The sequence below is a fragment of the Pleurodeles waltl genome, chromosome 4_1, assembly GCF_031143425.1.
Source record: "Pleurodeles waltl isolate 20211129_DDA chromosome 4_1, aPleWal1.hap1.20221129, whole genome shotgun sequence".
NCBI classification, from domain to species: domain Eukaryota; kingdom Metazoa; phylum Chordata; class Amphibia; order Caudata; family Salamandridae; genus Pleurodeles; species Pleurodeles waltl.
In genome coordinates, this window is record NC_090442.1 from 110,342,921 (window position 1) to 110,631,278 (window position 288,358).

The 288,358-nt window shown below is 48.0% G+C and overlaps 2 protein-coding genes across 2 annotated transcripts; both read left to right on the top strand.

Annotated features, from left to right (window-relative positions):
- The first annotated feature begins 6,640 nt into the window (after positions 1 to 6,640).
- Positions 6,641 to 214,780, top strand: LOC138287084 (glycine N-acyltransferase-like). Its single transcript, XM_069227446.1, has 5 exons — positions 6,641 to 6,755; positions 128,948 to 129,061; positions 131,712 to 131,819; positions 191,675 to 191,801; positions 214,686 to 214,780. Exons 2-5 carry the CDS (start codon positions 128,984 to 128,986, stop codon positions 214,778 to 214,780), a joined length of 408 nt encoding a protein of 135 aa, XP_069083547.1. The 5' UTR covers positions 6,641 to 6,755; positions 128,948 to 128,983.
- An 8,236-nt stretch (positions 214,781 to 223,016) lies between these two features.
- Positions 223,017 to 235,401, top strand: LOC138288462 (glycine N-acyltransferase-like). The gene is made up of 2 exons (XM_069230017.1): positions 223,017 to 223,192; positions 234,844 to 235,401. Exons 1-2 carry the CDS (start codon positions 223,041 to 223,043, stop codon positions 235,265 to 235,267), a joined length of 576 nt encoding a protein of 191 aa, XP_069086118.1. The 5' UTR covers positions 223,017 to 223,040; the 3' UTR covers positions 235,268 to 235,401.
- The last annotated feature ends 52,957 nt before the right edge of the window (positions 235,402 to 288,358 follow it).

Below are 288,358 nucleotides of genomic sequence, written 5' to 3' on the forward strand. Positions count from 1 at the left end.
CAGGGGAGCGACTCTTGCCTAAGCGGTTGCTCCCCTCACGTGAAACTGACACAAAAAATAAATCCCTGGTGTCTAGTGGTTTCTGCCCCCCTTGGGGGTAGATTGGCCTAGAAATGGCCTAAATACAATTTGCCCCCCAGGGAAGCGACCCTTGCCTAAGGGGTTGCTCCCCATATATATTTAAAAAAAGTAAGCATAAAAATATATATCCCTGGTGTCTAGGGGTTTCTATCCCCCCACCCCCGGGGGCAGAAAAGGCTTAAAAATATTTTGCCCCCCTGGGGAGCGGCCTTTGCCCAAGGGGCCGCTCCCCTTATGTATAAACATAAATAAATAAATAAATCCCTGGTTTCTAGTGGTTTCTGCCCCCCTGGGGGCAGATTGGCCTAATAAAAATAGGCCGATCTGCCCCCAAGGGGGGCAGAAATGGCCTAAAAGTAAATGTGCACCCAAGGGAGTGACCCTTGCCTAAGGGGGTCTCTCCCCACATACATAAAACAAAAGAAACAAAAAAAAATGTATCCCTCGTGTCTAGCGGTTTCTGCCCCCCGGGGGCAGATCGGCCTAATTATAATAGGCCGATCTGCCCCGGGGGGGGGGGCAGAAATGGCCTAAAAATAAATTCCCCCCCTGGGGAGCTGCCCTTGCCCATGGGGCCACTCCCCTTATGACATAAACAAAAACAAAAAAACACTCCCTGGGGTCTAGTGGCAATTCTGCTGCCCGATCGCATTGCGGTTGAGCAGCAGAAATGCTGAGAGAGACATGAAAGGAGAGGAAAGGCCTTTCCTCTCCTTTCATGCCTCTCTGATCGGAGAAGAAATGCTTTTGCATTTCTCCTCCGATCCTCGCTGGAAGCTCAGCAGCCTCTGATGATGTCATCAGACGCCACAGAGTGGCCAGGGGGGCAGGGGTGGAAGGGGAAGCAATTCCCCTTCCACCCCTGCCCAGGGGAGGGGGGTGCCAGGCCCCCGGTGGGAGCGCTAGCGCTTCTCCCGTGGGCCCCTCTCTGGACGTAACGGTTACGTCCTGGGCACCCGAGCGGTGCTGCCCAATCCGTAAACGTTACGTCCAGGGCACCCAAGGGGTTAACAATGCCAATAGCGCTGGCATAACACGAGAGCTCTTTGGCTTTGTTAATATTTATTTAGACATAATGCACAGAACTGGATTTGCTGTGCAGCATGACAATAAAAAACAAAGTGAACAAAGTGATATGACACTGTCAACTCTGACTGTGTTGTCGCGCTATGTTCTACTAAACATATCTAAGTAAACATTGACAAAGCCAATAGATTTTACATAGGTGAAACCTATTGGCTTTGCCAATGTTTGCTTTTTACTAATCCAAGATACCACTTAGATTGGTAAATGAAAAACGTTTCACCAGTGCCAAATAACTTTTCTAAAAGTGTAACAGACCAGAAGCATTTTTTAGTTTGCAGGCCCTCCAATTTTAAGGTTTCACCTGAAATCTATTGTTTATAATAGAAATGTTAAAAGGGATTTACATCCAGCCCTTGCATGTCATTGGTTTGTGTGCTTGCCACTTACTTTTCCTCCATTTCTATTGGTTCTAGCATGCTGTTTTCCTGTTTCCTCCCTGTGTTTCTCTGATCAGTGTCCCGTGGTCCTAGTACTGTTTTCATCTGCTTTGATGGAACTTGCTTCTTCTAAGCGTGTCAGCACCTCCGTGTACTTGTGGGAAGCCAATGCTCCCATCGCCATGCACACTCACCAGTCCCTCTGGGGCCGAATCAGGGAGCCATTCTAGTGCTCACTTTTATTTGCACATGGCACTCACCAATCTCTGCGGGGCCCATGCAGGGACCCACTCTAGTTAACTATTGCTTCGTAATTAGTCACGTCATTGTAGCGCTTGGCAGCGCACCCTTCCTTTAGTCTGCTGTACAGTGCTCACCCAAAGTAGAAGTTATTAACCGCCATACTTGTAAATAAAAGGAGTGAATGCGCCCCGTTGCGGTAATACTTCCCAAGAATGGAGCACTTTCTTTTGTTCTGCGAGTGTAAGCCACAAAAGCGAAAGGTCTTGACAAATGCAAACTGTTGAAAATCAAGCGTCAAGTACCAAATACATCCATTGCGATGAAAAACTATTTCTGTGTTTTTTATTATCTACACTCATATTTTCCCCAGACAACTAGTCAGGGTGCTTAGCTGTGTCTTCGTATCTCCCCTGTAGATCACCTTGTTGCTTTTATTTTACAGTTTTTTGAAGACTTGGAAATGGTAGAAGCCGTATATCATAGGTTGTTAATTATTCTTGTTTTCAATACCTGGAGGTGCTTGGTTGCTGCCCTCATGAAGGCCTCTTCATTAATCCTAGAACCGAAAGCCAAACATTTCCAGAATGGCTGAAACTCTGGGCTTTACCCAAACTGTAACTGGGAGTCTATTTACCATTAGGATTGTGTTACTGTCGAACTATAAAATATATATATATATATATTATTGTGGTCAGACGTTTGTTTTGTCTTGTAGAACTCTATAACTGCTTTTCTCAGAAAAACCAGATGGTTCCCAAGCATGCAAGGCTAGCTCCACAAAACAACGCTGGGGTAAGCTGGTTGACATAATTTGGGTAGCCAATTTGCATGTCTTTTAGTAGCCTATGGAAATATAAAAATACTTTTAATATTAAGATCTTTAAACTGCGCACATGCTTAGGCTCAAACGTAGCTACTGAGCTCCGATAGAAGAACGTTCTAAGTTGAAGCAGATTTTGGTAGTGATGTGCACCTTTTTCATAACCACATAGGCCAGCACCCATTTTGCTTCGCTGCTTTCACACCGCTGCTTATTTTGATGAAGGAGAGCTGGAGATGAGGTCGATCAACCTTCCTGGTCGTGGTACTTTTCCTGTAAGGGAAAATCCGCAAGTGACAGAGCTGCGCGTTCAGATGTTTCAGACCCTATAACGAGATTCGTGCATGTTGGACTTCCTTCTTTATATGACTGTCTTCAGTCATGTGTGGCTTGAGCTCGTATTACTTACGCAACTTTCCCTGCACATTCCTTTTTTTGGCGAATTGAGTGCAAGTCTCTCCGTTGAACTGCATTTCTGAAGTCTGTCAATCATTTTCTCCAACTGAAAGGTGTTCAGTGGATTTAACTCATCTTTCTTTCGGTCTGAAGGGGTGACCCGTTTAAATAATTTAACTTTCTTCAGTGACCCGTGCTGCTATTGCACTATGTTCACATTGGCTGAGCTGAACTAGAAGGTTGACTGTTTGAATTGTCGAGATACCCCTTATTTATGGCTTTGTAGCTCTTAATCTCTGTGATGAGGGTGTTCTCGAGGGCAAGGGGGGAGGGATGTTACTAGAAGAAGGTGGTCTTTTGACAGCAAATCACGATGATGATGAAAAAGCTATTTTGCTGAATACAGCCTAGAGCCTTTGGGACATAGGGGCATATTTATACTCCGTTTGCGCCGAATTAGCGTCGTTTTTTTCGACGCAAATGCGGCGCAAAAGTAACGCCATATTTATACTTTGGCGCTAGACGCGTCTAGCGCCAAAGTATGAGTAAAGAGCGTCATTTTTTAGCGTGAACGCCTTCCTTGCGTTAATGAGATGCAAGGTAGGCGTTCCCGTCCAAAAAAATGACTGCGACGCAAATGCGTCGTATTTATACTCCCGGGCAAAAATCACGCCCGGGAGTTGGCGGGGCAGAAAACCCTGCATTTGCGCCACTTTTTAACGCCTGGGTCAGGGCAGGCGTTAAGGGACCTGTGGGCTCAAAATGAGCCCACAGCTGCCCTCCCATGCCCCCAGGGACCCCCCCTGCCACCCTTGCCCACCCCAGGAGGACACCCAAGGATGGAGGGACCCACCCCAGGGACATTCAGGTAAGTTCAGGTAAGTATAAATATTTTTTTTTTTTTATATTTTTTTGTGGCATAGGGGGGCCTGATTTGTGCCCCCCTACATGCCTCAATGCCCAATGACCATGCCCAGGGGACATAAGTCCCCTGGGCATGGCCATTGGGCAAGGGGGCATGACTCCTGTCTTTACTAAGACAGGAGTCATGTAAATGGCGTCTGGGCGTCGTTAAAAATGGCGCAAATCGGGTGGAGGCGATTTTTTGGCGTCAACCTGACTTGCACCATTTTTAAGACGCCCTAGCGCCATTTTTCCCAACGCCGGCGCTGCCTGGTGTACGTGGTTTTTTTCCACGCACACCAGGCAGCGCCGGTCTGCTTGCGCCGGCTAACGCCATTCAATAAATACGGCGCCCGCATGGCGCTTCAGAATGGCGTTAGCCGGCGCAAAAAATGTTTACGCTAAACTGCGTTAGCGCAGTTTAGCGTCAAAAAGTATAAATACGGGCCATAGTCCCCCAAATTTGTATCCTTAACACTTTACTGAGTTTTCACCTGCTTGATGACCTTTCTTGGCTAGCTGAGGCCTGTGGGTAAGTGACCAGCACCCAGCTGATGTTTTCCTAGTTCACCTACCTCACCTTCGATAACTGCCAATGCAGTTTCAGTCCCAGAGGTAGGATCGATGGGGATTATAGAAGGATGGAAAGGCAACTGAGCACCATCCGTAGAGATGTCACTCTCTCATTTGATCTTTTATACCTAGCTTTTACATTTGATATTTGGGTTTCATACCTAGTTTTTATATTTGATATTTGGGATGTTCTTTCCTCACCGATATGCCTGTTCTGTTCTCTAGAGTTTCTTGCATGTTTACACTCCGGGTTGAACAGCATATTTACGCTCACCACTGACAAATATACCACACTCTGTTCCACCACACTGAGACAGAAACCCCACCACTGTGTTCTGTGCAAACCTGACTGACCAGCAGGAGTAGACACCACTGGGAATAAACCGAGAGCGACGGTGACAGACCAGCTCCTCTCAAAATAATGCTTGTGTATCCTCCAAAGGACAGTCCTTAAAGAAACTTATCAAATGCTAACTGGTATTAGGCCCAATATCTGTGGCTTTCAAACATGCCACTCTCACGCATATCAAAAAAATTGTCCATCAGACCCACATATATTGATGACCATACACATATCATCAACCTCCCTACTGTTTACAGTAAGGGCTAAGACATTTCAAAGAACTGAAACATTCTTTATATATCATGCAAAAGTCCAAAGCAGTGACCTGCAACAGGCTAAGTACAGATGGTTTGTCTATGTTACTCGAAGCAGAACATTAAGAAAACATGTCAGACGCTGCTAGTCATGCAGTCGATACTCTGATGGACGTTACCGACTGCTAATTGCCATTTGACCACATCAAACATCTTTGCTTTTTCTCAGCCGGGAATTGTAAATTGAGCAATTAATAGCATTTAGCACCCTCCTAAGAGGGTTCAACAATGATGTCCTCAACAGAGTGACGTACAACTTAATTGGAGACCATAGATAGGTTTTTAGGTTTCGCCTGCGCAGCGATTGTGCTATGCTTGTGAAATCTATTGTTAATATAAATCATAAAAGGTCCTTACATCCCACCACCTTAATTTTCATTGATTCCTGTGCTTGCCACTTACTTTTCCTCTGTGTGTATTGGCTGCAGCATGCTATTTCCTGTCTCCTCGAGTCTTTCTCTTATCAGTCTCCTGTGGCCCAAGTACTGTTTTCATCTGCTTTGGGGGACTTTTTTTAAGCTTTTGCCTGCACAGTGCTTGCCCCGTGCTTTTTTTTTTTTTACTTTCTGCTGAGTGCATGGCTCTCTACAGTTCGTCTCTGTCCATCATGTTGCCCCTCCCCACCCATTTTCCCTCCTCCCACACAGCACTTCAATGATAACCATCAACCATCTCAACACATCCCCGTCTTGGCCCTTGTGAGACTGCCGACATCTTGGAGTCAGGCAGCAGTTGCATACGTTTTGCTTATTCACTATCTCTCATACATCACATGATGGGTTGTTTTATAATTGGACATTACATTGTATATACCTTGGTGGGAGCACTCATTTTTTCATACCACTCTATATAGGTTACACGTTAAGATTGAGGAAATCAATGTAGCCACACCTTTGACCATTAACAAACCGATTCTGTGGTGAACGAACTAGTGATTTAACGCAGCACCATGTGGGTCAGATTTATAACACATTGAGTTATGACAGAGAGGACGCAGAGAATACTTCATGCGAGGAGAGCCTCACCCACCTATCGAAAATTTTATTGGCATGTTTATTAAGAGAAACTCTAACAGTTGATCATGAGCTCTTTCGAGAATCAAACACGAGTATCACCCTCGACACATTTTTATTTTGTTTCGGTTTGGTACTAACATGCAACTACTTTCTCTGCTTATGTTTTTCTGTAGGTTTTCCATGCATTCTCATTTGGTTACATAAGTCATATTTATTTACTGTATTAATACGTCTTCAGAACCCCTATGTCCTACCACCATCGGGTATATCATATAGTTATAGTGCCTTCTGCTGGCCAGAGGTACTTATTACACTTGCAAAACATTCAATATATCATACTTCACTGGCGGGCCTTTGGAATTTGATGTGACAAGAAGGTCACAACCCACTTTTGTTCTTGAAACCTAACTGCTACTGGATGGGCACCTTAAAAATTATAAATTGGTGTTTTCATGCACAGTACCTGTTAAATGGATGCTATACCTACATGAACTCCAAGCTGCTTCTCTTTTCAGAGGCAATCCAAGGAAAATGCCCAAGCCCTTTGCGGCACTAATCTGGCTCCGACATGACGGTGACCACCTTCTACACTAATCAACAACAGTAAGTACAGAACAGCGAGTAAAGAATTTTTATTTTCAAAACATGGAATCAATTGCTTTAACTGTTTTGATGGAGCCTTTAACTCGGGTGAGAATGTGGTGGTCACTACATTATCGAAACAGCCATGTTTTATCTGACTGCTGCATGCAGAAGACTGCCATTTTTTCCCTTAACGCACTCCATACAATTGACCCTGGTACTCAATGGGGCTGAGGAAACAAGGAAACAACCGGTCTCATCAGAATGGCAATATCAGAATATGGGGCATTCAGGACACCTGGGTAACACTATAAAAATCCAAAATATGCTGAGATTTCTTTACTCCGATACTTCGCCTGCTCAAAGGAGGGGATATTTGGCCATTGTTGTGGGCATGGATCACACTGGTACACATATCTCCAGTATTGCTTTGTCGGCAATAACCGAGGCAGTAACCGTGGAACTGAAAGCATGGTAAAGGTCTGATGACACAAGTGTACAATTATCTTATATTGCTAAATTCAGCCCACTGTTTGAGGGTTTTAGAAGCATTAAGAACACCTATCAATCTTCGTTAATGCACCACTCACACTGCACAGAGAGCACTCACACCATTCTTTCTGAACTCATTCAGTGCCCCCACACCTCTTAACATATTATAAATCCCATAGGCAAAACCTAATGCTTGTTTTTTCTTATTATTATCGCACGGGGTGGATGAGCAATGAAACAGAAGGAACAGGGGTGAGTGGGGGAGCAGCAACATGGAGGGGATAATTTATTAAAATAAATCCAAAGAGGAGGAAGCAATAGATAAGGTGGGAAGAGCTGGGAGCAAAATGGAGCACATGAGGTCGGCGGCATAAAAGCAGCCCGGACGTCAGAGAGTAAAGAGGGAGAGCTACTCCTCTGCACCAGCCAGGATACCCTTCGATGTGAGCAGTGCTCCATGCAAATACACATAACATAAAATAAAAGAGAGCTAGTGGAGTGACAGGGGGCAACATGGAGAGCTCAGGGAGGATGGTGTGGATTTGGTCAGGGGAGCTGCACACGAGGGAGTGAACCCAAAAGCACCTGCACTCACTTCAAGTGCTTAAACAAAAACAAACCCCAAAAAGTAGTTCCCCAAACATGCAGAAAGATACAAGTCAGCTAATCGAAAAGAAAGTAAAGCAACTGCTGCGCACAACAAGGACCAGACAAAAAACAAAATCAGTATATTAAAACAAGCATTAGCAATGTTAGTAGGTATGAATGAAAGTGCCTTTTGTGTAGATATGCAATAGGTCTTCATACACACACTGTGTCACTCATCTTTGCACTCATCTCTGAATAATCCTTCTATTCACCCTCTAGCACAACCACAATAAACAACACACATTATCAGCACCATATGCAACATGAATTAAAATGTTACATGTAGAAAAAATAAAATATGTACAAAATACAGTTGCCAAAATATTACAAAATCCCTAATAACAGAGCCTAATAAGGATTATTATAGTGCAAATCACCTGTCACTATTATTTGTTTAGGTGGGTCACCAGCACCAAACCCCTGACCTACTACATAACTTGTGAGATTCCATGTAACAAAATGCCTGCCTATAGCCTTTAGCACAGTGTAATAACAATGCACCCTTTAACACAGTTTGCTTTAACACACTATTAAAATTGAGTAGGTAAGTCCTACTTGCTTTGTCAAAATGTTTCATTATACACATATCACATCTAAGGAACCTGGTATAACATTTCACAGTGAACTGATAAAGCTTATATCCCGTCACCAAAGACTTGACACTATATACAACCTAGGCTTACAGAAGTTTGCAGAAGATGGCAACCATCAGGCATACATTTATAAAACTACTAATATGTACAAAATTACAGTTGGCAAAACAATATACAGGCCCCTCAATAGGGCCAAACAAGAATCATCACAGTGGAATTCTACACACATGGTTTGCTAGAATGGGTGACAAACAACTTAACACTTGCCTATGGTAGTGATTTTTGAGATTACATGTAACCAAATACTTTTCTACAGCCTGTAACATAAAGTGAAAAATCCACTCCTAGCGGCCTTCTGACTCCATTGTATGCTTTATCACAGTAAATAAGCCAGATCTACTGTCTTTTCATATTAAACAGACCAGACCTATAGTGTCAGGCATGACCCTTCCCTACACACCAGTCAAGGCTATAGTCATGAAATTCATGGCTTCCAATGTAGAAACCCCATTCATTTCAGTATGGGAACATATTATTAAACACACATGTGGTGAACTGTTATTCCATGAAATGCACGTTTCTAGCATATTCATCTACTCTGTAAATGTGTCATGAAGTTATGATAATCAGACTCATGCAAAGTACATTCAGTAATTGTTTAGTTTAGGAGTTATTCCAGGGATGTTATGAACACTATGACCATTTCCTTCTATAGTTCTATTATTTTATTTATTTTAATCACTTGTTTTTAGGCTACTTTATTTTAGCTTGAATACAAAGTTTGAAATTCTTAAACAAATGCAGGACAGAATCAATTTCAGTTAGCCTGTTTGCACTTTAACTCAAAGGAAGCATTTTTGTCAATTTTTTATCTAAACAGCATTTAGCCTAAAGTAAAACACCATCAGGAGCCACAAGCCTAGTACATCCTCTCGATATCTACCTCTATATCTCAAAGGTTTATAAGTAGACACTTAAAGTAAACATGAACTCAAGATGATACAAATGCTTAGGGACTTTTTAAGTAAGTGAGATATATTGCATCCCACTCGTTTAGTCTGGTTAGATCAAGCATCTTAAAATCCCTATTTGATTCTGCAATGCAGGCTAAAAGTCAATGGTATATCCTACATAAGCCCCCAGAACTGACCACTGAGGAGAGAGGAACCTCACCCACGGCACCAATCCAAATGCAGATCTAGGTAGGCATGGCACCAGATTCCACCTTAACCGAAGAAGGCTCCAGCAAGGCTCTCCAAGGCTCTGATGCTTTACCTGACTGGTGCCGGGATTATGTTTTCACACTGACATAATCCCTTTGCCCTTGTGCCTGAAATATCATGCAAGATATTCTAAACACAAAACAAACATTTTTGTCGCAGATATGCTCACCACCTTTGAAACTCTAGAAATAGACTTGTTATCTATTCATCTGCTCGTAGCATAGCACCTACAGATAGTATAATAAGGGTGTTAACAGCTACAAACTGTGATGTTACAATCAATCGTCCCTGTTGTTTTCTCCGTTCATGAAATGCACAGCTACTTTTAATTTTTATATTCTAAGATGTTGCCAAAAGGTTTTGTGAGCCCTAGATTCAGGAATGCCTATTCTGTTTCTAGTGATCCTTGTATGTGTAACTAGTTAATGAAAGGTCATTTGGATTACAACTGCATCACCGTCTGTTAGTAACCCAAAAAGCATGGATCCCACACCAGTAGGCATGCTCACTTGGTTTGTGGAGCTACTGTAAGCTGGTCTTTCCTGCTAAAGCGATGGTGGACTCAACTCAATGTCCCGGCCTCCATGAGTAAGGAAGCCAAACTTTGCAGCCTGGTCTACCAAACACCATAGCTGCTATCATTGACTTGTCATCTTAACACCTCGGGCTTCCTGAACTGAGCATAAGCTTTCCCACAAGGCAACCATTAGGCATACATTCATAAAACTGCCAATATATACAAAATTACAGCTGGCAGAGCAAAAGAGTATCTCTCCTAACTAGAACTAACAAGGGATCTCACAGTGTAAATCTTCTCTACTCAATGTCTGACAGAGGGGGGAACAAACACCAAAAACCCTTGCCTGCTGAGGTCATCTTTGATATCCCATGTAGCAAAAACCTATCAGTAGGCTTTAATTCAGAATAATAACAACCCACCCTTAGATGCCTATTAGCTTTAGCATATGCTTTTCACAAACACCATAACTTTGCATAATAAACAATAAGGCATGCAGTGTTTATCATTATCTTGTTGCCACAACAAACTTAAGCCCATTGCACTGAGCGTAAATTTTCCACAAGGCAACCATCCAGCAATACAGTCATAAAAGTACAAATGTATAAACTTTGCCACAAGGCAAAAAACACGACGTGTGATGTAACCAAATAATGTTGTGTGCACTACATTCAGGAGTTTTTAAATAAACATTTTAAAATAAATGTGCCGAAATGCATATTCAGTTTCTAGTGATCCTTGAGTGTGTAACTCATTAATGAAAGATCATTTGGATTACAAGTGCATCCCTAAAGTTTTTGAGGGACTGTTAGTAACCCAGAAAGCACAGACCCCACCCTGGTAGGTATGCTCAGTGGGTTTGTGGAGCTACTATATGCTGCTCTTCCCTGCTAAAGTGATGATGGACTCATCTCAGTGAGAATGGAAGCCAAAATTTGCAGACTTGGGCTACGCAACACCATAGCTGTTATCATTGGCTTGTCAACATACCTCCTCGGGCCTACTGAACTCAGCATGAGCTTTCCCAAAAGGTAATCATCAGGCATACATTCATAAAACTGTATATGTATACAAAATTACTGCTGACAAAGCAAAATAGTATCTCTCCCAAATAGGATTAACAAGGGTTCTTACAGTGCAAATCTTCTATACCCATTGTTTATCAGAGGGTTAACCAACACCACAAACCCTCGCCTGCTAAGGCGATCTTTGATATTCCATGTAGGAAATTCTATCAGTGGGCTTTAATTCAGAGTAATAACAACCCACTTTGAGATGACTAGTGACTTTTCCATATGCTTTTCGCAATCAAAGTAGCTTTTCCATACTAAACAATCAGGTATATAGGGGATCATTACGAGTTCAACAGACGTTTTTTATCGTCTGCCGAACTTCTGACTGGGAGGTTGCCGCCAAACAGGCTACCTCCCCACGAGGCCCATTGAGAGTTTCCCGCTAGGTCTGCAGGCGGAAACCTGAGTTTCTGCCCACAGGCCTAGCGGGAAACAGGCTACAGCATTGCCTCAGGCTCATAAACGAGCCGCGGCAATGCTGTAGCTTGCAGGGTGCACTAGCACCCTCGCAATGTTCACTGTCTGTAATGAACATTGCGAGGGTGCAGGCCAGGGGGGCCCCCTGCACCCATTCTTCAGTAGCCTTTTCATGGTGGTGCTACCGCCATGAAAAGGCTGGCGGAGAATGAGGTTGTAATCCCCTGTCGGATTAGGACCACCCTCAACCTCCAGACCACCGGGATCTCTGATCCTGGCAGAGCTGGCAGTTCCCTGGTGGCCTGACCGCCAGGGTTGTAATGTGGCAGTTGGACCACCGCATTGCTGGTCGTCCGACCCCCATCTGCGAGTCTGGCAGTCTAGTGACCACCAAAATCGTAATGAGGCCCATAGTGTTTATCATTATCTTGTCTCCATAACAAACTTAAGCTCATTGCACTGAGTGTAAAGTGTTCACATGGCAACCATCCGGCAATACAGCCATGAAAGTACACATTTTTAAACTGTGCCACAAGCCAAAAAATACATGCAGTATGTAGGAAGCAGGCTCGGTATATACTATATCAAAATGAGATATAGGCCCTCATTACCACTTCGGCGGTCTTTCGAAAAGACCGCCGAAGCCGCGGGCGCCACTATACCGCCAGTGCTGGCGGTATTGGTGGCTCCCTATTATGACTTTTCTGCTGGGCCATCGGACAGAAACAGCGTTTCCGTCCGCTGGCCCAGCAGAAAAGTCACATCAACATTGCAGCCGGCTCATAATAGAGCCAGCGGCAATGTTGATGTGCAGCAGGTGCAGCAGCACCCGTCATGCATTTCAGTGCCCGAAAGCAGCCTGGAAGCCTGGCGGTCAAGTGGACGGGCCGGCGGTATGGCCGTGGCTAATGCGCCACGGTCATATTACACTGGTGGAACACCGCCAGCCTGTTGGCGGTGTTACCGCCAGTGTACCGCCGGCCGCCAGGGTCATAATGAGGCCCATAGTGTGCACAGAGTCCGGGGTTCCCCAAGAGGCTTGACAGAGGCAATAATAGATCATACTAATGCTTTATTTGTGGTAGTGTGGTCAAGCAGTTAGGCTTATCAGAGGGTAGTGTTAAGCAATTGTTGTACACACACAAGCAATAAGTGAAAACACACACTCAATGACTTAACTCCAGGCCTATAAGTTTTTATGTAGAAAAAAATTATTTTGTTAATAAATTTCTAGAACCACAAGATTCATTTAGCAGGTAAGTACATCAAATGAAAGGTACTTTGCATAGTAATACTTAGGACTTTGAATAAAATCAACATTGTACACAGTTTTCATTAAAATGGCAAAAAGCTACTTTAAAAGTGGACACTACAATTTTCAACAGTTCCTGGGGGAGGTGAGTAAAGTACAGTTTCTGAGGTAAGTACCACGCTTAAGGGTTCAGGCTCCAGGGCATAGGTAGCCCACTGTTGGGGGTTCAAGGCAAACCCAAGCACCCAGCACCAGCAACACAGGGCCGGTCAGGTGCAGAGGTCAAACAGGAGCCAAAATAACGAAATAACGTGGGCGCCTATGGAGACAGGGGGTACTCCGGTTCTAATCTACTTGAAGGTAAGTACCCACGTTGTCGGAGGTCAGACTAGGGGGGCTTGGCAGAGCACAGGAGGGGCCTCAAGTAGGCACACAACACACACCCTCAGCGGCACAGGGACGGCCGGGTGCAGTGGGCAAACAGGGCATCGGGTGTTCAATAGGATTCAATTGAGGGACCCGGGGGTCACTCAGTCACTGCAGGCAGGGCACAGGGGGGCTTCTCAGGTCAGCCGCCAACTGGGCACTGATGAGGGCTGCCTGCTGGTCGTTGCTGCACCAGTGGTCCGTTTCTCACGGGCCTGGGGGCTGTGGGTGCAGTGCTTCTCCAGGCATCGGATATCCTCATCCCGGGCAGTCACGGTCGGGGGGTCCTCGGGATTCCCTCTGCAGGCATCATCGTGGGGGTGCAGGGAGGTCAGCCCAGGGTGCACACATCGTCGGAGTCACCTGGGGGTCCTCTCTGGATAGTTAGTTCCTCTGGACACGGGCCGGGGGCGTCGGGTGCAGAGTGTTGGGGACTCACGCTTCTGGAGTGAGGTGGGAGTCCCTTCAAAGATGGTTTCTTCTTTCATGGTTGGACAGGTCTGATGTCCACGGGAGTTATTGATCCTTCTTAGGTGCAGGGCAGTCCTCTGAATCGGCAGAGGTCGCTGGGCCGCAGCATGCGTCACTGGTGCAGGTTCTCTGAAGTAGCCGGTAGGGCTGGACCAAAGCAGTTGTCGTCTTCCTTCTTCTCTGCTGGGTTTTTTCAGCTAAGCAGTCCTTCATCTTTGTAGGTCGTCAGGAATCTGATGATCTGGGTTCAGGGTCACCCCTAAATACAAAATTTAGGGGTGTGCTAGGGTCAGGGGGCAGTAGCCAATGGCTACTGTCCCTGAGGGTGGCTACACCCTCCTTGTGCCCACTCCCTCTGTGGAGGGAGGCACATCCCTATGATTATTGGTCCTACTCCTCCAAAGCAAGATAGAGGATTTCTCAAGGAGGTGGTCACTCCTCCTTGTTTTTCTCATTATCCCTCTGGACTTGCTGCCAAAAGTGGGGGCTCGTCCAGGGGATGTGCATCTCCACTTGCTGGAGTGCCCTGGGGGCATTGTAACACCAGCCCTGAGCCTCTGAGGCTCACCGCCAGGTGTTACAATTCCTGCAGGGGGAAGGTGTGAAGCACCTCCACCCAGTGCAGGCTTTGTTTCTGGCCCCATGGAGCACAAAGGCTCTCACTCCAGGGGGTTAGAAACTCATCTCTCAGTGGCATGCTGGTGATAGAGCGGTCCGTACTAGTAATTTTACCTGTATTCGGACACTCTTTAGGCCGATGAATCTTTTGACTAAGTGGGACTCTCTGTACTCCTAATCGATCAATTGCGTCAAATCAATAATCAATAACGAACATAAGCAACACCCTGATCAACATAACACTTAACAATTAATCCAGAATACATTTCGGCGAACCCTGACCTTTCAGTCAGGAATAACCACACCAGTTTATTGCAAGTTAGTGAATTTATTTCCCTATATTAACAAAGCTAGCACAATATAGATGTGTCTCAACACCAAATGATAAACATAAATGAACATTAATAGCTGTCCATAGCGGCGAAACAAGTGTAATCTATGTAGCATTTGAATCACAAGGCATTCGATAATAGCAATGCAAATCACTAATACGATAATCTGTAATGAACTAATCGCATACATTTAGTCAGCATAACAAGATCTCAAATTGCATCGTGCGACATATGGAATCCTCGTCTAACCTCAAATTAGCATCGGCATGTGGGACTTCATGCAAAAACAATTTAGCAACATTAATTTAGAAAAACTCCTAACTAGGGCTCTTATCAAAATCAGCAGTTGGTTACCTAAAGGAAACACAATGCAATTTTACAATTTCCTTTCATATTTACCAATTACGATCAGCATACAAGGAAGTCTTCGTCTCACAGGTACCGTTCTTCGGTCAGCATGGGTACAGTTTCGATCGGCATGGGACGGGGCAAAGGGGCAGGGGTGGACGGGGCAATTGCCTCACGGCGGCAAGGTAAAACTACTACTTCATGCAAAGGGACAAATCAAAGTTAAAGTCTCTAGGGCCAGAATCATTTAAAGTCTCTTTCTCTCGATTAGAGAAAGCATCAAAGTCTCTCAAAATGGCGTCGCAGCAAAGTGGGCCATAATAGCTACGAAGTCTGCAAAATGGCGTAGTGTCTGGGTAATGGCCTCAATGATTTCTCAATGGCTACCTTCTTCTCGTGCACCTGGTTTTTATAGACAACAGTTCGAATCCAGTAGGGTCTTCCATTGGAGGGTTCATAGGTTAGCTTCAAATTTGTCCAATCAAAAACGACAGTTCTCAAGCTTTTACTTAAGCATACATTATCCTTGGAGATGGGTACGCAAGTTGCAACATTGTCTACCAATTAGCTCACTTTCAGAGCCTCCATTGTCCGCACCTGCAAATCGACCTTGAAGTAAGGAGAAAATATGCCAGGCTGGCACTAACTTTAAGATAAGCATGTGAACAGTTTCTGTGGAAAAGTACAGCTTCAAGCAGAAATACACGTTTATTAGCACAGTGGAAAAATACGAGCATCTAAACCGTGAGACCAGGCAACTAGGCCAAAGCCTCCGCTAAAGTAATGCTAAGCTAAAACATTTCAAACAAGCAAATCGTAGCACACGTTTATGATTATGTCGGATTAGTGCAATTCTAATACACCACGTTATATAAAGCTCGCGTATAAATGATGGCAAACTACCCTAAGGGCACATTTTGTCCCCGTACAATCTTTATTAGTTCGGTTAAAGTCACACATGATTATTTCACACTACGTCTACGCGTTAATAAATGTAAAACCTTCATTTTCTGCTTCATCACTGGCACAGACCAGTTAGTCCTGCACTGAATGATTGGGTAAAATACAGGGGGCATCTCTAAGATGCCCTCTGTGTGCATTTTCTAATAAATCCAACACTGACATCAGTGTGGGTTTATTATTCTGAGAAGTTTGGTACCAAACTTCCCAGTATTCAGTGTAGCCATTATGGAACTGTGGAGTTCGTTTTGACAAACTCCCAGACTATGGGCCTGATTCTAACTTTGGAGGACGGTGTTAAACCGTCCCAAAAGTGGCGGATATACCACCTACCGTATTACGAGTTCCATAGGATATAATGGACTCGTAATACGGTAGGTGGTATATCCGCCACTTTTGGGACGGTTTAACACCGTCCTCCAAAGTTAGAATCAGGCCCTATATACTTAATGTGGCCACACTGTACTTACAATGTCTAAGAATGGACTTAGACACTGTAGGGGCATATTGCTCACGCAGCTATGCCCTCACCTGTGGTATAGTGCAGCCTGCCTTACCTATGCCACAGGCAGTGTTTTGTGTGCATGGCACCCTGAGGGGGATGCCATGTCGACTTTGCCTTTTTCTCCCCACCAACACACACGCAATCTGCAATGGCAGTGTGCATGTGTTAGGTGAGGGGTCCTTTAGGGTGGCACAACACATGCTGCAGCCCCTAGGGACCTTTCCTGGTCACAGGGCCCTTGGTACCAGTGGTACCTTTTACAAGGGACTTATCTGTGTGCCAGGGGTGTGCCAATTGTGGAAACAATGGTACATTGTTAGTGAAAGAACACTGGTGCCGGGGCCTGGTTAGCAGGGTCCCAGCACACTCTCAGTCAAGTCAGTATCAATATCAGGCAAAAAGTGGGGGGGGTAACTGCAACAAGGAGCCATTTTCCTACACAGTCGTTTTAGTGGATGTTAATTTGGCCCACTCAAAACCTGTACTCAGGTGGACCAGCATGTGAGTGGAGTCCAACCCCCTCTCTCTGAACTCTGAAAGCTCTTTTTTGGTGATCATATAAGGAAAGGTGACATTTGCACTGCCAAACCAGACCTAAAAATTAATATACGTTACTGACTACCCTCCTCCTATCTGTGCTATTGCAGAGAAAAACAATGTATAGTATCTAGTTATCTAAAATACTTTAATACCATCACAATGTCATATGTGTTCCCCTGAAAGTTTTTTGTGGAAGCACACAACTACTACCCACTCAAAACATGCAATTCTGGCTCCCAACATGGAAGTGAAGTCAAAGCCCTGCTCCTAGTGATTCTCACCAAATTGTCTGGCAAAAGCTGTGCTGTCAAGCCAGAACCTAAAGAATTCTTAACAGACAGAGATATATATATATATAAATATGCAGAGAGGATGACAAATGTATAATGCCCCTTCTTATTTTTATTTTTTTTGGTGCAGTTAAAGATATAAATAAGAGGTGGTTTATTGCTTACTTTCAAAATACATTGTAAATGTTGGGCCTCATTATGACCCTGGAGGCCGGCGGTAAGCTGGCGGTAACACCGCCAACAGGCTGGCGGTGTTCCGCCAGCTATTATGACCGTGGTGCTATAACCACGGCCATACCACCAGCCCCTCCACTATACCGCCAGGCGAAAGCAAGCACCGCTGCCCTGGGGATTATGAGTCCCCGACCGCCAGCCTGGCCACGGCAGTAAACACCGCCATGGAAAGGCTGGCAGTAAGGGGTACTTGGGGTGCCCCAGGGGGGCCCCTGCACTGCCCATGCACTTGGCATGGGCAGTGCAGGGGCCTCCAGACATAGCCCCGTCGCTCATTTCACAGCCCGAATTTCGGGCAGTGAAATGCGCGACGGGTGCTACTGCACCAGTTGCACATCAGCATTGCTGCCAGCTCTATTACGAGCCGGCAAGAATGTTGATGTGACTTTTCCACTGGGCCAGCGGACGCTAACACTGTTACCGTCCTCTGGCCCAGCGGAAAAGTTGTAGTAGGGAGCCAGAAATACCGCCAGCACTGGTGGTATTCTGACTCCCGCAGCCTCGGCGGTCTTTTGAAAATACCACTGAGGTTGTATTGAGGGCCTTTATCTTTTGTTTCTCTTATGTGAAGTGGGTTTCTTCAAAGACAGGTCCCACAAATGTTTTTATTATCTGTTTCTGTGTAAAAAAGTATGAAACAAAAATACACACAGATCCTTTATGTATAACAAGTAAATAAGTGTAGTCAGCTTTGTTTTTCAGTTTTATTTATCCTTGTCTGTGTGCTTCCTGCTCCCTACAGTGATTATTTATTTTGTTTGCTCATCCCTGGGGCATCTACTGCCTGGTCTGTGATGTGTTTTGTCATAAAATAGATTTCTTTAATCAGTGCTCCAGGTTTGTATTTTGCATAGGTCTTTCTCTAGAAATCAGTTTTGTTAGTATTATTTCCTATGGTGATTTTAGAGATGCACAAAAAACATATCCATTTCTTTTGATTAAATATTTTATCTTACTTATTTCTTTGCTTTTCCACAGGGAGAAAAGAATAAAAAGTGGCACTTTACACTCCTCAAATAAAAAAGTCCCTAAGATAGGCACTGTCATGTGATGTGTCTACTGTTACTGTGTAGTCACTACTTATAGGGACATTACATCACACAAAAGCACCACATAAATATCTACTTCACATGCATGCTTCAAAGGAATTTTACTTCTTGGGCCTTTCCTTTGAAGGTTGTTGTACTCACAGCTCACAATTCTTGCGCTCAGTCTCTAACTTGTTTAAATGAAGAACTGTTTACACTTAAAATTTTACTGGTGGTTAAATTGTGCACCATGTAACTTTGCCATATTGCATCAGGTATTTCACCAATTTTACACTATTTCTAAATCTTACACGCACACATCATAAATAGTCAATCTTTGCTGTATATGTTTGGGGGCCTTTATTACCTAATTTGTTTTCTAAAACAATCTAGCATTTTACTGAGTGATTTGAGGAGCAAATGCTTGCATGATGTCATCAGTGATGTCATTTACTGTGTCATGAGTGATGTAATATGTGAGGTCATAAGCAGTGCATGGTGAGGACCCAAGTTGTAGTTAGCTCACTAAGATATCATTGATGAATTTCAGTGCTTTTTCTGTCTTTAAACATTAGTTTGTACATTACATTGTCACAGTGAAAACAAATGTGAAGGTAAATGTTACCACGTTTTAGGGAGAGAGCACATTAGCACTGGTTAGCAGTCCTAATGCCAACAAAAACGAGTCTAGAAAACAGGAGGGGTTAGGGCAAAAAGTCTGGGAGAAGACTACGCTATGCCAGGTCTGACAGTTGTCATGATCTTCAGATGGCATACCTTGCATAGGCATGTCGAATGACTCACTTGGCGCTTGAAAACTCTCTCTGTTAAACACAAATCCAGGAATGGTGGTTAGCAAAATCATTTGAGGTTGTTTCTGGGGGGGGTTATTTCAATAGAGACTCCTGCATGGGCAATCAAATGGCTCATTTTGGTTTTTTTTAACCTACCAATACTGTATGTGCTCCAACGAGACCCTTCAATTTAATAAGACTGCCGCTCGGGAACACCGCATGGGTTTTACTTCCTGGTTGAGGGAACTGCAGGACTACCACAGGTCCAGGAATTCCTAAGAAAATGTTGTGTTCACTAGGAAGGGTTAGTTTTCTTAACATTTGAGCCTAGATATTTCTAAATAAAAATGGTGTCTTGAATATTTTATTGGCATTTCTGTGTTTTTCGGTGTCGAATGACTTCGACATAGTACCTATGACAGACATAGAAACACCATCTCATTGGCTGATGGTATTAGTTGATGTATAGACGGGCAGTTTACATTCTCTATTATTAGGGAGTGGCAGTTCACAGGACTCACACTCCGTCCAGTGTCTGGTGTCTTTTTTACCTTTTTAAAGAATTTATTTCGGGTTTTCATCAAAACGAAAAATGAAGTCAGGAGAAAGAGACAAACAACAGTCCGCTACTGTGTGGGAGTTTTTCACCATCCCTCAGGTGAAAACAAGGAGCTGCGAAGTGGTGACCTGCAGCCTCTGCATCAAGCAGGTTTCCAAGAGGTAACAGGAAGTCTGTACCCTCGCCATGCACTGCTTATGACCTGACATATTACATCACTCATGATATGTCCTAGGATATCATTAATAACATCACTGAATGTGTCTGAAAAAAACATAATTAATGATATCACTGTGCTTGGCAATTCTGCAAGTTGTAGTTACTTTAGTTAACTACAAGTGGTAAATTTCAGTGTTTGTTTGAGTTTAAAATGTTCCATTTCTACTAAAATTCTCACCTAACTATAATGTCACTTTAACCATGCATTTCACAGCATCACTGGGACCACAAACCCCAGACCTACTTGGGGCAGTAGGAGGATCCTTTACCACCTGCCTATCTACTGGCTATAAGGGTGAAATTTTATAAAACACTTTCTCAGTTTATTCTTTGCCAATAACTATGTCACCCCTGCCCTCTGCATTTATTCTATGTGACTTTGCCCGATGGGTAAGCGCAAAGCCTCAAAGTCACTTGAAGGAAAACAGAACAAGAGTACAAAATTAATGGCCAAAGACTCTGCCGTCAAGCCTCAAACTGACACTATATTAGAGGACATCAACATATTAATCAAAGAGGTAGAAGCCCTGCGGGGGTGTTGACAAAGCCAAAAGTAAGAAACAAGAAATGTCTATCCCTAATGTTGTTCCTATATTTGGCAAAAAATTTATGAGTAAACCTGGGACGGATAGCCAGAGACCTACTTCCCCAGTTGACTTGATACCTAACTCGTCGCAAAAGGTTGCCATAGAAAATGCAGTTGTCACTAGGCTTGTTGTTTCTATCCGTGTTCCTCTAGAACCTAAAATCATATGCATAAATGACTTCTCTGTCCTCTCAGATGACCAACCATGTAGTGGCCCTGAACAAACATTAGGGAAGGCCAGGGAGGGTCTCAAACGAGAGGGTGAGGGGGTTTTAACTGATGTGGAAACAAAGTGGGAGGCAACTGACAGTAAAACACCAGGTAACATAAATGCAACCATGATTATCCAGGATGGGATAAGAGACCTAAGGGCAAAACTAGTGGCTCTAACGGCACTGTAGAAAAATTTCAAAACAATAAACATCTCACGAGCCCTGCTGGAGCCAGATTGTCAACTAATCTCCGCTGTATAGCGCACACTAGCATGGAAGATGAGCACAAAGGGCATAAACCTGATAGGTATAGAATCCATTAAGGCGTGGGTTTCAAGGAGCGGAAGGAGGCAGACCCATATATAATTGCACACATACCACAGCTATTGCATCCCCCCCCCACCCCTAAGGGAGCGGCCATAGCAAGGTAAGGCCCATAGTGATGGGAAATAGGCCACCCGTACCCAACATTAGCAAGCATAATGGGTCTCTACCTTCAGAGTCCAAGCAAGGGGATGCATATGGGAGGGGGTACGAGGAGGATGATGGGAAGTCAGGTTTTATGTATGTGGTAAATGTGCCTAAACTGAATTCTGGGGAAATAGAGGATGAGGATAAACTAAAAAACAAATGTATTTTTCTCATAAGGTCCTCTGTAATTGTTGTTCCCTAATTCGTTCAGATACTGTTCAAGGATGAAGATTTCACGATCCATTAGCACCAGGGGGGAATTTAGATTAAAATGAGCTTAGTCAAATACATCTATGTGGCTGAAGGCCTAGTTGGACTAGGATTACACAAAAAAACCCTGCCAGGTAGCTGCATTCAGTTCAAATATAGCCCCCCCCCCCATGTTTCCATTTCCATTTTTCACTTGTTATTCCTATTGCAAGAGAGGAACAAGGGGTGTCTACAGTTGATTGACTTGGACCCAGGGTCATGATATACTCACCAGGGCCTCGGAAATTCAGTCCACAGAGGTGGCGCTTCCTGAAGATCAAATGGAGGAGGCTGACCCTTGTAGAGTGTTACCAGTTGGGGAGCCCCTCACCACAGTAGCATGTGTGCAAAATGAGGGCGCAAATATCATCAACATCTTGTCCTGGAATGTGGCAGGTCACAAAATCCAATCTTGGTGATCCCACATATTCTCATTAGTTGACCAATTTGATATTTTTATTTTTAATCAATCAATCAATCAATCAGGATTTATAAAGTGTGGCTAATCACCCAATAGAGTATCCAGGCATTTGTAGGTCCCGGAAGCTTATTCGAACAGCCAGGTCTTGAGGGTCCTTTGGATTTCTGAAAGTGAGGTGATGGTCCAGAGGTGTGTGGGGAGGCTGTTCCAGGTTTTTGCTGCAACGTGAGAGAAGGAGAATCCTCCACTTCTGCTTGGGTAGATGCGGGGTGTATGGGCAATTGGAGGAAAGGCAGACCAAAGTCTTCTCTATGGTTGGTGGAAGTTCAGGCGGTGGTTAATGTACGCAGGTCCTTGGTTGTGAATGAGCTGTGTGTGCGTGGGTCAGCAGCTTGAATTGTCATCTCTTCTGTATGGGGAGCCAGTGGAGTTGCCTGAGGTGGGGTGTGATGTGGGGTGTGAGTCTGGCTGCAGCGTTCTGTATGGTCTGAAGTCTCTATAGGAGGTGCACGGTTATTCCTACGTAGAGGGCGTTGCCATAGTCCAGTCAGCTGGTGATGAGGGCCTGTGCACGGTGCATCTCGTGTGTAGAAGTAGCCATTTGAAGATCTCATATAGCATGCAAAAAGTGAGGAAGCAGGCAGAGGAGACAGCATTGATCTGTGATTTCATGGTGAGCTTGTTGTCAATGATGATTCTGAGGTTTCTGTCATGGTTGGAGTGAGTGGGTGTGGGTCCTAGGTCTGATGGCCGTCAGGAGTTTTTCCATGTCCTGCTGCTGTTGCCAAAGATCAGTTTTTCCATCTTGTCTGTGTTCAGGTCAAATCAGTGACGCTTGTCATGCATCTGTGGAAGCTTGTTCTAGTAGTGAAAGGGTCATCAGTGAGTGAGAGGATGAGGTAGGTGTCGTCTGCGTATGAAATGATGTTAAGACCATAGGATTTGACGATGTTGGCCAGCAGGATCATATATGCATTGAAGAGCGTGGGGCTGAGTGATGAGCCCTGGGGGACACCGCAGGTGATCTCCTTGGGTTCGGAGATGAAAGGTGGGAGGTAGATATTGTGGGTTCTTCCGATGAGGAAGGAGGTGATCCATCTGAACACATCCCCTTGGATGTAGTGGAGTCTTCCAATCAGCATGTTGTGGGATACGGTGTCGAAGGCTGCCGAGAGGTTGAGGAGGATCAAAGCTGCTGTTTGTCCTCAGTCAAGCGGGCTGTGCCCAGGGAAGTATCAGTGCTGTGATTGCTGCGGAAGCCAGATAGGGAGTCATCAAGTAGTTGGTTCTGCTCCAGGTATGTCATGAGTTGCTTGTTGATGATCTTATCCAGTACCTTCACTGAGAATGGGAGCAGGGAGATTGGCCAGTAGGTTTTGGGTTCGCTGGAGTCAGCGGAGGGTTTTTTAAGTAGTGGCCTGACTTTAACTTGTTTCCAGGCGTCAGAAAATGCGGTGTTGAACAGGGTGGTGAGTTCCTGGCCGATCTTTTGGTTTCCAAGGTTGAAGATGTAGTACAGGAATGGGTCTATGGGAGCTCCTGAGTGGGTGGACTTCATGGTGGAGGTGATGTCCTGGGTGGAGAGGATGTTCCAGGTGGTCAGTATGTGGTTCGTGTCGATTACTGTGTTGGCATATCTGTCGAGGAAGTCCGTAGTTGTGGGTTGGGGTTCAAAGTTTCAGTATATGGTTGTGATCTTGCTGTGGAAGAAGTGGGCAATGTTGTCATACTGCTCCTGAGGGTGTGATGTTTTCGCTGGCAGCTGGGCTGTAGAATTCCTAAACGATGTTGAAAAGTTCCTTGGTGTTGTTGGTGCTGGTTTCGATGCGTGTGGCAAGGCCTGTCTTCTTTCTTGCCCTCAGCAGGCAGTGGTACAGGTTGAGGGAGGCCTTGAAGGCTGCTCTGTCGGAGGTGTCACGCCATCTCCTCTCCAGCTGTTTGCTGTCTTGTTTTGCTGTTCTGAGTTCTTGGGTGTACCAGCTGGCCTTTTTGGAGGATTTTCTTTGGATGCTGCTCTTGATGGGGATGATGCAATTGATGATCCAGGAGTTTAAGTTTTTTCACTCCCTGTTTGAGTTTTGTGGTGGTAGCAAGGTTAGAGGTGTTGAGGGTGTCTGCCCAGCTGGTGTCTTAGATTTTTATCACCTCCGTGGGGGGGCACAGGTCATTTTTGGGGTGGAGGTGTGGAGGCTGGAGATGCTGAAGTGGACTATAGAGGGATCAGTCCATGTTAGTTCTGTAACATGGCTGCATTTGACGCAGTTTCTGCAGGTGAAAATGGGGTCCAGCTTATGTCAGGTTGTGGATGATCTGGGTCAATCAGAGGCTGCTAATATTGTCAAGGAGGTGTGCAGTGTTGTTGTTGCGGTTTGTTGATGTGGAAATGAAGGTCGCTGAGAAAGATGTAGTCCTTGGATTCTAAGGCTAGGGGGCACAAAGAAGTATGGGGGCGGTGGTGTTGTTAGTGGTGGTGGTGCACTGTATGGTCTTTTTGTGGATGATGGATATTCCTTCTCCTGGCTTGTTTGGTGCTGAGTGATTTTATATCCGTCGGGGATCGCTGTGGCAATGTCTGGGGTGGATGTGGGGTTGAGCCACGTCTCGGAGAGGAAGACGATGTTGGGTGCAAGGGTGGCAATGAGGTCCCATAATTCGGTGAAATGCTTGCATACTTAGCATGTGTTGAGAAGGGTGCATGCGAGTTGGTGTTTTTGTTCAGGTGTCATCTGTGGTGTGTTCTGGTTGCAGCTGGTCTGTGGGCTGGTGTGTGTGCTGTGGCAGGTGAAATGGCAGTGGGTAAAGGTAAAGAGTCCTAATGTGGAGTGTAGGTCAGCGCCATGGCAGTGTTTGTTGTGGCGTCCAGGTCGAGGATGGAGAGCTCGGCGAGGGTGCATCTTCAGTGGGAGGGAGGACCAAGGGTCATGGCGTTGGGCATGATCCAGGCAGTCCAGGCATGGATGGGAGCAGACGGTCTTGCCTTTGGCTCGCCTTCAGTGTGCCAGCGGTATTAAGTAGGTCCTGAGGTGGGCGGGGATTCTGTTGGCAGTAAGAATAATGAGTGGGAAAACCCGATCAAGGAGACATGATACCTGGATCCTGTTTATAGGGCAAGTTATATGAATTTCTACATCCCAGGCTAGTACAAAGGGAAAGGCCAGCCTTACAGTGGCTTAATAATATGGATACAATCATCGTTGAATGCTAGAATAGGCTCTTTTGATACTGCCTCCCCCGATATACAGGGCATAACTGTAGCCAATGAGGATGGCCATACATGTTATGTCTATAATGTCTATAATCTAGGGTTTGGGGGGAACACCTGCATTGAAACAGCTTAAGGCTCATAGGGGGAAATTTGACTTCCACAACTCCCTTATAATAGCAGGTGATTTCAAAACAACTTTCAAACTCATTGACAATTATGCCCATTCCTTTACTGAGGATGAGGGTGCAAAATGTGGTATTCCTGCCATAGAGGCAGTGCCAGTGAAACGATGGACTGAGGCTGCTTTTCAGTTAATGTCATTTACATTGACCTATGGCATGAACGCATGCAAGGGGCAGACCAGATTGAATTTGCAAGCCCTCCACACTTAAAATTGTTTAGGGCAATCTAGTAGGATTGCCTATATGAAGGTGTCCCTGTCTCAGAAATTTGAATTAGACACAAAAGAAGTTGCAAGAAGCGATAGCAACCGTACTGCTATCCACTGAATATTGCTAGACATAATAAATCATCTTGAGGATGTTCCGGTGTCACTATCGAGGGACTTAAGGCCAGTCAATAATAGATGAACAATAAAATGGGCAAGAGTATTGGTACAAACTAAGACCATAGCAACAATAAAAACGGCTCTTTGTGCTGCAGTATTGGATTTAGGTAGAGTAATGACACCTGAGCTCAAACGTTCCTCCATCCCAGTTATCCATGGAAAACATTATGTTACAGTGGGCAATTGTTTCCATTAGTAACAATCTAGGTGCATAGCAACCATGAAACCAACTAGGATGTGGTGCAATAATCATTACAGGAGGTCTAAAATGAGTTAGTCCAAGAACTGAAAGTGCCAATCCTGACTTCATTAAGTCAAAGAAGAAGCAATATAAAACAATGCAGGCTGAGGCACGCAGAATTTAGGATAACGGCTCTGGGATGATCTACCTGGAGCAGTGAAAGCAAAAGATGCCAGGAAATGTTGTCACATTGTGGCTAATGGGGGGCAAAATGAAAAGAGCCTTATAGCAAATTCCATCCAGCCGCAGGTTTGCCACAAGCTCTTCTTTGAATTATACAGCCTAGGAACAGAAGTAGTGATTGGTGCCAGTGAGACATAAGTAATGGGGGTAAACATCAATGCAGCCCCTTTGACCATAGAATAAAGGAGACCCTACATGCCATTAAGAGCATCCTTCCAAGTAAAGCTACAGGTTGAAATGGGATTCCAGGGGACATTTTCATTTCTTATCTTATCTGAGAGTTGGGTGAATTATATATAAACAAATGAACAAATCTGAAACTAGAGAGAGACAATATCCCAAAATCTTAGAAATTAGCAGAGCGTGTCCCAGTTAACAAAAGGTGTGCTAGGAATGCACCAAGAAACTACAGGCCCATGATCCTTATAGATACCACCCATAAGGTGTTCTGTAGGCAGATTCTGGATAATCTTGAATAATGGCTAGAAGATCATAATGCATTATCACAACTGCATCAGGATTTAGGAAACATATTACTACTATCGACCAACTGTTTAGATTTTTAACAATTTACTGTAAGACAGTGGTTCTTCAGAAATCCCATTTACATGCAGTTTTTGTGTATTTAAAATCCGCATTTGACTTGGGGTTTGCTAGATGTTTTTATCAGATTACACCAAGACACTTATTCGCAAGTATGCTGGGGGCAGCAAGATGAGTTAACGGACAATATAGGGATGCAAAAGGGGTTACAGCAAGGATGTGTGCTTGCCTCTACCCTCTTTTCCCTCTAGTTAAATAATGTGGTCACCCAAATGTAAGACTATAAAAATGATGCCTCAAAGATTGCTGGCCAAAAGACTCCTATGTTATCTGTGTAGGAGCTCTTGTTGGTGTCAAAAACATCAGCCGGCCTTCAGGCATTAGTGGACAGATTTGCAGCATTTTGCATAGATAGAGGATTGGAGATAAATCAAGCCAAAACCAAATTTATGTCCATCAACCCTGCAAATCATTCAGGGGATCCATTAAGCCAGCAAGCTGTAGTTTACACAGGGTATTCCACAAAGTAAAAAAGCAGCATGAATCTTTGTCAACCAGTCTCAGGGATAATTAGGCTATGTAACATCACAAAAGCAAAGCAGGTATCCCCAGCTAAGTGCTAAGGCAGTAGGAAGTGCCCAATACGGGGCACAGCAATGGGAATTTTCAAGGTTTGCTTTCTTAAGGTATTTGTTAAGCTTGCCCAAGAGTACCCCGCTGCTCCCCTTGCTGTGGAACACTGGTATGAAACCCATCAGGTCTAAGGCTAAATTAAGACCCGCTCCTTATTGCCAGATATTGAAGTGCACCCAGGCCCTTGGGGGGGACTACTATAGTCCTTTTAAGGAAATAGTAGACCTGGATAAGGATAAGAAAAGAGGGGTTACTTAACTGCTTAGCCTCTGGGCCTCCCCCCCCAAAGTTCTGAGTCAGTTTTGGGATATTTGGGGTAGTAAGCTCTTAGGGCTCCTTAAGTTTTTTTCCACATAAGGTATCAATACCCAGGATTTGTGGTTTCCTCTGGATGGGACTGAGAAAATAGGCAAAATATAGCAAAAATTTGAGTTTTGTTTTAGACAAATAGGGATAAGGTGCTCCATATAAAAGTGTCTATATTTTCCCTAATAATGGCATCTACGTATGGTTTGCTGTACTTAAGTCAACATCTTCCCAGCTTTCAGGACCATGCAGAGCTGAATCCAAAAATCTAATTTTGTACCACAGTTTTGGCATTTTTCCCTTTTTTTGTGATCTCAAGCTACTTCCAATTTGTGGTAGAACCTGTGTGAAACCCGTAGGTGATCAAGAAAAGCTATAGACTTCTGCAAAGTAGACATAATTCCAAATTCAGCAAGGGGTCATATGTGTAGATCCCTCAAGGTGTTGCCAAAGAAAAGAACTATTGAAATAAAAAAATATTGAAAATGAGTAGCAAAGAAAGGGGTATTTGTGACAACTTTTTGTCACAATGGCCGATTAGGAAAAGCAATATACTATTACATCCACTAGACCCTCCTGGTTGTGGAGATATATAGGGTTTGTAGGTTCTTCAAGAACACAAGGTACCAAGAGCCAACAACTGAGCTGCACAGTGAAATGTTTTTTCATTGAGTACCAAGTATAGACCAATTCTTATAGCAAAATAGGCAGAGTGAAAAATGGATATCAAGGAAACTTATGTATTTCTTAAATGGGCACAGGATATAGAGTTTAGAAGCAGTGGTTAATACTACATTTCTGAATTTTTGGGTACCCGTACAAGCGTATGATTTGGAGGGTATTTTTCAAAATGTCCTCTTTCTTATACACTGGCTTACATTTGAAAGACACAAATGCAGTGAAATCCAACAGGTAATAAGAAATGTTCTACGATTCTATGCTCCCACTAATCCTATGATAAAAATGGTACCTCACTTGTGTGGGTAAGGCTAGTGCCCAAAATAGGAAACTGCCCAAAAACACAACATGGACGCAGCGACTTTTTCCACTGGAAACTGGCTCTTTTTTTCCAATATGAGTAGCTCGAGATTTTGGACTCTAGCTCAGCCGGCACCTAAGGAAACCTATCCATCCTGTACATTTGTGAAAACTAGACACTTAGGGTTTTCCAGGGTGGGATGACTTCCATGGCTCACACCACGTTTTTTACCCAGAATCCCTGGCAAACCACAAACTTTGATTAAAAAAACATATTTTCCTCAAATTTCTGTGAAAAGAGCCACAAACTTTCTTCGACCCAGTCTTCCCCCAAGTTTCCCAATAAAAGTGGTACCTCACTTGTGTGGGTAGGCGTAGTGCCCGTAGCAGGAAATGGCCTAAAATACAACAAGGACGCACTGCATTTTTTCACCGAAAACTGATCTTTTATTCCCAATCGGGGTAGCTCGAGATTTTGGATCCTTGCTCAGCCAGCACCTAGGGAAACCTAGCCAACCTGTACATTTTTTAAAACAAGACACCAGAGGGTATCCATAGTGGGCTGATTTGTGTGCCTCTCTCTGTGTGTTTTGACCCAGAATCCTTTGCAAACCACAAACTTTGACTAAAAAGCACATTTTCCTCACATTTCTGTGGTGGAAAGTTCTGGATTCTGCAGGCAGTCACAAATTTCCTACTACCTAGCATTCCCCCCAAGTCTCGCCAGAAAAACGGTGCTTCACTTGTGTGGGTGGGACACGTACCCATGTCAGGGAAGGGCCCAAAACATATTGTGGCGATAATGCTAACAATGCTAGGTGTACTTATTAGCCCTGGGATCGGTAACCATGTAGGGAAACTTATCAAACCCAAACATTTCTGAAAAGTAGTCAAAGTATACTTACACAGAATACCCAGCAAAGTTGAAACGTTAAATAAAAACACTATTTTTCCTTTCATTTCTGTGATGTGAACTACTGGAATGTGCAGGGATCCATAGATATGGATCACACAAGGGTCAACAGTAATCCTTGCATGAGGACTACTAATGACCCTGGGGTAATCCATTCCTGACGTGGGCACTTGGCTCAGGCACATAAGTGGGGTAGCGTTTTTATCAAGACAAGTGGGGGAAAGCTGGATGGTAGGAAGTTTGGGGATCCCTGCACATTCCTGTCATTTACATCACAGAAATACAAGGAAAAATAGTGTTGTTATTCAACATTTCATCTTTGCAGTGTATTCTGGGTAAGAAAACTTTGGTTAATCCAGGCAAGCCACACCTCCCTGGACTGCCCCGGGTGTCTAGTGTTCAGAAATGTCTACGTTTGGTAGGTTTCTCTAAATGGCCGCCGAGCCTGGGACCAAAGACACAGGTGCCCCCCCTTACAAAACCAGGTTGTTTTGTGATAAGTCATTTTGATTTTCCATCAATACGTTTTGGGCACTTGCCTGCCATGGGCACTTGACTCACCCACACACTTGAGGCAATGTTTTTCTCAGGAGACTTGGGGGAATGCAAGGTTGGTTTCTGCACTAACCCCATTTTGTGTGTAAGGCTCAAACATATCGGCAACTCCCCCAGCAAATTGGGAGTCAACTGTCGTGCCCTAAAACAGGGCCCTAGAGTGCCTCCATACTCCTTCAGAAATTGTTTGGCACGCAAATTTGTTTGCTGCACAATTTGCTCAAGGAAGGTAACATCCCAAAAGAGTTGGATATAGTCAATTGGCAAAAAGTTAGCCCTATCGACTTTACATCCAGCATCCCCAGTGAAATGCTGAATTTGAAGCTGAACTAAATTGGGGGGATGGCATGAGAGCACTCCGTATTTGCTTGCCACCGCACATGCCTGCTCTCTAGGTTGGCCTAACTTGCTACTGTTGTCCCGCTCCACACTCTGTGCTTGCGAAGGGACAGCACGACTGGCATCATTGTCTCCCTCAGAAGTGCTGGAAGAGAAGTCGTCAGATGGGGCTGTGCCAACTGAAAAATCACTTGCAGATTCTGCTCCATTGTCCTCTTCCTCAGATGCTGCCTCAGTATCTGCTGTCTCAGTCTCTGGTCCTGCCTCAGACCTCTCCTCCATAACCTGAGTTAGGCTTGAGCAGCAGTCTTCCAACAAGACACCATCTCTGCTACTGGTTAAGACCATCCTTCTAAAACACTATCCTACATAGAAGGCAGATATGTTGTTTGCAAGCTGTTGGCGGATGTGTGTGTGAGTGATGTGTGCAACAGCAAATAACGTTGGTCACCTTACCTTGTCTTCTTCCTTCAATCAACAGGTTCCCCAAAAGCCTTGCAACATACCCATCATCACAGCCTTTAACGCTGATGGCGACCAGTGTGACAATCAATTTTGGCACCCCCCTCCCATGTCCTCCTCCTTGGATTCCCACCCTACCCAGCAAAAGTGCCCCTAATCTCTCTGTAGCACCTCTCTCAGATACATTTCATTTGTTTTAAAGCACTGGTCACGGTAGGCTTTACTAATCCACTTAGCTATCCAGATAAAATACAGATCTCTTCTTTGCAGCAGGCATATTAACCCTCTGCGCTACTTTATGCTGTCAAAACTGCCACTAGACAAAAGTCAGATCTCTCTTTCTAGCAAGAACATAATTACAAGATTTGTATTGTATTGTACTGTATAAACATTTATAAACGCAACTGCAACCATAAACTGGTATTCTGGCGCTGCGACAATTGTTTCATACAGAGAGGAGCAAGACAACCAAGGAGAACAGATTACTGTGTTGGGAAGATCCATGTTTTCAGGGCTTTCCTGAAACTTAGCAGCTCTGTATGTGCTCTCAGAGTCATTGGAAGTGAATTCCACATCTGAGCAGCTGTAATGGAGAAGGAGCGCCCGCCTAGCCTAGCCGGGCTCTATGAAATCTGGGTACCTGTAGAAGGTTAGCAGACGCAGAGCGCAGTGCTTTCCTTGGGACATATCTTTCCAATCTGTGCTGCAGTAGTGCCGGACCTTTACCCTGCAGAGCTCTGAATGCTATGCACATTGATTTTAAAATGATTCGCTGTTTTACTGGGAGCCAGTGTAGTTCTGTCAGAGCATTGGAGGTGGTTGATCTTCGAGGCATATTCAGCGACAACTTCACAGCCACCGATTGGACTCTTTGGAGTCTCCTAATTAAGTCAGGAGCTCCAAGGAGGATGCCATTACAAAAGTCGAGTATAATACTTTGTGCAAGTAATGGTTTGATGGATGTAGGTAGAACAGAGAACAGTTTCTTAGGCCACGCAACAGAGTAAAACAGGCACTGGCAACTTTGTTTACATGTTTCTCAAGTTTAAGATGGAGATCAAATGTTTCACCAAGGTTGCAAACTGCTTCAGATGCGCACGGTTCAGCTTCAGTAGGAAGTGGCCAGAAGTTGGAGGGTAATGAATGCCGGATCTTAGCCATGGAAAAACAAAGAATTTATGTTTTGGCCCAGTTTAGTTTTAGAGAGTTAGTTTTCATCCACTTTACAATATCAGTCAGACATTTCTGGAAAGTAGTGACTGGGTTGAGCTGATTAAGAAACAGAATCAGTTGAGTATCATCGGCATATTTGATCACAGAAATATTTTACTTTTATATTAGAGAAATCAATGGCTTCAAATACACATTAAACAAAACCGGACTAAGTGTTGACTCTTGAGGTACCCCATGTTGAATACATCTGTACTCTGACCAAAAAGGGGGTAGCGCCACTGCCTGGCAGTGATCCAACAGGCCATCCAATTTAACACGGTGCCACCAACATCCAAAGATGATAACCTGGTTAGCAGGGTGTTGTGGTTAACTGTGTCAAACACCACCGACAAATCAAGAAGGACTAAGACCACAGTTTGATCATCATCCACTCTCAGGCACAATATATCCAATGTGCACACTAAAGCTGTCTCAGTGCCATGGCCAGGCCTGGAGCCAAATTGTTCTTCCTCAAGCAAGGAATGACCTTCTAAATGATGAGCCATTATCTTACTAACGTATCATTGCAAAATCTTTACCAGATAAGGGAGGAGAGAAATGGGCCTAAAATCGCTCAACTCAGCTGGGTCAGCTGATGTTTTTTTTAAGAAGAGGTGATAGAATGGCCTTTTTCCAGGCTTGGGGTACCATCCCAGAGGTCAATGATTGATTACAAAGAGACCTCAATAGCAGAAAAAGCTTGTCCGTCCATTTTTTCCATTGTCTAAGCGGAAGTGTCTAACGGGAAACCAGACATGGTAGTCATAGCATTCTTGAGGAAATTCTCCTCTGAGATTTGCCCAATGCTGTCAATCTGATAGTTGACTCACATTTCCAGATCCCTCGAAAAATGAGAAAATGAAAGGCCTCAGACGGTAAGGTTTCTCCTGAAATTAGAGGTAATTGCTCTTTACTGGAGGAGACTTCAATATCTTCTAAAATTTTTGATATCTTATTTTCAAAAAAGATTACCAAATTGTCACATAATTCCTGTAATGGGACTATATCATGTTTCAGACAATGAGGATTCAACATATATCGGACAATTTCAAATAACTTTTTAGTGCTGTTTGATGCACCTAAAATGGAATTTGTGAAGAAATCAACTTTCTATTTCCTAATCTCCTTTTTATAGTTATTTAGGGCAGTTTTCAGCACTTGCGTAGCCTCCCTAGCATAATGACAACACCATTTCTTTTCTAGTGGCCTACATGATAGTTTAGCTGTTCTTAAAGCATTATTATACCATGGCGGAGGGGGTGGAGCTGGCATCTCTGATAGGAAAGAGGAATCATTTTATCCGGGTCTAGCAGTGATTTCTTCCTTGAAAAGGCTACAATTCGTGTTGACAGAGTTATTAATGTCACTGAATTTGAGAGATCAAAAACTGAACTCTGGGAAGGTTTGACAAGTTTATGCCAGGCACTGGACAGGGTACATGTTTTTACCACCCTAGTCAAAGGAGGTGAATTCTGCAAAAATAATCAAATGCAATAAACACATGATCAGTCCAGCAGAGAGGCAAAATTTTAATTACTGAAATTAAGCCCTCAATAGCAAAGATAAGGTCAAGAGTATGCCCCCCTTGGTGGGTGGGACCAAGGACAAGCTGTTGAAGTTCAGCAGTTTCACAGGCATTACAGTGTTCTTTCCCAGGGAGGCAAAGTTCCCCATCCCCTCAGAGATTGAAAGCTCCCAGGACAAAGAAATTGGCATGAGCCAATGCCACATTGGAAAGCACATCTGTAAGAGAGTGAAGGTGTAGAAGTGGGGAGTCGGGGGCCTATAACATAAGGTTCTGCAAAAGCACACCCCCTTTTAGACTTAAGTGAAAAGCCTAACACCTCAATCTTGCCTGTGTCATCTAGTGGAATGGTATGAAAATCCATTTTTTCATGATATAGTATACCCACTCTACCTTCCTTCTTGAATAACCAGAGTTGATGGAGGGCCTTGAAACCCGCAGGTCATGCCTTGCCTAGATCCACCGCTGACTCAGTGGTGGGCAGGTCTCTGTGATAAAAAACACATCCAGATTTTCTGATTCCAGTAGCAAATGAATTTCTAATGGGTGTTGACACATATGTCTTAACAAGAAATATTAATGCAAAGGCTTATATTTATATTGTGTGTTGAAATTGCTTAGAAAATGTGTTTAACATAAATGAAATAATGCACGCATCTGAAATGTTCCCACGGGGAGTGGTCACCACTGTATACGAAAACTAATGAAAATGCTTATTAATGTTGAAATGTTATGCAATATGGTTTGATTTTGTAGTAATATGCCATAATTAATGTTATACATTAAGAGTTTGCTTTATATTAATATAGGCCTAAGTTAGGAGGCTATGGCCTAGCGGCCTGGCTTCATTTTGAAATGTATTTCTAACTGGTTTAATGTTGTGTTTTTCCTGAAGGACATGAAGCTGTACTTTTCCAGAAGTTATGTGTGTGTGTAACCGTAGTAGAAATTCTTTCTCATGAGAATCGGCTTGCTAGAAGGCGATGTTCTTGCTAACTGCAACAGTGTAATTTGTAACAAGTACAAGGTTAACTGTACTAGGAGAAGACAATGAGGACACTGACTGGAGTATGAATTGTAACGTTCGATACCTGACATTCCAACATTCGAAAGCGTCAATAATTTGGACCAATCCGTGACATGGGAACTGTGAACTGCTGAAGGTTCTAGTAAATTCTACGCAAGATATTTGGATGAAGATAATGTTGCACCAAATATTGTACAATAGGGAATTAGGGGATAGATGGACAGTTTTGACTTAATGAACATACACAAGGAGAAATCAAGCATTCCTGCCCTGGCAATTGCCCATTATTTTTCCAGCATTCCTTTTCTGCCATTGCGCATTTAGGGCCAGATGTATCAAGGTTTTTTGCATTCGCAAACAGTGCGAATGCAAAAAGCCAGTTCAGAATGTATGAAAGACATTCTGAACGCAACTTTGAGGAATCGCAAAAATAGCGATTCCTTAAAATTGCGACCCTGTTTAGAGAGTCGCAAATTGCGGCTCTCTAAATAAGAAATCGCAAATAAGGATTCCTTATTTGCGATTTCATAGCACATGTATGAAGCCATTCCTAAATGCGATTTGGGCATTTAGGAATCGCTGTTTACCACCAGGTTGAACCTGGTGGTAACCATGTGCAAAATTTAAAAATGCATTTAAAATGCATTTTTAAAATGTACATGTAAAGCACACATGCCCTTTTGGCATGTGTGCACCTTACATGTCCCCCATAAATGTTTTGGGGTGCAGCAGAGGGGGCCTTAGGCCCCCAGCACCCTGGGGTTTTGCATTTCCAAAATTGCGATTTCTGGTTAAGAAATCACAATTTTGGAAATGCAAAAAAATCGCAGATATAGGCCAACAGGCCCATAGGTGCAAATGGGGACAGATTCTCTATTTGCGATTCGGTAATAGCATTTGCGATTTTTAAGAAATCGCTATTACTGAATCGCAAAAATCATACATACCGTTTTGCTTTTCTGAAATAGCGATTTCTTAAAAATCGCTATTTGAGAATCGCAAATCGGTTGTATGATACATCTGGCCCTTAATCTTTTACTTGATCTACTTCTCTGGACACTTCTGTTTGTTCAGAGTACTTTTAGAAACCATCCTCTACCCCATCCTTGCCTGATGCTAACTTCTCCTCTACTGAGGGAAGTGATCATTCCTTAACTATGCGTCTTGAAAGAGACTCTTGCTTACCCTAAATGCTAAAGACTTTGCCCTGTTCGAACTCTGCAGAGACTGACGCTGTTTGGTGATCTGTTGGATTGGTAACTATCCAATGCAATTGTAATTGTCTGTTTGCCTTTTCTTTCTAGGTACCAACTGCTATTTTGATAGAGACTTTAGTCTAGATGTTTTTCTAAATTTGTGTTACTAAATTGTTTTGCATGAAGCCCAACATGCTAATGCTAATTCGGGGTTAGTTGAGGTGTTCACTGAGATCTTATGCAAATAGACAAATGACTAAGTTCTTGCTTTGTTGATTCATGTACTAATGACACTCTGCTAAATTGATTCATGTTATTGTTGCGCATTATAATCTGGACGTATATAGTCTGTGCTTTGATTTTGATGTGTTTATTGCTACTGAGATCAACCTACCTGACATTAGTTTGTTGACAGTAGGGAAATAAATGTTCTAACTCAAATTAAACTGGTGTGGTTATGCATGACTGAAAGGTCATGGTGTGTTCAATTATTGATTCTTATTGATTGCTTATTGATTAGTGATTATTGATCAGTTTATTATTGAATGTTCATTGATCTATTGGTTAATGGTGAAAGGAGGGCATTTCGTACTGGGAAGTCTCCAAACGCGGTCCAAAAGTTCATTGACCTGTTCGCGTCTCCTAATAAGTATTCTTATTAAGGCTCTGACGCTCCATCATGAGTGTTTTACCAGTGATCTGACATTCAAAAGACCGCACTTCAGCGAGCTCTCCTTATAATATACAGCTGGGGATTCATATGGGGATTTCTCATGTTTCAAAGAGACAAATCGACTATCTCTAAGAAAGAGAGCTTGTGAGCCATTTTTCTAAGGCCCATGAGAAAGTAATGAGATGAGGTCTGCCTTACGGGTAGAGGCTGCAACCCATACAAGAGGCGGCTTACCAAGGCTTAGGAACTGGTCCCTTGAACAATGTTCACTTCCATGAGGGCTGACCACCCTAGATGAAATTCCTGGCATCTAGTGGGATATCCTGGACATGGATCGCAGCATTGCTGCAATCCATGTCCAGAAAACGTTTTCAGAGGACGCTCCCCTTTTAAACGAGGCCTCCCTGACAGCTGGGGAGGCCGTGATGGCCTTTTTTCCCCTACCGGAGGAGATAGTGGCCCTACCTGTTATCTCTGCTCCAGTGGGGAAAACAAATGTGACGCCAGTGCGCCTCACTGACATCACAGATGGGCGGGAGGGGGGCGGGGAGATTTTCTGCATCTTCTCCAAAGGTTGTTATTTTAAAAAAATATCCTCCAGTGCTTTGTACCGGAGGATTTTTTAAAGCCTTCCCTGGTGATTGGCAATGGTCATCAGACGCAGCAGGTAGGGTGTGCATGTGATGGCCAATGGCCATCACACACACCAAAGGGGTTAATAACATAAAGGAACCTTGATGCAACTAGGATTTGAAGAGCACCGGAAAAGGTGGGGAGCATCAAAACCCCCTCACTAGGGAATGCATTAAGGAAGCATTTTGGGCTCACAAAAGGGAGATAGAAGTTAGTAACATAAACCAAGGAACTTTATCTTCAGATTTTATTGATTTCAAAAATTACAGCTGGTTTCAACATGTCCTTGATTTTATTACGGCACCGATAGCTAGACATCTGTATATTAAGTTCCAGTGTAGCACTGTCCCGGTCAATTGTTTTTGCTCAAAGTGGAACACCAGCACCAGCTTGAGCAAAGCATGTCCAGTATGTTTGCAGGGAGATGACACAATGATACATTTTTTTATTTTTTTTGCTTGAATGTCCAAGGAATAAGTGGATTATACCTGTTTGTAGGCAGTTTGGAATCAGACAGTGCATAAGGCTCTTAGGGGCATATTTAAGAAAAGTGGCGCTGCACTCAGTGCAGCACCACTTTTCTCGCGCCCCTTAGCGCCCCCATAACGCCACCATGTGTGCGTCATATTTCAAATATGGTACACCATGGCAGTAGTTAGGGGACTAGCGTCATTATTTTTATGCTAGTCCGGAGCTTTGCAGGATTAGTGTAAAAAATGTTGATGCTAATCCAGCAAAGCCAATGAGACCCATTGTAATCAATGATGTACCTCCTTTTAACACCTGCTCTGAACAGAGATTTATTTTTGCCATTTTTTTGGGCCCTTAACAGGAGAACGCCCCCTTTGCATATATTATGCCTGGCCAAAGGGGTTACATAGTGGCACAATGCATGCATTGCGCCACTTTGTAAATATGATGCTGGGATTTTAGCCTCGTTGGGCCACATTAGCGTAAAATTATGCTAACGTGGCGCAAAGAGGTGCTAGGGGCTCTTAAATATGCCCTTTAGACTGCTGCGTGCCGAGACCGAAGAATCTAAAGTCTGTGGTAGAGCCAAATTCTTGCATTGGTGCTGGAACATAAGAGCTAAAACACTTGGATAATTTCGCTGGGGTGGCTTCATACTTTTATTTACTGATATTGGTAGGCCGTGTAGACAATCTAGTAAGTGGGTCCATATGAGTAGAGGGTTTCCTTCTCTCTGTTAAAAAAATGACAATATTATATATTATCCACTTTAGGCTTAGTTGTTGTAATCTAGATCTTTGCACCTTTGTGTCCTTCAGCAATTGTTACGTTTTACTTATTTTACTTAATTGTAAAACTTGTTTCACGCTTAAGGAGAGACATATTTATTTTGTAGGTCTCAATGAAAGTTAGTATGGCTCTCTAGATGATTTCCTACGGAACATGCATGCACAATCACGTCATCCAAACGTTCAGGGAAATTCACTCAAAAAACATCATAGCAACACAATTCATACTATGGGTGGGAATAGCGGATCCCATATGGAGGTTTTTGTTCATAGTTTTAGATTGTGCTTTCTTTGTCCCATCGAAAGCTGGCAACAATGCTTTTTCAGCTTATGTGGGTTTTGACTGCTCCTTTGATAGTGTATTAGTTAATTTGCACTTATGCACTTGCAAATTTATTTCTGAAACCTATGTAAGGCTTTGTTAATTTTGCTAACCCATTTACCCAGAAGCTCTTTTGACATTGTGTATTATTTGTTTCTATTGTCTTTTAATTTTATTTTGTAACTTGCCATTTGTTTGTAACATTTGTCTTGTGTACTTTTTAAGGTTATTTTAACAGTAATAATGTTACTACTTAGTTTTTTTCAACGAATTTCTGAGATTTTTCTTTTAAGGTAAAGTAAGATATTTTCAATTGGGAGGGAGTATCCCATTTCAAAACATACCAAAACACCATAGCAACACTAATTCCTGATGAAATCCCAGCATTTATTTCATGCTAGTAAGTGGCTGCAACCCACAGTCCTGACGCATTTCAGCTTTAGGTCTTATTCACAAGTGCGCTGTTTGCATGTCACAACATACAGGTGCTTTTAATCTCCTGCTGGCACGTGATTCCTAACTCAATCCTACAAGTCCCAGAATGCACCAGAAGGGTTTTAGTTTTCATTCCGTGATATAATATCAATATTCTGCTAAATAGCATTTTTTCACTACGGTTTTAATGTACAACTTCACATCAGTTCCAGAGCAGACAATGCAGCAAACACAGAAGTGGCAAAGGATAATTTTCAAATGATTGTTTATGTGCAGGAAGGGACACCTTCCCGCACATAAACAATCATTTCTGGCATTTTGCTTTTTCTATGCATGCGGCAGAAGGCAGCACGCACAGAAAAAGCAAAAAACGAGGGGGAATAAAAGTATTCCTCCTCGTTGCACCCTGCTAACGCCACCCCTGGAGGTGGTGTTAGATTTTGGCGCTGACTCAGGTTTACGAGATTTCATAAATCTGAGGCAGCGTCAAAATGCAATCGGTGTTGCTTTGGCACGCCCACAACAACACCCATTGCACGCCCCTTCCATGACAGTGCTGTGTGAGAAGGGGCCGTATTTACAAGGTGGTGTTAAGCTGCAAAAAGTGGCTTAACGCCACCTTGGAAATACGGCGCTATGCTTAGCGCCACAGGAGCATCACTAAAAGTGACACTCATGTGGCGCTAGGGATCTTTAAATATGGCCCTTTGTTACCAGCAGCTGTTTTTTTTCTGAGCATGTTCTCCACATCATGTCCTTTTTAGTCTCACTTTTATGGAGATAATACTCTTTTTTCAATTTGTTTCTTCTTTGTGTCTTTCTCTGCACTGTAAATCCGCCTCTTTAAACACAAGCAGATATCTGAAAGGCAAATATAGAATACATTTAACTTTATGTTAAATTACATACTATAATCAAGTGAGTAGCTACATAAGTGGTTTTGTCAGTGTGTGAGAGATTGTATAAGTGTCTCAGTATGGGTGTGTAAATCTGTATATGAGTTAATGTACTCATATACTGAATTTGTAAGTAGATATGTGGGTATGTGCCTGGCTGTGTTAGTGACTGTAGTAGTGTCTAAATGGGTATGTAAGTGGCTGTATGGATCGGTAACTGCTGTGTTAGAAGGTGTTTGGGTGTGTGAATGTATGTGTAGTGCCTCTCTCACTGTCTCACTGGGTGTTACGCACATCTGTATGTTTGTAAATATGTATGTGAGTGGCCGTCTGGCTTAGTGATTGGGTATTTAATCGGGTGTATTGGTGTATAAGTGCATGTGTAACTTACTGTGTGATTGCTAGATACATAAATAGCTGTATATATATTTGCGCAGATGTGACAGTGGCTATATGGATGTGTGAATCACTAAGTAAGTGTTAGTATAGGTGAGTAAATGGATGTATGAATGCAATTATGGGTGTGTGACTGAGAGGGTCAGTCACTGTCTGGCTATATGATTGGTGAGTACATAAGTGCTTTTGTAGGAGCGTAACTAGGTGTGTGGGTACCTGTTTGACCATGAAAGTGGGTGCAAATGACATACTATTAAATTACATACTATAAGCAACCACCCACATCTACTTTCAAACACGCTCTTTCATACTGGCTTAATAAAATGACTATATTTTTAGAATACCAATTTCTCTTCCTCCTTTGCTGCTCACTATGGCACTCATTACAACCCTGGCGGTCGGTGTTAAAGCGGTGGTAAAACCGCCAACAGTCCGGCGAAGAAAAAAAAATGGAATCACGACCGTGGCGGAAACCGCCAAAATAGACAACCACTTTAACACTCCGACCGCCAAGGCGGTACAAATAAACACCGCGCGGTAACCGCCAACAGACAGGCGGAGGACAATGTACCGTCCACATTCTTACAACAGTCCAATCCGCCACCTTTTCCGGTGCGGATTCACCACGAACAAAAACACGTCGGAAACAGGACTTGGAAGGGAAAACGCTCACCTCTACACACCCCACGAGGAATCAGGACGCCATGGAACCCGAGCTCCAGATTCTTCCAGCCTTTATCTTCCTGCTCCTCTACCAGGAGCACGAACGCCGGCGGCGAAGACCACGGTGAGTACTGCACCTACGACACAGGGGAGGGGGGAGGGAAAAGAGAGTGACACACACACGCAACATGCGGTGGTGTCCTTGGCAGCAGTGCTGGTGGCAGCGGTGTCCTGTTCAGCGGTGCCTGTGGCGGAGGCGTCCTTGGCAGCAGTGCTTGTGACGGGGGTGTCCTTGGCAGCGGTGCTGGTGGCTGCGGTGTCCTGTTCAGCGGTGCTTGTGGCGGTGGTGTCCTTGGCAGCGGTGCTGGTGGCGGCAGTGTCCTGTTCAGCGGTGCTTGTGGCGGTGGTGTCGTTGGCAGTGGTGCTTGTGGCGGTCTTGTCCGCCGTGCAGGATTTCCAGACTTCCCGGTTTTACTGTGCCCCTTCCCCACCTTGGATGGTGGCGCAGCTGTCTCCACACTCCCAACTGTACCCCTGGGAGCGGCTTTGGTGTCAGATTTTTTCCCTCTCTCCCGCCGGGCACTGGCCAACTTTTTGTGTTTTTGAGGTGGGGGATTGTCCGTGCTCTGGCTCCTTGGCACACTGGCCACCCTGCTGCCTGGCGCACTCCAGAAGCTGGTTACTACTGGCACCACTGTTCCCGCAGATGTTGTGGCTGAGGCGCTGGGTTGGGACCTGGAGAGGCGGGCCCTAGAAGACTGAAGGGGTGGGGGAGGTGAGGGAAAGAGGTCAAGGTTGGACAGGAAAAGTTTTTGGGACACACTGGGACGGGTTAATGGAGGGGGTTTGGGAGTGAAGGAAGAGGTAGTGGTTGTAGGAGGTGTACGTTTGCTGACTTTGGGTGAAGGTGCATGGGCTGGAGGCTGTCGTGGGGTGGATGGTTGTTGGGTGTGTGTGTGGCTGAGTTAGTATACCTTGGGAGGTGGGCTCACAGACACACTGGTAGAGGACACAGGGGATGTGTGAATGGTAGTGCGGGTGGTGAGTGCACATGAGCGGGGTGTGGTGGTGGGTGTGCTGGTGATCAAGGTAGTGGCTGATGATGTAGTGCATGCAGGTGTGAGTGGAGACGAGACAGGGAGGGAGGAGGTAGACAAGGAGGAGGGGGACACAGTGGAGGCAGTGGATGTTGGTATGTCTGCATGTGTATGATGCTTGCGTGAGTGCCTGTAGGATGTGTGGTGCTTATGTTTGCCTTAGCTTCCCTTGTGTGTTGACGTGTATGCATGCTGGTCTGATGGTGTGCTTGGGATAGGCTGAGGTACAGGGGTTTGGATCTGGGAGGAGGAAGTTGGAGGGGGGAGGCTAGAGACAGGGACAATGGCTGCCATCAGTGCTGAGGCCAGAGTCTGAAAAGCTCGCTGATGGGCTGCCTGACCAGAATGAATGCCCTCCAGGTATGCATTGGTCTGTTGCAACTGCCTCTCTACTCCCTGACTGGCATTCAAAATGGTAGACTGCCCAACAGTGAGGGACCTGAGGAGGTCAATGGCCTCCTCACTGAGGGCAGCAGGGGTGACAGGGGCAGGGCCTGAGGTGCCTGGGGCGAAGGAGATGCCCACCCTCCTGGGTGAGCGGCCACGGGGCAAACGCTGAGGTGCTGCTGGGAGGGCAGTGCTGGTATGGGGGCTGTACCTGTAGATGTGGGGGGCACAGATGGGGCCACCACCGCAAGGGAGCTCCCATAAGAGGAGGAGTCAGTATCGCTGGTCTCAGCTCCTGTCTCTGCCGTGGAGCTCCCCTCGCCCTCCGTTCCACTGGTGAATTCAGACTCCTTTGTGTCGCCCTCCAGGGCCATGTGGGATGCAGCTCCCTCCTGCTCCGGTGTCTCCCTCCTGCTCCGGTGCCACTGCTCCTCCGTCTGAGGATGCTAATGCACACAAGAACAGGGAGACCACAAAAAGGGGGGGGGAAGACAGAAGAAAGACATGTTGAGTGCATGCAATACCGCTACCGTTGGCGGACACTACAGACACAGAAGCCCCCTGCACTACGCCGTGCACTTGGAGTTCCCTAATCAATCACAGGGACATAAAAAAATCAAAAAATCATTAACATTTATAAAGCGCGCTACTCACCCGTGCGGGTCTCAAGGCGCTAGGGGAAAAAGGGGGAGTTATCGCTGCTCGAACAGCCAGGTCTTTAGGAGTCTCCGGAAAGCGGAGTGGTCCTGGGTGGTCCTGAGGCTGGTGGGGAGGGAGTTCCAGGTCTTGGCCGCCAGGAAGGAGAAAGATCTCCCACCCGCTGTGGAGCCTAGAGCTTTGCAAAAGAGTGCAGGGGTGTGTGTGTGTGTGTATATATATATATATGTATATATATATATATATCCCTTCTTTGGTAATCCCTGGATATTCTGCTTTCATCGTGTTCATTCCCACCCTCGTTGTTGCTACTGCATTCTCAGGCCTGCCTTCGAGTATACGTAGTACTGTCACATTGGGATGATGTGCCTAACTGCCGAATGTGCCCAGGAGGGTGGGTAATGTTTTACATTACTATGACATTTAGCAATGTTTCATTCTATGTACACTCCTGATGATGTCTTGGCCTTTCTAATAATATGTTTATGTTGACCAAGAAAGGCACTGTGGTTTCTGATCTATGCTCCATAGGAATGTTTCGTTTTATGTGTTCATGGGGATGTCTTGGCATTCCGGACATGGGTTACAAGGCTATGCCCGATTGCTGCACACATGGATGTCACAGGAGCCTGACTAGGTGTAGTTGTCTCTGTACACAGGTGGGGTGGGGTGCCACAGGGCCTGCCTTAAGAAGGGACCTTGCCTACTAAACTCGCCCTGGCCTAGGGGAACCCACAGCTCACCTCCCCCACCCAGACACCTACAATGCATGCTGAACCAGCTGAATGAGAGTGTACTCATCCCCTTGTGGCTGCTGTGATGCCCTCAAGCGCCCATCCAACTCCGGGTACGCCAGGATCCTGAACATCAGGGGGGTCATGGTGCGACGGGCACCCCTCCCACGTTGGGAGGCCATCCCCAGCTGGGCCTCCCTAGTCTTCTTGCTCCAGCGGCGAATGTCCTCCCATCTTTTCCGGCAGTGGGTGCTCCGTCTGTGGTAGACCCCCGGGGTCCGGACTTTCTTGGCGATGGCATGCCAAATATCCTTCTTCTGGTGGGCGCTGACCTACAGGAATAGTACAGGGGAAAAGGAGAAGATATAACCGTCTGCACCGTCACAGTAATTGGCCCGCATCCCTACCCTTGCCATGACGCACATGCACTCACCGTAGTTTCATGCACGCCTCATTCTCCCCCCCATCTTTCATCCACACCACTCCAAACATGCATTGCCCATACAGCATTCTCACAGTGTACTCACCTGTTTGTCTGGAGGACCGTAGAGTAGCGTGTACTGGGGGAGGACCCCATCCACTAGTTTCTCCAACTCCTCCGTGCTGAAGGCAGGGGCCTTTTCCCCAGACACACAAGCCATTGTCTCTTCCAGACTGAGGTCACAGCAGCACTTGCAGTGTAGGTCCTCTCCTGTCGAAGATCAGGTATCAAGTGATTGAACAGAGAGAAAATGGCGGTCACGTCCGTGGCGCTGCGTACCGTCACAGCCGGCGTACATCGTCATTGGCTCCTGGGACCCATAGGGTCCAATGTTAACCAATGCAGGATTGCACCGCGGTCTTCGACCGCCTACCGCAACGGTGTACAACGCCAGCACAGTTACCTCATATCCCCTTGTCCCACTTTACAGGTCAGGCAGCCGCCATTTCAGGGGCCCACATGGCTTTATTTTGGGCTGCGTCACACATATCTATGCCTTGCTTAAACACTAATACAGCCATATGTCGATTTGCAAACATTTTCTGATGAAGTTGTGTTTACGTACCTGAGAGTTGGTTGACTCTGTGCTCGCTGTTCTCCTCCATAGGCAACATCCGCTGGGGCAGGAGAGGAGATGGCGGCATCCTCCGGTGTACAGACCGCTGGTGGACCTGTCAACAATGGAGGAGCGACATGTGATCATCACCTACAGCCTTGATCGTACCACAATCCTGGAACTGTGTGCCCAGTTGGAGCCAGGCCTGATGTCAGCTATCCGCCATCCCACAGGAATCCCCCCTCAAGTGCAGGTGCTGTCAGTACTCCATTTCCTAGCAAGTGGGTCTTTTCAAACAACAGTGGCCATTGCATCAGGGATGTCCCAGCCTATGTTTTCTAACGTGTTGTCCAGAGTGTTGTCTGCTCTGCTGAAACACATGTGGAGCTACATCGTTTTCCCTCAGGTGGAGGATTTGCCTACAGTGAAAGGTGACTTCTATGCCCTGCTGGGACATATCCCCAACATCATAGGTGCCATTGATGGGACACATGTGGCCTTGGTCCCCCACCCGCAGGAGTGAACAGGTGTACAGAAACTGGAAGAGTTGCCATTCTATGAATGTGCAGATGGTGTGTTTGGCAGACCAGTACATCTCCCATGTGAATGCCAAATTTCCTGGCTCAGTGCATGACGCTTATATTCTGCGGAATAGCAGCATCCCTTATGTGATGGGGCAACTCCAGAGGCACCGGGTGTGGCTAATAGGTGACGACATGGACCCAATACAGTGTGACTAGGTGTCTGGGTCTGGGGATGTCCCTAAGAGTTAGTGTGTCTAACAGTTGTCCCTCGACATTTGCAGGTGACTCTGGTTACCCCAACCTGTCATTGCTACTGACCCCAGTGAGGAATCCCAGGACAAGGGCAGAGGAACGCTACAATGAGGCCCATGGGTGAACTAGGAGGATTATAGAGCGGACCTTCAGCCTCCTGAAGGCCAGGTTCCGGTGCCTCCATATGACAGGTGGTTCCCTATTCTACTCACCAAAGAAGGTATGCCAGATCATCGTGGCCTGCTGTATGCTTCACAACTTGGCTTTGCGACAACAGGTGCCTTTTCTGCAGGAGGATGGTCCAGATGGAGGTGTTGTGGCAGCTGTGGAGCCTGTGGACAGTGAAGACGAGGAAGCAGAAGAAGAGGACATAGACAACAGTAACACGATGATCCAACAATGCTTGCAGTGAGACACAGGTAAGAAGACAACACTGCCTGCTACATCTGATTTAAATCTACTACCTCTCATCTGTCTGTCATTTTCACCCAGTGTATGGTCACTGAGTTGTCACTTTCCCTTACGATTTCACAGATGTGGGTCCCACTGTGTGACATCTGCTTTGTTTCCGCATGGACTAGAGCTGTGTGACATAGGTATGTTGACATTACATTGGATATAGCATTTTGCCACTGTTATTGCTAATACACATTTTTGAAAGCACAGACTGACTCCAGATTGTTTTGTGATTTAAGGGTGTTTATTTAAGTGCAAAATAGTGGAGGGGGTATTAAAATGGCCGGGGGTGATGGTGGAGGAATGTCCATGGCAGAGTCCAGTCTATTAGTCTCACAGGTGCATTGTCCAAAGGAAGTGGAACTGGGGCAGTTTAAGGATGGACAGGGTGACAAAGTGGGACAGAAGGATGACATTCAGGGTGGTCTCATTTCTTGGCGGGGGTCTTGGCATTGTTCTCTGTCTTTGTCCTGGATCTCAGGGACCGTTTGCGGGGTGGTTCTCCATCTGCAGGGGGTGGGGTGCTGGTGTCGTGGTCCTGTGGCGGTGCCTCCTGTCCACTAGTGCCAGCGGAGGTGGTGGGCAGTTCATCGTCCAGGCTAGTGTCAGGGGCCCCTTGTTGTGCCACAGTGTCCCTCCTGGTGTTGACGAGTTCCTTCAGCACCCCTACAATGGTGCCCAGGATGGAATTGATGGATTTGAGTTCCTCCCTGAACCCCAAATACTGTTCCTCTTGCAGCCGCTGGGTCTCCTGAAACTTGGGCAGTACCGTTGCCATCGTCTCCTGGGAATGGTGGTAGGCTCCCATGATGTTGGAGAGGGTCTCGTGGAGAGGGGGTTCCCTGGGCCTGTCCTCCCCCTGTCGCACAGCAGCCCTCCCAGTTCCCCTGTGTTCCTGGGCCTCTGTCCCCTGAACCATGTGCCCACCCCCACTGCCCCAGGTCCCTGGTGTTGTTAGGGTGGTGGGTTAGCCTGGGTTCCCTGTAGTGGTGGACACACTGCTGCTTGACGTGTCCTGGGAACAGAGGTATGGGCCCGCTGGGTGGGTGCTGTGCTGGTGTTTCCAGAGGGGGGAGGCTCTGTTGTGGCTTGTGCCAGTGTGAGGGGAACCGACTGTCCCGAGGTCCCAGATGGGCCGGACTGGTCATCTAGATCCAGTTGGACAGAGCTGCTGTCATCACTGTGGTCCTCTTCTGTGGGTGGAGTGGACATGTCTGGACCCTCCTGTCCAGTGAGGTTGGGTAGGGGTCCTGCAGGGGTGTAAAGGCATGATTATTGCATCTGTGTGTGCCATGGTGTGCAATGGGTGGGTGACCCTGTACCCCAGTGCTTGCATTCCTGTGTAGGACCTTGTGTGATAATGGTTTAGGGGGGTGTATGGGTAAGTGCACTGGAATTGCTTTGGTGATGGGTGTCCATGGTTTGGTGTTACATGCAGGGCTTGGGTTTTGGATGTGTGGTTTGTGATATTGGGACATATGTGAGGAGTTGGAGTGATGGGGGTGAGGGCGAGGGTGGGGGTATGTGATAGCATGCAGGTGGGAGGGGGATGAAGTAGTGAAAGATTTGTCTTACCAGAGTCCATTCCTCCATCTACTCCTGTGAGGCCCTCAGGATGCAGTATAGCCAAGACCTGCTCCTCCCATGTAGTGAGTTCTGGGGGAGGAGGTGGGGGTCCGCCGCCAGTCCTCTGAACCGCAATGTGGTGTCTTGAGACCATGGAACGCACCTTCCCCCGTAGGGTGTTCCACCTCTTCCTGATGTCATCCCTAGTTCTTGGGTGGTGTCCCACTGCGTTGACCCTGTCCACGATTCTTCGCCATAGCTACATCTTCCTAGCTATGGTGGTGTGCTGCACCTGTGCTCCGAATAGCTGTGGCTTTACCCGGATGATTTCCTCCACCATGACCCTGAGCTCCTCCTCAGAGAACCTGGGGTGTCTTTGCGGGGCCATGGGGTGGTGTGGGTGATGTGTGGGGTGGTGTGTGTTGTGATGTGTGGGGTGATATTTGGAGGTGTGTTGTGTGAGGTGCTTGGATGTTGTGTGAGTGATGGTGTTGAGTGCCTGTGGATGCTATTGTTCTTTCTGGTGGTGTCTCTCTCTGGCCTTCTGTCGCAATTGTTGACGTAAGGGTTTGTGTGTGATGTGGGTGTGTGTTTTATATTGTATTGGATGTGTGGGAGTGGTGTGTATATGTGTATCAGGTGTGTGTATTTGGAATTGTCCAATGTGGTTGTGTTTTGCAAGAGTGTGTGTATTTTGAGCGCGGCGGTGTGTACTGCCAATGGAATACCGCGGTTGAGAGACCGCTGCGTGGATTCGTGGGTCGTGATAGTGTGGGCGTATTCCTGTTGCCGTGACGGTGTCGGTTTTGGTATCGCCAGTTTATCACTGACCTTTGGTGTGGCAGACTTATGTGGGTGTCTGGATTTTGTGGGATTCTGAGCTGTGGGTCATAATGACCGTGGCGGAATTCCGCGGCCGCGGCGGTGTGTTGGCGGTCTTCTGCACGGCGGTAAGCGGCCTTTACCGCCAATGTTTTAATGACCCCCTATGTTTTTACTTAATATCCTCATCTAACCCCCTTCCATTTAGCCTTTTATTCCTTTGAAGAAGCTATACATTTTCTTTCAGCTTATAAGTGTTCAGATTTTTTTTAAACATACTTTTTTATGGTGCACCCTAATTAGCATACCTGTAATATCTCTTTGCTGTTGTAGAACCTTTCTGTTAATATTAACATCTCTTGTCGGTGAAAATCTTAACTCGGAAATAAAGCAATGCTCTCCCACTCTCAGTACAAAAGTACCAATAATAGCTACCCTTCCCATTGTGCTTTCACTCACACTCCTGTACTCAACAAATCACAGGCTTCCGTTCAAATTAGTGCAGTTTTTTAATCCTTTGTAATTCTCCTGAAGAGAAGCCAAATTTGAAAGTTGTATTGGGTAGTTCCGTGGAACTGCTGTGGCACTCAGCGCAGCCTTCCGTGTAAATCTGCAGCTGATCGCCAGATCCACATGGAAGTCTTTACAAGCATTTAACAATTTTCTTGCAATCCTTTCCATTTATATTTTACTTCGTAAAAAAATACTCAATTACAAGCCACGCATTCTCTACAGAGCTATTTTTGTACACCACTTTCGTTCCCTCTCCTCCACACTCGTTTAGCTATGTTTCCATAGTAACTGTGTGAAAGGGCTTCTTTTGACATGGTAGTCCCCACTTTTAGCCTGGAAAATGATGTGGTTTCAAACTGTAAGTGCCCTGGACCCTGCTAGCCAGGTTCCCAAGGCCAGACTCAATGGACACAAGAAGACCAGTAACAACGGAGACCAGAAGCATGAGAACAGAAGTCCTGCTGCACCAGGAAAAAGGTGACAAACCCTGCCTGCTGCTCCTAGGACTCGACAATAGCTGCTGAAGTGACGCCTTGAAACCTGAAGGACTTTACAGACCCCAAGAGGACCTCCAGCCTTCTGCAAATTGCCAAGACCCTTCCTTATAGTGAAGGTATCATTCTCCTACACTCTGCAGGGAAGGAAACAATGAAGCCAATTCTACTGACTGGCGCTAACCAATGAACCAGACCGTGCAGCCTGATGAAAATCCACACAAAAGACCAAAAGGAGAAAACATATCAATGTGCCAAGTATGATGGTACTGGAATTTTCAGGGTCTGAGACATGCCAATACTGGGGGTAATGGACCCCCAAAGTCAGACACCCAGACGTGAAGTCCACTCTGGACTCCCAAGGGCCCAGAAGGAAGCACCAGATAAGTGACTTCAGGACCCACCCAAGAAGCACCTCCCAGAGTAGCCCCGCTGACCTGCAATCCACCCTCCAAGTGACCTGCTCCTGGCTCTAAGAACCCTAGGATGCACAACCCTCAGCTGACCTATCTGTGCTGCACCTGGCCTCTTGGCCATTGCATTGCATTGACAAACCAGCTGTGCTCTAGGGGTCTACTAACCCTTGCGACCTCCATAGGGACCCACCGGATTCAGTGTCTAAGTGTGTCTGTGAGTGGGTGTGTGAGTGTCTGTATGGGTCTGGAAGTGAATGCAAGAGTGACTGAGTGGGTCTGTGAGTGGATGCACTAGTGTCTGAGTGGGTCTATCAGTGGGTATGTGAGTGTCTGATTGGGTATGTGAGTGGATGTGTGAATGTCTGTATGGGTCTGTAAGTGGATGAGTGAGGTGTCTGAGTGGGTCTGTGAGTGGGTGATGAGAGTCCAAGTGGGACTGGATAAATGAATGTCTCAGTTGGTCTGTGAGTGGGTGTGTCAGTGTCTAAGTGGTTCTGTGAATAGGTGCACAAGCGTCTGAATGGGTCAGTGAGTAAGTGTGTGACTGACTGGGACTGTGAGTGGCTGTGTGAGTGTCAGTGTAGGGTTGGGAGTGGGTGTGTAAGTGTCTGAGTGGGTCTGTAGGATGCTGTGTGAGTCTATGAGTGGGTTTGTGAGTGTCTGAGTGGGTCTGTGAGTGGGTGCCTGACTGGCTGAGTGGGTCTGTCAGTGGGTGTGTGAGTGTCTAAATGGGTCTGTGAGTGGGTGCCTGAGTATATGAGTGGGTCTATGAGTGGGTGTGTGAATGTCTGGGGGTCTGTGAGTGGGGGTGTGAGAGTCTGAGTGTGTCTGTGAGTGGGTGCATTAGTGTCCAAGTGGGTCTATAAGTGGATGTTTGAGTGGGTGCATGAGTGTCTGAGTGCCTTTGTAAATATTTGCATGACTGTTTAGGTGGGTGAATGTGCCAAGTTTTTATTTTTTATTTTGATATATATGTTTTGTTCATGGGCTCGCAAGGCTATGCGTTACAGCAATCTAGAGGGAGAAACAATCAGATTATTTTGCAAACAAATTTGATTTTCACATGACAATTCAGATGGTATCTGACAAAAAATTGTAGTTTTTCAGACAGCATTTTTTTAGATGGCCAGCCAGCTCTCATGTATTGCAGAACTTTCTGCAAGACTTCATAATCTGCCGTGGGAGACACCCATTCATTATCAGTAATAACACCAATTCACATTCCAACAGCATCCACCACAGCTACAACACATTCTTCATCACTCTCAAATGGTTAATTTGAAGTAGAGGAAAGCATGATAAACAGTCTGCAAGAAAAAGTCTCCCTCCTTGTATATATTTGACATCATGTTGTATTCCTGGAGTTTCGAAAACAATCTTGCTAACCGTGCAGATGCTTTACCTAATCCATTACTGCTCATGAGGTACACAACAGGTTTATGGTCAGTGTACAAAGCAAAAGATGTTCCCAACATATATGTTTTGAATTTGTCTACTGCCCAAATGCACATAAGTGCCGCCCTTTCGATAGTGCTATAGCTTGCTTCTGCTTCTGTCAAGGAAGCAAAAACTACCATGTTTTCACATACTTCAACCCACCATCCAAATACAGCCCCTATTCCTTTTAGGCTGGCATCAAAAGTAATTTAGGACTTTCCAGTAGATTCATATGGTAGCAACATGAGAGCATTAATAACTAGTTCTTTAATGTTCTCAAATGCCTGCTTCACTTGCGTGGACCAATCACATTTTGTTCCTTATTTGAGTAACAATAGCAACAGATGTACCAAGAGAGCACATCCAGGGACAAAGCAAGCATAGTACTGCCAGAAGCCCAGAAAAGACCTCAAAGAATCTTTGTCTGTGGGTGGGGGGGGGGGGGTTAGTAATCGCCTCTATGTTATAAGCTTTGGGTTTGATACCAGTCTCTGAGATTGTGTGGCCAAATATTCTACCTGCTGTTCCATCAAACTGCATTTTTCTAGCTTCACTATCATACCTCGTTCTTCCAATATCTTGAGTACCTTTCAAGAATGGTGATATGTTCCTCTTCAGTGTTTGTAAAAACTAAGATGTCTTCTTGGAAAGCCTGTACCTGTGGTTCATTATCAAAAAGCATGTCCATCATTTTCTGGAGAACACTTGCTGCTGATGCAAGTCCAAACAGCAGTCGCAGATATCTGTATGTGTGGTAAAGTGTGATAAAAGATGTAAATGGTTGGCAGCCTGAGCTAAGGGCAATTTGATGGTAGGCTGAATGTAGGTCTATCATAGAGAAGTATTTAGCATTCCCAATGTTGGCAATCATTTCTTGGATGTGTGGCAGCGGATGAAGTTCTACAATTATGTTTTGGTTAAGTGGCCTCAGGTCAACACATAACCTCAACTCGCCTCAACACTTCTTAGTGAGAACAACTGGAGATAACCACTGGGGGGAATCTGTGGCTGCAACTTCAGGGGAACGTTTCTACAGAAGTTTCTTTAAATCATCCCACACACTCAAAGGTACAGGTTACACTTTGTGTATGACCAGTGAAGCATTTTTTTTATTGAATGGCATGCTCAAATCCCGAAAACACTGGGAAATTTGCTGAACATTAATTGTGTCACATCATCCAGAGTGTTTGCAGACAAAATTGGTGCTTTTCCTAATACAATTGGTCCCACATGTCCAGGGTGTAGATAAATACCCAATTCTGTCAAATCCATCCATCCTATTATATCCTGCCCTTTTATAGCCACATAGAGTTTACTGCAAATTTCTTCACTCAGCCACTCAACTGAGGACATGAAATATCCTAAGCTTTCCACATTCTGCTCAACAAATGCGTTGGGATTTTTTATATGGCGGGATCAGAATTATATTACTGGGTCACAATTTGAAAAATGTAGAATCTGCTAATATAGTAACCAGCGCACCATAGTCTGCCATTACACTGAGTGTGCTGACCACCAATAGTTGCTTGACACAATGAACCGTTAATTTTCTTATGAGCTTGGGAACTAGACATGTCTACTGTTAAAGGAACATTGGAAAACCTATTGACACACTCTTGAACTACTTCTGAAGTATCACACATTCTAACATTACTACTTTTCACTTTGTCCAAAGTAGCTGGGAAACCCTTATATACTACTTGAAAGTGTCCAACTTTTCAGCATCAATAACATTTCCTTCCTACAGCAGGACATGTAGGGTGATTTCCCTTGTGGTTTCTACATCCACAGCTATTACAACTATTATACCCTTCACTGATGTTGCTACCTTTACTGACAGCGCAAATTGAAGAATCTTCCCACATGTATTTAACTGGTGATAGACGCCCTTGATTACCATTTTGATTGATTTCTTGATTTGACATGAGTTACATTGTTATAATAGACCTCTCTATTATTTTTGCAATATCATTAGTTTCCAAAAAGTAGGATTTCTGCATGTTAAATGTCTCTCCTGTACCTTTTTAGAGTAACAATTAAACACATATTGATGTCTGATATAAATGTCAACATTACTTTCAAATTCACAATTTGATGCTAAAACCCTTAAGGTAGCAATATATTCCTCAACTGTTTCTTCACTCAATTGTTTACATTTGAAAAAAAATGTGCCTCTCAAGGAGAGCACGTGGTTCCTCAGAATATTGTTTATGCTTTCTTTCCTTCGCCTCCAGGTACATGTTCCAGGGTGTGATTTCCTCTGTTGGTGCAGGGACTATGAGTAAGTCACTGAACACTCTTTTCCCTGAAACCCTAAATAATTGAAAAATAAAACTATTTTTCTAGCAGGTATATAATTGATGGGATCAATAACAGTAATGTAATTTTCGAATATGCGCAACCACTCTTTCCATTTAATGTCAGGCTTGCTGGACCTTTGCAAAAAGGGTGGTGGTTGAACTGCTCCTTTAATTGTAGCCATGACCAGAAGAAATTGCAGAAATGTGTTCTCACCTGTATGATGGAACTGAGACTGAAGAGTGAACTCAAATCTCTACAAATCGTTACAACATATAAACAGCAGCCCCCAAAAGTGTCAGAATAAGTGGAGAAATGAACAGCGATGTGCATGTGAAAATGTGCTGAAGAAAATCTTAGACAGTCCACAAAATGGAAAACAAACCTCCCCAATTCAATATGGTTGACAACGTCTTACATCACACGTTGGGGCTACACAGGGAATCATGTGAAAATCAAGACGTTCATAGCAAGTGCAGGGAATCTTGGGTGAGATGAAGGGGCATATTTATACTCCGTTTGCGCCGGAATTGCGTCGTTTTTTTTGACGCAATTTCGACGCAAAACTAACTCCATATTTATACTTTGGCGTTAGACGCGTCTAGCGCCAAAGTCCATGGAGTTTGCGTCATTTTTTAGCGTGGACACCTACTTTGCGTTAATGAGATGCAAGGTAGGCGTTCACGTCTAAAAAATCAACTCCGAGACATGTGCGTCGGATTTATACTCCCGGGCAAAATTCACGCCCGGGAGTGGGCGGGTCCAAAAAAATGACTGCAAAAGGCAGGCGTTAAGGGACCTGTGGGCTCTGAAGGAGCCCAGAGGTGCCCTCCCATGCCCCCAGGGACACCCCCTGTCACCCTTGCCCACCCCAGGAGGACACCCAAGGCTGGAGGGACCCATCCCAGGGACATTAAGGTAAGTTCAGGTAAGTTTTTTTTTTTTTTTTTGTGGCATAGGGGGGCCTGATTTGTGCCCCCCTACATGCCACTATGCCCAATGACCATGCCCAGGGGACAGAAGTCCCCTGGGCATGGCCATTGGGCAAGGGGGCATGACTCCTGTCTTTGCTAAGACAGGAGTCATTTCAATGGGGGTTGGGAGTCGTAAAAAATGGCGCAAATCGGGTTGAGGCGAAAAAATTGCCTCAACCTGACTTGCCCCATTTCTTGACGCCCAAGCCCCATATCCCCCTACGCCGACGCTGCCTGGTGTACGTCGTTTTTTTCCACGCACACCAGGCAGCGCCGGCGGCTAGCGCCGGCTAACGTCATTGATTAAATACGGCGCCCGCATGGCGCTTCAGAATGGCGTTAGCCGGCGCTAATTTTTTTGACGCAAAACTGCGTTAGCGCAGTTTTGCGTCAAAAAGTATAAATATGGCCCGAAGTGTGCAAGTCGTTTGCCAGTGGAGCGAGCATTCGCGCATAAGTAAACAATCACCTGCCGGGTAAGTTGGTTACACGTGTACTGGTCGGAGCAGTGACGCACAGCGAGAAACTGCTGCAGAGCGGGGAACGTCTTCAGCCAAAGTACAACAAAACAGCATATATTCTCAGCACATTCAACGTTAGGCTGATAGGTCCTCCAGAGTAACGCGATCATCTGCAACACAATTATTTTCCTCCTGGAATCTCTTTCCCAAATGCTGTTGGTGGGTTCAGGAACAGGGTCTTGAATGCGGCGGATGCCACAAAGTATACCCGATTTCTGGTACAAAATATGTAGTAAGGCGTATGTGGCTACCAATGAATAAAGGAAGATGATTTATGTAGAAAGAAAGTTCCTTTAACTTCCTTAACAAACTGACCCATAACAGTTGAGACACCCAGACAGGTCTAAAGACTGCAGATTACTCAGTCACCCAACAGTTCTCAGAACACACTGAATAATCCATAGAATGTAAAGGACATTTGCATCTCTCCACATGTGTACAATATTATATAGCTGATAGAACATGGTAAGAGGAAAACTTAACCTAATACTACAGAATATGAGCCGCATTATGTGGGGGAGGGTGTTCCATAGCTTGGCCAAATTGTAGCCAAATGTACACCCTCAGCTTCTCATTTTTCGAATGGTAGGATCTATGGCCAATCGAGCATTGGTGGATCTCAAGGTTCTGCTCGGGGTGTAAGGTAAAATCATAGGACACAGGATGGAAGGGCCTTTGGTTAGAAATGCCATATGTGCTATGCAGAGGGCTTTAAATGTAACCTTTTGTTCAATCAGTAACCAGTGGTGAGTGGCCAAGGTCTGCTAGGTGGAGTGGTGTCTGGGACGTTGACCAAGGTTCAGGCTTCAGCGTTCTGCACAACTTGCAGTTTTTTGGTCACGGCTTTTGATGCTCTCTAGTATAGTGAGTTCCTGTAGTCCAAGCAAGAGAGAATTAGTGCTTGGACCACAAGCCTTCTCGAAAGGGAAGGAATCAGGTGTAGGATTTTGTGACACATTCTAAGAATGCTATAACAGCTGGTCAAGAGTTTTGTTGCTTGAGCTTCCATTGACAGAGATTTGGCCAGCCTTACTCCTGGATTTTTAATAACTCTCTTGTGGTCTGGCAGTCCAGCCAGCCTAGCCTTAGGTGGGGGTAAATGTTGCTAGCTAATACTATGAGCTCAGTCTTATACCTTTTAATTTAAGACAAGACCTGGCCATCCAGCTTGCTACTTTCATCAGACAAGGTCCCAATGAGAGAGATTACAGATCCTGTCCAGGTGTAAGGGAAAACACCAGTTGAGTGTCATCGGCATATGATGCTATAGATATGCTGTATGATAATACTATATCTGTAAATGGGTGCATGTATAGATTACAAAGCGTAGGGCTCAGTGATGAGCCCTGCAGTACTCACATTTCAGACAGAGGATATCTGATGAGCAGGCTTTATCAAATACCTGAAAGATCTATCTTTCAAAAAAGAGACAAGCCTATTTTATGCAGATCCTGTGACCCCAGCACTGTTGATTCTTTAGGTAAGGATGTCATGGTTTACTGTATCAAATGTTGCACTTAAGTCGAGAAATATGATGGCTGCCATACCTCCTCAATCAAGATGCTTTTTGATTCCTCCACTACCACCAGAAGGGCAGTTTCCATGTTGTGTTGAGGACGAAACCCTGTCTGGGTTTCATGGAGGATATTGTTCACTTTTAAGAAGTCTGACAGGCACTGATTATTGTGTTTTTCTAGTACTTTGCCCAATTTGGAAAGAAGAAAAATGGGTCTATAATTACCTGGACAAAGGAATCTAGACTGGGTTTCTTCATTGGTGCTTTTACCATATTATGTTTCCATCAAGGGGGTACTATTTCCTTAGCCAGGGAAAGATTAGCCAATTCTCGCATAGTAGGGAATATTTATTCTGCCGCTTTGGAAAGAATGTGCGGGGGCAGGATCGATCAGGGATCCTGATTTGACTTTCCAAAATAAGATTGCAAAACTGCCTGGAGTAAAGCTTGAGAATTCTGCAAGGCTGCTTTCCTCTACTCCCTGCTTAACATTAGTTAAAATAGGTCCTGAGTCTTTGTCTGACTTCTGGAATGCTGAGTAAATGTCGTTCCATCAATCAATAAGAAACTTACCAAACCAAATAATCAAACTTCTCATTGGCCAGCTCCATAGCACTTTGCCAGGTGCAAACTTGCTCAACATAAACCCAACCATGAACAGATGCATATAGTGCAAAACCTCTGAAAACTGATATTTTGCGATATCTCCAATCCATAATAATAAATATATGTCAACAATACTATTGCAAACCATAATACATTTTAGAAAATTGTAATAGCTCAACAGGTAATCATCAGTTGCAAAAAACAATTAATTTCACAGTGTACTCAAAACAGAGGAGGGGGGTGGTCCTCGGCTCCTTGTCCTCAATAGAATTGAAAATACTTGGTGGAAATGCTAGCACATTTTTCATTCCATGTCAGGACCGGAAGCTCAGATTCTGCTAGTTCAAAGCTGATTGACTACCATCAAAGCAACCTTAATTATAGTTTGATAATAAAAATGCTTCAAGTTTGAATCTGATGGCTAATCTGCATATTTCATGATGTCCTGCACAGTGGACCCCAAGGTGAAAGCTTTAGAAGCAATAGCACCTCTGCCCTCATAAGCCCCAAACATCTTGGTGTCAATCCCAGCCTCTATCATCACAGCCCTCGGCCACCAACCAGAGACCCGTTTAAAGGACTTTTACAGGGAGATTAATAACTGTCCATTCGGATCAACCCTCTGTAGCCTGGTACAGTCTTTCAAACATTTGACAATGTACAACTGATCACTAAAAGGATAATCAATAATCCTAGTAAATGACATAGTCCTTCTAGTAATGGAAAATGAAACTCCTTCTGCAATAAATACTCTACCTGCCAGGTCCAGAGTTTTTACATCTGATGTCCTCCTGTAAGAACTAAACAGAGCAACATGGGCAGTTTGGCTGACAACTGTTTGTTGTGTGACCACCTTTCAAATAGATTCAAAACCATGTTCACATCCCAGAGAGAAGAGTACTTAGGCTTCGGAGGATTTTTTACTTTAATACTTTTGAGGAACTTGTGATATCAAAGGGTGCATCTCCACTGAAATATTACCTACCTGTATATGGCCTGCTGAAATTGCTGAATGGAAATCATTGTAAGATAGGCCCTCTTCAGCCTTTTTTGACAAAAACCTTATAATTTATGTCAATCCTGCTTCCACAGGATCCAAGAGCCATTCCTAGCATTAACCGACCTAGCATTTCTAAGCTGAGGTATATCATTTGCGGGTATAATGTTCCCATGTTTGCTAATGAATTCTGCAGCTTTAACCAAAATTCCTAGCAGATACCATTGTTGCCGGAAACCCTCCAGGTCATCAGGAGCAGCTGTCCTGACATAACCATTAGGTGTAACTGCCCCAGAGGGCCACTGAGCATCACCTAGTATCAGGGTAGGAACAACAGGAAGTGGCATAATGGTTCTAGGAGGACTGGAAACTACAGCTGAGCCTTCCAGATTGGTGTGACCAACACCAAATCCGCCATTTGTCATTTCACCTGTGTAGCCACTCTCAACATCATTGAAAAGTGGGGAGAGGCATAATTGAGTACCTTCAACCAGCCCTGTAGGAAGGCATCCATTGAGTTTACCAACGGATCCGGTCTCCATCTGAAGAACTCTTCCAGCTGTTTGTTCAACCTGGACACAAAATGTTTTATCTTGTAAGGACCTCAAGTGACTTGAATCCTTCTGAATATCTGCGGATGCAACTGCCAGTCACTGGGATCTGATAGTTATCTGGAATTCCAGTCTGTGATCTCACGTGACTGCCCTAGAATGTACTCCAACACCACAGAGATCCTGTGACTCAGGCAGAAGTGGCAAAAATCTTTGGCTATCTCTACCAAAAACCTCGACCTGGTACCTCCCAACCTGTTTATGTAACCTGCCACTGAGATGGTGTCCATCTTCAGCAGAATACAACAAGATGTTTTCTTGGGGGAGAGAGTTTGAATTGTGTAAGAGCCTGCAAGCTCTGTCAACTTCAGATCAAGCATCATGAGGAGTAACTTTCTCCTTTGTGCCGAAATGGCACAATTGGCATTGCTTAGAAGACAAATCGCATGCTGGGTCCGTCTAGCCGGTATCTCTGGACCTATTGAAGCCCCTCTCTCTTTTGCCTCTAGGGCCATTTCTAGAATCTTCACCAGAGGACCAGGGAGATACAACATCTTATCTTGGCACATCTGTGAAGCTAAACCAATCCCTTTCTTAGGGTCCTTGGAGTACTTTTTTAGAAATGTGTTCATGCTCAGATCTATTTCAGGCGTGTTCGCCACCTTGTCCTGCAGCTCTGGTCTGAGGCACTCCACCCCCAATCTATTGTGCAACTCTTTATCAAGTCACTTCCACAATTTGAAATTGAGATACTCCACAAGCGCTTGAGTTGGGACCCAGTCTGAAGGTCTGGGATGAACAATGTCCTCTGGGTTGAATGTGAATGATCCCACAGGGAAGGTTTGGGGAATATGGGGCCAGACAGAAGAGAGCACTCTTTTCTGTTTGCACTCCCCAAAAGACTCCTGACCAGATTGTGTAGATTCACTCTAGACTGTACCCAAATCCACAACTATTGTAGTGGTATTAGACCTTGTCTTTGGCACCAAGGTATGAATGCAATATTCGTGATTATCCAGGGGGCTCCAGGACAAGGTCGACAATACCTCTTCATGAGGCCAGTCTCTGAACATGACTTTAGCCTGGTGAGGCCCTATGAGAAAATAATGAGAGGAAAACATTTCTCCCAACATGTTTCATGAAGTCACAGCAGACGGTTAGCATTTTTCATGGGGTAAAATCACCTAAAATTAGTATTTTAGCAATAACGAATGATTTATAATGTAAATAAAATGTGTTACCACCCTTTATACATGCTCCTTTTTGTGACCCTTAAAACCTATGATTCACTACCTTGCATTTCAGTGGGGTCCATGTCCCAGAGTCTTGAAATGGCTGCCACAGTATATTTTTCAAGTTGCGGCCCAGCCAATAAAGGGGGGTACACACATGCCCTTTGGGGTCTGGGTGTGCCCACTGCCCCCTTATATATTTTTAAATTAATTTAGAGGACACAGGGACCAAATCCTTGAGTCTTGTAAGAGCCGCTAAAACATATTATTCAGGTTGGAACCAATGAATAAAGATAGTCTAGTCCTCTTTATATTGGCCAATGAGAGCATATCTGGATGCCAACTGTACTGACATCTTTATTTTTTTAACCTTTACTTCTCAAAAACTACTGAATGATTTATAAACAACAATAACAATAATAATAATAATAATAATAATAATAACAATAATAATAGTAATAATATCCTTGTTTAACAAAGTCTATGGAAAATGCATGGGAATGTTTATTTTGGGACCCCCAAATGAAAGATCACCCCCCAAAATGTTCTATGCACAAACTAGTCAAAAAGTGGCACCTTTTTGGAACGTTTTTTGACGATTCGTCAAACAGGCTCAATGTTTTTAGCAACACAAAAAGCGATTTTCCCATGGAACAGCTGACCTAACAATAACTACCCAGTGGCGACTGCTGCTGGGTAATTTTCATATCTATATTGATAGATAAATAGATAGATAGATAGATTGATAGATAGATAGATAGATAGATATATAGATAGATAGATAGATAGATAGATAGATAGATAGATAGATAGATAGATAGATAGATAGATAGATAGATAGATAGATAGATAGATAGATAGATAGATAGATAGATACATGGATGTCATAGTAAGGATCTGAATTCATTTGCACACAACTATAGACATTCAGCAGTTATCGTTATGGTTAGCTCCTAAATACTTTTACTGAAAATGTTACATGGATTTTATCAATGATCTTATTTAAGATGTTATGAGTGATGTAAAATTGTAAAATGTGGGGGAATTAGAAGTGCATGGCGAGTGCTCGAGTTATAGTTACCTTCGGCTGTGTGCAGGGGGGGTTGGCCAGGACCTAGGGGCAACCCGCTATAACTACTTAACCCTACTTCACACACACCGGGGATCAGCCAGGCCCTGCGGCCAACCCCCTATAGCCACCCAATCCCACGCCACACATGGCCTTCGGGCACGCGAGGCGGGGGTTGACCGCCAAAGGTGGATCATGACAGAAGAGGACCTGCAAAATAAGGCGACCAAGTCCGGTTGTGGCAGGAGACTCTACCCACCCTTCAGGACCAGGTCGACAGTGTAGACAAGGAGTCAGCTGTGAAGCATCGGAGCAGGAGAAGAGTTCCAGAAGTGATGCAGGTGATGTCCCATGATGGAAAAAGAGTTGCAGTCAGTCAGTGGTGTTGGAAAACCACCAACAAGCCCTGGCAAAGGCAAAGGTTGCAGATGAAGAGTTGCAGAGCTGCCGGGGACCAGCAAGGCCCAGGGAGACTCAACCCAAGGCGGGGAGTCCCAGATGACCCTCAGCAGTGAGGAGAGTCAGGAGACGGCACAGGAGTGACAGTGAGTCCCACTCAGCACACCTGAAGAGGAGCCCCACGTCACTGGAGCAGCAGGCAGGAGACTGTGCTTTGCAGGGAAGAGTGCTGGAGGCCAGGGCTACATGGAGCCTGAAAATTCCTTGGAAGTAGAGCCAATAAGCCTTGGTAGCTGCAAGAGTTGTGGTGCACAGGGATACTGTCCTGCAAGGAGATGCAAGGGCTTACCATCTCCCAAGTTGGACAACTGGTACAGAGGACCAAGAGTACCACTCCAGACTACCACCTGTGATTCAGGATGCAGGAAGAGTGCTGGAGGCCAGGGCTACACGGAGCCTGGAGGTTCCTTGGAAGTAGAGCCAATAAGCCTTGGTAGCTGCAAGAGTCGTGGTGCACAGGGATACTGTCCTGCAAGGAGATGCAAGGGCTTACCATCTCCCAAGTTGGACAGCTAGTACAGAGGACCAAGAGTACCACTCCAGACTACCACCTGTGATGCAGGATCCACTCAGTTGTGGAGGATAGTGGATCCACACAGCCAGTCGTCGTTGGAGTTGGTGCCTGCGGATGCAGGAGAGTAACTCCTTCACTCCAAGGGAGATTTCTTCTTGCTTCTTGTGTTTTCACCTATAAAGTGTAGGAAAATGAAGCTGGAGTTCGTAGGGGCACCTCTGCTTATGCAGGGGTGCCCTCACATACAGGTACCAGCATCCTGCCCTCTGGGCTAGGAGGGCCTGACATAGGGGTGACTTACAGTGACCTGGTTCAGTGACTTGTAGTGAAAAGGGTGCATGTACCTTTTCATGCAGGCCTGCAGACACATTTTGCATGGTCTCCCACGGGTGGCACACTACATGCTGCTACCCATGGGGAACCCCTGGTGTCCCAGTGCCCTGACTACCTCAGTACCATATACTAGGGACTTACATGGGGCACCAGTATGCAATTGTGGGGTGTGCTAAGTCCTAAGCAACCGTCTTTAGAGGGACTAAGGTCCTGGTTAGTAGTATCCCAGTGAACACAGTCGAAAACACTCAGACACCAGGCAAAAAGTGGGGGTAACCATGCCAAAAAGAGGGTACTTTCCTACAATACTGTGCCTTGTTATGTCTATGGTTACACTGCCCCAGGTGGCCACACCTTACCTAATTGGCTGTTGCTTAACTCTGGTTTTGACTTGTCATGTTCCTGCGACTCCCCTCCTGACCCCCAATCCTTGCCACTCAATTGGCATGGTTCTCAGAGTTCTGTGCGATGTTGTAAGATGTTGTTGTATCTTCAGATGCTGATTAATAACTGAATATTTTCCAGGTTCAATTGTTTACACAGTTTGCACTGTTTCTATAGACGGATTGTTGCAGTTATTTGAAACATTGGTCCTAACTCCATTACCCACCTTTATGCTCCTGACACCGGACTATATTCCTCATCTCCAGTAATATTCCAGATATATCTTTGGCAGGCCGTGTTCTGATCTGGCCTGACACATCCAGATGTACACCGGGGCTGCCCAGCCTCCATATTTCTCCTCTCCTTCTTGTTTCCTTCGGAGTCCTCCTCCCTCCGACCTTTTACACCACCACAACTCTTTGTTATAGGACTATGTGAGGGTTTCCAATCCCACAAAGGGCTCCAGATGCTGCCCGCCTTGACCTGTCAGTTACTGAATAAATGATTCCTTATCGGCCACAAGAATACAGTGTATGTCTCCACCGGGCCCTCTCTTCTTCTTTTCCTTGACCATCCCCCCAAGCTTCATCACCCCCAGCCTCACTTCCTTCCATCCACTCTGTGTGTTCTGCCTCCTAAGTTGGGCCCCCTGATGTGCTGACTCCACAAGCTTAAACGCAAGGCCTATAGACCTCAGCCCTTGGGGCACCAGCTTAGAGACAGACTCTCCATCTCCTCTATCAGTTTCCTGGCTTCCCTTCCCCTCTTCCCCCACTTTTCTATTTTTTTCTCCTTTTCTCCTTATCTCCTTTTCCCCTTCTCCTCTATTTTCCTTTACCTCCTTCCAGCTTCTTCCTGCACGAACCTCGCAATTTCCCTCTCACCCCCAGGCAGTGTCTGAGGAGCCCACCCCTTCTCCCTTCCCCAGATGTCTGTCCTACTTTTCCTCTTCTTTATCTTTTCCCCCTATCATAACTTGGTGTCCTCCTCCCCTCTCTCTGCCATTACTCTTCCTTCCCATCTTTCCCCCACGCCACAGTAATGGCTAGTCGGCCGCCTCACATCCCCCAAGCACTCAACATTCTTTCATGGAATGTCAATGGTCTGACACACTATGTGAAGCGCAAAAAGATACTCTCTTATCTCAAATCGAAGCGAGCAGATGTGGCCCTGTTACAGGAAACACATCTTGATGACCTTGAATCCAACAAACTGTGCAGAAACTGGGTGGGGAGAACGATTTATAGTAGCTGTCCGAAACCGCAGTCACTAGGGGGTGGGGCAGTCAGGAAGCACCCACGGGATCGAAACGCTTGTTCCTACTTCACCTCAACTGCCTCCTCATTGAACTTTGGTGCCTCTAGATACCCCATAGGGGGTGACTGGAATCTTGCCCGAGATGTGGTGCTTGACAGGACAGGCCCTATAGACGCCAGCATCAACCCAGATAGGGCTTTACTGGGAAACATGGCCTCGGATCATGGACTAGTGGCCCACTGAAGGCTTACAATCACAGTTTGACTATTTCCTTGTAATGCAGAATACAGTGGCCCACGTCCGCAATTCAAGAATTCTGGAATCTGCACTCTCTGACCATGCTCCAGTCCTGATATCCGTAGACAGAGGTTTTAATACCCCTGGCCCTGCCGCCTGGCCGTACACCACCACTGTACACCTCAGAGCAAATCCCACCTGCGGGTGCATGTCTCTGCTTATATGCAGGACAACAAAGGCTCAATTTCATCCCAGAAGATGGTCTGGGGGCAGTGAAAGCCACCATATGCGGGCAAATGATGCAGGACATGGCATTGACTAATAAAGAAAGGACGACCCGCCAAACTGAACTGGAAGACAATATTGCATCCCTCACGCAGTTGTACATAGCCCATCCCTCGTTATTCGTGTTCCGCCATTTGGAACAAGCTTGTGTGGTTCTCAACGAACTGTATACCTCCAAGGCTGAATATGCGCTCCAACACTTAAAAGGCTGCCACTATGAACAGGCACTAAAGGCCGGGTGACTGTTAGCGGCCCAGCTCCATCAACAGGAAGCAGTGCACACCATCCCTGCTATTCATTCCTCGGATGGCAAGACCCTCGCAGGGCTGCAGGATATTGTAAATGAGTTCACTGCATTCTACCAAAAGCTGCATACCTCGGAACTGGTGGCTAGCCCTAGCCAAATAGAGACCTTCCTGGGGAGCGTCCAACTACCCCGTTTGTCAGAGGAGGGTTGCGCCCTATTAGACGGGGAAATCAGCAAGACAGAGATAACGCAGGCCATATCTAAACTCCCATACCATAAGTCCCCTGGGGAAGACAGCTTCCCTGACGAATTCTACAAGTGCTCCGAAGAAGAGGTTGTTTACTCCCTATATGATGCCTTTCAGGAGGATAACCTAGACGGTTCCCTGGGTTCTATTTCAAACAGAACAATGATAGCATTTCACCCTAACCCGGGAGAGCCCACTTTCTTTGTAGCAGCTATCATCCCATCTCCCTCATAAAAGGAGAAGTCAAAATTCTTGTCAACATCCTAGCGGCCCGTCCCCGTAAAGTCATTCTGTTTTTAATACACTATACCCAGGCAGGATTTGTTCCGGGACGCAACTCTAGAAACCACCTACCCACCCTGTCCCATGCCCTTTGAGAGTCTGGAGATTTGCCGGACCAAACTTTAGCTCTATCTCTCGATGGAGAAAAGCCATTTGACCGTATTGAATAGAGCTATCTGTTTGACCCAGGTGCTCAATTCATTGCCAAAGTATGTCTGCTGCATGACTGCCCCACTGTGCAGGATAATTGTGGCAGTTTTCTCTCTTACCTCTTCTTGATACAAAGGGGTTGGAGGCAGGGTTGCCCGCTCTCTCGCCACTCCTTTTTCTGCTGGTGATGGAACCACTGGCAGCTGCCATTCATCAATCCCTCCTCCTCACTGGGATACCTCTCTGTGGGGGAATGTCCAAACTCTACTTATATGCGGATGATATCCCCCTTACCTTGGCAGAATTGGGCTGCTCCATCCCAGCCTTATTACAGATCATTGACGGGTTTGCGATCCCATCTGGGTACCGCGTGAACTAGGACAAGAGAGAGGTACCTCTCTTTACCATTACCATACAAGCAGCGATCCATAACTTCCCTTTTCGGTGGTTGCGGTCCTGTCTTAAATATTTGGGGATACTCGTCAATAGGTACTTGAAAATATGATAGCAAACAACCTTGATCCACTCACAGGGCTTATGAGGATAGACTTAAAGAAATGGTTCCATATGGGGCTCTCCATGTGGGGAAGAGTTCCAGCAGTACGGATGGTCATGCTACCGCGATTCACTTATGTGCTAGGTATGCTTCCCCTCCTGGTGCCCCTCTCGACCGTCTGACTCATAGATACAGAGATCCAAACCTTTGTGTGGGGCTCCTCCCGTCCATGCTTGTCATCTGCCAAACTCATGGCACATCGTTCATGCAGCGAAATGGGGCTCTCGTTGGTAGAACATTATGCTCGAGCCCTCCATCTCTCCCAATTGGCATTCATGCTCCCAGAGGTATCAAACCCACGGTAATGGGCCACTACTGAATGGCTATTGTTCTCCAGCTGGGGAGGTCTCGGTCCCCTGTATAGGGACAGCTCCACCCAACCGTGCCCGGTCAATTTGATGTTGCAGGCCATGCATAAAGCCTGGTGCAGGGCGCACCGCCTCCTCTGTGTTCATCCCTGTCTCCATACACAGGCACCTCTTTGAGTAGAAACTGCCTTCGCATCAGGGGAGAATCCTTTAACTGGATGCTTTGGTGTACAGATGGTATCAACAGTATAGGCCAAGTCCTAGCAGACGGTGAATTCAAGACATTTGAGACTGCAGAAGGAATTTGGTCTCCAATACTGACAGGTGGGGAAATACTTGCAACTTAAGCACTGTCTGCGATGTTACATGGGAGCTAGCCTCTGGGTCCTCCTGAACTTGCCCATGTTGGGTCTCTATGATGTTCTAAAGCGCCCTCCTTTGTCGCAACCCCTCCCAACAGTCTCCAGACTAAGTGGCAATCCCGGTCCAGAGTGAATTTGAAGTGGAAGACTGGAATGACATCATGGAGGCCCTGGATAGGGGCACACAAGAAGCTCGTCTGAAATTCTGCCATTTTAAAATGATCCACAAATGGCACTGGATGCCAACCAAACTGCACAGAGCGGGACTCCTCCCTCACGTGAACTGCTGGTGTTGCACGGATGCTTGGTGCAACCTAGCACATATCCTCTATGAATGCTCTTCAATCCAGCCCTTCTGGCAGGCAGTGGGTTCCATTCTTGGGGCCACTATGACCCTTCAGACTCCTCTATCCCCCTCGTTAATCCTCCTTCATGGTATAGGAGTCTCACCGGACCTTCCCAGCCACAATGCCGTCTGTTGCACACAGCCCTTCCGACCGCCGAAATCTGCATCCTTCGCCACTCGAGATCCCCTACTCCACCCACATCAGAGGAGTGTACGGTGGCAATGATTCAAACCACTGCCCATGAACGTGTCATTTATCACCTACAGGATCAGTCAGTGGTATTTATGCAATCGGGGGCACCCTTCATCACGGACAGCTCCTAGCGTGCATGTTGCCCCCCCCATAGCCACCTACTGCCGCAGCTGCTACAATGCCGGGAAATGCTGATGCTATCTTCCCTCCTCCCACCTGCCTCACTACAGCCATACCCATCCTCTTCTCCACTCTGCCGCCCTTCCTTTTTCCCTCTCTACCCACCTCTCCCTCCCTCCCTCTTGTTATTGTTCCCCCTCATCCCCCGTCCCTTCAGACACACTGGACTCTCTGGGCTGGTCAGTCTGCTCCACCTCTGTCGTTACCCCGTCTTTACCCCGTCCTAGTTTGAACCCTGCATGTCCCTGCATGCCCCTACTCCTTCTCCCTCCCCCCAAATCTGGTGCCCCAGAGTTCAGCCCTCCTCACTGGGATGCCTGTCTCCCCGTCTACTGGCGCCAGGACTTTCTCCACCCTGTGTTTTTCATGTATCCACGTTTTTCATGCATCCATGCCCTACTATTTGGAATATTCTGCTGTATCATATGTTCGCTTATTCTTCTGCACTGTTCTGTATTGCTTTGTGCCTGCCTACTACTGTTATATTTTTTCAAAAAGAAAAAATATCACAACAAAAAGAGAAAATTATTAACTTAATTCATATGTGAATATGATCATACCTATGTATTATTGACACATAGGGGCACATTATAACATTGGCAGGAAGTGCCGCCTACCGCCGTGACGACGGCCACCAAAAGACCATCGCCACGGCTAACATCCATCCACCAAATTATGACCACAGCCGGATTTCCACCACGAGAAGGCCAGAAATCCGGCTGTGGCCATGCTGGCGGACAGTGTTAAGGTAGCACTGCTACCACCAGCAGCGCCACGCTAGTAGACTGCCGCCAGCAGTATTATGTCAAATAATACTGGCTGGTGGGCGCTGCTGGTGGTAGCAGCGCCCTGTCCCCTGCCGGAACACCCCCTGGATGCAGGTAAGTCGGATTGCCGACAGGGGAGGGAGTGGGGGGTGTTGAGTGTGTGTGGGGGTGTGTGCATGAATGTGTGAGTGTGTGCGTGAATGCAAATGTGTGTGTAGTGTTGTTTGCGTGTGTGTGTGCATGTGTGAGAATGAGTGTATGAATGGAAATGTGAATGTGTGTCTGCGTGTCAGTATGAATGTGTGTATTAATGCATGCGTGAATGAATGGACGCATGCGTGTATGCCTGTGTAAGTGAGTGTCTGAATGATTGGTGTGTGCCTGCGAGTGTGCGTGTATGGAGGGATTGTTAGGGGGGAGCGTGTGAATGCGTGGTGTGTGCCTGCGAGTGTGCGTGTATGGGGAGATTGGAAGGGGGGAGCGTGGATGGAGGGTGGTGGGGGGCGTCTGCGTAGTGTAAGGTGCGGTGGGTGCTCCTCCTACCAGTGACAGGGAAGGAATTCCCTGTCACTGGTAGGTCCTACTGCCATGGTTTTCGTGGCGTTACGAACGCCACGAAAACCATGGCGGGAGGCAGGGTTAAAATGCCGCCGGCGGTACAGTAGCGGCCACCGAGTTGGAGATTGTGATCTCCTGCCAGGCGGCTGCTACCGCCATGGCGGTCGGTGTGGTATATTGGCGGGTTGGCTTCAGCCAACCCACCCATGTCATAATGTGGCGGTATGTACCGCCAGCCTGTTGGCGGTACAACCACCACATTTACCCCGACCGCCGGGGTCATTATGACCCCCTTAGTTCTTGTATTACAACTATCATTTGTGCCTGGCATAAAACTCTAATTCAAATGTACATATTTCCATTGTATTTACAGAATTACCTTTGTCAGTGGGAGAAAGGTTCTGCGTCAAAACACCAATAAACGATTTCCAATTCTTAAAAAAAAATATGAAAATAAAATTACAAATTAATACCATGCACCCCGCCCTATTGGAATTTAGGGGCTCAATTAGGAGTGGCACGAGTATTAAATAAAAAAGGATGGCTTAGGCCTGGTAAAAAATATTTTGCCAGTTTGAATTTTCAGTTTTGAAACTGGATTCACCGCAAACAAAAACACGGCGGAAAAAGGACTTCGAAGGGGAAACGCTCACCTCTACACATCCCACGAGGAACCAGGACGCCATGGAACCCGAGCTCTAGATCCTGCCAGCCCATATCCTCCTGCTCCTCTACCAGGAGCACGAACGCCGGCGGCGAAGAGCATGGTGAGTACTGCACCTACGACACAGGGGAGGGGGGAGGGAAAAAACAGTGACACACACACATAACACGCAACACTCCCACCCCCACCCTCACCCACGACAACACACACACTAATACAGCATGATACATCACAGATACACCCCCCAAAAGACTGCAAGGACAAAAGGAAATGAGTCGAATGAATGTCAGATAATCAAAGTCCGTATTCAAAAATATACACATATATGAAGATATTCACACTATAAACAAATATATACAAGAAGAATACAAGTCCAAGGGATTCCACCATCATAGTCCGTGGACCACTGGGCCCAAAAAGCATGGGTGAGGCCCACACTCAATACCCGAACAAGATGGAGAGAACACTGCAGGGGCATCAGATAGAAATAAAACAGGCACCTCAAGGGGAAGGGAAGGGGGGGCACCTAAGCCGGATGAGTGCACGACGCCAGATACATGAGGGAGCTCCATGCCCAATGTTAAATCCTGGGGAGAGCAAAGCCACAGTCTCTCAAGTCTGTACAGTGGGTGGGTTGCCCACCGTTAAATCCTGTGGAGTGCAAAGCCACAGTCTCTCAAGTCTCTACAGTGGATGGTTTGCCCACTGTGCAATCCTGGGGAGTGCAAAGCCACAGTCTCTCAAGTTTCTACAGTGGGTGGTTTGCCCACTGTGCAATCCTGGGGAGTGCAAAGCCACAGTCTCTCAAGTCTCTACAGTGGGTGGGTTGCCCACCGTTCAATGCTGGGGAGGGCAGAGCCACAGTCGCACAAGTGGATAACAGTCTCCACTGGTTCTGGAGGGGGCTTTGTGCCCAGAGTGCTTCACCCTGCCAATGACAGAGGTAGTGGATGTAAATCTCCACTGGTTCTTGATGGGGCTTTGTGCCCAGAGTGCTTCATCCTGTCAAGGACAGAGGTAGGGGATGTAAATCTCCACTGGTTCTGGAGGGGGCTTTGTGCCCAGAGTGCTTCATCCTGCCAAGGACAAAGGTAGTGGATGTCTCCACTGGTTCTGGAGGGGGCTTTGTGCCCAGAGTGCTTCATCCTGCCAAGGACAGAGGTAGTGGATGCCTTCTTCCACTGGTTCTGGAGGGGGCTTTGTGCCCAGAGTGCTTCATCCTGCCAAGGACAGAGGTAGTGGATGTAAATCTCCACTGGTTCTGGAGGGGGCTTTGTGCCCAGAGTGCTTAATCCTGCCAAAGACAGAGGTAGTGGATGTAAATCTCCACTGGTTCTGGAGGGGGCTTTGTGCCCAAAGTGCTTCATCCTGCCCAGGACTCAGGTAGTGGATGCCTTTCTCCACTGGTTCTGGAGGGGGCTTTGTGCCCAGAGTGCTTCATCCAGCTCGTGGTGGCCTCAGTAGCGTCTGAAACTTTGGCGCTCACTGCCCTGCGGTGCTGGTGGTGGTAGTGTCCTGGGCAGCGGTGCTAGTGGCGGTGGTGTCCTGGGCAGCGGTGCTAGTGCTGGTGGTGTCCTGGGCAGCGGTGCTGGTGGTGGTAGTGTCCTGGTCAGCGGTGCTGGTGTCCTGGGTAGCAGTGCTAGTGGCGGTGGTGTCCTGGGCAGCGGTGCTAGTGGCGGTGGTGTCCTGGGCAGTGGTGCTAATGGCAGTGGTGTCCTGGGCAGCGGTGCTGGTGGCGGTGGTGTCCTGGGCAGCGGTGCTGGTGGCGGTGGTGTCCTGGGCAGTGGTGCTAACGGCAGTGGTGTCCTGGGCAGCGGTGCTGGTGGTGGTAGTGTCCTGGGCCGCGGTGCTAGTGGCGGTGGTGTCCTGGGCAGCGGTGCTAGTGGCGGTGGTATCCAGGGCAGTGGTGCTGGTGGTGGTAGTGTCCTGGGCAGCGGTGCTGGTGGCGGTCTTGTCCGCCAGGCAGGTTTTCTGCGACTTGCCTGTTTTTCTGTGCCCCTTCCCCACCTTGGATGGTGGCGCAGCTGTCTCCACACTCCCAACTGTACCCCTGGGAGCGGCTTTGATGGCTGATTTTTTTCCACTCTCCCGCCGGGCACTGGCCAACTTTTTGGGCTTTACAGGTGGGGGACTGTCCGTGCTGTGGCTCCTTGCCACACTGGCTGCCCTGCTGCCTGGAGCACTCCAGAAGCCGGTTACTACTGGCACTGGTCCCGCAGATGTGGCTGTGGTGCTGGGTTGGGACCTGGAGAGGCGGCCCCTAGGAGACAGAAGGGTTGGGGGAGGTAAGGGGAAGAGGTCAAGTTTGGCAAGGAAATTATTTTTGGGGAGCACTGGGATGGGTAGATGGAGGGGGTTTGGGAGTGGAGGAAGAGGTAGTGGTTGTAGGAGGTGTAGGTTTGCTGACTTGGGGTGAAGGTGGATGGGCTGGAGGCTGTCGTGAGGTGGATGGCTGCTGGGTGGGTAGGTGGCTGCGTTTGTGTACCTTGGGAGGAGGGCTCACAGACACACTTGTGGAGGACACAGGGGATGTGTGAATGGTAGTGGGGGTGGTGACTGCACGTGAGCGGGGTGTGGTGGTGGGTGTGCTGTTGATGGACGTAGTGGCTGAAGATGTAGTGCATGCAGGTGTGAGTGGAAATGAGACAGGGAGGGAAGAGGGAGACGAGGAGGAGGGGGACACAGTGGAGGCAGTGGCTGTTGTTGTGTCTACAAGTGTGTGATGCTTGTGTGAGTGACTGTGGGAGGTGTGGTGCTTATGTTTGCCAGAGCTTCCCTTGTGTGTTGAGGTGTGTGCATGCTGGTCTGATGCTGTGCTTGGGATAGGCAGAGGTACAGGGGTGTGGGTCTGGGTGGAGGAAGTTGGAGGGGGGAGGCTAGAGACAGGGACAATGGTTGCCATCAGTGCTGAGGCCAGAGTCTGAAAAGCTCGCTGAAGGGCTGCCTGACCAGAGTGAATGCCCTCCAGAAATGCATTGGTTTGTTGCAACTGCCTCTCTACACCCTGGATGGCATTCAAAATGGTAGACTGCCCAACAGTGAGGGACATGAGGAGGTCACTGGCCTCCTCACTGAGGGCCTGAGGTGCCTGGGGCGAAGGTGATGCCCACCCTCCTGGGTGAGCGGGCACGGGGCAAACACTGAGGGGCTGCTGGGAGGGCGGTGCTGGTGGGGGGGTGGCGGCTGTACCTGTAGATGCGGGTGCACAGATGGGGCCGCCACCGCAAGGGAGCTCCTATCAGAGGAGGAGACCGTGTCGCTGGTGTCAGCTCCTGTCCCCGCCGTGGAGCTCCCCTCGCCCTCCGTCCCACTGGTGAACTCGGAGTCCGTAGTCTCGCCCTCCAGGGCCATGTGGTATGCAGCTCCCTCCTGCTCCGGTGGCACTGCTCCTCTGCCTGATGATGCTAATGCACACAAGAACAGGGAGACCACAAAGAGGGGGGGAAGAAAGTAGAAAGACATGTTGAGTGCATGCAATACTGCTACCGTTGGTGGACACTACAGACACAGCAGCCCTCTGCACTACGCCATGCACTTTGGGTTCCCTAATTGATCACAGGGACATGGGGTACAAGGCCTATGCCTGATTGCTGCACACATGCAAGTCAGAGGAGCCTGACTAGGTGTAGATGGCTCTTACCACTGGTGGGGATGGGGTACCACTGAGCCTGCCTCACAAAGGGTCCTTGCCTACAAGGCTCGCCCTAGCCTAGGGAAACCCACTGCCCACTTCCCCCACCCAGACACCTCCAATGCGCGCTTAATCATATGGATGTGAGTGTACTCACCCCCTTGTTGCTGCTGTGATGGCCTCAAGCGCCCATCCAACTCCAGATGGGCCACCGCCAGGATCCGGAACATCAGGGGGGTCATGGTGCGACGGGCACCCCTCCCACGTTGGGAGGCCATCCCCAGCTGGGCCTCCACCGTCTTCTTGCTACAGCGGCGAATGTCCTCCCATCTTATACGGCAGTGGGTGCTCCGTCTGTGGTGGACCCCCAGGGTCCGGACGTCCTTGGCGATGGCACGCCAAATATCCATCTTCTGGAGGGCACTGACCTACAGGAATAGTACAGGGCAAAAGGAAAAACAATTACCGTCCGGACCGTCACAGTCATTGGCCCACGTTCCCACCCTTGCCCTGAGGCACATACACTCAACTTTGTTTCATGCACGCCTCATTCCTCCCCCATCTCCCATCCACACCACTCCAAACAGGCATTGCCCATACAGCATGCTCACAGTGTACTCACCTGTTTGTCTGGGGGACCGTAGAGTAGCGTGTACTGGGGGATGACCCCATCCACTAGTTTCTCCAACTCTTCCGATGTGAAGGCAGGGGCCCTTTCCCCAGACACTTGAGCCATTGTCGCTTCCAGACTGAGGTCACAAGCAGCACTTGCAGTGTAGGTCCTCTCCTATCGAAGATCAGGAATCAAGTGAGTGATCAGAGAGAAAATGGCAGTCACGTCCGCAGCGGTGCGTACCGTCACCGCCGGCCTACATCGTCATTGGCTCATGGGACCCATAGGGTCCAATGTTAACCAATACAGGAGTGCGCCGCGGTCTTCGACCGCCTACCCCGATGGTGTACAATGCCAGCGCAGTTACCTCATATCCCCTTGTCCCACATTACAGGTCAGGCAGCTGCCATTTCAGGAGGCCACATGGCATGGCATGCGTCACACATATATAGGCCTTGCATACACACTAAGACAGGCACATAGCGGATTGACAAATGCGTGCAATAAAGTTTTTAATTTCGTACCTCAGTGTTGGCTGACCCTCTGATCGCTGTTCTCAGCCATAGAGCACATCCGCTGGGGCAGGTGAGGAGATGGCGGCATCCTCCGGTGTACAGACCGCTGGTGGACCTGGCGACAATGGAAGAGCGACATGTAATAGTCACCTACAGACTTGATTGTGCCACAATCCAGGAACTGTGTGCCCAGTTGGAGGCCGACCTGATGTCAGCTATCCGCCATCCCACAGGAATCCCCCCTCTAGTGCAGGTCCTGTCAGTACTCCATTTCCTGGCAAGTGGGTAATTTCAAACAACAGTGGCCATTGCATCAGGGATGTCCCAGCCAATGTTTTCTAACGTGTTGTCCAGAGTGTTGTCTGCCCTGCTGAAACACATGTGCAGCTACATCGTTTTCCCTCAGGTGGAGGATTTGCCTACAGAGAAAGGCGACTTCTATGCCCTGGGACATATCCCTAACATCATAGGTGCCATTGATGGGACACATGTGGCCTTGGTCCCCCCCGCAGGAGTGAACAGGTGTACAGAAACCGTAAGAGTTACCATTCTATGAATGTGCAGATGGTGTGTTTGGCCGACCAGTACATCTCCCATGTGAACGCCAAGTTTCCAGGATCGGTGCATGACGCTTACATTCTGAGGAATAGCAGCATCCCTTATGTGATGGGGCAACTCCAGAGGCACCGTGTGTGGCTATTAGATGAGGACATGGACCCTATACAGTGTGAATATTTGTCTTGGTCTGGGGTAGTCCCTAATGGTTAGTGTGTGTCTAACAGTTGTCCCTCCACATTTGCAGGTGACTGTCTACCCCAACCTGTCATGGCTATTGACCCCAGTCAGGAATCCCAGGACAAGGGCAGAGGAACGCTACATTGAGGCACATGGACGAACTAGGAGGGTTATAGAGAGGACCTTTGGCCTCCTGAAGGCCAGGTTCCGGTGCCTCCATATGACAGGTGGTTCCCTATACTACTCACCAACGAAGGTGTGCCAGATCATCGTGGCCTGCTGTATGCTGCACAAGTTGGCTTTGCGATGACAGGTGCCTTTTCTGCAGGAGGATGGTCCTGAAGGAGGTGTTGTGGCAGCTGTGGAGTCTGTGGACAGTGAAGAAGGGGAGGCAGAAGAAGAAGACATAGACAACAGAAACACCGTGATCCATCAATACTTCCAGTGAGACACAGGTAAGAAGACATCACTGCCTCCTACATCTGATAAAATTGTTCGACCTCTCATCTGTCTGTCACTTTCACTCGGTGTATGGACCCTGATTTGTCACTTTCCCTTTCGATTTCACAGATGTGGGTCCCACTGTGTGACCTCTGCTATGTTACCTCATGTACTCGAACTGTGTGACATAGGTATGTTGACAATACAATGGACATTGCTATTTCCCTCAGTTATTGCAAATACGCAATTGTGAAAGCACAGACTGACTCCAGATAGTTTTGTGATTTAGGGGTGTTTATTTACGTGCTAAATAGTGGAGGGGGTTGTAAATTGGTCAGGGGTGATGGTGGAGGAATGTCCATGGCAGAGTCCAGTCTATTAGTCTCACAGGTGCATTGTCCAAAGGGGCATAGGAAGTGGAGCTAGGGCAGTTTAAGGATGGACAGGGTTACAAAGTGGGTCAGAGGGATGACAATCAGGGCGGTCTCATTTCTTGGCGGGGGTCTTGGCATTGTTCTCTGTCTTTCATCCTAGATCTCAGGGACTTCTTGCGGGGTGGTTCTCCATCTGTAGGGGGTGGGGTGCTGGTGTCGTGGTCCTGTGGCGGTGCCTCCTGTCCACTAGTGCCGGCAGAGGTGGTGGGCAGTTCATCGTCCTGGCTAGTGTCAGGGGCCCCTTGTTGTGCCACAGTGTCCCTCCTGGTGTTCACAAGGTCCTTCAGCACCCCTACAATGGTGCCCAGGGTGGTATTGATGGATTTGAGTTCCTCCCTGAACCCCAATTACTGTTCCTCCTGCAGCCGCTGGGTCTCCTGAAACTTGGCCAGTACCGTTGCCATCGTCTCCTGGGAATGGTGTTATGCTCCCATGATGTTGGAGAGGGCCTAGTGGAGAGTGGGTTCCCTGGGCCTGTCCTCCCCCTGTCGCATAGTAGCTGTTAGACTTTTCATCCTTGGCGTGGTCTCCCTTAACTTTTTGCCTCTGTTCCCCAGGTTGTTGATGTGTGCTGGACTCTGATTTTGCTGTTTTTGTTACTCTGGGCACTTTACCACTGCTAACCAGTGCTAAAGTGCAAGTGCTCCTGTTTAAATTATATGTAAGTGGTTCATCCATGATTGGCATATTTGAATTACTAGTAAGTCCCTAGTAATGTGCACTAGAGGTGCCAGGGCCTGTAAATCAAATGCTACTAGTGGGCCTGCAGCACTGGTTGTGCCACCCACATAAGTAGCTCTGTAATCATGTCTCAGACCTGCCCCTGCAGTGTCTGTATGTGTATTTTTACACTGTAAATTCGACTTGGCAAGTGTACCCACTTGCCAGGCCTAAACCTTCCCTTTCCTTACATATAAGGCACCCCTAAGGTAGGCCCTAGGTAGCCCCAAGGGCAGGGTGCAGTGTATGGATAAGGTAGGACATATAGTAATGTGGTTTATATGTCCTGACAGTGAAATACTGCCAATTTCGTTTTCACTGTTGCAAGGTCTGTCTCTCTCTCATAGGATAATATGGGGGCTACCTTTAAATATGATTAAAGTGTAGATTCCCCTAGAGAGTAGATGGACATGTGGAGTTTGGGATCCCTGAACTCACAATTTAAAAATACATATTTTAGTAAAGTTGATTTTAAGATTGTGAGTTTGGAAATGCCACTTTTAGAAAGTGAGCATTTTCTTGCTTAAACCATTCTGTGACTCTGCCTTGTTTGTGGATTCCCTGTCTGGGTCAGTTTGACAGTTGGGTTGTTTTTCACCTCACACCAGACAGTGACACAAAGGGAGCTGGGGTGTGATCTGCATTTCCTGATTAGCCATCTCTGCTAGGAGGGAGGGGTGGAGTGGTCACTCTCATCTGAAAGGACTGTGCCTGCCTCTGACAATGCTGTCTCCAACCCCCTGGTGTGTGTCTGAGGCCTTGCCTGGGCAAGGCAGGATTTCACAAGAAGGTGTGAGTCCCCTTTGAAGAAAGGTGACTTCAAAGACTAAAATGGGTATAAGAAGGGCACCCAAACTTACAAACTTTAGAAACACTTCTGGAATCAAGAGGAACCTCTGCCTGGAGAAGAGCTGATCGCTGAGGAACAAGTGCTGCCCTGCCTGTGACTGTGCTTTGTGGAAGCTTTCCTGCAGTGCTGCTTCTGCCTGAGTAAGAGGGCAAAGACTGGACTTTGTGTGCCTTCCATCTTGAAGAAGAAATCTCCAAGGGCTTGATGTAGAGCTTGCCTCCTGTTGTTGAAGTCTCAGGGATAGCAAAGACTTCTTCCTGCCAGCACCTGGAGTCTCTGGAGAGACCCCTACTCTGCTCTGTGGTGCCCTTCCAGTTCCTGGGACCCTGAAAGGAGAGGCTGGCAGCCTAAGGACAAAAATACACGCACCGAGCGCCGTGCGGAGAAAAGATCGACGCGAATCCGATCGCGGCTGAGAAAACGACGCGACGCCGGCTCCGCAGCTGAGAAACGACGCCGCAGGAAACGCGACCGGAGAATCGACGCCCGGAGCAGGAGAAACGACGCGCAGCATCGCTGACGAAGGCTGAGAGATCGCAACCAGCGCCGCGGGACTTTCGGACCGTCGCGTGGCTGGCTTTTTCGACGCGCCTCGCCGTGCCGAGCTGTTTTCGACGCATATACCCGTGCAGGGTTATTTTCGACGCACACCGCCCGTGCGGGGTTATTTTTGCCGCAAACCAGGTACATTTTCACGCTAGCAGCGCTAGTGTGGTGTTACAACTACCTAAAGACTCTTTTTATTTTAAACCTTTAAAAAATCATAACTTGACTTGTGTATGTTGGATTTTTGTCGTTTTGGTCTTGTTTTGTCTAGATAAATATTTCCTATTTTTCTAAACTGGTGTTGTGTCATTTTGTAGTGTTTTCATTAAGTTACTGTGTGTGTTGGTACAAATACTTTACGCCCAGCACTCTGAGGTTAAGCCTACTGCTCTGCCAAGCTACCAAGGGGGTAAGCAGGGGTTAGCTGAGGGTGATTCTCTTTTATCCTAACTAGAGTGAGGGTCCTTGCTTGAACAGGGGGTAACCTGACTGTCAACCAAAGACCCCATTTCTAACATTGGTGACCAGCGGTCGGGATTGGACTTGTATTTGTACTTGACATACAGTAATTAAGTGTACACTACTGTTTTGATCTCAGACCACTACGTGACCACATACTACTAGTCTTGTGATTTTTGTTTTTTACTTGGACTGTTTTTCTCTGCATTCAGTTTCTTTTTTTTCGCTGATCCCGTGATTGACTTTTCTGAAACTTCATTTGAGAACTTGCTTTTCTGTTTTTGGAACTGTGCATATTTTTTTAACCTCTCATCATGTCTCAGTCTGGAGATGCCCTAGCTGAAGCTGCTTTTGACTTGGAGAAATTGGAGAGCTACAAAGTGGCTCAGTTGAAGCAGTTTTGTAGTAATGTTGGCTGTCCCATTAAGAGCTCATCCAAGAAGGATGAGCTGCAAAAGGCGCTGAGGGCCTGGGTAACAGCCAAAGCAGCTGAGGGGCACACAGATGAGGAGCCAGAGGGGGAAGAGGAGTTGCAAGTCACTCACACTGATGTAGTGGGTGGGCCTGCTATGTCTCAGGGGAGAATCTCCAGGGCAGGTAGCAGTGTGTCCTCCAAGAGTCTGACACCTGGAGAGTTACAGGACAGACAGGCAGAGAGGGAGTACCAGTTGGAGTTGAAAAGGCTCAGTCTAGAGGTGGAACAGAGAAAACTGACCCTTGAGGGGGAACAGAGAAAGCTGACCCTTGAGGTGGAACAGAGAAAGCTGGCCCTTGAGGAAAGGAAGATAAACATGGCTCATGAGCTCAGTTTAAAAGAAATTGATCAGAGGAGTCAGTCCAGTAGGGATGGTGGCAGCAATTCTACAGTGCAGCCTGAGAGAAGGGTACACATCCCAAAAGACCTTGTGAGGGATTATAAGAGGGAGGATGATATCTACTTGTGGTTCAAGGGTTATGAGTCAGCTCTCCACATGAACCTGGTCCCTGAAGCTCATTGGGGGGCAGCCCTGTGGAAGCATTTTGAGGCAGAGGGGAGGGACACACTGACGGCCTTAGGGGATGCTCAGAGTCTCACCTACCCTGCCATGAAGGAGGCCTTACTTACCAGGTATGGTCTCACCCCTGAGCAGTACAAGGAGAAGTTTAGATCCTACAAGAGAAAGGAATCCCAAACATGGTTGGAATGTGTAGATTCTTGTTGCAGGTCACTGGATGGTTGGGTGAAGGGCAGTAAGGTAAACACGTATGAGGGGCTTTACAATTTAATTGCTTGGGAGCACTTGTACAGTTTATGTTTTCCAGAGCTGCGCCAGCACCTCATTGACAGCAAGCTGACTGACCCCAGGAAGCTTGCACAGGAAGCGGACCGCTGGGAGAGCACCAGGGTCCAAAAGAGGTATGGGGGAGACCACGCCAAGGGTGGGCAGGGTCCCTCTCAGAAGAAAGGGGGGGGTAAGGGCAAACAGGATGAGTTCTCTAAAGGGCCCCAAACTGATTCCCAGGGTAAGGATTCCCAACCCCCCAGTGAAAAGAAGCCATGGTTCTCTAAAGGGAAGCCAATGGCAGGTGGTCCCCTACGTAAGTGCTATTCATGTGACCAGGTGGGTCATGTGAGGGGGGACCCCAAATGCCCCAAAAGTACACCGGCACCCACTGGTGCACCGTCCCAGGGTTTGGCCAGTGTAGCGCTTGGGGAGGAGTTGGTTTCAGGTGGGTGGGAACCAGCAGAAATGACCCTTGTCTCACTAGGGGACAGTGAGATGGTCCAGAGAAACCTAGTGCCTGATAACACTAAGAAGTACAGGCAATGGGTGACCATCAATGGACAGAGGGTGGAGGCTCTGAGAGACACAGGAGCCAGTGTGACTACAGTGAGGAGTCACCTGGTGTCTGAAGAGCAGATTGATCCCCGGGTACTTCACCAAGTAGTTGCAGTAGACAACTCTGAGCGCCTCTGCAGAGTGGCGCAGGTTCCCTTTGAATGGGGGGGGGTCTCAGGTTCCTGGAAAGTAGCTGTGAGTCCAACCATGCCTGTTGATTGTTTGCTAGGCAACGACCTGGAGGATTCCCCTTGGAAGGAGGTGGAACACAGGTCTCACTTGGAGATGTTGGGTCTGCCTGGGTGGGTATGCGTATCCACCCGGTCTATGGCAGCCAATCAGGGTAGTCAAGAGCCCCTGGAGCCTGAAACAGTGGCCCAGGGGACCGCCAAGAAGAGGAAAGGCAGGAGGCGCGGGAAACCCGCCCCAGAAGTTCTCACGGTCCGGGAGGAGGCAGAGCCTGAGGGTGATGCCCCGGAACCTACAGGGGAACAGGTGGCTGAACTGGGGGAGGTCCCTGAGCTGTCGCAGTGGCAGCAGGAAGGGGGACCCACCAGGGAAGTATTCTGCACAGCGCAGAAGGAATGCCCTACTCTTGAGGGACTGCGGCAGCAGGCTGCAGCCCAGGCGGCTGGCGGGGCGCCAGGTACTCACCTGATTTATTGGGAGGATGGCCTCCTGTATAGTGAGCCTAAGGTTCCTGAGCCGGGGTCAGCTCGTATGCTGGTGGTACCCCAGGGCTTCAGGACCTTCCTACTGGGTTTGGCTCATGATGTGCCTTTGGCAGGACATCTAGGGCAGGACAAGACCTATAAGAGGCTTGTCTCCCACTTTTACTGGCCCTTGATGAACAAGCAGTCAGCTGCTTATTGTAGATCTTGTCAGACTTGTCAGGCAAGTGGCAAGAGTGGGGGGAAATGCAAAGCTCCCCTCCAACCTTTACCGGTAGTCAGTACTCCCTTTGAAAGGGTAGGAATTGACATTGTGGGGCCTCTGGATCCCCAGACCGCCATGGGCAACAGGTTCATCCTGGTCTTGGTGGACCATGCCACACGGTACCCAGAAGCTATTCCTCTAAGGACGGTCACCGCCCCCGTGGTGGGACGTGCCTTGATGGGGGTTTTTACCCGCATGGGGTTCCCCAAGGAGGTAGTATCTGATAGGGGTACAAACTTCATATCCACTTATATGAAGTCTCTGTGGAAGGTGTGTGGGGTAACCTACAAGTTCACCACCCCTTACCACCCCCAAAGTAATGGTCTGGTTGAGAGATTCAACCGCACCTTGAAAGGCATGATTCAGGGCCTGGCAGAGCCCTTGAGGCGTAAGTGGGACGTCCTCTTGCCATGCCTTCTGTTCGCTTACAGGGAGGTGCCTCAAAAGGGACTTGGCTTTAGCCCCTTTGAGCTCATCTATGGCCACCCTGTGAGGGGACCGCTCAGTCTGGTGAAGGAGGCTTTGGAGAAAGCTCCTAGTAAACCACCCCAGGATGTATTTAGCTACATGCTGGCACTAAGAAACCAGACTGCCCGCTTCAGGAGTCTCGCTCAGGAGAACCTGGAAGCAAGCCAGGAGGACATGAAACGGTGGTACGACCAGAATGCCACTCTGGTTGAGTTTCAGCCTGGACAAAAAGTGTGGGTCATGGCACCAGTGGAGCCTAGGGCTCTCCAAGATAAGTGGACTGGGCCTTTTGAGGTGGTGGAAAGAAAGAGTGAAGTCACCTATCTGGTAGACTTGCAATCCCCCAGGAACCCCTTAAGGGTCCTACATGTCAACCGCCTCAAACCACACTTTGAGCGAACTGAGCTATCCATGCTCCTAGCGACAGATGACGGGGTGGAGGAAGAGAGTGAGCCTCTTCCTGACCTCCTGTCTGCAGGAGAGAAAGATGGGTCTGTGGAGGGAGTGATCCTCTCCCCCTCCCTGACTGAGGAACAGCAGAGGGACTGTCGCCACGTGCTGGGACAGTTCGCCTCACTGTTTTCCCTGATCCCAGGAGTCACACACCTGTGCACACATGATGTGGACACTGGGGACAGTACACCTGTTAAACATAAGGTTTACAGGGTGACTGACAGGGTGAGGGCTTGCATTAAGGAGGAAGTCTCCAAAATGTTAGCCCTAAGGGTTATTGAGCACTCCAGCAGTCCTTGGGCCAGCCCAGTGGTCTTGGTCCCAAAGGCTACTGCTCCTGGTGCCACTCCAGAACTTAGGTTCTGCGTGGACTACCGGAGTCTCAATGCGGTCAGCAAGACTGACGCACACCCCATCCCCCGAGCTGATGAGCTCATTGATCGGTTAGGAGCTGCCAAGTACCTCAGTACGTTTGATTTAACATCTGGGTACTGGCAGATTGCCTTAACTGAAGGGGCAAAGGGGAGGTCAGCATTCTCTACCCCCGATGGGCACTTCCACTTCAATGTGATGCCCTTTGGGATGAAGAATGCCCCTGCCACCTTTCAGAGGTTGGTCAACCAGGTGTTGGCAGGACTGGATGAGTTCAGTGCCGCCTACCTGGATGACATTGCTGTGTTTAGTTCCACATGGGAGGAACACCTGCAACACCTCTGGAGAGTGTTAGAGGCCCTGCAGAAGGCAGGCCTCACTATTAAGGCGAGCAAGTGCCAAATAGGGCAGGGTTCTGTTGTGTACTTAGGACACCAGGTGGGGAGTGGCCAGGTGGCACCCCTACAGCCTAAGATTGACACGATTCTGGCTTGGGAGCCTCCCAAGACCCAGACTGAAGTGAGAGCCTTTTTAGGTCTCACAGGATACTATCGGAGGTTCGTTAAGGGATATGGTACCATTGTTACCCCCTTAACTGAGTTGACTTCTAAGAAGCAACCCAAGAAAGTGATCTGGACAGAGGCTTGCCAGAACGCTTTTGATGCCCTGAAGGCGGCCATGTGCACAGCACCTGTGCTAAAGGCACCTGACTACTCCACGGAGTTTGTTGTACAGACAGACGCCTCAGAGCATGGTATTGGAGCAGTACTCTCACAGCTGAATGAAGAGGGCCTAGATCAACCCGTAGCCTTCATTAGCAGGAGGTTACTACCCAGGGAACGTAGGTGGAGTGCCATAGAACGTGAAGCGTTTGCTGTGGTCTGGGCACTGAAGAAGCTAAGACCCTACTTGTTTGGGACTCACTTCCGAGTTCAGACCGACCACAGACCCCTCAGATGGTTAATGCAGATGAGGGGTGAGAACCCAAAACTGTTGAGGTGGTCCATTTCCCTACAGGGGATGGACTTTACGGTGGAACATCGACCCGGTACAGAGCACGCCAATGCTGATGGTCTGTCCAGGTTCTTCCGCCTTAGTGATGAGAACTCCCATGAGGTTGGGTAGTTGCTCCCCACTTTTAGCTGGGGGGGACACGTGTTAGACTTTTCATCCTTGGCGTGGTCTCCCTTAACTTTTTGCCTCTGTTCCCCAGGTTGTTGATGTGTGCTGGACTCTGATTTTGCTGTTTTTGTTACTCTGGGCACTTTACCACTGCTAACCAGTGCTAATGTGCAAGTGCTCCTGTTTAAATTATATGTAAGTGGTTCATCCATGATTGGCATATTTGAATTACTAGTAAGTCCCTAGTAATGTGCACTAGAGGTGCCAGGGCCTGTAAATCAAATGCTACTAGTGGGCCTGCAGCACTGGTTGTGCCACCCACATAAGTAGCTCTGTAATCATGTCTCAGACCTGCCCCTGCAGTGTCTGTATGTGTATTTTTACACTGTAAATTCGACTTGGCAAGTGTACCCACTTGCCAGGCCTAAACCTTCCCTTTCCTTACATATAAGGCACCCCTAAGGTAGGCCCTAGGTAGCCCCAAGGGCAGGGTGCAGTGTATGGATAAGGTAGGACATATAGTAATGTGGTTTATATGTCCTGACAGTGAAATACTGCCAATTTCGTTTTCACTGTTGCAAGGTCTGTCTCTCTCTCATAGGATAATATGGGGGCTACCTTTAAATATGATTAAAGTGTAGATTCCCCTAGAGAGTAGATGGACATGTGGAGTTTGGGATCCCTGAACTCACAATTTAAAAATACATCTTTTAGTAAAGTTGATTTTAAGATTGTGAGTTTGGAAATGCCACTTTTAGAAAGTGAGCATTTTCTTGCTTAAACCATTCTGTGACTCTGCCTTGTTTGTGGATTCCCTGTCTGGGTCAGTTTGACAGTTGGGTTGTTTTTCACCTCACACCAGACAGTGACACAAAGGGAGCTGGGGTGTGATCTGCATTTCCTGATTAGCCATCTCTGCTAGGAGGGAGGGGTGGAGTGGTCACTCTCATCTGAAAGGACTGTGCCTGCCTCTGACAATGCTGTCTCCAACCCCCTGGTGTGTGTCTGAGGCCTTGCCTGGGCAAGGCAGGATTTCACAAGAAGGTGTGAGTCCCCTTTGAAGAAAGGTGACTTCAAAGACTAAAATGGGTATAAGAAGGGCACCCAAACTTACAAACTTTAGAAACACTTCTGGAATCAAGAGGAACCTCTGCCTGGAGAAGAGCTGATCGCTGAGGAACAAGTGCTGCCCTGCCTGTGACTGTGCTTTGTGGAAGCTTTCCTGCAGTGCTGCTTCTGCCTGAGTAAGAGGGCAAAGACTGGACTTTGTGTGCCTTCCATCTTGAAGAAGAAATCTCCAAGGGCTTGATGTAGAGCTTGCCTCCTGTTGTTGAAGTCTCAGGGATAGCAAAGACTTCTTCCTGCCAGCACCTGGAGTCTCTGGAGAGACCCCTACTCTGCTCTGTGGTGCCCTTCCAGTTCCTGGGACCCTGAAAGGAGAGGCTGGCAGCCTAAGGACAAAAATACACGCACCGAGCGCCGTGCGGAGAAAAGATCGACGCGAATCCGATCGCGGCTGAGAAAACGACGCGACGCCGGCTCCGCAGCTGAGAAACGACGCCGCAGGAAACGCGACCGGAGAATCGACGCCCGGAGCAGGAGAAACGACGCGCAGCATCGCTGACGAAGGCTGAGAGATCGCAACCAGCGCCGCGGGACTTTCGGACCGTCGCGTGGCTGGCTTTTTCGACGCGCCTCGCCGTGCCGAGCTGTTTTCGACGCATATACCCGTGCAGGGTTATTTTCGACGCACACCGCCCGTGCGGGGTTATTTTTGCCGCAAACCAGGTACATTTTCACGCTAGCAGCGCTAGTGTGGTGTTACAACTACCTAAAGACTCTTTTTATTTTAAACCTTTAAAAAATCATAACTTGACTTGTGTATGTTGGATTTTTGTCGTTTTGGTCTTGTTTTGTCTAGATAAATATTTCCTATTTTTCTAAACTGGTGTTGTGTCATTTTGTAGTGTTTTCATTAAGTTACTGTGTGTGTTGGTACAAATACTTTACGCCCAGCACTCTGAGGTTAAGCCTACTGCTCTGCCAAGCTACCAAGGGGGTAAGCAGGGGTTAGCTGAGGGTGATTCTCTTTTATCCTAACTAGAGTGAGGGTCCTTGCTTGAACAGGGGGTAACCTGACTGTCAACCAAAGACCCCATTTCTAACAGTAGCCCTCCCAGTTCCCCGGTTTTCCTGGGCCTCTGTCCCCTGAACCATGTGCCCACCGCCACTGCCCCCAGGTCCCTGCTGTTCTTGGGGTGGTGGGTTAGCCTGGGTTCCCTGTAGTGGTGGGCACACTGCTGCTTGACGTGTCCTGTGGACAGAGGTATGGGCCTGCTGGGTGGGTACTGTGCAGGTGTTTCCTGAGGGGGGAGGGTCTATGTTGGCCTGTGAGTGTGTCAGGGGAACCGACTGTCCCGAGGTCCCAGATGGGCCGGGCTGGTCATCTAGATCCAGTTGGACAGAGCTGCTGTCATCACTGTGGGCCTCTTCTGTGGATGGAGTGGACATGTCTGGAACGTCCTGTCCGGTGACGTTGGGTAGGGGTCCTGCAGGGGTATAAAGGCATGATTATTGCATCTGTGTGTGCCATGGTGTGCAATGGGTGGGTGACCCTGTACCCCAGCGCTTCCATTCCTGTGTAGGAGCTTGTGTGATAATTGTTTAGGGGTCTGTGTGGGTATGTGTAGTGGACATGCATTGGTGATGGGTGTCCATGCTTTGGTGTTGCATGCAGGGCTTGGTGTTGGGATGTGTGGTTTGTGATAGTGGGACATATGTGAGGAGTTGGAGTGGTGGGGGTGAGGGCGAGGGTGGGGGTATGTGATAGCATGCAGGTAGGGTGGGGGATGAAGTAGTTAAAGCTTTGACTTACCAGAGTCCATTCCTCCATCTACTCCTGCGAGGCCCTCAGGATGCAGTATAGCCAAGACCTGCTCCTCCCATGTTGTTAGTTGTGGGGCAGGAGGTAGGGGTCCGCCGCCAGTCCTCTGAACCGCTATGTTGACCCTGTCCACGATTCTGCGCCATTGCTCCATCTTCCTAGCTATGGTGGTGTGCTGCACCTGTGATCTGAATAGCTGTGGCTCTACCCGGATGATTTCCTCCACCATGACCCTGAGCTCCCCCTCAGAAAACCTGGGGTGTCTTTGCGGTGTCATGGGGTGGTGTGGGTGATGTGTGAGGTGGTCTGTGTTGTGATGTGTGGGGTGATGTTTAGGGGTGTGTGGTGCTTTGTGCGTGGATGTGTATGTGTGATGGTGTTGTGTGCCTCTGTATGCTGGTGTTGTCTTTGTTTTGCTGTCTCTCTGGCCTTCCTCAAAATTGTTGGTAGTAAGGGTTTGTGGGTGATGTGGGTGTGTGTTATATATTGGTTTGGGTGTGTGGGAGTGGTGTGTGTATGTGTATCAGGTGTGTGCATTTCGAATTGTCCAATGTGGTTGTGTTTTGTAAAGGTGTGTGGATTTTGAGCGCGGCGGTGTGTACCGCCAATGGATTACCGCGGTTGAAAAACCGCCACGTGGATTCATGGGACATGATAGTGTGGGCATATTCCAGTTGGCGTGACGGTGGAGGTTTTGTTTTCACCAGTTTATCACTGACCTTTGGTGTGGCGGACTTGTGTGGGTGTCTAGATTTTGGCGGGTTCTGAGCTGTGGGTTGTAATAGCTGTAGTTGAATTCCGCAGCCGCGGCGGTGTGTTGGCAGTCTTCTGCACGGCGGTAAGCGGGATTTACCGCCAATGTTGTAATGAGGGCCTAACTCTGGACTCTCCTCAACCTGTAGCTCAGTTTCAAGTTTTCCAATGTCTTTAACTGCGTCTTGATAATACTCCCAAGTATATTTAAGCAGGATTCCTAAATGTTATTCAGAGCAGCTCCCAGTGCTCTGTGCTCCCTCCTCTAGTATTCCAGAATTATGAATTTGTCGTGCTTGTAACAACAAAACCCTCAGTACTCCCGGGATTCATTCGACATCCACACATTTTCTTTTTTTAAATATTTTATTCGCATTTGATTTGAGTAAAAAAAATAGCATTGTACATTAATATCACCACAATGAGTTGATCTATATCCCCCCTTTGGACTCTTTTCTAGAACCACAAAGTCTGTCTTACAGTAGTCAATATAATTAGTCAGGAATTTACTGTCTGAGATCATTGTAGTTCCACCATTTTTTCCAAACATGTTCGTATTTACGTGGACACCCCCAGGCCACGAAGATCATTTCCACACCAGTCCATGACTCTAGTCCATACCTCCATCAAAGGAGCTTTCTCAAAGGAGGCTTTCCAGTTATCTAGCCTTGGGAGAACCATCTTTTTGAACAGTGCCATCCTACCCAACATATTCAGTGGGAGGGAGTTCCAGCGTATAAGCTCCTCGCAAGCTGTCATGTCACGGGCCGAGATTAATACTCCAGGTCGGGTTAGATTCCAGGGATATGTGCATCCCAAGCTATTGGAAACTGACACTCTGTATCGGAATTCAAGATTGCCAGGGTACAACTGTTGATCACCTTTCAGAGGGACCAGCAATAACTTGTCCTAGTTGACTTGCAAACCCAATGCCTCCCCGAAGATCCCCAGGATTTGGAGAACTCTAGGACCTGTCTCTGCTGGGCATGACATAAATATCAAGATGTTGTCTACGGATAGAGCTATGCGGTCATCTGTTTTCCAAACCCCAATCGAATCTCCACACTTGTGCATCACACCAGATCCACACCACAAGTGGCTCAATGGTCAAGTTGAATATAAGTGGGAAAAGAGGGCATTCCTGTCTGGTGCCTCTCTCCATGGTCCCACTTAGAAAACTTTAATCAAAACTCGAAACCTGGGTCCCAAGTCCAGTCTACTGAGTACCTCTGTGAGGAAAAACCACTCAACCATGTCAAAGGCTTTTACAAAATCTATTAAGAGGAGGGCCACCCAGTCCATTGATACAGGAGAGAGCAACATGCATCCTCTGAATACAATGTCTGGTGCTTCGGCGAGGGATGAAGTTGCACTGGTTGGGGTGGACCAGGGAGTGAATGACAGAAGCTGATTAGCCAGAAGTTTAAAGTATATTTTAACTTCACTATTGATAAGGCCAGGCTTGTGTAAGACTAGTATAGTGGCCTGATCGATGTTGGCAGGGAAGTGGCATCAGCATATAATTTAAGCAGGGGTGGGATGATGTCTGGGTGAAATCTGCGATAAAATTCTACTGGGTAACCATTGGGTCCTGGGGTTTTGCCCATATTTAAATCTGCTAGGGCTTCCCCTATTTCCTCTGCAGTAATTTCCCGATCTAAGGTTTGTCTCTCCATGGAGGACATGTGAGAAAAAGAGGGAGTTCCTCAACCAGGGGGGAGATCCTTTAGGAGGCAGGCTATACCTTTGTGGCATAAAACTTTTCATAATAGAAGGCAAATACAGCAGCCATCTCGGCGGACCCATCAACCCATTCCCCCGTGTTGCCCAGAATGTGAGGTATTTCTCTGGTTTCAGAGCGGTAGGTAGCCAACCAGTGCAGTAACTTGCTGGATTTATCCCCCTATTCATACACCCAATGTGCAGAGGCCATCCAACATTTGCTCGCCTCATCTAGACTTAGGGCTTGATTTAGATCTCGGAGGAAGGTTACTCTGTCACAACAGTGATGAATATTCCATTCACCAAAATCTAAATACTATTATTTTCTACAGAATTTAGATTTTGGAAGACAGGATATCTGTCTCCCTTGTGACAGAGTAACCCCTCCACTGAAATCTAAAGCAGGTCTTTAGTTGGCATAAGGTGGTTCTGCCAAGAATTAGTTGGCGTTGTTCTAGCTCACTTAATGTGTCTAGGTCTCTGCACTCCGTGAACACTATTGCAGCAATTTGACGGTGTTTGTCATGGTCAGGCCCCCGAATATAGGAAAAGGCCAAGCCCCTCATGAATGCCATTGCTGCTTCCCAGAAAGTTCCTACTGAGGCCACTGAGCTCTTGTTCAGCCTCACATAGGACTGAAACTGCTGGAGTAGATGTTCTACAAACATATCATCCTGTAAGAACCAGGTGTTAAGACCCCACATAGGATGGGTGCCTTTGAGTGCCATATCGAATAACAGCAGGACCGGTGCATGGCCTGAAAGGCCTCAGGGGAGAAAACAACTAATTCCATCTCCTGTTTTCCCATTGGTCATCGTCACAATGTTTTCTATTGGCACTTACCCTACAGTTTTCTGGGTTTTTGGCTGAATGCATGGGGTGGGCTTGAATTTACCCATTGCATGGGCAGGTTGGGGGCAATAGGTTGTTGCTCTGTGAGCCAGGACCATGCCTCTTTTTGGTGAGTCAAAGAAGAGTGTTTTGGGCTGGTGGACCACCCCCAGTTTGGCGGGGTGCAGTAGCATATATGGTACCTGCTTGGACTGCTGTTTGGTTTTAACCTGATCAAAGGACTTATGATGTGATTGGACTATGCAGGTATAGTCCAAAAATATCAGGATGCACCCCAATTGGAAAAGGAAGTCTTTCATGAGGCATGCACCTTTTAGGATGGCATCTCGATCTTTATAGAACGCATGCTATGAGGGGCCTCTGCGGTGGTCGGGGGATCGGGACAAGTGACCGATGTACCTCTCGATGATGAAACAAGTGGTGAGGCTGTAGGATTCCACCTATGACCAAAACCATTGCTCTAGGAATTGTTCCTGGGGATCGGCCCTCTGAACCATCGAAAAACCAATAAAATTATGGTTATTACACCTGACCCTGTTTTCAACATCCTCTGCACAATCTTGTAGGCTTTTCATGTCCCAGGTTAAACTGGTTACTTCCGTCAAGAGGTGTTTGACGGTGTCCTCCAGCGCAGATATCCTCTCCTCAGCCTCTGAGACCCTCTAGACCCTCTAGACCATCTGTCTAAGATCTTGGTGAAGTAGAGACATGTCTGCCTCCACCTCCCCTATCTTAGATTTCACAGACACATTGAATTCGGGGACTGCTCGCCGGATGAGAGATGTGGTTTCTGTTATGATTTGTTATAACATTGTCAGTAACTCACATAGGAATGTTATTCAAGTTATATAGTGTATTCATTATACAAACATTATAATCTTATCTTTTAGGAAACTTAACCTTGTGTAATTATATGTGCCACATTTCCTTGTAAAAGTGGAGCGTTCCAAGGTTCTCCTACGGAATGTTGGATAATGGAACAACCGGGAGTGCACCTTAGAATGTTGGTAGAGAATGGAGTAGGAGGGAGAGACAGGAGATGAGGTGCTGTGCAAGGAGTCTGTCAATAAACCTCGTTCTACTACATTTGTGTGTGGCGCGTTATCACAGTTTCTCCGGTTCCTGAGCTGTCCACTCCAGGGGCTCCCTCCACAGTTCCCTTTGAGCCCCAATGGGGGCTGTGTATTTGTCTGTTTTGGCTTGGCCCATTGGTCCTTTGTTCGGACCTATGATGTCTGCCCGGGGAGCAGGAGTGGGTATGGCGCTTGTTGGAGCACTGCAGTAATGTATGGTGTAGTTTAAATAGAGCAAGAACCCATTAGGTGTCTGTATATGATGTGCCTTGGGGGAGGGGGAGCAACCCGTTTGCACCAGATAAGACCAGAGGAGGTGGGGAGGTCCCATGGGCAGCACAAGTAGTCAGGGCTGATCCATCCTCCAAGGGCCAGAACTTCAGTCCCCTTGATCTCAACAGGGAGGGATGTGTTGCAGCATGCACTGATCACATTCTGGGGGCCAGAGTACTAGGAGCCCCCATCAGGGGTAGATGTGAGCAGCCAGTGTCCATGGCATGGCCAGCGTGGGGTATCTTGCGGTTTGAGGATCCATAGCCTTTCTCCCTTTACACTGCACAAGTGATGTGGCCCCAACCTTCAGGCGAGCCCAGCATCAAACTTCACAGGCTCTAAAGATGCAGCAAGATACCTGCTGCTGAAGGCACACCTTTGCAAGGTCAAGGATGAGGGCCCCCAGCAGAACACGGCAACAGTGCAGGGGCCATCAATCAATGGGGCCCTGTTGCTTAAGGTCCAGCTGAGGGCGTTCACTGCTGGGCACAAATATACTCATAAAGGAACACCAGGTCCAGGGGCCCTGCTGAGGATAGGTGCAGGACACACTAAGGCCCTCATTACAACTCTGGCAGTCAGTGATAAAGCGGCGGTAAGACCGCAAACAGGCCGGCGGAACACAAAATGGAATCCGCCACTTCACCATTCCGACCACCATGGCGGTGATGACCGCTGGGCTGGAGATTTCGGTCTCCAGCCCGGCGCCCGTGACTAGACCGCCGATGGTATCAGGACCCTTCATACCGCCATAGATTTCGGGTGGTTAGGAACCGCCATGAAATCCATGGCAGTAGGCACTATCAGTGTCAGGGAAATCGTTCCCTGGCACTGATAGGGGTCTCCCCCACCCCCTGCTGCCCCCCCGAGTCCTCCCCCCACACCCCTCACCCCCCCTGCCACCCCCAAAGGTGGGACAACCCCCTCCCCACACCCACTCCCAACATGCACATACACTCACCCCTACATAAACACACCCCCAACATGCACATACACGCACCCCTACACGCACACATACACCACCACAACACATACCCACACATATACAAACAGACATGTACACCGACCGACCCGCACACTTTTCCCATACACACAACACTCCCCCCGCATGCATACACGCACTCACACATCCCCTCTACACACTCACACGCACACCCCCATGCACGCACACAACACCCCTCACGGAGGATCAACCTACCTTGTCCGTTGATCCTCCGGGAGGGGACGGGATACATGGGGGCAGCTCTGCCGCCAGCACACCGTCACCAGAACACCGCCACACCGAATCATGGGACGTGATTCGGTGGGCGGTGTTCTGTTGACGGGGCGGTGGAGGTTGAGCAGCCTCCACTTTCCCGTCGACCGCCAATATGGCTGCTGGTGGCTTTCCGTACGGAATAGGACGGAGGGCTGCCATCTGTCATAATACGATGCGCGGAAGACTGCCACCACTGGCAGTCTTCAGCACGGTGGTACCTCGCCGGTCTTGCGAAATTATCCCCAAGGTCATACTGAGGGCCTAAGTCACTTAATAGGAAATGTTTTTAGGCCCAGAGGCCTTATCTCATATGGTTTATGAAAAACATGGTGGGGGGAAGGCAAGCATCGGCTTTATGGGCCTTCCCAACTCCCCCCCAGGGCAAGTGTATTCTGGGCTAAGCCTGTGGCAAGAAAAGGATCACCGCTGCGGCTCGGGGTCCTGATGGCTTCCCAGCAGGAAAGCCCAGTCAGGGTTGCGTATGCCTTGTGCATCATCAGCAACTTGGGCTGGAAGGAGAGAGCTCAGCCTCGGTCCACCATTACCGGCAGTGTGTATCGCCAGCTGCCGTTATCATCACGGCCCCAGGGGCTCCTAATGTGCCTCCCAGAAGCGCTCCAGCAGTGTTTATGGGGCAGCGAGGTGGTCAGATCCACATCTCTGACACTCACGGGCATCCCAGGGCTGTGTTTGAGCAGCATTCACTGCTGCTCAGACCAATCCTGATGCTGCTTTGATGCTAGGTTTAGCATGAAAGCAGCACCAGGATTGCTGGAGAGCCTGTGCTGGTGTCCCAGTGAATGCTGGGACACCAGAAGAGGAGTGAGGCGGCAAGAGGTGGCAAGAGTTGGCAGAACGACAAAAATTTTATTTTTTATTTATTCCCCCATCCTCGTTGTCCCGCTTGTCCCCATCCCACCCCCCCACTCACCCCCACCCCCAATCATACCTCTCTCAGCTCACTCAGGGCCGTCTTTAGGACTGGTGGTGCCCTGTGCGACAGTTTATTGTGGCACCTCCCACCCCATGACCTCCTCCTTGGTTTCACTCACTACCATCGGCACATGTGCCCCTCATCTCTCCATCGTTCCCCTTTTACATACATTCATGTGTTTTAAAGCACTTGTAAAGACTGGCTTTACTAATCCACTCAGCTAGCCACATAAAATATAGGGGCATATTTAAGAGCCCCTAGCGCCATTCTAACGCTACATTAGCGTCATTTTTTTATGTTAATGTGGCATTATAAGGACAACAGCACTGTGCCATATTTACAAAGTGGCGCAATGCATGCATTGCACCACTTTGTATCCCTTTGCGCTACATTATGGCAGCACCAGCCATAATGTATGCAAAGGAGGCATTCCCTAGTTGGGGGGGGGGGGCAAAAAATAGCGCAAAGAAATTTGACAGATTTCTTTGCATCATTTTTTTCTGGCACTTTTAACGCCTGCTCAGAGCAGGCATTAAAAGGAGGCATCTGTTGGTTACTATGGGCCTCTGGGTGCTTTGCAGGATTAGCATCCACATTTTTTAAAAGCGCTTGACTAGCGTCAAACATTCTGATACTAGTCCCCTAACAACCGCCATGTTGCGCCATATTTTAAATACAGCGCGCACATGGTGGCGTTAGGGGAGCACTAAGGGGCGCAAGAAAAGTGGTGCAGTACTGTGTGCAACACCACTTTTTTCAAATATGCCCCATAGGGGCATATTTAAGAGCCCTTGGTGCCATTCTAACACCATATTAGTGTATTTTTTTTTTAACTAATGTGGCATTAGGAGGCCAAAAACGCTGCGCCATATTTACAAAGTGGCGTAATGCATGCGTTGCGCCACTTTGTAACCCTTTGCGCTACATTATGCCTGCACCAGGCATAAGGTATGCAAAGGGGGCATCCCCCTGTTAAGTGGGGCAAAAAAAATAGCGCAAAGAAATCTGACAGATTTCTTTGCATCATTTTTTCCCTGCACTTTTAATGCCTGCTCAGAGCAGGCATTAAAAGGAAGCTTCCAGTGGTTACAATGGGCCTCTGGGTGCCTTGCAGGATTAGCATCAACATTTTTTATGCTAATCTTGGAAAGCGCCGGACTAGCATATAAAATTCTGGAGCTAGTCCTCTAACTACCACCATGGTGCGCCATATTTCAAATATGAGGCACACATGGTGGTGTTAGGGGGGGCGCTAAGGGGTGCAAGAAAAGTGGCAGAGCACTATGTGCAGCACCACTTTTTTCAAATATGCCCCATAGTGCAGTGCTCAATTTGTAAATAAAAAGGTGCTAGTGCCCAAAGCCCTCCTCTTAAACATGTGGCTGCTGCAATTAAATATGTGAATGCGTAATACAGAGGCAACGTAATCCTGAAGCCATCTCGGGCCTCTTCAATCCATTTACAGGCACTCCCAGCCCCTTCAGCTTACTCTTGCGGATTTCTGCTTTTTCCCCATTGTGACTCTTTTTCATTTTTCTCTTCCTCCGTCTTTCCTATATGTGTCTTTTTCTCACAGTAAATGCTTGAGGCAGAAAAATACGTGCAGGCCCTCAAAAATAAGTGCTGGTGCTCTGCATCGAAACACAAGCACAAATTAAGCAGTGCCATAGGGGCATATTTAATAGCCCCTAGTGCCATTCTAACGCCACATAATTGTCATTTTTTTACACTTATGTGGCATTAGAAGGCCAAAAACGCTGTGCCATATTTAAATATAGGCGCAATGGTTGCATTGCGCCACTATGTAGCCCTTTACGTTATATTATGCCTGCGCCAGGCATAATGTATGCAAAGGGGGCATCCCCCTGTTAGGGGGGCCAAAAAATGACACAAAGAAATCTGACAGATTTCTTTGCGTCATTTTTTTCCAGCACTTTTAACGCCTGCTCACAGCAGGCATTAAAAGGAGGCTTCCATTGGTTACAGTGGGCCTCTGGGTGCTTTGCAAGATTAGCGTGAAAAATGTTGACGCTAATCCTGCAAAGCGCTGGACTAGTGTACAAAAATTCTGACGCTAGTACCCTAACTACCACCATGGTGCACCGTTTTTTAAATATGACGCACACATGGTGGCGTTAGGGTGCGGTAAGGGGTGCAAGCAAAGTGCCACCACTTTTCTTAAATATGCCCTATTGTTCTGTTTTTTGCAGCAGGCATATTAACTCTCTATGCTACTTTATGTTGAGTCAAAGCTGCCACTAAGAAAAACTCTGATTTCTCTCTTTAGCAGGGACATTAATCACAAGAGGTATCTTGACATTTTAATTGTTTCTTGAAGGCTAAAAGCACAAGGAGGTTTTCAGGAGGTGCTTTTAAATCGCAAATTTCGTAAGTAATTGCTAAACACAGCGCCCCCCTGAGGTCAGCGCCCGGTGCGGTCGCACCGCTCTCAGCGCCCAAAAGCCGGCCCTGAGCTCACTTCACTCCACTGTCTGGAGCCCCAGCCGCACCCAGACAAGCCAGACACCCCAATGATAGGGGGCGATCGTCTCTGGAACCTCAGCACTGGATGAGACTAAAGAACAGAAAGGAGATCCTAGGCAATGGCATCCTAAAGAAGCTCAGAGGCAAATGGGCCGAGATATAAAGAGGAACCTAGGAGAGGAAAAGGTGCAACAGATAAAAAAACCTCTCAACAAAGCACAAATATGCAATTCAAAACAAGTAAAAAGTAGGCATATAAATAAGTCCTATGTAACTCGGAAAGAAGAAACAAGGCAATCCGAAGTGCCACATTTACTTTCCTTCACGCTGTTTTCCTGTTTCGGGGACTTTGCTTCACATTCACTTCTAATGCTGTCATAAATCGCTGCTGTCTTCCAAACGAAGGGATTGTTATTAAGGTTGATGTTTGGATATAATTATTTTCACACAGCATAATATTTGACCTGAATTGGAAACTGTATTTTTGCCAAATAATTGGGTGCTTTTTGTTTTACTGTGAATTGCAGGAAGGGATTGGTAAATTAGTATTCTTATTGAATTGCCCTCCGCCTGTCTACTGCAAAATTTGTACTTCTTTTTAACATCAACCTTATTGCTTAGTGCCAACTATGTCTTTTTCTCAGTTCCAACTAGAGCTAAAAGCTCTGCATGAATGGACGTGTGCAAATAAGCAACTCAAAGGTTAAAAATAGGGGCCAGATGTATCAAGCGATTTTGCATTCGCAAACGGTGCGAATCGCAAAATTCGGCCGTTTGCGAATGCAAAAATGCCTTTCAGAATGTATGAAAGGCATTCGCAGTGCAATTTTAGGGAATCGCTAAAATAGCGATTCCTTAAAATTGCGACCCCATTAGATAATCGCAAATTGCGATTCTCTAAATAGGAAATCGCAAATAAGGAATCCTTATTTGCGATTTCTTAAGCACATGTATCAAGCTTTTCCTTAATGCGAATTGGGCATTTAGGAAATGCAATTACCACCAACAAAAGTTTGGTGGTAACCATGTGCAAATTTTAAAAATGCATTTTAAATGCATTTTTAAAATTGACATGTAGCGCACACATGCCCCTAATGCATGTGTGTGCTTCACATGTCCATAAAAATATTTTTGGGGTGCAGCAGAGGGGGCCTTAGGCCCCCAGCACCCTGGGATTTGCATTTCCTAAATTGCGAATTCCTAACTGGAATTCGCAATTTAGGAAATGCAAAACCATTCGCAGCAGGCCCATAGGTGCAAATGGAGTTGGATTCTCTATTTGCGATTCGGTAATAGCATTTTCGAATTTTAAGAAATCACTATTACCGAATCGCAAAAATCATACAAGTGCTTACAATTCTCAGTATTTGCACAGCCAGCAGACATGGCTGTTTTCTGCAAAGCTCACATTTCTGAGATTAATTTTCTACAAACTTAGAAATGTTACTTGCAAAGTACACACAACAAGAAATAGACATAAACTATAGCCCCCAAGACACTGCCCGCCTTCGGCAAGATTAAAAAACATAACCCACAGTAAAGTTACAAGTGAAGGGTCTGCAAGGGACCCTTAAAAACCTCAACAGGCCACTATACTAAAAAAAGAGGCATTAGCTGCGACCTCACTAAAAAAGTGTGTTAGCAGCATACTCTGGTGGCGTTATCTTTAGAAAATAGTTATACACGTTGAGAAACACAAGTTTTATATCCTGTAGTACACATTTAACATTATTATTATTAAAAACAAGTCTCTGCTATGTTCTCAAACCATTCTTTTCCTTTAAACCCCAGGTCCATATTTAGATTTTTTTGCTCCGCATTTGCGTCTTTTTTTGATGTAAAAGCGACGCAAATGTACAAAATACAATTATGGGGCATATTTATACTTGTTTTGCACCGAATTTGCGTATTTTTTTTTTTTTACGCAAGTTCGGTACAAAACTGACTCCCTATTTATACTTTGTCACTAGACCCGTCTAGCACCAAATTTATGGAGTTAAAGTCATTTTCTGGACGTGGAAACCTACCTTGCCTTAATGAGATGCAAGGTAGGCGTTCCCGTGCAAAAAATGACTCTATGGCCTTAGCGCCATATTTATCCCCCCATGCTAAAATCAGGCATGGGGGGAGGAGGGGTCAAATAATGGTGCAAAGGTTGCTTTGCACCACTGTTTAACGCCTGGGTCATGGCAGGCGTTAGGGGACCTGTGGGCCTATTTCCATGGTGGAACACCATGGAATAAGCCCACAGGTGCCCTCCCCAGGCCCAAAGGACACCCCCACCCACACAAGAGGGACAGCGGAGGATGGGGGACCCCATCCCAGGTGGGTATAGATAAGTACAGGCAAGTATTTTTTTTTTTAAGTGCCTTTGGGGGGCCTGAAAATGGGCCCCCCTACATGGCACTGGGTGCAATGGCCATGCCCAGGGGACCCTTGGGGACCCTTGGGGTCATTGGGGTGGTGGGCATGACTCCTGTCTTTTCTAAGACAGGAGTCATGTGGTATGGATGGTTTTGCGTCAGAAAATGACTCTAGGCAGGTTGGAGTCATTTTTTTTACTCTAACCTGCCAAACGTCATTTTTTGGTGCAAAACCCCTTCTTCCATATCGCCAGCCCCACCCGACTAACGTAATTTCTTTTTACGCTAACCTACCCTTTGCACCGGCTTGCACCATTCCATAAATATGATGCCCGGCTGGTGCACAGAAATGGTGCAAGCTGGTGCTAAACTTTTTGGTGCAAAACTGCGTTAGTTCAGTTTTGCACCCAAAAGTATAAATCAGGGCCTATATTTTGTAATTTTGCGCCGCTTTTGCGTCAAAATATGACGCAAATGAGGCGCTAAAAAAGTATAAATATGGGACCAAGTGCAATCGATTGGACTTGACAATGCTTGTTAACTGAACTGTAGCTATGAGGTCTACATCTGTCCTACCATCGCTGCCTCAGATCAGGAGGCTTTAAAATGTGGTCCCCGTCATCAGAAAAATATTAATCGGATGATGCGCGGAGAAAACGCGGTTTAAAGAACTGCACTTTCTTCTTATTGTTTCCTCAGTTTGTCCACATTTACAGAGCACATTTAACTGCCCTTTAATCAGTATTGCAGTTGTGGTTTAAATATGAGAAGAACGCATGAAGCCAAATCACAACTGTTCCCCATATTTCCCTCATGAAAATCGCTTTTCCTCAGAGTGTAAATTCGAACGTCAGTAAAAATCATTTCGCGGGGAATTGAGGGAGAAAGTGTCCCGTCAGGCAAACAGCCTTGTCCGCTTATAGCAAAAATCTAAGTAAGCCAAGGAGACTTGCCCCGCAGCCGTTCAGGTGTTTACCAAGAAAAATATTTTTTTTCTCACGGCGCCTGCTGTTTGCTGAGCCAGTGAGGACTCAACACTTAATAATGCGCTCCTTGTCGCTCGTGCCCTCCCCGGATGCGCACTCATTCCTCCGAGGCCACAGTTCCCAACATCTCAAGCTGAAGAAGCAGCCGAGTGCGCGCTAAATGGAAGGAATTAGCTGCTTGTAAACAAGGAGGCACTGAGAGAGGCCAGCCACGCACAGACGACTCAAGATATTAAAGGTTGGTGATCAGGTCCATCGAGAAAGGGATACATTTCGATCCAGAACTTTCTTTCCCTCTCTCTCTTTCCCGTTTCTTCTTCCCTTCCTCTATTTCACACTTGCAGCCTGACTTAGGTCTTGACTGAGTTTTTCTCTCGCCAAGACTTAAATTAGGTCCATGATGATCTAAGCATCCACTTTCCATTTTCACTCTCTTCTCTCCTTTTGTTTCCTGTGTCACACTCCTTTTTAGGTCGCAGCCTGCCAGACAGCGCAGATGGTAGGTGAAAGACATTTTGGATCCTGGGGAGTTTTAGAGTTACCCTGGGAATGTATTTTGCCCGTTGCTTGACATTTGCTTTCTGGTTTATAACTCACAATTTCCTGCTTTCCATTTGCTGGCTTAGTATTCCAGAGTCACTTTATCCCTCCTGGTGCCAAAACCTTATTTACCAGTATCCTTCTGAGAGCTCCCTTTCTATAAAAAGGCCTGCAAATCTTGTTCTTATCTCATCACATTTGCTGTGGATTAAAAGACTGAGGTCATTGTCAGATGCTGTCTTCTCAGTGCACTTGTTTACTTTTCGTTCTCTGACTTCTAAGTGAGAGGATTTATGTGACAACTTTGCTGGATACTTGGGGTACGAAAGAGTTTTACTTTAATGTGATCAAAATGAATCAAACTAGGTGACACCGTTTTCACACATTTTCTCTACACCACTCCACTCTGCACTACTCTACTGTACACTACACCACTGTACACCACTGCAATCTGCCACTGCACTGTATGGCAGTGTACTCTACTCTGCACCACTCTGTGCTACTCTGCATTGCACCACTCTATGCCACTGCACTGTCTGCCACTCAACTCTACTCTGCACTCCATGCCACTGCACTGTGTGCCACTTGACTGTACTCTGCGCCATTGCCCTCTGCATGATGCAACTCTACACCACTCCATTCTGCACCTTATATGTCACTCTACTCTACACCACTGCAGTCTACCCCACAGCACTCCACTCCACTCTACTCTAATCTGCACCACTTTATTCTGTGCCACTCTACTCTGTGTCCCTCTACTGTGCCCCACTCCACTCTGAGCCACTCCACTCTGCAACACTCTACTCAGTGACACTCTGCTTTGCGACGCTCTGCTCTGCGACACTCCATTCTACTATGTACCACTCTAATATACGTCACTGCATTCTGCAACACTGCATTGTACACCACTAAACTCAGTATCACTGCACTCAATGCCACTACACCCTATGCCACTCTACTTTGCACCACTGTACGCCAATTAACTCTGTAGTGGTCCACTCTACTCAATGCCACTCCAGTGTATGACACTCTGCTCCCATACACAACACTCTCTGCCACTTCACTCCACTCTGCCTTTCTACTCTACGACACTCAATGCCACTCGTCTCCAAGCCACTTACTTTGAGCCATGCTGAACAGCAACAATACAAAATGGCTAAAACACATTGGCAAAGCCAATAGCTCTTGCACAGGCTTATTGGATTTGCCAATGCTTGTTGTCCCTTCCACCCCCATCTGACCCATCGTTTCTCTTTACTCTTTTTTTCTCCCCTCCCTTTCAACATCTAGATCTATGTTTGTGTGTTTCTCTTTGTCTTTTTTACCGTTCCTCCATCCCTCTTTCAGTCAGCGGTGGTACAATTTTGCATCAGAATTTGCACCTATTCACAAGTAAGCCAACCTTTGACAAAGACAATAGGTTTAACTTTAGCATAGTGGGTATTCAGAGCACATGGAATATGCAAATTGACATGCCCTTTTACAGTTTCAAAAAGTGAACATAGTGGTGGTCTTCACTTCAATGTTTGACAAACAATTTTTTTCACCTTGCCCTGCTAGAGACTATACTCTACAAAGTAAAAATGAAAAGTTACACAAATCTCACAATCTGTAACTATAAGCAGCAAATGTATGCCTGGGACTGATCATGCATGACCTGGTTACTTACCGGATACCTAGTAAATTTCATTGTTCTGAGTCTATATCATCTGGCCACAATCCTAAATGTTATGTTAAAAACAATTATGCTGCAAGTTAATGAAGTATTCCAGCACCACAAAGGTCTTTAAAAGTTGTCAAATAAAACTACTACTGAGCTGGGAAACATCTTCGTTTTTAGCGTCTTTCTGAATTTGCTTCAATCAGTGTGTAGTTTGTCAGAGAGCTTGTTACAGTGCCAAGTGGCAAAATAGGACAATTACCTGCCTTCTGTTCTAGTTCTATACATGCAAAATGGTTGGCCATGGAGAGAGATTGTGCTACTAAGGTAATGAGGACCTTTACCATGGAGGGCCATGTGGAGAAAGCACAAGCACTTAAAAAACGTTTGCATGCGTACTGGAAACCAGTGGAGAGTTTTCAACATTGGGATGGAAGCCATTAATACCCATCTTGCAGACCACCTAGAACTCCATCAACTCCTAGACAGCTGTCAATCTGGCTTCCACACCAACAGCCCTCATTGTGGCCACTGATGACATCAGTAGCATCCTTAACGCAGAAGTAATGGCTGCACTCATCCCTCCATGACCTCTCTGCAGCTTAAGGTACAGTCTTCCACAAGTCACTCATCAGAAAGCTTCAGCAACTGGGTATCTGTGGACCGGTCTTCAAGTGGATAGCTGTTGGAAATGGGGTCTTTGGTTGGCAGTCAGGTTACCCCCTGTCCAAGCAAGGACCCTCACTCTCTTCAGGGTAAGTCACACACAATCCAAATTATCCTGTGCCCACCCGCTGGTAGCTTGGCACTGAGCAATCAGGCTTAACTTAGAAGGCAATGTGTAAAGTATTTGTGCAATAAATCATGCAATAACACAGTAGAACACCACAAAAATACACCACACAGTGTTTAGAAAAATATATCATATTTATCTGGTAAAATGTAGGTCAAAACAATTAAGATGCAATAAGTAAATTTAGGAATATCACTGTAAAAATGATATAAAGTGTCTTAGGTGGTCATTACAACCCTGGCGGACGGTGTTAAAGCAGCGGTAAGACCACCAACAGGCCGGCGGTAAAACAATTGGAATTACGACCGTGGCGGAAACCGCCAATAAAGACAGCCACTTTAACACTCCGACCGCCACGGCGGTAGAAACAAACAGCACGGCGGTCACCGCCAACAGACAGGCGGAAGACAAAGTACCGCCCACAGTATCACAACCTACCAATCCGCCACCTTTTCCGGGGCAGTTTCACCGCGGACAAAAACACGGCAGAAACAGGACTTCGAAGGGAAAACGCTCACCTCTACACACCCTATAAGGAATCAGGACGCCATGGAACCAGAGCTGCAGATCCTGCCAGCCCTTGTCTTCTTGCTCCTCTACCAGGAGCACGAACGCCGGCGCAGAAGACCACAGTGAGTACTGCACCTACGACACAGGGTAGGTGGGGAGGGAAAAAACAGAAACACACACACGCAAAATGCAACACCCCCACCCCCACCCTCACCCACCTCAACACACACACTAATACATCATGATACATTATAGTTACACCCCACAACCCCCCCGGAAGAATGCAAAGACCAAAGAAAATGAGTGTAACCATTGTAATAGATTAAAATGCAGAATGCAAAAATATACATATATACATTATAAACAAAATATACACCAAGAATAGTAGTCCAGGTAGTGCTCCATTGAATTCCGTGGAACACTGGGCCCACACGGTATGGGCGAGGCCCACACAAGATCCCCGACCATGACGGAGAGAACACTGCAGGGGCATCAGATAGCAATAAAACAGGCACCTCAGGGGGAGGGAAAGGGGGGGCACCTCAGCCGGTAGAGTGCACAACGCCAAATCCATGGGGGGCCACATGCCCACCTCTACATCCTGGGGAGTGCAAAGCCACAGTCTCTCAAGTCTCCCAAGTGGGTGGGTTGCCCACTGTTCAATCCTGGGGAGTGCAAAGCCACAGTCTCTCAAGTCTCTACAGTGGGTGGGTTGCCCACTGCTATATCCTGGGGAGTGCAAAGCCACAGTCTCTCAAGTCTCCCAAGTGGGTGGGTTGCCCACTGTTCAATCCTGGGGAGTGCAAAGCCACAGTCTCTCAAGTCTCTACAGTGGGTGGGTTGCCCACTGCTATATCCTGGGGAGTACAAAGGCACAGTCTCTCAAGTCTCCCAAGTGGGTGGGTTGCCCACTGTTCAATCCTGGGGAGTGCAAAGCCACAGTCTCTCAAGTCTCTACAGTGGGTGGGTTGCCCACTGCTATATCCTGGGGAGTGCAAAGCCACAGTCTCTCAAATCTCCCAAGTGGGTGGGTTGCCCACTGTTCAATCCTAGGGAGTGCAAAGCCACAGTCTCACAAGTGGATAACAGTTTCCACTGGTTCTGGAGGGGGTCTTGTGCCCAGAGTGCTTCATCCTGCTAAGGATAGAGGTAGTGGATGCCTTTCTCCACTGGTTCTGGAGGGGGTCTTGTGCCCAGAGTGCTTCATCCTGCTCGTGACGGACTCAGTAGCGTCAGTGCCCTTGGCGCTTATGTGCCAGCGGTGCTTGCTGTGGCAGTGCCCTGTTCAGCGGTGCTTGTTTTGGCAGTGCCTTGTTCAGCGGTGCTTGTTGTGGCGGTGCCCTGTTCAGCGGTGCTTGTTGCGGCGGTGCCCTGTTCAGCGGTGCTTCTTGCAGCGGGGTCCTTTGCAGTGACTCAGCTGCTGGCGGTCCTGTCTGGCCCAGCAGGGCTGGTGCTGGCGGTCCTGTCTGGCCTGGGCCAGACGCTGGCGGTCATGTCTGGCCCAGCAGGGCTGGTGCTGGCGGTCGTGTCTGGCCCAGTGGGGCTGGTGCTGGCGGTCATGTCTGGCCCAGTGGGGCTGGTGCTGGCGGTCCTGTCTGGCCCAGCGGGGCTGGTGCTGGCGGTCCTGTCTTGCCCAGTGGGGCTGGTGCTGGTGGTCCTCTCTGGCCCAGCGGGGCTGGTGCTGGTGGTCCTCTCTGGCCCAGCGTGGCTGGTGGCGGTGGCCTCTTGGGCAGCGGGGATGATGGCGGTGGCTTCCTGGGCAGCAGGGCAGGTGCTGGCGGTGGCATACTGGGCAGCGGGGATGATGGCGGTGGCCTCGTGGGCAGCAGGGCAGGTGCTGGCAGTGGCATCCTGGGCAGCGGGGATGATGGCAGTGGCCTCATGGGCAGCGGGGATGATGGCGGTCTTCTCTGCCGTGCTGCTCTTCCCAGACCTGCTGACTTTCTTGGGGCCCTTCCCCACCTTGGAAGGTGTCGCAGTTGACTCCACACTCCCACCTGTACCCCTGGGAGTGGCTTTGGTGGCTGGAGTCTTCCCCCTCTCCCGCCGGGCATTGGCCAACTTCTGATGCTTCACAGGTGGGGGAATGTCCGTGCTGTGGCTCCGTGCCACACAGGCTGCCCTGGTGGCTGGTGCACTCCAGATTCCGGTGACTACAGGCACCACTGGTCCCGGAGATGTTGTGGCTGAGGTGCTAGGTTGGGACCTGGAGAGTCGGGCCCTAGGAGACGGACGGGGTGGGGGAGGTGTGGGAAAGAGGTCAAGGGTGGACAGGAAAAGTTTTTGGGAAACACTGGGACGGGTAGCTGGAGGGGGTTTGGGAGTGGAGGAAGAGGTTGTGGTTGTAGGAGGTGTCAGTTTGGTGACAGTGGGTGAAGGTGCATGTGCTGGAGGCTGTCCTGAGGTGGATGGCTGTTGGGTGGGTGTGTGCCTGCGTTTGTGTATCTTGGGAGCGTCACAGACACACTGGGAGAGGACACAGGGAACGTGTGAATGGCAGTAGGGGTGGTGACTGCACGTGAGCGGGGTGTGGTGGTGTGTGTGCTGGTGATGGCAGTAGTGCATGCAGGTGTGAGTGTAGACGAGACTGGGAGGGAGGAGGGAGACGAGGAGGAGGGGGACACAGTGGAGGCAGTGGATGTTGGTGTGTCTGCATGTGTGTGATGCTTGCGTGAGTGCCTGTGGGATGTATGGTGCTTATGTTTGCCTGAGCTTCCCTTGTGTGTTGACGTGTGTGCATGCTGGTCTGAAGGTGTGCTTGGGATAGGCTGAGGTACAGGGGATTGGGTCTGGGTGGAGGAAGTTGGAGGGGGGAGTCTAGACACAGGAACAATGGCTGCCATCAGTGCTGAGGCCAGAGTCTGAAAAGCTCGCTGAAGGGCCGCCTGACCAGAATGAATGCCTTCCAGGAATGCATTTGTTTATTGCAACTGCCTCTCTACACCCTGGATGGCATTCAAAATGGTAGACTGCCCAACAGTGAGGGACCTGAGGAGGTCAATGTCCTCCTCACTGAGGGCAGCAGGGGTGACTGGGGCAGGGCCTGAGGTGCCTGGGGCGAAGGTGATGCCCACCCTCCTGGGTGAGCGTGCACGGGGCAAAGGCTGAGGGGCTGCTGGGAGGGTGGTGCTGTTAGGGGGGGTAGCAGCTGTACCTGTAGATGCGGGGGCACAGATGTTGCCACCACCACAAGGGAGCTCCCATCAGAGGACGAGTCCGTGTCACTGGTGTCAGCTCCTGTCCCCGCCGTGGAGCTCCCCTCGCCCTCCGTCCCACTGGTGAACTCCGTGTCCGTTGTCTCGCCCTCCAGGACCATGTGGGATGCAGCTCCCTCCTGCTCCGGTGCCACTGCTCCTCCGCCTGATGATGCTAATGCACACAAGAACAGGGAGACCACAAAAAGGGGGGGACGACAGAAGAAAGACATGTTGAATGCATGCATTACCACTACCGTTGGCGGACACAACAGACACAGAAGGCCCCTGCACTAGGCTGCGCACTTGGCCTCCACTGTTCAATCCCTGGGACATGGCCTACAAGGCTTTGGACGACATCTGCACACATGGATGACACAGGAGCCTGACTAGGTGTACGTGGCACTGTACACAGCTGGGGTGGGGTGCCACAGGGTCTGCCAGAACAAGGGGACCTTGCCTACTAAACTCGCCCTGTCCTAGGGAAACCCACAGCCCACCTCACCCACCCAGACACTTCCACTGCGTGCAAAATCAGCAGAATGAGAGTGTACTCACCCCCTTGTAGCTGCTGTAATGCCCTCAAGCGCCCATCCAACTCCGGGTACGCCACCGCCAGGATCCTGAACATCAGGGGGGTCATGGTGCGACGGGCACCCCTCCCACGTTGGGAGGCCATCCCCAGCTGGGCCTCCGCTGTCTTCTTGCTCCAGCGGCGAATGTCCTCCCATCTCTTACGGCAATGGGTGCTCCGTCTGTGGTAGACCCCCAGGGTCTGGACGTCCTTGGCGATGGCACGCCAAATATCTTTTTTCTGGTGGGCGCTGACCTACATGAATTGTACAGGGGGGACAGAAAAGTTATTACCAAATGCACCGTCACAGTCATTGGCCCCCATCCCTACCCTTGCCATGATGCACATGCACTCACCGTCGTTTCATGCACGCCTCAATCTCCCCCCCCCATCTTTCATCCACCCCACTCCACACAGGCATAGCCCATACAGCATGCTCCCAGTGTATTTACCTGTTTGTCTGGAGGTCCTTAGAGTAGCGTGTACTGGGGAAGGACCCCATCCACGAGTTTCTCCAACTCCTCCGATGTGAAGGCAGGGGCCCTCTCCCCAGCCGCACGAGCCATTGTCTCTTCCAGACCGAGGTCACAGCAGCACTTGCAGTGTAGGTCCTCTCCTGTCGAAGATCAGGTATCGAGTGATTAAACAGATGGAAAATGGCGGTCACGTCCGCGGCGGTGCATACCGTCACTGCAGGCGTACATCGTCATTGGCTCCTGGGACCCATAGGGTCCAATGTTAACCAATGCAGCATTGCGCCGCGGTCTTCGCCCGCCTACCGCGACGGTGTACAACGCCAGCGCAGTTACCTCACATCCCATTGTCCCACTTTACAGGTCAGGCAGCCGCCATTTCAGGGGCCCATATGGCTTAATTTTTAACTGTGTCACACATACCTAGGCCTTGCCTCAACACTCATACAGGCCATTTTTTGGATTATGATTTGTGTTCTGTGTAAGCTTTGGGTACGTACCTCTGAGTTGTTTGACTCTGTGCTCGCTGTTGTCCTTCATAGGCCCCGTCCGCTGAGACATGTGAGGAGATGGCGGCATCCTCCAGAGGAAAGACCGCTGGTGGACCTGTCGACAATGGAGGAAAGACATGTGATCATTACCTACAGGATTGACTGTGCCACAATCCAGGAACTGTGTGCCCAGTTGGAGCCAGACCTGATGTCACCTATCCGCCAACCCACAGGAATCCCCCCTCAAGTGGAGGTGCTGTCAGTACTCCATTTTCTTGCAAGTGGGTCTTTTCAAACAACAGTGGCCAGATCATCAGGGATGTCCCAGCCTATGTTTTCCAACGTGTTGTCCAGAGTGTTGTCTCCCCTGCTGAAACACATGCGGAGCTACATCGTTTTCCCTCAGGTGGAGGATTTGCCTACAGTAAAAGGAGACTTCTATGCCTTGGGACATATCCCCAACATCATAGGTGCCATTGATGGGACCCATGTGGCTTTGGTCCCCCCGCATGAGTGAACAGGTGTACAGAAACCGGAAGAGTTACCATTCTATGAATGTGCAGATGGTGTGTTTGGCCGACAAATACATCTCCCATGTTAATGCCAAATTTCCTGGCTCAGTGCATGACACTTACATTTTGAGGAATAGCAGCATCCCTTATGTGATGGGGCAACTCCAGAGGCACCGTGTGTGGCTATTAGGTGAGCACCTGGAACAAAATCGTTGGGAATAGTTGTCTGGGTCTGATTAGTGTGTGTCTAACAGTTGTCCCTCGCCATTTACAGGTGACTCTGGTTACCCCAACCTGTCATGGCTACTGACCCCAGTGAGGAATCCCAGGACAAGGGCAGAGGAACGCTACAATGAGGCACATGGGCGAACTAGGAGGGTGATAGAGAGGACCTTTGGCCTCCTGAAGGTCAGGATCTGGTGCCTCCATATGACAGGTGGTTCCCTATTCTACTCACCAAAGAAGGTGTGCCAGATCATCGTGGCCTGCTGTATGCTTCACAACTTGGTTTTGCGATGACAGGTGCCTTTTCTGCAGGAGGATGGTCCAGATGGTGGTGTTGTTGCAGCTGTGGAGCCTGTGGACAGTGAAGACGAGGAAGCAGAAGAAGAGGAAATGGACAATAGGAACTCGGTGATCCTGCAATATTTCCAGTAAGACACAGGTAAGAATACAAACCTGCCTACTACATGTACTTTATCACTACTACCTCTCTACTGTCTGTCCTTTTCACCCAGTGTATGGTAACTGAGTTGTCACTTTCCCTTACGATTTCACAGATGTGTGTCCCACAGTGTGACATCTGCTTTGTTTCCTCATGGACTAGAGCTGTGTGACATAGGTATGTTGACATTACAACTGAAAAAGCATTTTGCCACTGTAATTACTAATACAGTATTTCGAAATCACAGACAGACTCCAGATTGTTTTGTGCTTTAAGGGTGTTTATTTAAGTGCTCAATATTGGAGGGGGTTGTAAATTGGTGAGTGGTGATGGTGGAGTAATGTCCATGGCAGAGTCCAGTCTATTAGTCTCACAGGTGCATTGCCCAAATGGGTATGGGAAGTGGAGCTGGGGCAGTTTGAGGATGGACAAGGTGACAAAGAAGACAGAAGGATGACATTCAGGGTGGTCTCATTTCTTGGCGGGGGACTTGGCATTGTTCTCTGTCTTTGTCCTGGATCTCAGGGACCGGTTGCGGGGTGGTTCTCCATCTGCAGGGGGTGGGGTGCTGATGTGGTGGTCCTGTGGCGGTGCCTCCTGTCCACTAGCGCCGGCAGAGATGGTGGGCAGTTCATCGTCCATGCTAGTGTCAGGGGCCCTTTGTAGTGCCACAGTGTTCCCCATGGTGTTGAAAACTTCCTTCAGCACCCCTACGATCGTGCCCAGGGTGGAATTGATGGCTCTGACTTCCTCCCTGAAGCCCAAATACTGTTTGTCCTGCAGGCGCTGGGTCTCCTGAAACTTGGCCAGTACCGTTGCCATCGTCTCCTGGGACTGGTGGTAGGCTTCCATGATGGAGGAGAGGGCCTCGTGGAGAGTGGGTTCCCTTGGCCTGTCCTCCCCCTGTCCCACAGCAGCCCTCCCAGTTCCCCTGTGTTCCTGGGCCTCCGTCCCCTGGACCATGTGCCCACTTCCACTGCCCCCAGGTCCCTGTTGGGGTGGTGGGTTAGCCTGGGTTCCCTGTAGTGGTGGACACACTGCTGATTGACGTGTCCTGGGGGCAGAGGTATGGGCCCGCTGTGTGGGTGCTGTGCTGGTTTTTTCAGAGGGGGGAAGGTCTGTAGTGGCCTCTGCCAGTGTGAGGGGAACCAACTGTCCCGAGGTCCCCAGTGGGCTGGGCTGGTCATCTAGATCCAGTTGGACAGAGCTGCTGTCATCACTGTGGGCCTCTTCTGTTGGTGGTGTGGACATGTGTGGACCCTCCTGTCCGGTGACGTTGGGTAGGGGTCCTGCAGGGGTATAAAAGGATGTTTATTACATCTGTGTGTGCCATGGTGTGCAATACGTGGGTGACCGTGTACCCCAGTGCTTGAATTCCTGTGTGGGACCTTGTGTGATGGTGGTTTAGGGGGGTGTATGAGTATGTGCAGTGGCCATGCTTTGGTGATGGGTGTACATGCTTTGTTGTTGCATGCAGGGCTTGGTGTTGGGATAGGTGGGTTGTAATAGTGGGACATTTGTGAGGAGTAGTAGTGATCGGGGTGAGGGTGGGGGTATGTGATGGCATGCAGGTGGGGTGGGGGGGATAAAGTAGTTAAGATATGACTTACCAGAGTCCATTCCTCCATCTACTCCTGTGAGACCCTCAGGATGCAGAATCGCCAAGACCTGCTCCTCCCATGTAGTTAGTTGTGGGGGAGGAGGTGGGGTTCCACCGCCAGTCCTCTGTACTGCTACCTGGTTTCTTGAGACCACTGAACGCACCTTCCCCCGTAGGTCGTTCCACCTCTTGCTGATGTCATCCCTATTTCTTGGGTGCTGTCCCACTACGTTGACCCTGTCCACTATTCTTCGCCATAGCTCCATCTTCCTTGCAATGGAGGTGTGCTGCAAATGTGCTCTGAATAGCTGTGGCTCTACCCGGACGATTTCTTCCACCATGACCCTGAGCTCCTCCTCAGAGATCCTGGGGTGTCTTTGCGTGCCATGGGGTGGTGTGGGTGATGTGTGGGGTGGTGTGTGTTGTGATGTGTGGGGTGATATTTAGTGGTGAGTTGTGTGAGGTGCGTGGAAGTTCTGTGTGTGATGGTATTGTGTGCCTGTGGATGCTTGGTAGTTGTTTGTGGTGTCTCTCACTAGGCTTCTCTCGGTACTTGTGGTCGTAGGGGTTTGTGGGTGATGTGGGTGTGTGTTTTATATTGTATTGGGTGTGTGGGAGTGGTGTGTGTATGTGTATCAGGTGTGTGTATTTGTAATTGTCCAATGTGGCTGTGTTTTGTAAGTGTGTGTGTATTTTGAGCGCGGCGGTGTGTACTGCCAATGGAATACCGCGGTTGAAAGACTGCAGCGTGGATTCGTGGGTCGTGATAGTGTGGGCGTATTTCTGTTGGCGTGACGGTGGAGGTTTTGTTTTCGCCAGTTTATCACTGACCTTTGGTGTGGCGGACTTGTGTGAGTGTCTGAATTTTGGCAGATTCCGAGCTGTGGGTCATAATAGCTGTGGCGGGATTCCGCGGCCACGGCGGTGTGTGGGCGGTCTTCTGCACGGCGGTAAGTGGCTTTTACCGCCAATGTTGTAATGAGGGACTTAGGCCCTCATTCCAACCTCGGCGGTAAAAGGCGCTTACCGCCGTTCAGAAGACCACCATAACACCGCAGCGGCCGCGGTAAACCGCCACGGTCATTCTGACCCATAACAGGCAAACCGCCAAAATACAGACATCCACAAAAGTCCGCCACACCAAAGGTCAGCGAGAAACTGGCGATGACCAAACCTCCACCGTCACGCCAACAGAAATACGCCCACACTATCACGACACACGAATCCCGCGGTATTCCATTGGCGGTACACACCGCCACGCTCAAAATACACACACTCTTACTAAACACTGCCACATTAGATAAATCGAAATACACACACCTGAGACACATACACACACCACTCCCACGCACCCAATACAATATAAAACACACACCCACATCACCCACAAACCCCTACTCCTAGAGATTCGTTGGCACGCACAGAGATAAGAGACCCGAGCACCCAGACGCGCAATTCACTGTCTCCCAGCAATATTACCACGCACTTCAAACTACACACCAATACACATCACCACACTTAGCACCACACAATCCACCCCACACATCACCCAAACCAGCCCATGGCACCGCAAAGACACCCCAGGTTTTCTGACGGTGAACTCAGGGTCATGGTGGAGGAAATTGTACGGGTAGAGCCACAGCTCTTCGGGACACAGGTGCAGCACACCACCATTGCCAGGAAGATGGAGCTATGGAGCACAATAGTGGACAGGGTCAACGCTGTGGGACAGCACCCAAGAAATAGGGACGACATCAGGAAGCGGTAGAACGACCTACGGGGGAAGGTGCGTTCCATGGTATCCAGGCACAACATCGCGGTGCAGAAGACTGGCGGCGGACCCCCACCTCCTCCCCCAGAATTCACAACATGGGAGGAGCAGGTCTTGGCGATCCTGCATCCTGAGGGCCTCGCAGGAGTATCTGGAGGAATGGACTCTGGTAAGTTAAATCTCAAATACTTCATCCCCCCAACCACACCAGCATACCAACTCATACCCCCACCCTCACCCCCACCCCCATCACACCTACTCCTTGCAAATGTCTCACCCTCACAACCCACCCATCCCAACACCAAGCCCTGCATGCGACCACAAAGCATGGACAGCCATCACCTAAGCATGCCCACTGCACATACCCATCCCCCCCAAACCACCGTCACAAAAGCCCCCACACAGGAATGCAAGCACAGGGGTACACGGGCACCCATCCATTGCACGCTATGGCACACACAGAAGCAATAATCATACATTTATACCCCTGCAGGACCCGAACGCCACGTCACCGCGCAGGAGAGTCCACAAATGTCCACTCCACCCCCAGAAGAGGCCCACAGTGATGACAGCACCTCTGTCTCCCTGGATCTAGATGCCCAGCCCGGCCCATCGGGGACCTCTGGACAGTCGGTTCCCCTCAGACAGCCACAGGCCACAGCAGACCTTCCCCCCTCTGGGAACACCAGCACAGCACCCACCCAGCGGGCCCATATCTCTGTCCCCAGGACACGTCAATCAGCGGTGTGTCCACCCCTACAGGGCACCCAGGTTAACCCACCACCCCAACAACAACAGGGACCTGGGGGCAGTGGTAGTGGGCACACAGTCCAGGGGACAGAGGCACAGGGAAACAGGGGAACTGGGAGGGCTGCTGTGCGACAGTGGGGGGACAGGCCCAGGGAACCCACCCTCCACGAGGTCTTCTCCTCCATCATGGGAGCATACCACCACTCCCAGGAGACGATGGCCACGGTCCTGACAAGGTTTCAGGAGATCCAGCTTCTGCAGGAGCAACAGTATTTGGGGTTCAGGGAGGAACTACGAAACATCAGTTCCGCCCTGGCCACCATTGTAGGGGCTCTGAATCAGGTAGTCACCACATTGCGGGACACTGTGGCAGGACAAAGGGCCCCTGACACTAGCATGGACCAAGAACTGCCTACCACCTCTGCCGGCGCTAGTGGACAGGAGGCCCCGACACAAGACCAACAGGCCACCAGAACCCCACCCCCTGCAGAAGGAGAACCACCCCGCAAGCGGGCCCTGAGATCCAGGAAGAAGACAGAGTAAGAGGCCAAGACCCCCGCCAGCAAAGGATACCTCCCTGATTGTCATCCCACTGTCCCACATTGACACCCTGTCCAACCTTACACTGCCCCTGCTCCACTTTCCACAGGCATCTGGACAATGCACCTGTGATACTGATAGTCTGGACTCTGCCATGGACAATCCTCCACCATCACACCTCAACGATTTGCAACCACCCGCCAATTTTGAGCACTGTAATAAACACACTTATTGCATAAAACAATCTGGAGTCTGGCTGGGATTTTGTACAAATGTATTAGACATTACCGTGCCAAATGGCATATACACATTGTGATGCCAACATACCAATGTCACACAGCTGTAGTCCATGGGGAAATAAAGCAGATGTCACGCAGTGGGGCCCACATCTCTGAAATCGGAAGGGAAAGTCACAACTCAGTTACCATACACTGGGGGAAAAGGACAGACAGTAGAGAGATAGTAGGGGTTAAGTATATGTAACATGCCGGTGTGGATTCTTACCTGTGTGTCATTGAAAATACTGCTGTATTACTGTGTTCCTGTTGTCTATGTCGTCCTCTTCGCCTTCCTCCTCTTCACTCTCCACAGGCTCCACAGCTGCTACAACACCGCCATCTGGACCATCCTCCTGCAGAAAAAGGCACCTGGCGTCGCAAAGCCAGGTTGTGAAGCATACAGCAGGCCACGATGATCTGGCACACCTTCTTTGGTGAGTACATTAGGGATCCACCAGTCATATGGAGGCACCTAAACCTGGCCTTCAGGAGGCCGAAGGTCCGCTCTATCACCCTCCTAGTTCGCCCATGGGCCTCATTGTACCGTTCCTCTGCCCTTGTCCTGGGATTCCTCACTGGGGTCAGTAGCCATGACAGGTTGGGGTAACCACAGTCTCCTAATAGCCACACACGGTGCCTCTGGAGTTGACCCATCACGTAAGGGATGCTGCTATTCCGCATGATGTACGCGTCATGCACAGATCCAGGGAACTTGGCATTAACATGGGAGATGTACTGGTCAGCCAAACACACCATCTGGACATTCATCGAATGATAACTCTTCCTGTTCCTGTACACCTGTTCACTCCGGCTGGGGGGGACCAAAGCAACATATGTCCCATCAATGGCACCAATGATGTTGGGTATATGTCCAAGGGCATAGAAATCAGCCTTCCATGTAGCCAAATCCCCCACCTCAGGGAAGACGATGTAGCTCCGCATGTGTTTGAGCAGGGCAGACAACACTCTGGACAACACCTTGGAAAACATGGGCTGGGACATCCCTGATGATATGGCCACTGTTGTTTGAAATGACCCACTTGCTAGGAAATGGAGTACTGACAGCACCTGCACTAGAGGGGGGGATCCCTGTGGGTTGGCGGATTGGTGACATCAGGTCTGGCTCCAACTGGGTACATAGTTCCTGTATAGTGGCTCGGTCAAGCCTGTATGTCAGTATGACATGTCTTTCCTCCATTGTCGACAGGTCCACCAGCGGTCTGTACACGGGAAGATTTCTCCATCTCCTGGCATGTCCCTGCGGACGGTGCCTATGAAGGACAACAGCGAGCACAGAGTCAAACAACCCACAGGTACGTAACCACAGCTTGTACATAACACGATTCCCAATGCAATGAATGGCTTGTATGAGTGTCGATGCAAGGCCTAGGTATGTGTGACACAGTATAAAATAAGGCATGTGGGCCCTTGAAATGGTGGCTGCCTGACCTCTGAAGTGCGACAATGGGATGTGAGGTCAATGCGCTGGCGTGGGACACCGTGGCGGTAGGCGGTCGAAGACCGCGGCGCAAAGCTGCATTGGTTAACATTGAAGCCTATGGGTCTCAGGAGCCAATGACGATGTGCGCCGGCGGTCGCGGTACGCACTGCCGCGGGTGTAACCGCCATTTTCTATCTGCTTAATCAGGAGAGGACCTATACTGCAAGTGCTGCTGTGACCACGGTCTGGAAGAGACAATGGCTCATGCGACTGGGGAAAGGGCCCCTGCCTTCACTGCTCAGGAGTTGGAGAAACTCGTGGGTGGGGTCCTCCCCCAGTATGCGCTACTCTACGGTCCTCCAGACCAACAGGTAAGTACACTGGGACCATGCTTTGTGGCCAATGCCTGTGTTGAGTGTGGTGGATGAAAGATGGTGGGGAGGGGAGCGATTGAGGCATGCATCAAACGACGGATGAGAGCATGTGCCACATGGCAAGGGTGGGGATGGGGGGGCCACTCACATCGAGCATGCAGAAGGTGATGATTATTCTTCTCTCCCTGTACATGTCACATAGGTCAGCGCCCACCAGAAAATCGCTATTTGGCGTGCCATCGTCAAGGACGTCCGGACCCTGGGGGTCCACCAGAGACGGGGCACCCACTGCAGGAAGGGATGGGAGGACATCCGACGCTGGAGCAGGAAGACGGCGGAGGCTCAGCTGGGGATGGCCTCCCAACGTGGGAGGGGTGCCAGTCGTACTTTGACCCCCCTGATGTCCCGGATCCTGGCGGTGGCCTACCCCGATTTGGATGGGCGCGTGAGGACATCACAGCAGACACAAGGGGGTGAGTACACTCAAATCCTGGTGACTTTGCGCGCCGTGGAGGTGTCTGGGTGGGGGAGGAGGGCTGTGGGTATCCCTAGGCCAGGGCGATATCTGTAGGCTAGGCCCCTCCGTAAGGCATGGCCCTGTGCCCCCGCCCACCACCTCTGTAGGGTGCCAAGTGCAGCTATTCCTTGCCCTGTGTCATGTAGGCTTGTAGGCCATGTCCCACGGATTGCGTAGTGGACCCCAAGTGCGCGGCGTAGTGTAGGGGGCTTCTGTGTCTGTCCGGTCCGCCAACGGTGTCGCCAATGCATGCACTCAACATTTCTTTATTTTTCCCCACCCCCCTATTTTTGTTGTCTTCCTGTTCATTTGTGCATTAGCATCATCAGGCGGAGGAAAAGTAGCATCGGAGCTCGAGGGAGCTGCATCTCACATGGCCATGGCGGGACATGCAACTGACACGGATTTCACCAGTGAGACGGAGGGCGATGGGAGCTCCACAGCGGGGACTCGTGCGGATGTCAGTGACAGCGACTCGTCCTCTGAAGGGAGCTCCCTTGTGGTGGCGGCAACATCTGTGCCCCCCGCTACAACAGGTACAGCTGCCACCCAGCGCACCAGCACCGCCCTCCCAGCAGCCCCTCAGCGTTTGCCCCGTGCCCGCTCACCCAGGAAGGTGGGCATCTCCTTCGCCCCAGGCACCTCAGGCCCTGCCCCTGTCACCCCTGGTGCCCTCAGTGAGGAGGTCATTGACCTCCTGAGGACGATCATTGTTGGGCAGTCTACCCTTTTGAATGCCATCCAGGGTGTAGAAAGGGAGGTGCACCAGAGTAATGCATACCTGGAGGGCATTCATTCGGGTCAGGCTGCCCATCAGCGATCATTCAACACTCTGGCCCCAGCACTGATGGCAGCAATTGTCCCTGTCTCTAGCCTCCCCCCTCCAACTTCCTCCACCCAGACCCAATCCCCTGTACCTCTGCCTATCCCAGACACACCATCAGACCAGCCTGCACACACCTCAACACCCAAGGGAAGCTCATCCAGACATAAGCACCACACACCACACAAGCATTCACACAAGCAACATCCACATACAGACATACCAACACCCACTGCCTCCACTGTGTCCCCCTCCTCCTCCTCTCCCTCCTCCCTCCCTGTCACGTCTCCACTCACACCTGCATGCACATCTTCAGCCACTTCGTCCATCACCAGCACACCCACCAGAACCCCCCGCACACGTGCAGTCACCACCCCCACTACCATTCACACGTCCCCTGTGTCCTCTCCCAGTGTGTCTGTCACCCCCTCTTCCAAGATACACAAACGCAGGCAGCCACCCACTCAACAGCCATCCACCTCAGAACAGCCTCCAGCCCAAGCACCTGCACCCACCAGACCGCAAACTCCTACAACCACAACCTCTTCCTCCACTCCCATACCTACTACACCTACCCGTCCCTCTCTTACTAAACTTCTTTTCTTTCCAAACTTGACCTCTTCCCAACAACTCCCCCACCCCGTCCATCTAAAAATACTCCAGTCAGCACCTCAGCCACCACAACAGCGGGCCCTGTGAAGACAGTCTGCCATGGACTGTGGAGTCCCCCACCCTCAAGGGCAGACAGCTCAGTAGGGAGCCGAGGCACGGTCAGCCCACCGCCGCAAAAACATGCGAGGATTGTGAGTGGCCGGCGCGAGAGGCCTGCAACACCTGGGACCAAAATCCCTACCATGGCTCCGGCAGGGAGTGTGGTGCCACTTGGCACACAGCCAAAGGTGGGGAAGGGCCACAGGCGACCAGGGAAGGCTGGGAAGGGCAGCACGCCCGACAAGTCCGCCAGCAGCCCAGCTGTGCAGGAGGGCCCCGCATGCCCCATCCCAGGTGGGCAGGAGGACACCGACAGGCCCGGTACTGCAGCCCAGGAGAGCCCCACCAGGCCCATCCCAGGTGGGCAGGAAGGTGCAGCCAGCCACAGGTCAGGTGGCGAATGACCTCCACGCCATGGGCTGATCCGCTGAACTGGGCACCGCCGTCTCAAGCATCGCTCCGCTGGGCACCGCCATCTCAAGCACCGCTGCGCTGGGCCCTTCATCTCAAGCACCGCTGAACTGGGCCCTTCATCTCAAGCACCGCTCCGCTGGGCACCGCCGTCTCAAGCACCGCTGAACTGGGCCCTTCATCTCAAGCACCGCTGAACTGGGCCCTTCATCTCAAGCACCGCTCCGCTGGGCACCGCCGTCTCAAGCACCGCTGAACTGGGCCCTTCATCTCAAGCACTGCTGAACTGGGCCCTTCATCTCAAGCAACGCTGAACTGGGCCCTTCATCTCAAGCACCGCTCCGCTGGGCACCGCCGTCTCAAGCACCGCTGCGCTGGGCCCTTCATCTCAAGCACCGCTGCGCTGGGCCCTTCATCTCAAGCACCGCTCCGCTGGGCCCTTCATCTCAAGCACCGCTGAACTGGGCCCTTCATCTCAAACACCGCTCCGCTGGGCACTGCCGTCTCAAGCACCGCTGAACTGGGTCCTTCATCTCAAGCACCGCTCCGCTGGGCACCGCCGTCTCAAGCACCGCTGAACTGGGCCCTTCATCTCAAGCACCGCTGAACTGGGCCCTTCATCTCAAGCACCGCTCCGCTGGGCACCGCCATCTCAAGCACCGCTGAACTGGGCCCTTCATCTCAAGCACCGCTGAACTGGGCCCTTCATCTCAAGCACCGCTCCGCTGGGCACCGCCATCTCAAGCACCGCTGAACTGGGCCCTTCATCTCAAGCACCGCTGCGCTGGGCCCTTCATCTCAAGCACCGCTCCGCTGGGCCCTTCATCTCAAGCACCTCTGAACTGGGCCCTTCATCTCAAGCACCGCTCCGCTGGGCACCGCCGTCTCAAGCACCGCTGAACTGAGTCCTTCATCTCAAGCGCCGCTCCGCTGGGCACCGCCATCTCAAGCACCGCTGAACTGGGCCCTTCATCTCAAGCACCGCTGAACTGGGCCCTTCATCTCAAGCACCGCTCCGCTGGGCACCGCCATCTCAAGCACCGCTGAACTGGGCCCTTCATCTCAAGCACCGCTGCGCTGGGCCCTTCATCTCAAGCACCGCTCCGCTGGGCCCTTCATCTCAAGCACCGCTGAACTGGGCCCTTCATCTCAAGCACCGCTCCGCTGGGCACCGCCGTCTCAAGCACCACTGAACTGGGCCCTTCATCTCAAGCACCGCTGAACTGGGCCCTTCATCTCAAGCACCGCTCCGCTGGGCACCGCCGTCTCAAGCACCGCTGCGCTGGGCCCTTCATCTAAAGCACTGCTGCGCTGGGCCCTTCATCTCAAGCACCGCTGCGCTGGGCCCTTCATCTCAAGCACCGCTGAACTGGGCCCTTCATCTCAAGCACCGCTGAACTGGGCCCTTCATCTCAAGCACCGCTGAACTGGCCCCTTCATCTCAAGCACCGCTGAACTGGGCCCTTCATCTCAAGCACCGCTGAACTGGGCCCTTTATCTCAAGCACCGCTGAACTGGGCCCTTCATCTCAGGCACCGCTGGCCCATTGGCGGAAGGGGCAGGCCCGCATCTGTGTCGGGCAGGGCTGCACGAAGCACTCTGGGCACTAGTCCCCCTCAAGTAGCAGTGGAGACTGATATTGACTTGAGAGACTGTGGCTTTGCACTCCCCAGGATGGCACAGTGGGCAAGCCACCCACTGGAGAAACTTGAGAGACTGTGGCTTTGCACTCCCCAGGATGGCACAGTGGGCAAGCCACCCACTGGAGAGACTTGAGAGACTGTGGCTTTGCACTCCCCAGGATGGAACAGTGGGCATGGAGGCCCCTGGTGGATCTGGCGTCGTGGACTCATCTGGCTGAGGTGCCCCCCCTTCCCTTCCCCCTGAGGTGCCTGTAGTTTTCCTATCTGATGCCCCTGCAGTGTTCTCTCCATTGGAGTCAGGTATCCTGTGTGGGCTTTGCCCATGTGATTTGGGCCCAGTGGCCCTTGAACAATGCCTGAGACACATATCGGACTTGACAATTTATGTATATAAAGTTTTAGATGAGTGATATATTTTATACTCAGTCATACAATATATTCCAAAGTTTATAATCATTTCCTTTTGTCTTGGCATTCTTCCGAGGGGTTTGGGGGGGTAACGGTGATGTGTTGCTATGCATTGATGTGTGTGTTGTAGAGGGTGAGGGTGGGTGTGTCACATATGTGTGTACCCGTAATTTTTGCCTCCCCCCTCCCCTGTGTCGTAGGTGCAGTACTCACCATTGTCTTCTGCGCCGGCGTTCGTGCTCCTGGTAGAGGAGCAGGAAGACAATCGCTGGGAGGATGTGGAGTTCGGGTTCCATGCTGTCCAGATTCCTCGTGGTGTGTATGGAGATGAGCGTTTTCCGTTTGAAATGGCTGTTTCCGCCGATAAAAAGGCCCGGAAAAGGTGGCGGATTGGTGGGTTGTGATAGGGTGGGCGGTACATTGTCTCCCGCCTTTCTGTTGGCGGTGACCGCCGCACTGTTTGTTTGTCCCGCCGTGGCGGGCGGTGTGGTAATGTGGCGGTCTCTGTTGGCGGGTTCTGCCAGGGTCGGAATTCCATTTTTTTTCCCGCCAGCCTGTTTGCGGTTTGGCCGCTGGTTTAACACCGACCGCCAAGGTTGGAATGACCCCCTTAGTCTCTTTAAAGCAATAAATGTCTCTTGCACCCACAAAGTACCTGGCTTGTGTTCAAAATCTCTGCAAGGATCCGCAGAGGAGGCGATGCGTGTAAAACAGGGAGGTGTGCTTCAATTTCTTGGGCCGCACATGGCGATGCGTCATTTATATTTCATGCAGGGAAGGCTTTGCATCGATTCCCGCCGCTCGGTCTTGGATCCTCTTCGGGTTGCAGGGTTTTCAGACGCTCCGGGGAGGATGCGTTGAAATCTGGCACTGACAGGACGAAGTCACAGGGGCTGTGTTGATCCGGTGGGTGTTGCGTGGAAATTTCTACCGCACGGCCGTTGCTGCGTCGATTCCTCTCTGAAAGTCGAGCTGCATCATTCCGGCTCGGCTGTGTGTCGATCCATGGGCCGAGCGTCGAATTGCCGGTCACTACGCTGGCACTGCGTTGATCTTCTCGTTGCGAAGTCGGGCTGCATCATTCCAGTTCGGCATGCAGTGAATTTTTCACCGCAAAGCAGGCTGTGCGTCGTTTCTTTAGCACTGGTTAGCAGTGGGAAAGTGTGCAGAGTCCTAAAACCAGCAAAAACAGTATCCAAAAAGTGGAGGTAGGCAGGAAAAAAGTTAGGGGTGGCCACCCTAAGGCTGTCAGGTCTAACAATAGCCTTCTTCGTTATGGACAGAACTCAATGAGTTAAGACTTCCCCTACCTCAGAATCCAAGAAACTCATCTGTGGAGTCCCTCAAGGATCATCAGTCAGCCCAATATTCTTTAATGTTTACATAACATCCCTCGTGGACATTGTCAGGGCCCACAGCATCAACACAGTATCCTATGCTGATGACATGTCATTATCTCCCTTACTGACTCAACTAGCACCGCCAAAGCAAACTTCACCAACTGCATGTGCAACGTCGCTGCTTGGATGAAAAACAACTGCCTCCAGTTCAACACAGACAAAACAAAAGGCCTTATCTTTGGCACCAACTACTGCCCCTGGGACGCCCCTAGGCAGCCCTCCAAACTTGGCCCCCCACCTTTCCCTATGGACCATGCCAAAGTCCTTGGGATCATCCTGGACACCTCTCTATGAGCAGACAGATCGATGCCATTGCCTTTTCATGCTTCCACATTCTGCGAATGATACACAATATTTTCAATGGATCATACTTAACACTAAACAGTTGTCCAGGCTCTTATCACAAGGAGACTTGACTACGGAAATGCCAACTACTTCGGAATCCCATCCCATGTATCTAAGCTGACCCCAACCCACCCAGAATGCCTTCGTCAGACTCATCCTGAATATCCCGCAAAAACACCACCTCTCCACACCTCAACAATGGCTAAACAATGGCTCCCAGTCCAGGAAAGGTGTAAGTTCAAGCTACTCACTCACATCGAAAAGCGCTCCATAATACTGGTCCAGCATACCTCAACCATCCCCTCAACTTCTACCAACCCACCAGACACCTTCGATCTGTGTCCCAAGCAAGAGCACACCTCCCTCGCATTAAGATTAAGAAGGCCAGAAGTGGAGTACACTCCTTCTCATACCTCACAGTCACAACCCGGAACGACCTCCTGCAACACCTCAGAACCACCCACCCCTCACGGACTTCTGAAGTAACATCAAGGCATGGTTCTTCCAAACTAAACAACACAGGAATGCTCTCCTCCTCCACACTCTGGCCTGCCTACTCAGGCCCTGGATACCCCCACCAGTGATTAGTCGTACTCTACAAATCCACATAACATAACAAGATGATATGGCAGGAAGTCAACATATCAGACTAACTGCAATACCTTGGACTATTTGCAGACACATCAATAAGTGCTCATCTATGCACACTTACAGGCATTTCCATAGCCCAAACAGCTCATTATCATAGCCTGAGTAACTGTTTTCCTGCAGCTCAAAGGCATTGAATTAAAGCCCTTGCAGAGCATTCACAGGGTGCCATAACATGCATTGCACACTACTGCTGCAACCTGGTCCTTCATGGAGAGCTTACTGTGAGTTAAAATACCGAGATTTATGGGCACTTCTTTGGTAGGCGGAGCAGATCCCAAATCACTTGGACACCAATTATGGACTTGATGGTATTCGCCTGACCAAATAGAATGTTCTCAGTTTTCTTGCTGTTCAATTTGAGTCAATTTTGCTTCATCCACCTGGTCACTGAGCTTAGGCACTACCATATTTTTGATTTTATATGCTCCAGATTGTCAGAAATAGATAGCACTAGCTGTGTACCGTCAGCATAAGATAGAATGTCAAATCGACACACTGTGCTTACTTGCTTTGCCATACAGATGTTAACTAGTGTGGGGCTTGCTAATGATTCCTGTGGCACCCCACAGTCTAAGGATGTAGGCTCAGATTGAAAAGGTGCCAGGTGGATAAATTGTAGCTGGGAAAGGGATGAGGGAGAAAGGGCAGTAACTGGAATAATCTGGGGGATCAGCCGAATGCCTTATCAGCAGGAGGAGCCCAATAGTATGTTTCCAGACCTGTAAGAGCTTAGCAGTGACAAAAGAAAGGTTGATTATTAGTTTAGCCCCAAAAAAACTAGAGTATAGTACAAAATTCCAGGGAGGCAGAGATAGAGGCTTTGCAAGCAAGATGGTTCAAGAACTCTGCCAATGTTTAACATGTTTTATGGCTAGGTCTCACTCTTAGCAATCCTTTTAGAGAAAATGCACATTTCTGCTCTTTTGTATACCTCATTTGTATTTCATACGGTGGAGCCACCGCTGGAGGAGGCAGATGCAGTACATTGAGCTGAAGCTCCTCCCTCCATAAGAAAGACAAAGAGGAACCATAAGCTTCTGATCCTCTGCTTCTAGTTGTGGTCCATAGAGATTTTTCCCAGAAGAAGAGAGACTTTTGACTGAAGTCCCACTTTTAGGACCTCGTACAAAAATGTCTGCGGGTGGCAATATTTATTCCTGAAGCTGCAGCAGCTGCAAGCAGAGAATCATACGATATGACATCCAGAAATCAGACTTGCTGCTCCATCAGAGAGAGGATGCTTGTGTCAGAACTGTCCTGTTGTAAAGGCTCTGGCAGGTTCTGGAAGAGACTAAAAGAAGAAAAAGATCAAATAATGTATGAAGAGCAGGTGTTTGTAGGTACTGCAAAGTTGGAAGCTACATAGGTACTTTGCTCTCTTTACATGCAGGATCTGAAGGCACATCATCCTCTGAAATAATAGAGGAGAAGGTGACAAACCTGCCATCAATGAGTCCACTTAAACACTGGGTTGCAATTCTTCATTAACTCCAACAAGGGATCTCTGCAAGAGAATCTAGGGAAGGTAAATTTGTCCACCTCATTCCATTCCTAGAAAGCGGCTTTCAGGTTGTATTATGCAATACAACCTTTTGAGGCTCTCTATTCAGGTGCTATTGAAAGAAGTCCTCTTCTTTGTCTTTGAGACAGGACTCTGGAAAGAACAGGTTCTTTCTGATGTGCTGCAGCATTTCTGCTAAACTAGCATCCTGAATAAACAGATTCATGACATCCTCCTCGGGCTCCTCAAGGATGGCATCTTGCTGAATTCTCAGTCGCTTTCTCTGCAACTGACATAATAATGTTCTGAATAATATCAATAGATGGACCACCATGATTGGATGCATACTCTGTAGTACGAAACTAACCAGCCTAGAAGCACCATGCCCAACATGTTTGGTCTTGGCAGTGCACTTCAAAGACTCCTAGACTGAAAAGCAAGCTAACCACACAAAAGTGATCTGAACACACACCACTTCCTACTCAACCTTCATTTCTTGTGTCCAACAATCAATAAAAACAAAGGAAACCCAAAAGGTCTGCATGGGCTCCCTACATCCAGCACATCTGCATTTGCTGCAGGAAAAGAAGCTGAATGTGTCACTAAAAGAGACCCTCAAATGGCCTCAAGCAAGTAATGACCCCACCCACAGCAACCACAGAAGGATTAAGGCTCACGCTATGGAATACGGGCATTTAGTACTGGCTCATCACAGCCAATGTAGCCCCTTAAACTTTCAATCTTTGTTATTGTATTTGAATTCACATTGCTAAAGCAAACCTGCTACTTACATTGTGGCACAGCAGTAATCCACAGAAAGTGTTGATGCAATGCAGTGTGTTTACTTCATGTCCACTTCAGCGGGTGGAGGGGTGGTATAGGAAGTATTAATAACCACTTCAGTGCAGAGACCTCCGCACCTGTGCTTGTGTGCTGAGGATGTCTCCAGGCTGTCCTCGCACCGAAGCAGAAAATCCCTCAAGTGCGAGCACCAGAGGGATTGCACTCCAGGAATCAAAGCCACCTGCAGGAGGCTGGAGAAGATATGGAGGAACAGCAAATCCCCGGAGGACCTTGCAGCCTTCAAATCCATCACAAGATCCCACCATGGCCTCATCTGATCCATCAGGAAAACAGCCCTGCAAGACTGCATCAACACCACCACACACAACGCAAAAGAACGTTTCAACATCATCAAGGAATTTGCCAAACCACAAGCTGAGACCACTAACATCCCTCCATCCCAGGACCTCTGCAACAGACTAGCTGCCTTCTTCCATCAGAAAATCAAGGATATCTATGACAGCTTTGGACCCCAAAACTCTCCGAAGTCACCAACAATTCCCCAACCAGGATCCACCTAACCCCCATAGATCTCGCACCCCTGGACCCCTCTCACGATGGAGGAGACTCGCTCCATCATGAGCAGCATCCACTCCGGAGCCCCTACCCACCCCTGCCCACACTACATCTTCAACAAGTACAGTGCCTCAATCACATCCAAGCTCCACAAGACCATCAACTGTTCCCTAGAGTCAGTCACCTTCCCCGAGGACTGGAAGCATGCTGAGATACACCTGCTATTGAACAAAACCCACAGCTCACCCAACGGATCTCAAGAACTACAGCCCCATCTCACTGCTGCCTTTCCTAGCCAAGGTCGCCAAAAAAGCAATCAACATTCAGCTCTCCAAACACATTGAGGACAACAATATCCTGGACATCTCCTAATCAGGATTCAGTGACATCCGTTCTCTCCTCGACTGTGGCCAAACAACAGCCCTCGTCCTACTCGATCTATTGGCCGCCTTCGATACTCTGTCCAACCGCACCCTATGCGCCAGACTCCACACAGCAGGAATACACCACAAGGCCCTACGATGGATGCACTCCTTCCTGACAGGCAGAACAGAGAGAGTCAGGCTCCCGCCACTCTTGTCAGAACCTACAGAAATCATCTGTGGAGTACCCCAAGGATCCTTGTTGAGCCCCATGCTGTCCAACATCTACATGACCCTGTTCGCCCCAATTGTCAGGAACTACAGTCTGAACATCGTCTCCTATGCTGATGACACCCAGCTGATCATCTCCCTGACTGATAACCCCTCAACGTCCAAGAAGAACTTCAAAGACGGGTTGGAAGCAGTTGCCGCCAGGATGAAGGGAGAGCTGTCTTAAGCTGAACTCTGACAAGACGAAGATACTCATCCTGGGACCATCCTCCTCAGCCTGGGATGACTCCTGGTGGCCCTCAACACTTCCCCCAACCCCACAGACCACGCATGAAACCTGGGGATCATCATTGACTCAGCACTCACCATGACAAGACAGGTCAATTCCGTTGCCTCCATCTGCTTCCACACCCTCAGAGACTCCTACAGAAGATCTTCAGATGGATCTCTAGCGACAGCCGCAAAACCATGACACACGTCCTGATCACAACGTCCTCTATGCCGGAACCACCAAGAAGAACCTGAGCAAGTTGCAACAAATCCAGAACACTGCCACCAGACTTGTCCTGAACACCCTCCGCCGAGAACACATCACAGAACACCTGAGAGACCTCCACTGGCTCCCTGTTGACAAAAAGATCAATTTCAAACTCCTCATACATGCCTACAAGGCCCTCCACAACCTTGGATCCAGCTATCTCAAACACTGCATCATTTGGTACTCCCCTGCCAGACCTCTCCGCTCCTCCCAGCAGTCACTTGCCACTGTACCCCTCATAAAAAAGTCCTTGGCTGATGGAAGATCGTTTACCTACCTTGCTGCAAAATGTTGGAACACCTTACCTCTCCACGTCCGACAGTCGCCATTGTTACCTCAATTCAGGAAGGACTTCAAAAGCTCTTTTTTTTTAGGGGGGAGCAGCCCACTTGCAATGGGCTAGTGCTCCAACTCTCCCCCATTCCCAAAAGTCTTTCTGCCCTCTCCCAACAGGGGCGACCTGGAGGTTCTTACCTGCAATCTGTCCTGAGGGTAGGTGGCAGAAAGCCTAGCCCCACCCACCAATGTAACCCCCGCAGGCCCTGTTGGAAGCAGATAGGATGGGATGACGCCAGCAGTAGGCAGAAAGGCCACTAGAATACCAGGGATTATATTAGGATTGAAAAGCACAACTCCCCACTCGGCAATGGGCTAGAGCTCCCCATGAATATACGACGGAACAACGCATGCTGGAACCACACATGCCTGAACAACGCAGTCGGAAAAATGACTGCGTTGTTACCACGAATGCCTTTACCATGCATGCCTTAACAACAATTTTTCGTTGTAAAGGCATGCCTGGTAAAGGCATGCATGGAACATGGAACTGTATGCGTGGTTCCAACATGCAACCCCCCCACCCCACCCCTGAAACAATCCTACCACGACTCCCCCACCCCTGCCTCTAAAACAATCCTACCCCGACCCCTTACCCCCGCCCCTAAAAATAATCCTGCCCCAACCCTCCACCCCCCTAAAAACTGAAACTACCCCAACCCCCACCCCTAAAAACTAAAACTACCCTGACCCCCGCCCCTGAAAACTAAAACTACCCGACCCCCCCACCCCACCCCAAAAAACTAAAACTACCCCGACCCTAAAACTACCACGACCTCCCACTCCTAAAAACTAAATCTACCACGGCCCCCCACCCCGCCCCTAAAACGTAAACTACCCCGACCTACCACCTCCGCCCCTAAAAACCAACACTACCCTGACTCTCCAACCTGCCCCTAAAACTACAGTGACCCACCAAACCCCACCCTTAAAACTTAAACTACTGCAACCCTGTCCCTAAAAACTGAAATTACCCCGACCCCCGCCCCAGCCCCTGAAAAACGAAAACTACCTCAACCCCCTAATCCGCCCCTAAAAACTAAAACTACCCCCACCCCTAAAACTATACCCCAACCCTACCCCAGCCCCACTTACCTGACCGCGTGCTCTCCTGATCCTGTGTCTGTTTTCCTCTGCCTTACCCAAACATGTTTGTTGTTCAGAACATGCGTGGTTAAGGCAAAGAAAAACAGAGTCGTTGTTCCCGAAAGCGTTGTTTCGCTTTCGTGGACAATGCATCTCGCTGTTCAGGAGTCGTTGTTTAGGCTGTTTCCCGCTCCCCACTGTTCCCCCAGGCCCAAAAGTCTTTCTGACTACCCTTCCCCTGGCCCAAAGGTCTGTTTGCTCAACCTCCAATCAGCCCCAGGGGAGACCAATAAACCCACTAGACACCAGGGATGATTTGTTTGTGGTGAAACGGGTAGTGGTGGCCCGCCTAGGCATTGGGCCTAACCCTATCCCTTAAATGTCCTGCAACAATCAACCTGCCTCCCCAAAGGGGCAGATAAGAGGTCTTTAACTCCAATCTGCCCTAGTGGAGGGACAGAAAGGCTACTAAAGTGAGCAATTCTCATGGAAAATGTTAGGATGAGAGTTTATTTGATGGGTGGGTGACTGAGAGAAAATAATCACTTTTTTCATGATTAGTAATCACACTTTGAATCATGCCTTGGCCAGATGATGAGTGAGTACAGGAGGGCTATCTACATTGTTTCAAGATTAACAATATGGCTGAGGTCAAGCCTAGGTCATTCCAGGATGCCACAAACACACCAAATGGATATCAAGGAGAAGCTGCTCTCAAGACTTAAAAATAATCTGCTCTGTATCATGATTGGTTAAACATTAGTGGCCCTCGTAGGAGGAAGCTATTTACTTTTGTAAGCAATGTATTGGAAGTCCATCAATTGTATTGAACGTAGAGTAAAAGTGATCTGAATTTCATGTAGTTACCTTGGTCTTTAGTGATCTGTCTAATCTGTTTTTCAGAAACCTTCATTCTGCTGCATCGGTTCCTGAATCACGATGCTGGTTTTAGAGAGTTCTGAGGATCGAAAGAAGCTAGAGGAACTTCTTGCCCAGAGTGTCCCTGAGTCTATGAAGGTAAGGCAAGGAAGCATTTTCTCTTACTTTTTGCCTAACCGTTTAACCAGTACTAACCAGTCAAGTAAACTACCAGGTAAGATTTCGTAGAGTGCAAGAAGACCATGAGACAGAACGCTGAAAGAAGAAGCAATCTAGGCTAAAGTGGTGAAAGAGAAAAGGTATCAGGTGAAAGAAGGTGTTGTGCCAAAATGAAATAGAGCAAGCTGAAAACATGGCATGGAGAAGCCAAATGAAAGCATGAAAAAAGAGATGGCAAAGTTGGAAGAGGTGACGCAGGCAAGAGAGGAGGCATTGATGCTGATACACTCAAATGCAATTGGTTAGCGGGAGTGACTTTTAGTAACTATGAACCTTTATGTGAAGGTAAAGTTAATCTTGTGTTCCATACATGGCCTCTCAAAGTGCCTTATTTTAGCTGCTTAAGGTCTAAAGAAAGAACAAGTAGAGGAAACAAAAGAAGGAAACCACGCCACTGTTTACTTCTAGACTTAAGCACTGAGATGAATGGTCACTAGGGATGCACCAGGGTTGCCAAATGGTATGCCTATCCACTCTTAACTAGCATCCATGAGAGGATGTTTGACGAATAGAAAAATAGAGATATGGCAGAGTATAATAGAATAAATACCAAATAAAGAGAATGAAAGAAAATGTTGTTTAGAGAAAAGTACAGCTAGAAATGGCAAGAAGTTGAAACCTATCTTATATTCCCTTTGGATGTAAGCTAAGGTTGTCAGTAAATCAGTCCATTAATTCTATACCTCATAAAAGTTCCTATCCGTGCAGCTATCATGTTCTTGTGGTATTCAATACATTCCTTTTTGTATAGTAACACAACACTAATGTTGGATAAACTTCATTTGCTCATACATACACAACAATAAAATCATGCTTATGCACTACAAAGATACATGCCGCTACAACGTGAATTGGATCAGAGGGACTGTTACAGTCACAATCGTACTCTGCATTTTGGAGCGCAGGATGTGACAGTGTGTCGTATCACAGCCAGTGCCCCCAGTGCTGTGGCAAATCTGTGCTGCAATGGGGACATCAAGATGGATCAGCCATTTCAAGCTGCTGGTTCACCTTTCACTGTGCAGGCGGCGACAGAGCCTGTTTTTGAAGGGGCCGAGATTCCTCTCCAGACGGGTGCAGTGAAATTGCACCAGCCTGCAGCGACATTTTTGGAGTGTGTTTGGGGAAGGGGGTGCTCAGATTGTATACCACCACAGTGTGGCGCATACTCAGTGCTCCTTTGCCTATGCCATGCGTCTATAATACTTCAGTACAAAACGGGCAGCCCAAATATCACTTGGAATCAGGGGAGTTCACTAATAAATTTGCAACAGGGTTTCCGAATGGAACAACTATGATGAGAATGAGACCAATCACATTTAAAAAGCAATTATCAGTCAGAATATCAATAGATTATAGTAGCTAGGAAACTGGGCCCACGTATGAATCTATCCAAAAATATTCTATTTACAATTGTATTTACAATCGGATACATATGTGATCAGTGCTCCGGTGATCACACAGTGTGTTTGAAAGAACAAAAGACAATGGAACATGTAAATAATTTCTATAGTAGGTCAAACTATTCAGCTCCAAATGATACACTCTCCCTAAGACCAGTGCTTAATTTGAGCTTGTGGTTTCTGGTGCGGGCCGACACTGATTTTTGAGGGCCGGCCCTTATTTTTCTGCCTCAAACATTTACTGTGAGCAAACAACACATGTGGGAAAGATGAGGAAGAGAAAGATGGAAAAGCGTCATGAAGGGAGAATGCAGAAAGCTGCAAGAGTGAGCTGAAGGGGCAGGGAGTGGCTGTAAATATATTAGGGAGGCCTGAGATGGCTTCAAGATTACGCTGCCTCAGTATTCTGTGGTGCCACATTTAATTGCAGCAGCAGCGTGTTTCAGAGGAGAGTGTTGGGCACCAGCACGTTTTTATTCACAAATTAAGCCCTGCCTAAGACTCACGAAGATGCCAAACATCCTTTAGGAAGGGCAATTGCATCTGTTTGTGGGTCAGTTCTTAAACCTTTGGGAAGGTATATCGATTGATTTATCAAAGAGTTTGTGTCATTAACTAGAAATTATGTACATGACAATGGCGACATAATGATTCACATTGAAGAAGTGGATTTTAACCCTGAAATCGAGCTATTAGTGATTTGTATATCGATACTGATGTCATGTTTTACACTTAATTCTGAACGTGATTGGTCTCTTTATAATTATTATTGTTCTACTCTGAACCTCTGTTACACATTTATGCACTTGTAATATGGCACAGGCACAATGAGGAAATGCACCTCTAAGATAGCATTGACACATATGTAGTGATGGTGGGATGTGTATCACAGAAAGAGCCACACAAGTAGCTGATGCCCTAAATTAAATGCTAAAGCGCCCTTGGGGCCATTTTATTTTAAGTGAATGATGCACAGACTTAGGTGTGCACCACTGCAAAAGTGAGAGTATGCCGCTCCATAATGTGGCCAAGGTGCATCTGCCTATATGAATTGTCTTCTAGCTGGTAAATTTATTTTCAGAAATATTTACTATGAATTCTTTTTTTATTCCTCCAATATCTAAAAGATGAATCTATTGTATTTGCCTCTTTCCTCTTAATTCCAGGTCTATGGCTCAATTTTCTACATAAACCGCGGAAATCCTTTAAACATGGAGGTTCTAGTGGATTCCTGGCCCGACTTTAAAACTGTGATTTGCAAAAAACGGCCCGCTGTAAGTAAGAGGATCAAACTTCTTATGAGTAGGGCCAAATGGTGGCTATTTGTGTTTTAAACAATGATTTCATGTGCATTATAACAGCTGGAAAGCCTTTTGTAGTTGGACAATAGTCTAAAACGGTCCCCGTTTGGTAGGGAATATAGGGGCAGATGTATCAAAGAATTTTGCATTCGCAAACGGTGCGATTCCTTAAAATTGCGACCCCATTTAGAGAATCGCAATTTGAGATTCTCTAAATGCGACATCGCAAATAAGGATTCCTTATTTGCCGCCTCATTTAGGGAATCGCAAATTGCGATTCTCTAATTAAGAAATCGCAAATAAGGATTCCTTACATGCGATTTCTTATGCCAATGTAACAAGCATTTCCTAAATGCGAATTGGGCATTTAGGAAATGCAATTACTATCAAATTCAATTTGGTGGTAACCATGTGCAATTTAAAAAAATGCATTAAAAATGCATTTTTAAAAATGACATGTAACACACACATGCCCCTTTGGCATGTGTGCGCCTTACATGTCCTTAAACATTTTTTTGGGATGCAGCAGAGGGAGCCTTAGGCCCCCAGCACCCTGGGGTTTGCATTTCCCAAATTGTGAATTCCTAACTGGAATTCGCAATTTGCGACATGCAAAAAATTAGCAAATATGGGCCTACAGGCCCATAGGTGTGAATTGGGACAGATTCTCTATTTGCGATTCGGTAATAGCATGTGCGATTTTTAAGAAATCGCTATTACCGAATCGCAAAAATCATACATACCTTTTTGCATTTCTGAAATAGCGATTTCTTAAAAATCGCTATTTGAGAATCGCAAATCGGTTGTATGATACATCTGGCCCAAAATGTCTTACCATCAGACAACTCTTTGATACACAATCTGGCATGTGTTTGGGAGTTTTATTAACAGCACGGATGACAGAAAACATCACATAGGTACTATTAGACCTGGCAGACTTAGGGAGGTCTTCCACTGAAGTTTTTGCCTGCCTTCCTCCATTTTCTGACCTTATTTTGGCTGGTTTTAGGAATCTGTGTACTTTACCACTATTAACCAGTGCTAAAGTGCTTGTGCTGTCTCTCCTAAATCATGGTAACTTTTGCTTAACCCTGATTGGCATATTTAATTTACTTATAAGTCCCTAGTAAAGTGCACTACCTGTGCCCAAGGCATGTATATAAAATGCTACTTGTGGGCCTGCAGCACTGATTGTGCCACCCACTTGCGTGCCGTTGACGAGCTGGTGTGTGTAGATTTGCACTTCCATGTTGACCTGGCGAGGTAAACCTCTTTACAGGCCTAAAACTTCCCTTTTTATACATATATGTCACCACTACAGTAGGCCCTATATGACCCACATGGCAATTTGCAATCTATTTAAAAGGCAGGACATGTACTTCTAAGTTTTACATTTCTTTGGTAGTAAAAAAACTCCCAAATCTGTTTTTCGCTACTACAAGGCCTATCTCTCCCATAGGATAACATTGGGATTACCTTATTACATCTGATGTGTAATTTCCAATCTGGAAGAGCTATGTTTGTCAAGTTTGGTGCCTCTGAACTCATAATTTAAAATGATGTAGTTGACTTTTGAATAGCAGTTCTGAAAATTGCACTTTTAGAAAGTGGAAATTTTCCTTACCTGAACCATTCTCTGCCTTCTGTCTCTATTACACGTCTGGGGTGGGTGACAGCTGGGCTTTGTGCATTCCCTCCAGACAGCCAAATACAAAGGGAGTTTAGGTGTGCCTGATGGGCCATTCACCTCCTGATGGCCCAGACCCTGATGGGTCTTCCTGGGCTGGATTGGAGGGGGGAGTTGACTCTTGCACCTGAAAGGGCTGGGCCTGCCCCCACAAAGAGCCACATACACCCCAGTAGTGTGACTAGAGCCAGGGCAGGAAGAGCAGGGATCTTGTGCACTTCAAAGGTTTTCTTTGACGTCTTCTCAACTTTAAAGGCACAACTGGCTATAAGTACTGGATCCCTGACACCACCAACTCAGTACACTTCTGGACCTGATGATACTTTGCCAGGAAGAAGGACCACTGTGCTGCTACAAAGACTGCTGACCTGCTAATCTGCTGGACTCTTACTTTGCTGAGCTGACCTGTCGTCTGCTGCCCTGCTCCCTGTGTTTGAGAAGGACTGGATCTACATCTTTCCATCCCAGAACCAAAGTGGCTCCAAGGGCTTGTTGGCTTGCCTCCTGTTTCCGAAGCTGAAGGGTCACAAAAGACTTCCTATACTCCTGCAACTCCTGGACCTGTCTTCAACCAACTCTTGAACCCCGAGCAGCACCCCTCGAAAGTGGTTTTGTGGCGCCTGAGATCAAACTTGTTGGCTCTTTGCTACCATGAACTGGCACACTTGCACCGGAACCGTGCTGCTCAGATGAAGAATCAGCACAAGCCTCTGCAAGTTCATCTCTTCCCATAGCCAGCATCGCAGCTCACGACCGCAGGGTTCCAGTACACTCATCTGCGATGCCCACCTAACTCCTCGTGCCCATGGGCCACCGCCAGCGACACTCTCCAGGCACACAGCAAACTGTTTTCCTGAGAGCAGGACTTTTGGCTCAACTTGAGAAGGTTAAACTTTAGCAGAACTTACCTGAGACTGTATCTGACCCTCACTCAATCACGGTCAGCCTGACCTTATGGATTTCACCTAGTGTAGCAGGACCAGATAGCCCCAGTTGGGCTTTATGCTGTTAAGCACTATATTGCATTGTATTTTTTAAACATTCATATCTTGGCTTCTACTTATTGTATTTTTGACGTTTTGGTCTTGTTTTACTCATAACATTAAGCTCTATTTTTCTAACCAAGTGTGATGTTTTTTGTGTGATGTTTTCACTGATTTACATTTAGTGTTGCACAAATACTTTACACATTGCCTCTTAAGTTAAGCCTGACTTTTCAGTGCAAAGCTACCAGAGGGTGACCACAGGGTAATGGAGCGTGTGTTGTGACTTATTCTGACTAGCATAGTGGTCTCAACTTGGGCAGGGTGCATACTTCTACTAACTAGAAACATAGGGCCTGATTCACAAAGGTAAACTTAGACTTTTGGTTTAAGTTCAGGTCAAAATTCTAGCTTTACAACTTTTCGGCATTTGCGAAAGGTAAGTTACGAGTAGTGTCTTTACGTCCGCACTCAGGGTGGAATCTCTGCACTCAGGGTGGAGATCCACCTTGAATGCGGAGATTCCACTCTGGGTGCATGTGAATCAGGTCCCTAATTTCTAACAGGTACCACATTGTTGGCAATCTCATTACACTGTTCTAGGTCAATGGCTGCAGACCTGCCAACTCACACGGTGCCACTGTGTGTCACACGATTTTGGTTTCTTTCACACAGTCACCTAGCAAGCAAGGTGAGCTGGAAAAACTGCAGAGAGTGGTTTTCCAGCTTGTCTTTTGAGGCTGCAAGCAGGTAATATCCGTTAAGAGGTGTGAAAACATCCCAGGACATCACCAGCAGCCTCAACAACCATGTTTTCTAATTTTTTGTGGTGGAAGGAGGAGGTCGATGGGGACAGGGTATAGGGGGATAGCAGGCCCCCTCGAGAACTTCTTGGCATAAAGCCCCACTCTTCCAAAGCCACGCCCCCTCTCCATGGCCAATTTAGTCTCAAGTTGGCAAGTCTGTGGCTGTGAATGATTGTTTCCATTCATACCTTGCCTAAGAGTGATGGCTAAAAGAGCCAAGGCCCGGTGAGAATCTGGAGAGAGAAAACATGAAAGTGCACCAAAATGAGAGAGGGGCACTCCCTGACCCCTTCCCTGCTTACACTGCCTTCACCATCCCGGTATACTAAGGGAAATGGACTCAACCGTTCCACAGCATTGCTGGAGGCATATGGACCCAACTGGGCCCCTGGAAATCTCTTGTTCTGGTATTGACCGCTGCCGTACTTCTCATTAACATGTTGTGTGCAAACAAGTGCAAAAGTTCTGTTGTAATAATAGCATACGGCATGCCTGTTTAAAGTTACAGTTAAAGTATTAGAATTTAATTATTTTGTTTCCATATACACTACTGCACATGAAAGTTTCCATCCATTAGTTGCCCCTGTCCCTCCCCATTATGTTGTACAATAACACCCCACCACCTATCTGTATGTGATTTCCTCTTAGTCAATGTCCTTGTTTCTTTGGTCTCCCATGGAGTAGTTTTCCCCGTAATTGATGTCCTATGTATCAGTTGTGGATATAAAGCACTGTAGTAATATTTGGTGTGAATGAGCTATATAAAAAATAAATATATATTGTACTCGGTAACACTTTTCATTATTTACTTTCAGTAAGTATTTTACTTGTGTATAGGTGCAGGGGACACCTTCCCATATTCCCTAGTTCCTTGCACATTTCCATCAGCATCCTCCACTGTCAACCCTCTCTCTTTGTTCCTTGTTCAATTAAGGTACTGACTGTCATCCTTACTCACCATCCACCCCTATTTGGTCACACTTTTTCATGCCACTGACTCTTGATATGACATAGATGTCCAGACTTCTCTTTAACTTACAAATGTGTAGCATATTCAGTAACAGACCTCCTCCACCCTGTCTCATTATCAACATACATAAATACCCAGCTCTCTGGTGTGCACACAACTAATATCCTCTTATGGTGAACGTGCTGGTCATGTACCATCCTTTCAGTCATGAGACTGAAACATACAATGACCTATGGTATAGCACTTAATATGATTTGCCTAAAGAAAATGAGACATAAACTCGACTCCACCTTCACCTCCTGTGACAGAATCATATTCAGCCACATCACAGAACTCACCTGGACCGACTACGCCATTCTTCACTTCACCGTCTCCCGTGCTCAGCACGCCATCACAAAGCATCACAACTCCTTCCACTGCAACAGTAGCATGGTAACAGAGACACAATTGACATGGGCCATCAGCAAAACCTAACCCTGCCATCCAGAACTTCTCCGCATGGATCATCAAATTTGCTGACAGAGTCGCCACGCTGAATCCAGCAAAAACCAACAAAACCTCACAATAAGTCAGCTGGTGCACCCCAGAGCTCAGAATCACCAAGTGCAACTGCTGCCGAGAAACCATGGTGCACCACAACAGAGCTGCTCACAAAGCAGCCCTCAGCAACTACCACCTTCGTATAAAGGAATCCAAAAAAATACCCATCAGAGCCCGCATCAACACTGCAGCAACCACACAAAGAAACTCCTCAAAATAGTCAAGGAATTCTCCAACCCAACAGCCACAGAGAACACCATCCACCCCTTCCAAGAACTCGACAACACCCTCTCTGACTACTTCCACAGCAAGATTGCCACTATCTACAACAATTTTGACCCCCAACCCACTGCTCTCAACCTCAACTAACCAGAGCACACCAGCCGACTGATCACCACCTAGTCTCCTCCCACCACTCAGACCACCACGCCCATCATGTCTTCCATCCACTCCAGGGTACCCACTGACCCCTGCCCCCACCATCTCTTCAACATCGGAACCAACCCTATCAGCACGGAACTCACCAGCATCATCAACACCTCCATCTCCACAGCAGGCTTCCCCAACAGATGGTAACACGCATAGGTCAGACCCTTCCTAAAGAAACCCTCCACCAACCCCAGCGATCTAAAGAATTATCGACCGATTTCCATGCTCCCCTACCCAGCCAAAGTACTTGAGAAAGCCATCAACTAATAGTTCATTGAATACCTGGAGCAAAACCACCTACTTGATTCCCCACAAACAAGATTCGGTGCCAACCACAGCACTGAGACCTCTCTGATCACCGCCACAGATGACATTAGAACCCTCCTTGACTATGGAGAAACTGTGGTCCTGATCCTCTTTGACCTCTTTGCTGCTTTCAACACGTCTCTCACCACACCCTCAAGATGCCCTCAAGTGGATCACATCTTTCCTTACAGGATATACTCAGAGCATCCGGCTGCCTCCCTTCATCTCCAGCCTAAGGACATCATATGCGGCATATACCCCAGGGATCATCAGTCAGCCCCACCCTGTTCAAAATCTTTATGAACCCCTTCGTAGACGTTGTCAGATCCCACGGCACGCAATGTAGGCATCATCCTCGACAGTGAATTGACCATGAAATGACAAGTCAACGCAGTCGCCTCCTCCTGCTTCCACCCCCCCTGCATTCGCTGCAGAATCTTCAGATGGATTTCAGTCAACACCAGAAAGACCGTCACTCAAGCCCTCGTCACCACATCTGCATCTCCACACAGCTCTCAGAAGACTCCAGACCATACAGAAGGCAGCAGCTAGGTTCATCTCTGACCTCCCCAAATAGACCCTACCTCAGAAACCTCCACTGGCTCCCCATCCAGAAAAGATACCAGCTCAAGAACCTCATGCACCCCTACTGTCAACATCAAGGCAGTGCGCTCTCTACAGGCGACTAGAATGCAAAAACCTAGCACTTTCAAGATAACGTAATTTATCCATTGTGCTTATATGCTGTTGTTTATCCTTTTGCATTGCAGAGTTTAATCCTGAAGACTTATGTTCAAGGTGCTTATAAATACTGTTCATTTGCAATGTACTGCTGCAGGTTTTCAGAGTGTGTCAGGGTGTGGTCCCTTTCCAGGGCCTTATAGAAGCTTTCCCTGCAGCATGCCTGGGTGTGGTTTGTGGGCTGGGCCAAGACTCTATATAAGGGAGCCAGCCCAGCTCCAAGTGCTCACTATTCAGAGGTCCCAGTGCAGAGCAGCAGCAACTTCCTGAGCTCCTGTTCCGGAGGCCTACTTTGATATTCCAGGCCTTGCCCTTTCACTTTGTCGGTGATTCTTGATCAGGGCGGTAAGACGGTGGTCGGGCTGGGCCCCGATCCCGTTCTCGAAGGCTTTCGAGTTCTTGGGCCTAATTTGCATGATAAAACAATTTTGCTCCTATGCGTGTGAATGTGCGCTCTGCGTTTTATGGCATTTTCATGCTGACACTCGAATCAGCAAAACGCGCGATTCTTTACTCATGCACAAATCTTGATATTCATTGTGCGCTACCATTTTATGGCATTTACTAGGTAGCATTTGAATCGGCAAGATGCGCGATTCATTTCTTGTGCTTAATTTATGTTATTCATTGTGCGCTACCATTTTATGACATTTACTAGGTAGCATTCAAATCAGCAAGACGCACGATTCATTTCCTGTGCTTAATTCATGTTATTCATTGTACGCTACCATTTCTTGGCATTCATATGGTGGTATTAGAATCGGCAAAATGCGTGATTCATTTCCTGTGTTTAATTCATGTTATTCATTGTATGCTACCATTTCTTTGCATTCATATGTTGGTATTCGAATCGGCAACATGTGTGTTTAACCTTTTTGCTTCCTACAGGTCTCCTTCCCAGCTGTTGCCTACCTAATCCCCTTTTTCCCACTTGGACTCTCTTAGAGTCTGTGACATTCTAATCAGATTATTGGAGCAGTTTTGTGGCAGACGTGTTGGGAACGTGCACAGACACTGAGGATCTGGTGACTATGACAGAATAGTGAGCCCACGAATTAATAATCCTCCTGGTTTGTGTATGTTCTCAGCATGGCCACACTGGACAAGGCTATCACGCAGCTCCAAGCAGAAGTGGTGTCATCAAAAGATTTGGCAGCTAGCCTAGCTGAGAAAGTGAGTCAGTTACAGGATAAGGTAGAGAAGAAGGAATAAAATCCCACAGGTGTGTCTTGGCCAGGTCCTTCCTCTCAGACTTCTGGAGGAAATCCTACAAACATTTCCCTCAATGTTCCTTCGGCCATTCCTTTAGCTCCTCCAGAACGTTTCTCAGGCGATCCCATGAAGGCGCAATCTTTTCTAGTTCAAGTGGAATTACACTTCACCTGCCGACCACATACTTTCCCTGATGCCCAGTCCAAAGTAGCTTTCTTGTTATCATATCTAACTGGAGATGCAGCTACCTGGGCTTTTCCTCTTGTGCGAAAAGACAGTCCCCTGCTTTACAACTGGAGAAATCTTGTTTGTGAGTTTGAACGAGTATTTGATCGTAGAACTGTAACATTGTCGGCAGATCATGAATTATTAGACTTACAACAAGGTCATCAGGATTTAGGGGGTCATTATGACCCTGGTGGAAGGCGGAGAAACGGCGGTAAGACCGCCAACAGGCTGGCAGTCTTTTTTTTTGTAGTACCATGGTCATCCGCCGGTTCTCCGTTCCGCCCGATAGGGTGGAGACGACCGCTGGGCTGGAGACCAGGGTCTCCAGCCCGGCGGCCGTCACTATACCGCCGACGGTATTTTGACCCGGCTGACCGCCATGGATTTCATGTGGTTTGAAACCGCCATGAAATCCATGGCGGTGAGCACTATCAGTGCCAGGGAATTCCTTACCTGGCACTGATAGGGGTCGCCCCCACCCGACTCCCTTCCCTACACCCCCCACCACCCCTGCCACCCCCCAAAGGTGGCAGGACTCCCCTCCCCACCCCTACCCCCAACATAACATCACTCATACAGACATGACACACATGCAGGCACCACCAACATACATACACGCACACACACCAACATACATGCCAACATCCACACACACAGTCAGACAAGCACACCCACATTCAAACATACACGCACACATCCATACAGACATACCTACATACATACACGCACTCATTCCCAAAAACACAACACCCCCGCAAGAAAACACGCACTCACACACCCCCTCTACATACACACACACACCCCCATGCACGCACACAACACCCCCCAACCCCCCCTCCCCTCACGGACGATCGATTTACCTGGTCTGACGATCCTCCGGGAGGGGACGGGAGCCATGGGGGCAGCTCCGCCGACACCACACCGCCAACAGAACACCGCCACGCCGAATCACAGGACGTGATTCGCTGGGCGGTGTTCTGTTGGCGTGGCGGTGGAGGTGGAGCATCCTCCACTTCCCCGCCACCCGCCAGTATGGCTGTTGGCGGCTCTCCGTCCGTAAAAGGACAGAGAGCTGCCAACGGTCATAATCGGCTGAGTGACAAACCGCCACCTCTGGCGGTCTTCCGCACGGCGGTCCCTCGGCGGTCTTGGAAAAAGACCACCGAGGTCAAAATGACCCCCTAAGTGTCATATTTAGCCAACTTTAACCGGCTGGTAGCCGAGACATCCTGGCCTGAAGAAAAGCAAGCGGCCTTGTTCTACAAGGGACTCAGAGAGGAGCTAAAAGATATTCTAGCTCAGATAGACCCGCGGCCTACAGACTGTAAAGACCTGATAAACCTCGTTTTGAGACTGGATCATCGTTTAGCGGAACAAAGGGGAACACGCAAAAAGACTGAAAAATATTCCTGGCGTGTTCACGATAATAGAGACTCAAGAACTCAGAAAGACAGAATGCCAGAACCTATGGAAATCTGAACAATCAGGAGGCCTCTGACCCAAGACAAAAAAGACCTACCTAAAAAGAGTGGACAATGTCTTTATTGCGGGCGCAAGGGTCATTTTGCCAAAGAATGTCCAATCATAACAAAGAGCAAACGAGGTCCTGTCAAGAAACTTGCAGCCAATGCACAAGTCTAGCTGGAAAACTCAAATCACCCAAGATGTAAAGAAGGGTTGCTCTTGGGTGTCGCCGTGGACCCTTCACAATCTAGACATCTTAAGCTGGGCATAAAAGTTCAAGTAAAGAAAAAGACCTATTTCAAAAAGGCCCTAGTGGATTCTGGGGCTACCGGGAACTTTGTTGACGCCCAATTGGTTCATGCATGGGGGATCCCATGTATTGAAAAGAAGATTCCAGAAATCATACAGGCAGTAGATGGAAAACTCTTGACTGTAGGTCCGGTAACTCTTCAGACTGTCCCCTTGTCTGTAATCTGTGAGGGTAAGAACCAAAGAAATAAACATAAAGAGAAACTCATCCTTGACGTGATTCATGCTCCCCAGTATGGAACTATCCTTGGCTTACTCTGGTTAACTCATCACAATCCTGAGATTAATTGGGCAGAACGTAAGGTTGTGTTCTCATCAGCGCTATGTAAAGAACAATGCCTCCAAAAGTCTCAAGTACCAAAAGCTTGCAACTCTTACATAGCCACTGCCGCAGAGAAAGAAGTTACATTGCCCAAACAGTATTCATCCTATGAAGATGTATTCGATGAAAAAGAAGCAGAAAACTTGCCTCCTCGTAGACCTTATGATTGTCAAATGGATCTAGTCCCAGGTGCAATACTCCCCAACTGTCGTGTATACGCCCTGTCAGAACATGAAAATCAACATTTACGAAAGTATCTAGATCAATTCTTGGAGAATGGTTTCATCCGCCCTTCTAAGTCTCCTGCAGCCTCTCCTTTGTTTTTTGTTCCAAAGGCGAATGGAGATCTTCGAAGTTGTATTGACTATGAGGGTTTGAACAAAGTCACCATCAAGAATAAATATCCCTTGCCTCTAATTCCGGTCTTGTTGGAACAAGTAAAGAATGCAAAAATCCACACGAAGCTTGATCTACGCAGTGCTTATCATTTGGTCAGAATGAGAGAGGACGATGAATGGAAAACAGCGTTAAAGACACGATATGGCCTCTTTGAATACACCGTCATGCCTTTTGGTCTTTGTAATGCTCCCGCAGCATTTCAATTTTTCTTGAATGACGTTCTTAGAGAGTATCTCGACATATTTGCCATAGTCTACATCAATGACATTTTGATCTACTCTGACAATGAAAATGAACATGTCCAACATGTCAAGAAAATTCTTGCAGCCCTTCAAAAGCACCATTTATACTGCAAACTAACCAAGTGTGAATTTCATGTTACCACAGTTGAGTTTTTAGGGGTTATCCTTACCCCTCAAGGTATGGTGATGGCAGAAAAGAAAGTAAAAGCCGTATCTGATTGGCCCACTCCAAAGACTGTTTGTGATGTACAATGTTTCCTGGGGTATGCACATTTTTACCAGAGGTTCATAAATCACTTCTCCCAGACAGTGGCCCCAATCACTGGGCTACTAAGAAAGAAAGAAAAATGTGTATGGTCCCCAGAAGCTGACCAAGCCTTCTCAACTTTGAAGGAAGCATTTTCCACTGCCCCAGTCCTGACTCACCCAGATGCAGATCGTCCCTTCATAGTGGAAGCTGATGCTTTAGATGTGGCAATAGGTGCAGTCTTGTCGCAACGAAGCAAAGACACTGGCCAACTTCATCCTGTAGCTTATATGTCTCGGAAACTGAACAAAGCCAAACAGAGCTATGTCATTGCTGAAAAATAGCTTCTGGCGATTCGTGATGCCTTTAAAGAATGGAGACATCATTTGTTGGGTGCCAAATACACTGTCACAGTATATACTGATCATCGCAATCTTCAGTTCAAGAGTTCCGCCAGACTTTTGACTCCTCGGCAATTACGCTGAATGCTTTTTTTTGCCGAATTTGATTTTGTGGTAACTTTCCGACCTGGTAAAGACAATCGCAAAGCTGAAGCCTTGTCCCGCCAAGAGTCTACCACGTTGCCTGCAGTTCAAACCTCCAGAGCTATCATTGCTCCAGACAAAGGGGGTTATTCTAACTTTGGAGGAGGTGTTAATCCGTCCCAAAAGTGACGGAAAAATGACGGATTTACCACCAGCCGTATTACGAGTCCATTATATCCTATGGAACTCGTAATACGGCTGGTGGTATATCCGTCACTTTACCGTCACTTTTGGGACGGATTAACACTCCTCCAAAGTTAGAATAACCCCCAAAGTCCTATGTATCATAAAAACTGAAGATTTCTTTGAAGACATCCGTAATTCTTTCACTGTTGAGAAATGGCAGACATGGGCCCAAGCAGATCACAAAAGGTCAATCAAGCAAGGATTACCTTTTCATGACGCTCGTTTGTTCGTGCCCACTATTAAACTTCGCAAGATAGTGTTTCATTGGTTGCATGTTATACCTACGTCAGGTCATCCAGGTACTCCTAAGACTCCTGAGTTAATCCAACGCTATTTTTGGTGGCCTACCCTGATAAAAGATGTAAAAGCAATAGTAAACAATTGCGAAGTCTGTGCTCGCATTAAAACAAGCCATTCAAAACCGAAATGGTTGTTGCATCCACTCCCAACTCCAAGTCGTCCTTGGGAGCACATTTCTTTAGACTTTATTACAGGTCTACCAGTGGTTCAACAACATTCAGTAATCCTGGTGGTAGTAGATAGTCTCACGAAATATGGACATTTCATTGCCTGTAAGAAATTGCCCACCTCCAGTGAACTGGCAACTATTTTACTGAATAGAGTGGTTCGTTATCATGGACTGCCTAAAATGATCCTCTCCGATCGAGGGTCGCAATTTGCCTCCACTTTCTGGAGGACATGGTGCAAAACACTTCAAGTGACATCCACACTATCTACTAGCCACCATCCTCAAACAGATGGTCAAACGGAGAGACTAAATCAGACTTTGAAGCAATACCTGCGTGCTTACGCTGAAAAAGCACTTCATTCTTGGACATCAATGCTCTGGTTAGCTGAGTTAGCCTACAATAACTCATTCCACACTTCTACTGGCTTGTTTGGCTATCATCCTGACACCTTGCCCATCACAGTCCCTCAAAAAAGTTCTCTTAACCAGCTGTGTCAGAAACCATTCAACATCTTCATCAAACCCAGAAATTGATTCAACAGCATTTAGAAAAGGCCAAACAAAAATACAAAAAGCATTAAGACAAGAAACATTGTGAGGGACCGCAGTATCAACCAGTTGATAAAGTGTGGCTTTCCACAAAACATATAGACTTCAAGAAGAAGCACATGTTCAACCCTAAATTCATAGGTCCTTACAATGTCCTTCAGCAAATCAATCCTGTGACCTATAAACTGCAATTGCCAAGGTCATTACGGATTTGTCCAGTGTTCCACACTTCCCTTTTGAAAAAGGCAGTTCAGAAGGACCGCCCTCATCTAGCTCCAGTTCTAGTACAGGGGGAAGTAGAATGCAAAGTCAAGAAAGTGTTGGATTCCAAACTGAGAGGGCGTAATCTATGGTACTTAATCTCATGGAAAGGTTATGGCTCTGAAAGTAACTCATGGGTTTCCGCATCTGATATTCATGCTCCAGTACTTGTGAGGAGTTTTCATCGTCTCAATCCAGACAAACGAGGCCCTAGAGCGCGTCTGGGAGAGGGGAGTACTGTCAACATCAGGGCAGTGCGCGCTCTACGGGCGACTAGAATGCAAAAACCCAGCACTTTCAAGATAAAGTAATTTATGAATTGTGCTGATATGCTGTGGTTTAACCTTTTGCATTGCAGAGTTTAATCCTGAAGACTTATGTTCAAGGTGCTTATAAATACTGTTCATGTGCAATGTATTGCTGCAGGTTTTCAGAGTGTGTCAGGGTGTGGTCCCTTTCCAGGGCCTTCTAGAAGCTTTCCCTGCAGCATGCCTTGGTGTGGTTTGTGGGCTTGGCCAAGACTCTATATAAGGGAGCCAGCCCAGCTCCACGTGCTCACTATTCAGAGGTCCCGGTGCAGAGCAGCAGCAACTTCCTGAGCTCCTGTTCCGGAGGCCTACTTGGATCTTCCAGGCCATGCCCTTTCACTTTGTCGGTGATTCTTGATCAGGGCGGTAAGATGGAGGTCGGGCTGGACCCCCGATCCCGTTCTCGAAGGCTTTTGAGTTCTTGGGCCTAATTTGCATGATAAAACAATTTTGCTCTTATGCGTGTGAATGTGCGCTCTAAGTTTTATGGCATTTTCATGCTGACACTCAAATCGGAAAAATGCGCGATTCTTTACTCATGCACAAATCTTGATATTTTTTGTGCGTTACCATTTTATGGCATTTACTAGGTAGCATTTGAATCGGCAAGACGCGCAATTCATTTCTTGTGCTTAATTCATGTTATTCATTGTGCGCTACCATTTCATGGCATTTACTAGGTAGCATTCGAATCGGCAAGACGCGCAATTCATTTCCTGTGCTTAATTCACGTTATTCATTGTACGCTACCATTTCTTGGCATTCATATGGTGGTATTCGAATCGGCAAAACGCGCAATTCATTTCCTGTGTTTAATTCATGTTATTCATTGTATGCTACCATTTCTTGGCATTCATATGGTGGTATTCGAATCGGCAAAACGTGCGATTCCTTGCTTGTGCTTAGTTCATGATATTCAGTGTGTGCTACCATTCTTTGGCATTCACATGGTGGCCTTTGAATCGGCAAGACGCACAATTCATTTCTTGTGTCCAATTCATGATATTCATTGTGTGTTACCTTTTCATGGCATTTACGTGGTGACATTCGAATCGGCAGAACGCGCGATTCATTTCTTGTGCTTAATTCATGTTATTCATTCTGCGCTACCATTTTATGGCATTTACTAGGTAGCATTCGAATCGGCAAGACACGCAATTCATTTCCTGCGCTTAATTCATGTTATTCATTGTACGCTACCATTTCTTGCCATTCATGAGGTGGTATTCGAATCGGCAAAATGCGCGATTCATTTCCTGTGTTTAATTCATGTTATTCATTGTACGCTACCATTCCTTGGCATTCACATGGTGGCCTTTGAATCGGCAAGTCACGCAATTCATTTCTTGTGTCTAATTCATGATATTCATTGTGTGTTACATTTTCATGGCATTTACGTGGTGACAATCGAATCGGCAGAACACGCGATTCATTTCTTGTGCTTAATTCATGTTAGTCATTGTGCGCTACCATTTTATGGCATTTACTAGGTGGCATTCGAATCGGCAAGATGCGCGATTCCTTGCTCGTGCTTAGTTCATGATATTCAGTGTGTGCTACCATTACTTGCCATTCACATGGTGGCCTTCGAATCGGCAAGAGGCGCGATTCATTTCTTGTGTCTAATTCATGATATTCATTGTGTGTTACCATTTCATGGCATTTACGTGGTGACATTCGAATCGTCAGAAAGCGCGATTCATTTCTTGTGTTGAACTCATGCTACTCATCGTGCGCTACCATTTCATGGCATTTACTTGGTGGTATTCAAATCAGCAATACGCGCGATTCATTTCTTGTGTTTAAATCACGATGTTCATTGTGCGCTACCACTTCATGGCATTTACTTGGTGACTTTCAAATCGGCAAGACGCGCAATTCATTTCTCGAGTCTAACTCATGTAATTTATTGTGTACAATCATTTCATGGAATTTACAAACCTTTGTAAAAATCTGCAATGTACGCAATTCATGTTCCTGCATTTTAAGAAAACTAAAGTGTTAGAATTCTAGATGTTATAGTGTATGTGCATAATAAGTCCCTCAAGTACAATTCATATGGTGTTTAGAAATCATTCAGATTATTTCCTGGTCCTCATGCAAAAGACTATACTTGAATTTAAAGCGTGACTCTAGAAGGTTCTGATGTTTCTAATTCATGTGTAACATTTCATTGAGTGGTTCATTGGAAAGTTGTATTAATCTTTCTTGATTCCCTCACAGGTATCCAGTCATCTTGAGGCCTAGTTATTTAAGCCCATGCTTAAGTTATCCATGTTTCCAGTATGACAACGCTTAGTCATAGCCTAGTAATGATTAATACGATATAGTCTTGATCTTGTGTGTGTTTAACCTTTTTGCTTCCTACAAGTCTCCTTCCCAGCTGTTCCCTACCTAATCCCCTTTTCCCCACTTGGAGTCTCTTCTAATCATAGTATTGGAGCTGTCTTGTGGTGGACGTGTGAGGAACGTGCACAGACCCCGAGGATCTGGTGACTCTGACATCTACAAAGCTCTACATGATCAAGGACCATCCTACATCAACAATCCACTGAGCTTCCTTCCACCCACAAGACACCTATGCTCCTCCTCACTTGTCCGTGTGCACACGCCCGAATCTGTTGCAGCTGCAGCGGGGGCCACTCTTTCTCCTACATCGCCACCAAGACCTGGAATGACCTGCCCCTTCACCTCCGAACAGCACCTTCCCTGGTGGACTTCAGAAAGAAACTCAAGACCTGGCTTTTCGATGGGACATGGCCATCTCAGCACCCAGATACCCCTAGGGGTGACAGTGGAGTACTACGCAAATGCTGACTGACTGACTCAAAAATTAATGGTATGGGACACTACGTGAAGCGTAAACATTGCATTTATACAGGAAACACACCTCTCTAAGACAGAGTAGCAGAAACTGAGGTCTCATCAACATCCTAACACCACATGTATTGAATTGTGCCCTGCATCTTCCAAGAAATGATGGGTAGTGATTCCTATTTGACAATCCCTACAGCACACTGTTACACAAAGTTATGTGATCTTTCCAAAGCAAAAGATTCACCCAAGGGAGTCTTGGCTCTGATGCAGTCATATTTACTGTCTTAATTATCTGGAGTAACCCATTGGGGTGGTTAGTGTTTGCCTAGTTGAACCCGTTGACTTCTGAACTAATCATCTGCAATATTATGACTCCCACCCCTGTATTAAGAAGAAGTCTACAAAAGAAGAAATCAGTGTAAATACACGTGTCACAGCACTTGCTGGTTATGATATGCCATGCCAAAAATGGTGAATAAATTATGGTGAAAAAGCAGGTGGGTGTCTGGTGGCCCAGCTCAAACAGAGAGACGCACACACTGCCATACAAGATGAATAGTTTTTAACACATCCAGTACAATTAAAGTTCCATTGACAACCTACTTCTAGGAACTGTACCACTCAGATTGTGCAGTGGTGTCATGAGAAGTGGCAAAATTCTTTGAAAGAGTACACCTCCCTTTACTGGTAGATAAAGGCAGGGCACTACTGCTGAGCAAAATCACAATTGAAGAGATTGAGTAAGTGATTATGAAATTATTTTATGGTAAAACACTAGGAGATGGTGGTTTACCGCAATAGTTCTATAGGATTACCAAAATATTGACCTCCCCATTGTTAAATGAGCCCTCCAGAGAGGCAAATTCCAAGGGGGGTCTCTGCAGAACATTTAATAAAGCAGTCATCAATCTCCTTCTGGTATTAGGCAGAGATCCGCTGCAACATGGCAATTACAGACCCATCTCTGTTATAAACAGGAATGTCAAGATCCTAGCCAAAATAATGTACAGAAGTTTGGGACATGTTATCCTGGTCTACTTCACAACACTCAGCTGGGCTACATACCTGGATGGACATCCAAGGACTTTTGCTGAAGGACATGAAGGGTGATCACTTCACGTCACACTGGTCATGCTTCATGCATAAAATAGGGTTTCTTTTTTCACAGATTTTAAAGAGCAGCGCTTAAACCAAATTTTCTGGCAAAAGTGAAATGGCTGTATGATGCACACCAACTACCCTGATAGATTGTGGGGACTTTCAATCTGACAGCTTTCCCATACTTGTGAGGACAAGCCATGGATGCACTCGCTCTTTACTTCTCTTCTCACTCTCATTGGAACCTCTAGCAGCAGCAATTAGACAATTACAAGAGATCAAGGGGATTGAAGCAGCTATTGGCCAATCTAAATTGATGTGATATGCAAGTAATATCCTTCTCATCACCTGCAGAGAACAAAAAAATCCTCCCTAACTTTACCCGAGATATAATTGCTTTCCTGAGGACTCTACTAGGATGACAGAGGAAAGGTTGGAAGTCATGTGGGAGCTGTCATAGATGAAATATTTACAGTTCTTTTTAACAGGGGACCGAGTAACTTCATAATGTACAATTTGCAACTCTTAATGAACAAGATGGATAAAGACTTTATAAAATGGACCTCCTTACATCTATCATTGTAGGGGAGAGTACACATGGTAATAATGGTGGTTGCCCATAAATATGGTTTACTGGGAACGCTACCTCTCCCTATCTCTATCAAGGTGCTGAGATCTATACGAAAAGATATGGAACTCCATGTTGGTAGGAAGAAGACCAAGACTCTGGCAGTCCAAGTTAGGTGCAGCAACTTCTTCTGGAGGTCAGACTCCTGAACATGTAGTCAAACCACTTGGTACAGTATATGTCCCAAACGGTATATCTAAACTAGGACGACAGAGATCCTCTGTTATAATGTATTATTCCTTATCTTACTTTAAATAGAAGGAAAAGGCGTTTGTGAAGGATGTAACATCACTTTTTCAATGTTGTTATAGTGATTTGTAAGGGTATGTCCCATTTTCCTTCTAGATTTAAAGTAATTCCCTAAATATTGGCAATATAGTCTATTTTTAAGGCTGCAAAAATGTAACATACCATAATGTCATTCACATATGTTTCCTATCCTTTCTGAAACAATGCAAAGTAGATGTCACTTTGAAAGAACTGCTCTGGGATACCCGCACATGAGCAGGACTATTCAGTTTTTATGATCATCAATGGAGATTCCTTCAAAAAGAGTTTCTTTACTTTACTCCCAGGACTGGAACAAGGGTAACTAGTTCACCGCTTATAGACTAGGGGGGTCATTACAACATTGGCGGTAAAAGCCGCTTACCACCGTGCAGAAGACCGCCAACACACGTGGGCGCGGAAATCCACCACAGCTATTATGACCCACATCCCGAAATCCGACAAAATTCAGACACCCACACAAGTCCGCCACACCAAAGGTCAGTGATAAACTGGCGAAAACAAAACCTCCACCATCACGCCAACAGAAATACACCCATGCTATCACGACCCACAAATGCATGCAGCAGTCTTTCAACCGCGGTATTCCATTGGCCATGTGTGCGCTCAAAATACACACACATCTCCAAAACACCACCACATTGGATAATTCGAAATACACACACCTGAGACACATACACATACCACACCCACACACTCAATACTATATAAAACACACACCCACATCACCCACAAACCCCTATGACAACAATTGAGAATGAAGCACAGAGAGAGACACCACCATCCACAAACTAGCAGCCACAGACACTCAACACCATCACCCACACAACTTCCACGCACAAAACACCACCCACCACTACATAGCACCACACTTATCACCACATACACCACCCCACATATAACCTACACCACCCCATGGCACGGCAAAGACACCCCAGGTTCTCTGAGGAGGAGCTCAGGGTCATGGTGGAGGAAATCGTACGGGTAGAGCAACAGCTATTTTGCTCACAGGTGCAGCACACCTCCATAGCTAGGAAGATGGAGCTATGGCAAAGAATAGTCAACAGGGTCAATGCAGTGGGACAGCACCCAAGAAATCGGGACGACATCAGGAAGAGGTGGAACGACCTACGGGGGAAGGTGCGTTCTGTGGTCTCCAGACACAACATCGCGGTACAGCGGACTGGTGGCGGACCCCCACCTCCTCCCCCACAACTAACAACATGGGAGGAGCAGGTCTTGGCGAGTCTGCATCCTGAGGGTCGGTGGAGGAATGGACTCTGGTAAGTCAAATCTTAACTATCATATCCCCCACCCTACCTGCATGCTATCACAGACCCCCACCCTCGCCCCCACCCTTATCACTCCAACTCCTCACAAATGTACCAATATCACAAACCACACATCCCAACACCAAGCCCAGCATGCAAAAACAAAGCATGGACACCCATCACTAAAGCATGCCCACTGCACATACCCATAACACCCCCCTCAACCATCATCACACAAGCCCACACACAGGAATGCTAGCACTGGGGTACACGGTCACCCACCCATTGCACACCATGAAACACACAGATGCAATAATCATGCCTTTACACCCCTGCAGGACCACTACCCAACGTCACCAGACAGGAGGGTCCAGACATCTCCACCTCACCCACAGAAGAGGCCCACAGTGATGACAGCAGCTCTGTCCACCTGAATCTAGATGACCAGCCCGGACCATCGTGGGCCTCGGGACAGTCGGTTCCCCTCACACAGGCACAGCCCACCACAGACCTTCCACCCTCTGGTAACACCAGCACAGCACCCACCCACCGGGCCCATACCTCCGTCCCCAGGACACGTCAATCAGCTGTGTGTCCACCACTACAGGGAACCCAGGATAACCCACCACCCCAACAACAACAGGGACCTGGGGGCAGTGGCAGCGGGCACACGGTCCAGGGGACGGAGGCACAGGAACACAGGGAAACTGGGAGGGCTGCCGTGCGACGAGGGCGGACAGGCCTAGGGAACTCACTCTCCACGAGGCCCTCTCCAACATCATGGGAGCCTACCACCATTCCCAGCAGACGATGGCAACGGTACTGGCCAAGTTTCAGGAGACCCAGCGCCTGCAGGAGGAACAGTATTTGGGCTTCAGGGAGGAAGTCAGAACCATCAGCACCGCCCTGGGCACCATCGTAGGGGTGCTGAAGGAGATACTGAACACTACGAGGGACACTGTGGCACTCCAAGGGGCCCCTGACACTAGCCTTGACGATGAACTGCCCACACCTCTGCTGGTGCTAGTGGACAGAAGGCACCGCCACAGGACCACCACACCAGCACCCCCCCCTGCAGACGGAGAACCACCCCGCAAGCGGTCCTTGAGAACCAGGAACAAGACAGAGCACGATGACAAGACCCCCGCCAAGAAATAAGACCACCCTGATTGTCATCCTACTGTCCCACTTTGTAACCCTGTCCATTTTGGAACTGCCCCAGCTCCACTTCCTATGCCCATATGGGCAATGCACCTGTGAGACTAATAGACTGGACTCTGCCATGGACATTCCTCCATCATCACCCCTCACCATTTTACAACCCCCTCCAATATTTAGCACTGCAATAAACACCCTTGAAGCACAAAACAACCTGGAGTCAGTCTGCGATTTTGAAAATGTGTATTAGCAATGACAGTGACAAAATGCGTTCTCAAATTTAATGTCAACATACCTATGTCACACATCTCAAGTCCATGAGGAATCTAAGCAGATGACACACATTGGAAACCACACCTGTGAAACCGTAATGGAAATGTACAACTCAGTTACCATATACTGGTTGAAATCGACAGACAGGATAGAGGTAGAAGTGTGAAAGTACTTGTAGTAGGCAGGAATGTATTCGCAACCTGGAAATATTGCTGGATAACTGAGTCCCTGTTGTCAATGTCTTCTTCCTCTGCTTCCTCCTCATCACTGTCCACAGGCTCCAAAGCTGCCACAACACCGTCATCTGGACCATCCTCCTGCAGAAAAGGCACCTGTCGTCGCAAAGCCAAATTGTGAAGCATACAGCAGGCCACAATGATCTGGCAAACCTTCCTTGGTGAGTAGAATAGGGAACCATCTGTCATATGGAGGCACCTGAACCTGGCCTTCAGGAGGCCGAAGGTGCATTCGATCACCCTCCTAGTCCGCCCATGGACCTCATTGTAGCGTTCCTCTGCCCTGGTCCTGGGATTCCTCACTGGGGTCAGTAGCCATGACAGGTTGGGGAAACCAGAGTCCCCTAATAGCCACACCTGGTGCCTCTGGAGTTGACCCATCACATAAGGGATGCTGCTATTCCACAGGATGTAGGCGTCATGCACTGAGCCAGGGAACATAGCATTCACCTGGGAGATGTACTGGTCTGCCAAACATACCATCTGTACATTCATGGAATGATAACTCTTCCGGTTCCTGTACACCTGTTCACTCCTGTGGGGGGGGACCAGAGCTACATGGGTCCCATCAATGGCACCTATGATGTTGGGGATATGTCCAAGGGCATAGAAGTCACCTTTCACTGTAGGCAAATCCTCCACCTGAGGGAAAACGATGTAGCTCAGCATGTGTTTCAGCAGGGCAGACAACACTCTGGACAACACGTTGGAAAACATAGGCTGGGACATCCCTGATGCCATGGCCACTGTTGTTTGAAATGACCCACTTGCAAGGAAATGGAGCACTGATAGCACCTGCACTTGAGGGGGGATTTCTGTGGGATGGCGGATTGCTGACATCAGGTCATGCTCCACCTGGGCACACAGTTCCTGGATTGTAGCACGGTCAAACCTGTAGGTGATGACTAAATGTCGCTCCTCCATTGTCAACAGGTCCACCAGCGGTCAGTACACCGGAGGATTCCGCCATCTCCTCACATGTCCCAGCGGACGGTGCCTAGGAAGGACAACAGCGACCACAGAGTCAAACAACTCCAGAGGTGTGTACCCACAGTCTACACAGAACACAAATCATAATCCAAACAGTTGCCTGTATGTGTGTTGAGTCTAGGCCTAGGTATGTGTGACGCACTTAAAAATGAACCCATGTGGGCCCATGAAATGGTGGCTGCCTGACCTCTAATCTGGGACAATGGGATGTGAGGTAACTGCGCTAGCGTTGTACACCGTTGCGGTAGGCGGTCGAAGACCGCGGCGCAATGCTGCATTGGTTAACATTGGACCCTATGGGTCCCAAGAGCCAATGACGAAATGCGCCGGAGGTGATGGTACGCACCGCCGCGGACGTCACCGCCGCGGATGTGACTGACATTTTCTAACTGTTCAATCACTCAATACCTGATCTTCAACAGGAGAGGACCTACACTGCAAGTGCTGCTGTGACCTCGGTCTGGAAGAGACAATGGCTTGTGCGTCTGGGGAAAGGGCCCCTGCCTTCAATGCACAGGAGTTGGAGAAGCTTGTGGATGGGGTCGTCCCCTAGCACACGCTACTCTACGGTCCTCCAGACCAACAGGTAAGTACACAGGGAGCACGTTGTATGGGCTATGCCTGAGTGGAGAGGGCTGGTTGTAAGAATGAAGGGGGCACAGTTCTGCGTGCATGAAGGACTGTGAATGCATGTGCCACATGGCAAGGGTAGGGATGTGGGCCACTCACTTCGACGGTGCAGTTGCTAATGACTTCTCTTCTTCCCCTGTACATTTCATTTAGGTCAGCGCCCACCATAAGAAGGATATTTGGCGTGCCATCGCCAAGGACGTCCGGACCCTGGGGGTCCACCACAGACGGAGCACCCACTGCCGTAAAAGATGGGAGGACATTCGCCGCTGGAGCAAGAAGACAGCGGAGGCTCAGCTGGGGATGGCCTCCCAACGTGGGAGGGGTGCCCGTCGCACCATGACCCCCCCTGATGTTCCAGATCCTGGCGGTGGCCTACCCTGAGTTGGATGGGCACTTGAGGGCATCACAGCAGACACAAGGGAGTGAGTACAACATCATTCTGCGGACTTTACGTGCAGTGAAGGTGTCTGGGTGGGGAGGAGGGCTGTGGGTTCCCCTAGGCCAGGGCGAGTTCCGTAGGCTAGGCCCCTCCATAATGCAGGCCATGTGGCACTCCACCCCACCTCTGTAGAGTGCCAAGTACAGGTATACATGCCCCTGTGTCATCTATGTGTGCAGATGTCGACCATAGCCATGTAGGCCATATCCCAGGAACTGCATCTGTAGAGCCCAACAACGCGGCGTAGTGCAGGGGGCTGCTGTGTCTGTATTGTCCGCCAACGGTAGCGGTAAGCCATGCACTCTACCTGTCTTTCTTCTGTTGTCCCCCCGTTTTTGTGGTCTCCCTGTTCTTGTGTGCATCAGCATCATCAGGCGGAGGTACAGTGGCACCAGAGCACAAGGGAGCTGCATCCCACATGGCCATGGAGGGCCACACCATGGACTCGGAATACACCAGTGGGACGGAGGCCGAGGGGAGTTTCACGGCGGTCACAGAATCTGCAACCAGTGACACGGACTCATCCTCCGATGGGAGCTCCCTTGTGGTGGCGGCAAAATCTGTGCCCCCCACTTCTACAGGTACAGCCGCCACCCCCCCTACCAGCACCGCCCTCCCAGCAGCCCCTCAGCCTTCCCCCGTGCCCGCTCACCCAGGAGGGTGGGCATCACCTTCCCCCCAGGCACCTCAGCCCCTGCCACCTCTGCTGCCCACAGTGAGGAGGCCATTGACCTCCTCAGGTCCCTCACTGTTGGGCAGTCTACCATTTTGAATGCCATCCAGGGTGTAGAAAGGGAATTGCAACACACAAATGCATTCCTGGAGGGCATTCATTCTGTTCAGGCTGCCCTTCATCGAACCCTGCAAACTCTGGCCTCAGCACTGATGGCAGCCATTGTCCCTGTGTCTAGCCTCCCCCCTCCAACTTCCTCCACCCAGACCCAATCCCCTGTACCCCAGCCTATCCCAAGCACACCATCAGACCAGCATGCACACACCTCACCACACAAGGGAAGCTCAGACAAACATAAGCACCACACATCCCACAGGCACTCACGCAAGCATCACACACATACAGACACACCAACATCTAGTGCCTCCATTGTGTCCCCCTCCTCCTCGTCTCCCTCCTCCCTCCCAGTCTCGTCTACACTCTCACCTGCATGCACTACCTCTACAGCCACTAGGTCCCGCACCAGCACACCCACCACCACACCCCGCTCACGTGCAGTCACCACCCCCACTACCATTTACACGTCCCCTGTGTCCTCTCCCAGTGTGTCTGTGACGCCCCCTCCCAAAGTACACAAACGCAGGCACACACCCACCCAACATACATCCACCTCACGACAGCCTCCAACGCATGCACCTGCACCCAAAGCCACAAAAGTTACACCTCCTACAACCACCTCCTATTCCTCCACTACCAGACCCCCTCCAGCTACCCGTCCCAGTGTTCCTAAGAAACTTTTCCTGACCAAGCTTGACCTCTTCCCCCCCCCCCTCCAATTCATAGGTCCCGTACTAGCACCTCAGCCAAAAAATCTCCGGGACCAGTGGGGCCTGTTGTTAGAGGTATGTGGAGTGCACCGGGCACCAGGGCAGTCAGTGTGACACAGAGCCACAGCACAGCCAGTCCCCCCACTGTGAAGCACCAGAAGTTGGACAGTGCCCGGGAGGAGAGGGGGAAGACTCCAGCCAGCAAAGCCACTCACAAGGGTCCCGGGGGGAGTGTCCACTCAGCTGTGACTCCTCCCAAGGTGGGGAAGGGGCAGAAGAAATCGCCAAAGGCTGGGAGGAGCAGCACGGCGGAGAAGACCACCATCATCCCCGCTGCCCAGGAGGCCACCGCCAGCCCAATCGTCAGTGGCCAGGAGGCCACCGCCAGAGTCAGTGCCCAGGAGGGCAGCCCAATCATCACAGGAGGGCAGCCCAATCGTCAGTAGCCAGGAGGCCACCGCCAGAGTCAGTGCCCAGGAGGGCAGCCCGATCGTCAGTGGCCAGGAGGCCACCGCCAGAGTCAGTGCCCAGTAGGCCACCTCCAGCCACAGCCCAGCTGCCCAGGAGGGCCCCAGCAGCCACAGCCCAGCTGCCCAATGAAGGACCGCCAGCCCCAGCCCAGCTGGGCAATGAAGGACCGCCATGGCAAGCACCGCTGGACAGGGCAAGCACTGCTGAACAGGTCAGAAACTGCAAACTCAAGCACCGCTGAACAGGGCAAGGACCGCCATGGCAAGCTCCGCTGAACAGGGCAAGCACCGCTGAACAGGTCAGAAACTGCAAACTCAAGCACCGCTGAACAGGGCAAAGACCGCCATGGCAAGCACCGCTGAACAGGGCAAGCACCGCTGAACAGGTCAGAAACTGCAAACTCAAGCACCGCTGAACAGGGCAAAGACCGCCATGGAAAGCACCGCTGAACAGGGCAAGCACCGCTGAACAGGTCAGAAACTGCAAACTCAAGCACCGCTGAACAGGGCATGCACCGCCAACTCAATCACCGCTAGCCCATGAACGGCAGGGGCAGTGACTCAACTGGGACCGTCACGGGGTGAGTGATGCACTCTGGGCACCAGTCCCCCTCCAGAACCAGTGGAGACATGCATCCACTCCGTCTGTCCTGCACAGGATGAAGCACTCTGGGCACCAGTCCCCCTCCAGAACCAGTGGAGACTGTTATCCACTTGAGAGACTGTGGCTTTGCACTCCCCAGGATGGTACAGTGGGCAAACCACCCACTGTAGAGACTTGAGAGACTGTGGCTTTGCACTCCCCAGGATGGTACAGTGGGCGAACCACCCACAGTAGAGACTTGAGAGACTGTGGCTTTGCACTCCCCAGGATGGTACAGTGGGCAACCCATCCACTGTAGAGACTTGAGAGACTGTGGCTTTGCACTCCACAGGATGGTACAGTGGGCAAACCACCCACTGTAGAGACTTTAGAGACTGTGGCTTTGCACTCCCCAGGATACATCAATGGGCATGGAGCCCCCTCGTGGATCTGGTGTGGTGCACTCATCCGGCTGAGGTGCCCTCCCTTCCCTTCACCCTGAGGTGCCTGTTGTATTTCTATCTGATGCCCCAGCAGTGTTCTCTCCGTTTTGATCAGGTATCTGTTGTGGGCCTCGCCCATGCATTTTGGGCCCAGTGGTCCACGGACTATGACTTGTGCATTACCTGCAATACTAATCGTGGTTTATATTTTGTTGAATGTGTATATATATATATGTAGATATTTGGTTACTGTATTTTGATATATTACAATGGTTCCACTCATTTACTTTGGTCTTTGCATTCTTCTGGGGGTTTGGGGGTTGTTACTGTAATGTTTGGATATGCATTGGTGTGTGTGTTGTAGTGGGTGAGGGTCGGGGTGGGGGTGTTGCGTGTGTGTGTCCCTGTCTTTTGCCTCCCCCTCCCCTATGTCGCAGGTGCAGTACTCACCGTTGTCTTCGCCGCCGGCGTTGATGATCGTCGTATAGGAGCAGGATGACTAGTGCAGGAAGAATATGGAGTTCAGGCTCCATGGTGCCCTCCTTCCTCGTGGAGTGTGTAGAGGTGAGCATTTTCCCTTTGAAATGGCTGTTTCCGCCGTGTTTTTATCTGCGGTGAATCCACCCCGGAAAAGGTGGCGGCTTGGTAGGTTGTGATACTGTGGGCGGTACTTTGTCTCCCGCCTGTCTGTTGGCGGTGACCGCTGCACTGTTTGTTCGTACCGCCGTGGCAGTCGGAGTGTTAAAGTGGCTGTCTTTGTTGGCGGTTTCCGCCACAGTCATAATTCCCATTTTTTTACCGCCAGCCTGTTGGCAGTCTTACCGCCGCTTTAACACTGTCCGCCAGGGTTGTAATGACCACCTAGATGCCTAATTTAGATCTTGTCAGGACTCCTGTCGTCCCTCTGTTGTTGTATTTACAAGTACTCTGTTAAACTGACCGATTTCCGCCCACCTTATTTAGATGTGGGCTGGCTGATCCTCCAATTGCGTTAACAGAGGGACTCATTACGAGTTTGATGGTCAGACAAATGGATCAGCAAACTTGTGGGGAGGAGACCAGCCCAGAGCTGGCTCTCCCCCTGGACCCTCGTCTACCGTCCTCCCGGACCTCGCGCCTCTTTCAGCGACGCCATCGCCGACTTCATCTCCCCGCACGCCCTCGCCTCACCGGACTACATCCTCCTAGGCGACCTCAACTTCCATCTGGAACAAAACAACGACCCCAACACCACCACCCTGCTCGACAACCTCGCCAACCTCGGCCTCAAACAACTGGTGAACACCGCCACCCACATCGCCGGACACACGCTCGACCCTATCTTCTCCGCCAGCAAACACGTCTTCTTCAGCCACACCTCTGCCCTACACTGGACCGACCACAGCTGCGTCCACTTCACATTCCGACGCGAGACCTCCCACCTCCGCACTCAACCCATCCCTCGTCGACAGTGGAACAAGATCCCTGAAGAGCAACTCTTCTCCGCTCTCGCCGCCAACCAACCCACCCTCACCACCGACCCCAACGACGCAGCTCTCAACCTCACAAACTGGATCTCCAACTGCGCTGACAACCTTGCTCCCCTCAAACGCACGCATCGACAGACCAACACCAAAAAACCTCTCTGGTTCTCTGACACCCTCAAAGAATCAAAGAAAATTTGTCGTGCCCTTGAGAAGGCCTGGCGCAAGGACCACACCGCTGACAACATGACCGCCCTCAAGAACGCTACACGCGAACACCACCACCTGATCCGCACTGCCAAAAGGAACTTTTTCACCGACAGACTAGACAAAAACAGCCACAACAGCAGAGAACTCTTCAGCATCGTCAAAGAGTTCTCCAACCCCAGCGCCAGCGCCAACGCCGTCACGCCCTCACAGGATTTGTGCGAATCCCTCGCCACTTTCTTCCATCGCAAGATCAGCGACCTCCACGACAGCTTCGGACACCAGACCCAACCATACACCACTGAACCCGCTTCCCCGGACATCACCCTCAACAACTGGACCCACATCAACACGGAAGAAACCAAATCCATCATGAACTCTATCCACTCCGGCGCCCCTTCGGACCCCTGCCCGCACTTCATCTTTAACAAAGCCGACGACATCATCGCCCCGCACCTCCAGACCGTCATCAACTCTTCTTTTTCTTCTGCTACCTTCCCCGAATGCTGGAAGCACGCTGAAGTCAACGCCCTACTAAAGAAACCTACGGCTGACCCAAGCGACCTGAAAAACTTCCGCCCCATCTCTCTTCTACCTTTCCCAGCCAAGGTAATAGAAAAGACCGTCAACAAACAGCTGACCACCTTCCTGGAAGACAACAACCTGCTCGACCCTTCACAAACCGGATTCCGAACCAACCACAGCACGGAAACCGCCCTCATCTCAGTCACAGACGACATCAGAACCCTGATGGACAACGGTGAAACAGTCGCCCTCATTCTCCTTGACCTCTCGGCTGCCTTTGACACCGTCTGTCACCGCACCCTAATCACCCGCCTACGCTCCACCGGGATCCAAGGCCAGGCCCTGGACTGGATCGCCTCCTTCCTCGCTAACCGCTCCCAAAGAGTTTACCTCCCTCCGTTTCGCTCAGAACCCACCAAGATCATCTGCGGCGTACCTCAAGGCTCATCGCTCAGCCCGACACTCTTCATTGTCTACATGAGCCCCCTCGCCAACATCGTACGCAAGCACGACATCATCATCACCTCCTACGCCGACGACACCCAACTTGTACTCTCCCTCACCAAGGACCCCGCCAGCGCCAAGACCAACCTACAAGAGGGTATGAAGGACGTCGCAGATTGGATGAGGCTCAGCCGCCTAAAGCTGAACTCTGAAAAAACGGAAGTCCTCATCCTCGGCAACACCCCGTCCGCCTGGGACGACTCCTGGTGGCCCACGGCCCTCGGCACCGCACCGACCCCCGCAGACCACGCCCGCAACCTCGGCTTCATCTTGGACCCTCTTCTCACCATGACCAAGCAAGTCAACGCCGTGTCCTCCGCCTGCTTCCTCACTCTCCGCATGCTCCGCAAGATCTTCCGCTGGATCCCCGCCGACACCAGAAAAACCGTGACCCACGCCCTTGTCACGAGTCGCCTGGACTACGGCAATACCCTCTACGCCGGGACCACCGCCAAACTCCAAAACCGCCTGCAACGCATCCAAAACGCCTCGGCCCGCCTCATCCTCGACGTACCCCGCAACAGCCACATCTCCGCACACCTGAGACACCTGCATTGGCTCCCAGTCAGCAAAAGGATCACCTTCCGTCTTCTCACCCACGCACACAAAGCCCTCCACAACAAGGGACCGGAATACCTCAACAGACGCCTCAGCTTCTACGTCCCCACCCGCCCCCTCCGCTCCGCTGGCCTCGCACTTGCTGCTGTCCCTCGCACCCGCCGCTCCACGGCGGGTGGGAGATCTTTCTCCTTCCTGGCGGCCAAGACCTGGAACTCCCTCCCCACCAGCCTCAGGACCACCCAGGACCACTCCGCTTTCCGGAGACTCCTAAAGACTTGGCTGTTCGAGCAGCGATAACCCCCCCTTTCCCCCCTAGCGCCTTGAGACCCGCACGGGTGAGTAGCGCGCTTTATAAATGTTAATGATTTGATTTGATTTGATTTGTGCTGGCTGACCGGCGGAAACCTCTGAAATCAGAGGTCTCCGCTGGTCAGCCCAGCGGGACCAGTGCAGCGGCATTGGCCTCAGATCCACATGGAGCAGATGCCAATGCCATTGCACAGAGGGGGCCTCTGGCATAACTGGAATGTGCACTGTCTGCAATGTTGCCTGGTGGTCTGACCAGCAGGGTCGTAATGTGCGGTCAGACAGCCTGGAGTGCAGTGGTCCAACCACCACCACGAGACTGGCAGTCTCAAGACTGCCAGCCTCATAATGAGGCCCAGAGTGTTTTTGAGTAGTTTTGTGTGTAACTTATTAAAATGCAACTGACAGGGATAGTTATAATATCCATTTTCACCTTTATATTGCTTCATGTTTTACTCTTTTGATATATAATCTTAAACTTTTAATAACATTTTTGTTGTAATTACTTATAGGTCTAACACCTAGCGTATGTGAACAACCATCTGCCCCTGTTCCTGTGGATATTGCCACTCCAGACAAGGAACACGCCTTCAGGAAGGAATCTACCCTGTAAGTCTGGATGATGAGGAGCAGGCTGGTCCATCTGGTCTGTCTGAGCAGACAGCTCCAGAATGTCTCACTTGGCCCATACCTACACCATCTCCCCAACTGTTACCACACCTCAACCTCTGGATACCTCCACTTTCTGTGTCCAAAAGACCACCATCCCAATCTTGTCCCCCCCATTTTGCCTGCTGTTGATCCAACATCACCACCACCTCCAGTGGGATGGGCCACAATGGGTCAAGGGCAAAGGGTAGTGGGGGTAGGGCTCATGAGAAGGAATCTGTAGGCCAGCAAAGTGAGGCCACTGGATTCATTCTCACTCATGCCACCATTGACCAAGTTTTGGGATCTCTCAGTCAGTCCCAAGACATGATGGGCCAAGTCTTTACAGAGTTTCAGGAAATGAAGCAGATGCAGAGGGAGCATCATTTTCAAATGGAAAATCTTAACTCAAATTTGGGCTCCCTCACTTGGGTGCAGCATGATTGTTTTACCCATATATTCAGGGCTTTTCCAGCAACATCTTCCTCTGTCTGTGGTCCAGCAACATCTGGGCCTACTACATGTACCTCAGCCACAGACAGGGAGGCCTTGCCATCAAAGGAAACACGTGCACCTGCCTCAGTCCCTGCAAATGTGGATCCACCAGTCCCAGTTGGGAGGGGATGTTCATCCAGACCGGCAGGACCTCCACCATCACAAGTAAGAGATGCAGAATTTACTTTTTTCCAGTGTGTGACTACCATTTACTCTTAGGACTATTTTCTGGACACATTTACCTTTTTGACGCCAGTTGTATTTAGTACATTGGACTTCAAACAATAATAGTTTAATTGACCATGAATGATTTTTTTTAATTTGTTTCTTTTTCAAATGTTGTTTTGTTATTTTCTTGAATATATTCAAATCATTACAAATTCAAAGACTGGTGTTGTATTTCTTTTCTTCCCTTTTTATTTTTCATCAAACATTTTTAAAAAACATTAAAAGATTGATCATGCATAAATAAATTACATGTAGGTAATGCTTTTCTCATTTTTTATTAATTACAAAAACTTTAAAAAACAACAAATCAAAATCTATTATTTCATTACTTTGGAATAAGGATTATTTATTTATACATTAGAACCCATGTATAATACCAATACTTCAGGCTATATTTCCATATACAATTCCATACCTTGCCAGAACTGGATACTGCAACAGTGTATAGGAATGATCCTGTGGCCACACAATGGAGTACTGCCATTATTTTCACTATTGGTGTTATTGATGTGGAATTCCTATTGTGGTTCCAGCTGATGACATAAATCATTACTAGTTTGGCTATTTCATCTGAGTTGTTATGTTCTTCCGAGGTAGCAAGGTCTGGAAATAGTCTCATAACTTGAGGCTGTTGTCTTCTCACTCTCCCTGGGTTCTCAGTCAGCATTTAAAATTGAAAACATTGTTATAATTTTTGCAAACATCTTTTTTAAATAAAACACAAATTTCACTATTTGTTTTAAAGTTGTTTTTTAAATAATTTTACACAACATTTATATGCGATTTTTTTTTTATTCCATTTTTGACATGTCTTTATTTGATACAAATAAAGGGGGTCATTCTGACCCCAGCGGTCGGTGAAAATGTGGCGGTAGTGCCACCAACAGGCGGCAGCCAACCCGCCAATTTACCATACCAAGCGCCATGGCGGTAGCAGCCGCCGGGCCGGAGATAGGAATCTCCACCCCGGCGGCCGTTATTGTACCGGCGGCGGCATCATGACCCTGCCTACCGCCATGGTTTTCGTGGTGTTTGCAATGCAACGAAAACCATGGAGGTAGGCCCTACCAGTGACAGGGAATTCCTTCCCTGTCACTGGTAGGAGGCTCACCCACCCCCCCGACACTCCGCAGACGCCCCCTAACCACCCCTCCATCCATACTCCCCCCTTCCAATCCCCCACACTCCCTTCACACACTTTCACGACACGTACCAAACATATACACACTCACCTACACAGGCATACACGCATTCATTCATGCATGCATCCATACATTCTCACACACATCCGCACACAAATTCACACTGACACGCAGACACGCATTCACATTTCCATTCATACACGCATTCTCACACATGCATACACCCACGCAAACAACACTACACACACATTCATGCACACACTCACACATTCATGCACACCCCCACACACACACACAACATCCCCCACGCCTGTCAGAAACCCATCTAACCTGCATCCAGGGAGTCTTCTGGCAGGGGACGGGACAGGGCACTGCTACAGCCAGCAGCGCCCGCTAGCAGAACCCCGCCAGGCTGTATTATTTTTCATATTATGGCTGGCGGCGGTCTATTGGCATGGCACTGCTGGTGGTAGCAGCGCCACCTTAACACTATCCGTCAGTATGGCCACATCCGGATTTCCGCCCTTCTTGTGGTGGAAAAACGGCTGTGGTCATAATTTGGCAGACGGATGTTAGCTGCGGTGACGGTCTTTTGGCGGCCGTCGCCACGGCGGTAGGCAGCATTTACCACCATTGTCTTAATGAGTGCCAAAATATGTAAGTAATACATTTTAAATGTATTATTTATACATTCTATTTTGTTAATTTTTATCTAAAATTCTGTCAATGGAAGTATAAACAAAACCGCCGCACACCTATAAAATGTAAGCACAGTAAAGCTCTACATAATCAATTTGGGGAAAACGAAAAAAATGAATAACATTCACAAGTTTTATTTTATAGACACTAGCCACCATTTTAAGTGACCATTTTGAGCATTTAACCTTCACAAAGGCCTATTTAACAATCTGAAAAAATAGAAGCCTGAACTCACCATCAGGGCATTTGCAAGTAGACACTGTGTTAAAAAAAATGTCACTTGCCTCCTAACGGTGCCAATGAGAACAGTTCCTCAACTCTTGCTGCTTTTCCTGCCGCTGGTGCTACAATGCCTGGAAAATCAGGAGAGTGGGCCCCAAACGTCTCACCACAGGAGCTGGCGATGGTGGTGGATGAGTTCTGTCACTGTACAGCAAGCTGTGTAGCTTATCTGAGGAACAGTTACATGTTTTATATGGTAATGTAATTATGAGTAACTTTTTTTTTATTTAAACACAGGCTAGAGTGTCCATTTTAGTTCTGGATTGAGGTGTAGTTATTGAAGTGATGTTTATGTTTATTTTTATTTGCATAAATATTATGGTGTGTATTTTTGAACACATTTAAAATATATAACACCACAACATCAGTATGTGTTGTGTGTTTGATGGCCTCATCTTTTTTATTTTTTGGAGTAATTAGCTGTGCATGGCGAGTTATAGTTACCTTAGGGTGCAAGTTATAGTTACTTGAAGTAATTCTAACTATAACTGCTGAATTTCTATGGTTTTGTACTAAATTCAGAGCCAAACTATAACCTCTCTGTAACCTTTGTTTTTCAGTGAATATCTATGTTTTTTTAATGGAAAGTAATTTTAATTAATATAAGTTAACCCAACCACCGCCAAAGGCTGTGCGCTGCAGAAATTGGTTACAAGGCCTGCAGCCAAGGCCCTATGACCACCCAATCCTGTGCTGCCCACAGGGCCTGTCTCTGTCAGTGGATCTGGGAGTGGGTGCATGAGTGGGTCTGAAAGTGGGTGTGTGAACCTCTGAGTGGGTCTGAATGGGCGCATGAGTGTCTGAGTGGGTGTGTGAGTGAGTACATGAGTCTCTGAATGCATATATTAGTGAATGAATTATTGTATGAATGAGTCTGTTAAAGTTTAAAAAAAAATGTTTTTGCATATTCTCGAATAACCTAAAATATTTGAGAATATCTTTGAATATCGTCAAAAATTCATGGATATTCAAGGATATTTGAGGATATTCTGGAATATCGTGCATGGCGAAGAAAAATCATTTTAAACCCAAAATGTAACCCCAAAACAACCCTATATCACACCCCTGGGGTCAGGGTACCTCTACCCAGACCCCTTATGCCACTTATCATTTCTATTTTCAGTCCCAGGGACTCTCTCCCATAACATAAAATTGCAGCTGTGACTTTCTAGTCAGATTGTGGCCAGCCAATTACAGCTCTTCGATTTGCACTCGCATCCACGAAAATTTGTGAATATTCACGATGGATTTCTGGCCAGGGATATACAAATTTGGATTTTCCTTAATTTCTTGTAAACTACTGAATGGATTTACACCAAATGTGTAATCTGCATACTGACAGCTAGCTTTTTGCCAAAATTGGTGTAATTCCATCTAGCGATTTGGGCTACAGTTGTGTCTAAAAGTCCTATTGGAATTAACATGGGAAACATAACTTTTTTGACCCCCTTTATCTCAGCCCCTGATTGATGGATCACCCCAAAACTTTTCAGGCGCAACAAGAATCACCAGGGCACTTTTTTGGGAAATGTTTGTGAAGATTCATCAAACAGTGCCAAAGATATAGGCAAGTCAGAAAACACTTTTTTTTATGGAAACATGGTCCTAACTATAACTATCTACTGGCAACCACTATTAAGGAATACTATAAATGATCTATCTATCTATCTATCTATCTATCTATCTATCTATCTATCTATCTATCTATCTATCTATCTATCTATCTATCTATCTATCTATCTATCTGTCTATCTATCTATCTATCTATCTATCTATCTATCTATCTATCTATCTATCTATCTGTGTAGATAGATAGATAGATAGATAGATAGATAGATAGATAGATAGATAGATAGATAGATAGATAGATAGATAGATAGATAGATAGATAGATAGATAGATAGATATGTATAAATATATATATAAAGCATTTGTTACTTGCATATATCTGTGGCGCCGGTAGACAAATCTTTGCACAATTTTCCAAAAACATTGAGTACACAAATGAGCTGCTGTCTGGAAAGTGTCAGGGTAATCCATCAAGCGGGGGCTGAGAAAAAGAGGGGGTCCAATAACGCTTTTTTCCAATTCATATTTCAATAGGGATTTTGAACAGCAATATCGCTGGAACTACTTGATGGAATTACACCAAATTAGGCAGAAAGGTAGCTCTTAATCCAGAAAGCAACCTTTTTATTATTTAGTGTAAACCTGTTAAGTAGTTTTTTAGTTATTAAATAAAGTCCAAATTTGTATATAAAGGGATGTGAAGGTTCCACTAACCCTCCGGATCTTGTGCTGAGATCTGATTGGCTGCAAGCACTTCAACAAGGAAATGTTAGCAGCCATCTTGGGACTCCGCTTCACCCAAGACCCAGGAAAAAGAAAAGAGGGTAGGGTAGAGTTACCTTGACCCCTTAGCTCTGGTGCTGGGGTCCCAGAGGGACAACACCCCGCCCCCGAGTAAAAAAGCATTTTTTTAACATTTTCACTGCAATTTGTGGTGGATCTGGTAAAAACAAGCAGATCCGTTTGTTTCTGTGAGGCCGCCGGGTGGGCCAGGACCCAGGGCACATTCATATTTTCAATGCAGGGAGACCACCACCTCCCCTTGGCTTCATCATAATATAGTGCAGGGGCTGCCTGGGGATGCTTGTGTGCAACATCATTGGCCTTGGCTCCCACCACACTGTTCCCACCGGGCTGAATGGCAGAAATGTTGTACTACGATGTTTCAGCCGGTCAACCCAGTGGAAACACTGTAATATGACAGGAGTTGACAGCTTGACAGCAACCTCACCCCGCCATATTGTCAGTCTTGGAGTCGCTGCGATCATAATCAGGCCCTTAATCTCTTTTTCTGGATCTTTTTCTCTTGTCATAAGTTGAGGCTCCTCTTCAGGCCGACTTGTGATACAATGTCATCGCCTTGGCTCAGTGCGAGGTCCCGGTCAACTCCTGGAAATTTCGTTGATGGGGAAAAGTGCCCGAGCTTCAGCAGGATGAACCTGAAATTCAGGACATGTCGCAGATCAATGTTTCTGGCTTGACTCTCATCAACAGGTCAGTCACCTTATGGAGCATTTTTACAAAGTTGCTCCAAGCTTCTCCAAACATCTGGATCTTCTTCCAGAAGTCCTTTTTGGGTCCTTGAAGTGTCCACAAACTTGATCCAAGGTTCCAGAATCTATGAGTTGCTCCTTGGAAGATGGGACTAAAGTTCCCAGAATGCACCTGGTCAGAATCCTCAAATGGCCACTGGACATTGGTCAGCTGGACTCTTCTTGCAGGACTGGATGCAGGAGACTCTGGTCAGCTCTTTTTGTACCTGTAGCTTAAAGAGAGTCCACTCCTGGAGTTGCAGAAGCACTTAAATACTTAAGTTAATTAAAGTACATTTTACCATAATGAAGTGGCCAGATTAAAGAAACAGTCTTTCAGTTTATACAAATATTGGTATAACATTACAGTTAATATTAACACACATTGATTCATATGTTTATTTAAAAAAATAAAAAATCAAATTTTAGCCTTGCACAGGTGGATGTAAAATGTTTGTAACATAAGTTCACTATTCAAAACAACAAAACAGAAACATCCAGAAGAGTAAAATAGTGCCTGGAGAGAATTGAAAATAGATAAGAAAAAATATCAAAATTGGATTAGGAGCAATAATGGAAAATTACAAAACTGTTACCAAATGGTTTCTGAAGATGTTTCCAATATGCAAGAGATAAAGATAAACCAAGTTTTAAAAGCCTTGAAGTATGTGAAATATCAAAATGTAGAAAATGTTTTCATAAAATAAAACATCAAGATCATTTATATTTACACAGATACAATAAAACAATTGTATATGTCTTTATAGCAGCTTCAACGGCAGGCGAAGGAGACATTGGCCACTGTGTTTCAGGTGGTGAGACATCTGACACCGCAACTACCACTACATCCACCCACAACCACCACCACACCCACAAGCAGCACAACTACACCAACCACCACGATAACGCATTCATCAAAACCAATATACTTACATAAAAAGTATGACCACACACAAAACAACATTAACGAGAAGCAAACACACTCACCAAAATATCACACACCAGCCAAAAAACACACATCAAACATACACAACAAACACCAGACCCACATGCAACTGCCAAACATAGACACAACCACAACACTTACTCCAGTTCCCTCCACCTACATAAGCCAATCATCTAGCACCCCTCCTAACCTTACAACTCCTTCCAAATTCTTCTCTTATCTCCTAAACCCCTACCAAACCTAAACTCACTCCCTGTTATTGTTAAAAAATGACCCACAGGGGCTGTCAGGACTGCTACTGCTGTGGGGTCTGGCCACCACAGAAAGAGCCTGGCGGTCAGACCACCAGGGTTCCTCTGTCTCCACCAGGATCGGTGACCCTGACAGACTGACGGTGGTGGAGATCATAATCCACCAGGGCAGTGCTGCACACTGCACTGCCCTGTGGATTACGACCTTGTTCTCCACCAGCGTTTTCATGGCGGTTCCACTGCCTAACAGGTGCAGGGCGCCACAGGGGGGCCCCTGCACTGCCCATGAACTGGACACGGGTACTGCAGGGGTCCCTCTGCACAGCACCCTTGCAATGTTCACTGTCTGCAGTGCAGATAGTGAACATTGAGAGAGTGGTGGTGTACACTGCAGGTTACAGCATTGCCGCCGGCTCGATTACCAGCCGGAGACAATGCTGTAGCCTGTTTCCCGCTATGCCGGCAGACGGAAATCGAGGTTTCTGCCCGCCGACCTAGCAGAAAATTCCTAATAGGTCCGGTGTAGTGGTTGTGGCGGCCACCCTATTGGGAGTTTAATGGACGGGCTTTTCCTTCTGTCAAACTTATAATCAGACCCATAGTCTTACTTATATTTATAACAGTAAATACTTTAAAAAGACCTATTTGTGAAGTCCAAACATTAGAAAAAAAATTCAATATAATGGACATTCAAAGTTTGGTGCAGGCATTCATCATGATAAGAGATACTTACACAAAAAATACAAATTATATTTTTATTTTTAAGTGTTAATACAGGTGTATTATTTTCACTTAATAAGTGAAAACACAGATATTCATTACAACTTAAAAATTGAAATTAAATTTAATAAAATACAGAAGATGCACTAGAAATATAACATGAATAAATACAAATATGATTTAAGTTTAGAACTAACATTGATTATACATTTATTTTAAAAAAATGTTTTACCTTATCTAGGGCCAGATGTAGCAAAGTCCCAAATTGCGACTTGCAATTTGCGAGTCCATGCGACTCGCAAATTGCAAGTCGCAATTTGGGATGCAGAAAGGTGTCTCAGACACCTTCTGCGAGTCGCTATGGGGTCGCAAAGACTCACCTCATTAATATTAATGAGGAGGGTCGCAATTTGCGACCCCATAGCGATTCAGGGCACTCACGGACATGGAGGCATGCTGGGAACAGCAGACCTCCATGTCCGTGACTGCTTTTAAATAAAGCAGTTTTTTTTTTTCAAAGTGCAACCCGTTTTCCTTAAAGGAAAATGAGCTGCACTTTGAAAAATAAACCGAAACCTTTTGTTTCGGTATTTTTCAGGGCAGGTAGTGGTCCATTGGACCACTGCCTGCTGTGAAAAATTATTTTTTAGGCCAGACACAAAGGGGAAGGGGTCCCATAGGGACCCCTTCCCGTTTGCGACTGGGTTACCATCCACTTCAAGTGGATGGTAACTGCGAGTCCATTTGCGACCACGAATGGAATTGCATACCAGTGCGACTCGCAAATAGGAAGGGAACACCCCTTCCTATTTGCGACTCGGAAATGCATTTTGCGAGTCGGTTCCGACTCGCAAAATGCATTTCTACATACCAGATGGGCTTTAGCGACTCGCAAACGGCGTTTTTCGCCGTTTGCGAGTCGCTAAAGCTTTCCTACATCTGGCCCCTAGTGCTATTCCTGAAGTATGTAAAATTTAAATTATTCAAACAATGTGCAAGGCATATGTTTATAATGTGTTAGTTTACAATAAATAATTGAAAATACCAGTATGAACACATTATGGCCCTCATTACAACCCTGGCAGTCGGTGTTAAAGCGGCGGTAATACGGCCAACAGGCTGGCTGTAAAAAAAAATTAGATCACGGCCACGACGGAAGCCGCCAAAACATACATACACTTTAACACTCCGACCGCCACGGCGGTAGCAACAAACACCGTGGCGGTAACCACCAACAGACAGGCGGAAGTCAATGTACCGCCCACCCCATCACAACCCGCCCATCCGCCAGCTTTTCCGGGGCAGTACCAACGCCATCAAAAGCACAGCGGAAACAGTACTTGGAAGGGAAACCACTCACCTCTCGACACTCATCAAAAAACCAGGACGCCATGGAGCCCGAGCTGCAGGTCCTCCGCATGCTGGTCTACCTCCTCATCTACCAGGAGTACCAACGGTGGCGACGACGACCATGTCAGTACTGCACCTAGTACACAGGGGAGGGAGGAGGAAAAAGAGAGTGACACACACACACACACACAACATGCCACCCCCCAACCCCACCCTCACCCCTAACACCATACACACAAACACATGCATCAACATTTCATTTACACCGCAGAACCCCCTGGAAGAATGCAAGGACAAAAGGAATAGAGTCTAATCAGTGATATTTTACAAATAGTCAGAAATACGTAAGATTTTTAAAAACAGTATTTACATAAATATACAATATGTACATAAGGCGGTACATTGTCCACACAAAATGTCCGTGGGCCACTGGGCCAAAACTCATAGGCCAAGCCCACACTTGACACCTGCCTCAATGCGGAGAGAACACTGCAGGGGCATCAGGTCGAAAACACACAGGCACCTCAGGGGGAGGGTGAAGGGGGGTGCACCTCAGCCGGAAGATGGTAAAACGCCACTGCTCCTGGAGGGGGCTCCATGCCCACAGCGATGTCCTGGGAGTGCAAGGCCACAGTCTCTCTAGTGGGTAGGTTGCCAGCAGCGATGTCCTGGGGAGTGCAAAGCCACAGTCTCTCAAGTGGGTGGATTGCCCACTGCTTGGTCCTGGGGAGTGCAAAGCCAGTCTCTCAAGTGGGTGGGTTGCCCACTGCTTGGTCCTGGGGAGTGCAAAGGCACAGTCTCTGAGGTGGGTGGGCTGCCCACTGCTTGGTCCTGGGGAGTGCAAAGCCACAGTCTCTCGAGTGGATGCCTTCTTCCACTGGTTCTAGAGGGGGCTTTGTGCATAGTGTGCTTCCTACTGCCAAGGATAGGGAGAGTGGATGCATATCTCCACTGGTTCTGAAGGGGGCTTTGTGCCCAGTGTGCTTCATCCTGCCATGGATTAGGTGAGTGGATGCATATCTACACTGGTTCTGGAGGGGGCTTTGTGCCCAGTGCGCTACATCCTGTCAAGGATAAGGTGAGTGGAAGCCTTCTTCCACTGGTTCTGGATGGGGCTTTGTGCCCCGTGTGCTTCATCCTGCCAAGGATTGGGTGAGTGGATGCATATCTCCACTGGTTCTGGAGGGGGCTTTGTGTCCAGTGTGCTTCATCCTGCCAAGGATAGGGTGAGTGGATGCATATCTCAACTGGTTCTGGAGGGGGCTTTGTGCCCAGTGTACTTCATCCTGCCAAGGATAGGGCGAGTGGATGCATATCTCCACTGGTTCTGGAGGGGGCTTTGTGCCCACTGTGCTTCATCCTGCCAAGGATAGAGTGAGTGGATGCATATCTCCACTGGTTCTGGAGGGGGCTTTGTGCCCGGTGATGCAACACTTGGGGTGTGGCAGTTCACAGTCCCTCACCTGGGTTTCTGAGGCATGAGATTTGCAGGGACCAGGTTGCATGATAGTCCATGGAGGCAGGGCTAGACTCCATCTGGCGATGGCTACGGCTGCAAACTGGTGGCGGTGCAGGGGCTGGTGGGGGTGCTGCCAGTGGTGGAGATAGGCTCCAGCCCTTCTCCTGCAGCCTCGGGGGGCTGCCCACTGGGGCTGCTTCTGCTGGTAGTGGTGCTACTGTCAGCGGTGCAGGTGGCGGTGCTTGTGGCGGGCCTGTGGCAGTGCTAGCGGCGGTGCAGGTGGCGGTGCTGGCCGTGGTGCAGGTGCCAGTGCTGCCAGTGGTGGAGGGAGGCTCCAGCCCTTTTCCGGCAGCCTCTGATGGCTCCCCACTGGGGCTGCTGCTGCTGACAGTAGTGGTGCTTGTGGCAGTGCAGATGGCGGCGCAGGTGGCAGGGCTTGCAGTGGTGCTAGCAGCGGGGCTGCTGGCAGTGCTGGCCCAGGTGCAGGTGGCGGTGCTGATGGTTGTGCTGATACCCACCAGGCCTTCACCTGCAGCCTCGGATGGCTGAAGTGCCTTGCCTGGTCTTTTCAGCCCCTTCCTCACCTTGGCAGATGGTGGTGTGACCTTGGGTCTGGCAGCTGGAGTCTTTGGGGTGGCCTTGCTGGATGGTTGTGGCTCCTTCCCCTTGTTGGATCCTGTCCCCCTCTTCACCTTGCCAGGTGGCGGAATGGCCTTGGCAGGGGTTGGTGGCACACTGGCTGGGCTGACGGGTGCCCCCTTTAAGCCTTAGATAGCTGCAGGAACCATAGCGGACGATGATTTGGTGGCTGAGGTGATGGGCTGGGTTCTGGCCACCCTGTCCTGAGGGGAAGGACGGAGGAAGGGGTAGGGAAGAGGTCAAAGTTGGCCAGGAAAAGCTTCTTAGGGACACTGGGGCGGGAAGAGGGAGAGGGTTTGGGAGTGGAGGAAGAGGGAGTGGTTGTAGGAGGTGTCTGTGTGCTGAGTTTGGGTGCAAGTGCATGGGCTGGATGCTATTGTGAGGTGGATGGCTGTTTGGTGGGTGGGTGCTTGCGTTTGGGTACTTTGGGAGGAGGGGTCACAGACACACTGGGAGAGGACACAGGGGACATGTGCATGGATGTGGGGGTGGTGACTGCCAGTGAGGGGTGTGTTGTGATGGGTGTGCTGGTGATGGAGGTAGTGGATGAGGATGTAGTGCACGCAGATGTGAGTGGAGACGTTACTGGGAGGGAGGTGGATGACGAGGAGGTGGGGGACACAGTGGAGGCAGTAGATGTTGGTGTGTCTGCATGGCGATGGTGCTTGTGTGAGTGCCTGCGAGATGAAGTGTGGTGCTTGTGTTTGTCTGAGCCACGTTTGTGTGGTGATTTGGGTGAATGCTGGTCTGAAGGTGTGCTTGGGATAGGTTGAGGTTGAGGGGATTGGGACTAGGTATAGGAAGTTGGAGGAGGGAGGCTAGAGACAGGGACAATGGCTGCCATCAGTGCTGAGGCCAGAGCCTGAAATGCTCTCTGTTGGGCCGCCACGCCAGAGTGAATCCCCTCCAGGTATGCATTTGTTTGTTGCAAATGCCTCTTAACACCCTGGATGGCATTCAGTATGGTTGACTGCCCAACAGTGAGGGATCTCAGGAGGTCAATAGCCTCCTCACTGAGGGCAGCAGGGCTGACTGGGGCATGGCCTGAGGTGCCTGGGGCGAAGGAGATGCCCACCCTCCTGGGTGAGCAGACACAGGAAACACGCTGAGGGGCTGCTGGGAGGGCGGTGCTGGAAGGGGGGGTGGCGGCTGTACCTGTTGTTGGGGTGGGAACAGAGGTGTCCGCCACCGCCAGGGAGTTTCCATCGGAGGAGAAGTCGCTGTCTGTGGTGTCCCCTCCTGTCCCCGTCGTGGTGCTCCCATCGCCCACCGTCCCACTGGTGCCCTCACCGTCGGTGGATTCGGCCTCCAGGCCCATGTGGGATGCAGCTCCCTCCGTCGCCGGTGCCTCTGCTCCTCCGCCAGATGATGCTAATGCACACAAGGACAGGGTGACAAAACAAAAAGCGGGGGAGAGACAGAGGTCACTTGGTCAGTGCCAGCAACTACACTACCGTTGACATAGACATCTCACAGGGAGCAGCCCTATGCACTAGGCCATGCACTACTAGTTACTAAGATAGTCACCAGCCTATGGGGTACAATGCCTAACACCATTAGCTGCACACCTGAAACCCACAGGACCCTGCCCAGTAGTAGATGCCCACTAACACTATTGGGGGTGGAGTGCTTCAGAGCCTGCCCAACAAGGGACCTATCCTGCCATGTTCGCCCTGGCCTAGGGGCACCCACAGCCCACATTCCCCACCCAGGTAAACCTTAACGCGTGCACAGTTATGAATCTGAATCTGTACTCACCTCCTTGTCGCTGCTGTAATGCCTTCAAGCGCCCATCCAACTCCGGATAAGCCTCGTTGGGAGGCCAGCCCCAGCTGGGCCTCCACCGTCTTCCTTGCCCAGCGGCGCAGGTCCTCCCACCGTTTGCGGCAGAGGGTGCTCCGCCTGTCAAAGACCCCCAGGGTCCGCACCTCCTTGGCGATGGCACGCCAAATACCCTTTTGCTGATGGGCGTTGACCTGCATGGAAAAGACAGCAGAAAATGGAATTAGTTAACCGTCCATACCGTCACACTCATGGGCCACCAGATCCCTCGCATCCCCTGACACACGTACATTGACCAGCATACATGCAGAACCCTGGCCAGGACGCCTCAGCCCCCCCTACATGTGGCTTACACACACAGCAATCCATACATTCATGGCCCACGCATCATGCTCACAGTGTACTCACCTGTTTGTCTGGAGGACCATAGAGTAACGTGCACTAGGGTAGGACCTCATCCACCAGTTTCTCCTACTCCTCCGCAGTGAAGGCAGGGGCCTTTTCCCCAGACACATGAGCCATTGTCACTTCTAGACATAGGTCACAGCAGCACTTGCAGTGTAGGTCCTCTCCTGTTGAAGGTCAGGTAGCAAGTGAGTGCACAGATCGAAAATGGAGGTCACGTCTACGGCGCTGCGTACCATGACCGCCGGCGTACATCGCCATTGGCTCCTAGAACCCATGGGGCCCAATGATAACCATTGCGAAGTTGTGCAGCATTCATCGACCGCCTACTGCAACTGCACACAACGCCAGCCGAATAACCTCATTTCCACTTGTCCCTCCTCACAGGTCAGGCAGCCGCCATTTCACCTAAATGCGTCACAGCAGACATTGGCACAGCAACTGACTCTCAGATTCACATACAGGTTCTGTAAAGGAAAAGATGCATCATTATTTCAATTGATGTGTGAGTATGCTCACCGTTTTCCTCCACAGGCTTCAGCCGCTGAGGATGAATATGAGATGGCAACATCCTCCAGTGTACAGACCCCTGGTGGGCCTTGCGACTATGGAGGACAGACACATTATCCTAACCTACAGACTTGATCGGGCCACAATCTAAGAACTGTGTGCCCAATTGGAGCCAGACCTGATGTCAGCTATACCCCAGCGAACAGGTATCTCCCCTCTAGTGCAGCTCCTGTCAGTGCTCCATTTCCTGGAAAGTGGTTCCTTCCAAACAACAGTGGCAATGGCATCAGGAATGTCTCAGCCAATGTTCTCCAACGTGTTGACCAGTTTTGTCAGCCCTGCTGAAACACATGCGCAGCTACATCGTATTCCCCCAGGTAGAGGATTTGGCCACAGTGAAAGCTGACTTTTATGCCCTGGGACATATCCCCAACATCATTGGTCCCCCCCCCGGAGAAATGAATAAGTGTTCAGGAATAGAAAAAGCTATCACTCTATGAATGTGCAGATGGTGTGTTTGGCGGACCAGTACATCTCCCATGTGAATGCCAAGTTTCCTGGCTCTGTGTATGAAGCCTTTATCTTGAGGAATAGCAGCATCCCATATGTGATGGGCCAACTCCAGAGGCACTGGGTGTGGCTGATAGGTGAGCCCAAGGTTCCCACCCAGTACAAGTTAGTGTCTGGGTATGGGGTTGTCCCTAAGGGTTAGTGTGTGTCTAACAGGTATCCCTCGATATTTGCAGGTGACTCTGGTTACTCCAACATTTCATGGCTACTGACCCCAGTGAGGAATCCCAGGACAAGGGCAGAGGAACGTTACAATGAGGCACATGGGCGAACAAGGAGGATAATTGAAAGAACCTTTGGCCTCCTGAAGGCCAGGTTCAGGTGCCTCCATCTTACAGGTGTTTCCCTGTACTACTCACCCAAGAAGGTGAGCTAGATCATCGTTGCATGTTGCACAACCTGGCCTTGAGACGCCAGGTGCCTTTTCTGCAGGAGGATGAGCCTGGAGATGGTCTTGTGGCAGCGGTGGAGCCTGTGGACAGTGAGGAAGAGGAGGGAGAGGAAGAAGATGTGGACAGCAGAAGTAATATAGTACAGCAGTACTTCCAGTGAGACACAGGTAAGAAACTGCAACTTCACTTTACATTTCAGTTTTCTGTTGGACATTGTACATGGCAGCCTGATTTCCCTATTGTAGGAGGCTGGCCTGGCTTATAGTGGGTACCTGATGGTACTTACACCTTGTGCCAGGTCCAGTTATACCTTATTAGTAGATTAGTAGTGTTCTAGCAGCTTAGGCTGATAGAGGTAGCTATAGCACAGCACCTTAGGCTGAACTAGGAGACATGCAAAGCTCCTACTATACCACTTATATCATATAGTACTATATCATAAGAATCACAATACTCAGAGTTACTAAAAATAAAGGTACTTTATTTTAGTGAAAATGTGCTAAAAATATCCCAGAGGATATACTCCCTTAGGAGGTAAGTAAAATACACAAAATATACACACAAACCAAAATCAGGTAAGTAAACAGTTAGAAAAGTAGTGCAAAAACTATAGAATACAATAGGATGCAATAGGCCTAGGGGCAACACAAACCATATGAAAGTGGAATGCGAACCACTTGGGGACCCCTGGCCTAGTGTGGTATGTAGAGGATCGCTGGGAGTGTCAGAAAACACTAAGAGTGTCCAAGATATCCCACCCCAAGACCCTAAAAAGTAGGAGTAAAGTGACCCTACTTCCCCAGAAACACACTAAAGTCGTGATAGGAGATTCTGCAAAGACCACAACTGACTGTGAAGCACTGAATATGGATTCCTGGACCTGAAGACCTGTAAAGGAAGGGGTCCAAGTCCAAGAGTTGTGAAAGTGTCCGGGGGGGAGGAGTCCACTAAACCCCAGATGAAGGTGCAAAATGGCTGCCTTTGGGTGGAAGAAGCTGAAGATTCTGCAACAACAGAAGATGCCAGCAACTTCTCCTTTGCACAGAAGATGTCCCTCGGAGTGCTGGAGGATGCAGAGTTGTTTCTTTGGAGAAATACCGCAAACAAGCCTTGCTAACTGCAAAGGTCGCGGTTGAAGAAAAAGGGTGCTGCCCGGGCCCAGGAAGGACCAGGAGGTCGCCACTTTGAAGAGGAGACAGAGGGGGCCCTCAGCAATACAGAGAACCCATGCAAAAGAAGGCAGCATCCGCTGAAGTACTTGAACACGGGTTCAAGAAAACTGAGCATGGCGGTCATCTCAACCCAACAAAGGAGGGTCCCACGAAGCTGGTGGTCAACTCAGCGAGTTGAGCAATGCAGGACAGAGTGCTGGGGACCTGGGCTAGGCTGTGCACAAAAGATTCCTTGCAAAAGTGCACAGAAACCCTAGCAGCTGCAGTTCACGCAGTACACAGGATTACTGCCTGGCGGGGGAGGCAAGGACTTACCTCCTCCAAATTTGGACAGATGGACCACTGAACTGTCGGGGTCACTTGGATCCACCACCTGTGCTCCAGGAAGCATGCTCGTCACGATGAGAGGGGACCCAGAGGACCGGTGAAGCTGAAGTTTGGTGCCTGCATTAACAGTTGAGAAAGCCGGCAGGATTAGGCACTGCAATGTCGCTGGTAGTCTTCTTGCTACTTTGTTGCAGTTTTGCAGGCGTTCCGGAGCAGTCAGCGGTCGATCCCTGGCAGAAGTCGAAGAGGGAGATGCAGAGGAACTCTGGTGAATTCTTGCACGTCGTTATCTGAGCAAAAGCCCACAGGAGAGACCCTAAATAGCCCTCAGAGGAGGATTGGCTAGCTAGTCAGGTAAGCACCTATCAGGAGGGATCTCTGACGTCACCTGCTGCCACTCGCCACTCAGAGGCCTCCACTGCGCCCTCACACTTCTGGATTCAAGATGGCAGAGGTCTGGGACACACTGGAGGAGCTCTGGGCACCACCCCTGGGGTGGTGATGGACAAGGGAGTGGTCACTCCCCTTTCCTTTTCCAGTTTCGCGCCAGAGCAGAGACTGGGGGTTCCCTGAACCGGTGTAGACTGGCTTATGCAAGGAGGGCACCATCTGTGCCCTTCATAGCATTTCCAGAGGCTGGGGGAGGCTACTCCTCCCCAGCCCTTAACACCTATTTCCAAAGGGAGAGGGTGTAACACCCTCTCTCAGAGGAAATTCTTTGTTCTGCCATCCTGGGACTGGGCTGCCCAGACCCCAGGAGGGCAGAAGCCTGTTTGTGGGTTGGCAGCTGCAGAAAAAAAAAACAGAGAGCTGGTTTGGCAGTACCCGGGGTCCATAGTGGAGCCCCGGGGATGCATGGGATTGGCACCCCAATACCAGATTTTGGTATGGGGGGACAATTCCATGATCTTACACATGTTACATGGCCATATTCGGAGTTACCATTGTGAAGCTACATATAGGTATTGACCTATATGTAGTGCACACCTGTAATGGTGTCCCCGCACTCACAAAGTCTGGGGAAATTGCCCTGAACTATGTGGGGGCACCTTGGCTAGTGCCAGGGTGCCCTCACACTTAGTAACTTTGCACCTAACCTTCACTAAGTGAGGGTTAGACATATAGGTGACTTATAAGTTACTTAAGTGCAGTGTAAAATGGCTGTGAAATAACGTGGACGTTATTTCACCCAGGCTATAGTGGCAGTCCTGTGTAAGATTTGTCTGAGCTCCCTATGGGTGGCAAAAGAAATGCTGCAGCCCATAGGGCTCTTCTGGAACCCCAATACCCTGGGTACCTAGGTACCATATACTAGGGAATTTTAAGGGTGTTCCAGTGTGCCAATTAGAATTGGTGAAAATGGTCACTAGCATATAGTGACAATTTTAAAGGCAAAGAGAGCATAAGCACTGAGGTTCTGGTTTGCGGGGCCTCAGTGACACAGTTAGTCACTACACAGGGAAACACATTCGGGCCACAAACAATGAGCACTGGGGCCTGGCTAGCAGGATCCCAGTGAGACAGGCAAAAACAAACTGACATACAAGTAAACATGGGGGTCACATGCCAGGCAAGATGGTACTTTCCTACACCTATGTCTATGGCCACTTACTGTACCCTTTGGCATCTCTATTTTCAGATGTGTGTTGGCCACTCTGGCTCCTGGTATGTTTAATGCTGCCCACTAAAGGTCATACCAATGTATACATGACTGTACATATGACTTGCAATGTTTTCATAATGTTGTACTAATACATAATTCATTAATTTGACAGACTCAAGATTTGTATTTGTTCCAAGGGTGTTTATTTAAGTGCTCATACGTAGAGGGGGATGTGCAATGGACTGGGGTGATGGTGGAGGAATGTCCAGTCAGAGTCCAGTCTCTTGGTATCACAGGTGCATTGTCCAATGGGGCATAGGAAGGGGAGTAATGGCAGTTCAAGGTGGACAGGGTGACAGAGTGGGACAGAAGGGTGACAATCAGGAGAGCCTTATTTCCTGGCGGGGTCTTGGCAATGTTCTCTGGCTTCTGCCTGGATTGCAGGGACCATTTGCGGGGTGGTTCTCCTTCTGCAGGGGGTGGGTGCAGGTGGCCTCTTGGTCCTGTGGCGGGGCCTACTGTCCACTAGAGCCGGTGGAGGTGGAGGGCTGTTCTTCAGTTTGGCTAGTGTCAGGGGCCCGTTGGTGTGCCACTGCCTCCCTCATGGTCTTGCCCATGTCTGCCAGCACCCCTGCAATGGTGACCAGGACGGTGTAGATGTTTTTGAGGTCCTCCCTGATCCCCAGGTACTGTCCCTCCTGCGGTCGCTGGGTCTCCCACAACTTGTACAGTATCTGGCCCATGGTCTACTGGGAATGGTGGTATGCTCCCAGGATGTTGGAGAATGCCTCCTGGAGAGTCGGTTCCCTGGGCCTGTCCTCCCCAGTCGCACAGCATTCCTCCCAGTTTCCCTGTTGTCCTGTGCTTCTTCCCCCTAAACCGTGTACCCACTGCCACTAACCCCAGGGCCCTGGTCGTCCTGTGTTTGTGGGGTTGCCTGGGGTCCCTGTAGTGGTGGACACACTGCTGATTGACGTGTCCTGGAGACAGTGGCATGGGCCGCTGGGTGGGTGCTGTGCTGGTGTTTCCTGAGGGGGGAGGCTCTGTAATGGGTTGGGACTGTGGCAGGGTAACCGACTGTCAAGAGGTCCCTGATGGGCCAGGTTGGTCATCGTGATCCAGGCATGCAGAGCTGCTGTCATCACTGTGGGCCTCCTCTGGGGAGGGGACTGGATGTTGGTGGCAACTCCTCTCCGGTGACATTGAGTAGGGGTCCTGTGGGGATGAAAATGCAGTTTTATTGTATCTGCATGTGCCATCTTGTGCATGTCCCATCTTGTGCATGACTTTCCCTGTATGGTTGGGATAGCCCTGGCAGCTTAGGCTTGTGTGCATGGTGATTTTGTGGGCTAGGTGATTCTCTCTAATGGGCATGCTGTGGTGATGGGTGTCCATGCAGGTCTGTGATGGGGGTCCATGGATTGGTGTTGGGATGGGACGGTTGTGATAGTGGAGTGTATGTGAGGTGGTGGAGTGATGGGGGTGAGGGTAGGGGTAGGAGTTTGTGATGGCATGCAGGTAGGGTGGGGGATATAGTAGTAAATATTTGACTTACCAGAGTCCAGTCCTCCTGCTACTCCTGCGAGGCCGTCAGGATGCATTATTGCCAAGACTTGCTCCGCCCATGTTGTTAGTTGTGGGGGAGGAGGTGGGGGTCCACCGCCAGTCCTCTGTACAGCTACCTTGTGTCTTGCAACCATGGAACGCACCTTCCCCCATAGGTCGTTCCACCTCTTCCTGATGTCATCCCTTGTTCTTGGATGCTGTCCCACGCCGTTGACCCTGTCCACGATCTTTGCAATGGACGTCTGCTGCACCTGTGATCCGAAAAGCTGTGGCTCTACCCGGATGATTTCCTCCACCATGACCCTTGGCTCCTCCTCTGAAAACCTGGGGTGTCATTGGGGTGGTGTGAGTGATATGTGTGAGGATGTGTGGGGTGATGTGTGGGGTGATGTGGTGTGGTGTGTGCTGTGAGGTGCGTGGATGGTGTATGGGTGATGGTGTTCTGTGGCTCAGATTGAGTGGGTGCTCCTGGCTTGTGTCTCTCTCTGTTGGCAATCTTTTTTTTCGTTGAAAGGGTTGTGGGTTTTGTGGCTGGGTGTTTTATAGTGGTCTGAGTGTGTGGGTGTGGTATGTGTATGTGTGTCAGGTGTGTGTAGTTTGAATTGTCCAATGTGGTGTAGTTTTGTAAGTGTGTGTGTATATTTTGAGCTCGGCGGTGTGTACCGCTAATGGTTTACCGCGGTTGAAAGACTGCCTCAGTGATTCGTGGGTCCTGATACTGTGGGCGTATTCCTGTTGTGGTAACGGTGTGGGTTTTGGTACCACCAATTTATCACTGACCTTTGGTCTGGCGGACCTGTGTGGGTGTCTGTATTGTGGCAGATTTCTCAGTGAGAGTCATAATACTCGTAGCGGAATACCACCGCGGTCATGGTATGTTGGCAGCCGTCAGTACGGCGGTAGGCAGCATTGACCGCCAGGGTTGTAATGAGGGCCTATGTATTTTGATTATGTCCAATCAGCCATGTCTCGCTGGGTTGTAGAACAATGTCCATCCTGGGTGGAGGTGCTAACACCCCTCCCCTCAGGAATGTGTACTGCCCTGGCAGCAAGATTCAAAGGTCTTACCGCCTTTGAAACTCGACCCCCAGGCCTGCTGCTAGGAGCCGATGGTAACCCTTTTGCAAACACCCACTTTTGATGGGAGCAAAGGCAGGAAACCACACAAAGAGTAGGGGGAGTTCATTTAATTTTCCTCCATCTTAGATGCAAGGGAAATAGCATATCAGGGATAGGGAATTGACCATTCCCACAGGAAGTGGTCACTATAGTGGGTGTAGCCACCCAAAGGTAATTGTCCCATTGGACACTACCACGTTCCTCCTAAAACACTCACCAAATACAGTGTTTAGTGGGCATCCCTAGACCCGATATTCAGATTCAAAGGACACAAAGACGACCAGCACCAAGAAGAACCAAGGCACAAAAACTGTGGACCTGTTGCACAAAACAAAGGTGCCAAACCCTGCCTGCTGCACCAAGAACCCGACAATCACCGCTGTGGAGCTGCTGGACAACTGGAATGATCTCAAGAACCCCAGAGGACCTCAAGGCTTTGGCGTCACCCAAGAACTGCCTCCAGAGTTGTGGAACTACTCCGCAACAAGTAAGAAACCTGCAATCCAGTGAGGTTCACTTCACTGACCAGCCACTAACTCCCGAACCGGAAGTTGCAGCCAGACCCCACGATACACCAATGAATGCTATGACAAACCCTGAAAGTGTGCCAATTTTGATGGCACAGTACCCTCAAATGGTTGAACCGTACCAATACCCTGGGTACTGGTCAGCTGACATCAGACACTAGGAAAACCAGCCCGCCCAGGGCTGAAAAAGTACCAGGAGGAAGCCCCAGTGGAGTGACTTCAAGAACACCCAGACCTCCCACCAGAGTGCGCCCGTTGTCCTTTAACCGACCCTTGAACCGACTTACCTACAGCTCCAAAAGGCATCCTTTGCTCTGCACCCTGCCATCCTGTGTACTGCAGCAAAGAACCTGCTGTGCCCTAAGGGTCCCTCACCCCTTGCGCTTTCGTCACTCCAAGGGGACACCAAGGAACCACCTCTAAACTTACCTGTGCAATTCTTTTCCAAGTAGTCCCACACAGTGGTCCTGCACCAGCTCCAGAGAAATTTCATTGCTGCTCCCACTAGAACCGGGAGCCGCCCAAACTTCTCCAGCTGGCACAGTGTGCTCACCAATGACCTTGACCAACCTGTAAAAGGAGAACTTGGTAAGTCAACTGTATGATTTTATATGTATTTTTAAAGGTCACTTTCCATGGACTCCTATGTTGCGGAATTATGCACAAAAAGACTATTTTTCTTAAATTTCTGAAATCCATATCTCAAAAAGTACTTAATTTTTTATTTTTTATTTTTAATAATATTGGTCCTAAAAATTACACAAATATTTTATAAATTGTTCTTGAGTTATTCCTTCGAATGTGTGAGCTGCCTGATTGATACTGTGAATAGAGCAAATGGTTTGCACTTCTCCAAGACTGGCTTAACAGCTCAACCAAGCCACCTTAAAAATTAGAGCATTAAGTGATCTAGTTTTAACCTCTGTAAACCAGCGTGTGGTTCCCTGGACTCCCTGCACAGTGTGCCTAGTTTTGCACACTAAATAGAGGGCCAGCCTCCTACAGTCTTCTCAGCCAACCTGTTGGCAGTCTGACCACCTTCACCAACATGGCGGTCCATGGACTGCCAAACTCGCAATGAGGCCCTCAGTGTCGACCCTGCTCCACCCCAGAAGTGAATGCAAAAGCCACATACAAGCCAACACCCAAGCATGCTGAAATCAGTTCCTGTCTTTCTGTGCCTTTTGTAATGGGATTTGGAATTAGCTCCTAGCTATTTATGCCAGTTGACAAGATTTTTCTCTCAGAACAAATCTCTTTTCAGTGTGCACTGGAACCTGCCCTTGGTGTCTGGGTTAAGGCCATGACTTCAAGTTGTATGGTGAGTGTGCCATTATACAGCAGAAAGTGATCTGGGAACACAACACTAAGGTGCACGTCACCAAGCACTGGAGGCAGTTACTTAAGGCTGGCTTCCACATGAAGTTGATTACACAGTCCCATTCCTGCTCTCAGGCTATTCCCAAAACACGTCGTCATCGTGGTCAAAGTATTTGTGTAAGTCCAAATCTAAAAAGAGGCACAAGAAGACCAAGCATGCCATGAACTAGCCTCCCCATTCTCCGTCTGTGGAGTCATGTGGGTGTCACTGTGCTACTTGGTTTCGCTACTGTTACTCTACCACACAGCTGATTTCTCACAGTGGGAATAGGTGCATTTTTTAGCATTCCCACTCTATCAATGAGTCCAGAACATTCAGCCCATGATACGAATGTTTCAGCCTCAGTCCTGGGTCTCAGAGAGGATGGCTCTGAGGATTCTTGACCTACTGGCCTACTGCATCCTGCTCGTCGACCATGCCAGTTGGCACATACGGGACCAGTGGGATCTGAAGTCCCAGTTGGCTCAACACCAACTGAAGCTTTCAGATTTCAACCAAGTTTCGGAGGAGACTGCAAATATCTGCATTGGTAACTGCTCAACCAGAGTCAGCAGTAAACTCCTCTTCCTACACCATCCTGGAGCCGACAGTGGTGACAGACAAGTCACTGCTGGGCTAGGGAGGTCCTCTGGGAGAGAAAGAAGAAGGGGACTCTGCTCTCTAGAGGAGACCTATCTCCATATGAACTTGCTGGGGATGCAGGCCATTCTTTTGGTGTTGAAAGCCTTCCTACTGTTGATCAAGGGGAGGCTGTGACTCCTGTTTTCAGACTCCCAAGATGCTCAGGAAGTTTTCAAGAGGATTCCCTTACACACCTGTATAACTGTCACCAAGGCACTCATCACCAGCAAGCTGGGCTAAGGCAATGCACTCTTTGTACTAGTCAATGCACAGCTGACCAAAAGAGTACAGACCATACAGAACTCAGGTGATAGACTCACACTCAGACTACCCCCCCCCACACACATACCTCCAAAACTTCCAGTATACAAATGGACATTTTTCAAGCTCCTCATGCACACATACAATCCTTCCACAACATTGTCTCAACCTACTTCAATAATCACATTAACTTTGAAAAACCCAACAGACACCTCGGTCAGCAGAACTCCTACTCACAAACAACCACAACATATGCAGAACTAGATCCATCGGTCGTTCCTTCTCCTTCCTGACTAAAATTTCACAAGAATTGAATACATGGCTCTTCACCTAGTCCCAGCCCAGGCTTAGACCAGGCAGCTCCTGCTTCAGTGCCAGGAGTCACATGCTCTACAAATACACATAACATAACAAACATAAAATAATTGGCTGGTTCAGGTCCCAAGGACAACTCCACCGTCATGTTGTATTGCAACAAACAGAGTGGGGTGTGATCCTGGTTTCTGTGCCAAGAGATTCTGCATCTCTGGCCCTAGCTGGGCCATCAGGGTATCTCATTTATTGTTTAGCACCTGGGGGGCTCTTTAAATTCCAGAGTGGAGGAAATCAACAATTAGTGAATCACAAATGGCAGCTGCACATAGAGATGGTGCAGGACTTCTTCCAGCAATGGGAAGAACTCTTACTCGATCTCTTCACCACTACCAATATTGCACAGTGTCAACACTTTTGCATGATAGCGTTCCTGACAGGGTTCTCTCTCTGGGACACATTCTGCCTAGAGTAGAACAGGGGACTTCAGTATGCCTTCACACAGTTACCTTTCATGCCCCAAGCTTTAAAGAAGATGGAGACCTAGTCATCATAGTGGCATAGGACAGGAGAGTGTGACACAAGGAAGATCTCAAAATAAACATATGTCCTTAGATCAGGCTGTTGCTTTGGGAGGATACTCTGTTGCAGCAACAGGGAGAGCCCTGCCCCCGGTCAGCCAATCTGTCATTCTGGCACCCAAGAGTATTTATAGAAAATCTCTTTACACAAGACACTAGGACGAGTTTGAGACTTGGTGTTGCATCCGTAACATAGACCCTTTGCACGTTAAAATGTCAAATATGTTACTGTTTGTTTTGTCTTTGGTCCAGCAAGTCATTGCAGTGGGCACTGTTAAAACAAAAGAGGGCCTTTTCTAGGTGTATAGACCACTGCATGAAGATCTGCTATGGGTTGCCTTTGAGGCACCCTAGTGAATTATTTGCAGCTCAAGCCATTACTTTCAGGGCTGAGTAGAGTCAATGCGAAACCACACAGTGGCAACCGCAAGGGCCACTTTGCAGGCCACTGGATTAAATGCAACCCCCTTCTGCAAGCACACAATCTTTCAGATCTACAGACACTTATTGCCAGACCCTTCTGCAAGGATTGAAAGATAGATTGGAAGGAGACATGGGTGTGAAGAAACGTGGTTTATTATGTGGTGTGGTTGGCAACGTCATTGTTTCATAATCTCACAAACCTGTCTTGGGTCCAATCAGCCTCATAAGCAAAGCTATAGCTCAAACCTGGGTAGCTGGGTTTTGAGCAATCAGGCTTTAACAAAGGAAGAAGTGCAAAATATTTAGAAATACCAAAACAATTGAATAATAAATAAACCTGACACAAAGAAAAACCAACACTAATGTATAAGAATTGATCTATACATTTTTAAACACCAAAACAAAATCCACTGGAGGGTTGTGGAGATACGAAGCTTTAAGCAAAATTTTAGCAAATCATAAGCAAATCATAAATCACAGCTTTTACCTCAAAATGCAAATAAACATTGGCAACTGCTGTGGTTACTTTAAAAACCTTTAAAAACTTTTTATATTTTTTTGTTCAGCTACTCCAACCCACGTTGGGTGAGTAACAATGGCAGGGAGCAATGCAGGGGAGCAAGTAAGGTTTTAGCAGGACAGTTACTTTGCAGTCAAAGCAGTTTTCAATCCAGTTCCAGGATCTATGAGCAAACTGCCATAGATATCAATGGAGTTGTCGTGATGCAAGGGATACAGGATGCTGAAGTTGTTGAGGATGCCGCTCTGGTAGATGTGGGCCACCACTCGGTCCACGAACCTGATATGGCAACTTTGGCCACAGAGGCTGATGTCCATCAAAGTCCAGGCGAAGTTCAGCCAAAAAACAGTTGCTGCTGGTCTACTGGTTTCCAGTCACAGCGAAACCAGGTGTTTCCTTTAACTGTGGCTAGTGTCTGTCTCAGAAAATCAAACTGCACTTTGATGACTCTCCCAGCACCAGCAGACTCAGTGCAAATTTTGAGTTTCAATGTTCAGAGTACCTGGCAGCAGTGACCAAGCACTTGTTGCTACCAACTGGCCAAGGCAGCCTCTTCTGCTTTGGTGGCCCTGGAAGACAGTCAAATAAATTTTGGAGTTAGCTTTTCCTGCCTGGGGTTCAGGGATGACTTTTCTTCAAGCAGGTCACCATATACACCGCCCTCTTTTTGCTAGGCCAGGAGCAGCAAGTGTAGTTCAGTCTTTGGTGTAGCACCTCTTTGCCAGGTCCAGAGAACAAAAGAACAGTCCTTCTTTGGTCCTTTCTCCAGTACAGATTTGAGGTCTAGGTGCCAGGGATTCTACTTTTATGCCCACAACTTGCCTTTGAGTATGCAGTGACTACTAGCCAATGGGCTACCAGGCACCCTCCAGACTAATGGCGACTTCCTGAAAAGTGTAGCGTATAGCCAGAGTGCAACATTGTGCCCACTCCCAAGATAGCAGGAACCCTCTCACAGTGTGTGAAACTTGGTAGCCCACCCTAGAGGTGTGGCTACCTGAGGGCTACACACCCACAGGAAAAACAGATTGGCAACTGTTGATGCCTGTCTATCTCTGACTCCAACCAGTCTAGAAGAAGAAAAGAGCAGCGCCTCTTTTGTGTCCCCACTATTTGCCCTTCAAAGGTGGCTTCCCTTTTGAAGCTCACCTTTTGGGCTCACACTCTGTGTGGCTTCCTGCAGCAGTCCTCTATGGTATCCTTTCCTGAGAGTCATTCACACCTCTCCCCAGGAGGCAGAAGGCTGCCTTGATCATCAAATTAAGTTTAATATAATGAGTTGTTTGATACTTTGAAGTACCCACCCTAGTAGTGTCATTCAGGAATTAGCACATCTGAGTTGTCAGCATGTTACTTTGTACTTGCCAATGGGGCCGCTTGCCTCTACACAGTAAAACTGACAATTTGGGTATTTTACTGTTAGGACATATACAGGTACATGTTCTACCTATCTAATATACACCACCCTGTCTTAGGGCTTGAAAAGCCTATATTAGGAGAGACATGCATATTAAGAATGGAGGTCTGTAATTTGTCATTAGGCTAAATGGCAAAGTTGAGTTAGCAGTTTAGAACTGCTCTACCAGTCTAGGAGACATGCTTTGCATGTTATCACCCTCCTCATGGCACAATAAGTGCAGCTGCCTATGGGGGACATTTTAACTTACAGGCCCTGGATAAGAGGTAAAGCAAGGTGAGGTTGGCTTGATGGTGCAGGGGTGGGTCAATGTAAAGGAAGGTGAGGGTGACATCACAGTTCAGGGGTGGAAAGAGGTAAAAGGAGAAGAGGGTAACTTGTGGGCTCACATCAGGGGTGGGTAGAGGTAAAGAAGGGTGAGGGTGACTTCAGGGTTCAAGGTTCAGTAGATGTAACAAAAGGTGAGTGAGACTTGAAGGCTTAGGGATCGGTAGAGGTAACAGAAGGAGATGGTGGCTTGAGGGCCTAGGGGTAAATAAAAGTAACGGAGGTGAAGATTACTTGAGAGCTCAGGGGTGGGTAGAGGTAAAGGGAGGTGAGGGTAAATGGGGGTTCAGGGGTTAGTAAAGGGAGGTGAGGGTGACTTCAACATTCAGGGGTGGATGAGATAAAGGGAGGTGAGGGTGACTAGACGCTTCAGGGGTGGGTAGAAGTAATAGAAGGTGAGGGTGGCTTGAGGGCTTAGTGGTTTGTAGAGGTAAAAGGAGTGAGGGTCACTTCGGGCTCAGGAGTGGATAGAAGTAAAGGAAGGTCAGAGTGAGTTGAGAGTTATGGGGTGGGCAGAGGTAAAGGGTGGGGAGGATGACTTCAGAGCTCAGGGTAAAGGGAGGTGAAACTGAATTCAGGGCTCAAGGGTGGGTTGATGAAAAAGGAGGTGAGGGCACATCAGGTCTCAGACGTGGGTAGAGGTAAAGGTGAGGGTGAATTGAGGGTTCAGGGGTGGGAAGAGGTTGCAGGAGATAAGGGTGACTTCAGGGTTCAGGGGTGGTGTAGGAAATTGGGTTATTGTTTGACTGCGGTGTGATCCCTGGTCAAGCATCAACCACAATCCCTGACAGAGTGAGGCACATGCCAGACCTAATTTAACCTGTGCTCAGCCCTGTCGTAACTTGGCACTGAGCAGTGTGGCTTAACTTAGAGACAATATTTGTGCAACACTGCAAACAGTAATAAAACAGTAACAAAAAAGGATCCCACACCAAGTAGAAAAATATAACTTTCTTTAATGAATAAAACAAGACTAACATTATAAAAATTCGATCAATAGAAGCAGCAATATTCAGTTTTAAAGATTTTAGTAAAAATAGCGTCAAAAAGTGTAAAGAGCCAACTGTGGACATCTGGTAGCACCAGACCAGGAGGAAGTCACAAGCTCAGGCCCACAGCAATGGAGCACGGGCCGGCTACAGGGCTCCAGTTACCTTAAATCCTGCCTTGAAGAGCATTGCAAGATTCTGTGTTGAAGAGGTGTCATGCAGCAGAAGCAATAAGTCGGCTACGAGATGCAGCAAGGCTGCAATGCAAAGGCCTGGCTCATCGTCGAGGATCCCATTGATGGGGCTTGTAATGCAAAGTCCAGCGTCAAAGATGTAACACGCAGTTGGGATGATTAATTGGTTCTGGGAATCTGTGAGGCTGCAATGGTGAGTCTGACGTTGTTTTCGAGGCAGCTGTTGATGGCCTGTGTCTAGGATGCATCATGCAGTTGGGGCGATGAGTCCATGCCGGTCTTTGTGAGGGGTTCAATCTGTGCAGCAGCAAGGATGCGTCAGTTCGGCTTGGGATTGCGCCGCACAGAAGAGGAGATGCATCTGTTCTGCTGGATCCACAGAGGCTGACAGAGCACCTTAATCCCATTTCCAAGGGTCTAGGACTTGGTAGGTATACTCGCAGATGGCAGAGGCCAGCTGCAGATGTAAGATTGTTGGAAGCCTGCTGTGTCCCTGAGGCTTCAAATCAGTAGGCCAGCCAACCAGCCCTTGAAGTTACTCTGGGTTTTGGGATCTGGGTTCTGGGTTCAGGACATGCAGTTCCAGTCCTTCTCACGCAGGCAAGAGGGCAGGAGGCAGCAGGTCAACACAGAAGGACAGCAGTCATTCAGAGCAGTAGCCCAGCAGAGTGGCAGTTCTTTCAGCAGCACTGCAGATCTTCTTCCTGGCAGATAATACACAGGTCCAAAAGTGTACTGAAGTGATCTTCTTCAGAAATTATTTAAAACAATTTGGTTGGTAAGCTCAGTACATCCATCTGAAGCAAGCAGAGGGTCTCAGGAGCATGGCAGTTGTCAGTCACTACAGGCCAAATGTTACATTTGTATTTTTATTTGTTTTTATCTTTTAATGTTTTGCTTTTCAAAATATTTATTTAGGTGCACCAATGACTGTGTAGCCTCTTCCCTGAGTGCCCTTTATGAAGTAGGCCCTTTGATTTGTCATTTAAGAGCCTACAGAGATATTTTGATTAAGCATTAAAAATAACGAAGGAGTCACCATTTTAAGCAGACCCCAAGGTTCTAAGAAAGCAAATAAAGCAAATAAAAACTCACACAATCAAGACTGGTTATATGTTAATTATATTTTATATATATATTTTTATAATATTTTAGAAAAATGTATTATATTAGTTTAGCACTTTTTATATGATTTTTCAATGTATTTCTTGTTAGTGTTAATAATATGTTTGTAACACCCATGCCTAAAGCCAGCCCTGCTATTTGTTTTTAGGAAATGATTGATGATACTAACTTCTACATAAACACCTACAATGTCTTCACCAAAGATCCAGAGAACTTTAGGGAAATGTTGTGGTCCGCCGATGTCATAAACTGGAATCAGTGCCTCTTGATACAAGGTAAGTGGAGCTGAACGTGTAAACCTGTATATTGTGGACTTCACTGGGTATATTAAACACTAAAATGCTTTTAGTAGATCCCTTAAAAACTGAAGCCCATTTTTCATTGGTAAGCTGTGTAAGTACAGCTGATAAATGTAGATGGAAATATCAGAAAATAAAAAGGAATAATTTTCACAAACAGCAAGTTATAAATCGAAATATGAAAATTGGATCCTGTGCCGTGCATGGTATTTCCTGTGTTTCCAATGCGTGGGGATTTGTAAAGATACATTCTAAAGCTCTGTAATCATTAAATAATCATTTCTCTGGAGCATCAGGAAGGTGTCTTGGAGTGTTACCATGTGAAAAGTTTGTTTTTATCAGGAACTTGTTCAGCACCCTGAGGTCCAAAATATGTTCTCATTGTCCTTCCATGTATCAGAAAGATTCAGGAATAATTATTTCTCTGGGAGCTCGGGACCATCTCTACCACTCCTTTGAGAAGGAGAATGTCTTATTGCAACTCCCTCAAGTGAAGATGAAGCTTCTTCTTGGGTTGTCAGACGTGTTTTCTATAGAAACTCCAGTGTATGACCTGAATATACAATCTGCCACACACATCAGCACGATATTATGGACTCCCATGTGGGAATGAAAAGGGAAATTCTCCCCCTTATCCTTGATGAGATTACTGAGGGGTGGAGGGAAGAAGGCTGCGAGGAGTCAAACTTGTTTTGATTGTCCTCAAAGGGTGCAATCGAGGGGCTCCTTTTTTGCCCAGAAGATCTGCTATATCCTTGGCTTTGGTTTCTGTTGAGTGTATTAGACCTTGTTGTACCTGGGCAGCCTTGAGGATAATATGGCCTGCCTTGACTTCATACTGGTTGAAGCCTCTCCTGTAGGCCTGGGATCTTTAGGAACCACAAAAAAGTAGTTAAGCCAGGATGACAATGCTGCAAGCCATTATCAGCATGTTTATTTATGATTATCCAGTATGTTTTGTTGCACTTCTGAAAAGAAACTTTAGCTCTCAATTCCCCCAACTTCCGAATTATGTTTTGTTTGAATCTGTTCATTGAAGTTTTCATATCAATATCAATAAAATGGCATGATGCTGTTTGTGTGCTAATACAACAAACAACTTAGATGAGTAGCTTAACACAGTATATGACATATTGCCTATTATGACAGTGCATTGCACAGGGTCGAATGTATATCAACATGTACATTACACCGAGTACATGCACCATTCCAGAGAAAGGATGTGTAAGGTGGTCAGAGCTGGCCGTCAGAAGAGCCAACAGCAGTCATGTCGATAAAGAATCAAGCAATTCTATTATTGTATAATTCAACAAAGAAGCTGAACAACACACAGTGCCTTGGACTTATTGTGGGTGAACTAAGAGAGTCAGGCTGCCACATGGATTCTCTGCCACTAGGTGCCACCTCAAGACTGCTGTGTCATCGTCCCCGCTATATGCAACGTCAGGGCTGCCATGGTTGGGAGGCATCTCGTTTTGAAAATCATTCAGGATTGTATCCGAGTTGGCACCAATAGGATACTTACGCAGTCCTAAGTTATCCTCTTTAGGGAGTGTGGTGCTTTCTGCCTGTGCCCATATAATGAGAGATTGTCTCCGAGCCACCAGTGATGGGGACTCAGTTGATTTCCAATGCTATGTGATGAGGCATTTAGCTGTCAGCATGTCCAAGTGAAGGAATCAGGAGGTGACCCTATACTTTTTTTCCCTGCGGTGAATGCCTAGTATACAGGGCACCCTGTACAAGAGGAGAGTTGAGTCATGTCCTCTTGCCAGTAACAGTGAAGAGATGGGCAGGCAAATAGCATGAGGTTTCGGTCGGCATCAGACAGGTGACAGTGAGGACAGGCTAAATATGCGCTGTAAAAATATTGGTTCATTTTGATGGGGGGAAGTAAGGATATAGAGTTGTATAAGTCAGAAGCAGACAATTCCGGGGACATGAACAGGGCTTTCTCGTAAAGTGGCCCATTCTTTGTCTATGCAGGGACAGGCCAGCTCGTCCTCCCAATAGTGATGCAAGCAAAGACAGGAGTTGCGGTGCTGGGTGAAAGCACAACAAATCTGCAAACCAATGTGTAAGGAAATGCCTCCTTGGCATGGTTACCCCCTGACTTTTTGCCTTTGCTGATGCCAAGTTATGATTTGAAAGTGTGCTGAGGCCTGCTAACCAGGCCCCAGCACCAGTGTTCTTTCCCTAACCTGTACCTTTGTTTCCACAATTGGCACACCCTGGCATCCAGGTAAGTCCCTTGTAACTGGTACCACTGGTACCAAGGGCCCTGATGCCAGGGAAGGTCTCTAAGGGCTGCAGCATGTCTTATGCCACTCTGGGGACCCCTCACTCAGCACAGACACACTGCTTGCCAGCTTGTGTGTGCTGGTGGGAATAAAATGACTAAGTCGACATGGCACTCCCCTCAGGGTGCCATGCCAACCTCACACTGCCTATAGGTATAGATAAGTCACCCCTCTAGCAGGCTTTACAGCCCTAAGGCAGGGTGCACTATACCATAGGTGAGGGCATAAGTGCATGAGCACTATGCCCCTACAGTGTCTAAGCAAAACCTTAGACATTGTAAGTGCAGGGTAGCCATATGGTCTGGGAGTCTGTCATGTACGAACTCCACAGCACCATAATGGCTACACTGAAAACTGGGAAGTTTGGTATCAAACTTCTCAGCACAATAAATGCACACTGATGCCAGTGTACATTTTATTATAAAATACACCCCAGAGGGCATCTTAGAGATGCCCCTTGAAACCATACCGACTTCCAGTGTGGGCTGACTAGTTTTAGCAGCCATGCCCCCTGAATACCAGTCCGACTCCTAGTGCTAGGCTGACCAGTTTCTGCCAGCCTGCCACAACCAGACGTGTTTCTGGCCACATGGGGAGAGTGCCTTTGTCACTCTGTGGCTAGTAACAAAGCCTGTACTGGGTGGAGGTGCTTCTCACCTCCCCATGCAGGAACTGTAACACCTGGCGGTGAGCCTCAAAGGCTCGCCCCCTTTGTTACAGCTCCCCAGGGCACTCCAGCTAGTGGAGTTGCCCGCCCCCTCTGGCCACGGCCCCACTTTTGGCGGCAAGGCCGGAGGAGATAATGAGAAAAACAAGGAGGAGTCACTGACCAGTCAGGACAGCCCCTAAGGTGTCCTGAGCTGAGGTGACTTTGACTTTTAGAAATCCTCCATCTTGCAGATGGAGGATTCCCCCAATAGGATTAGGGATGTGCCCCCCTCCCCTCAGGGAGGAGGCACAAAGAGGGTGTAGCCACCCTCAGGGCTAGTAGCCATTGGCTACTAACCCCCCAGACCTAAACACACCCCTAAATTGAGTATTTATTTAGGGGCTCCCAGAACCCAGCAAGATAGATTCCTGCAACCTAAGACGAAGAAGGACTGCTGAGCTGAAAAACCTGCAGAGAAGACGGAGACACCAACTGCTTTGGCCCTACCGGCCTGTCTCCCCACTTCAAATGAACTGCTCCAGCGACGCGTTCCACAGGGTCCAGTGACCTCTGAAGCCTCAGAGGACTACCCTGCATCTAAAAGGACCAAAAACTCCAGAGGACAGCGGCTCTGCTCCAAGAAAGAAGCATCTTTGCAACAAAGAAGCAACTTTGAAAGAACACATGTTTCCCACCGGAAGCGTGAGACTTTGCACTCTGCACCCGACGCCCCCGGCTCGACTTGTGGAGAAACAACGCTACAGGGAGGACTCCCCGGCGACTGTGAGCCCGTGAGTAGCCAGAGTTGACCCCCCTGGGCCCCCACAGCGACGCCTGCAGAGGGAATCCAGAGGCTCCCCCTGACCGCGACTGCCTGCTCCTAAGAACCCGATGCCTGGTAAGGACACTGCACCCGCAGCCCCCAGGACCTGAAGGATCCGACCTCCAGTGCAGGAGCGACCCCCAGGTGGCCCTCTCCCTTGTCCAGGTGGTGGCTACTCCGAGGAGCCCCCCCTCTTTCCTGCCTGCATCGCTGAAGAGACCCCTAGGTCTCCCATTGAACTCCATTGCAAACCCGACGCCTGTTTGCACACTGCACCCGGCCGCCCTCGTGCCGCTGAGGGTGTACTTGTTGTGCTGACTTATGTCCCCCCCGGTGCCCTACAAAACCTCCCTGGTCTGCCCTCTGAAGACGCGGGTACTTACCTGCTGGCAGACTGGAACCGGGGCACCCCCTTCTCCATTGAAGCCTATGCATTTTGGGCACCACTTTGACCTCTGCACCTGACCGGCCCTGAGCTGCTGGTGTGGTAACTTTGGGGTTGCTCTGAACCCCCAACGGTGGGCTACCTTGGACCCAACTTTGAACCCCGTAGGTGGTTTACTTACCTGCAAAACTAACTTACTTCCCCTAGGAACTGTTGAAAATTGCACTTTGTCCAGTTTTAAAATAGCTTCTTGCCATTTGTGTGAAAACTGGATATGCTATTTTGCTAATTCAAAGTTCCTAAGTGAAATACCTTTCATTTAAAGTATTGTTTGTAAATCTTGAACCTGTGGTTCTTAAAATAAACTAAGAAAATATATTTTTCTATATAAAAAACTATTGGCCTGGAATTGTCTTTGAGTGTGTGTTCCCCATTTATTGCCTGAGTGTGTACAACAAATGCTTAACACAAAACTCTGATAAGCCTACTGCTCGACCACACTACCACAAAATAGAGAATTAGAATTATCTCTTTTTGCCACTATCTTACCTCTAAGGGGAACCCTTGGACTCTGTGCATGCTATTTCTTACTTTGAAATAGTACATTCAGAGCCAACTTCCTACATTGGTGGATCAGCGGTGGGGTACAAGACTTTGCATTTGCTGGACTACTCAGCCAATACCTGATCACACAACTAAATTCCAAAAATTGTCATTAGAAACAGATTTTTGAAATTTGAGCTATTTTTCAAAAAATGTAAAAGTCCTTTTAGGGCCTTGTGTTAGTCCCTGTTAGCATTTCTTTTAGAGTTTAAAAGTTTTGTAAAAGTTTGAATTAAGTTCTAGAGATAGTTTTAGATTCTTAAAAAGTATTCCAACTTTTAGAAACATAGGGGGTCATTACAACATTGGCGGTAAAAGGGGCTTACCGCCGTGCAGAAGACCGCCAATACACCGCCGCGGCGGCGGCATTCCGCCACAGCTATTATGACCCACATCTTGGAATCCGCCGAAATTCAGACACCCACACAACACCGCCACACCAAAGGTCAGTGATAAACTGGCGGAAACAAAACCTCCACCTCCACGCCAACAGAAACACGGCCATGCTATTACGACACACGAATCCACGCGGCGGTCTTTCAACCGCGGTATTCCATTGGCGGTACACACCGCCGCGCTCAAAATACACACACATCTACAAAACACCGCCACATTGGACAATTCAAAATACACACACCTGATACACATACAAACAACACTCCCACACACCCAATACAATATAAAACACACACCCACATCACCCACAAACCCCTACGACCACAAATTAGACATGAAGGCGACAGAGAGAGAGCACAGAATAGACAACCCCACTACACAGAGGCACACAACACCATCACCCACACAACATCCACGCACAAAACACCACACACCACTACACTCACAACAACCATCACCACATACACCACCCCACACATCACACACACCACCCCATGTCACGCCAAAGACACCCCTGCTTCTCCGAGGAGGAGCTCAGGGTCATGGTGGAGGAAATCGTCCGGGTAGAGCCACAGCTATTTGGCTCACAGATACAGCACACATCAATAGCCAGGAAGATGGAGTTATGGCACAGAATAGTGGACAGGGTGAACGCCGTGGGACAGCAACCAAGAAATAGGGAGGACATCAGGAAGAGGTGGAACGACCTACGGGGGAAGGTGCGTTCAACGGTCTCCAGGCACAACATCGCGGTACAGCGGACTGGCGGCGGACCCCCACCTCATCCCCCACAACTAACAACATGGGAGGAGCAAGTCTTGACCATCTTGCATCCTGAGGGCCTCGCAGGAGTCGGTGGAGGATGGGACACTGGTAAGTCAATTCGTAACTATCATATCCCCACCCTAACTGCATGCTATCACACCCCCCCTCCCCCACCCCCTCCCCTATCACTACAACTCCTCACTAATGTACCCATGACACAAACCACCCATCCCAACACCAAGCCCTGCATGACACAACTAAGCATGGACACCCCTCACTAAAGCATGCCCACTGCACATACCCAGTACACCCCCGAACCATCACCACACAAACCCACACACCGGAATGCTTACACTGGGGTACAAAAAACACCCACCCATTGCACACCATTACACACACACATGCAATAATCATGCTCTTATGCCCCTGCAGGAATCCGAAGGACCGTCACCACACCAGAGGGTCCAGACAACACCACTCCACCCCCAGAAGAGGCCCACAGTGACGAGAGCAGCTCTGCCCTACTGGATCCTGATGACCAGCCCGGACCATCGTGGGCCTCGGGACAGTCGGTTCCCCTGGCACAGGCACAGCCCAACACTGACCTTCCACCCTCTGGTAACACCAGCACAGCACCCACCCAGCGGGCCCAAACCTCCTTACCCAGGACAGGTCAATCAGCGGTGTGTCCACCACTACAGGGCACTCAGGGTAACCCACCACCCCAACAACAACAGGGACCTGGGGGCAGTGGTAGTGGGCACACGTTCCAGGGGACGGAGGCTCAGGAACACAGGGGAACTGGGAGTACTGCTGTGCGACAGGGGGCAGACAGGCCAAGGGAACCCACTCTCCACAAGGCCCTCTCCTCCATCATAGGAGCATACCACTACTCTCAGGAGACGATGGCGACGGTCCTGGACAAGTTGCAGGAGACCCTGCGCCTGCAGGGCAAACTGTATTTGGGGTTCAGGGAGGAGCTCAGGACCATCAGCTCCGCCCTGGGCACCATTGTAGGGGTGCTGAAGGACATACAGACGACCTTGAGGGACACCGTGGCACTCCAAGGGGCCCCTGACACTAGCCAGGACAATGAAATGCCCAACACCTCTGCCGGCGCTAGTGGACAGGACGCCCCGCCACAGGACCAACACACCAGCACCCCACCCCCTGCAGACGGACAACCACCACGCAAGCGGTCCCTGAGATCCAGGAACAGGACAGAGCAAGATGGCAAGACCCCCGCCAGGAAATGAGACCACCCTGATTGTCCCCCCACCGTCCCATTTTGTTACCCTGTCCATACTTTAACTGCCCCAGCTCCACTTCCTATGCCCAGATGGGCAGTGCACCTGTGAGACTAATAGACTGGACTCTGCCATGGACATTCCTCCACCATCACCCATCCTCATTTTCCAACCCCCTCCCATTTCTGAGCACTTCAATAAACACCCTTGAAACACAAAACAATCTGGAGTCAGTCTGTGATTCAGTAAAAATGTATTATCAATGACAGTGTCATAATGGGTGTACCATTCTAAAGCTAACATACCTATGTCACACATCACAAGCCCTTGGGGGATGCAAGCAGTTGACACGTAGGTAACCACACCTGTGAAACCGTAATGGAAGGGTACAACTCAGTTACCAAATGTTGACTCAAATCGAAAAACATGATAGAGGTAGACGTGTGAAAGTTAATGTAATGCTAAAAATGAAAATGTTCTCACCTGTGTCTCATTGGAAATATTGCTGTATGACTGACTCCCTGTTGTCGTTGTCTTCTTCATCAGCTTCATCCTCATCACTGTCCACAGGCTCCACAGCTGCTACAACACCGGCATTTGGATCATCCTCCTGCAGAAAAGGCACCTGGCGTCGCAAAGCCAAATTATGGAGCATGGAGCAGGCGATGATGATGTCGCACACCTTCTTCGGTGAGTAGAATAGGGATCCACCTGTCATATGGAGGCACCTGAACCTGGCCTTCAGGAGGACAAAGGTGTGTTCGATCACCCTCCTAGTCCGCCCATGGGCCTCATTGTACCGTTCCTCTGCCCTGGTCCTGGGATTCCTCACTGGGGTCAATAGCCACGAAAGGTTGGGGTGACCAGAGTCCCCCAATAGCCATACATGGTGCCTCTGGAGTTGACCCATCATATCAGGGATGCTGCTATTCCGCAGGATGTAGGCGTCATGCACTGAGCCAGGGAACATAGCATTTACCTGGGAGATGTACTGGTCTGCCTAACAGACCATCTGGACATTCATGGAATGATAACTCTTCCTGTTCCTGTACACCTGTTCACTCCTGTGGGGGGGGACCAGAGCTACATGGGTACCATCAATAGCACCTATGACGTTGGGGATATGTCCAAGGGAATAGAAGTCACCTTTCACTGTAGGCAAATCCTCCACCTCAGGGAAAATGATGCATCTCCTTACGTGTTTCAGCAGGGCAGACAACACTCTGGACAACACTTTGGAAAACATAGGCTGGGACATCCCTGATGCCATGGCCACAGTTGTCTGAAAAGACCCACTTGCAAGGAAATGGAGCACTGACAGCACCTGCACGTCAGGGGGGATTCCAGTCGGATGGCGGATTGGTGACATTAGGTCTGGCTCCAACTGGGTACATAGTTCCTGGATTGTGGCACGTTCAAACCGGTAGGTTACGATGACATGTCGCTCTTCCATTGTCAACAGGTCCACCAGAGGTCGGTACACCGGAGGATTCCGCCATCTTCTCATATGTCCCAGCAGACCGTGCCTACGAAGGACAACAGCGAAAAACCAGTCTTAATTCAACCAGGTATGTACCCACAGTCACACACAAGACTACACCACTCACAAAACCCTTCCTGTATATGTGTTGAGTGTAGGCCTAGCTATGTGTGATGCAGAAGTAAATGGAGCCATGTGGGCCCCTGAAATGGCGGCTGCCTGACCTCTAAAGTGGGACAATGGGATTGTGGGGTAACAGCGCTGGCGTCACACACCGTTGCGGTAGGCGGTCGTAGACCGCGGCGAAATGCTGCATTGGTTAACATTGGACCCTATGGGTCCCAGGAGCCAATGAACAGGTGCGCTGGCGGTGATGATGCGCACCGCCGCGGACGTCACCGCCATTTTCTATCTGTTCAATCACTAGATACCTGACCTTTGACAGGAGAGGACCTACACTGCAAGTGCTGCTGTGACCTCGGTCTGGAAGCGACGATGGCTGCTGCGTCTGGGGAAAGGGCCCCTGCCTTCACTGCACATGAGTTGGAGAAACTGGTAGACGGGTTCCTCCCCCAGTACACGCTACTCTACGGTCCTCCAGACCAAAAGGTTAGTACACAGGGAGTATGTTGGATGGGCTAGGCCTGGGTGGAGAGGGCTGGTTGGAAGAGGGAAGGGGGCAGAGTCCATAGAACATTAATGCATGGGAATGTATGGGCCACATGGCCTGAGTAGGGAGAGGGCCACTCACAACGACGGTGCAGTTGGTAATGACTGTTCCTCTTTCCTTGTGCATGTCATGTAGGTCAGCACCCACCAGAAGAGGGACATTTGGCGTGCCATCGCCAAGGAGGTCCGGACCCTGGGGGCCCACTAGAGACGGGGCACCCACTGCCGTAAGAGATGGGAGGACATTCGCCGCTGCAGCAAGAAGACGGCGGAGGCTCAGCTGGGGATGGCCTCCCAACGTGGGAGGGGTGCCCGTCGCACCATGACCCCCCTGATGTTCTGGATCCTGGCGGTGGCCTACCCGGAGTTGGATGGGCGCTTGAGGGCATCACAGCAGACACAAGGGGGTGAGTACAACCTCATTCTGCAGACTTTGCATGCAGTGGAGGTGTCTGGGTGGTGGAGGTGGGCTGTGGGTGTCCCTAGGCCAGGGCGAGTTCGGTAGGCAAGACCCCTCCGTAATGTAGGCCATGTGGCACTCTACCCCACCTCAGCAGAGTGCCAAGTCGAGGTACAGTTGTCCCTGTGGCATGCATGTGCGCCGATGTCCACCATTGCCATATAGGCCATATCCCAGAAATTGCATGTGCAGAGGGCAGGAGCACGGCGTAATGCAGGGGGCATCTGCGTTTGTCTTGTCCACCAACGGTAGCGGTATGCCATGCACTAAAACCCTCTTTCTTCTGTCTCCCCCCCTTTGTCTGCTCTTCCTGTCCTTTTGTACATCAGCATCAACAGGCGGAGGTAGAGTGGCACCAGAGCACGAGGGAGCTGCATCCCACATGGCCATGGAGGGCCACACCACTGACTCTGAATGCACCAGTGCGACGGAGGGCGAGGGGAGCATCACGTCGGCCACCGGATCACCAAGCAGCGACACAGACTCGTTTGACGATGTGGGCTCCCTTGTGGTGGCGGCACCATTTGTGCCCCCCACCTCTACAGGTACAGTCGCCACCTCCCCTACCAGCACCGCCCTCCCAGCAGCCCCTCAGCGTTCGCCCCGTGCCCGCTCACCCAGGAGGGTGGCCATCACCTTCGCCTCAGGCCCTGCCCCAGTCACCCCTGCTGCCCTCATTGAGGAGGCCATTGACCTCCCCAGGTCACTCACTGTTGGGCAGTCTACCATTGTGAATGCCATCCAGGGTGTAGAACGAGAGTTGCAACACGGTAATGCATTCCTGGAGGGCATTCATTCTGGTCAGGCTGTCCTTCAGCGAACCCTGCAATCTTTGGCCTCAGCACTGATGGCAGCAATTGTCCCTGTGTCTAGCCTCCCCCCTCCAACTTCCTCCACCCAGACCCAATCTCCTGTACCCCAGCCCATCCCAAGCACACCTACAGACCAGCATGCACACAAGTCAACACACACAAGTAGCTCAAGCAAACATAGGCACCACACACACCACAAGCACTCACGCAAGCCTCAGCCACATACAGACACAACAGCATCCACTGCCTCCACTGTGTCCCCCTCCTCCTCTTCTCCCTCCTCCCTCCCAGTGTCGTCTACACACACACCTGCATGCACCACATCTACAGGCACCATGAATCGCACCAGGACACCCAGCACCACAAGCCGCTCACCTGCACTCACCACCTCCACTGCCATTTACACGTCCCCTGTGTCCTCTCCCAGTGTGTCTGTGACGCCCCCTCCCAAAGTACACAAACGCCGCCAATCACTCACCCAACATCCATCCACCTCACGACAGCCTCCAGTACCTGCACCTGCACCCAAAACACCTAAAGTTACACCTCCGACAACCACCTCCTCTTCCTCCACTCCCAGACCCCCTCCAGCTACCCATCCCAGTGTTCGTCAGAAACTGTCCCTCTGTAAAGTTGACCTTTTTGCCCCCACCCCCCCCCCCCTCCAATTCATCAGTCCCGTCGTAGCGCCTCAGCCAAAAAGCCTCCAATACCAGTGGTGCCTGTTAAAGGTTTTTGGAGTGCACCGGCCACTAGGGCAGGCAGTAGGACCCGGAGCCAAGGCACTGGCAGCCCACCCCCTGTAAAGGCTCCAAAATTGGAGAGTGGACGACGGGACCGTGTTAAGACTCCTGGTGGGAAAACAACTGACATGGGTTCCAAGGGGATTGGAGAGTCAACTGTGACTCCACCAAAGGTGGGGAAGGGACAGAGGAAGTCTGCCCAGCCTGTTGTGAGTGTCACGGCGGAGAAGTGCGCCATCATTTCCGGCGGTCAAGACACAACCGCCAGCACCGTCGTTACTGGTCCAGAGACCACCGCCAGAGTCACAGCCCAGGAGGGCCCCACTATCGTCACTGGTCAGGAGACCACCGCCGGAGTCATTGCCCAGGAGAGCCCAAGTATTGTCACTGGTCAGGAGACCAGAGTCACAGCCCAGGAGGGCCCGAGTATCGTCACTGGTCAGGAGACCACTGTCGGAGTCATTGCCCAGGAGGGCCCAAGTATCGTCACCGGTCAGGAGACCACCGCCAGAGTCACAGCCCAGGGGGGCCCCACTATCGTCACTGGCCAGGAGACCACCACCAGAGTCACAGCCCAGGGGGGCCCCACTATCGTCACTGGTCAGGAGACCACCCCCAGAGTCACAGCCCAGGAGGGCCCGAGTATCGTCACTGGTCAGGAGACCACCGCCAGAGTCAGTGCCCAGGAGGGCCCCACTATCGTCACTGGTCAGGAGACCACCGCCAATGTCACAGCCCAGGAAGGCTCCACTATCGCCACTGGTCAGGAGACCACCGCCACCGCCAGAGTCAGTGCCCAGGAGGGCCCCACTATCGTCACTGGTCAGGAGACCACCGCCAGAGTCACAGCTCAGGAGGGCCCGAGTATCGTCACTGGTCAGGAGACCACCGCCAGAGTCACAGCCCAGGAGGGCCCCACTATCGTCACTGGTCAGGAGACCACTGCAGGAGTCAATGCCCAGGAGGGCCCCACTATCGTCACTGGTCAGGAGACCACCGCCAGAGTCAGTGCCCTGGAGGGCCCCGGCTGCCACAGTCCCGCTGGGCAATGATGAAACATCATGCCACACACCAATGTCCAGTGTAGAAGACGTCATGCCACACACCAATGTCCAGTGTATAGAACGTCATGCCACACACCAATGTCCTTATCAGAACCGCCATGTCAAAGCACCGCTGAACAGTCCAGAGACCGCCATGGCAAAGCACCGCTGAACAGTCCAGAGACCGCCATGGCAAAGCACCGCTGAACAGTGCAAAGACCACCATGTCAAAGCACCGCTGAACAGGGCCAAGACCACCATGGCAAAGCACCGCTGAACAGGGCAAAGACCGCCATGGCAAAGCACTGCTGAACAGTCCTGAACCGCCATGTCAAAGCACCGCTGAACAGTCTAGAGACCGCCATGGCAAAGCACCGCTGAACAGTCCAGAGACCGCCATGTCAAAGCTCCGCTGAACAGTCCAGAGACCGCCATGGCAAAGCACCGCTGAACAGTCCTGAACCGTCATGGCAAAGCACCGCTGAACAGGGCAAAGACCGCCATGGCAAAGCACCGCTGAACAGGGCAATGCACCGGGTAGGAATGAATGGCCGCCACATCAGGCATCCTTATCCCATGTGCAGCTGGGACAGTGACAGGACACTACCTTTCACAGGGAGACTCATCCAGTCTGGGCACCAGTCCCCCCCAGTACCAGTAGAGACCTGCATCAACTTGAGAGACTGTGGCTTTGCACTCCCCAGAATGGTACAGTGGGCAAACCACACACTGTAGAGACTTGAGAGAATGTGGCTTTGCACTCCCCAGGATGGCACAGTGGGCAAACCACCCACTGTAGAGACTTGAGAGACTGTGGCTTTGCACTCCCCAGGATGGCACAGTGGGCAAACCACCCACTGTAGAGACTTGACAGACTGTGGCTTTGCACTACCCAGGGTGGCACAGTGGGCAACCCACCCACTGTAGAGACTTGAGAGACTGTGGCTTTGCACTCCCCAGGAGGGCATAAATGGGCATGGAGCCCCGTCGTGGATCTGGCTTTGCAGTGATTCGGCTGAGGTGCCCCCCCTTCCCTTCCCCCTGAGGTGTCTGTAGTATTTCTATCTGATGCCCCAGCAGTGTTCTCTCCGATTGTGGTCAGGTATCGTTTGTGGGCCTCGCCCATGTATTTTTGGACTGATGGTGCACGGACATTGTTATGTACATAAATGCACTACTTCTCGTATTGTATATAATTATGACTGATTTTCAAATATATATCTGTATATTTTTGTATGACATGTATATTGGCACATTACATTGTTTGACCGATTGTCGATTTGTCTATTCATTCTTGCAGGGGGATTGTGGGTTGTTACTGTGATTTTTGTGAATGTATTGGTGTGTATGTTGTAATATGCGAGGGTGGGGGTGGGGATGTTTGGTGGGTGTCCCCCTAACTTTTGCCTCCCCCATGTCGTAGGTGCAGTACTCACCGTTGTCTGCGGCGCCTACGTAGCTGGTGGTCGTAGATGAGCAGAAACACAAGTGCAGGGAGTATTTGGAGTTCCGGCTCCATGGATTCCTCGTTCCTCGTGTGATATGTTCAGGTGAGCGTTTTCCCATAGCAAAAGCTGTTTCCGCCGTGTTTTTATCCACGGTGAAACCGCCCGGGAAAAGGTGGCGGATTGGCGGGTTGTAATAGTGTGGGCGGTACATTGTCTTCCGCCTGTCTGTTGGCAGTGACCGCCGCGCTGCTTGTCTGTACCGCCGTGGCGGGCGAAGTGTTAAAGTGGCTGTCTTTGTTGGCGGTTTCCGCCACGGTCATAATTCCCTTTTTTTTGTCCGCCGGCCTGTTTGCGGTATTTCCGCTGCTTTAACACCGTCCGCCAGGGTTGTAATGACCCCCATAATGTCTAATGCAGAAGAGATAGGTATGGAACTCAACATCACCCCTGACCTGCATCTTAGGATGTCAGAGTTAAGGTTTCTCTGCAAAATCAAAAAGATTAAAACTGGTTCAAACCCTACCAAAGTACAGCTCCAGGAGCTTTTGGCAGAGTTTGCTAAGAACAACCCCTCTGAGGATACCTTCCCAGAGGAGGAAGCTAGTAATGTGGAGGAATTCCCACCTCCAATCCTAGTTAGGGAGAACAGGGTCCCTCAAACCCTGTCTCCACAAGTGATAGTCAGAGATGCTGCTTCTCTCACAGGAGAGTCCAGCAACTTTGGAAGCATTGAGGACAGCCTCAATGAAGAGGACCTCCTGCTAGCCAGGATGGCCAAAAGATTGGCTTTAGAGAGACAGCTCCTAGCCATAGAAAGGGAAAGGCAAGAGATGGGTTTTGGTCCCATCAATGGTGGCAGCAACATAAATAGGGTCAGAGATTCTCCTGACATGTTGAAATTCCCAAAAGGGATTGTAACTAAATATGAAGATGGTGATGACATCACCAAATGCTTTTGAGAGGGCTTGTGCAACCAGAAAAGTGAACAGATCTCACTGGGGTGCTCTCCTTTGGGAAATGTTCACTGGAAAGTGTAGGGATAGACTCCTCACACTCTCTGGAAAAGATGCAGAATCCTATGGCCTCATGAAGGCTACCCTGATTGAGGGCTTTGGATTCTCCACTGAGGAATATAGAATTAGGTTCAGGGGGCTCAAAAATCCCCGAGCCAGACCTGGGTTGATTTTGTTGACTACTCAGTAAAAACACTGGATGGTTGGATTCATGGCAGTGGTGTAAATGATTATGATGGGCTGTACAATTTATTTGTGAAAGAACACCTGTTAAGTAATTGTTTCAATGATAAACTGCATCAGCATCTGGTAGACCTAGGACCAATTTCTCCCCAAGAATTGGGAAAGAAGGCGGACCATTGTTTCAAGACTAGGGTGACCAAGACTTCCACAGGGGGTGACCAAAAGAATGGGGTCACAAAGACTCCCCAGGGGAAGAGTGTTGAGACATCCAAGGGAAAAAGTAAAGAGTCTTCTATAGGGCCCCACCTGTTCAGGACGGAGGGTCCAGAGCCTCTTCACAATCCAATTTTGGGTACAAGGGTAAAATCTTTGATCCCAAAAAGGCCTCGTGTCGTAGCTGTAATCAGCAAGGACAACAAACTGGAGACAAGGCCTGTCCCAAGAAAGGTTTCACTTCTAACTCTACTCCAGCTAACACTGGAATGGCCAGTCTCCAAGTGGGATCAACAGTGTGCCCAGAGCAAATCAGGATTCACACTGAAGCTACATTAGTCTCTGAGGGTGGGGTGGATTTAGCCACACTGGCTGCCTGGCCCCCTAATATGCAAAAATACAGGCAGCAGCTCTTAATTAATGGGACATGTGCAGAAGGCCTGAGGGATACAGGTGCCAGTGTTACCATGGTGACAGAGAAACTTGTTTCCCCTGGTCAATACCTGGCTGGACAAACTTATCCAGTCACCAACGCTGACAATCAGACTAAAGTACATCCCATGGCTATGGTAACTTTAGAGTGGGGAGGGGTCAATGGCCTGAAACAGGTGGTGGTCTCCTCAAATATCCCTGTAGACTGTTTGCTTGGAAATGACCTGGAGTCCTCAGCATGGGCTGAGGTAGAACTCAAATACCATGCAGCCATGCTGGGTATCCCTGAACTGGTGTGTGTCAAGACAAGGGCACAGGGCAAGGCTCAGGGTGAAAAAGTGGTGTTGGAGCCTGGAAAAAGGGCCCAACCCTCCAAGAGAAAAGGAAAGAAGACTGGGGAACCAGCTTCAACACAACAAGAGAAAGATAACCTCTCTTCCCAGGAAGAAGTTCTGCCCTCTGAGGGAACTGAGCCCATGGAGTTAGAACCTTATCAGGTTGAGCTCCTAGGCCTAGGGGGACCCTCAAGGGAACAGTTCTGTAAGGGGCAAGAAACCTGTCCCTCTCTTCAAGGCCTTAGGCAGCAAGCTGCTGAAGAGTCCAAAGAAAAGATAACAGGAACACATTGGCCCTCATTCTGATTCTGGCGGGCGGCGGAGGCCGCCCGCCAGAATTCCGCCCTCCAAAATACCGCGCCGCGGTCAAAAGACCGCGGCGGGTATTTCAAGTTTTCCCCTGGGCTGGCGGGCGGCCGCCCGCCAGCCCAGGGGAAATCGACCTTCCCATGAGGATGCCGGCTCGTAATCGAGCCGGCGGAGTGGGAAGGTGCGACGGGTGCATTTGCACCCGTCGCGTATTTCACTGTCTGCCAAGCAGACAGTGAAATACTTGTAGGGGCCCTCTTACGGGGGCCCCTGCAGTGCCCATGCCATTGGCATGGGCACTGCAGGGGCCCCCAGGGGCCCCGCGACTCCCCCTCCCGCCATCCGGTTCCCGGCGGGCGAACCGCCAGGAACTGGATGGCGGGAGGGGGAGTCGGAATCCCCAAGCCGGCGCAGCAAGCTGCGCCGGCTTGGAGGATTCCTGGGGGCAGCGGGAGACCGCCGGTTTCCCTTTACTGACCGCGGCTAAGCCGCCGCGGTCAGAATGCCCCGCGGGGCACCGCCGGCCTGTCGGCGGTGCCACCGCGTCCCGCGGCCCTGGCGGTTCTATACCGCCAGGGTCATAATGAGGGCCATAGAGTCTATTGGGAAGATGGACTCCTTTACACTGAGGCAAGAGATCCCAAACCTGGTGCCACCAGGAGAGTGGTAGTGCCTCAGGAATTTAGGGAGTTCATTCTGACCTTAGCTCATGATATTCCGCTTGCTGGGCATTTGGGACAGACCAAGACGTGGGAGAGGTTAGTCAACCACTTCTATTGGCCCAACATGTCCCAGAAGGTCAAGGAGTTTTGTGTCTCCTGTGCCACCTGTCAAGCCAGTGGTAAGGCAGGTGGACACCCAAAGGCCCCCTCATTCCACTTCCAGTGATGGGGGTGCCCTTGAATCTCCCACAGCCTCAGGGAACCAATACATACTAGTAGTAGTGGATCATGCTACTAGATACCCTGAAGCAATTCCCCTTAGGTCGACTACTGCCCCTGCAGTAGCCAAAGCACTCATTGGTATTTTTACCAGAGTGGGATTTCCTAAGGAGGTGGTGTCTGACAGAGGTACCAACTTCATGTCAGCATACCTGAAACACATGTGGAATGAGTGTGGGGTAACCTTCAAATTCACCACACCATACCATCCACAGACCAATGGTCTTGTTGAAAGATTTAACAAGACATTGAAAGGCATGATCATGGGGCTCCCTGAAAAACTCAAAAGGAGATGGGATGTCCTCTTGCCATGTCTGCTTTTCGCCTACAGAGAGGTGCCTCAGAAGGGAGTAGGGTTTTTCCCCTTTGAACTTCTGTTTGGCCATCCTGTAAGGGGACCACTAGCTCTTGTAAAAGAAGGCTGGGAGAGACCTCTTCATGAGCCTAAACAAGATATAGTGGACTATGTCCTAGGCCTACGTTCAAGGATGGCAGAGTATATGGAAAAGGCAAGTAAAAACCTTGAGGCCAGCCAATAACTCCAGAAGATGTGGTATGACCAAAAGGCTGCTATGGTTGAGTTTCAGCCAGGTCAGAAAGTCTGGGTTCTGGAGCCTGTGGCTCCCAGGGCACTTCAGGACAGATGGAGTGGCCCTTACCCAGTGCTAGAGAGGAAGAGTCAGGTCACCTACCTGGTAGACCTAGGCACTAGCAGGACCCCCAAAGGGGTGATCCATGTGAACCGCCTCAAACTCTTCCATGACAGGGCAGATGTGAATCTGTTGATGGTAACAGATGAGGACCAGGAAGCTGAGAGTCAACCTCTCCCTGATCTCCTCTCCACAGACCCTAAAGATGGCTCAGTTGATGGAGTGATCTATTCAGACACCCTCTCTGGCCAACAGCAACTTGACTGTAGGAAGGTCCTGCAAAAGTTTGCTTAGCTCTTTTCCCTTACCCCTGGTCAGACACCTGTATACCCATGATGGGGACACAGGAGACAGCGTGCATGTCAAAAACAAACTCTTCAGACAGTCTGACCAAGTTAAGGAAAGCATCAAGGTGGAAGTCCACAAGATGTTGGAATTGGGAGTCATTGAGCACTCTGACAGCCCCTGGGCTAGCCCAGTGGTCTTAGTCCCCAAACCTCACACCAAAGATGGGAAGAGAGAGATGAGGTTTTGTGTGGACTACAGAGGACTTAATTCTGTCACCAAGACAGATGCCCATCCCATTCCAAGGGCAGATGAATTGCTAGACAAACTAGGTGCTGCCAGATACTTAAGTACCTTTGACTTGACAGCAGGGTAATGGCAAATCAAAATGGCACCAGGATCAAAAGAAAATACAGCATTCTCCACACCTGATGGGCATTATCAGTTTACTGTTATGCCCTTTGGTTTAAATAATGCCCCTGCCACCTTCCAAAGGTTGGTGAATCAAGTCCTTGCTGGCTTGGAGTCCTTTAGTGCAGCTTATCTTGACGATATTGCTGTCTTTAGCTCCAGCTGGCAGGATCACCTGGTCCACCTGAAGAAGGTTTTGAAGGCCCTGCAAGCAGCAGGCCTCTCTATCAAGGCATCCAAATGTCAGATAGGGCAGGGAACTGTGGTTTACTTGGGACACCTTGAAGGTGGAGGCCAAGTTCAGCCACTCAAGCCTAAGATCCAGACTATTCTGGACTGGGCAGCTCCAAAAACCCAGACTCGAGTCAGGGCATTCCTTGGCTTGACTGGGTACTACAGGAGGTTTGTGAAGGGATATGGATCCATAGTGACACCCCTCACAGAACTTACCTCCAAGAAAATGCCCAAGAAGGTAAACTGGACTGTAGAATGCCAACAGGCCTTTGACACCCTGAAACAAGCTATGTGCACAGCACCAGTTCTCAAAGCTAAAGATTACTCCAAGCAGTTCATTGTGCAGACTGATGCCTCTGAACATGGGGTAGGGGCAGTTTTGTCCCAAACAAATGATGATGGCCTTGACCAGCCTGTTGCTTTCATTAGCAGGAGGTTACTCCCCAGGGAGCAGCGTTGAAGTGCCATTGAGAGGGAGGCCTTTGCTGTGGTTTGGTCCCTGAAGAAGCTGAGACCATACCTCTTTGGTACTCACTTTGTAGTTCAAACTGACCACAGACCTCTCAGATGGCTAATGCAAATGAAAGGTGAAAATCCAAAACTGTTGAGGTGGTCCATCTCCCTACAGGGAATGGACTTTATAGTGGAACACAGACCTGGGACTGCCCATGCCAATGCAGATGGCCTTTCCAGGTTCTTCCACTTAGAAAATGAAGACTCTCTTGGGAAAGGTTAGTCTCATCCTCTTTCGTTTGGGGGGGGGGGTGGTTGTGTAAGGAAATGCCTCCTTGGCATGGTTACCCCCTGACTTTTTGCCTTTGCTGATGCCAAGTTATGATTTGAAAGTGTGGTGAGGCCTGCTAACCAGGCCCCAGCACCAGTGTTCTTTCCCTAACCTGTACCTTTGTTTCCACAATTGGCACACCCTGGCATCCAGGTAAGTCCCTTGTAACTGGTACCCCTGGTACCAAGGGCCCTAATGCCAGGGAAGGTCTCTAAGGGCTGCAGCATGTCTTATGCCACCCTGGGGACCCCTCACTCAGCACAGACACACTGCTTGCCAGCTTGTGTGTGCTGGTGGGAATAAAATGACTAAGTTGACATGGCACTCCCCTCAGGGTGCCATGCCAACCTCACACTGCCTATAGGTATAGATAAGTCACCCCTCTAGCAGGCCTTATAGCCCTAAGGCAGGTTGCACTATACCATAGGTGAGGGCATAAGTGCTTGAGCACTATGCCCCTACAGTGTCTAAGCAAAACCTTAGACATTGTAAGTGCAGGGTAGCCATAAGAGTATATGGTCTGGGAGTCTGTCATACACAAACTCCACAGCACCATAATGGCTACACTGAAAACTGGGAAGTTTGGTATCAAACTTCTCAGCACAATAAATGCACACTGATGCCAGTGTACATTTTATTGTAAAATACACCCCAGAGGGCATCTTAGAGATGCCCCCTGAAACCATACCGACTTCCAGTGTGGGCTGACTAGTTTCAGCAGCCTGCCACACACCAGACATGTTGCTGGCCACATGGGGAGAGTGCCTTTGTCACTCTGTGGCTAGTAACAAAGCCTGTACTGGGTGGAGGTGCTTCTCACCTCCCCCTGCAGGAACTGTAACACCTGGCGGTGAGCCTCAAAGGCTCACCCCCTTTGTTACAGTACCCCAGGGCACTCCAGCTAGTGGAGTTGCCCGCCCCCTCCGGCCACGGCCCCACTTTTGGCAGCAAGGCCGGAGGAGATAATGAGAAAAACAAGGAGGAGACAGTGACCAGTCAGGACAGCCCCTAAGGTGTCCTGAGCTGAGGTGTCTCTGACTTTTAGAAATCCTCCATCTTGCAGCCACCCTCAGAGCTAGTAGCCATTGGCTACTAACCCCCCAGACCTAAACACACCCCTAAATCGAGTATTTAGGGGCTCCCAGATCCCAGCAAGATAGATTCCTGCAACCTAAGATGACGAAGGACTGCTGAGCTGAAAAACCTGCAGAGAAGACGGAGACACCAACTGCTTTGGCCCCAGCTCTACCGGCCTGTCTCCCCACTTCAAAAGAACTGCTCCAGCGACGCGTTCCACAGGTCCAGCGACCTCTGAAGCCTCAGAGGACTACCCTGCATCTAAAAGGACCAAGAACTCCCGAGGACAGCGGCTCTGCTCCAAGGAAGAAGCATCTTTGCAACAAAGAAGCAACTTTGAAAGAACACACGTTTATCGCCGGAAGCGTGAGACTTTGCACTCTGCAACCGACGCCCCCGGCTCGACTTGTGGAGAAACAACGCTACAGGGAGGACTCCCCAGCAACTGCGAGCCCGTGAGTAGCCAGAGTTGACCCCCCTGCACCCCCACAGCAACGCCTGCAGAGGAAATCCAGAGGCTCCCCCTGACCGCAACTGCCTGCTTCTAAGAACCCGACGCCTGGTAAGGACACTGCACCCGCAGCCCCCAGGACCTGAAGGATCCGTCCTCCAGTGCAGGAGCGACCCCCAGGTGGCCTTCTCCCTTGCCCAGGTGGTGGCTACCTCGAGGAGCCCCCCCCTTGCCTGCTTGCATCGCTGAAGAGACCCCTAGGTCTCCCATTGAACTCCATTGCAAACCCGACGCCTGTTTGCACTCTTCACCCGGCTGCTCCCGTGCCGCTGAGGGTGTACTTGTTGTGCTGACTTGTGTCCCCCCCGGTGCCCTACAAAACCCCCCTGGTCTGCCCTCCGAAGATGCGGGTACTTACCTGCTGGCAGACTGGAACCGGGGCACCCCCTTCTCCATTGAAACCTATGCCTTTTGGGAACCACTTTGACCTCTGCACCTGACCGGCCCTGAGCTGCTGGTGTGGTAACTTTGGGGTTGCTCTGAACCCCCAACGGTGGGCTACCTTGGACCCAACTTTGAACCCCGTAGGTGGTTTACTTACCTGCAAAACTAACAAACACTTACTACCCCCAGGAACTGTTGAAAATTGCACTTTGTCCAGTTTTAAAATAGCTTATTTCCATTTGTGTGCAAACTGTATATGCTATTTTGCTAATTCAAAGTTCCTAAAGTTCCTAAGTGAAATACCTTTCATTTAAAGTATTGTTTGTAAATCTTGAACCAGTGGTTCTTAAAATAAACTAAGAAAATATATTTTTTTATATAAAAACCTATTGGCCTGGAATTGTCTTTGAGTGTGTGTTCCCCATTTATTGCCTGTGTGTGTACAACAAATGCTTAACACAACCCTCTGATAAGCCTACTGCTCGACCACACTACCACAAACTAGAGCATTAGAATTATTATAGTGCAGAGCGGTTTGGAGGTCTTGGAGGCTGTGCACAATGGAGTCCATTTCTCATTGAAGGCGGCTTACAGGACAACGGGGGCACTCTGGTCAGAATGGGGTTATGTGCAAATAATGTACAGGTTGTTTGGCCTTTAGTAGCTCACAATGATTTGGACTAATCATGAGTGGCTCTCACTACAGGAAAGGTTTCCTAACCCTGGCGTAGATGATGCTTGAGGCCTGAATTCGTAACATGAGGAGATGGAAAGTGTAGAGGGTTCTCAACAGATCACTGCAAATTAGTATTTCCTAGGAAATTTCAAATGATTGAAAATAATCTGTACTTACTGTTTTGGGAATGCATGTGAGAGAAGCAACACAATTGCGTCACACCACTACAGACAAACAAAATCACTCAAAAACTCTTTTGGTGCTATTTTTTCTCACCCATACAAGTCAACGTGCATCAAAAGCTAAATATCTGGAAGGACATCACCAAAAAGGTATGGACCCTGGGTGTCCATAAACGGTGCAGGCTGCATTGAGGAAGAGGTGGGAGGACCTTCGACGCTGGACCAGAAAGTCAGCAGAAGTCCAGCTCGGCCAATCCTTCCAATGAGGGAAGCACGTGCACCGCACCCTGATCCCCCTAAAAGCCTGCATCCTTGCAGTGGCCCACCCGGACCTTGATGTGCAGGTGAGGTCCCAAAAGCAGCATCAATTGGGTGAATTATTGTTTGTAGCTATTCTTGTCATTTAACCTTTTTTAGTTACAGCAATGTCGTATGACATCAATATGATGGTTGACACACATTCAATGCAGACAATGATTTCTGGAGCTGTAAGATTATCAGACAGTGTCTGATGGTGTGTTTGGTGTATTGATTTGTGCTAAAGGTTGTCACTAGATTCCTCATCACAAGCCAAGTACTATTTTGAGCAGACACATGGCTGCATGCAAAAAAAGACGTACCTGCATTTTTTTCTCTGTTACGAGGGACAGTTATACCAAACATTCCCCATTTGAGGATTGGGTCAGGTGTTTTGCTCCATCACAAACATGTGTGGGTAATGTAGGCCTTATTACTGTTCCCAGGGCATACTAATCACTCATGATACAGTTGATGTTTCAGACCTTACATTGATAAGTTGGTACAATGACCAAAAGATAATGAGCATCTGGTCCTAAAAGCCTGGAAATGTGTACAATTACATCATTCCTTATCTGAAACATGTTAGAAATATGTTTTCACAGCAATACTCAAGTCACTTCATGTAGATAGTAGCAGATTTGCATGAAGCCTTAGTCCTTCACAAATGTGCATGTAAACCAGTCTTTGTCAACCAACATGAACTTGTAAGCCAAAATGTATTGATTGAAACAGACAGTGTTACACAAACAACATTTTAGTGTATTTAGTAATGCCCAGATGGGAACTCACTGATGGTGGGGAAGATATTACTTAATAGAACATTTGCAGATGGAAGGTTACATTACATAGATGTTGGAGTATAACATCTTGTAAAGTCAATATCAGGCGGCCCAAAGCATGACTCTTTTGGGAATGTGAATATGGTTTTGCTCTGTACTGAAGTGGGATAGTAATGTATTAAGGCCTAGGCATTTACTTTTGCTGTTGAAGAAATTTGTCAGTCCACCACAAAAACATTTAGTAAAGGATAGGTATGCACATAGTGCATAATACATTGCTAGGCTAGTTCAATACAGATTCCACATGATATGTCGTACAGTTGAAATACACTTCAATTACTTGAAGTAAGTGTTACTAATGTGAGATGGTCTGACAAAGGAAACATGCTTTCAGTTCACAGACATTTTGGTACAACATTGCAGTATTTATGGACACACATTGATACCTGCATGCATGAGAAACTGATGATAATGCAGCCAAGTGTGGGAGCCTTGAAGCTGGCTAAATATTTAGACTTGAAAAATGTTTTGTGAGCAATGTTCATGTAACATTCTATTTACACAGATACACTCATACTGTTGTTTCTGTGTTTTCAGCATCATCTTGACGAGGCAAAGGTGACATTGGCCACGTCAGCAGGGAAGAATCTAGGCACTGTGGTTCCGGTGCAGACACCACTGACACTGATGGACCCAGTGCCACGGAGGGTGAGGGGAGTGGCATCGATCACACCAGTGATTTGTCATAATCTTCAGAGGCCTCCACAGAAGACCAGTCCCTACTGGTGGCAGATCCTACTGCAACATTACCACCTGCATCATTGCCTGCCACCCACATTCCCATCTCCACCTTCCCTCTTGCTCCCCCCCATTTGACTGGACCCACCCCACTAAAAGGGGTGGCATCATCTTTGTTGCAGGCACCTTCCCCTGCTCCTGTCTCCCAGGCACCACTCAGTGAGGAGGCTATTAACCTATTGCAGACCATGGGGTCATTATGACCCCAGCGGTCGGTGTAAATGTGGCTGTAGTACCGCCAACAGGCTGGCAGTACATACCACCACATTATGACATTGGCGGGTTGGCTTAAGCCAACCCGCCAATGTACCAGACCAACCGCCATGGTGGTAGCAGCTGCCGGGCTGGAGATAACAATCTCCAACCCGGGGCCGCTACTGTCCCCCCGGCGGCATTATGACCCTGCCTACCTCCATGGTTTTCGTGGTGTCCGTAACACCACGAAAACCATGGCGGTAGGCCCTACCAGTGACAGGGAATTCCCTCCCTGTCACTGGTAGGAGGCCCACCCCACCAACACTCCCCGTACAACCCCCAACCCCCCCTCCATCCACACTCCCCCCTTTCAATCCTCCCCCCATACACACACACACACGCAGGCACACACCACGCATTCACACACTCACTCACACAGACATACACGCATTCATACACACATGCATCCATTCATTCACGCACACATCCGTACACACATACAAACGTACACACAGACATGCATACGCTTTTCCATTCATTCACGCATTCTAACACATGCACACACACATGCACGCAACACTACACACTCATGTGCATGCATGCACACACTCACACAGTCATGCACACACACCCACACACATACAACAACCCCCTCCCCTGTCCGAAACCTGACTTACCTGAATCCAGGGGGTCTTCCAGCAGGGGACGGGACAGGGCGCTGCTGCCGTCAGCAGCGCCCGCCAGCATAACACCGTCAGGCTGTATTATTTTTCATAATATGGCTGGCGGTGGTCTACTGGTGTGGCGCTGCTGGTGGTATCAGCGCCACCTTAACACCGTCCACCAGTATGGCCACAGACGGATTTCCGCCCTTCTTGTGGCAGAAATCCGTCTGTGGTCATATTATGGCGGACGGGTGTTAGCAGCGGCAACGGTCTTTTGGTGGCTGTCGCCGCGGCGTTAGACGGCACTTACCGCCAATGTTTTAATGAGGGCCTATGTCTGTAGGACTGACTGCACTACTGAGTGCCATCTGAGAGTTTAGTGGGCAGATGACACAAATGCTAGCTTACTTGGATGGTATTCACAGTGCCATGTCTGGCCTACAGAGGTCATTCCAAGGTCTGGCCTCCTCACTGATGGCAGCCTCCGACCCATCCCAACCTCGTGCCCTAGCTCCCACCCCTTCCCCATCCCAGATCCCTTTTGCGAGCCCTATCCAAAGGACACTCACTCCCTTGCTGCATCCACTCCAACACACAAGCAGCACATCCACACATACATGCAAACACATAAAAAAAAAAAAACATACAGGCACCACCCCTTTCACCACCACCATACGTATACCCACAGACACCAAACAAACCACAACACCCACATACACACAGCCACCACCACTGCACCTGCAGACACCACACCCACCGAAACACAAACATGCACATCTGCCACCACCACACATGCAGACACCATACCCACCAGCACACAAACATCCACAACTATGACACCTGCAGACACCACACCCACCACCACAACCATCACAACACACACATGCATCAGCACATCCACAGGAAACACAACCACACACAGCAATTCCATAGCACACCCATCCACACACATACACACACACACATACATTGGAGATTACACATACTGTACACAAAAGCCCACACTCACCCGAACAAAAGACACTCAGAAAGAAACACAAACAAAAACTTGCACCACATACACTAGACCCACAGCCAACTGTACCATCAACAGACATAAGCTCATCACCCACTGCCACACCCTCTACCTCCCAACCCAAACTTCCTGCCAACCACCCCTCCCATTTTCCAGTGGAGGACCTTCTATTTCTGCTGGCCTTGACACATACACATCCCAACTCACCCCTCCTAAACATAAACCCACCCCTCCCACACAAAAACCCACCCCTAAAACAGTCCTACCCACCCACCCCTCCCAAATTCAAACCCACCCCTCCCATACCCCTCCCCTGCCCAAGAAAGATCTTTTAGGTGCTGGCTCTGTATCCAGTAGATGCCCCTTCCTGAGGAGGTTGCTCCTGGCAGTGAACTTAGGAGGCACATTCTGGGTCTGAAGCCCAGGAGTCACCTAGTGGGCTATGTTGTTATTTTTTACAGACTTTAATTTCTAATTCTAAATATAAGAGAGAACTGATGTGTCTTTTTGTGTAGGGGTACATTGCCAAGAAGGCAGTTAGTATCAAATTGGTGAGTGTTACTAATATATCAAAGTGTGTTTTTTATCTGTATCAAACAACGACATTACAGACATACAGGGAGTGCAGAATTATTAGGCAAATGAGTATTTTGACCACATCATCCTCTTTATGCATGTTGTCTTACTCCAAGCTGTATAGGCTCGAAAGCCTACTACCAATTAAGCATATTAGGTGATGTGCATCTCTGTAATGAGAAGGGGTGTGGTCTAATGACATCAACACCCTATATCAGGTGTGCATAATTATTAGGCAACTTCCTTTCCTTTGGCAAAATGGGTCAAAAGAAGGACTTGACAGGCTCAGAAAAGTCAAAAATAGTGAGATATCTTGCAGAGGAATGCAGCACTCTTAAAATTGCAAAGCTTCTGAAGCGTGATCATCGAACAATCAAGCGTTGCATTCAAAATAGTCAACAGGGTCGCAAGAAGCGTGTGGAAAAACCAAGGCGCAAAATAACTGCCCATGAACTGAGAAAAGTCAAGCGTGCAGCTGCCACGATGCCACTTGCCACCAGTTTGGCCATATTTCAGAGCTGCAACATCACTGGAATGCCCAAAAGCACAAGGTGTGCAATACTCAGAGACATGGCCAAGGTAAGAAAGGCTGAAAGACGACCACCACTGAACAAGACACACAAGCTGAAACGTCAAGACTGGGCCAAGAAATATCTCAAGACTGATTTTTCTAAGGTTTTATGGACTGATGAAATGAGAGTGAGTCTTGATGGGCCAGATGGATGGGCCCGTGGCTGGATTGGTAAAGGGCAGAGAGCTCCAGTCCGACTCAGACGCCAGCAAGGTGGAGGTGGAGTACTGGTTTGGGCTGGTATCATCAAAGATGAGCTTGTGGGGCCTTTTCGGGTTGAGGATGGAGTCAAGCTCAACTCCCAGTCCTACTGCCAGTTCCTGGAAGACACCTTCTTCAAGCAGTGGTACAGGAAGAAGTCTGCATCCTTCAAGAAAAACATGATTTTCATGCAGGGCAATGCTCCATCACACGCGTCCAAGTACTCCACAGCGTGGCTGGCAAGAAAGGGTATAAAAGAAGGAAATCTAATGACATGGCCTCCTTGTTCACCTGATCTGAACCCCATTGAGAACCTGTGGTCCATCATCAAATGTGAGATTTACAAGGAGGGAAAACAGTACACCTCTCTGAACAGTGTCTGGGAGGCTGTGGTTGCTGCTGCACGCAATGTTGATGGTGAACAGATCAAAACACTGACAGAATCCATGGATGGCAGGCTTTTGAGTGTCCTTGCAAAGAAAGGTGGCTATATTGGTCACTGATTTGTTTTTGTTTTGTTTTTGAATGTCAGAAATGTATATTTGTGAATGTTGAGATGTTATATTGGTTTCACTGGTAATAATAAATAATTGAAATGGGTATATATTTGTTTTTTGTTAAGTTGCCTAATAATTATGCACAGTAATAGTCACCTGCACACACAGATATCCCCCTAACATAGCTAAAACTAAAAACAAACTAAAAACTACTTCCAAAAATATTCAGCTTTGATATTAATGAGTTTTTTGGGTTCATTGAGAACATGGTTGTTGTTCAATAATAAAATTAATCCTCAAAAATACAACTTGCCTAATAATTCTGCACTCCCTGTATGCACTGCACATCATTTTACTATTGCTTGCAAATATTTTTTAAACGAGCACGAGTCCAGGTAATGCAGTGACTTACCTTCTGTTCCGATGACGATGGGGTTGATTTTCATCTTGGTCCAGGTGCAGGAGCAATTGCAGGACTTGTATGACCACGTTCATGGTGGTGGGAAAAGAGAAAAGTCAGAAAAAAGGTAAGTTTCATCCTTTTATCCCTCCCAAGTCACCAACTCGGGTGTGGAGATTTAGCCACCACAGTTGTGTTGGTGGGAAGGCACAATGTGATTGGCTCAGTGGTAAAACTGGCTGAAATCCTACCGCCAGCCACTATTGCCTATGGTGCCGTTGACACAGTCTTTCGTCTATGGACTCGCCAACATCTAAAAAGAGCAGGCAGACCACCAAGGCAGCGGATGGGAAATGCAATGGAAAATCGGTGGCGGGACAGTTACCGCCAAGATCTAAGTCAGGCCCTTAGTCTGAATTATGTCTTGAGTGCCTGTTCTTCCTGAGCTTTGACTTTTTTGTTCCCTTGTGAAGAACTTTCCCTTTCTTCTCTGATTCCCTGTGTGATCTTTGGTGGCTCTGTACCCAATATTCTCTTTACTTTGCCTACCCTTCCACCAGTCCTTGCCAGAGTCCTTGACAATAAAAGCGCTTCTCATGGACTCCCTAACACATGACATGTGGTAGAAATATAACCTATGGTGGCCTCTAGGGTGAGATGAAAGCTTAGCTTTTCCACTAGATTGTCTGATGTTTGGATTGCTTTAAATGAGGTGAATGTGCTACTAAAAACACTGGGGCATATTTAAGAAAAGTGGCACTGCACACAGTGCAGTTTCACTTTTCTTGCGCCCTTTAGAGCCCCCCTGCCGCCCCCATGTGTGTTCTGTATTTCAAATACGGCACACCATGGCGCAGGATATGGGGCAATAGTGTCATTTTTTTTTTTACGCTATTGATGTACTCTGCAGGAGTAGTGCCAAACTTTTGGTGCTACTCCTGCAGAGTACATAGGTGCCCATTGTATTCAATGGCATGCCCCATTTTAATGCCTGCTCTGAGCAGGCATTTTTCTTGTACCATTTTTTCGGCCGCACTAACAGGGGAATGCCCCCTTTGCATACATTATGCCTGGTGCAGGTATCATGTAGCCCAAAGGGTTACAAAGTGGCACCAGGCATGCATTGCACCACTTTGTAAATATGGAGCAGCGTTTTTGGGCTTCTAACGCCACATTAGCATACTTTTTGTTTTGCAAATTTGGCATTAGAATGGCGCTAGGGGCTCTTAAATATGCCACACTGTTGTTAAGGCTAAAGTCCATTTTAACATGTATTACTGCTATTTAAAGCTACCAGGGATTTCCAGCATGATGACAGGGAATGAAGTATGCAAATATATGGAAGATTCAATGCTGGAGAGCTACTCAATATTTACTTACTTTCAACCTCTCCCTGACCAACATGCATTACATGGCACAAATGTATGGGATTAATGGTAAATTAGCGTGAATATTTCCTGCTACGAATCAGCAAGCACTGCTAACATTTCCACACCCTCATAATGCTTATGTGACTTTAACTCAAAGACAAGTGTGTTTCAATCTATGTATGCATGTATCGGTATTTATATAGCATTAACGTAGCTGTTACACAGCGGAGATCTGTACATTACATGAAAGGTTTGGGCGACGATTGTAGATTGTGTACGTCACGCGGGGATTATACAAGCATATTTTACACACATTTAGGCACAGGGAGATTCAGTGATTTGCGCAGTATCACACAATGTTGGGCCCGGCATCGAGGCAGCATTCGAAGCTGGGTCCCCAGGCTCTAAGGGCAGCCTCTGGAATCAGGTATCCTGGTAGGAAAATGCACGTCTGATGACCAGTGAAAAAATTGTATCATTTACTAAGTAAGGCAACTAATATTCTGCTGCTCTGGAACTCAGCCTGCATACACATATAGGAAATGGGTGAGCTTCTGAGCATCAAAAAATATTAGTGAAGGTGGGAATGCAGTTGTCAGTTGGACAAACTGCACAGTTGAGGTTTATACTATAGTGCAAAACATATATGTCCAAGCCCAAGTGGAAGAGATGCAAGACTTTTAATAAAACTAAGGATTTATCTTGAGAACTTAAAAACATCCCAGAGAATTCTGAAGACCTAAATGTTGGAGGTTAAGGCCTGCATCTGCTAAAGTTTAAGTGAGTGCAGCCCAAAGATTGATGACTATTTGCTTACGATTGTAAATACCTAATTGTGCAAGCAAGTGACTGCACAAATCTCTGCATATGGGGGCATATGAGTCTGTCATTATGTAGGAAATTAATGATTTATCTGTTTTTAGAGCAATCAACGCTAGAGTGTTGGAGTTTAAGTCAATAACCATGTTGTACTTTCATTAGGGATTAGCACTATGCACAATGTGTTCATGTCCAGATAGTGAACAGGCACTTACACACTTATTGCCACTGAGTATTGACCTCAAGTAAAGCATTCCTTTATGATATCTACAGAAACAAGAGACATCTATTGTCCTGTACATTGTTTGTTAGAATGGTGTTCCCTTGTACTGATGTAGATGTGATCAGTGGATGAGGAAATATTTCCACATTTTCAAAAGCAGTTTTTGCTGAGATTCCTGCTTTTGGGTAAAGGGGTCTGTACTGCCTATGCATTTTTTAAGTGATGTTCTTGTGATGTTTTCTGGTGCAATGACCCAGAGTCATTTTTGCAAGGTTTACACTTAATTAATAAAAATGAATGAGTACCACATTTCAGTGTTATTATTTCTGTCTAGGACTGCAGCAGTGCATAGATGATGTGATCATGAGCACTGTTGAATCTAAAGGGTTGGAGGCGAAAAGAGAGGCAGGAGTCCTATTTGTCAGGAAGATGCATCTGGGAGTCTGCGAGAAGAGTCTAAACGTGAACTTGGAAGAGGAGTCATCTGACCAAACCCGCAGGCACCTCGAAGCAAGGTGAGTGGATCACGACAACAAGACACAATAGGTAAGGAATGTCACATGAATCTGAGTGATCACTTCCAGTGCTTGCCCTGAGGTGAAACCAGCCATGTTTAGGTCCAGACAGCTGTTACACTGATTCTTTTCATGACCCACTTCTGTAGAGGAGGGCCCTGTAGTAAAGATACACATTCCAATATTGTGTATAAAGGTTCCTTTATTCTCAGCTCTGCCAGAGCTGGGACAGAACAGAAACAGCATCTTCCTCATCCAGGCCTTAAGTCCCAACCTCCCTCCACACAACCTTCCCATATCCCACACTCTATATTACCCCAAAATAAGCTTGCCTCATACATTCTACTTCTTGCAAGCAGCAACACCACACATCCTTCCTCTTTATATGTATCAAAAAATAACAATGAGTTATTATCTAAAGTAAATAAAAACACAAAAAGAACAAGCAGAATTATGATGATAACATCTTGATACCACTAAGTGGCAAAATAATATAAATTTATTACAGGAACTTAATACAGAATATTACATAGAAATTCTATGAATTACAAAATAATAAAAAAACACATTACTATTCTGGACATTCTATTTTAACACAAAGGGGCTTATTTACAAGCCCCATGTGCCCCCCCGGTGCATGACTTGGGTGACGCACCAGCGGTGAATTGTGCAGGCTCAAATCTACAAGGCCACACAAAGCCACTTTTCATGGGTTTTCATTGTCTAGTAGATATGGTGTAAGGCATGGATACTCAAAGTACGGTCCGGGGGCCGCATGCAGCCCCCTTGACCTTTACATGCGACCCCCTGGGCTACAGGAGTACAGGGTTGCTGTTCACTCGATCGTAAATAGAGAGGCAATTGTTTATTTCAAGGTTAACTGGTGTTGAGGAAAGGAAGTAACCAGGGAGTCCTTAGATTCACTTTAGAAGCAAGTTCACTTATAAAGACATCTTGCAGCAAAAGTGTAAAAATATAACAGTCACTTCAAAATTCATGCAGTGTGTTAAGTTAACATGCAGTCCATTTCACCTAAGTATAATTTATTGTATCAGTACAATTAGAAGTATTCATTTAAATGCGATAGTTTGCAAACAAGAATTTAGAAACATACATTTTCACCTCTACTCTCACAAATAGGCCAATATAGCCTTAAAACCCACCGTAGCAGGCTCTACCGGCGATTAAAGGCCCGCTCCCGCGTTAAAGGACCGAGCCGAAGGCTATTAGAACATTCTGCCATAGAGGGCAGAATGTTCCCCTAAATAAAACAAAGGCTTCACGGAACCGGAGGGGATTAAAATCCCCTCAGTCTCCGTGAGGCTTTGTTCACAGCTGCTGCTGTGAACAAAGAAGATTGGAATGTTGGTGCTGCAGGCTTTTACCGGCCAGTAAAAGCCCAGAGCACTCCATTGTTTTCAATGGAGCTGCAAACATTCCAATGTTCTAATATAGCCTTAGAACCCGCCGTAGCGGGCTCTACCGGCTATTAAAGGCCCGCTCCCCGCGTTAAATGCCCGAGCCGAAGGCGAGGGCATTTAACAAGGGAGAAGGACTTTAATAGCCGGTAGAGCCCGCTACGGCGGGTTCTAAGGCTATTAGAACATTCTGCCACTCAGGGCAGAATGTTCTATTAAAAAAAAAATGTTCACGGAGCCCGAGGGGATTAAAATCCCCTCGGGCTCCGTGAGGATTTGTTCACAGCTGTTGCTGTGAACAACAAAGCGAACATTGGAATGTTGGCGCTGCGGGCTTTTACCGGCCAGTAAAAGCCTGCAGCACTCCATTGTTTTCAATGGAGCCCCAAGCATTCCAATGTTCTAATAGTGAATTAAACAAGCAAGTCAGATGTTATGTGCACTTTTTGAGTGATCTGGGTTCCTATTATAGATGAACAACATTGTAGTTTATTAAATCAAACACAGGAGCAGATTTGTACGATGCAGACCCTGCACTTAAAATTAAGCAATTGCCCACGACCACAGAATTTGTAAAAGTGGGGACGCCAAGATTAATCCCAGGTTTTCTAGTTTCATATTTCTCAATGCAGCCACTAGATGTATATCCTTCGCTTCGCCTAGCAATATTTGACCGTCAGTCCTCCCAACCCCCTCGCCCAACCACCGTTCCGCTGGCATTGATGCGGCCCTCGGGCACATTACAGACCAAACTTTTTGGCCCCTGGAAAAATGTTTGCGAGTACCCATGGTGTAAGGCAACGCAGAGCAAGTTGCTGAGTTGCCTTACACAGCATCAGGGTGGGTGCTATGCTGGGTTTTTCTACGCAACACCCATGGGTTTTGGTGCATTCCCAGATTTACCAAGCATTGTAAACCTGGGAACGCGTCAAAAACGTGGCAAACTATTTTATTTTGTCTCCCCCCTTCGCGCTCCATGGTGTTTAAAGTTTGATACATCGCGAACTCCATCGGGTATTGGAGTGCTTTGCATTAGCACCAGTTAAGTCACATTGTTTTACTTAGTCTTTCCTTTGAGCTCCATGGCGGCGGGAGAGCAGAATTACTTCGACTTGTTTTAAATGGGTTTGCTGTAGTGGTTGTTAAAAAAAACATGTTAGATTCACTCGCTCTGAAACTCAGTGACAAAGATAAGCCTCTGCAGAAACTCTACAACGTTTCTCTTCGCTTTCTAATGAATCCTCTCCTCTTAATATGTCAGGAGACAGTTCTTATATATTATCTCCTATCCCGAGTTGTCCTGTTAATCGCCTAACATGATCTCATTTATTACACATGTCGGCAGTATAGCAAATTCACGTAGCTGGCTGCAGTACTGAGCAAAGCTTACGTTAGTCACTAGATGGCAGCAGAGGATTAAAACGAATAAATGTATTTTATCCTTCTATTATATACACAAACCAATGATTACAAATTTAACGTGAAATCTTTAGGCCCGTATTTATACTTTTTTTGCGCCGCATTTGCGTCGTTTTTTGACGCAAAAACGGCGCAAACTTGCAAAATACCATTGTATTTTGTAGGTTTGCGCCGTTTTGCGTCAAAAAGCGGCGCAAATGCGGCGCTAAAAAAAGTATAAATACTTAGGCCCGTATTTATACTTTTTGACGCTAAACTGCGCTAACGCAGTTTAGCGTCAAAAAGTTTTGCGCCGGCTAACGGCATTCTGAAGCGCCATGCGGGCGCCGTATTTATTGAATGGCGTTAGCCGGCGCTAGCAGACCGGCGCTGCCTGGTGTGCGTGGAAAAACACTACGTACACCAGGCGGCGCCGGCGTTGGAGAAAATGGCGTTAGGGCGTCTTAAAATGGTGCAGTCAGGTTGACGCCAAAAAATCGCCTCCACCCGATTTGCGCCATTTTTAACGACGCCCAGACGCCATTTACATGATTCCTGTCTTAGTAAAGACAGGAGTCATGCCCCCTTGCCCAATGGACATGCCCAGGGGACTTATGTCCCCTGGGCATGGTCATTGGGCATTGAGGCATGTAGGGGGGCACAAATCAGGCCCCCCTACGCCAAAAAAAAATATTAAATTAAAAAAAATGTATAATTACCTGAACTTACCTGAATGTCCCTGGGATGGGTCCCTCCATCCTTGGGTGTCCTCCTGGGGTGGGCAAGGGTGGCAGGGGGGGTCCCTGGGGGCATGGGAGGGCAGCTGTGGGCTCATTTTGAGCCCACAGGTCCCTTAACGCCTGCCCTGACCCAGGCGCTAAAATCCGGCGCAAATGCGGGGTTTTTTACCCCGCCCACTCCCGGGCGTGATTTTTGCCCGGGAGTATAAATACGACGCATTTGCGTCGCAGTCATTTTTTTAGACGGGAACGCCTACCTTGCATCTCATTAACGCAAGGAAGCCGTTCACGCAAAAAAATGACGCTCTTTCCTCATACTTTGGCGCTAGACGCGTCTAACGCCAAAGTATAAATATGGCGTTAGTTTTGCGCCGAAATTGCGTCGAAAAAAACGACGCAAATTCGGCGCAAACGGAGTATAAATATGCCCCTTAGGCCCGTATTTATACTTTTTTTAGCGCCGCATTTGCGCCGCATTTTGACGCAAAACGGCGCAAACCTACAAAATACAATGGCATTTTGCAAGTTTGCGCCATTTTTGCGTCAAAAAACGATGCAAATGCGGCGCAAAAAAAAGTATAAATACGGGCCTTAGTGTTGCTCCTTTTTTTTGAATGCCGATTAGGTACACCTCACATTGGCTGAAAGAGATGGGACTTGTTTGTAAATATCCAGAAAGTCAGTATATAAATCAGGGTCTTTTTATTTTTATTTTAATTAAGGGTGTTTTCTGTTTGGAATTGCGACAGGATGCTTTCGCAGGACCTTTATGTAGTACAAGTGACCGCACACCGACTAGAAGAGAGTAGACTTCCCATGTTAGCACTATTGGCCGCTCTTGGTAAACAACTTCCAAAGAATACCTGAGGGATCATAATTAACGCACATACATCATGACTACTGATTTTTGCACATGATTGCATACAGAAAGCATTTTGTTTTACTGTTTATTCATTTTTTTAAATGGAAGTATACAGAAATTAGGTAGTTTTGACTCACAGCATAACTACACATAACTGGTTGATACGTCCTTCAATAACTGCAAATGTTCATTTTTAGGTCGAGCGCGCATGCACTTTCCGACCTGTTGTTTTCAATCTGTGGGCTTTTAACCTCGCCCGTCTCACGCCCATCACTTGCGGCCGTCTTGTGTCTGTTTTTTGGGAATCGTGTTAGTCAGACAGACAGCAGCTCTGTCGGGGCGGTGAAAGTGGTATTCTATTGGAATTAGCATGGCAGATTTAAATTAGGATGCTAAATGGCAACATTTTCAGTTTTGGCTGCAGATAGTGGGAGAAGGTAAATGGAAGTGTGTTAGTTATATGCAGAGCCACTGTAATTATGTGGCAGGAAAAGACCAAATTATGTGGCAGGGTTGACCAATTTATGTGGCAAGAAAAGTCCAGTTATGAATTCACAATGTCAACAGCTCTAACTCAAGCAAATGCGAGACCCATTGCATTGCAAATGCTTGTTTCCTCTTTCTAATTGTACTGCATGGAAAATTGAAAAAGCCACCATGGATTCTTTTTGTGCAGGAAGGTGTCCCTTCCTGCTCAAAACCAATCCTGTTTGCGATGCAGGCCTCCTTGAAACCAGGGTGCAAGGGTGCCTGCATTGGCACTAGGCAGCCCATTGTGGGCCAGCAAAAGGGGGGGAACAGAAATGCACCATATCTTGAAGACACATCTCATTTCTGCCGTTTCCCTGTGGTGCAGGGCAGTGCAGCAAGGTCACGTGCTGCACTGCCTTTCACCACAGGACTTGGAAATAAGCCCCAAAATCTTTTAGTTCAGCCGGGAGTGTGAATAGTCCTACCCAATCGCCAAGTCCTTTCCATACCAACACCAGTCCTTTCCACACTAACATCAACACCATCTCCATAGTCTTATTCTGTCACCAGATCTTCTTGACATAACCCATCATATTCAAAAGAATTCTTTTCCTCTGTGCACTTCTTCATATTTCCTGTCTCCTTGCACTTTCCCATTCGTCTCATGTGCCACACCACTTAACATCGCCAAGTTGCTCAAACATTTGACAACTCTCAATGGTTCTGAATACACACTTTGACCATTAAGAATTTTACCCACTTTCTTAACCTTCACCCAATCTCCTGAAATCAATTTCTCCACATTGGTTCCCTCTTTAGCATCAAAATAATGTTTGTGCACACTCTGAGTTTTCAAAATATGTTCTTTCACCTTTTACCACTCCCACTGGCTATCCGAATAGTACCTTTAATTATGAGATTAAAATGCTCCAGCGATCCAGATAAACTGATGTACAAGGCTGGCTTTAGGGCGGTGTGAGCATGCGGCCTCATCAGGTGCTGGCCTGGATTGGGGGGTGCTGACCTCACGTGGGCACTGTGTTTAGCAATGAATTTTGAAACTTGCGATTTAAAAGCACCTGCTGAAAAGTTCCTTGTGAAACCAATTAAATATCAAGATACTTCTTGTAATTAACGTTCCTGCTAGGGAGAGAAAGGAGTTTTGTCTAGTGGCAGCTTTGACTTGCCATAAAGTAGCACAGAGGGTTACTATGCCTGCCGCAAAGAACAGAACTGTATTTTATGTGGATAGCTGAGTGGATTAGTAAAGCCAGCCTTTACAAGTGCCTTAAAACAAATAAATGTATGTAAAAAGGGGGCAATGGAGAGATACAGGGCATATTTGCTGGGGGGTAGTAAGTGAATCCGAGGCCTCTTGGAGTGGGGCACCAAAAAAGACTGTACCACCAGCGCCAAAGCCGGCCCTGCTGATGTATTCACATGTTTGATACTATTCCTTTTGAGAAACTCCCACATTATAGCAGCCTTAAATAGGGTTCCATAGTCACTCAACAGTTTCTTTGGCAATCCTTCTCTTAGAAATACAGGGTCTCATTTACAAGGCCATAGCGGCACACTGCGCCACCTTGGTGCACTGCACTGCATGACACTGAAGGGGCAGCAATGTTTAAACTATTATGGTGCCCTCCTGCCTTTTACCAGAGCTAGCGCACAATGTGCTGCCTAGCGCCAACGAAGGCACTCTTGCACCATGGTGCAAGGGTGCCTGCATTTTAAGCAGGAATGCTTGTGTGCAGGAAGAAGCACATTCCTGCACAATAACAATCCCTTGAGGCATTTTACTCTTTCTATGTGTGCTGCAAAATGTGCGCACATAGAAAGAGGAAAAATAAGGAGAAACATATTTCTCCTTGTTACACCTTACCTTGGGAGTGGGGAGACGTAGCAGTTTTGGTGCATTTCCAGGTCTACCACTTATGGTTAATCTGAGAATGCATCACAATCCATGGGTGATGCATGGGAACACCCATGCACCACCCATGTAATGCCTCCCTGGGACAGAGTTACGCAATGCAGCGATTCGTGCTGTGTTGCATTACTCTGGATTTATTAAGCCACTCAGGGCCACAAAAGCTGGACTTTCGTGGGTTGATAAATGGAGCTTGATAAATGACCCTTTGTGTTTGCACCTGTTTGGCTGGAGTTTTAAACGTGCTCCCTCCAGGCGTGTTTTCTTGCCCGTGCCAGTGTGGGCAGGAAAACTGCTATGTGCCACAAACATTATGTGAGCCGGACCAGGAGATGGGGTCTCTGGGGCCTATAAAGGCCTCCTTCATTCTGTTTAAAATGACAGCCCTGGTGAATGGTGTCCTCAGGGCTATTTTAAGGAACAGGGAGTGGGGCCGCTTGACCTCTCTCACGTTTAAGGCACATTTTGGCCCAGGGGGATGAGCTCCCTGGGGCCTATAATGGCTCGGGGAGGAGTGCCACATACTACCTTCCCCCTAATGATAATTGAGGACCTGAGGGAATTTGCTCCACAGGGCCTTTTAAAGGCTTGAGGAGATGGGCTGCATGACCCCTTCGCCTTATTAAATGCTTTGGGCCTTAGAGAATGGGGTCCATGGAGCCAAATGCAGCTCAGGCAAAGGGCCTTGCCCCCTTCCCTAATTATTTAAATTGGGCCCCAAAGCTGAATACGGCTCGGGCCATGCCCCCTCTACCTAACAAATAAATTGGCTTCCAGGGATGGGGTTCCTGGGGCCAAAAAAAGATTCAGGGAATAGGGCCCCACATCCCCCTCCCCAGCTCAGCTATTTTTTTTAATAACTTCAGGTCAGGGGACTAATTCTCTAAGTCCTGTATAAGCTGGTAGAAATACTTTTCTCATGTTGCTGGCAGCTAATCAGAGCTCTTGCTGGAGTCTGACTCCCTCGAAAGTGAGATGATGCAAGGGAAAAAGTATGCTGCCTAGACCAATTAGAGTGTTCTATTTTATTAAAATTCAGGCCTATTATCTTCTGCTTCATTACTCTTCTCTTTCATTTTCTGCCTCTTCTTTTTCTGCTATTATCCTTTAATTGTTCTTATTTCCTCTTCTCCTTGTCCTCTTTTGGCCTTGTGTCGGTTGACCCTCTTAGTCCACCCTTTTTGCTCTCCTTTCCTGCCCTTTGCTGCTCAACGTGTCTGTTTTTCTCTCCTTTTTCACCTTCTGCCCCTTGCTTCATTCTCACCTGCTACAACACGCTCACCGCTACCCCTTTCAGCACCACCCTGAATGCCCAACACACCAATCCCTCTGCTCACCACCAGCTCGCATGCACCCTCCTCAACAATTGCTCAATCACTAAACATGCCACCAAGGTCTGGGACCTTAGGGACACTCTCACGCCTGACATCGTGTTTCTCACCAGGGCCTGGCTCAACCCAGCATCAGCCCCCAACATCGCCACCACCATAGTGGCAGGATACAGAATCACCTACCCCAACATCATCAATAGGCTAGGCGGAGGAATCATCATCGTCCACTCCAGCCTCCATCAAATGCGTCACCACCACAGACAACACCATCCCAGCAATGGAACACCTCAACATCATTATCCATATGGAAGAAATCCACCATTAGGGGAACCCTCGCCTGCCATCCACCAGGGCCTTCTGCAACCTCATCACTGATTTCATCGCCCCCCTCAACTCAAAAGCCTACATGTTCCTGGGTGACCTCAAGTTCCACCTGGATGAAAAAAACAATCCTAACTTCTCCAACCCCCTTGAACAACATCGGCCTCTCCAGACTCATACACAACACCACGCACTTCGCAGGACACAAGCTCAAACCCATATTCACCTCCAGCAATCGCATCAAATACAGCCACATCACTGAAATTACATTGACCGACCACTCCATTGTCCACTTCATCATAACAACTTCCATGTCCCCCCGGTGCAACCCAAAACCACCTGTCACAACTGGAACAAGGCCTCAGAGACCAAATGGACTGACACCCTTGTCCTCAACCACCTCAGAAACATGAACGAAGACATCAGAACCTTCAACACCTGGATTTTTGACTGCACAAACAGTATCATCGCATCCAGAGCAAGAAACACAGAAGATCCACCAAGCAGGCCAGCTGTTAAACCGAAGACCTCAGGACAGCCAAGTGCAACTGCAAGCACCTTAAGAGAAGATGGTGCACCAACAAATATTCAGTTCACAGAACTGCCTACAAATCTGCTCTCAACATAAAAGCTAACCCCAATGACAGTGAAGAACTCCTCTGCATAATCAAAGAATTTCCCAACCATGCACTGGCAGCAAACAACATCACTCCCTCTCAGGACCTATGCAACAGCCTCGCGGATTTCTTCCATGACAAAATCACCAAACTCTTCAGAAATGCCAACCTCCAACTAGAGCCCGAAAACGTTTTCAACAGACATACCTACACTCACATGACCATCCCAAGACAAACCACCTGGAACCACCTAACCACTCACGACACCATCGCCATCATGAAATCCATGCACTCGGGGCACCATTCAACCTATGCCCTGCCATATCTTCAACATAGGAGCATCAGTGATCGGCCCCAGAACTTTCCATCCTACTCAACACTTCACTGGGTTCTGCCATATTCCCAGAAGACTGGAAGCATGCAGAAGTCAAACAACTACTGAAGAAACACTGAGTGGACCCCAACAAACTCAGCAACCACAGACGCATTTCCCTGCTCCCTTCCCCGGCCATCAACCAACAGCTCACCACCTACCTGGAGCACAATCACCTCCTGGATGACTCTCAGTCCAGATTCTGCAGCAACCACAGCATCGAGACAGCCCTGATCATGCCCACAGATGACATCTGGGCCCTCCTCGACAAAGGAGATACAGACGTCCTTCTCCTCCTTGATCTCTCAGTGTCTTTCAACACCGTCTCCCACTAGACACTGAGCACCAGACTTTACAACATAGGAATCAAAGGAGCTGCACTCAAATGGATAATTTCTTTCCTCACTGAACAAGTCCAACTATCAGACTACAACACAGAACCCAAATCAATCATCTTCAGAGTCCCTCAAGGCTTATCACTCAGCCCCACCCTTTTCAATGTCTACATGACCCCCCCGGCCAACATAGTCATATCCTACGGGCTCAACATGATATCCTACGCCGATGACACACAACTCACCCTCTCCCTCTATGAAAACTCCATTGAAGACAGAACCAACTTCCACCAATGCATGACCAGCATCGCCAACTGGACAAGGGACAACTGCCTCAAGTTCAACAAAGACAAGACTGAGGTAGGGTCTACTCCTACCCCATCTGAGCAAGCCAGAAACCTCAGTATCATCTTATAAAGCAAACTCACCATGAAGTTCCAAGCCAACTCTGTTTCATCCTTCTGCCTCTTCATCCTGAATATGTTAAGTAAGATTTTTAAGTGGCTTCTTCAAAACACGAGACACAGCATCACCCAAGCCCTTATCACCAGACGACTGGACTATGGAAATGCCCTCTATGTTGGAATCGAGGTCCATCTAGTTCAAAGACTGTAGACTATCCAGAATGGCCCAGCAAGACTCACCCTGGATCTTCCTCGTCACATCCACATCACCCACACCTCAAGAAACTCCACTGTCTCTTGGTCCATAAGAGATGGCAGTTCAAGCTCCCCACCCCCACGTACAAGTTCCTTCATGAATTCAGACCTCCCTACCGCCAGAGGTTCAACAAACCAACTAGACACCTCTGCTCCTCCTCCCTCATGCTGGCCTGTATCCCCAGCAGAACAGGAGGGTGCTCCTTCTCCTACCTCACAGCCAAAGACCGGAATGGCCTTGCCAGGCACCTCAGGACTTCCCCTACTCTACATTTCTGAAGGACCCTGAAAACTGACAACCCTGGACTCTGCCAGTGCCTGGATACCCTCATGGGTGACAACTCGTGCTCTATAGGTAGATTGAGTGATTGATTGATTGATTAAAAGTGTGTTTGAGGGACTTCTGCTCGAGTCCCTCAAACCTAACCTTCCAGATTCACAAATACTTTTGAACCTTAATTCCTCAAACACTACTGAATGGTTATACACCAAATCACAAAAATCACAATCTGCATAGCAAGATCTATCTTCCTGCTACATTTGGTGTAATTCCCTTCAGCAGCATTTTCTGTAGCCCTGCTGAAAGAAGTGTGTGGAAAATGCATGGAGATTTGGCATTTTCAGACCCCCTTTTTTCTGACCCCCCCCCCCAACGATAGATCACCCCAAAACTTTCCACGCACAAACTAGTAAAAAAAGAACGCCTTTTTTAGAAAATTTAGTGGTGATTTGAGAAGATATATATAAATAGAAGAAAAACCTAAAGGTCTAAGAAATTAGATTAGGACAGAAAGGCATAAGCATTAAAGATGGGAGGAAAGCATGATTGCTTAATTCTTTTTTATTTTTTCCTAATAATATTTTATCACTTCTAAAGGAATTTGTGAGACCTTTTCTGACAATGCAACTTTCCTGAGCTAGGGAAGTCTGTGTTAGATACTAAAACACCAACAATAAAATAAGTCCAGGTGAAAAACGTGCTCTACAATTCTGAAGACTTTCAGTGCATATAATTTATGTGGTCATGTTGATTCATTCGAATGAGAGTGGTAATACATGCCAGCTTGGTTGTGGTTATGATTCCTATACTTTACTAAATAAGTTATTATGTTTGCATAATAAAGAAGCTTATTGATTTGTGATTGATAGCAATGCACGTTGAATTTCGTAAAAAGTACTTTGTCTCATTTCTCCAGGGATGATCAGCCAGTGTTTCAATGTTCTCCGCTAAGTGATGCTGAAGCTGAGCTAGTGAATACCTTCTGGATAAATGGTGGAACTGAGAACAGCCTTAAAATAGTCTGCCAATGCATCCATCACCTGCCTAACCTATGCATGCGAGACCCAGGAGGGAAGCCCATCTCCTTTTTCGTCATGGACCAGTCAGCAGAGATAAGAATGGGATACACTTTTCCAGAATATCGAGACAGGGGGATCTTCACCAGTCTCCTCATAACCTTCATTGTCTTCCTCCACCTACAGACGGATGATTTCCCATATCACTTCATCACCAGCAAGCAGAACGTCCAGATACACAGTGTAGCGAGAAGAGTGGGTTTACGAAAAGCACCTTGTGAATACTTTAAGTGGATTTGTCGGCCTCAAGGGAGGGCAGCTTAACTTACCAAACGATAGGTTTTCCTAAAGGGACTCTGGCTGTGTCATTTCACATATGTTAAAACTTTTTCCTCTATCAAATTTATACATTTCTTAAAATGTGATGCTGGAAATGAGGCTTCACTGATGGCACTCAGTAGCAGGCTGCAAGCAACAAGTTGTCCCTTGGGAAAACACCAATAAAAACATAAATACATATTTAAATTATGAACAATGTCTTTATAAATCACTATTGACTGTCATCCTGCCACCAAAGCAGGACCCAACACAAAAGAATGGTATGCCAAAAAGAGACAATGAGAGGGAACATGGGCTAAATCAGGGTCACACTGGCATTTTATCAGACTGAGGAAATTCCACTGGGGCCCTGACAAATAAACACCACTTGTGAAATGGTAGGGCTTCCTTAAAGAGACTTTGCAGTCCTTCAGGGATTGTGGCACATTACTTTTTCAGGTGCTTCCTGGAGAAACATGTGTGCAGGGAGGGCTGCTAACAGGGTGTGTGTGTTTGGTTTTGGTGTTCTTGTTGGGTTAAGGGACCTCCAAGTCACAATATGATTGGTACTGTTGAGGTGTTGCTGAATGGGTTGATGTATAAAAAACCCAAAGGGCAGTATCAAAGTACACCCACAAGTAAACAATCTCAAAGGCATATGTAGCATGTGTATTACAAATGGTACTGAACCCCTGATTGGGACGACACCTCTGTTTGTATGATGTTGTGTAACTGCTGCCTGAAATGTATTCCTCAGTTTGCGTTTGTGTCTGACAATCTACTGGGATGCAGGGAGTGAAAAAGAATAGGTTGTAGGACGTCAGTTTTTTTCTAACACAATATTTAAATACAGTGTTAATGAACTGTACAAATATTTTAAAACATATTTCAGTAGTTAGGAAAACACTTTTTTGTAATGCTGAAGTGTGATGGAAGAAATATTTTAATAGGACCAAAACAAATCACCTTACATGGTGATGTGCCAATGACAAATATTTGCTAAAACCCGATTGTCACACATTGTATGTACGCTGTATAGTTGTATGGGTGAAACTGCATATGAGAGGGAAGGTTTGTGCCCATTTAATAGACACTGGAGCTACCCGTTCCACTGCAAGAACAGCCGAAGTGCCAGACCTTCCCCTCTCAGGAAAAAAAATACAAGTAGTGGGAGTTGCAAATAAGTTGATTACCAATCTGATTTTGGAAGATGTTTCTGTAAAAATGGGATCATTTGAGGATAAGCACTAGTTTGTAGTTAGTGATTCAAGTCCTGTTAACCTGCAAATACATGATGACAAAAATGAAGATATCAGACCTACTCTGGGAGACACTGCAGAATGATTTCCTATGTTGGTGTTAAATCAAGGAACTGATTGAAACAGTTAAGACTCAGATACAGGACCTAACTGGGATAGATATTAGACTAATTAAAGGAACAGAATGAGTGCAAGTAAATGTTAAACTAGATGCGATTTTCCCAAGAACCCCTCCATATTCAATGACACCAGAAATAATAGCAGGAATTACCTTACCCCTGTGATACATGAGATGTTAGGAATGGGAATTTTGAGAGAACTGACTGGGAGTCCATGCAACTCACCAATCATGGGATTACATGAAGCAACTGGCAAATACAGAATAGTGCAGGATTTGAGGAAAATTAATGAAATCGTGATCCCATGTTGTCCCGTGGTACAGAATCCAGCAGCCATATTTTATCAGGTTCAATACAGTGCTGAATGGTTCACTGTGATTGGCCTCTACCATGTGTTTTTTTCTATACCCTTACAAGAAGATAGTCAGTTCTTATTCTCCTATGTGTTCCACGAGAAGATAATCACATGATGTTGTGTCCCACAGGGCTATATGGATAGCATATCAGTTTTTAATCAGATTTTAACAAAAAATCTGAAACCTCTGAAATTACCAGGAAACTCAGTTCTGATCCAGTACATTGATGAGCTACTAATCGCACCAAGTACTAAAGAAAACTGTCAGGTAGATTCCATAGCATTGCTGAATATCGTAGCTAGGTACCTAGACAACGGACACAAGGTGTCACCACAAAAATTATAATAGTGCCAGAAGGAAGTGCAGTATTTGGGACACATAATTGTAAAGGGAGTAAGGAAAGTGTCAAAGGACAGAATTGAAATGATCCAAAAAATGAACAGTCTGAAAACACAGAAAGAGGTCAGAATGTTTCTTGGAACGGTTGGCTACTGTAGACAGTGGATACCCAACTTTTCTCTGGTGGCAAACCCTCTACTGAGGATGAATCATAAAGACATCACAGATCGGATTCCATGGGATAATGAATGCATGAGAGCATTTCTGGAGTTAAGAGGAAGTTTCTGCAGCGTACCTGCATTGTGAATGCCCGATTATACTAAAGAATTGGTTCTGCTTTACAGTGAGAAAAAAAGGTGTGCTTTCTCAATGCTAACCCAAATTCTTGGGGGTTACAAAAGACCAATTGCATATTTCTCTGTGCCTCTTAAGCCTGTAGCAGCCGTTTTGCCATGGTGTCTAAAAGCGGTGATTGCGGTGAGTGCCAGTCTTGAAAAGTGTGAAAATATTGTAATGGTATTTCCTGTAACTGTCATGGTCCCTCCTTTGGTTGAGCTGTTACTAACCAAGACTAAAACACAGCACCTCACAAATTTGTGACTCACCAAATATGAGCAGCAGATATTATCTGGAAACAATGTGGTGCTAAAGAGATGTCATGTTTTAAATCCTAGCACCCTGTTGCTGATTCCTGAAGGAAATTAATCTGATCATTATGAGCATGATTGCCTTGATAGCCAGGATTTGTCCACCAAACCCAGACCAGACATAAAAGATGAACCTTTAATCAACCCAGATTATGGGGGTCATTCTGACCTCGGCGGTAAAAGGCGCTTACCGCCGGTCAGAAGACCGCCATAACACCGCCGCGGCCGCGGTAAACCGCCACGGTCATTCTGACCCGCAACTTGCAAACCTCCAAAAACCCGACATCCACAAAAGTCCGCCATACCAAAGGTCAGCGAAAAGATGGCGATGACCAAACCTCCACCGTCACGCCAACAGAAATACGCCCACACTATCACGACACACGAATCCACGCGGCGGTCTTTCAAACGCAGTATTCCATTGGCGGTACACACCGCCGCGCTCAAAATACACACACACATAGAAAACTCAGCCACATTGGTCATTTTGAAACACACACACCTGATACACATACTAACACCACTCCCACACACCCAACACAATATAAAACACACACCCACATCACCCACAAACCCCTACGACCCGATATTATTGTCGAAGGCTAGAGAGAGAGCACAGAATAGACAATCCCACAACACAGAGGCACACAACACCATCACCCACACAGAATCCACGCACCAAACACCACACACCACTACACGCACCACACTCATCACCACAAACGCCACCCCACACCTCATCCACACCACCCCATGGCACCCCAAAGACACCCCAGGTTCACCGACGCAGAACTCAGGGTCATGGTGGAGGAAATAGTCCGTGTAGAGCCCCAGCTCTTCGGGGCACAGGTGCAGCATACCACAATTGCCAGGAAGATGGAGCTATGGCAAAGGATAGTGGACAGGGTCAACGCGGTGGGACAGCATCCACGCAATCGGGATGACATAAGGAAGCGCTGGAACGACCTACGGGGGAAGGTGCGTTCCATGGTATCAAGGCACAACATTGCGGTGCAGAAGACTGGCGGCGGACCCCCACCTACTCCCACAGAATTCACAGCATGGGAGGAGGAAGTCTTGCACATCCTGCATCCTGAGGGCCTCGCAGGAGTAGGCGGAGGAATGGACTCTGGTAAGTCAAATCTTCACTACTTCATTCCCCCCACCCCACCTGCATGCCAAATCATACCCCCACCCTCACCCCCACCCCCATCACACCAACCCCTTGCAAATGGCTCACCATCACAACCCACCCATCCCAACACCAAGCCCTGCATGCGACCACAAAGCATGGACACCCATCACCAAAGCATGGCCACTGCACACACACATCACCCCCACAAGCCACCCTCACAAAAGCCCCCACAAGGGAATGCCTGCACTTGGGTACACGGACACCCACCCATCACACGAAATGCCACACACAGAAGCAATAACCATACCTTCATACCCCTGCAGGACCCGAACGCCACCACACCGCCACGGAGGTGTAGGAAAGTACCATCTTGCCTGGCATGTTACCCCCATTTTTCACTGTATATATGTTGTTTTAGTTGTATGTGTCACTGGGACCCTGTTCTCCAGGGCCCCAGTGCTCATAAGTGTGCCTGAATGTGTTACCTGTGTAGTGACTAACTGTCTCACTGAGGCTCTGCTAATCAGAACCTCAGTGGTTATGCTCCCTCATTTCTTTCAAATTGTCACTAACAGGCTAGTGACCAATTTTACCAATTTACATTGGCTTACTGGAACACCCTTATAATTCCCTAGAATATGGTACTAAGGTACCCAGGGTATTGGGGTTACAGGAGATCCCTATGGGCTGCAGCATTTCTTTTGCCACCCATAGGGAGCTCTGACAATTCTTACACAGGCACGTCCACGTTATTTCACAGCCATTTTACACTGCACTTAAGTAACTTATAAGTCACCTATATGTCTAACCTTCACCTGGTAAAGGTTAGGTGCAAAGTTACTTAGTGTGAGGGCACCCTGGCACTAGCCAAGGTGCCCCCACATTGTTCAGGGCCAATTCCCCGGACTTTGTGAGTGCGGGGACACCATTACACGCGTGCACTACATATAGGTCACTACCTATATGTAGCTTCACAATGGTAACTCCGAATATGGCCATGTAACATGTCTATGATCATGGAATTGCCCAATCCCATGATACCAGTGGTCTGAAGCACAGACCCTGGTACTGCCAAACTGCCTTTCCTGGGGTTTCACTACAGCTGCTGCTGCTTCCAACCCCTCAGACAGGTTTCTGCCCCCCTGGGGTCAAGCCAGGCTTGTCCCAGGATGGCAGAACAAAGGACTTCCTCTGAGAGAGGGTGTTACACCCTCTCCCTTTGGAAAATGGTGTGAAGGCAGGGGAGGAGTAGCCTCCCCCAGCCTCTGGAAATGCTTTCTTGGGCACAGATGTGCCCAATTCTGCATAAGCCAGTCTACACCGGTTCAGGGGACCCCTTAGCCCTGCTCTGGCGCAAAACTGGACAAACGAAAGGGGAGTGACCACTCCCCTGACCTGCACCTCCCCTGGGAGGTGTCCAGAGCTCCTCCAGTGTGCTCCAGACCTCTGCCATCTTGGAAACAGAGGTGCTGCTGGCACACTGGACTGCTCTGAGTGGCCAGTGCCACCAGGTGACGTTAGAGAATCCTTCTGATAGGCTCCTCCAGGTGTTGCTAGCCTATCCTCTCTCCTAGGTAGCCAAACCCTCTTTTCTGGCTATTTAGGGTCTCTGTCTCTGGGGAAACTTTAGATAACGAATGCAAGAGCTCATCCGAGTTCCTCTGCATCTCTCTCTTCACCTTCTGCCAAGGAATCGACTGCTGACCGCGCTGGAAGCCTGCAAAACTGCAACAAAGTAGCTAAGACGACTACTGCAACTCTGTAACGCTGATCCTGCCACCTTCTCGACTGTTTTCCTGGTGGTGCATGCTGTGGGGGTAGTCTGCCTCCTCTCTGCACTAGAAGCTCTGAAGAAATCTCCCGTGGGTCGACGGAATCTTCCCCCTGCAACCGCAGGCACCAAAAAGCTGCATTACCGGTCCCTTGGGTCTCCTCTCAGCACGACGAGCGAGGTCCCTCGAATCCAGCACCTGTGTCCAAGTGACCCCCACAGTCCAGTGACTCTTCAGTCCAAGTTTGGTGGAGGTAAGTCCTTGCCTCCCCACGCCAGACTGCATTGCTGGGAACTGCGACTTTTGCAGCTACTCTGGCCCCTGTGCACTTCCGGCGGAAATCCTTTGTGCACAGCCAAGTCTGGGTCCACGGCACTCTAACCTGCATTGCACGACTTTCTAAGTTGGTCTCCGGCGACGTGGGACTCCTTTGTGTAACTTCGGGTGAGCACCGTTTCACGCATCCTCGTAGTGCCTGTTTCTGGCACTTCTCCGGGTGCTACCTGCTGCTGAGAGGGCTCCTTGTCTTGCTCTACGTCCCCTCTCTCTCCTGACGCAATTTGCGACATCCTGGTCCTTCCTGGGCCACAGCAGCATCCAAAAACGCTTACTGCACGATTTGCAGCTAGCAAGGCTTGTTGGCGGTCTTTCGGCGGGAAAACACTTCTGCACGACTCTCCACGGCGAGAGGGATCCGTCCACCAAAGGGGAAGTCTCTAGCCCTTTTCGTTCCTGCAGAAACCTCACCTTCTTCTGTCCAGTAGAAGCTTCTTTGCACCCACAGCTGGCATTTCCTGGGCATCTGCCCATATCCGACTTGCTTGTGACTTTTGGACTTGGTCCCCTTGTTCCACAGGTACCCTAGATTGGAAATCCATCGTTGTTGCATTGCTGGTTTGTGTCTTTCCTGCATTATTCCCCTATCACGACTTCTTTGTCCTTTGGGGAACTTTAGTGCACTTTGCACTCACTTTTCAGGGTCTTTGGGTGGGTTATTTTTCTAACCCTCACTATTTTCTAATAGTCCCAGCGACCCTCTACAAGGTCACATAGGTTTGGGGTCCATTCGTGGTTCGCATTCCACTTTTGGAGTATATGGTTTGTGTTGCCCCTATCCCTATGTATCCCTATTGCATCCTATTGTAACTATACATTGTTTGCACTGTTTTCTAAGACTATACTGCATATTTTTGGTATTGTGTACATATATCTTGTGTATATTTCCTATCCTCTCACTGAGGGTACACTCTGAGATACTTTGGCATATTGTCATAAAAATAAAGTACCTTTATTTTTAGTATAACTGTGTATTGTGTTTTCTTATGATATTGTGCAAGTGACACTGGTGGTACTGTAGGAGCTTCCCTCGTCTCCTAGTTCAGCCTAAGCTGCTCTGCTAAGCTACCATTATCTATCAGCCTATGCTGCTAGACACCCTATACACTAATAAGGGATAACTGGGCCTGGTGCAAGGTGCAAGTACCCCTTGGTACTCACTACAAGCCAGTCCAGCCTCCTACATTGGTTGTGCAGCGGTGGGATAAGTGCTTTGAGACTACTTACCACTCTTGTCATTGTACTTTTCATAAGAGAAAAATATACAAAACAAGTTCAGTGTGTGTACACATAGCTAAAAAGTTTTGCATTTCCTCTTTTCACTCTTTTCTAAAGTGCTGAAAAGTACTTCTAAACTTTCAAAAAGTTCTTAAAAGTTTAAAAAGGTTTTTTCTGTCTTTCTAAAAAGCTCTGACAAACTTTTTTCTCTTTTTCTATCACTTTAACTCTCTCTAAAAATGTCTGGCACAGGCCAAAATGTTGACCTGTCTAAGATTGCATATGACCACCTTAGCTGGAAAGGAGCAAGGAGTCTCTGTATAGAGAGAGGTTTGAGTGTAGGGAAGAATCCTTCCTTGGAATTGTTACTTAACATGCTTAGAGAACAAGATAAGGCTAAAAGTGCCCCATCTGTTGAAAAAGTAGCTAATGGTTCCCAATCTGATCCAGGGACTCCCCCAGGAAAAGGTTCAGGAAAGAAACTTCTTAGCCTGCCCATTACTAGACAGTCTAGCATAGTTGGTACTGAGGTGGAGTCACATCATACAGATGATGTGCTCTCACATTACACTGTCAGCCAAGCTGTTAGGGTGCCCTCTGTAAGGGACAGGTCTCCTTCTGTTCATTCCCATCATACCTCTGTATCTAGAAATGTCCCTCCCACCAACCCTGATGACAGATTGTTAGAAAGGGAACCCAATAAGTTGAGGGTGGAACAAACCAGACTGAAGCTTAAAAAGCAACAGCTGGATTTGGATAGACAGTCTTTAGAACTAGAGAAGGAAAGACAGAAGTTGGGTTTAGAAACCCATGGTGGCAGCAGCAGTATTCCCCATAGTCATCCTGCAAAAGAGCATGATTCCAGGAATCTGCATAAGATAGTTCCCCCTTATAAGGAGGGGGATGACATTAACAAGTGGTTTGCTGCACTTGAGAGGGCCTGTGTTGTACAGGATGTCCCTCAAAGGCAGTGGGCTGCTATCCTATGGCTATCATTTAGTGGAAAAGGTAGGGATAGGCTCCTTACTGTGAAAGAAAGTGATGCCAATAATTTTACAGTACTTAAGAATGCACTCCTGGATGGTTATGGCTTAACTACTGAACAAGTTCAGAGAGACCAAAAAGGAGTCTTCACAAGACTGGGTTGATTTCATTGACCATTCAGTGAAGGCCTTGGAGGGGTGGTTACAAGGCAGTAAAGTTACTGATTTTGAAAGCCTGTATAACTTGATCCTGAGAGAGCATATTCTTAATAATTGTGTGTCTGATTTGTTGCACCAGTACTTGGTGGACTCTGATCTGACCTCTCCCCAAGAATTGGGAAAGAAGGCAGACAAATGGGTCAGAACAAGGGTGAACAGAAAAGTTCATACAGGGGGTGACAAAGATGGCAACAAAAAGAAGGATGGTAAGTCTTCTGACAAGGGTGGGGACAAATCTAAAAATGAGTCTTCATCAGGCCCACAAAAACACTCTGGTGGCGGTGGTGGGCCCAAATCCTCTTTTAATCAAAACGAAGAAACCATGGTGCTATTTATGTAAAGTAAAAGGCCATTGGACAACAGATCCCAGTTGTCCAAAGAAAAGCACCAAGCCTCCTACCACTACAACCCCTACTGCTACCCCTAGTGTCCCTACTAATAGCAGTGGTGGTGGGAGCAAACCTACTAATAGCCAATCCAAGGGAGTAGCTGGGCTGACTTTTGGTAACTTAGTTGGGGTTGGACTGGTTAGGGAGACCACAGAGGCTGTGTTAGTCTCTGAGGGGGCTATTGATTTAGCCACCTTAGTTGCTTGTCCCCTTAATATGGATAAGTACAAGCAGTTACCCCTAATAAATGGTGTTGAGGTTCAGGCCTACAGGGACACTGGTGCCAGTGTGACTATGGTCATAGAGAAACTGGTCCACCCTGAACAACACCTACTTGGTCACCAGTACCAAGTAACCGATGCTCACAACAAAACACTTAGCCACCCCATGGCTGTTGTAAATCTCAACTGGGGGGGGGGTTACTGGTCCAAAGAAAGTTGTGGTAGCCACAGATTTACCTGTAGACTGTCTACTAGGAAATGATTTGGAGACATCAGCTTGGTCAGATGTGGAGTTGGAGGCCCATGCAGCAATGCTGGGCATCCCAGGGCATATTTTTGCTTTAACCAGGGCTCAGGCCAAAAAGCAAAAAGGACAGGGAAGCTTGGATCCTGGAACAATGGACCAAGTGCTCCCTAAAGCTAGGGCTAGTAGAAGCAAACCACTTCCTACTATCCCTCCCTCTACAGTGGATTCAACTTCTGTGGAAGAAGAATTCCCTCCCTGTGCAGAACCTACACCAGAGGAGCTTGAAGCAGACACTGCTGAGCTTTTGGGTGAAGGGGGGCCTGCCAGGGAGGAGCTGAGTGTGGCACAGCAAACCTGTCCCACATTAGAGGGTCTCAGACAGCAAGCTGTCAAACAGGCTAATGGGGATGTCAGTGACTCTCACAGAGTTTACTGGGAGGACAACTTCTTGTACACTGAGGCAAGGGATCCTAAACCTGGAGCTGCCAGATTAGTGATTCCTCAGGAGTACAGAAAGTTCCTCCTAACTCTTGCCCACGACATTCCCCTAGCTGGGCATCTAGGACAAATGAAAACTTGGGACAGGCTTGTTCCCTTGTTTCATTGGCCTAGAATGTCTGAGGACACAAAAGATTTTTGTAAGTCCTGTGAAACCTGTCAAGCCAGTGGCAAGACAGGTGGCACTCCAAAGGCACCCCTTATTCCACTGCCTGTGGTTGGGGTTCCCTTTGAAAGGGTAGGGGTTGACATAGTTGGCCCCCTTGACCCTCCTACTGCTTCAGGCAATAGGTTTATCTTGGTGGTAGTGGACCATGCCACAAGATACCCTGAAGCAATTCCTTTAAGGACCACTACAGCTCCTGCAGTGGCAAAGGCCCTCCTGGGAATATTTTCCAGGGTGGGCTTCCCAAAGGAAGTAGTATCAGACAGGGGAAGCAATTTCATGTCTGCATACTTAAAGGCCATGTGGAAGGAGTGTGGTGTGACTTATAAGTTCACTACACCCTATCATCCACAAACTAATGGACTGGTGGAGAGATTTAACAAAACTCTCAAAGGCATGATTATGGGTCTCCCTGAAAAACTCCGCAGGAGATGGGATATCCTTCTACCATGCCTCTTTTTTGCCTACAGGGAGGTACCCCAGAAAGGAGTGGGCTTCAGCCCCTTTGAACTTCTTTTTGGTCACCCTGTTAGGGGTCCACTCACACTTGTCAAGGAGGGTTGGGAACAACCTTTAAAAGCTCCAAAACAAGATATTGTGGATTATGTACTTGGCCTCAGATCAAGGATGGCTGAGTATATGAAAAAGGCCAGTAAAAACCTTCAGGCCAGCCAAGAGCTCCAGAAGCAATGGCATGATCAGAAGGCTGTTTTGGTTCAGTACCAACCAGGGCAGAAAGTGTGGGTTTTGGAGCCTGTGGCCCCAAGAGCACTCCAAGATAAATGGAGTGGACCCCACACAATTGTTGAGAAAAAGGGAGAAGTCACCTATTTAGTTGACTTAGGCACTGCCAGGAGTCCCCTTAGGGTGCTCCATGTCAACCGCCTGAAACCCTACTATGACAGGGCTGATCTCACCCTGCTCATGGCAACTGATGAGGGACAGGAAGAAGACAGTGATCCTCTACCTGATCTCTTCTCTTCCACAGAACAAGATGCTCTTGTGGAAGGTGTAGTTTTGGCTGATTGTCTTACTGCTGAGCAGAAAGACCATTGCATAAATCTCCTAGATCAATTCTCTGAACTGTTCTCTACTGTGCCAGGTACCACTTCTTGGTGTGAGCACACTATAGATACTGGAGACAGCTTGCCTGTCAAAAGTAAGATCTATAGGCAGCCTGACCATGTCAGGGACTGCATAAAGCAAGAGGTGCAGAAAATGTTAGAACTAGGAGTGGTTGAGCACTCTGAAAGTCCATGGGCTTCTCCTGTGGTACTTGTACCAAAACCCCATTCCAAAGATGGAAAGAAGGAAATGCGGTTTTGTGTGGACTACAGAGGTCTCAACCAGGTACCCAAAACTGATGCTCACCCTATACCCAGGGCAGATGAGCTCATAGATACACTGGCATCTGCCAAGTATCTAAGCACTTTTGATTTGACTGCAGGGTATTGGCAGATCAAATTATCAGAAGATGCTAAACCTAAAACAGCATTTTCAACCATTGGAGGACATTACCAGTTCACTGTAATGCCTTTTGGATTGAAAAATGCACCTGCCACTTTTCAGAGGTTGGTGAACACAGTCCTGCAAGGGCTGGAAGCTTTCAGTGCAGCATATTTGGACGATATAGCTGTCTTTAGCTCCAGCTGGGATGATCACCTGGTCCACCTATGGAAAGTTTTGGAGGCCCTGCAAAAGGCAGGCCTCACTATCAAGGCTTCAAAGTGCCAGATAGGGCAGGGTAAGGTGGTTTATCTGGGACACCTTGTTGGTGGGGAACAGATTGCACCACTTCAGGGGAAAATCCAAACAATTATTGATTGGGTTCCCCCTACTACTCAGACTCAGGTGAGAGCCTTCCTAGGCCTCACTGGGTATTACAGGAGGTTCATTAAGAACTATGGCTCCATTGAAGCCCCTCTTAATGACCTCACATCCAAGAAAATGCCTAAAAAGGTATTATGGACAGCAAACTGTCAGAAAGCTTTTGAGGAGCTGAAGCAGGCCATGTGCTCTGCACCTGTCCTGAAAAGCCCTTGTTACTCTAAAAAATTCTATGTCCAAACTGATGCATCTGAATTAGGAGTAGGGGCAGTCCTATCACAACTTAATTCTGAGGGCCAGGATCAACCTGTTGCTTTTATTAGTAGGAGGTTGACCCCTAGAGAAAAGCGTTGGTCTGCCATTGAGAGGGAGGCCTTTGCTGTGGTCTGGGCTCTGAAGAAGTTGAGGCCATACCTGTTTGGCACTCACTTCATTGTTCAAACAGACCACAAACCTCTACTTTGGCTAAAACAAATGAAAGGTGAAAATCCTAAATTGTTGAGGTGGTCCATATCCCTACAGGGAATGGACTATACAGTGGAACATAGACCTGGGAGTAGCCACTCCAATGCAGATGGACTCTCCAGATATTTCCATTTAGACAATGAAGACTCATCAGGTCATGGCTAGTCTTATTGTCCTTCGTTTGGGGGGGGGGTTGTGTAGGAAAGTACCATCTTGCCTGGCATGTTACCCCCATTTTTCACTGTATATATGTTGTTTTAGTTGTATGTGTCACTGGGACCCTGTTCTCCAGGGCCCCAGTGCTCATAAGTGTGCCTGAATGTGTTACCTGTGTAGTGACTAACTGTCTCACTGAGGCTCTGCTAATCAGAACCTCAGTGGTTATGCTCTCTCATTTCTTTCAAATTTTCACTAACAGGCTAGTGACCAATTTTACCAATTTACATTGGCTTACTGGAACACCCTTATAATTCCCTAGTATATGGTACTAAGGTACCCAGGGTATTGGGGTTCCAGGAGATCCCTATGGGCTGCAGCATTTCTTTTGCCACCCATAGGGAGCTCTGACAATTCTTACACAGGCCTGCCACTGCAGCCTGAGTGAAATAACGTCCACGTTATTTCACAGCCATTTTACACTGCACTTAAGTAACTTATAAGTCACCTATATGTCTAACCTTTACCTGGTAAAGGTTAGGTGCAAAGTTACTTAGTGTGAGGGCACCCTGGCACTAGCCAAGGTGCCCCCACATTCTTCAGGGCCAATTCCCCGGACTTTGTGAGTGCGGGGACACCATTACACGCGTGCACTACATATAGGTCACTACCTATATGTAGCTTCACAATGGTAACTCCGAATATGGCCATGTAACATGTCTATGATCATGGAATTGCCCCCTCTATGCCATCCTTGCATAGGTGGCACAATCCCATGATACCAGTGGTCTGTAGCACAGACCCTGGTACTGCCAAACTGCCTTTCCTGGGGTTTCACTACAGCTGCTGCTGCTTCCAACCCCTCAGACAGGTTTCTGCCCCCCTGGGGTCAAGCCAGGCTTGTCCCAGGATGGCAGAACAAAGGACTTCCTCTGAGAGAGGGTGTTACACCCTCTCCCTTTGGAAAATGGTGTGAAGGCAGGGGAGGAGTAGCCTCCCCCAGCCTCTGGAAATGCTTTCTTGGGCACAGATGTGCCCAATTCTGCATAAGCCAGTCTACACCGGTTCAGGGGACCCCTTAGTCCTGCTCTGGCGCGAAACTGGACAAAGGAAAGGGGAGTGACCACTCCCCTGACCTGCACCTCCCCTGGGAGGTGTCCAGAGCTCCTCCAGTGTGCTCCAGACCTCTGCCATCTTGGAAACAGAGGTGCTGCTGGCACACTGGACTGCTCTGAGTGGCCAGTGCCACCAGGTGATGTCAGAGACTCCTTCTGATAGGCTCCTCCAGGTGTTGCTAGCCTATCCTCTCTCCTAGGTAGCCAAACCCTCTTTTCTGGCTTTTTAGGGTCTCTGGGGAAACTTTAGATAACGAATGCAAGAGCTCATCCGAGTTCCTCTGCATCTCTCTCTTCACCTTCTGCCAAGGAATCGACTGCTGACCGCGCTGGAAGCCTGCAAAACTGCAACAAAGTAGCTAAGACGACTACTGCAACTCTGTAACGCTGATCCTGCCGCCTTCTCGACTGTTTTCCTGGTGGTGCATGCTGTGGGGGTAGTCTGCCTCCTCTCTGCACTAGAAGCTCCGAAGAAATCTCCCGTGGGTCGACGGAATCTTCCCCCTGCAACCGCAGACACCAAAAAGCTGCATTACCGGTCCCTTGGGTCTCCTCTCAGCACGACGAGCGAGATCCCTCGAATCCAGCAACTGTGTCCAAGTGACCCCCACAGTCCAGTGACTCTTCAGTCCAAATTTGGTGGAGGTAAGTCCTTGCCTTCCCACGCCAGACTGCATTGCTGGGAACCGCGACTTTTGCAGCTACTCTGGCCCCTGTGCACTTCCGGCGGAAATCCTTTGTGCACAGCCAAGCCTGGGTCCACGGCACTCTAACTTGCATTGCACGACTTTCTAAGTTGGTCTCCAGCGACGTGGGACTCCTTTGTGTAACTTCGGGTGAGCACCGTTTCACGCATCCTCGTAGTGCCTGTTTCTGGCACTTTTCCGGGTGCTACCTGCTACTGAGCGGGCTTCTTGTCTTGCTCTACGTCCCCTCTCTCTCCTGACGCAATTTGCGACATCCTGGTCCTTCCTGGGCCACAGCAGCATCCAAAAACGCTTACTGCACGATTTGCAGCTAGCAAGGCTTGTTGGCGGTCTTTCGGCGGGAAAACACTTCTGCACGACTCTCCACGGCGAGAGGGATTCGTCCACCCAAGGGGAAGTCTCTAGCCCTTTTCGTTCCTGCAGAAACCTCACCTTCTTCTGTCCAGTAGAAGCTTCTTTGCACCCACAGCTGGCATTTCCTGGGCATCTGCCCATCTCCGACTTGCTTGTGACTTTTGGACTTGGTCCCCTTGTTCCACAGGTACCCTAGATTGGAAATCCATTGTTGTTGCATTGCTGGTTTGTGTCTTTCCTGCATTATTCCCCTATCACGACTTCTTTGTCCTTTGGGGAACTTTAGTGCACTTTGCACTCACTTTTCAGGGTCTTGGGGTGGGTTATTTTTCTAACCCTCACTATTTTCTAATAGTCCCAGCGACCCTCTACAAGGTCACATAGGTTTGGGGTCCATTCGTGGTTCGCATTCCACTTTTGGAGTATATGGTTTGTGTTGCCCCTATCCCTATGTGTCCCCATTGCATCCTATTGTAACTATACATTGTTTGCACTGTTTTCTAAGACTATACTGCATATTTTTGGTATTGTGTACATATATCTTGTGTATATTTCCTATCCTCTCACTGAGGGTACACTCTGAGATACTTTGGCATATTGTCATAAAAATAAAGTACCTTTATTTTTAGTAAAACTGTGTATTGTGTTTTCTTATGATATTGTGCAAGTGACACTGGTGGTACTGTAGGAGCTTCACTCGTCTCCTAGTTCAGCCTAAGCTGCTCTGCTAAGCTACCATTATCTATCAGCCTATGCTGCTAGACACCCTATACACTAATAAGGGATAAATGGGCCTGGGTCAAGTTGCAAGTACCCCTTGGTACTCACTACAAGCCAGTCCAGCCTCCTACAGGAGGGTACAGAGATGTCCATCCCACCCCCAGAAGAGGCCCCCAGCGATGACAGCAGCTCTGTCTCCCTGGACCCAGATGACCAGCCCGGCCCATCGGGGACCTCTGGACAGTCGGTTCCCCACAGACAGCCACAGGCTACACCAGACCCAACCCCCTCTGGGAACACCAGCACAGCTCCCACCCAGCGGGCCCATGCCTCTGTCTCCAGGACACGTCAATCAGCGGTGTGTCCACCACTACAGGGCACCCAGGTTGACCCACCACCCCAACAACAACAGGGACCTGGGGGCAGTGGTAGTGGGCACACCGTCCAAGGGACAGAGGCCCAGGAACACAGGGGAACTGGGAGGGCTGCTGTGCGACAGGGGGGGGACAGGCCCAGGGAACCCACTCTCCAAGAGGCCCTCTCCTCCATCATGGGAGCTTACCACCACTCCCAGGAGACGATGGCGACGGTACTGGCCAGGTTCCAGGAGATCCAGGCACTGCAGGAGGAACGGTACATGGGGTTCAGAGAGGAACTGAGGAACATCGGTTCCGCAATGGGGACCATCGTCATGGCCCTTAACCAGATAGTCACCACATTGCGGGACCATGTGGCACCCCAAAGGGCCCCTGTCACTGGCCCAGGCCAGGAACAGCCTACCACCTCCGCCGGCGCTAGTGGACAGGAGGTCCCCACTCAACAACAGGCCACCAGAACCCCACCTCCTGCAGAAGAAGAACCACCCCGCAAGCGGAACCTGAGATCTCACAAGAAGACAGAGTAGGATTGCAAGACCCCCGCCAGCATAAGATACCCCCTGATGTTATCTCACTGTCCCACATTGTCACCCTGTCCAACCTTTAACTGCCCCTGCTCCATCCTTCCACAGGCATATGGACAATGCACCTGTGCGTCTGAGAACTGGACTCTGCCATGGACATTACTCCACCCCCACCCATCACCGTTTTACAATCATGTACCTATATGTAGCACTTAAAATAAATCACTCATTGCACTTAAAATAACAGGAGTCTGCTTGTATTCTTAACAAATGTATTACACATAACGGTGCAATAATGTCCAGTTACTTTGTGATGACAACATACCAATTTCAATAAGCTTTAGTCCATGGGCAAACAGAGCAGAAGTCACGCAGTGGGTCATACAGCTCTGAAAAGGGAAGGGAAAGTCACAAATCAGTTAACAGGAACTGGGGGGAAACACAGACAGTAGAGACGCATGAGGCCTTAAGTAAATGTAATATGGCGTGGGTGATTCTTACCTGTGTGCTACTGAAAATATTGTTGTATGACGGTATCCCTGTCGTCCGTGTCGTCCCCGTCGTCTTCCTCCTCTTCACTCTCCACAGGCTCCACAGCTGCTACAACACCACTATCTGGACCATCCTCCTGCAGAAAAGGCACCTGGCGTCGCAAAGCAAGATTGTGAAGCATACAGCAGGCCACGATGATATGGCACACCTTCTTTGGTGAGTACATTAGGGATCCCCCTGTCATATGCAGGCACCTAAACCTGGCCTTCAGGACCCCGAAGGTCCTTTCTATGATCCTCCTAGTTCGCCCATGGGCCTCATTGTACCGTTCCTCTGCCCTGGTCCGGGGATTCCTCACTGGGGTCAGTAGCCACGACAGGTTGGGGTAACCAGAGTCACCAATTAGCCACACACGGTGTCTCTGTAGCTGTTCCATCACATAAGGGATGCTGCTATTTCGCATGATGTTCGCGTCATGCACTGACCCAGGGAACTTGGCATTTACATGGGAGATGTACTGGTCATCCAAACAGACCACCTGGACATTCATCGAATGATAACTTTTTCTGTTCCTGTACACCTGCTCACTTTCTTTGGGGGGAACCAAGGCCACATGGGTCCCATCAATGGCACCAATGATGTTGGGGATATGTCCAAGGGCATAGAAATCACCCTTCACTGTAGCCAATTCGCCCACCTCAGGGAAAATAATGTAGCTCCGCATGTATTTCATCAGGGCAGACAAAACTCTGGACAAAACCTTTGAAAACATAGGCTGAGACATCCCAGATGACATGGCCACTGTTGTCTGAAAAGACCCACTTGCCAAAAAATGGAGTACTGACAGAACCTGCACCAGAGGGGGAATCCCTGTGGGTTGGCGGATGGGGGACATCAGGTCTGGCTCCAGCTGGGCACATAGTTCATGTAAAGTTGCTCTGTCAAGCCGGTATGTAAGTATGATATGTCGTTCTTCCATTGTCGACAGGTCCACCAGCGGTCGGTACACGGGAGGATTTATCCTTCTCCTCGCAAGTCCCAGCGGACGGTGCCTAGGAAGGACAACATGGAGCACAGAGTCAAGCAACCCATAGGTTCGTTCGCACAGCTTGCACAGTACACGAATCGCTATGCATTGTAAGGCTTGTATGAGTGGCAATGCAAGGCCTAGGCCTGTGTGACGCAGTAAAAATTATGCCATGTGGGCCCTTGAAATGGCGGCTGCCTGACCTGTGAAGTGTGACAGTGGGATGTGAGGTCAATGCGCTGGCGTGGCACACCGTGGCGGTAGGCGGTCGAAGACCGCGGTGCTAAGCCGCATTGGTTAACATTGAACCCTATGGGTTTCAGTAGCCAATGACGATGTGCGCCGGCGGTCGCGGTACGCACCGCGGCGGTACGCAGCGCCGCGGGCGTGACCGCAATTTTCTATCTGATTAATCACTCGAGACCTGATCATCCACAGGAGAGGACCTATACTGCAAGTGCTGCTGTGACCTCGGTCTGGGAGATACAATGGCTGCTGCGACTGGGGAAAGGGCCCCTGCCTTCACTCCTGAAGAATTGGAGAAACTTGTTGATGGGGTCCTCCCCCAGTATGCGCTACTCTACGGTCCTCCAGACCAACAGGTTAGTACACAGGGTGCACGTTGAATGGGCTATGCCTGTGTTGAGTGGGGTGTATGTAAGATGGTGGGGAGGGGAGCGAATGAGGAGTGCAACGCACGAAAGATGAGAGCATGTGCCACATGGCAAGGTTGGGGAGGGGGGGGGGCACTCACATTGACCAGGCAGAAAAGTAATGAGATTTCCTTTACCACCCTGTACATGTCACATAGGTCAGCGCCCATCAGAAGATCGACATTTGGCGTGCCATCGCCAAGGACGTCCGGGCCCTGGGGGTCCACAACAGACGGGGCACCCACTGCCGAAAGAGGTGGGAGGACATCCGCCGCGGGACCAGAAAGACCGCTGAGTCTCTGCTGGGGATGGCCTCCCAACGTAGGAGGGGTGCCAGCCGCCAATTGACCCCCCTGATGTCCCGGATCCTGGCGGTGGCCTACCCCGATTTGGATGGGCGCGTGAGGACATCACAGCAGACACAAGGGGGTGAGTATCAGCACATTCTGCTATCTTTGCGCGCAGTGAAGGTGTCTGGGTGGGGGAGGAGGGCTGTGGCTATCTCCAGGCCAGGGCGCATTCTGTAGGCTAGGCCCATCCGTTAGGCATGGCCCTGTGCCCCGCCCCCCACCTCTGTAGGGTGCCAAGTACAGCTATCCATGGTCCGGCCTCACCCATGTGTGCATTTGTTGTCCATAGACCTGTAGGCCTAGTCACAATAACTGAGTAGTGTACCCCGATTGCGCGGCCTAGTGCAGGGGGCTTCTGTGTCTGTCCTCTCCGCCAACGGTGTTGCCAATGCATGCACTCAACCTGTCTTCATTTCTCCCCCCCCCCTTTTCTTTGTCTTCCTGTTCATGTGTGCATTAGCATCATCAGGCGGAGGAGAAGTGGCATCGGCGCATGAGGGAGCTGCATCTCACATGGCCCCGGAGGGCCATGCAACAGACTCCGAGTACACCAGTGAGACGGAGGGCGAGTGGAGCTCCACAACGGGGACCCGTGGAGACGTCAGCGACACCGACACGTCCTCGGAAGGGAGCTCCCTTGCGGTGGCGGCAACATCCGTGCCCACTGCCACAACAGGTACAGCCGCCACCCAGCGCACCAGCGCCGCCCTCCCAGCAGCCCCTCAGCCTTCGCTCCGTGCCCGCTCGCCCAGGAAGGCGGGCATCTCCTTCGCCCCAGGCACCTCAGGCCCTGCCCCAGTTACCCCTGCTGCCCTCAGTGAGGAGGTCATTGACCTCCTGCGGACGCTCATTGTTTGGCAGTCTACCCTTTTGAATGCCATTCAGGGTGTAGAAAGGGAGGTGCATCGGAGCAATGCATACCTGGAGGGCATTCATTCGGGTCAGGCTGCCCATCAGCGATCGTTCAAAGCTCTGGCCTCAGCATTGACGGCAGCCATTGTCCCTGTCTCCAGCCTCCCTCTTCTGACTCCCTCCACCCAGTCCCAGTCTCCTGTTCCTCTGCCTATCCCATCCACACCATCAGACCAGCCTGCACACACCTCTACACCCAAGGGCAGCTCAACCAGACATAAGCACCACAGATCCCACAAGCATTCACCCAAGCAACATCCAGATGCAGACATGCCAACAGTCACTACCACCTCTGTGTCCCCCACCTCCTCATCTCCCTCCTCCCTCCCTGTGACGTCTCCACTCACACCTGCATGCACACCACCATCAGGCTGTACTTCCATCACCAGCACACCCTCCATTACAGTCCGCACACGTGCAGTGACCACCCCCACTGCCATTTACACGTCCCCTGTGTCCTCTCCCAGTGTGTCTGTCACCCCCTCTTCCAAAACACACAAACGCAGGCAGCCACCCACCCAACAGCCATCCACCTCACCACAGCCTACGTCACAAGCACCTGCACCCAAAGACAGCACACTTGACTCTCCTACAACCACATCCTCTTCCTCCACTCCCATACCCACTACACCTACCCGTCCCTGTCCTTCCAAAGTGCTTTTCCTTTCCAACTTTGACCTCGTTCCAACCACTGACCCACCCCCTCCATCTGGTAGGAGTAAAAAAAGCACCTCAGCCACCACCAGCCCTGCATCTACTATGACCATAGTGCAGGGCTATTGGAGTCCACCAGCTCCTAGGGCAGGAACATCGGCCAGCAGCAAGGGGACAGCCAGCCCACCCCCTGGGAAGAGGACAAAAAAAAACAAAGGGCCGGCGCGACAAGCCTGAGACGGCTGCCACCAAGGACAGTAGCCTTGCCCCGTCACCTGCCACATCAGCAAAGGGAGGCAAGGGCCACAGAGCTTCAGCGAAGGAGGGCAAGGGCAGCAGGGCGGAGAAGTCAGGCAGCAGGCGAGCTGCCCAGGAGGGCCCCACCAGCCCCATTCCGGTTGTGACGGACGACACCCACGGGCCCAGGACTCCATCACAGGAGGGCCCCGCGACCGCAACGTCGGATGGCGAGTGAGCGGGAAGTCTTGGCCAGGTCTGGCTCCCTAGCAACACAGGACAAGCACCGCTGAACAGGGGCCAGCCGTGAGAAGAACCGCTGAACAGGGGCCCGCCGTGACAAGAACCGCCGAACAGGGGCCCGCCGTGAGAAGCACCGCTGAACAGGGGCCCGCCGTGACAAGAACCGCCGAACAGGGGCCCGCTGTGAGAAGAACCGCTGAACAGGGGCCCGCCGTGAGAAGAACCGCTGAACAGGGACCCGCCGTGACAAGAACCGCTGAACAGGGGCCCGCCGTGAGAAGCACCGCTGAACAGGGGCCCGCCGTGAGAAGAACCGCTGAACAGGGGCCCGCCGTGACAAGAACCGCTGAACAGGGGCCCGCCGTGAGAAGCACCGCTGAACAGGGGCCCGCCGTGACAAGAACCGCTGAACAGGGGCCCGCCGTGAGAAGAACCGCTGAACAGGGGCCCGCCGTGACAAGCACCGCTCCGCTGGGCCCTTCCTGTCAAGCACCGCTCCGCTGGCCACCGCCGTCTCAAGCACCGCTCCGCTGGGCCCTTCATCTCAAGCACCGCTCCGCTGGGCCCTTCCTGTCAAGCACCGCTCCGCTGGGCCCTTCCTGTCAAGCACCGCTCCGCTGGCCACTGCCGTCTCAAGCACCGCTCCGCTGGGCCCTTCATCTCAAGCACCGCTCCGCTGGGCCCTTCATCTCAAGCACCGCTCCGCTGGGCCCTTCATCTCAAGCACCGCTCCGCTGGGCCCTTCCTGTCAAGCACCGCTCCGCTGGCCACCGCCGTCTCAAGCACCGCTCCGCTGGGCCCTTCATCTCAAGCACCGCTCCGCTGGGCCCTTCCTGTCAAGCACCGCTCCGCTGGGCCCTTCCTGTCAAGCACCGCTCCGCTGGCCACCGCTGTCTCAAGCACCGCTGGCCCATTGACAGTGCTGGTTCTGTGTCGAGCAGGGCTTCACGAAGCACTCTGGGCACCATGCCTCCTCCATTAACAGTGGAGTCGGTAATCCATCTGATGGACTGTGGCTTTGCACTTCCCAGGATGGTATAGTGGGCAATCCACCCACTGTAGAGACTTGTGAGACTGTGGCTTTGCACTCCCCAGGATGGCACAGTGGGCAATCCACCCACTGTAGAGACTTGTGAGACTGTGGCTTTGCACTCCCCAGGATGGCACAGTGGGCAATCCACCCACTGTAGAGACTTGTGAGACTGTGGCTTTGCACTCCCCAGGATGGCACAGTGGGCAATCCACCCACTGTAGAGACTTGTGAGACTGTGGCTTTGCACTCCCCTGGATGGCACAGTGGGCATATATGTTTTACTATGTTCATTCCTTATTTTGTATCTTTCATATTGCATATTTCCCATAACTTCGATGGAGCTATATTATACATATATTTGAAAGATAATTTTATTTGTGTCTTTGCATTATCCCGGTGGGTTTGGGGGGTGTCACTGTGACTTGTTGCTCTGCATTGGTGTGTAGGTATTTGGGGTGGGGGGTGGGTGTATGGCGTATGTGTGTGCCCGTAAGCTTTCCTCCTCCCCCTCCCCTGTGTTGTAGGTGCAGTACTCACCGTTGTCATCTGCGCCGGCGTTCGTACTCGTGGTAGATGAGCAGGTAGACAATAGCTGGTAGGATGTTTAATTCGGGTTCCATGCTGTCCTCCGTCCTCGTGGAGTATGTAGAGGTGAGCGTTTTCCCGTTCGTAGTCTGTTTCCGCCGTGTTTTTATCGGCGGGGCTCCCGCCCCGGAAAAGGTGGCGGATTGGTGAGTTGTGATAGTGTGGGCAGTACATTGTCTGTTACATGGAGTGTTAAAGTGGCGGGCTGTGTTGGCGGTTCCCGCCAGGGTCAGAATCCCATTTTTTTTACCGCCTGCCTGTTGGCGGGTTGGCCGCCGCTTTAACACCGACCGCCAGGTTGGAATGACCCCCTATATCCTTTTTGTGGATGGCTCATGTTTGAGAACAAATGAAGCAGTTACGCAGTCTGTACTACAGGGAGTGCAGAATTATTAGGCAAGTTGTATTTTTGAGGATTAATTTTATTATTGAACAACAACCATGTTCTCAATGAACCCAAAAAACTCATTAATATCAAAGCTGAATATTTTTGGAAGTAGTTTTTAGTTTGTTTTTAGTTTTAGCTATGTTAGGGGGATATCTGTGTGTGCATGTGACTATTACTGTGCATAATTATTAGGCAACTTAACAAAAAACAAATATATACCCATTTCAATTATTTATTATTACCAGTGAAACCAATATAACATCTCAACATTCACAAATATACATTTCTGACATTCAAAAACAAAACAAAAACAAATCAGTGACCAATATAGCCACCTTTCTTTGCAAGGACACTCAAAAGCCTGCCATCCATGGATTCTGTCAGTGTTTTGATCTGTTCACCATCAACATTGCGTGCAGCAGCAACCACAGCCTCCCAGACACTGTTCAGGGAGGTGTACTGTTTTCCCTCCTTGTAAATCTCACATTTGATGATGGACCACAGGTTCTCAATAGGGTTCAGATCAGGTGAACAAGGAGGCCATGTCATTAGATTTCCTTCTTTTATACCCTTTCTTGCCAGCCACGCTGTGGAGTACTTGGACGCGTGTGATGGAGCATTGCCCTGCATGAAAATCATGTTTTTCTTGAAGGATGCAGGCTTCTTCCTGTACCACTGCTTGAAGAAGGTGTCTTCCAGGAACTGGCAGTAGGACTGGGAGTTGAGCTTGACTCCATCCTCAACCCGAAAAGGCCCCACAAGCTCATCTTTGATGATACCAGCCCAAACCAGTACTCCACCTCCACTTTGCTGGCGTCTGAGTCGGACTGGAGCTCTCTGCCCTTTACCAATCCAGCCACGGGCCCATCCATCTGGCCCATCAAGACTCACTCTCATTTCATCAGTCCATAAAACCTTAGAAAAATCAGTCTTGAGATATTTCTTGGCCCAGTCTTGACGTTTCAGCTTGTGTGTCTTGTTCAGTGGTGGTCGTCTTTCAGCCTTTCTTACCTTGGCCATGTCTCTGAGTATTGCACATCTTGTGCTTTTGGGCACTCCAGTGATGTTGCAGCTCTGAAATATGGCCAAACTGGTGGCAAGTGGCATCGTGGCAGCTGCACGCTTGACTTTTCTCAGTTCATGGGCAGTTATTTTGCGCCTTGGTTTTTCCACACGCTTCTTGCGACCCTGTTGACTATTTTGAATGAAACGCTTGATTGTTCGATGATCACGCTTCAGAAGCTTTGCAATTTTAAGAGTGCTGCATCCCTCTGCAAGATATCTCACTATTTTTGACTTTTCTGAGCCTGTCAAGTCCTTCTTTTGACCCATTTTGCCAAAGGAAAGGAAGTTGCCTAATAATTATGCACACCTGATATAGGGTGTTGATGTCATTAGACCACACCCCTTCTCATTACAGAGATGCACATCACCTGATATGCTTAATTGGTAGTAGGCTTTCGAGCCTATACAGCTTGGAGTAAGACAACATGCATAAAGAGGATGATGTGGTCAAAATACTCATTTGCCTAATAATTCTGCACTCCCTGTATACAAGAAATAGGTGAAGCATCATGGTTGCAAGGAATTACACCAGCCCAAGTTGAGGAACTGATTGCTCTTACTAGAGCCTGCAAACAAACCGACGGAGTAATAGTAACATTTTTTACAGTCAGTTTGGTGTTGTTCATGACTATGGACAATTGCGGTCACAGCAAGGTTTTATGACCTCTGCTGGAACGCCCTTTAGAAATGGGCAACAGGTGAAGGATCTATAGGAGGCTTTACAAGAACCTGCAGAAATAGTTGTGAAATGTGCGGCGCATAGGAGTGACTGTAGCTTTCTCACAATTGGCAGCAAGTATGCTGATGAAGTGGCATGTGCAACTATGTCATGTACATACAATGGATCATACATGACTGGGAGTCAGGAGGAAAGCCTTCTTGCAGTGATTCTAAAAATGGCAGACAACTGGGATGAATTGAGACGCATGCAAGAAAATGCACCAATTGAGGAGACACATCTTGCAGTATATTGCTTAGTTTAGTCTATAGGGTGCGACATTCTGAATATTATTTTTCAAACTATGATTTGGTACTTTCAAAAGTTCCACTACTGAAGGGCATGAACTTATATTCAAATGCTAAAGAAATTGAAACAGCCTGGCATTATTTTACACCCTTTTTACCTGTAAACACAGTTAGAGCACATGAGAAAAATGTAACATGCAAAGTGAATGAGCAAGAAAAAATATTTATACAGACGTTAGAGAAGAGAAATGAGAGACGTACAAGGGCTGAAAATATTAAGAATGATGTGCAGAAGAATGTCTGGAAAAAAGAGGAAGATGGATTTAGGAAAAAAGTAGCCGTACCTAGGCTAAAATTAGAAGAAAGATTGAGAGGAAAATATGTGTATTTAAACGAAGGATACATGGAAAGAAAATACCAGTGGTTTTGGTAATAGCTATTGTGAGCATACATTTGAATTGTCAAGAGATAAATGGCAAATTCTGCAAGAAGATGATCCAACTCTACCAGGAGTGTACTCTATTTGTGGTATTAATGCATACTTTAGGCTACCTCTACTCTGGGTATGAATATGAGATCTGGGATTTATATTTCCAAAGATGTATCATGTTTACTCCTTAGTTGCACTCACCATGACACCGGCAAGCAAAAGATATGCACGAAGTATCAATGAAGGGGCACCAATGGTAGGAGACATATTTGGAGCAATAATTCCAGCAGTAGGAGTAGTATTAAACGATGAAAATAGGTTATCCACAGTAGTTGACAGGTTAGCAACCAGCACATCCGGAGCCATTATGTTAGAAAACAAAGAGCCTAATGTTGCAACAGCAATGGTCTTACAATGTTGCTATCCATTAGACATCCTTTTGGCTGAAAGGAGCGGAGTCTGCGAGATGCTAACAATTGGAAATTGCTGAAGTTACATTCCCGATGAAAGCAAAAAGATAGAGGCTTATGCTAATATTATTACTGATCTGAAGTTAGATTTAAAACCTTTGGAGAGTATGAGGAGGAATCCTCAGCACTATATTAGTTCCTATTATAGTAGTATTAATATGTATCATAGCATTATAATGTTTCTATAAAGTAATAAAGATACTAATAAGGACATATAGAGAAAACAAAAAAAGTAGAATGAAAAAGGATATAGAAATGAATACAAGAATGAATGAAGAATACAAAAGGTTGAAAGAAAAGGAAAGATTGAAACAAAAGTTATGAAAGAATGAATCAAAGTAGTTTCTGATGGTTCCAAACCATCACGGGGGGATTGATAAGGCCCCCAAAAGAAAATGAAAAGCAAAATACTGATTACTAATGTGAAGAGGGATTGCTAGGCCTAAAACTGCTATTTCTTTCACATTTTAAACTTTACATAACCCGTGCAGCTTGAGTCGCAAACTCACTGGCCTGGCACATATTTTTAATTAAATATTTCTTTCATAACCTCTTTATGACTTGCAAGATGCTACAAACTTGTCTTAAATCAATGAAACCAGTATTAACTATATCCATTTCTCCCTACTAAACTGCAGTGGAATGCGCTGATGTGTATTTAGAATCTAACAAACTGCTTAAATTAAATATTATGTGAATGGTGAGAACTGAGTTTGCATTATACTTATGTTAAGTATAGAAAATAGTTCTTGTAAAAGTGAAAAGGAATGCTTGCGTGCGGGAAATGATGTTGTCAATTCCAGTTTCCTTTTGAGATCTCTGTTGTATTACACCACCAATGTTTCAAGAATATGTGAACAATTATTAACAAATGTAACAAGTAAATTGCTATAAAGGTGTCCTACGAAAGATCGGGGGGCAGTCAACAGGAGAGACATCAGAGACAGACCAGATACACACAGTGAAGACAGAGAAGAGAGGAGAGGCTTGGGCTGTTATGAGGAGGCTTCTAAACTGAGCTTGTGTTTCTGCTGCTATCAGAGCTGAGAGCCACAGATGACTAGAGAGTATTATATTGCAATGGAGCTATAGAAGACTGAGACTGCACTCTAGAGTGATGGAGCAGAGAAGACTGCACTAGCTAAGAAGAGCTGGTTTGAGTGTAGTAAAGCATTTTGAGAGCCATCTGGATTCAGGGTTGTTTGGGTACAAAAGTAGCTATTCATTCTGCTGCAGAATAGATTTAGGCATTGTACTATTGCGGAAAGAGTTTGATAAACTGGTACAGAATAGAAGATAGCTGTGAGCACATCAAACTGATAGACATGGGAAACTGTGTTAGTGAACAAGATTGAATAATTTTTAACCTTTCTGGGAAGTTTTCCCAGACTGTGAGACAAGATTAGTAAGACTACCATGCATTCTGTAAAGACAGAAATTAAAAGAGTATGGACAGATTCAGGACACACTTCATGTGTGTTTCTGTAACCTTTGCCTTGATCATTAAAATATATATTAATTCATTTAATAAAGAATTCAAACTACTAAAAACTCTCTTTGTTGACTCTAAGAAAATTGACTTGTATAACAAATTGTACTTTAAACGACTGGTTGCAGCTTATTGAATATCTAACAGCCACTCTCAGATAAAGATCCATACTGAGGGTCCAGACAAGAAAAAATGGTAGCGAGGAATTGATAATTCAAATCTGTGATGGTGTTGAGTAATGTGCAGTGCACCCAGCAGTAGTCTACATCAAGCGAGACCCTGTTCGAGGTCTTTCTCGTCCATTCAAAGCCCTTTAGTAACACATCTACACTGAGCTACTCCACGAGTGGCACTAATGCCAGGGTGAAGAATACAGCTGAGACTGAGCAACCCTGTCTCATTCCTCCCTCTCCATAAGAAATTCTAGAGGGAGTTGATCACCAAGGCATACTCTGACCTGCAAACTGGTATAGTGGTGGATATGATGCAATATGCTGTCCCCAAAGTTGGCCTTACGGAGAATAACAAATAAATGGTTCCAGGTGACCAAATGGAAGGACTTTTCAAAATCAGCCATAAGGAATGCTGAAAAGCCTTGGAAACGCCCATTCATGACCAATCACTACAAGCATATGGACCTTGGCCATCAGTTTCACTGCAACACTGTTGAGGAAAATGGGGCCATATGATTCGCATCTGTCCAATGAGACAGCCAGCTTAGGGATCATACCTATATCAGCAAGCCAAAGATCATGAGGTAAAATAACACTCCCCAGGGCTCTGTCAAGCATTGCCTTTTTGTTGGAGAAACAGCGGGAGGGCGTGAGTCTGCAAAAGAAAAACCATTCAGACTGTGTGAGTCATCTACCCACCCCCAAAAACTGAGAAAGGGCTTCTGCCAATTCCTCCTCCATAATACTTGCCTCAAGCTCAGCTGATTTCTCTGTGCAATGGAGAAGGCCACTACCAGTAGGTCCTGAATGACCTCAGCTAGTGCTTGGGTTAATTGCGTTGTGTGTCAGCATAAAGATCAGAGTAATGAGCCATGAACTCTGTTATGACCCAAGGCCCCCAACTAGCTAATTGCCTGTGGAGCAAAGCATGGTGGTACGTCTAGGGGTCTGCTTTTGTTTACATAAACAATGTCATAGTTTTAAGGCTTTATTGCCCCACTTGTAGATCTAACTCTAGGAGGACAGCCAAGCTGCACTTGCCTCTCCCAAAAGTAGTTGTCAGATTCTGGTCCTATGGTCAATGTTGCATCGGAGGACCGGATCAAGGGTTTGTTGGTATTGGTTCTCCATTCATATGATAGCATGCTCTAAGTGAATGATCCCAAGCAACTGTTTTTTACATCCAATGGCCAAATAGCCAATGCTGCGCCCCCACAAATGTGCCTTGAAAGCTTCCCAGATGATCTCCTAGGTCTGCACAGAGCCGACATTTTGCCCAAAATATCCTCCTGTCTCATTGAGAAGGCGAGTCTTAAATTTACGGTCTTTAACCACCACGTGGACAATCTCCACCTTCCCTGGCTTTGGTGTCCAGTGCCTCCCGTGCATATTGTAACAGTGGAATGAACCAAAAGCCCTCTGGCTAATATCTCAATTTGTGCAACATAACGTGTATCAGATTTAGGGAACATGATGTTATCCAGCCTGGATGTGTTATGTTGGACGGAATAAAAGATATAGCGCCTATCCCCTGATGGAATCTATGCCAGACATCGCATAGGCCCATTGCTCCCATAAAACATGCCAGTGGAGTAATGTTAGGAGATATGGTACATCGGGATGAGGATCTGTCTAACCTCAGGTCAGTTACTCCCTTGAAATCATTGCCTATTATTAGCTAACTTGCTGGAAGTTGCAATTCGATGAGGGAGGAAGACATGGGTTGGTGGCAGCATAGACAATGATAAATGACAGAGAGAAGGCACCCACTGACCCTGTAATGGTAAAGTAACAGATGTGATTGTTATGCCAGGTCTGTGTGTGTGCTTGCTGTGGAGTATGATAGCTACACCTCAAGAGTCCTGAGCAAATCTCGCATGGTATATAAGGTTGAATCCACATCTGTTCAGGAAGGGGCATTTGTGAGATGTCTCTGGGAGAAGGAGTATATCTGTGTCATAGCGTTTGACTACTTTGAGGACCAAACCCCTCTTTATTTTATCTAACAAGCCATTAACATTCCAGGAGACAATCTGAAAATGGCTACGGGCTTCTGTCTTCGATCTACCCACCATCAATTGGCATGTGAAAGTGTAAGTGTGTCTGCCTGTTAAATGTGGTTAGATGTTCCAAAAATTGTTCAGCTTCGAACATAGAGGAGAAAAAACATAAAGTAACAGTATATAAACTTAACCTTTCATAACATTACCCATACTCCACCCAATAAACTCCCAAAAACATCACCAGATATAACTCAGATACAAAATTATAACAAGGAACAAAGGGCCTCATTTACGAGGCCTGTGGCGCAGGGTGACACAGCAAATGCCTTGCTGCGCCACCCTGTGCTACCAGGAAAGGACGAAACGTGCTGCATCTACAAGATACAGTGCATTTCTGTCCTCTCCACCAGCACTGGTGCACAAATTGCTGCCTAGTGCCAATGCAGGCAACCTTGCACCATGGTGCAAGGATGCCTGCAATGCGGGGGTGATAGTTTTTGTGTAGGAAGGGACACCTTCCTGCACAAAAACAATCACAAGAGGTGTTTTCCTTTTTCTATGTGTGCTGCAGAATGCAACACACATAGAAAGAGGGAAAAATGGGGAGAAATAAAGATATTTCTTCCCATTGCATCATTATTATGCTACCCCTGAGTTGGTGTAGGAATCTAACGCATTCCCAGACTTGTAAAGCTTGGAATGCGTCAGATTCCTTCCTGTTTCATGGGTGTTGCATGGGAACACCCCAAGCAACACCCATGGAACGCCTCTTTCATGAAGTGTTATGCTTGAAAGGGCCATGAAAAGCCATGAAAGCTGGCTCTGTGTGGCCTTATAAATATGGGCTGGAACACTGCGCCACTGGAGTGTCAAAAAAATTATGCTGTGGTGGTGCAGTGTGATGCTAGGGTCTCCTAAATTAGGCCCAAAGTGTGAAATTACAGCTCCTAACTTTAAACTATGATACCATGGTCTCAACAATGGGAGAAATCTCATCACAAGTGGCAATCTCCCACGCCTTAATTAGACAAGGTGTTAGAAATGGGGTCTTTGGTTGGCAATCAGGTTACAACCTGTCCAAGCAAGGACCCTCACTCTAGTCAGGGTAAGTCACACACAATCCAAATTATCCTGTGCTCACCCTCTGGTAGCTTGGCACTGACAAGTCAGGCTTAACTTAGAAGGCAATGTGTAAAGTATTTGTGCAATAAATCTTGCAATAACACAGTATAACTCCACAAAAATACGCCACACAGGTTTAGAAAAATATAGAATATGTATCTGAGTAGATTAAGGTCAAAACAATCAAGATTTAACAAATACAAGTTAAAATATCACTTTTGTAATGATAAATAGAGTCTTTTAGTTCTTAAAAACAACAATGGTCTCTTGCGAGCGCAAAGTACCTGCTTTACGTCTAAATTATCCGCACGGAACCACAGAGGAGGAGATGCGTAGAAAACTGAGAGGTATGCGTCGGTTTCTCCGGGCACACACAGACGATGCGTCAATGCTTTTCCACGCAGCAAGGGCTTTGCGTCGATTTCCGGCACGCAGACTTGGATCCTCTTCGGGTTACGGGGTATTTGGACGCCACAGGGACGATGCAGAGAAATCCTGGGCATGCAGGACAAAGTCACAGGAGCTGCGTCAATCCGGTGGGCGATGCGGGGAAATTTCTGTCGCACGGCAGGCGCTGTGTCAATTCCTCTCGCAGAAAGTTGGGCTGCATCATTCTAGCTCGATGGTGCATCGATCCAGTGGCCTGTGCGTCGAAGTTCTGGTCGCAATGCTTGCGCTGCGTTGATCTCCACTCGGGGAACCAGGCTGCGTTGTTCCAGTTCGGCGATGCAGTGATTTTCTAACCGCAGGGCAGGTTGTGCTTCGATTCCGGCAGGCTATGCATCGATTTTCGCCGCACAAGGACCTCTTTGCAGGGATGAAGTCTTTTTGGCCCTGAGACTTCAGGAAAACAGGAGGCAAGCTCAATCTAAGCCCTTGCAGAGCACTTCTCAGCAGAACCAGAGGACAGCAAGGCAGCAGGGCAACAGCAAGGCAGCAGTCCTTTACAGCAAAGCAGTCAGGTGAGATCTTTGGGCAGCCAGGCAGCTTCTCTTAGCAGATTGCAGGTTCTGGTTCAGAGTTCCTTTCCCAGAAGGTAGCTTGTCAAGAAGTGTCTGAGTTGGTAGGGTCAGGGACCAAGTCTATATACCCAAATGTGCCTTTTGAGTGGGGGAGACTTCAAAAAGTGGCTCAGAAGTACACAAGGTCCCCTTTCAGTTCCATCCTGTCGGCCAGGGTCCCAGTAGGGGGTTTGGCAGTCCATTGTGTGAGGGCAAGCCACTGTCCTTTAACATGTAAGTGTTAGGCCCTCCACCCTCCCAGCCCAGGAAGACCCATTCAGTATGCAGATGTGTGCAGGTGTGACTGAGCATTCTGTGTTTGGGGTTGTCTGAGTGAAATGCACAAGGGAGCTGTCAACTAACCCAGCCAGATGTGGATTGTAAGGCACAGAGGGATTTAAGTGGAGAGAAATGCTCACTTTCTAAAAGTGGCATTTCTGAAATAGTAATATTGAATCCAACTTCACCAGTCAGCAGGATTTTGTATTACCATTCTGGCCATACTAAATATGACCCTGTTACTCCTTTCAGATCAGAATCTATCGCTCAAACAGTATATGAGGATAGCCCTAATGTTAGCCTATGAAATGAGCAGGCCTCACAACAGTGAAAAACTAATTTAGGAGTTTTACACTACTAAGACATATAAACTACACAGGTATATGTTCTGCCTTTTATCTACATAGCACCCTGCCCTTTGGGTTACCTAGGGCCTACCTTGGGGTGACTTATATGTAGAAAAAGGAATGTTTAAGGCTTGGCAATACTTTTAAATGCCAAGTCGAATTGGCAGTGAAACTGCACACACAGGCCTGAGATCAGCATGCTTGGTTATGTGGGTGGCACAATCAGTGCTGCCGGCCCACTAGTAGCATTTAATCTACAGGCTCTGGGCACATGTAGTGCATTTTACTGGGGACTTATAAGTAAATTAAATACGCCAATTGGGTATGAGCCAATGTCACCATGTTTTAAGGGAGAGAGCATATGCACTTTAGCACTGGTTAGCAGTGGTAAAGTGCGCAGAGTCCTAAAACTAGCAAAAACAGTGTCAAAAAGTGGAGGGAGGCAGGCAAAAAGTTGAGGGTGACCACCCTAAGGCTGTCAGGTCTAACATATGCCTCCTCCAGCTGAAAGTGGGGAGAGCTAACCAACCCTCTGGGAGCTTTCATCGCTAAGGCGGAAGTATCTGGAGAGACCATCAGCGTTGGCGTGGTCAATCCCCGGGCTATGCTCCGTAGTAAAGTCCATCCCCCGTAGGGAAATGGACCACCTCAGGAGTTTAGGATTTTCATCCCTCATTTGCATGAGCCATCTGAGGGGGCTGTGGTCTGTCTGAACCCGGAAGTGAGTCCCAAACTGGTCTCAGCTTCTTCAGTGCCCAGACCACAGCAAATGCTTATCTCTCAATAGCACTCCACCTCTGTTCCTGTGGTAATAGTCTTCTGCTAATAAAGACTACTGGTTTGTCTAGGCCATGGGTACTCACAAACATTTTCCCAGGGGCCAAAAGGTTTTGTCTGAGATGTGACCGAGGGCCACATTGATAATAGAAGGGTGGCAGTTGGGGGCTTAAAACCAGGAAAGGGGGGGTGGTGCCTGTAAGGTGGGTGTAGGTAGGGGAGGCAAAGCAAATACATCCATTGGCTGGATTGCTTAATGAGAAACCAAAAAACCTGGGATTATTCCCAGCTTCCCTAAATTGTGTGACCCTAGGCAATTGTTTAATTTCACCTTCCCTCCTTATTATTGATTATCATATACAAAAGGACATTGAAATAATTGAAATACAAGACTTCTGTGTGTGCATTGTACAAAAACATTTCCTGTGTTTGATTTAATAAACTAATGTTTTTCATGTATTATAGGATCCCAGCCCAAAATGTGCACTTAACAACTGACTTGCATTATTTACAGGGTGTTGGGGGGGGGGAGAGAGAATGAATGTAAATTCATGTTTGAAAACTATTGCTTAAAAAAAATACTTCTCAGTGCACCGGTATAAAGTGATGTATTGGGGGAAACGGTTCTTCATGTTAATGAACTCCACTCTTTGAAGTTTGAAAAGACCTTATCATATTTTTACACTTTTGCTGTAAGATGTCTTTGAAATTAAAGGTTTTTTTAAAAGTTAGGCTGTGCAGGATAACCTAGTTACTACCTTTCAAGAACTTCAATTAAGCTTCAAATACAGGATTGCCTACTTATTTACCTAGTCGAGAAAACACCAGCCCAGTGCTGCTCTTGACCTGGGGGCCACATGTAAAGGTCAGGAGGGCGGCATGAGGCCCCCGGGCCGTACTCTGAGTTTCACTGTCTAGGCCCTCCTCATTCAGCTGTGCTAGGACCACCCCTATGCCATGCTCTGAAGATTCTGTCTGCACAATGAATTCTCTGGAGTAGTCAGGTGCCTTGAGCAAGTGGGTCGTGCACGTGGCTTCCTTCAGGGAGTCAAAGGCTTTCTGACAATCCTCTGTTCAATTCACCAACCTAGGTTGTTTCTTGGATGTCAGTTCTGTTAAGGGGGCAACTATGGTGCCATATCCCTTAACAAATATGCAGTAATATCCGTTGAGTCCTAAGAAGGCCCTCACCTCTGTTTGAGTTCTAGGTGGTTGCCAGGCCTTGATAGTTTCAATCTTGGCCTGGAGGGGCTGCACCTTGCCACCACCTACTAGGTGTCCCAAGTACACCACAGAACCCTGCTCCATCTGGCACTTACTGGCCTTGATGGTCAGGCCTGCTTGTTGCAGGGCTTGAAGCACCTCCTTGAGGTGGAGCAGGTGTTCCTCCCAGCTGGAACTATAGATGGCAATGTTGTCTAGGTAGGCTGTGCAGAAGGCATCCTTGCCAGCTAGGACCCCGTTAACCAACCGTTGGAAGGTAGCGGGGCATTTTTAAATCCAAAGGCATTACTCTGAACTGGTAATGGCCCTCAGGAGTAGAAAAAACAGATCTCTCTTGAGCCCCTTCAGTCAAGGCGATCTGCCAGTAAGCTGACGTGAGGTCAAAGGTACTAAGGAAATTGGCAGCGCCTAGCCTGTCTACGAGCTCATCAGCTCGGAGGCTCGGGGGATGGGATGAGCATCTGTCTTTGTGACAGAGTTGAGACCCCGGTAGTCCATGCAGAACCTAAGTTCTGGCTTAACACCAGGAGCAGCAGCCTTGGGAACCAACACCACTGGGCTGGACCAGGGACTGCTGGACTTCTCTATCACCCCAAGAGCCAGCAGTTTGGCAACTTCATCCTTGATGCTGGATGTCACTTTATCTGACACCTTGTACATTTTATTCTTTACAGGTGGACTGTCTCATGTTTTCAATATCGTGGACACACAAGTGTGTGAGCCCAGGCATGAGGGAGAACAGGGAAGAGAACTGCTCCAACAAACTCGTAGCAGTCTCCTCTCTGATCTAGAGTCAGGGAGTCAGAGAGATTAATACCCTCCACTGACCCATCACCTTCCTTGGCAGAGAGGAGGAGGTCGGGGAGAGGCTCATTCTCATCTGTCACGAGAAGCATGCTGACCTCAGACCTCTCAAAATGAGGCTTCAGTTGGTTGTGGTGGAGAACCCTTAGGGGGTTTCTGGGGGTCTTGAGGTCCACTAGGTAAGTGGCCTCCCCCTTTAGCTCTTTGACTTCGAATGGGCCAGTCCAGTGGTCCTGGAGAGCTCTAGGCTCAACTGGCTCCATCACCCATACTTTGTCTCCAGGTGAGAATTCTACCAGGGAGGCCTTCTGGTCATACCATTCCTTCATCACCTTTTGACTGGACTCGAGGTTGCTCTTGGCCTGTTTCCAGAAATGTTGCGTCTGGTTGCGGAGGGCCAGCATGTAACTGACCACATCCTGGGGAGTGGGAGCTTTCTCCCACCCCTCCTTGACTATGCTTAGTGGTCCCCTGACAGGGTATCCATAGAGACGTTCAAAGGGCTGAACCCCACCCCTTTCTGGGGCACCTCCCTATAAGCAAAGAGAAGGCATGGCATGAGGACATCCCACTTACGCCTCATGGCCTCAGGCACGCCAGTGATCATACCTTTCAGGGACATGTTGAACCTTTCAACAAGCCCATTGGTTTGATGATGGTAAGGGGTGGTAAACCAGTAGGTTACCCCACACTCATCCCACATGGACTTCATGCAAGCTGAAATGAAGTTTGTGCCTCTGTCAGACACAACCTCCTTTGGGAACCCCACACGGGTAAATATCCCCATTAGAACTCTGGTCACCACTGGTGCAGTCACTGTCCTTAGAGGGATTGCCTCTGGATAGCGGGTGGCATGGTCCACCAAAACCAGGATAAACCTGTTGCCTAGGGCAGTTTTGGAGTCCAAGGGACCAATGACGTCGATGCCCACCCTTTCTAAGTGGGTGCCAACAAAGGGGAGTGGGATCGGGGGGGCCTTGAGCCTTTTCCCTGTCTTCCACTAGCCTGGCAGTTTGGGCAGGACCTACAGAAAGCATCTGAGGCTATCTGCATTTGAGGCCAATAAAAGTGGGTGACAAGCCTGGCAGAGGTCTTGTCTTGCCCCATATGTCCTGTCAGGGGGATGTCGTGAGCCAGGCCCAGTAGGAAGGCCTGGTAACACTTGGGGACCACTAGCACACATGCTGCCCCTGCGGCCAGTACCTTAGGCTCACTGTAGAGGAGATCATTCTCCCAATATATGTGGTGATCGCCAGAGGCTTCACCTGCTGCTTGGGCTGAGGCCTGTTGCCTCAGACCCTCAAGAGTGGGGCCCTCCTTCTGCGCTTGGCAGAATTCCTCCCTGGTTGGCCCGCCCTCTACTCGCCAGCCGGCAAGCTCGGGCTGGTTAACCAGGGCGGCAGTGTCTTCCCCAGTTGGCTCAGGGGCCTCCTCTTCTGGTGCCCGGTCAACCACCGCGAGAACTTCTGGGGCGGTTTCCCGTGCCCCTTGCCCTTCCTCTGTGCAGCCGTCTAGGCCATTGCTCCAGGCTCCAGACGCCCTTGACTCCCTACCGGGGCAGCCATGGACCGTGTGGTCATGCATACACATTCAGGCAAACCTAACATCCCCAGGTGGGACCTGAGCTCCACCTCTTTCCGGGTAGTATGCTCAAGGTCATGGCCTAACAGACAATCTACAGGCATGGCAGGACTCACAGCTACTTTTAGAGTACCAGAGAACCCCCCCACTCAAAGAGAACTAGAGCTACTGGTAGGTGACTCTTGCGATTGTCAGCGACTATGACCTGGTGGAATGTATCAGGGATGACCTGCTCTGCTGACACCAGCTGACCCCTGACAGTAGTCATACTGGCTCCTGTGTCACGCAGACCCTCCAGCCTTTGCACATTAATGGTGACCCACTGCCTATACTTGGAAGTATTGGCAGGCATGTGGGCTTTTGGCACCATTTCCTCATCTCCCAGGGACACTAGGGACACCTCTATCTGTTCCCCAAAGCTATCTGGCACTGTCTCCCCTGAGCACTACAGTAGCCAACCCAGGTGTCTGCCCTCCAGTGTGGGGCTGTGCCCTCTTGGGACACTTGGAGTCACCCTTACAGTGTCCATGCTTGAAGCACTCTAAGCATTTGGGAATACATTTCCCTTTCTTCTTGTCAAAGTACCCTGGCTTCTTCTCAAATTCAGGTGGGGACTGGTTACCACCCTCACCTCCACCCCCCGGAATTGTTTTGGGGGCCTTTTGAGAACTCCTTATTTTTAAGTTTGTCTCCCCCCTCTTTCTTCTGGTGGGAAACCTAACCACCTTTGTGGGTGTCTCCCCCAGGTACCTTCTTGGACTCTCGGGTACTAACCCAGAGGTCCGCTCCTCAGCAAGCTTTCTAGGATCAGTCAGCTTACTGTCAACTAGGTGCTGACGCAACTCTGTAAAGCAAACACTGAATATATGCACCTTTAGGATCAAATTATATAACCCCAAATAGTCATCTACTTTACTGCCCCGCACCCGTCCATTCAGTGCCTTACTGGAGAAATCAAAAAAGTCTACCTAGTTCTGTATGGAAAGTTTGGTGCTGTCCCTGAACCTCTAACGGTATTTCTCAGGTGTCAGCCCAAGCTTGGCAAGTAAAGCGGTTTTCATGGGTGCATATGTGTTTTGATCCCTTGGATACAATGCAAGGAGTGTGTCCCTCTCCACTACTGGTACATACCACCACAAGGCCGCCCCCCCATTGCTCTTCAGAAACTCCATGAGCCCTTAGTGCAACTTCATAAGCAGCCAACCACTTATCAATCTCATCTCCCACCACATAACTTGGCACCACATTTTTAGGTACACGAACCTCCTTTTCCCCAGCAGGTCTTGCATGTATGCTGCCACCATCACTGCTGGACTCAGACTGCCTAGCCTTGATATCCAGCTCCTTGAGACTCAGTTCATGAGCCAGAAGAATCTTCTTCTCAGCCAAAGCCCTTTCAGCCTCAGCTTGTTTGGCTTCTCTCTCAGCCTTCCTCTCTTCTGCCTCCATGTTTAACTTTGCCATCTGCAGTTGGAATCCTCTCTCTTCCCTCCTTTCCTCTGTGGTCAGTCCATGGCTAGAGACACTGCTCCCTAGTTTACCAGGGGGCACAATTCCAGGGGTAACATCCCACATTGCTGGTGACAAATCCTCTGAGGGGCCATCCACTGGCTCCTCCTCCTCAACATCCTGTTGTGTACGGGCTTCTGCCCAGGCCCTCAGCGCCTTTTGGTATTCCTCCTTTCTGGAGGCACCCCGGGTAGGTACTCCCAACCAAATTGCAGAACCCCTTCAGCTGGTGAACAGTGTATGTCTCCAGCTTGGCTAGGTCAAACTCTTCAGCTCCTGCTTGAGACCCAACCAGACATATGTTGAATGAAGATTAAGTTAAAATGTCAGGTAGAAAACGAAACTGCAGCTAAAGATAAAAAAAACAAGTTGACCTTCAACTGTGGGTAGGTAGTGTACACATAGCCATTGTATGTCACTGCACAAATACAAATCCTATGCACAAATACGAGTCCTATCCTCACCGCTGATCACCAATGTTAGAAATGGGGTCTTTGGTTGGCAGTCAGGTTACCCCCTGTCCAAACAAGGACCCTCACTCTAGTCAGGGTAAGTCACACACAATCCAAATTATCCTGTGCCCACCCTCTGGTAGCTTGGCACTGAGCAGTCAGGCTTAACTTAGAAGGCAATGTGTAAAGTATTTGTGCAATAAATCATGCACAGCATAACACCACAAAAATACACCACACAGGTTTAAAAAAATATAGAATATTTATCTGAGTAGATTAAGGTCAAAACGATCAAGATTTGATAAATACGAGTTGAAATATCACTTTTGTAATGATAAATAGAGTCTTTTAGTTCTTAAAAACAACAATGGTCCCTTGCAAACACAAAGTACCTGGTTTGCATCTAAATTATCTGCAGTGGACCGCAGAGGAGGAGGTGTGTGGAAAACAGGGAGGTGTGTGTCGGTTTCTCCGGGAGCACACAGACGATGCGTTGATGCTTTTCCACGCAGCAACGGCTTTCCGTCGATTTCCGGTGCGCAGGCTTGGATCCTCTTCGGGCGGCGGGGTATTTGGACGCCCCGGGGACAATGCAGAGAAATCCTGGGCGTACAGGACGAAGTCACAGGAGCTGCGTCGATCCGGTGGCCGATGTGGGGAAATTTCTGTCACACGTCAGGTGCTGCGTCGATTCCTCTTTCAGGAAGTCGGGCTGTGACGTTCTGGATCTGCGATGCATCGATCCAGTGGGCCGTGCGTCGAAGTTCCAGTCGCAATGCTGGCGCTGTGCCGATCTCCACTCTGGGAGCTGTGCTGCGTCGTTCCAATTCGACAATGCTGTGATTTTCTCACCGCAGGATGTGCGTCGATTTTGGCAGGCTGTGCATCGATTTTTGCCACACAAGGAGTTCTTTGCAGAGTTGAAGTCTTTTTGGCCCTGAGACTTCAGAAAAACAGGAGGCAAGCTCAATCCAAGCCCGTGGAGAGCACTTCTCAGCAGAGCCGGAGGGCAGCAAGGCAGCAGTCCTTTACAGCAAAGCAGTCAGGTGAGTCATTTGGGCAGCCAGGCAGCTCCTCTTAGCAGGTTGCAGGTTCTGGTTCAGAGTTCCTTTCCCAGTAGGTATCCTGTCAAGAAGTGTCTGGGTTGGTAGAGTCAAGGACCATGTTTATGTACCCAAATGTGCCTTTGAAGTGGGGGAGACTTCAAAGAGTGGCTTAGAAGTGCACAAGAACCCTTTTCAGTTCCATCCTGTTTGCCAGGGTCCCAGTAGGGGGTTTGGCAGTCCATTGCGTGAGGGCAGGCCACTGTCCTTTGACATGTAAGTGTCAGGCCCTCCACCCTCCCAACCCAGGAAGATCCATTCAGTATGCAGATGTGTCCAGGTGTGACTGAGCATCCTGTGTTTGGGGTTGTCTGAGTGAAATGCACAAGGGAGCTGTCAACTAACCCAGCAAGACGTGGATTTTAAGGCACAGAAGGACTTAAGTGCAGAGAAAGGCTCACTTCCTAAAAGTGGCATTTCTAAAATAGTAATATTAAATCCAACTTCACCAGTCAGCAGGATTTTGTATTATTATTCTGGCCATACTAAATATTACCCTGTTACTCCTTTCAGATCAGAATCTACCACTCAAACAGTATATGAGGGTAGCCCTAATGTTAGCCTATGAAAGGAACAGGCCTCACAGCAGTGAAAATCGAGTGTAGGAGTTTTACACTACCAGGACATATAAACTACACAGGTATATGTCCTACCTTTTATCTACATAGCACCCTGCCCTTTGGGTTACCTAGGGCCTACCTTAGGGGTGACTTATATGTAGAAAAAAGGGAGTTTAAGGCTTGGCAAGTACTTTTAAATGCCAAGTCGAATTGGCAGTGAAACTGCACACACAGGCCTTGCAGTGGCAGGCCTGAGACATGGTTAAGGTGCTACTTATCTGGGTGGCACAATCAGTGCTGCAGGCCCACTAGTAACATTTAATCTACAGGCCCTGGGTACATGGAGTGCACTTTACTAGGGACGTATAAGTAAATTAAATAAGCCAATTGGGTATGAGCCAATGTCACCATGTTTTAAGGGAGAGAGCACATGCACTTTAGCACTGGTTAGCAGTGGTAAACTGCGCAGAGTCCTAAAACCAGCAAAAACAGTGTCTAAAAGTGGAGGCAGGCAGGCAAAAGTTAAGGGTGACCACCCTAAGGCTGTCAGGTCTAACACAAGGCATTTCGGGCCACTGCATCAAGTTATTTGTAAGGGAGGGGGCACATCAGGCCCAGGGGTGACATAAATCTGACTCCTGATTGAGAGTCTGTGGCTGCGACTCTGTCCAGTACCTCAGGTTGTCACCATCCTCATCTGCCAGAGGTATGGGTGACCGCTTCCAGTAGCCACGTTGTTGCCAACACGAGGTGGCATCTAAGCATAAGGTGCATCTTGGAAACAGTCCCGAATGGAGAAAAAAAGCCCAAAGGCAAACATTCTCCAAGAGGATATGGACCAGGGCTCGTAAAAGAAGACACCACTGGAAAAGAAGAGATCCTTCCAGAAAAATTCCACAGAAGAAGCAGGGAATAGATGGGGAAACAGGAGAACCCAACAGGAGGAGGGATAGAATGAGAACCAGCAAATTCTCAGGAGAGAACTGCCATTCAATCAGGAGCACTGGAACAAGGCACCAGGTCTGAATGAAGTGGAATTAACCAATTTCCCTCCTTGTATAGGCCAAAGGAGCAGGAAATACTGGATTAGGAAAAAGGTAATAGACTTCAATACCGAGACAGCCATCTTGAATTGGATAAAATAATATTCCTTTAAAAGCCTCACAAGGGTTTCTGTGAGAGAGAAAGGCGTGGAAGAACTGATGCTACCTCCTGATAGAAAGCCCTCAAGGAGAGGAAAAGTAGCGCAGGGACCAACACTGGTGGGCCGGCCAACTTAAGATAAGTTTATATTGAGAGAGAGCAAAGGCCCACCAGCACTCTCACAAACCTCCTAGCTCTATCGTCCCCCTGAGATAGCTTTAGGTCCTGAAATCGGGCAGGACACCAGAAGCAGCGCAACAGTAGGCCCCTGTTTCAAGACTTCCCAAAAATTTCCTGAAGAAAACATTGAACCAAAACGGGTGCATGAACTCACCTTTCACAAAGGGGATTTCCCTTCCAGTGATTTAAAAACTGTAATCTTCTCTTTAAGAAACATGAGCTACAAATCTCATGAACTTCAAATTCTGTTTCATTGTTCACCAAAATAGGAGAAGTGATAGCAAAAAGGCTTCAAAAGGGATCCACAAAAAGGAGGAAGAGATCACTGGATGAACTTTCCAACTCAATGGAAATTAAACTTTAAAGACAACTGGATTCACAATTTGGATGATCTTAAACGGCCCATAGAACAGAGGTCTAAATTTGTTGAGGGAAAGACGAAAAGAGAAAAACAGATCTTATTACCAGTCAAGAGAACATTTATGAAGGCCATCAGCATAGAACTATGGGGCATATTTACAAGAAACTGGTGCATCAGTGCTGATATGCCAGTTTTCTTGCATCGCCCCTGCCCCACCTAACGACACCGTGGGTGCACCGTATTTACAATACGGCGCACAATGGCACATGTAAGACCAATAGCGTAAAAAGTTTTTACGCTATTGTGGCGCTTTGCTGCATTAGTATCAAAATTTTTGACCCTAGTGCAGCAAAGTGCAAGGAGGGAATGTATGTCGGAACAACGCATGCTATAACCACGCATGCCTGAACAACGCGGTTGTAACAACGACCGCGTTGTTACCACTAATGCCTTTACCACGAATGTCTTAACAACGATTTTTCATTGTAAAGGCATTCCTGGTAAAGGCATGCGTGGAATGGCATGTATGGTTCCAGCATGCGACCCCTCTGGTCCCCCACCCCGCCCCTAAAATTACCACGACCCCCCACCCCGCCCCTAAAACCTAAAACCACCCCAACCCCCCCCTAAAATTACTGCGACCCCCTCCCCGCCCCTAAAACCACCTCAACCCCCCGCCCCCGCCCCTAAAACCTAAACTACCCCCACCCCCAAAAAGTAAAAATACCCCGCACCCCCACCCCGCCCCTAAAACTAAAAATACCCCAACCCCCCACCGCACCCCTGAAACAAAAAATGCCCCGACTCCCCGCCCCTAAACCTAAACCACCCCGTCCCCCACCCCCAAAAACTAAAAATACCCTGACGCCCCACCCCGCCCCTAAAACTAAAAATACCCCGCCCCTAAAACAGCCCCACTTACCTGACCATGTCGTCCTCCGAAGCCGACTCCCTTCTTCTGTGCCTTAACCACGCATGTGCGTGGTTCAGCACATGTGTGGTTAAGGCACAGAACAAGGAAGTCGTGGTTAACGAAAGCATTGTTCCGCTTTCATTGTCCACGACTTTGTTGTTCGAGAGTCGATGTTCAGGCTGCTCCCCCAAGGAGGCCCATTGATTAAAATGGGTGTGTCACTTTAATGCCTGCTTTGAGCAGGCATTAAAATTCTGCCAAAAATGGCGCAGTGAAATCTTGTTGATTTCACTGTAACATTTTTGCAGGCCTCCTAAGGCCGGAAGGCCGCCCCTTGCACACATTATTCATGTCACAAGCATATTGTGGTGCAAAGCGTCGCAAAGTGGTGCAATGCATGCATTGCGCCACTTTGTAAATATGGTGCAGCGAAAATTGCCTCGTTGAGCCACATTAAAGAAACAAATGATGCTAGTCTGGCACAAGGAGGCACTAGGACCTTGTAAATCTGGCCCTATTTTTTTTTAGCCTCCTGAAGACTAAATAGAATCTTAGGCTGAATGGTTTGCAACTGTCAAACAAAGCTGGCTGCCGCAGAGACCATAACCGAACCTTGAAAAAGAAAAGGATAGATTTGAGGATGAAGGTAAAAAAGACAACAAAATAGTGAAGAAAGCATGGCACTTTCAACACTGTTATAAGAAAACTCACTGAGTGGAATTGCAAAACCATTGAAGATATTGTTCCAATTCCTGGTTCAGTCGCTCCGTTTGACCACTGGTTGATGATGAGATCTGAAAGACAAGGCCACATTAATGTGGGGAGAACTGCACAAGTACTTTAAAAAATGAAAGCCATATTGAGGTCCCTGATCTGAAATAATAACTGGAGGTAACCCATGTAAATGAAACATTTCTCCTAAAAAACCTGTCTGAAGGTATTAGCAGAAGGTAACTTTTTAAGTTCTCTGAAATGAGCCAACTTGGAAAAGGAACCAATGATGATCATGATAACCTAACTATCTTCTGATGGTGGTAGGCCTACAAAGAAATCAGTCAAAGTAGTATGAAATGGCTGTGGAGGTACTGGTAAAGGCTGCAGAAGTCCAGAAGATCAGGAGTCAGAAACCTTCCCCTGGGCACAATCAGGCCATGATTTTGCACAAAGTTCAGACTTACTTCAAACAAAGAGTCACTAAAAAGAACACAGAACAAGCTTCAAATTACATGTATTTCCTCTGTAACCAGGAATGGGAAAATCATGGCATAATTTGAAGGCTTCTAACCTAATTGTAGGTTTGCCCTCGTAAGGTTTCCCATTCTTTTCAGGTGATTTTAGAATAACTGCTTGGATTTTTTGAAGAAAAGATTACGTTGCCCCAATGATCTTTTGTAGAAAAATGATATTTTGACAAAAAGTTAGAGAAGGTTCAGAATATCTACGTGCGAGAGCATCCGCCAAGCTATTCTTAAAACCAGGAATCTGAGTAATAAAGAAGTCATAGTAATTGAAAAAAATAGGCCCAACTGGCTTGTGAATATTCCTGCACTGCATATACCTGAGGCAATTTGGGTTACGATGATCAATGCACATTTCAAAAGGTTTACAGACTCCCATCCAAAAGGTCTTCATTCAAAGTAAGGCATTTTCATTGCCAGAAGTTCTCTCTCTAAGACACCATAATTTTTTCAATCAGACAAAATATGAGGGGGATACAAGAGTAGGCGTTCTAGCCCATCATCTTCTTGAAGCTGTAAGAGTACAGCACCAATGGCCAGGTCAAAGGCATCGGTCTCAACAATAAATTTCTTACTTGGATCTGGATGTCATAGGGCTAGGGCTTGAGTAAACGCTTGTTTCCACACTCTAAAAGCTTTTTCCACTCTGGAATACCACTGGAATCTGTGGCTCAGCGTTTCCTTCTTAAATAAGTGAGTGACGTTACTAGGAAATTGAGCAAAATTACCCACTGACTGCTGATAAAATTTGGCAAAACCAAGAAAAGGCTGTGTTTCCTTACTCTAAGGGCCTGGCCAATTCACAAAAGCAGATACTTTACTTCAGTCCATTGGGATTTCAGTGTTATTCAAACAGAAACTCAAATATTCAACTTCAGATTAGTTGAAATGATACTTTTCAGGTTTGTAAAAAAGTTGATTATGATGGAGTCTGATCAACACTTGACAGACAAGCTGGTGGTGTAACAAGGGATTACTGAAATATACCAGGATATCATCGACATATACTATAGCCAATTAAGCATGTCAGCAAAAATGCATATTTAAGAAAACTTTTCTTGCGCCCTTTATGGCCCCCCTACCGCCACCATGTGTGCGTCGTATTTAAAATACGGCGCACCATGGTGCAGGTTAGGGGCAAATAGTGTCATTGTTTATGACATTATTTATGTACTCTGCAGGAGTAGCGCAAAATGTTGGCACTACTCCTGCAGAGTACATAGTGGGCCCATTATAAAAAATGGTATGCCCCTTTTAATGCCTGCTCTGAGCAGGTGTTAAAAGTGCTGAAAAAAATGATGTAAGGAAATCTCTTAGATTTCCTTGTGCTATTTTTTCGACCCTCTTGCATACATTATGCCTGGCGCACTTTGTAAATATGGCGTGGGGATTTTGGCCATCTAACGAAACATTAGCATTAAAAAAATGGCCCTAATGAGTCGGTAGATGGCGCTAGCGGTTCTTAAATATGCTCCGTGTTCCATGGAACACTGAAAGGGCTGGATCATTACTTAACCCTAAAGGCATAACTCAATATTCAAAGTAATCTAGCTATGTTCTAAAGGCAGGATTCCATTCATCGCTCCCTTTATTCTGAGAAAATGATACACTCACTGACATTTAACTTGCTGGGCATCTAAGCGCCTCTAATGGACTCAACATTACCTTTATTCACAGGAAGGGGGCGTCTGTATTTTATTGTGCCCTTGTTTAGCTCTCTAAAGTCTATGTGTTAGAAATGGGGTGTTTAATTGGCAGTCACCTTGTCCAAGTAGGGACCCTCAACCTAGTCAGGTTAAGGGGGTCACAACCCCACCCACAGTAACACAGTGAAGACACTACAAATGGACATCACACCAGTTTAGTAAAATAGCCATTATTTATCTGAATAAAACAAGACCAAAATGACAAAAATCCAACATACACAAGAAAAGGTATACATTTTTAAATGTTAAAAGAGTCTTAGTCCAAAGGAATCAGTGGATGCGTTGCTTTAGCACAAAGTACAAGGTATGCATCGAAAATAAAGCCACAAGAGAGTGATACATCAGAAAAGCAAGTGATACCTCGATTCCTTACTTGCAAGTGAGGCTGTGAATTATTTTCCTGCCGGGTAGGCGATGCGTTGATTCTTTACCCTGATGGAGAACTATGTGTCAATTCCCTGACATGCAGCTTCAGGTCCTGGCTGTGCTGTTGAAGATTTTGACGCCCAGGGTCAATGCGTGGAAACTTCTGACATGCTGTGCGATGGGTCTGCATTGAGAATAGGCGATGAATCGAATTTCCAGCTGCGGGACAGGTGCTGGGTTGAATTTTCTGACACAGGACAGGCGATGCATTGATTTTTTTGATGCGCACACAGCGGTGCATGGATTTTCCCCAGCAGGTTATGGGTTTCCACTTCTAAGTGAGCACCACTTACCAAGACAAGAATCTCAGCAGAAGATCCCAGACATTGGCAGATGAAGTCCTTGATGTCCCTGAGACGTCACAATGGGAGGCAAGCTCAGTTCAAGCCCTTTGAGAACCTTGGAAAGCAGGATGTAGAAAGCAAAGTCCAGTCCTTTCACTCACAGGGCAGAAGTAGCAGCAGCAGGCCAGCACAGCAAAGCAACAGACAGAGTGACAGGTCCTCCTCAAGCACGCATCTCTTCTCCCTGGCAGAATGTCCTCAGTCCAGAAGTGTTCTAAAATTGTGGGAACAGCAGTCCAATACTTTATACTCATTTCTGCCATTGCAGTAGGCAACTTCAAAGGAAAGTCTTTGTAGTGCAAAAAACCCTGCCTCTCGCTATTCTGGCCCCAGACACACTCTAGGGGGTAGGAGACTGTATTGTGTGAGGACAGCCACAGCGCTATTCAGGTGCAGGTGTCAGCTCCTCCCACCACTCCAACCCAGGAAGACCCATCTGGATATGCAGGACACACCTCAGCTCCCTCTTTGTGACTGTCTAAAGTGAATTCACAAACAGCCCAACTGTCAGTCTGACCCAGACGTGTATTCAGAAGCCAGGCAGAGTAACAGAATGGTTAAGCAATAAAAAGCCCACTTTTTAAATGTGGCATTTTCAAAAACACTATTTAAAAACTACCTTCACTAAAAGATGTATTTTTACATTGTGAATTCAGAGACCCCAAAACTTCATATCTCTATCTGATGCCAGTGGGAAACTGCGCTTAAAAGATATTTCAAGACAATCCCCATGCTATCCTATGGGAGAGATAGGCCTTCCAATAGTTTAAATTAATTTAGCCATATTTTACTATAAGGACATGAAAAACACACCAGTACATGTCCTACCTTTTAAATAAACTGCACCCTGCCCATGGAGCTGCCTTTGTCCTACCTTAGCTGTGAGTTACATGTAATAAAAGGAATGGTGTAGGAAGTTGGCTCTGTATATACTATCTCAAAGTGAGAGATAGTATGCACAGAATCCAAAGGTTCCCCTTATGGGTTGATAGTGGCAAAGTTAGATAATTCTACTGCTCTATTTTGTGGTAGTGTGGTCGAGCAGTAGGCTTATCAGAGGGTAGTGTTAAGCATTTGTTGTATGCACACAGGCAATAAATGAGGAACACACACTCAAAGACTTAAATCCAGGCCAATAGTTTTTATATAGAAAAATATATTTTCTTAATCTATTTTAGAACCACGAGCTTCAAGATTTCAAGTAAATACATAAAGTGCACGGTACTCCACACAGGTAAGTAAGGAACTTTTTAGAGCAGTAACATACACAGTACAGGTTAAAATGGCAATAAGCTATTTTAAAAGTGGACACAGTGCAAAAATCAACAGTTCCTGGGGGAGGTAAGTTTGGTTAGGATTTGCAAGTAAGTAAAGCACTTACAAGTTCAGTCTCCTGGGCATAAGCAGCCCACCGTTGGGGGTTCAAGGCAACCCCAAAGTCGCTGCACCAGCAACAAAGGGCCGGTCAGGTTCAGAGGTCAAAGGAGGGCCCAAAACAAATAGGCGCCTATGGAGGACAGGGGTGCTCCGGTTCCAGTCTGCTAGCAGGTAAGTAGGGGAGGGGGGCACATCCCTAATCCTATTGGGGGAATCCTCCAATCTTCAAGATGGAGGATTTCTAAAGGCAGGGGTCACCTCTGCTCAGGGCACCTTAGGAGCAGTCCTGACTGGTGGGTGACTCCTCCTTGTTTTCCTCATTATCATTATCTCCTCCAGCCTTGCCACCTAAAGTGGGGGCAGTGGCCGGAGGGGCAGGCATCTCCACTAGCTGGGATTCCCTGGGGTGCTGTAACAAGAGGCATGAGTCTTTGAGGCTCACTGCCAGGTGTTACAGTTCCTGCAGGGGGAGGCGTGAAGCACCTCCACCTGGTACAGGCTTTGTTCCTAGCCACAGAGTGACAAAGGCACTCACCCCATGTGGCCAGAAACCCGTCTGGTTGTGGCAGGCTGGCAGAAACTGGTCAGCCTAGCACTAGAAGTCGGACTGGTATTCAGGGGGCATCTCTAAGATGCCCTCTGGGTGCATTTTACAATAAATCCCACACTGGCATCAGTGTGCATTTATTGTGCTGAGAAGTTTGATCTCAACTTCCCAGATTTCAGTGTAGCCATTATGGAACTGTGGAGTTTGTGTTTGACAAACTCCCAGACCATATACTCTTTATGGCTAGACACTGTAGGGACATAGTGCTCATGCACATATGCCCTCACCTGTGGTATAGTGCACCCTGCCTTAGGGCTGTATGCTTGCTACAGGGGTGACTTACCTATGCCACAGGCAGTTTGAGGTGGGCATGGCACTCTGAGGGGAGTGCCATGTCGACTTAGTCATTTTCTCCCCACCAGCACACACAAGCTGTGAGGCAGTGTGCATGTGCTGAGTGAGGGGTCCCCGGGTGGCATAAGACATGCTGCAGCCCTTAGAGACCTTCCCTGGCAAAAAGGGCCCTTAGTACCAGGGGTACCATTTACAAGGGACTTATCTGTGTGCCAGGGCTGTGCCAATTGTGGGAACAATGGTACAGCTTAGGGAAAGAACACTGGTGCTGGTGCCTGATAGGCCGGGTCCCAGCACACTTTCAATCATAACTCGCATCACCAAAAGGCAAAACGTCAGGGGGTAACCATGCCAAGGAGGCATTTCCTTACAGATGGTTTGGGCCTGGCAAGTGGGTTCAAAACTGCACACACAGACACTGCAGTGGCCGGTCTGAGACATGTTTGTAGGACTACTCGTGGGTGGCACAATCAGTGCTTCAGGGCCACTAGTAGCATTTGATTTACATGCCCTGAGCACCTCCAGTACACTGTACTAGGGACTTACTGGTAAATCAAATTTCGCAATCATGGATAAACCAACCACCAATACAATTTACACAGTGCGCATATGCACTTTAACACTGATTGGCAGTGGTAAAGTGCCCAGAGTACTAAGACCAACAAAAACAGGTCAGAGGAAATAGGAGGAAGGAGGCAAAAAGTTTGGGGATGAGCCTGAAAAAAGGCAAGGTCCAACATTATGCATTCATCATGCATTATTATATTTCTTCGGAACAGAGAACATTTAAGCACTGGCTGGAGAAGTAGATCGAGTTATTAGACTATGCTGTTAAATCTCTTGCAAGTGTTGTTTAAGACTTATTTTTCAAAATCTGAAAGGGAATAAATTCTTCCAAACAGAACATTTTTTGCTGGTTCAATAGGTATGGCACAGTCAAACTCCTGAGTCAGTGTCAATTTGTTAGGATTTTCACAAAGATCTGCATATTCTTGGTATTTACCAAGTATATCTTGTAGAAGATTTATCTTAATGGAATTTGAAACATAGTTTCAAACAATTTTTTTGGGACTACAATAGTCTTCTGAGTTTGCGGCAAAACTGAGAGGATTGGGAAATCGCTCTGGTCTTTCAGTTGATAAAAGGAATAGATCAACCAAGAAATCCATAAAATAGCAATGTGTTTGGAGGAAGCAAATAGGTCAAAGGATACAGTATCTTGGTGTTTACCAAAGATCATCCTTAAAGACACAATTATCTCCATTACAGCACCAGAGGTCAAGGGTGAACCATCCACTGTCTGGACTGGCACATGAGATTCCTTGATACTCTTGGAATATAATTCCCTTTTGCCCTGTTCTTGCCTAAGTACATGCTACCAACTGCACAATAAAGTAGTGGCAGGATTCTTTCCTTCCATCCATAACTGGTAGGAGAAAGAGTGGAACATGAAAATCTTTGGACACTCCATTGAAAGTGACTTGGGGTTTTCCTTTTCCTTTAACCTTTCATGAATGTATGGGATCTTCATTTTTCAGAATGCTTCTGAGGGTGGACTGGCCAAGCGCAAATCAAATGCTAATGAGATCTGCAATAATGCATAAGCCATTCTTACAATGATGTGCTCTTTCAAAGTCAGAAAGGGAGCAAACGAGACAACACTATCTACATTGGTTCCTCACTAGAGGAAGTGGACGGCTCTTCGGGAGAGGCTTCAATTTTCCAAGCAAGAAACTGGAGTCATTCAGCTGCCATAAAGGCCGGACTCCTTGCCTTTCTGAACTACATTCCTGCAGGCTATACTCAATCTTCAAAGCTTGACTCATAAATGCTGGAAAATATCTGTCACAGTGCCCTTTCCTCGGGATCTGCACGCCGCAGAACAAATGGCCCACCTCCCGGCATCACCAATTCAGAAAGTTATTATAACACTGAGTATTGATGAAGCCAAGCTGGGGAGGGAAATTAGGATAGGGAACTGCAGGAAGAGAGTTCTGAAAAGGAAAATGATTAAGCATGTATGTATATACTTATTCATAACAACATCAACATGCAATTATACACTTAGACTAAGGCGTCTCCATGGATGCAAGAGTTGAGAACCTTATGGAATAGACAATGGCGTCTCCGTGAATGCAAGTGTTGAGACCGTTATGGAATAGACAAAGGCGTCTCCGTGAATGCAAGTGTTGAGACCCTTATGGAATAGACAAAGGCGTTTCCAAGAATTCAAGTGTTGAGACCCTTATGGAATAGACAAAGGCGTCTCCATGAATGCAAATGTTTAGACCCTTATCGAATAGACAAAGGCATCTCCATGAATGCAAGTGTTGAGACCCTTATGGAATAGACAAAGGCGTCTCCATGAATGCAAGTATTGAGACCCTTATGGAATACACAGAGGCGTCTCCATGAATGCAAATGTTGAGACCCTTATGGAATAGACAAAGGCGTCTCCATAAATGCAAGTGTTGAGACCCTTATGGAATAGACAAAGGCATCTCCATAATGCAAGTGTTGAGACCCTTATGGAATAGACAAAGGTGTCTCCATGAATGCAAGTGTTGAGACCCTTATGGAATAGACGAAGGCATCTCCATGAATGCAAGTGTTGAGACCCTTATGGAATAGACAAAGGCGTCTCCATGAATGCAAGTGTTGAGACCCTTATGGAATAGACAAAGGCATCTCCATGAATGCAAATGTTGAGACCCTTATGAAATAGACAGAGGCGTCTCCATGAATGCAAATGTTGAGACCCTTATGGAATAGACAAAGGCATCTCCATGAATACAAATGTTGAGACCCTTATGGAATAGGGCGTGGCCCTTCTATAAATCATGGAACAAGAACAATTAGTAAAATCATGATACCTCAGGATGGCATAAGCTTTAGGCAAAAACTGTGCGTGGTCCTTCTCTGAATCACGAAACAAGAACAATGGGTAAAATCATGATACTTCAGAATGCCATGAGCCTTAGACAAAACTGGGCGTGGCCCTTCTCTGAATCATGGAACAAGGACAATGGGTAAAATCATGATACTTCAGAATGCCATGAGCCTTAGACAATACTGGGCGTGGCCCTTCTCTGAATCATGGAACAAGAACAATTAGTAAAATCATGATACCTCAGGATGGCATGAGCGTTAGGCAAAAAACTGGGTGTGGCCCTTCTCTGAATCATGGAACAAGAACGAACTGAGACCTCTAAACCTTGAGAAGGCAAGAGCCTTGGATCATTAACATACTCTGAACATCAATCATGCAACTACTATGCATTCATAAACATAAAATGTTTGGTCTCAGCCTAGAAATTCGCAAAGACTTAAACATGTATCCACATATCATCAAAGGCTTAAATGTATCTCACATATCATCAAAGACTTAAATATGTATCTCACATATTATGCTTCCAAAAACAATGAAACTATGATTTGGTTATCTTTGAATCATTTTCACATTTGCCACCTAGGCCTGAAAGTTTTACTCATGTAAACTGAAGCGCCTTGATTACCGTGTCAAGTGCGCTTTACTCCTGTGAACTGAAGCGCTTTGTATATTCCGCCAAGGGCGCTTTACTTCCTGTGAACTGAAGCGTTTTAAATGTTGTGTCAAGTGCGCTTTACTCCTGTGAACTGAAGCGCTTTGTATATTGTGCCAAGGGCGCTTTACTTCCTGTGAATTGAAGCACTTTAAACGTCGTGTCAAGTGCGCTTTACTCCTGTGAACTAAAGCGCTTTGTATATTGTGCCAAGGGCGCTTTACTTCCTGTGAATTGAAGCGCGTTAAACGTCGTGTCAAGTGTGCTTTACTCCTGTGAACTGAAGCGCTGGGCAAATATGCGTTATTCCTGTGAACTGAAACGCTGGGCAAATGCGCTTTATTCCTGTGAACTGAAGAGCTTGAATGTCGAGGCCCGGGGCGCTTTATCAATGTGGCCTAAAACGCTCTGCTCGTTATGCTAAGGGGGCACTTTAACTTCGGAAGAAACAACTCCCTTCTAGGTTGGGCTCATCAAGACCTTACCGCCACAAGTACGACCTACTCGTATCTGAATTCACTATGGAAACAAGGATCCTCTAAGTTACTGCCAATCTGCTCTGAAGGAATTCTGCTCTTCCTCAGAGGAAACCCCCACAAGGTCTGACTGCATCGAAGTCTTCAAAATAGTGAGCAACGTGCTTGGGTGTGGCTGGGCTTTATAGGCCTGCCACACCCCAAGATGGCTGCTGCCTCTAAAAACATGGGAATTGCAGTCCCTTCATAGGATAGCACTGATAAGTGCATCTTGTCCACCAACGCCCTGAACCTGCAGCTCCATGGGCTTTACCACAGGGCAGACAACGCTGACGGCCATTCTTGGAACAAGCGGGGATGACCAGCGGTGCGCATAAAGCACCGCAAATCCGAGCAGCGGAGTGTCGGGTGG

Excerpts from the sequence above, each read along its gene's own strand:
- LOC138288462 (XM_069230017.1), top strand. The coding sequence starts at position 223,041 with ATGAGCACTGTTGAATCTAAAGGGTTGGAGGCGAAAAGAGAGGCAGGA. Across the intron at positions 223,193-234,843 it reads CGCAGGCACCTCGAAGCAAG|GGATGATCAGCCAGTGTTTC; the intron begins GTGAGTGGATCA and ends TCATTTCTCCAG.
- LOC138287084 (XM_069227446.1), top strand. The coding sequence starts at position 128,984 with ATGCTGGTTTTAGAGAGTTCTGAGGATCGAAAGAAGCTAGAGGAACTT. Across the intron at positions 131,820-191,674 it reads TTTGCAAAAAACGGCCCGCT|GAAATGATTGATGATACTAA; the intron begins GTAAGTAAGAGG and ends ATTTGTTTTTAG. Across the intron at positions 191,802-214,685 it reads TCAGTGCCTCTTGATACAAG|TTACAGCAATGTCGTATGAC; the intron begins GTAAGTGGAGCT and ends AACCTTTTTTAG.